At 30.8% G+C, this 288,358-nt stretch overlaps 17 protein-coding genes across 21 annotated transcripts in view; 7 read left to right on the top strand and 10 right to left on the bottom strand.

The window, feature by feature from the left end:
• Positions 1-9,323, bottom strand: part of LOC129911737 (myrosinase 1-like) — an 11,359-nt gene extending 2,036 nt beyond the window's left edge. Inside the window, exons 1-6 of the mRNA XM_055989636.1 lie at positions 9,209-9,323; positions 8,867-9,134; positions 2,397-2,654; positions 2,072-2,341; positions 1,681-2,009; positions 1,502-1,604 (exon numbers count right to left, since the gene is read on the bottom strand). Of these exons, the coding sequence (XP_055845611.1) occupies positions 1,502-1,604; positions 1,681-2,009; positions 2,072-2,341; positions 2,397-2,654; positions 8,867-9,134; positions 9,209-9,243 (1,263 nt within the window). The 5' untranslated portion in view covers positions 9,244-9,323. The remainder of the gene's footprint in view (positions 1-1,501; positions 1,605-1,680; positions 2,010-2,071; positions 2,342-2,396; positions 2,655-8,866; positions 9,135-9,208) is intronic.
• Positions 9,324-20,134: 10,811 nt separating this feature from the next.
• On the bottom strand, positions 20,135-23,746 carry LOC129909627 (myrosinase 1-like). Its single transcript, XM_055986699.1, has 4 exons — positions 23,438-23,746; positions 20,920-21,447; positions 20,533-20,852; positions 20,135-20,468 (listed from the first exon to the last, which is right to left on the bottom strand). Exons 1-4 carry the CDS (start codon positions 23,744-23,746, stop codon positions 20,135-20,137), a joined length of 1,491 nt encoding a protein of 496 aa, XP_055842674.1.
• Positions 23,747-30,423: 6,677 nt separating this feature from the next.
• On the top strand, positions 30,424-35,108 carry LOC129909626 (myrosinase 1-like). The gene is made up of 6 exons (XM_055986697.1): positions 30,424-30,726; positions 33,792-34,049; positions 34,109-34,378; positions 34,441-34,775; positions 34,844-34,946; positions 35,010-35,108. Exons 1-6 carry the CDS (start codon positions 30,424-30,426, stop codon positions 35,106-35,108), a joined length of 1,368 nt encoding a protein of 455 aa, XP_055842672.1.
• Positions 35,109-36,754: 1,646 nt separating this feature from the next.
• On the bottom strand, positions 36,755-39,965 carry LOC129911619 (myrosinase 1-like). The gene is made up of 7 exons (XM_055989471.1): positions 39,227-39,965; positions 38,079-38,336; positions 37,736-38,005; positions 37,347-37,681; positions 37,168-37,270; positions 36,991-37,094; positions 36,755-36,923 (listed from the first exon to the last, which is right to left on the bottom strand). Exons 1-7 carry the CDS (start codon positions 39,527-39,529, stop codon positions 36,803-36,805), a joined length of 1,494 nt encoding a protein of 497 aa, XP_055845446.1. The 5' UTR covers positions 39,530-39,965; the 3' UTR covers positions 36,755-36,802.
• A 5,025-nt stretch (positions 39,966-44,990) lies between these two features.
• On the top strand, positions 44,991-53,078 carry LOC129909625 (myrosinase 1-like). Its single transcript, XM_055986696.1, has 5 exons — positions 44,991-45,467; positions 51,890-52,147; positions 52,220-52,489; positions 52,556-52,890; positions 52,955-53,078. Exons 1-5 carry the CDS (start codon positions 45,165-45,167, stop codon positions 53,076-53,078), a joined length of 1,290 nt encoding a protein of 429 aa, XP_055842671.1. The 5' UTR covers positions 44,991-45,164.
• A 7,732-nt stretch (positions 53,079-60,810) lies between these two features.
• Positions 60,811-65,732, bottom strand: LOC129911616 (myrosinase 1-like). The gene is made up of 8 exons (XM_055989467.1): positions 65,619-65,732; positions 65,280-65,544; positions 62,426-62,683; positions 62,092-62,361; positions 61,695-62,029; positions 61,527-61,629; positions 61,304-61,407; positions 60,811-61,242 (listed from the first exon to the last, which is right to left on the bottom strand). Exons 1-8 carry the CDS (start codon positions 65,660-65,662, stop codon positions 61,116-61,118), a joined length of 1,506 nt encoding a protein of 501 aa, XP_055845442.1. The 5' UTR covers positions 65,663-65,732; the 3' UTR covers positions 60,811-61,115.
• A 20,587-nt stretch (positions 65,733-86,319) lies between these two features.
• LOC129909624 (myrosinase 1-like) lies at positions 86,320-92,453 on the bottom strand. The gene is made up of 7 exons (XM_055986695.1): positions 92,157-92,453; positions 87,703-87,960; positions 87,368-87,637; positions 86,973-87,310; positions 86,816-86,918; positions 86,652-86,755; positions 86,320-86,591 (listed from the first exon to the last, which is right to left on the bottom strand). The coding sequence occupies exons 1-7, from the start codon at positions 92,451-92,453 to the stop codon at positions 86,474-86,476; spliced, it is 1,488 nt and encodes a 495-aa protein (XP_055842670.1). The 3' UTR covers positions 86,320-86,473.
• Positions 92,454-101,893: 9,440 nt separating this feature from the next.
• LOC129909622 (myrosinase 1-like) lies at positions 101,894-103,758 on the top strand. The gene is made up of 7 exons (XM_055986694.1): positions 101,894-101,931; positions 102,000-102,264; positions 102,439-102,696; positions 102,760-103,029; positions 103,091-103,425; positions 103,482-103,584; positions 103,651-103,758. Exons 1-7 carry the CDS (start codon positions 101,894-101,896, stop codon positions 103,756-103,758), a joined length of 1,377 nt encoding a protein of 458 aa, XP_055842669.1.
• A 4,529-nt stretch (positions 103,759-108,287) lies between these two features.
• On the bottom strand, positions 108,288-183,903 carry LOC129911618 (myrosinase 1). Of its 2 annotated transcripts, XM_055989470.1 has the most exons (8): positions 183,725-183,903; positions 183,356-183,585; positions 178,961-179,029; positions 109,220-109,571; positions 108,825-109,159; positions 108,658-108,760; positions 108,493-108,596; positions 108,288-108,424 (listed from the first exon to the last, which is right to left on the bottom strand). In XM_055989470.1, exons 1-8 carry the CDS (start codon positions 183,824-183,826, stop codon positions 108,304-108,306), a joined length of 1,416 nt encoding a protein of 471 aa, XP_055845445.1. In that variant the 5' UTR covers positions 183,827-183,903; the 3' UTR covers positions 108,288-108,303. The 2 variants fall into 2 exon arrangements, with proteins under 2 accessions (XP_055845445.1, XP_055845444.1); XM_055989469.1 differs by lacking the exons at positions 178,961-179,029; positions 183,356-183,585; positions 183,725-183,903 and adding exons at positions 121,276-121,549; positions 121,680-121,797 and having other exon boundaries at positions 109,220-109,747.
• LOC129911617 (myrosinase 1-like) lies at positions 130,505-146,349 on the bottom strand. Its single transcript, XM_055989468.1, has 7 exons — positions 146,215-146,349; positions 145,826-146,099; positions 131,519-132,046; positions 131,123-131,457; positions 130,951-131,053; positions 130,779-130,882; positions 130,505-130,710 (listed from the first exon to the last, which is right to left on the bottom strand). The coding sequence occupies exons 1-7, from the start codon at positions 146,256-146,258 to the stop codon at positions 130,593-130,595; spliced, it is 1,506 nt and encodes a 501-aa protein (XP_055845443.1). The 5' UTR covers positions 146,259-146,349; the 3' UTR covers positions 130,505-130,592.
• Positions 168,107-176,622, top strand: LOC129911623 (ankyrin repeat and LEM domain-containing protein 1). The gene is made up of 9 exons (XM_055989475.1): positions 168,107-168,299; positions 168,361-168,506; positions 168,574-168,662; positions 172,034-172,992; positions 173,057-173,181; positions 175,507-175,617; positions 175,793-175,998; positions 176,058-176,208; positions 176,265-176,622. The coding sequence occupies exons 1-9, from the start codon at positions 168,235-168,237 to the stop codon at positions 176,606-176,608; spliced, it is 2,196 nt and encodes a 731-aa protein (XP_055845450.1). The 5' UTR covers positions 168,107-168,234; the 3' UTR covers positions 176,609-176,622.
• Positions 183,904-191,797: 7,894 nt separating the features above from the next.
• LOC129911614 (katanin p80 WD40 repeat-containing subunit B1) lies at positions 191,798-219,091 on the top strand. The gene is made up of 11 exons (XM_055989465.1): positions 191,798-192,373; positions 192,691-192,818; positions 192,891-193,108; positions 212,037-212,381; positions 212,445-212,580; positions 212,641-213,684; positions 213,744-213,791; positions 215,775-215,905; positions 215,975-216,067; positions 216,138-216,212; positions 216,274-219,091. The coding sequence occupies exons 1-11, from the start codon at positions 192,340-192,342 to the stop codon at positions 216,512-216,514; spliced, it is 2,493 nt and encodes an 830-aa protein (XP_055845440.1). The 5' UTR covers positions 191,798-192,339; the 3' UTR covers positions 216,515-219,091.
• LOC129911615 (peroxisomal multifunctional enzyme type 2) lies at positions 204,971-207,318 on the bottom strand. The gene is made up of 2 exons (XM_055989466.1): positions 207,303-207,318; positions 204,971-206,946 (listed from the first exon to the last, which is right to left on the bottom strand). The coding sequence occupies exon 2, from the start codon at positions 206,901-206,903 to the stop codon at positions 205,113-205,115; it is 1,791 nt and encodes a 596-aa protein (XP_055845441.1). The 5' UTR covers positions 206,904-206,946; positions 207,303-207,318; the 3' UTR covers positions 204,971-205,112.
• Positions 219,092-223,903: 4,812 nt separating the features above from the next.
• Positions 223,904-252,397, bottom strand: LOC129911621 (nucleoside hydrolase-like). Of its 2 annotated transcripts, none has more exons than XM_055989473.1 (5): positions 252,264-252,397; positions 225,603-225,773; positions 225,359-225,482; positions 224,368-224,510; positions 223,904-224,298 (listed from the first exon to the last, which is right to left on the bottom strand). In XM_055989473.1, the coding sequence occupies exons 1-5, from the start codon at positions 252,291-252,293 to the stop codon at positions 223,945-223,947; spliced, it is 822 nt and encodes a 273-aa protein (XP_055845448.1). In that variant the 5' UTR covers positions 252,294-252,397; the 3' UTR covers positions 223,904-223,944. The 2 variants fall into 2 exon arrangements, with proteins under 2 accessions (XP_055845448.1, XP_055845447.1); XM_055989472.1 differs by lacking the exon at positions 252,264-252,397 and adding an exon at positions 225,839-226,310.
• Positions 229,506-234,824, top strand: LOC129911622 (uncharacterized). Its single transcript, XM_055989474.1, has 5 exons — positions 229,506-230,089; positions 233,782-233,955; positions 234,020-234,143; positions 234,214-234,356; positions 234,412-234,824. Exons 1-5 carry the CDS (start codon positions 229,904-229,906, stop codon positions 234,760-234,762), a joined length of 978 nt encoding a protein of 325 aa, XP_055845449.1. The 5' UTR covers positions 229,506-229,903; the 3' UTR covers positions 234,763-234,824.
• On the top strand, positions 239,226-280,383 carry LOC129911612 (kinesin-associated protein 3). Of its 3 annotated transcripts, XM_055989462.1 has the most exons (11): positions 239,250-239,268; positions 239,359-239,440; positions 239,754-239,871; positions 272,379-272,544; positions 272,649-272,879; positions 275,030-275,166; positions 275,229-275,396; positions 275,451-276,134; positions 276,191-276,958; positions 279,847-280,085; positions 280,157-280,383. In XM_055989462.1, exons 2-11 carry the CDS (start codon positions 239,409-239,411, stop codon positions 280,311-280,313), a joined length of 2,700 nt encoding a protein of 899 aa, XP_055845437.1. In that variant the 5' UTR covers positions 239,250-239,268; positions 239,359-239,408; the 3' UTR covers positions 280,314-280,383. The 3 variants fall into 3 exon arrangements, with proteins under 3 accessions (XP_055845436.1, XP_055845437.1, XP_055845438.1); XM_055989461.1 differs by having other exon boundaries at positions 239,226-239,440; XM_055989463.1 differs by lacking the exons at positions 239,250-239,268; positions 239,359-239,440; positions 239,754-239,871 and adding an exon at positions 254,724-255,115.
• A 4,113-nt stretch (positions 280,384-284,496) lies between these two features.
• Positions 284,497-285,701, bottom strand: LOC129910554 (protein-lysine N-methyltransferase EEF2KMT). Its single transcript, XM_055987980.1, has 3 exons — positions 285,506-285,701; positions 284,675-285,438; positions 284,497-284,618 (listed from the first exon to the last, which is right to left on the bottom strand). The coding sequence occupies exons 1-3, from the start codon at positions 285,580-285,582 to the stop codon at positions 284,497-284,499; spliced, it is 963 nt and encodes a 320-aa protein (XP_055843955.1). The 5' UTR covers positions 285,583-285,701.
• Between the last annotated feature and the right edge of the window lie 2,657 nt (positions 285,702-288,358).

Genomic DNA, 288,358 nt, shown 5'->3' with positions numbered 1-288,358 from the left:
AAATGTTATTGTTATAATTATTTGCATTGAAAATAAAAGTTTTTTATTGCAAATAAAAAATTTTCTGCATTGTAAAAACAAAATTCAATGCAATATGTGTGCATAAAATATTTTGTTTTAATATTCTTTGAATTTCTTACAATTTTGACTATTTGACGATACATTAGCTATTTCAACTCTAATAATTCAACCTAATAAAAGGCCAATCTCGTTTTAAAGAAAAATTGAGATTTTCGATCCCGTTGTTGGTGCGTTTTCGAATTTGTGTTGAATTCCCAATCTTATTGGGCTACGAAAAACATCCAATATTTGTAAGATGCAATTTAAGATTTAAGACTTTTCTCTTCGCGGTTATTAGACGTTTTTAAGAATTTTAATTTTTTGGACTTACCGCGATTTACTTTTCTTTTTTTTTTAAACGAATCAATCGATTTAAATATTTTCCCGACGACGAATTCTTTTTTGAAAAATGATTGAAAATTTTCAATCATAAAAAACTTTTTTTTTTTAATTGGCTCTAACTATTTTCAAAAAAAAAATCGAAAAATTCTTTGTTACACCAGAAATCAAATGGCATTATTTTAGTTGGAGGTGGAAACCTTTAAAAATAATGTTTTTTTTATAATTTTAAAAGCAAGTTTAATTTTTTTTAATTACAAAAATATCTTTTAAAATTAATTTTCAAATTAAATTTAAAATTATTCTTTAATGAATTTTAACACAAAAATCTTTAACATGAGGCTAGCTAAAAGTGTAATGAACTCAAGTTCTGTCGGCCTTGATCTTACGCTTAAAATAATAAAAGACTTTTTCATTTTGTTGTTGTAAAAAATTTAAATATTTAAAAACAATTTTAAAGTGGACAATGATGAGTTGTGTTTTAGAGACAAAAATTTGGTATGCCATTTTTGAGATTCTATTGTACATGTACTGTACATTGTTCATATTAATATAAACAAAAAAATAAATGAAAGTAGCTAATTCTTTTCATGAAATAATGGATTTTCAAAAAAAAAAAAAAAAAATGGTTCAAAAGTAATTTTACTCCAATAAATTTTTGTTTGGTGTATTTCCAAAGAAACTTCTTCAAATGGCGTTTGAACCAAATGTTTTTTGAGTCATTCCAAATAAATTAGGAAAATAAAGAAACTTTGTTTTAAGAATTGGAACAAAAACATCTTTTTTAGAAGTAAACACAAAGAAATTACTGTACAAAAAAACTGATGTCCTTAACTCTTAAATGGACTTGTTTAGATCAAACAGTTTACGAGACACTGTGGTGTATGAGTAATATTTTTTTTTCTACTACCTAAACTAATAATAAAATTTCCGTCTTTGACCTAATAATCTTCTAAATTTTCAAATCATGTTTATAACTGGTCGTTCAAAATTTGACTATAAAGTTTGAAAGTATCTATACATTTTTAATAGACAACGTATTGTTTTTAGACAAACCAATTTTTTTTTTAAATTTAAAATCAATCATATAACTTAATCTTACTTTTAAGTATTGAATTCGATTGTCATCTTCAAGCTCTCCACTATCACCCCAGCCATTTTCTGTTATAATAACTTCTATGTTGTTATATTCCTCACGGATAAACCTTTCAAGAATAAAAATAAATTGTTAGTTATTTTTGACCACAAGATCATTTATGTAACTTACAACGATTAACTTACTTCAACATACCCTCCAATCCTTCTGGAACACAATACAACCAAGGTGCTCCCCCATTTAACCATGTCGGGTCCACCGTTTCATCAACGTCTGTGTCACGTTCAAACGATGGATTCATAAAGGTTGGATCAACTGATCGTTTAATCAATCTCGAAGTATAGTGGTTCAAAGCAAAGAAATCAGCTGAACCTTTAACAATTTCCTTCCAATAACCTTCAAGACGAGGCAGACGTGAGGCTATTCTACCTTCGTTCAAACTATTTGTTTCAATATCTTTAACCATAATTTCGGGATATCCACCGTGAAATATAGGATGAGCTAGGAAACCTATCTGAAATTTAAAAAAAAGTTGTACAAAAGTGTTTCAAAATAAAGTCAAAAACCAAAACTCACATTAAATTGCAATGCCCTATGACTAGCTTCAGTCTCATTAAGTTTTGGAAGAAAGAAGTAACTGTCCAAGGCCATGCCAATCTTGCCTCTTTGCTTTTCATAAAATCGAGATTTATAAACTTTGTAAGCAGCGGCATGTGCCTTTATTGTATGATCCACACAAAGGTAATCAGCGACGCCAGGAACATCAACTAATGGTGGATATCTTGCTTCGGCATAACTAGCTTTGCAGAAGACCAATGGTTCGTTGAATGTCATCCATATTTTTACCTAAAAAATATATAAAATAAATCGGGCTTATTTTAATTTGATCATAAAATCTTACTCTGTCGCCAAAATCTTCAAATAATTCCGTTGCATACATGACAAACTTGGGTATGAGCAAAGGATTTGCAAATCCACCAATCTTTTGGATTTCTGATGGAAGATCATAGTGAAACATTGTGACCATTGGTTCAATACCATTTGCCAATAATTTATCAATCACATCATTGTAATAATCAATTCCCATTTGATTTCGTGATGATATATCACCATTTGGGAAAATTCTCGGCCATGATATTGAAAAACGGTAATGACTGACCTGGAAAAAATAACAAAGAAAGATTTTTATGTAATTAAAAGGTGAACAAATTTGTCTCAAACAAATAATAAGAAACAAACTATAGGTAAAGAAAAGCCTTAATTTTGTTAATCAATATTCTCCTTTATGAAAATGAAGGAATTTGATCTTCATTTGTTTATACTGAAAATCTCTTGATCGGTTAATTTTTCATCTTTCGTCCCTCAAGTCAATTATTTATTATTTAAAATACATAATTTTCATGGTTGATATTGTGTATTGACATAGTTTTTCAAGGATGCAAAATGGTAAAAGAACGTTTTTAGTTAAAAATAATACATGTTATGCGGCAGGTAAGGTGGTACTTTTAAAATTAAAAAAATATTTTATGTATTATTTTTGGATTTAAATGAACCAAAAATGAGTTAAATAAATTGCATTAAAACTTTGTTTGTGTCTCAATTAATAATTTTATTTAAATCGCATCTAATTTTTTTTCTGAAAATTTTTCAAAAAAAAAAACGTTTTTTTTTTTATATAAGAAATTAGATGGCAGACCTTACCTAGCTCGTTCTTGACTCAAACTATTTAAAGGATGTTTTTTTAATTCAAACCAAATTTTATATAATTTTCTTAATAATAATCTTTTAGAATTTTTAAAAATTCATAGCAATTTTTAAAATAAGAGCAAGTACGTGCCACCCAGTCGTGCATTTTACTAACCATGATGAAATTTATTCTTTTGGTTAAATTAGCAAAAGAAAAATTAAAAAAAAAATATTTTGTTTTATTTGAATACACATAATAAAGTCTGCAAAATTTTGAATAAAAACTCAAAAGATTAAGTAAGGACTTTAAAATAAATTATAATTTTCTTTGAAAAAATCAAGCGTATCTCTACCTTTTTTTATAAACGGTTTCAAAAAAAAAATTCTTTGGTATTCAAGAAATCAATTGACATACTTCATTTAAAGAACAAAGCCAGTTTAAAACGTGTGATGTCTGTAATTTTTCAAATAACTTTTAATACTTTATTAAAAAAAAATTTTGATTTTTTTTTTGTTGAAATCCAAAAAAATTACTTTTTGATTTGCGTTTAAGCTTTAAAAAATGCTATTAGAAGTTGTAGGTATCTATGTACATTAGGGCGTTCGTTATTTAGGTTTTTTTCGAGAATCAAGTTCCTAAATAGAAAAACTGTTTCTAAATAATAAAAAAAAAAATCCTCCAATTTTTTCAGATTTTTATTTTGACACTAGATGGCGCCCCAAGAGGGTTAAAGTTTTTTAACATTTGAAATATGTATGGTATAGGTATTTTTTAGATATAGACTTCAATAAAATTTTTTTGATGAGGTCCTTGTCTACGTTAAACAACGTTTTCAAAAAGGTATAGATCATTTTTCTATGACCAGGGGTTTAGTCAGGGCATGCATGGCTTTTTGTATGTTTTATGTTTTATTTAAACAAGCATATTAGTAGCATAAAAAATAAAATAAAATCCAACAAAGCCATGCATGCCCTGACTAAACCCCTGGTCCTAGAAAAATGATCTATACCTTTTTGAAAACGTTGTTTAACGTAGACAAGGACCTCATCAAAAAAAATTGATTGAAGTCTATATCTAAAAAAATACCTATACCATACCTATTTCAAATGTTAAAAAACTTTAACCCTCTTGGGGCGCCATCTAGTGTCAAAATAAAAATCTGAAAAAATTAGAGGATTTTTTTTTATTATTTAGAAACAGTTTCTCCACTTAGGAACTTGAATCAAAAATAACGAACGCCCTAATGTACATGTCTAGTTGTAATTTAAAAAAAAAAAAATTTGTAAATATTTTGAATGTACTTACTTACTTAATTAAGAATATTGTCCGAAAATTTCAAATTTATACGGAAAATAGTTTCGGAGATATTAATGAATTTGTAAGGATGTCTTAATAGCCCAGGGTCGATAATTTTTGAAACCAAAAAAAATCATAGTAGGATGAAACCCATTGGAAAAGGAGGTGAATATGATAAAAATGAAAGGAAAAATAAATTACGGGCGAGCCGAGTTCGGGAAGTGGGTGGGTTGAGTTTTTCATGGTAAAAAATGGTATATCTCGATTTCCGGCAGAACTACTAGTCCTATGGAAAAAAGTTGTAAGACAAAGTTGTAGGTAATAAAAAGATCTACAACTTACGCGTTGACAATTTTTTCACATAATCCCAAAATTTATGTGAAAAATTAAAAAAAACCGAGTTTTTGGTTTTTTATTTTTATCTTTTTCAAAAAATAAATGTTTTTTTCTACGAAATTTGGTAAAAACTTACGTTATCATGTCCCAAATACACACTAATTTATTTGATTTAAAATATTTATTTTTTACCCTTATTTTGACTAAATACCAAAAAAAAAACACTCTAATTTTCAATCGAAAATTCACTTATCAAAATATCAGCTTTTTTCAAAAAATCGGTGGGTAATTTGTTTGTTAAAACCTCTACTTTCTGATGGTGTAAATAAAAATTTACATTAGTATACCATAGTATATGTTCTGGGAAAATGCAAAAAATGAAAAAAGCATAAACTCGAAAATTTTTAATATCATTATTTACAATTTTGGCCTATTTATTAAAATTTTTACTTAAAAACCGTAAGATTTTATATTACTTTGATATATGTTATGGTTTTTAAGGGGGGAAATCCCTCTGGAATTTTTTATTTTTGCATTATTTTTTTTTTTGCGTAATACCTAAATTTATTTATCAACCGAAGAAACTATTTTCAGTGGTCTTAGCCTTAAATGAAGTATCAAAAATGCCTAGATAGTCCCGAAACCAATGCGCTCCGAACCTACCATAGCACGAAAACGTAAACTTTAAACGCATTTTTTTCGAAACTAGTTTTTTTCCGCGCCGTGCAATGTAACTCAAAAACTAATGAAGCTATCGACTTGAAATTTGAAGCAAATTACTCCTTAACTTATTGGCCACAACATGAACCTAAAAGTTGAATAAAATTTGTACAGTAAATATTTTATTTAACTACTTCTTTGTAAAAAAAACATGTTTTTTTCGTTTTTTTGATTTCTAATTTTTATTTTTCATTTAAAAAAAATAAATTTAGGTTCATGCAATGCGTACTAATATCATCTAACTGAAAAAAATTTCCTTTTTGATTTAAGATGATTTCCTGGACCTGTACATTGCACGGCGTAAACTAGAGGCGTCAACTTTGAAAGGCTCCAGAGCCGCCATTTTGTTATTTTTTCATTTCAAAAAATGTTTTTTTCAATACTTAATAATGTCAGTAATATCTTGTGTTTTTCCAAATTTCAATAAGTGCTTTCAGGTTTTCATAAAAAAATATTGAAAAAGGTGTCGTCCAGAGGGATTTCCCTCCTTAAGTAATTAAAGTAAAAATTTTAATAAATAGGAAAAAATTAAAAAATAATGTTATAAAAATTTTCGAGTTCATGCTTTTTTCATTTTTTGCATTTTCCCAGAACATATACTATGGTATACTAATGTAAATTTTTATTTACACCATCAGAAAGTAGAGGTTTTAACAAACAAATTACCCACCGATTTTTTGAAAAAAAGCTGATATTTTGACACGTGAATTTTCGATTGAAAATAAGGGTGTTTTTTTTGGTATTTAGTCAAAATAAGGTTAAAAAATAAATATTTTAAATCAAATAAATTAGTGTGTATTTGGGACATAATAATGTAAGTTTTTACCAAATTTCGTAGAAAAAAACATTTTTTTTGAAAAAGATAAAAATAAAAAACCAAAAACTCGGTTTTTTTAATTTTTCACATAAATTTTGGGGTTATGTGAAGAAATTGTCAAGACGTAAGTTGTAGATCTTTTTATTACCTACAACTTTGTCTTACAACTTTTTTCCATAGGACTAGTAGTTCTGCCGGAAATCGAGATATACCATTTTTTACCATGAAAAACTCAACCCACCCACTTCCCGAACTCGGCTCGCCCGTAATTTATTTTTCTTTTCATTTTTATCATATTCACCTCCTTTTCCAATGGGTTTTATCCTACTATGTATTATCATACTTTTTAATAGTTTTGAAGGCTTCGGCACTGGTCTATAACTTAGTTTATATCGTACAAAAAAAAAAATTAAACGTTATGTGTTATAAACGAAGGAATAAAGTTTCTGACAGTAATTCGATTTTTCAAGCTTTTTTAGAGTGTTTTTTTTCTTTGGGAAGCCATTTTGTTAAAAATCAAAATTTTGACTATTCCTTCGTTCATAACATGTATATTATAATAAAATGAATCTTTTTGCTTTTTTTTTATCAGATAATATTCGTCAAAGATATCTTCCTCCCGCCAGACAGCTTTTTGTGAAGATCTTCTTGGTGATCTACAACAAAAATAACGGAATCCAATATTTTTGTAAATACATGAATTCTTAAAATACATATACATTAAATTCGCTATTTATGTACAATTCTTTGAATTTAATAAATAAAAAGCCTGTTGAAAAAAATTCACAAAAAACCACAACTAGATACAATAATAATGCAAACAAAATTCTTTGAAATTGAGTCAGTTGTTTGGGAGACATTCCAGAAATTGAAAAAAATAAAATGCACGACTGGGTCGCACGAACTTGCTCTTGGAGTGAAAGTTGCTTAAATTTTTAAGACTTTTTATATAGAAATTTGAAAAAAAAAAAAATAAAATTCGTTTAAAAAAAAATAAAATAAAATCTTAAATTAAATTGCCCTCCAAAACAAGTATGCAGTTTTGATTGATATAACGTGCATTTTTAGAAAAAAAAATTTCAAAATCGTTAGAGCCGTTTTTTAAAAAAACAATTTTTTATTAATAATTTTTTGGAAAAAAAGTTTTAAAATAAAATTGGTATGCCATTTTGTAGAAATCACTAATCAACATCTAAAAACAAAATTTCAAAAAAATTTCATGACCCGTTTTCGAAAATTTGATTTTTCAAAAAAAAAATTTCAAATTTTTTTTTTAAATCCAAAAATTAGTTTTTTGAAAATTTTGTTTTTGGTTTATATTTAAATTATATAAATGCTTCTTCACAAAAAGTTTCGTTGAAATCGAATAAGAAGTTTCGGAGATATTCGAATTTGAAAAAAACGGTTCTATGGCAGGTACCGTTAATAATGATTTTCAAAATTTTTTTTTTTCATTGAAATATAGACCTTAGCTTTAAACTAACATTTTAATTTTTTAAAGAAAATCGTTGGAGCCGTTTTTGAGATATTTCAATTTTACCAAAATCGGTATATGACAAGTACCGTTATTTTTGGTCCAAAAAAATTAATTCCAAAAACCCCTCTGGAGAGTCGCCAAATAACGCTCCATACCAAGTTTGACATTAATCGGTCCATCCGTTTAGGCTGTAGCTCCTTATACAGACAGACAGACAGACAGACAGACAGACAGACAGACAGACAGATAGACAGACGGACTTCCGGGACCCACTTTTTTGGCATTGTCTACCATCGTAATGTCATGGAAAAATGTTATCTCAACTTTTTTTTTTTGTACGAATGCATAACTTGATATATAGTACCTTTATCGCAAGTAAAAAGAAAGACGGAAAACTTTTTTCATAAAAAAAAATTGGTTTTGGTTACATACTAACATTTGTTTTTTTTTCAACCAAACTGTAGATTTATTTATTTTAGATTGAGATTTAAAGTGAATTTGAACCTTTTTGTTTGGGGATGACAAAGCTCTACTTGGTATCTATTTTTTTATCAGACTACAGTGAATTTATTGATAGGCTAGGAATGGTACTACCACGCTTTTTATAAATACACTCAACTACAAGTGGATATTTAATTCTAATCTAATCTATATCATAAAATTGAGATTTTGAAACTATCAACACATTTTTATCTAACACGGAAAAAAAGTATCACGACCATTCATGATTAAGTAATTTGTAAAGTTCAATTTTAATAAAACTACATAAAAAAATGAGAAACCCGAAAATAGTTGTGCATTTCTATAATTTTTAATTTAAGTTAAGAGTTTCACCGAAAGCTGCCATGTTTCTGCAGTTCAAAATTTCACCCGGCTAAACATTTTTTAGAAGTTAAATTTCTATTTGTCTTGTCCAATTGAAATAACGAAAGTATTTCAAATAATAGCACTCTTAATCACCGCTAACTGTTCTTTGGACTTTTGAATTATTCAAACAAATTTCTTATCAAATTTTTGTTTATGTTAAAATTTACCTACATTGAGCTCTTTCAATGCCGCCAGATCCATGTCAAAACGATGATATGAGTCAGCCGATACATCTCCTGTAGCTCCATTTTTTATCATATGTGGATAATTGTGCGTAAAATCATCCCAAATTGATGGACCTTTGCCATCTGAATTCCATCCGCCTTCAACTTGATATGCCGAAGTAGCTACACCAAAACTGAAATTCTTTGGAAAGTAGGGACTTCCCCTGGCTGGTAAATCACATGTGTTTAATGTCTGGCTGATACTAAATACACAGCTGATTAGAGAAAAATAAAAACAAACTATAATTAAAATCAAAAATATACAAAAATTTCGGTAATAAGAACTTACACTAAGATCCCAATGAAGAGAAATGAAGAACACATTTTTCTTGTAGCTTTTTTCTAACTCGAACGTATTCACTAAACTAAAGCCTTCCAATTATTATTGTTCGAAAAGCAAGCTATCAGAAGCTTTTTGCTTTTGAGTGTGATAAGATTTGAATATGTTTCGCCGAGTGGAAACACTCTATTGTTGAGAAGTTTTTGTTTTTTTTTTTTATTGACTCAATAAAATGATAAACTCGAAAAGCTATAAAATTAATTAAAAGTGGTTAAAGATACAAATATTTGCTGCACATTTTTTATTGGGCTTTGTAGTATTGAAGGTAGTGGTTAATGATAAGAATATGGTTATGAATATAAAACATGATAATGGAATTGTCAAAAATATAATTCAATATTTGAAATGTGGCCATGGGTAAAAATAGTAAATAAAAGTAGATATTATTTTGAAGTAAATAAAAAAAAATTAACTATGTTTTTTTTTTCAAAAATTTTTCTTAAATTTCCTAAATTAATTTATGCCAAAAGAATATCTAGGAAATTAAAGGAAAAAAATATATGGGAGTGAGGGACAATCTTTCATCGTTCAAGCGATAGGTGCAATTTTCTTATTAATTGACTTCAAACACAAAAAAAAATATTTGAACACAACGGCAACACCTACAATATTTAAATGTACATTTTTAAAAAGCTAGTCATATTTGTAAAATTAAAATTATGTTAATTGAATTTAGGGCTTTTGAAAGAATGGTAACTCAACTCAGATTTTTGAAAAAAAAAATTATTGAAAAAATTTTAACATGTGGTTTTAAAAACTTTTTCGTAATATAAAATGCACTTTTTTTTTCAATTTTTTTTTGGCCACATTTATTATGATTTGAAATTATAAAAGGAAATGTCAATATGTATTACGGTTTATGAAAAAAAATTAAAAAGGATTTCATTTTCGAAGAACTTTTTTGAATAGAAGTTTTGGAAAAAAATTTAACTTATTTTTTTTTTTAAGTTCAACTTCTAAATATAAAATTATTTTTTATTAATTTAATAACCCTTACTGTTGAAAGCTAAATATCAAAAATTTAAAGTTCTTATTTGCCAAAGTCTTTGAGAAAATCAATTATTTCAATGCAAAAATTCAGTTTTTATCAAAAAAACCCATTGAAATTGAAGTAATTTTTTTTTTTAAACTGTAATATATATTACCTTTTCCTCTTCGGAATTCAAGATTCAACTGATAATATTTATGGCCAAAAATTTATATTTATATTTAGAAAAAGTTTGGAAAAAAGTCATTTCAAATTTTTTTTTTTAAACATTTTTTTTTAAATTCTGAGTTTGAGGACCATTTTTTCAAAAACTCTTCATTAAATTTAGTGGATTAAAATTTAAGAGATAAGAATGAGCTTCTGGCTTTTTAAAAATGTATTTTAAAATATTGTAGGTGTTGCCGTTGTTTTCAAAATATTTTTTTGTGTTTGAAGTCAGATTGTGAGAAAATTGCATTTATCGCTTAAACGATGGAGGATTGTCCCTTGCTCCTTTATACTTTTTTTCCTTAAATTACCTAGAGAATGTTTTGCTATCATTTGTTTTATGAAATTTAAGCAAAAAAAATGGTTTTGTTAAAAAAAAATTTAATTTTAATTTAAAAAAACAATACGGCAACATCGGCAATTTTTAATCTATAGACTTTAAAGTATTTTTAATTACCTACGTTTGAAAAAAAAAATCGTCAAAATCAGAGCTGTTCGGCCAGGTTCCCTAATAATTTGCTTTAGTTACTCTACTAATTGGGAACCCGGCCGAACAGCTCCGAGTTTGATGAATTTTTTTTGTCAAACGTCGGTAATTAAAAATACTTTGACATCTATAGGTTTTAAATTGCCAATGTTGCTGTATTGTTTTTTTAAATTAAAATTAATTCTTCTTTTCTGAAAAATAAAAATTTGTTTGTTAAAATTTTATAAATTAAAATTTTATAGGTAGTTAAAAAAAAATATATGGGAGTGTGGGACAATCTTCCTTCGTTTAAGGATAAATGCAATTTTCTCACAAATTGTCTTTAAACAAAAAACAAACAAAAATATTTTAAACAAAACGGCAACAACTACAATATTTGCATAAAAACTTAGAAGTTAATTCTTATCTGTTTAACATAAATGAAATAAATTTAATGAAGACTTTCAGATTTTTTGAAAACAATTCTCCTCAAACTCAGAATTTTGAAAAAAAAAATTATTAAAACAATTTTAAATGACTTTTTTCATAACTTAATTGTAATAAAATATGAATTTATCTTTAAAATTATTTGGAGATAAATATATAATTTTATTTCAATTTAGAAGAGAAAAACGTAATATAAATTACAGTTTTGGAAAAAAATTACATCAATTTCATTGGATTTTTTTTTTTTTTGATGATAACAGAATTTTCGTATTGAAATAATTGATTTTCTCTAAGACTTTCACAACCAGAACCTTCAAACCTTTTCTATTTGACCTTCAACAGTAAAGGCTGTTGAATGAAGAAAACAAAAACTTTATATTTAAATCTTGAATTTTGAAAAACAAAAAAATTAAGTTAAATGTTTTTCAAAGACTTCTACTAAAAAAGTTGTTTGAAAATTAAATACCTACTTTTAAATTTTTTTATAAACTGTAATATATGTTGACATTTTCTTTAAAAAAATCAAGCAACAATAAATATGGCCAAAAAGTCTTGAAAAATAAATCCATATGTTATAGCGAAAAATTAAAAAAAACATGATAAATTTTTTCAATAAATTTCTTTTCTAAAAATTCGGAGTTTCATGACCAGTTTTTTCAAAAACAATTCATTCAATTTCCTTAATTTTAATTTAAAAAATAACTATTTGTATTCTATTATAATAGAAAGCGTTTAAATTTTAAAAAATGTATATTTAAATATTGTAGGTGTTGCCGTTGTGTAATATTTTTTTTTTTTTTAACGATGGAAAATTCATTTTTTTGTTTTTCTTAAATTACCTAGACAACCTTTTTTATCGTTTAATTTATCAAATTTAAGCAAAATATTTTAAAACAAAATATTTGAAAACAAAATTTTTTGTTCACTAAAATCTTCTTTTATAAAAACATCTTTATTTTAAAAAATCAAATTCGAGGCTGTTCGGCCGGGTTTCCAAATTTAGCCATTTTTTGAGCTTTAGTTACTCCACTACAATATTTTTCCCCATTTAGCAAATTATTGATACATTTCAAATCGAACTTATTGCCATTAAGCTATTAAGTGAAGCAGTCATATCAACGACGACAAGACCGGAATATCTTTTATACAAAAGCATTGAGCAGACACACGTTTTTTTTGATGCATAATGGGTTATATAGCTTTGTTTAAGTCTTTTCAAAAGCCACGAGGAGATACATGAACGACCGGCTATTCTGGTATTTGAATGTGCAATTTTGAATAATTTGCCTGTAATGATTTTACTCTCACACAATAAATCACTTGGAAACACAATTCCGTAAAAATTTTGTCCAAACTAGAAAATTTTGTTCATTATCAATTTTTCTCGCGCATTGCTGACCACTGTAACACAATTAAACATAGTTCAAAGTTAATTTTTTAATGCAAATGAAATTTAATAAACCTTTAAATTCAAATAAAAACTATTACCATTTTATCGAATCAAAGTTAAAATTATTATCACAGATTGAATTTATAGTTCGTTAAAAAAAATAACTTATCAGTACGAGCTCTCAAGTTAAACTGTGATATTTGAAGTTTAGCAAATTTTATTTTACATATTAATTTGTATCATGTATTAATTTGAATAAATTCGTTTATATTTTGTCTCGTGTAGAGGAAGAGAATTGTTATAAAATATCAATAAAAATTTAGAAACCGGGTTTTTTTTATCGTTAATATCGTTCAAAGTTCTTTTTTTCTCACCTGATGGTACGTTTTGACTATTAAGTTGAAACTTTTTAAATATTATCAACTAAAACAGGAGCGTAAGGAGGGAGTTTGAGCCTAGAATTAACAGTTAATTTTTTTGATCAGGGAAAATTTACTGTGAAATTTTTCTCTGAAAATTCTAAATTTTCAGTTTTAACAATCTGTCGGCACACGGGTGTGAATTTGGCAGTACAAAAATTAAAATTGGTCACAAAAAAGTGTCTTTATAAGGGTGAAAATACATTTTTTTTGAATTGTGAATACAATATTTGGAATTCCTCGGAATATTCTACATCAATTTCATATATGATTCTCTATAAAATAGTGAGACCGAAAAAAGTTCTAGCGACATGAAAAAGTATAAACCAAATTCGCAAAAAAGAGGTGTGCCTACAGAGGGTTAAATCTGAAGAAAATTTTATAAATATCACCAAAAATTAATCAAAACATGATGTGAATTATATAAAACTTCTTAAGGGAGTTTTTATCACCCTGTAGCCGGCTCTGAATTCAACAATAAACGGTTTTGTATATACACGTGCTAGCTGTCTTATGTGTCGTCGTCAAACCTCAAATTAATGAATATAAGTTTTCAAATTATCGTCGACATTTAAATAAAGAAGTTTATATGTTAATTTCTCTTGATAGCGAGAAACTCATTTATACATTATTATATCTTTAAAGGTTTTTCATTAGTTGACTATTTTTCTTTTGTTTTAGTTTTTGTTTTTTGAATAAGAGCAGAAAAAGTTTCTGTAGTGTTGAATAGAAATTTGTATGATGATGACTTTTGAGTAGTGATCGATTTTACGCTGTCTTATACCATAGGTAGATTTGCAATATTGGCTTATATTGAATCCATGCGTTAGTCATTCCAGTAGTGGATGTTTGTGTGGGCGTAAGAGGCTTTAAAAGTAAGTAGTTTTTTTTTTTTTTCATTTTTGAAGGATCAGTCATAGTCCAGTAAAAGTAGAAAACATAAAAGGTGGGTATTGAGTAAGTTAACAATCTGTAAAAAACCTTGAGTCAAAAATCACATGAACCTATGTCTTAAAAACTCTAGGTTTTATACAGAAAACATCTTCAATAAAAATGTAGTTGAAGTTATTTTACTTAAAATTGTTCTTTGAATTTTTCTTGTAGGTACCTATCATTCACCGTTTAGAAAGCAATATTAAAAAATTAAATTCGCAACTTTTATAATGAAACCCAAAAGTATGCAATGTTGTTTGAAAAAACATGACAACATTTTGAAATGATGTAAAAAAAAACATTAGCTAAAATTTTGTTGCAAATATTTTTTTGTCGAAAACATCCAGTTTTTAAGATAATAACACAGTTTTTTTTTTGCCAAACAATCTTTTGATGAACCAATAATAAGCTATCTATATTCTTTATAGTGATCTGGCTTAGCAACACAATTGTGCACTATTTGATAAAACTTTTACTTTCATCGTATTATTATATTTTGATAGTTTGTACCCTCTGGGATTTCATTTAAAAACGTAGAAATAATATTTTTTTGCATTTCTCTTGATTAACTCCAATTTTATGAAACATTAATTCGAAGTATTTTTAACCATCTACCTTATTTAAACTAAAACCAAAATCACTCAACTATCATTTAAATTTATTGTATATTTTATGAATAGCCTTTAACTTCAGGAGCAATAGATAAAAAATTTCCAATAACTCTAAAAAAAAAGATAAGCTGATGAAATTTCGCAAGCATATTTCATATTCTTATACTACAGAAATTAGAAATAAAATAAGCTCATTAATAGTTTTGGGTGTTTTTTTTTTTTTTTTTTTTTTTTTTTTAGAGAGAAACAGCACTTAGAAAATTATTGATAAAGGAAAGGAAATTTGTTGCACTGTCAGTACATTACGCAGATTAAAGAAAGGTTAACTTTTCTTAAATTAATTTACCAACAAGTTCAGCCAAATAAAAACAAAAAAAAAAATACCTTTTCATTTTAAGCATAGGACCGTTGAATTTTATTACATAATTTTGTTTCCAAGCTACATAAGTCAAGTATTTAAAAAAATAGCCATATAGAATAGATCCCCCGCCCATACGGTCTCTTTTTTCTTATCTCAACTTAACCTACACGCTCTAGCATTTTGGCACACAGCATTTAATTTTTTCTACAAATGCATTTTTCAATTTTCCGTAAGTAAATTCATTTCCTTGAACAACTGATCCATTATGTCAAAAAATGAAACGAATCTTTCCACAGATTATTGTTTTTCACACAATTCCAATGATATCAATTAGGAAAACTATGAAATTTTCATTTGATGAGAAAGTGCAACCATGAGTGATGTTCAAATGAATATTTGTTTTTTGACTATTTAATAAATCTTCCAACTTCTAAGAGCCATTTCAGTTTATTTAATTTCCATTTTGCCATAAATTATTTTTTTTTTAAACAAAAATTTATAGTAAAACATGAAATTTTACATGTCTCTCAAGTTAGCAGAGCAAGGTCAGCAGAACATATGTTTTGTTATTGGATCTTTTAGTGCTTATTAAGTGCTAATTAAGTGCCCCAAAATTAAATTAAGTGCTCCACTACTTTTGGAGAAAATTAATGTTCTGCTAACTTGATTTAAAGTTAGCAGAGCAATTACCAGAAAATGCCCTAAACTGCTCGTAGAAAAATCGGGCTTGGTATAATATTTAGGTGCTAATTAAGTGCTCTACGAATCCCAAAAAAAATTTCCAAAAAAAATTTTTTTTCCAAAAATATTTTTTTTTCTGTGATTTTCGAAAAAAATTTTTTTTTTTTTTTTTTTCAAACTCTCTTAAGTTAAGTACCCCATTTTCCGAAGAATTTTCCGAGATTTTCCATTAAAAAAAAAAATATTTTCATTTTCCATACAAATTCATGTTCTGCTAACTTGAATTTTTATTTTTTCAAAAAATTCCACTTTTTTCGACAAAATTCGAATTGAATAATTAAGTGCTCGACTAATTTGAATTAAGTTCTCCATTTTCCGAAGAATTTTCCGAGATTAAAAAAAAAAAAAAATTGTCATTTTCCATACAAATTCGTGTTCTGCTAACTTAAATTTTGATTTTCTCAAAAAATAAATTTTTTTTTGACAAAATTCAAATGGAGTAATTAAGTGCTCGACTAAATTGAATTAAGTACCCCATTTTCGGAAGAATTTTCCGAGATTTTTCATTAAAAAAAAAATATTTGCATTTTCCATACAAATTCGTGTTCTGCTAACTTGAATTTTGATTTTCTCAAAAAATAAATTTTTTTTTGACAATATTCAAATGGAGTAATTAAGTGCTCGACTAATTTGAATTAAGTACCCCATTTTCCGAAGAATTTTCCGAGATTTTCCATTAAAAAAAATATTTTAATTTTTCATACAAATTCGTGTTCTGCTAACTTAAATTTTGATTTTCTCAAAAAATACATTTTTTTTTGACAATATTCAAATGGAGTAATTAAGTGCTCGACTAATTTGAATTAAGTACCCCATTTTCGGAAGAATTTTCCGAGATTTTTCATTAAAAAAAAAATATTTGCATTTTCCATACAAATTCGTGTTCTGCTAACTTGAATATTGATTTTCTCAAAAAATAAATTTTTTTTTTGAGAAAATCAAAATTCAAGTTAGCAGAACACGAATTTTTAATGAAAAATCTCGGAAAATTCTTCGGAAAATGGGGTACTTAATTCAAATTAGTCGAGCACTTAATTACTCCATTTGAATTTTGTCAAAAAAAAATTTATTTTTTGAGAAAATCAAAATTCAAGTTAGCAGAACACGAATTTGTATGGAAAATGCAAATATTTTTTTTTAATGAAAAATCTCGGAAAATTCTTCGGAAAATGGGGTACTTAATTCAAATTAGTCGAGCACTTAATTACTCCATTTGAATTTTGTCAAAAAAAAATTTATTTTTTGAGAAAATCAAAATTCAAGTTAGCAGAACATGAATTTGTATGCAAAATGAAAATATTTTTTTTTTAATGGAAAATCTCGGAAAATTCTTCGGAAAATGGGGGTACTTAATTCAAATTAGTCGAGCACTTAATTACTCCATTTGAATTTTGTCAAAAAAAGTGGAATTTTTTGAAAAAATCAAAATTCAAGTTAGCAGAACATGAATTTGTATGGAAAATGAAAATATTTTTTTTTTTTAATGGAAAATCTCGGAAAATTCTTCGGAAAATGGGGTACTTAATTCAAATTAGTCGAGCACTTAATTACTCCATTTGAATATTGTCAAAAAAAAATGTATTTTTTGAGAAAATCAAAATTCAAGTTAGCAGAACACGAATTTGTATGAAAAATTAAAATATTTTTTTTAATGGAAAATCTCGGAAAATTCTTCGGAAAATGGGGTACTTAATTCAAATTAGTCGAGCACTTAATTACTCCATTTGAATTTTGTCAAAAAAAAATTTATTTTTTGAGAAAATCAAAATTCAAGTTAGCAGAACATGAATTTGTATGCAAAATGAAAATATTTTTTTTTTAATGGAAAATCTCGGAAAATTCTTCGGAAAATGGGGTACTTAATTCAAATTAGTCGAGCACTTAATTACTCCATTTGAATTTTGTCAAAAAAAGTGGAATTTTTTGAAAAAATCAAAATTCAAGTTAGCAGAACATGAATTTGTATGGAAAATGAAAATATTTTTTTTTTTTAATGGAAAATCTCGGAAAATTCTTCGGAAAATGGGGTACTTAATTCAAATTAGTCGAGCACTTAATTACTCCATTTGAATATTGTCAAAAAAAAATGTATTTTTTGAGAAAATCAAAATTCAAGTTAGCAGAACACGAATTTGTATGAAAAATTAAAATATTTTTTTTAATGGAAAATCTCGGAAAATTCTTCGGAAAATGGGGTACTTAATTCAAATTAGTCGAGCACTTAATTACTCCATTTGAATATTGTCAAAAAAAAATGTATTTTTTGAGAAAATCAAAATTCAAGTTAGCAGAACACGAATTTGTATGGAAAATGACAATTTTTTTTTTTTTTTAATCTCGGAAAATTCTTCGGAAAATGGAGCACTTAATTCAAATTTGTCGAGCACTTAATTATTCAATTCGAATTTTGTCGAAAAAAGTGGAATTTTTTGAAAAAATAAAAATTCAAGTTAGCAGAACATGAATTTGTATGGAAAATGAAAATATTTTTTTTAATGGAAAATCTCGGAAAATTCTTCGGAAAATGGGGTACTTAACTTATATTAGTTAAGCACTTAATTATTTAAGAGAGTTTGAAAAAAAAAAAAAAAAATTTTTTTCGAAAATCACAGAAAAAAAATATTTTTGGAAAAAAAATTTTTTTTGGAAATTTTTTTTGGGATTCGTAGAGCACTTAATTAGCACCTAAATATTATACCAAACCCGATTTTTCTACGAGCAGTTTAGGGCATTTTCTGGTAATTGCTATGCTAACTTTAAATCAAGTTAGCAGAACATTAATTTTCTCCAAAAGTAGTGGAGCACTTAATTTAATTTTGGGGCACTTAATTAGCACTTAATAAGCACTAAAAGATCCAATAACAAAACATATGTTCTGCTGACCTTGCTCTGCTAACTTGAGAGACATAAATTTTACTATGCAAAATCTCAAATTTTCTTGTCCAATTTCTACTTTTTCCGGAAGTTGAGAAAACTGGAAGTTGATCAACTCTCGAGTTTAAAATCAAAAGTTGAAAATTTTAACTTTGAGCCAACAAAGGCAGATTCGGAAGTTGAAAATAAAAATACTCTAGTCTCAAGTTATGTTCAACTTCGAGTGAACAAAATGGCCCTTAGTGTTTTCGTCTATAACTCAGAAGTATGAAAATCTTGTTAAGGCCTTTACGAAATTACGAGCAGTATAAATGACCTATCAAAAACGTGCGGAGCACACTTTTTACGATACTTTGAAGACTTTCCTTAATCGGGGCCACAAAAGTTAAAAAAAAAATAATACAGGCATATTATAAGACTGGCAAAAAAATTTTCTGTCACCTTCCCTTTCAAAGGCTAGCAAATCAGTAGGTACTATTTCAATGGTCCGCATTTGGTTACCTCCAAAAAGATTTTTCACGTCCCTCACTTTTGCGGATACCTACTATACTTTGTGGTGGGATCAAAAAATTTTAATCTAAAAAATTGTAGCTATAGTTACTCGTTAGTGATAATTTGCTGCGCAAAAATTAACTTTGTGCTTCTTATGAGTAATTCAAAAAGAGTTTGCTCAAGCTTATGCAGAAGTTTTAAAAAAAATTACCATAATTATAATTATAATAATTTTTGCGCAAAAAATGTTGAATAAGGTGTTTAAAAAGAAACTAACCTTTTCTAAAAAATAAAATCTTGATCCAGGGTCGCAGCAGCGGAACGTACGTCTCTGTTCATTCATTTGGATTTTTGCAATCTCGCTTAACACAATCGGTTATATGTAGTGATGGGAACTATCGAATAAAAACTATCAAACTATCGACAGTTGTAAAATATTCATTCATTCGATAGTTTGAAACCATTCATTCATTTATTTAGTTACTATTTTTATTCGAACAGTTTTTTTATTCGATATTTTTTTTATTCGATAGTTTTTTCATTCGAATAGTTTTTTTGTTCGATAGTTTTTTCATTCGAATAGTTTTTTTTAAACGATAGTTTTTTTTTATTCGAATAGTTTCTTTTTATTTGATAGTTTTTTCGATAGTTTTTATCCGATAGTTTATTCGATAGTTTTTATTCGAATGAATAAATGAATGAATGAATGAATGAACTATTCGATAGTTCAAATCATTCGATAGTTCCCATCACTAGTTATATGTAAATATGATTGAAAGTCATCAAAAATTATAATTTTAAATAATTTATTTTTTTTATTGCTTATACTCTATTAAATTATTTGCTACTTAAACTACTTAAATCTATATTTTACAATCTATTTTAAATAATAATACTTTTAAATAACTCCATCAACAACTACTTAAACTTCTACTATTTTTTTTTTTTACATAATATATTCCATTTGTAAAATTCTCGAACTAATAACTTTTTTATAATATTTTGCTGAATTTTTAGCAACACGATCTTTTGTTGGACTTGTCATATTAACACTATAAAGTCCATATTTTAACGTATATCCAAATAACCATTCAAAATTATCAACCAAACTCCAATGTGTATATCCAATAACATTACAACCATCATTCGCAGCATTCAATGCAGCTTGTAAATGAGTTTTAAGAAAACTTTGACGATTATTATCTTCAAGTTCTCCCATATCACGATAGCCATTTTCTGTGATTAAAACTGGAACATTATTATATTCTTTACTAATCCATCTATTTTTAAAGAAAAAAAATTGTTAGATAAAAAATCTTGAAAATGAATTTGCAAAGAACTTACTTTAATAAACCCTCAAGACCAGCTGGATCACAACTTTGTCCTGTTGTTTTGAATTTTGAATAAGATTCATAGTTTGCATCTCGTTCAAATGATGGATTTTTGCCTTGTGGCTGCGAAGCACGTCTTATATGAGCCGATGAATAATAATTTAGTCCCAAGAAATCAGCTGAACCTCGAATAATATCTTTCCATTCTCCTTCTAAGCTCGGCAAACGTGACATAATTCTGCCTTCTTCAAGGCTATTTCTTCCAATATCTTTGACCATTATTTCAGGATATCCACCGGCTTTACTGAATATTGGATGTGCAAGATAACCCATCTAAAAAAGAGATCAATCATTATTATTAACTCCTCAGAAGGACTCTTATGTCTTAATCAAAACTTACATTGAATTGCATTGCACGTTCTAAAATATCCTTATCCGAAGAATCTCCAATAATGAAATAAGGACTATTGAGTGAAATACCAACTTGTCCATTTTGATGCTTGAAATGTGATTTGTAAACACGATAAGTTGCACCATGTGCTTTAAGAATACTGTCAATACAAAGATAATCAGCTACCCCTGAAGCATTGATTAGGGGAGGATAAACTCCATCACCATAAGCACGTTTGCACATAAACCAAGGTTCGTTAAAAGTTATCCAATCTTTTACACGATCACCAAAAAGTTTAAACATTTCTGCAGCATATTGAACAAAATATTCAATACTCAAAGAACTGATGAAACCTCCTTTTTTCTGTATTTCCAATGGCAAATCGAAGTGGAAAAGTGTAACCAAAGGTTTTATGCCTTTAGCAAGTAGTTTATCAATGACTTGGTTGTAATAATCAATTCCAGCTTGATTTCGGTGTTTTGTTTCGCCATCTGGAAAAATTCTTGTCCATGATATTGAGAAGCGATAGTGACCAACCTGAAAAAGAAGAATTTAATTGATGATTAGTAAATTTTGAAATAGAACTGATATTGCTGAAAAGAGTCCTTTAAATTGAAAGTCTTAACCCAAAAAATGCAACGGATGCGAAATTCCCCTAACCACTATTGTCTACTCAAATTATTTTTGTACATTGTCCATTTCGCAATTATTTCAATTTGTTCGCATATCGTTATTTTGCTTTTTATTATTTTGCGAAATGTTTTATAACATGGTTTGCAACTTGTTGTTTTGCATAAACTTATTACGCTGTTTTTTAACCAAATTATTGTTTTGCATTTTTCAATTCGCAATTTTGAAGAGGAATTTAAATTTATTCACATGTTGTTATTTTGGTTTTCATTAATTCATGCGAAATTTATTGTTATGAATATATTGCATGCCAAAGCAATTTTAAAGCTAAATAACACTTTGCAAAATTAAAAAAACAAACATTGCGGACTGTCATTTTACAAAGCGACTTTGCGAATTAGCATTTAGTAAAATTTAATAGCGCGAAACAACAATTTGTTTGATTTGTATAAATGTATTTCGCAATTTGCAACTAAGATAATTTTGCTTCACAACGTCACGACTTTTGCTTTCTCCATTTCGCATTTTACAAAATGAAGAAAACATTGCGAGTTGTAATTATGAAAAGTGTCTTTTTGCCAATCAACATTAGGTTAAAGAAAATTGCAATGGAAAAGAGCGAAATAATTTAGTGAATTATTAACTTTGCGACCCTTTGCCAAAATTAGGTACTTCGTAATATTTTTTCTGCAACTTGCAATCGTTTTTCGCATTTTTATTTCTTTACGTTGCCACTTAACCAAATAATTATTTCGCATTTTCTATTTTCAATTAATTCGCAAATCGTTTTTATTTTTGCTTTTTAAAATAAAAATTAAAATGAAGAATTTTAAGATAAATAACACTTTGCGAAAAATTGCGAATGGGTATTTTACAACATGTATCTTTGCCAAAAAAGAGCAAAATTGAAAAATTGAAAAAATTGTTGTTTATTCAAAAACCTTCGAAATATTTAATTTGCAAATTAAACCAATGATGAAATGAAAATTTGCGAAATAAGAACTGCGTGATATATAATTTTCTTTTGTGATACTGTAGAAATATTATCTTTTGAATAAATTTCCCTATCAAACAAGAATATGGTAACATGGGAACGATGAGTGTTGAAATAAATTGCTGCATTCAACAAAGTTTGGTAGGGGCATTTGACGGTTTATGTATTTTTGCTAATTTTTAACTTTGCGAAAACTTTTTTTTTGCAGCTTGATTGTTTTGCTTATACATTTTTTCTTAATTCTTTTTGGCAATTAACATTAAGTATTTTTCATGTGACACTTTGCCATACTTTCATTTTGCAAAATGATTTCTTTTTGGCAATTAACATTAAGTATAAAAAAGCGAAATGGAAAAGTACGAAACCAATCAAATTGATAGCTTTGCAAAGTTTTGCCACAAACTACTTCGCAACTTTATTCTTTTGGATCAACTTTTTTCACAATTTTCAACTCATAAAAGTTTGAAACAAATTTGGCAAAATGAAAATTTCGAAGTTATAACTGCAAGGTAAAAGTATTTTTTTGTGGAAGTGCTTGCGAAATAATTTTCCCCGATCTCAAAAAATTAAAACATGAGAATTTGTGAGTCTACAAAAGTTTGTGAGTCATAAACGCATGCAAATACATAATTTTCAAAAGATTGCTTGAAAACACGATTTGTTGCAAAAAAAATTCTTTTTAGGTAAACAAAGTTGACAGCTAGGAAATTCGTAAGTTTTTTCTACTCGTATCATACAAGTACCATTTTCAAATTGGCGGAAAAGAGTCTCATGAACTAAAGCTTTTAAACTATTCAAATGGGCAGGTGCGAAATTAGATGAACCGAGAAGTACACATCAGGTGAAAGATGGCGTTTGAATCGCAAAGGAGAAAAGGCAGTTGTTATTGTACACTTTACTCACCTTTAAATCATCGAGTATATCCAAATCATCATCAAATCGATTATAAGAATTGATAGCCACATCACCATCAGATCCATCTCTAACCAAATCAGGATTATTATGCGTAAAATCATCCCAAATTGATACACCCTTTCCATCTGCATTCCAACCGCCTTCAATTTGATATGCCGAAGTTGAAACACCAAAACTAAAGTTACTTGGAAAATGTAAACTTCCTTTCGAACGATAATTACAGGATTCTATGTTCGAAATAAAATTCGAACATATTAATAGCAATCCAATTACGAATATTGAATATATTGTATTCATGTTGAACTCTTATGTTGTTTATTTTTGAAATAATATTTATTGACTGTGATTGAAAGTCCCAATGAAACAGTCTTATATAGTCTCTCATGAATCGAAAAGAAAATACCTATGTGAATAACATTGTCATATTTCGAAGAGATACGCATTTTATGAATAATATTCAAAAACATCAATGGCGGGAGAAGCGCGTGGTTTTTAATCGCGTAATGTGCTCATGCTAACCTTTGGTGTCAAACTTTGCAGATTAATTGGAACAATAACAATATGCTATTAAAATTATGGTTATTTTCCAAAAAAAACAAAAAAAAAATATAATAATTAAAAGTTTATTTTAATTGATGTCATTTGTGTAGTGGATAGGTGTAGATACAGTTAGGCGGACAATGTCTTTGGGATTTTTTGTCTTTGTTGAGATAGGTATAATGGCGCCAATGACTCCTAATTTATACATATGTATAGTTACGGTGACCATCCGTCCCGGTTTAACCGGGACTGTCCCGTATTTCTATAGCTTTCCCCGGGTTTTTATTTTAAAAAACCCGGCACGTATAAGTGTCCCGTATTTTGCAATCTTTCCCGTTTTTGTCCCGTATTTGTACATTCTCTGCTTTTTTTATTTAATATTTTAAATACTCTGCATCACAGTGGTTGGGAAAAAAAAGTTTCCTTAATTTTTCAAATAAAAGCAATAGTCTTAAAAACTTTCGTCAATTACCCAGTTTCAGCTTATTTTTGTTAGGTTGTGAAGCTACATCAGAAAAAGTTTTTTTTTTTTTAATAATGAACAATACGAATAAAGAAACCATCTTCTTTTAAGAGCTTTCAAGAATTTATTAAAATTTAAGGCTTCACAATTTCACTTCATTTAAAATAAAAGCTAAAAAACAGCTCTCACGATTTTGTTTAAAAAAAAATATTTTTTAACAGCAGAACCGTTTTTTGATTTCTGACTATTTTGTAACCGACTTAAATGATTTAAACGAAACGTTTTCCTTGATATTGGTCCGGTCAATTTAGACATCCGAGGTTACATTAATTCCCAGCATGCTGAAAATTGGTAGGATTTTTGGAAATACCATCATAAATTAAATCTAAAAAGTCCTCATCGATCTGAGACCTGGAAAAAAATTTACTTGGAGTCAAAGGTCACAAAAACTGGTTTTTCAAGATTTTCAGCAAAACGGTAAGTCTTATCAAAAAATTTTCAATGCAAAAATTGTAGACCAGATTATTGTCTATAAAAAGTGTCATGACACTTTTTTTCCTAAGACCCACCGTTTCTTAGGTATAACGATTCAAAAAGTTGAAGTTTAGTTGTAATGGTCATAATCAGGCCTATTCTGAAAAAAAAACTCCCAACTGAAAAGTTCCTGAAATTCCAATCGGAAAAATGGTGAAAATTTCCATTTTTTTTGCTTTCCCCATTTTCTTTACCCTTAAAGAACGAAATTCAAGCTAAAAAAATAATGAAATTATATAAAATTTATTATAAGCTATCAACTAAATAAAAAGAAAGGCAGGCCTAAAAACTCCTGGTACAAGCAAATGCAAAAACACCAGCATTCAGTTGGCCTTAGAAATGGAACAATACGAAACCGGGAGGCTTGCCGCCGATTTCTGAGGTCAACCCGGCGAACCCCACAAGCGGATCACTAGTGTGAATCAGTAACGTGGGATAGTTATGATCCCCTCGACATCGAGATCATAACAGCGCCGAGAAAAAAGGAAGAAGAAGAAGATTATAAGCTATCAACTAAAAAAATTGACCAAATCTTTTTTTTTTATTTTTTTTTATGAAAATTAATTGCATTGAAAAAATTCCAACTATTTTTCTAGATATGGTACAAACATGATTGTGGTAAATATTAAAAGCTAAAATACCTAATAAGCTTTCAAATGTTATACAATTTTCTACAACTTGTCATGTAAGAATTGACAAAGTTAATTTTTTCTTTCGATTTTTTCATGAAAAATGTGTGATTTCAAGAAATCATTTTTATACTTTTTACAAAACATATAGGCTTTAGTTAATTCTTTAGAAAAAGTATAAGGCTTATGTCGTTTTCGATTGGTTTCACTCGAGGATTCACTCGTTCTGAAATACAATAAAACGGTTTGAAGCACTTCCACTCAATTCTGTTTTTTTTTGCGTTTGTGTAAAATTTTAAATGTCAAACATTTGAATTAATTTTTTTTCTGGCAAACGAATGACATGGTATTAAAGTTGAAAAATTATAATTATGAGGACGACGACGAAGAAGATAATGATAATAAATAGTTCCAACGCTTTAATGCACATATTTTTTTATTTTTTTTATTAATTTCAATTTCAAAAAACAATTAATTCTTGAATTAAAAAAAAAAAAACACTGATTGAGTTTATTTTTGACATTTGAAAATTCATGTATTAGTATTTCTTGAGTGGATTCTGATTTGAAATCGAGAAGAGAATTCTTCTTCTCAGAATCGTTCTAGCTGTCATTTTCATGTTAATAAAATGGTTTCAGAAGGCTTCTGAATGATTCCGGACGATTCCGGAGAGCCAATCGAAAACGACATTATTGAAGGTATAATTTGTTTATACTTTTGCATATAAAATAAATTGCACGACTGGGGTCGCACGTACTTGCTCTTATGCTTAAAGTAACTATAATGTTAAAGCTTTTTATTCAAGAAATTTAAAATTCGATATTTTGAAGAAATTTCATAAGTACACCGAAAAAAAAAAAACAATATCAATTTAACATTTTTTAAATATCAAATTAACATTTTTTAAATATCAGCCAAAAATGCTCTATAAAATGTGTTTTATGATATTTAAAATGTTAAAACAACATTTTTATTATCAGGATGATATTTAAATGTCACATTTTGGAAATTTTTTTTGATATTTTATTATCATTTTTTCATATTAATTTCTCATTCCAAATTATTGAAAAATATTAAATAAAAAAATTCTTAATGTGTACTAATTTAAAGGCGCTTTGTGTTTTTTCGAAGTAAAATGTATGATTTACTGGGAAAATTTGATCGGCACTAAGATTTTACTTCACATAGTTTGGGAGAAAATAACAAAACAATTATATCACCTATAATAGAAAAAATAATATCACCATTAATTTGTAAAGAATATTCCCTTTCAGTAATGTTTCGAAAAAAGAAAGAAAATTCTTAAAATAATAAAAATAATAAAAATGAAAAGGAAAGAAATAGGTTTCATTATAATAAACTAAAACGTAAAATCTAGTCAACATTGATATTTTTATTGTCAAAATGAAATTTTCACTATCCACTTTAACTTAAAAAAATGTCAAAATGATATTTTAATTGTCAAAGTGAAATTTTCACTGTCCCACCTGAAATTAAAAAATGTCAAAATGATATGATAAAATATCAAAATTGATATTTTAATTGTTGGACGACTTTTGTCACTGAAAAATGTTAATTTGATAGCTGTTATTATCAAATTTTTTTTTCGGTGTAGTATAAAAAAATTAAATCTGTTTTTATAATTAATAAAACTCCGTTTAAAAATATCTTAAAAAAAAAAAAACAAATATGCCATTTTATTTCTCGTATTTTTAGAAAAAAAATTTTGAAAATTGTAGGAGCCGTTTTTTAAAAAAATAATTTTTTATATATAAAATTTTTTTAACATTTTTCAAAAAAAAAGTTGGTATGCCATTTTGAAGAAATAATTAATTTACACATAAAAACTAAATTTCAAAATTTTTCATTGATCCGTTTTCAAAAAATTGATTTTTCAAAAAAAAATGTTGAAATATTTTTTAAAAAACCAAAAATGAGTTTTTTGAAAATTTTCTAAAATTTTAATATTATCTCTACTTACACACTTTTGTATAAAAATTTTCATTTAAATCGGGTTAATTTTGTACGAGATATTCAGAAACGAAAAAAACCGTTCTATGACAGGTACCGTTAATAACGGTACAAAAAATATTTTTTTTATTTAAAAAGTTGGCCCTTATGTGTAGTATTACACACAAAAATTTTAATCAAAATCGTTAGAGCCGTTTTTGAAAAAAATTAACTTTTCTATTTCCGTTATATGGCAGGTACCGTTAGTTTTGGTCATAAAAAAAAAATTTCAATTTCCCCTCTAGGGAATCACCAAAAACTGCTAACTACCAAGTTTGAAGAAAATCACTTCACTCGTTTAGGCTGCAGCTCCAGATAGAGACAGACGGACAGACAGACAGACAGACAGACAGACAGACAGACAGAATTGCCGGACCCACTTTTTTGGCATTCTCCATCATCGTAATGTCATGTAAAATTGTTATCTCGAGTTCGATTTTTTTTACGAATCCTAAACTTGCCCTGTAGTACCTATATCGCAAGTAAAAATTGACATAATGATAAATGCTAATTTTTAAATTAATCAATTTTAATAAATTATGATAATCCGTTAATCGATTTTACAGTCGACCACTTTTTTTTTCTTTGATATTAATTGTAACTTGAATTTATCTCAAAGAAAAACTTGAATTAATATCAAAGAAAAAAAATACTTCATAAATAAAAAGTAAATGAAAAAATGTAATTGCATTAGTTGATAAAATATGCAATGCAATAGCTTTACCGCGTCAGTCCTCAAGGGCCACAATTTTTTTTTTTTTAGAATACACCCAGGAATAAATTTTCAAATTTTCCATATCCTAAAACATTGAAATCCTAAAAATTTAAACATTCCAAATCTATAAAAAAAATCAACATTTTTAAAAAATTTCATCTTTTGATTAAAAACAGTTTTTTTTTCGAAAATCCTTAGTAGGCAACGTATGCTGCCAACATTTAAGATGTTGTTTTTTTTTCTCTGAAAAACGAATAATTATTTTTTTTTATTTTTATTTTTTCGTATACGATTTACCGTTTAAAAAGAATTTAAAAATAAAGTAATTTTAGCTCTAAAAACAAGTTCGCTGAACCCAGCCATGTTAACATTCAAAAGGTCTCGTAATTCCGTCCGTCCGTCCGTGCGTCTGTGCGTCAATCTGTACACATTTCCACAGCCTAAACGGGTGGACGGATTTTCTTCAAATTTGGAACAGATGATTTATATGGAATTCTGAAAGTTGTTTTTTTGTTTTTATATCTCGCTTAGAAAGTGTATCTCCCATACAAATTTTTCAATTTAAACCAAATATCTCGAAAACGACTCTAACGATTTTGGTTGTAAGCGATTGCAATAAAATTGCATTTTTATTTTTTCCAAAAAAAAGTTAAAACAAATTTTTTTTTTTCATTTAACAAAATTTTGCCCTAAATGTCGACTCTTCCCCAATATCAATTTTTTGAATTTTTTCTAAACACGTTATATCTTTTGATCTAGAGCACATAACAAATTTATTTAATTTTAATACGCATGCTGATAATATTACCTTTCATTTAATATATCACACATAACAGTACGTGCTCTACAAGTTATATAATCTTTAATTGAAAAAGCTTGAAAAATATCTCAAAACAATATCTCAAGATTTGTTGCCGATGAACAGCCAGCAGTAGAGCAGTAGAGGAAGTACCGTAATCTCAGTTTGAAATTTCGACATGGTTGGCTTTAAAAAATTCTTACTTTTTTTGTAGGCATGGTAGAAATATGATTAAAGCGTCATATAAAAGGTGAAATAATAATGATATAAAATTTATTATAGGTTGTCTTTTAAAAAATGGATTTAATGGCGTTAGAAGAGAAAAGAGATTGATTGTTTTGATTTTTTTATAAAAACTAATTGGGTTAAAAAAATTCTAGCTCTTTTTGTAGATGTTGTATAGACATGGTCGATATAAATATTTTGAGCTGAAACAATAAGCTTTCAGATGGTATAAAATTTATTGTAGGTTGTCATATAAAAAAAGTTGTATTTCTTCGATTTTTTTTTTAATGATTTTTTAGGTTTCAGTTCAACCACGTGTGAATTGCACATGATTTTTTTAAATTTATATTGAGCCAGCTCTTTAAATCTACAAGCAAATTACATAAAAGTGCTTTGAACTACAAGAGCAAGTACGTGCGACTGCGACCCCAGTCGTGCATTTTATTTTATTTTATTTTAAGTCCATAAGTTACGCACAGTTCACAAAGCACAATGTATATGTAGAAAAATGTATAACTTATTGGATTGCATTTTATTTACGAATATAAGGCCAAAAGAATTTTATAACAGAATAATTTTCTATTTAAGGTTAGAATAAAGATACTAGGTACCACTCAAAAAAAAACTTGAACTTTAATCTTGATTTCAGAAAATAACAAAATTTTTCCCACAAACAAAAATATAATAAAAAAGATTCTGTTTACAAGAAGAGTCGGTATAAACATCGTTAAAACATAATTTCATAAATTATTCAATTAAAAACAAAATGGGGCATAACATTAGTATCTTTATTCTCAACAACAATTTATTTTGCCTTCTTCAAGAATTTGTCATAAACTTTATTGCAATAGCAACTTCTTATTCTATTTATATTAGCTATAATAGGGCATTTTTGTAAAATTTTGTTTATATCTTTATTGAATTTTTTGTATTGATCCAAAAATAGAAGAACAACAATTATAAACTTATTTTATTCGATTATGGTGTTTATCCATCACAAATTCGAATTTGATATAAATACCAAAAAATTCTGTCTTCAAGTTTAATTATATCAAAAACATGTGGTCATTAGTTCTTTTCGTTGTTATTGGACTGTTTAGGTCTGAAAGTTTAGTTGAAGCTACCAATTGTACAATTGTAGCAAAAGGAAATTTGATATTTCCAAAAGATTTTAATTTTGGTGTTGCAACATCGGCTTACCAGATTGAAGGTGGTTGGAATGCAGATGGTAAAGGTGTATCAATTTGGGATGAATATACGCATAATAATCCTGATAGGATCAAGGATCGGACAAATGGTGACTCAGCAGTAGAATCGTATCGGCTTTTCGATTTGGATTTGAAAGCATTGAAGGAATTAGGGGTAAGTCTAAATGTCCTTACTGTTATCTAAGTGTTATGTTATAGTAATATAAATTACTAAAACTTTATTGTTGGTCGAAAAAAAAAGAAAAAATGTGAATTTCAGTCCCTTTTTCGATAAACAAAAATTAAAGGTATGATATTTGACTAACTTTTTGTAATAATCCAGTAACTAGCCATTATTATCTTTCAATTAAGCCATCGAAACCTAAAAAAATAGTTAATGGAATATATTTTACGAATTTTTAAAAATATGTTACATGAGAGTAACGGTGGGTCCGAAAGGGTTAACAAAAATATCTTTTTAAACGGTTTCGACTTTCATATGATAAAAAAAAAATATTTGAAATTTTTAATATATGTAGGTACATACCTATCTCAAACCCTTTTTTCATAAACTTTTTTTTTTTTTGTTCTAAAATCGGTCATTTCGAAGTAATTCAGAAACCAAGAAAAAAGTTTATGAAACCCCTACATGCCTACATATGTATTTATCGTTAAAATATTTTTGTTTTACTTCAAAAGTAGGATATTACCTACTTGTCAAGGAATAGCTTTGCAAAACAAAAACCACCTATTCCCAGCGATCAAAAAGTTTAAGCTTAACCGAAAATGAAAACAACAAAAAAAAATGGTTTCCGATTATCCGGGATTCGATTAACCAGGACGCTCTATTATCCGTGAAAATGTTTGACATTTTTTCTCGACAATAAGGCAGAATTTATTTATTTAAACTCTGTTATCCGTAATAAATTCTACTATCAGTAACATGAGAACAGGACCAAATAAGTTCCCTCACTTCAATTCAGCACACGCAAAATCGAAATCAGGGGATATGTGTTGTGTTTGTTTTCTTATGTGTGTTTTCTTTTTTTTTCTTTAATTTTTCTTTTTATAAAAACTTAAATACATAGTAGAGTAACTAAAGCTTAAAAAATGACAATAACTAAAGTATAAATAAAGAGTAACTAAAGCTCAAAAAATGACAATATTAGGGAACCCGGCCGAACAGCTCTGATTTTGATGATCTTTTTTTCAAACGTTGGTAATTAAAAATACTTTAAAGATTGAAGTCTTTAGATTAAAATTTGCCGCTGTTGCCGTTTTGATTTTTTAAATTTAATTGAAGATTTTTGTGATCAAAAAATTTTCTCACAAATTGACTTCAAACACAAAAAAAAATATTTGAACACAACGGCAACACCTACAATATTTAAATATACATTTTTAAAAAGCTAGAAGCTTTTTCATATTTTTAAAATTAAAATTAAGTAAATTCAGGAAAGGGCTTTTGAAAAAATGGTAATTAAACTCAGATTTTTGAAAAAAAAAAAAAAATTATTGAAAAAATTTAGCATGATCTTTTAAAACTTTTTCGTAACATAAAATGCATTTATTTTTCAAATTTCTTAGGCAACATTTATTATTATTTGAAATTATACAAAAAATGTCAATATGTATTATACAATTTATGAAAAAAATTAAAAAGTATTTTATTTTCGAAGAACTTTTTTAATTTTTTTTTTTTAGTTCAAAATTTTAATATAAAGTTATTTTTTCTTCATTCAATAGCCCTTATTGTTGAAAGTAAAATAGCAAAAGTTTAATTTTCTTGTTTGCCAAAGTCCTTGATTAAATCAATTATTTCAATTCAGTTTTTATCGAAAAATCCAATGAAATTGGAGTAATTTTTAATTTTTTTTTTTCAAAACTATTATATTACCTTTTCTTCTTCGGAATTTAACTAATCATATCTATGGCCAAAATATTTTTAAAAATAAATTCATATTTTATTGCGAAAAAGTTTGAAAAAAAGTCATTTAAATTTTTTTCCGGCTAATCGAGTTTCAACTGTAGATCATTTTGTACTTTCAAACATGAAAAACCATCTATTTAATTGAAAAACTAAAAATTGAAAATATGGTACGCATACGCCACAGTGACCCATCTTTAAATATAAAGAAAGATATAATATCCTTCGATTTTTTGTGGCTTGTAAATGCTCTAGCTGCAATTTAAATAATGTGATTTAAATTAAAAGACAAGGCTGCTCCTATAGTGCTATAAATTTTTCCAATTATTAATTTTTTTTTAGAACACAACAAGTAGTAAATAAATAAAATCATTAAGTGCACCATAAATGATAAAATTGGTTATCTATTTCTTTTAAAGTTATTAATTTAAATAATTGGTTACTAATAATGCATTATGATAGAAAGGTTATCTTTATCTTGAAAAAAAAAGGTTAAAAAAAAAAATAATAATATGCATGACGCCATAAATACAATCATAAAGTTAAGATAAAGAATGAAAACAATTTTATAATTTTTTTTTGAAAACTATTGGATTTTTTTTTTTGATTTATTGGATAAAAAGGTAAATAGAAATTCTTGGAACGATATCCCAAAGAAATTGAATAATTAAAAAAAAATCAACATATTTCATCGCTAGCAATACGTACAAAGAGGGCAGAATTTACAGATTTTACCAAAAACTTCCTTTGACATAAAACCATAACTTGCCTGCCCTTAGTTTGAGTAAAAATTAATCAAATTTTCAATCAATTATTAGGTATCAACAACAAATATCCTAAATTGAATAATATTCAATTAGTTGAAACTCCGATAACTGACATCAACACAATTTAAATTTATCACATTTCCTGTTAATATTCAATTTCCCCAATTAAACCTCATTTTACTGTTATCGAATAGTTAATTAATAGATTCTTTGTGAGTGGTAAATATAAACACCTTGCCCTCTTGGATTAAAACATAATGTTATCTTTGATTTCGATAACAAATAAAGTTTATCAATGGAAGATTTCTAATACTGCCATAAACCTAATTGCAACCTGTTTTTGATTAAGAGGGTACTTGACATCTTGAACTTGTCATAAAGACATTTATGAAAATGCCTCTTGTTAAAGAAAGAAAAATAAGCTTATCTTCAGGCAATGCATCAAAAACTTCGATATGATCGTAAAAATAAATCCTGATAGAATCAAGGATATATATGAAATAGTAATTCTTTAACTAAACGAATATTTATTTTATTTTCTTAAAGGTAAAACATTATCGTTTTTCTATTGCATGGACACGAATCTTTCCAGATGGCTATGTCCATTCGAAAAATCAAAAAGGAATCGATTACTACAACAGTGTTATCAATAAGCTTTTGGTAAATGGTATTGAGCCAATGGTCACTATGTTCCACTGGGACATGCCTGTTGGAATACAAAAGTTTGGTGGCTTCTCTAATGAGCTAATAGTTGAACAATTCTCAGATTATGCTGAGGAACTATTCAAATTATTCGGTGATAGGGTAAGATAAACATTGTTTGGTCTTCTGAAAAATAAAAATTATCTGTTTTCCTGTTAAAGGTTAAAACATGGATAACATTGAATGAACCCCATCAAATTTGCAAATCAGGTTATGGCAGTACGAGATCACCACCAATGGTTGGAGCTCCTGGTGTTGGTGATTATATTTGTTATACAAATTTGCTTAAGGCCCACGGTGCAACTTATCGTTTGTATCAAGAGAAATTTGCTAAAGAACAAAAAGGAAAAATTGGTATCACTTTGGATAGTCAGTTTGTCTTTTCTAAAACTAATAATAAAAATGATATCGCTCGTGCAATGCATTACAATGTAAGTTTCTTCCAAATAAGCCAAACAAAGCCTTAAATATTGATCAATTTGAATATTTTTAGTTGGGATTGTTAGCTCACCCAATTTTTAGTAAATATGGTGATTTTCCTCCAATCGTATTAAAAGATATTGAAAAGAGTAGCTTTGAAGAAGGAAGAGTAAGATCTCGTCTTCCAAGGCTTGGTGAATATTGGACAAAAGTAATAAGAGGATCATCTGACTTTATGGGTCTCAACTATTACACTTCGAGATTTATTAAGCCTGCTACTGAACCAGAGGGTGAAAACCCTTCAACAGAAAGAGATTACAATTATCAGAGTAAGCCTGATAACAATTGGCCTAGAGCAAAGTCAGATTGGCTTTATTGTATTCCCGAAGGATTGGAATATCTTTTGAAGTAAATTAATAGAAAAATTTACGGTAAGAAATGTTTTCATGTGTTCTTATTTCTTTCACAAAAAATAGATATATTCGAGATGAATATGACAATGTTGAAGTCAAGATCACAGAAAATGGTTGGTCAGATTCTGGTGAACTTAATGATGATAAACGTCTTAAGTATTATAAGGTAAAATATACAAATAGAATATATATCGAAAGTTAAATAAAAATTCAATTTTTGACTTTTCAGAGTCACATTCAAGCTGTTTTGAATGCCATCAACGATGGATGTAATGTTACTTCTTATTCCGCTTGGAGTTTGGTTGATAATTTTGAATGGAATCAATAGATATTTAAGATAAAGATACCGTAAACTACAAGAGCAAGTACGTGCGACCCAGTCGTGCATTTTATTTTATTTGCTCTATAGGGCAAGTATTGGTTTCGTGTCGAAAAAAATTGAGGTTTTAATCAAACCCAACATTACGATGATAGAGAACTCCGAAAAAGTGGTTCTCGCAATTCCGTCAGTCTTTCTGTGCGTCTGTGCATCCATCTGTTCGCATTTCCACAGCATTAACGGGTGGACGGATTTTCTTCAAATTTAGTACAGATGATTTTTATGGAATTCTGAAAGTTGATTTTTTTTTTGTTTTTTATATCTCGCTTAGAAAGTGTACCTATCATTCAAATTTTTCAATTTAAAACAAATATTTCGAAAACGGCATAATTTAAGCGATTGGAATAAAATAGCATTTTTATTTTTTTTTCAAAAAAGTCAAATAAAAATTTTTTTTTAATTTAACAAAAGTTTGCCCTAAATGTCGGCTCCTCCCCAATATCAATATTTTTTTAGTTTATATAGAGCAAGCTCTTAAAATCTACAAGTATAAAAGTGCTTTAGACTGCAAGAGCAAGTACGTGCGACCCCAGTCGAGTATTTTATTTTATTTGCAATAAATATTTTTGTTTTTTAGGCCGTGTGCGAATTGCGTTAAAATGTTGGTTAAAATTTCTACCACGATTAAAATTTGACGTTTGCGAATTGGGTTAAAATGTATTAAATGGGTTTTTTTTCTTGGTACTACTTTGAATAAAATTCCCTCAAGATAAAACAAAATTACCCTCAAAAATGGTTTTTCTTATGTTCAATTAACTATTTTTTTTAACAAAACCCAGTTGAAAATATATCAAGTTAAATATTCTAGTATGAAAATGTAAGAAATTCTCAATTTCACATACTTTTTTTTTATTTTATCGATAAATTCCCATTTCATTATGATCAAAAAGAAATTTATTAATTCAGTTTTCTAACACTAATTCGTACTTCTATAGCTGCCAACAAAATAGAAATATAAAAAATAAAAAACAAACAAACAATTATTTCAAATTATTATTTCAAGATGAATATTAATTTGAGGAAGTACTATGTATTAATACTTTTAACATTTCTTAAAATATCAACGCATTATAACAAAAATAATTTCAAATCTATCTTGATCTTTCTATCTTGAGAAACGTCAAATTTTAACCACTAGTGTCAAATTTTACCCTGCTCCGCAGCTGGGTAAATTTTAACCCATTTTATTCACCATGCTAGTGTCAAATTTTAACCAAACGTCATATTTTAACCAACATTTTAACGCAATTCGCACACGGCCTTAATTTCAAATTGATTTTTTTTAATACTTTTTAAAGTCAATCCGTATAAAAAAACGTTAACTCCGTGACACGCTAAAATAAAAAAGGCTACCTTAAATAAAAAGGTTTTCTTTTGTTAATAAAATGAAATGAAAAACTAGGCGGTAGAATATTTTGAAAGTTCAATGTTCAATCCCATAGAATTTTCATTTTTGTTGAACATACATAGCTTTTTTTTCCACAAACGAATATGTACTAAAAAATTGTCAGAAATAATTTATTGGTACCTAATAATAAAAAAAAGATGATTTCTAATTTGTTTGCAGTTTATTTTTTTTTTTAATTAAAGCTTTGATTTGGTTTCGAATTCGTACAATAAAAATTTCTTCTAATACTAAATATTCAAAGTCCGTTTGGAACTGATCTTGTTGCAATGAGTTTTTTATAATAAATCGCTGATTTCTTTGGTATACGTTCTCTTTTTGGACTTTTCATATTCACAGAATATAAACCAAATTTCTCCCTGAAAGGATAAAATAGAAAAAAATGTGTTGAACTATGTTATGTTAATTGTTATTGATTAAACTCACGTATATCCTTGATTCCATTCAAAATTATCAACCAAACTCCAAGCTGAATACGAATTAACATTGCAACCATCATTGATGGCATTCAAAACAGCTTGAATGTGACTCTAAAAAAAAAAAATAAATGAATTTTTATTTTACTTATTGTATTTAGGTAAATAAAATATTTTTATATTTTACCTGATAATATTTAATACGCTTATCATCATTTAGTTCGCCATCGTCAGACCAACCATTTTCTGTGATCTTGACCTCAACATTATCATATTCATCTCGAACATATCTGTTTTTTTTTTAAAGAAACATTATAGTCAAAATCTTAATACCTTTTAGAATTTTAATTTGTTATAAAAATTTACTTCAAAAGATATTCCAATCCCTCGGGAATACAATAAAGCCAATCTGACTTTGCTCTAGGCCAATTCTTATCAGGCTGACTCTGATAATTGTAATCTCTTTCTGTTGAAGGGTTTTCACCCTCTGGTTCAGTAGCAGGCTTAATAAATCTCGAAGTGTAATAGTTGAGACCCATAAAGTCAGATGATCCTCTTATTACTTTTGTCCAATATTCACCAAGACTTGGAAGACGAGATCTTTTTCTTCCTTCATCAAAACTGCTCTTTTCAATTTCTTTCAATAATATTGGAGGAAAATCACCAGTTTTACTAAAAATTGGATAAGCCAGCAATCCCAACTAAAATTTATTCACATTGTTAGAGGATTTGTTAGGTTATTCGAATTAACTTACATTATAATGCATTGCACGATCGATATCAGTTTTATTATTTGTTTCAGAGAAGACCATCCAAATATCCAAAGTGATACCGACTTGTCCTTTTTGTTTTTTAGCAAATTTGTCTTGATAAAGACGATAAGCTGCACCATGGGCCTTAAGCAAATTTGTAAAACAGATATAATCGCCAACTCCAGGAGCTCCAACCATTGGAGGTGTTTTTTCACTTCCATAACCTGATTTGCAAATTTGATGTGGTTCGTTAAATGTTATCCATGTTTTAACCTTTAAAAAGAAAAAAAAAAACAAATATTTGACATCAAAAAATGCTTCAGGAGACCAAACAAGTTGATTTTACCCTATCGCCAAATAATTTATATAGTTCCTCTGCATAATCTGAGAATTGCTCAATTATCAAGGAATTAGAAAAGCCACCAAACTTTTGTATGCCGACAGGCAAATCCCAGTGATACACGGTGACCATAGGTTCAATACCATTTGCCAAAAGCTTATTGATAACACTGTTGTAGTAGTCGATTCCTTTTTGGTTTTTAGAATGGACAAAGCCATCTGGAAAGATTCGTGTCCATGCGATGGAAAAACGATAATGTTTCACCTGGAAGAAAATAAAATATATATTCATTTAATTTAAAGGCTAGTGGAAAGAGTGTCTGATCTGTTAATTGAAAATAACCTATGAGGTCTTAAAACACCACTAATTTCAAAAACATATAAATTATAGTCGACATAACTTTCTGTTTAAAAAAAAAAAGTTAAAGCATTTTTAAAAAATAAAGTTGGTACATTATATATCATTTCAAAGAAAATGTAAATCAATATACCCTATTAACAAAGTTTCACCAAAATTCAAATATCAAACAAATTTTGAAAAATTTTTGAAAAGTATTAAAATGTATTTTTTGTAAAGATCGAAAAGTTGTTAGTTACTTTTTAAAAAATATTTATCATCAAATAAAAAACGAAACTTTCAAAAGAAATTATCAACATGTTTTTAAAAAAATTACTGTCCAGTTATAAACTTCCTTAATCGTTTCTGAATATAAAATTTCGGTGAAATTGGCCAAATCATTCACGAAAAATTCAGAAATCTAAAAATTGTTTCTATGAAAAGTACCGTTAACAAAGGTCCTTCCAAAGACAAAACGGTCCTTCCATTGAAAGTTCGATAGCTCAGCAAGAAGTGGTCGTATCGAACTTAAAAAAAAGCAAATTTAAGCTGAAAGAAAAAGTAACCCGATCCATATTGGTTGGGAACTTTTTTCATCGTAAGATTTCAAAACTCGAAATTTCGAACTTTTTTTAATTCCAGTACGACCATTTTTAAAAATGATTTTTTTTGTTTATAGGTATTGGAAATTCTAAGATACCGTTAAGATTTGATTAAATATTTTTCATCTTTTTTTATTTTTGCTTTTTTTCACAAACCAGGTTTTCAAGACTTTATGTGAAAAATAAATAATTTTATCATACAATTATTGGACTCACCCCAAGATCCTTTAATGCTTTCAAATCCAAATCGAAAAGTCGATATGATTCCGCTGCCGAGTCACCATTTGTCCGATCCTTAATCCTATCAGGATTATTGTGTGTGTATTCATCCCAAATTGATACTCCTTTACCATCTGCATTCCAACCACCTTCTATTTGATAAGCTGATGTCGCAACACCAAAATTAAAATCTTTTGGAAATATTAAATTTCCTTTTGCTACAATTGTACAATTGCCAGCTTCAACTAAACTCTCAGACCCCAGCAGTCCAATAACAACGAAAAGAACTAATGACCACATTTTTTGATATTATAAAATCTACAGACCAAATTTTTTGGTATTTATATCAAATTTTTGAACTCTTGTGATGGATAAACATTATAATCAAATGAGATAAGTTTATAATATTGTTGTTCTTCAATATTTTACAAATGCCCTATTATTGATTAAAAATACGTTGCTACTGCAATAAAGTTTACGACGAACAACAACGGTTTTAGAATTCTTCGGGTGAGGTAAATATTTTTTTCATAGAAAATAAAGATAAAATTATTCCTGCCCCTTTTTTATTTAATTGAATTATTTATAATTATGCTTTTATGATGTTTACCGGCGCTTCTTGGGCACAGAATCGTTTTTTATTAAAGTTATAAAAAGTACTTATAAAAGTATTATTATTGTGCGAAAAATTTTGTTTTTTTTTTTAAATCAAGATAAAATTTAAAGTTTTATGACCAAAGCAATTAGAAGCAGTAGCTCTATATGCACTTCTTAAATAAAAGATTATTCTGTCATTAAAATTCTTTGTTCACTTTCTTTTAAATAATTTTCACTCAACCACTTCAGTAGTTAAACTATGTCAATGCCAATAATATAATAATGATATCCACAATTATTATTATTACAAGCAATTATATATCAAGGTAAACTTATATGATAAGGTTAAACACTCTACACTTGTTTGAGGAATCGAAGGATGATTTTGATAAGATATTATCTTCATGACATCAGACATCATAATCTAAATCATAAGTGGTAACAAACTTTGTAGGCATGAAATCGAGTGTCATCTTGATCAGCGTATCAAAAAAAGGAGACACAATATTTTCTTTTGGTTTTTTAGCTTGATTGGCAAATATAACTTGTTTTGTATGATAAAATGACGGCGTACTTCTGGATGATCGCAAGTTTCTGAAAATGATGATAGTGATTTCTGAAAAAAAAATAGACCTGTTAACGAAAATTAGGCGTACAAGTAGTATTCTGTTGATTGATCTAAGACTTTTAACTGAAAGGGTTTCCATCATTGAATAATTACAAATGTAATGAATGTAATGTAATTATGAATGTAATTATTCAATGGTTTCCATTGCAAAGTGCAATGGGCTCAAAATATAAAAAGCGTTATAACTAGACCTCGGATTTTGCATACTTTCCTATTTTACATCGTATTGATACCAAACTTTGTATTTAGACGTTTTATCATTCAAATGCAGCAAATTTTAATGCATATCGAAAATATGCTAAATATTTATGCAAAAAATATGTACAAAAATATGACAAAAATATGCTAAATATATGTTAAATATATGCAAAATATACATGCAAAATTTCATCGAAAAAATCGATTGCCTTGTGCAATTTCACTAGTCAAAAAGTTTTTTTTTATAGAAATCAAAATATATTTTTCTAATGGTTTTTTGTGCGCTGAACTCGAATCCGAAGTCAAAAAAATTCGATCATATCACGTTTTTGAGATATTACCATGCAAAACATCACAAATATAGTGTTTTGGACGTCCAAAATTCATTATTTCAAAATCTTTTCACGTTAGACCTATTCTAATGCTAGATTCAAATTAAGAAGTTCAAAGGCCATTATAAAAGTATAATTTATTTACTATGGAAAGTTATTTCTCGACAATATTACTGTAATTTACGGAAAAATCGATCTTAAAAATCATTTTTTTTGTTTTTTTTTTCAATTTTATTCAACATTTTATAAAACAAAAGTATAGTTTTTCCAAACAATATTAAATAATAGGTTTTAATATAAATAATTGCATTCCAAACATTTCAAAAATCAAAAATTTGTTCGGTAACTTTTTTGTTTGAAAAATAGGCTATTTTTTAAAATTAAATTCGTCAAAAATCCAAAAATTAATGTCGTTTTCGATTGGCTCTCCGGAAGCGTCCGGAATCATTCAGAAGCCTTCTGAAAGTGTTTTATTCACACGAATATGACAGCCAAAACGCTTCTCAGAAGAGAAATTCTCTTCTCGATTTAAAATCGGAATTCACTCAAAAAGCACTAACACATGAATATTTGAAAGTCAAATTAATCACTCAATCAATGTTTTTTTTTTATTTTTTGAAATAAATTATTGTTTTCCGAAATAAATTTTTTAATTAATTTTAAAATTTACTTAAAATATTTTGGAAGCCAACTTCACCATTAAATTCTTGAGCATTAACGTTTTTGAACAATTTTAAAGATTTTTTTTTTGAAAGAAAAATAAATTAATATGAATATTTGACATTTGAAATTTCAAAGAAAAACACACAAACACAAAAAAAAATGAATTGAGTGGAAGCGATTTAAACTGTTTTATTGGATTTCAGAATGAGTGAATCCTTGAGTGTTTCCAATCGAAAACGACATAAGTTTTTGCTCAAACAAAATTTTAAATACATAGAAAATATAACAAAGTAGTTTTTGACCAAGTTTTGTTAAAATCCAACCATTTTTGTAAAAGATAAAAATAAAAAAATTGTATTTTTGCATTTTTTTTTTCAATATTTTGAGGTTATATAAAAAAAAGGTTAAAGTAAAAGTTGTAGACACTTTTACGATCTACAACTTTTGCTTTTAACTTTTTTCGATAGGAGGTCTACTTTTGACAGTAACCACGATTTTTGACACCCACCCCACTTTTTCGCCCAACAACCCCCTTTCCCCCAATTTGTTTGTGGGCAATTTATTTTTCCCCTTTCATACACCATTTATCCTAAATTTTCCAACCACCCATATGCTGCTAATAACACTGTGATAGTTCAAAAAACCGACAGAGGGCTCTCATGTCTACTAAAGATAATTCGAGTATGCTGAACACGATGGCGTACTTAGTTTTTCTGGATTAGGTCAAATAAGAAAGATTTTTGCGTTTGAAATTTTGTTTGCACATGCCAAAAATGAGGGTATAAAACACCATATATTTTCCAATTTTTGATTTTTTATCTATGTAAAATGATGGAAAATCTATTTTTTGGAAGTATTATTCGTAAAAAAGTTATTTGAAAAAAAATCTGTCGAATGACTATTTAAATCGTTATTTTATGGAAAAAAACGTCGATTTTTCTTACATTTTTTAACTATAAAGGTACAAATGTATGCGAAAACTCCACATTTTTATGTAGACACCTTTTATGTGTTAGTACTCTGGAATATTATACATATGTAGATGTAAATATTTAATTAAAAAATCAGTCATGGTATCAATATTTTAATTTAAATTCTTTCAATTTGTTTTAAAACTAAAACATATTTACCATTACTTTCTTCTGCATACTGCATTATATGAGCTTACATACACAACACATAATATATTTGTCACAGTCCATCTAAAACTTAAGGGGATTTGTCACGCTTATCTGTTTTGACTCCTTTAACGGTCATCTATTTTTTATTTATTTTTTTAGCTACTTGAGGCCATGGGTGTTTTGCCCCCTTCCGATCTTACCTGATATTCTAGAATATTTTTTTTCTTAAGGTTCAAACCTTTAGGATTCATTTTCTCACCATAAATACTCTTGAATATCAACCTTTCATTATAAAAAAGAATAAGTTAAAATTTTTAACTATCTCACGGTAAAAAGTGCAACTTACTTTTAACATAAACGGTAACGATTTGTTGAAAAATTCCATATTTTATCCTGAAATACAAGATCAAATCGTTGCCACCGAGTGCTGCATTTTAATTTAAGTAATACGAAAAATATTAGAAAAATTGAAGAAAAATCGATGAATTTTTCCATGAAAATGATGATTTAAATAGTCTTTCGACAGATTTTTTTTTAAATAACTTTTTTTACAAATAATACTTCCAAAAAAATAGATTTTCCATCATTTTACATAGATAAAAAATCAAAAATTGGAAAATATATGGTGTTTTATACCCTCATTTTTGGCATGTGCAAACAAAATTTCAAACGCAAAAATCTTTCTTATTTGACCTAACCCAGAAAAACTAAGTACGCCATCGTGTTCAGCATACTCGAATTATCTTTAGTAGATATGAGAGTCCTCTGTCGGAAAAAAAAAGTTCCATTTTCGAACACAGTGTAATTTTTTTATTTTCAAAAATTATTGGCACTGGTCTATTAGGAGATTATCAAAATTTTCTCTTAAGCTTCTTACATTTTGGTGTACAAGAAATAATTTGTTCATACACTCACATTTTGTCCAAGAAAACTTGTTTACCATTTAAATCAATAATATTTATTAGGTAAAGTACCAACATCATCAAAAAGATCCATATTATCTTCAGAATTCATATTTGTTAGAAAAAAAATTACGATTAATTCAAGATTATTTTTGTTTAATTAAAAATAAAGCCCAGGGTCGATAATTTTCGAAACCAAAAAAAATCATAGTAGGATGAAACCCATTGGAAAAGGAGGTGAATATGATGAAAATTAAAGGAAAAATAAATTACGGGTGAGCCGAGTTCGGTAAGTGGTAGGGTTGAGTTTTTAATGGTAAAAAATGGTATATCTCGATTTCCATTAATCAATGTAACATAAAATCTTACGGTTTTTGAGTAATTAAAGTGTAAATTTTAATAAATAGTCCAAAATTTTAAAAAATGATAAAAAATAAAAACACTATTAGAAAGTAGAGATTTTAACAACAAAATGCCCACCGATTTTTTGAAAAAAGTTGATATTTTGACACGTTAATTTTCAATTGAAATTTAGGGTGTTTTTTTGGTATTAAGTTAAAAAAAAGGTTAAAAAATAAATATTTGAAATCAAATAAATTACTGTGTATTTGGGACATAATAAGGTAAGATTTTACCAAATTTCGTAGAAAAAAACATTTTTTTGAAAAAGATAAAAATAAAAAACCAAAATCTCGGTTTTTTGAATTTTTCACATAAAATTTGAGGTTATGTGAAAAAATTGTAAATGCAAAAGTGTTATATCTTTTTATTACCTACAACCTTGCCATACAACTTTTTTCCATAGGACTTGTAGTTTTGCCGGAAATCGAGATATACCATTTTTTTACCATTAAAAACTCAACCCTACCACTTCCCGAACTCGGCTCGCACGTAATTTATTTTTCCTTTAATTTTCATCATATTCACATCCTTTTCCAATGGGTTTCAACCAACTATGATTTTTTTCTTATTTTTTAATGTTTTTGAAGGCTTCGGCAACGGTCTATAAACACAATTATTCTAAATTTTAAATTATATTTTTGAAATATCATCAAAAGATCTTATTACGATGATGCTGCTAACCTCTTTTCTCATCAAAATTTTATTATTTGAATACCAAACAAATTTAAATTGTTTCTCTTTACTTGTCTCCTTTGCACGCATTAAGAGAATTTCGTTAAGGCTTGATTGATGTAAACATTTCCCCTTCTTTTACCAAGAACGTAAGAGTTGACCAAATCTTTCTTTGTTTTCTTTTCCTTCATTATTTGTTACTTATGTGCAAGATCCAAAAAGCTGACACAAACAAGTAACTTCTGAAATCACGGTGCACGCCGGACCAGAGTCAACCTCAAAAGACTCTATAACCCCATTAAGCCAAACCTGTGTACAAAATCTTGTTTGATATTGCTGTATGGATGTGATTTCCATCAGAGTTCAAATTTGATATAAATAAAACAAAATTCTGTGTTCAAGTTTATTTGATATCAAAACATGTGGTCATTAGTTCTTTTCATTGTTATTGGACTGTTTGGGTCTGAAAGTTTTGTTGACGCTACTAATTGTACAATTGAAGCAAAAGGAAATTTAAATTTTCCCAAAGATTTTAGTTTTGGTGTTGCGACATCAGCTTATCAAACAGAAGGTGGTTGGAATGCAGATGGTAAAGGGGAATCAATTTGGGATGAATACACACATAATCATTCTGATAGGATCAAGGATCGGACAAATGGTGATTCAGCAGCAGAATCGTATCGACTTTTCGATTTGGATTTGAAAGCATTGAAGGAACTTGGGGTGAGTTTAATATTGTTAGCTTTTTAAAAAATTAATGAGAATTATCTACAACAACAAGTTCAATAAACTACCTATTGTAATTAATACGATATGTAGCTTCAATATAATAAAAGTGTCATGTAGTTTCTGTTTTATTAAAAAAAACTACATCAAGATCTTCAGACGAAAAATTGAGGACAAATCAGGTAAAATTTCGTAAAAAAAAGTATCCTTACTGTTATCTGATAGTATATAGTAGCTCAGAATACTAAATTTTTGCATATAAAAATTCATATCAGAAATTTTTAAAGAAATGTGAAATAAAATTTTATTTAAAATTACAAAAACATTTTTTTTTAACTTTTTCGACTTTCAAAAGAGACAAAAAAAATTTTTTTTTGGAGTAAATTTTTTAAAAATTGGTATGGTTCCTTAAGGTCTCACAAAAATTTTTTTTTTGTTTTTTTTTCAAATTTTCATAAAACATAAATCTCTAAAATCTTCCTTTTTGTTTTTGAAGTGAAAACTTCTTTAGTGATTTGAAACACGATGAAACGATTATAACTTTTTTTGTTTTAATAAATAGATAAACGAAATTTATACTGTATAGATAATTTGGTACTTTCCTAACTGTTTGCTGTTTAACTGTCAAAAGTATTTTTCTAATTGTCTAGAAGACTGACTTTCTTATAACTCACATGTAGTCGTTGGAAACCAATTAGAAACGATATTGTTTGATAAAGAATATTAATTTTCTTATTAATTTTTATCTGATTCATTAAAAAAAATTCAATTATGTATACCTATTATTTTTCGAAGATATAATAGGATAAAAAAAACTTTTTTCAATATTTTTAAATTTATTGATTTATAAAAAAATGTAGCTATAGTCGTGTTTTTTGCGTGTTTTTTCTATTACTTAGTGGCTACTCATTTTTTTTATTTTATTCAAAAAACAATAAAAACAAATACTTACTTGTGTAATTTTTATTATTGTTTTGCGAATATAATCAAAAATGAGTAGCTACTGAGTAATAGAAAAACCACGCCTTATATTACAAAAATTGAAAAAGTAATCTCAACATTTTGCAAGAAAATGATTTTACAAAATTCTGCAAAAAATTTAAAAGGGTTTGGAAAATATTAAAAAACCGCGTGTTTTTTAACATTTTGTAAACCCTTCTATCTTTTAGATTAGATTCTATCGATTAGATTAAATCCTTTCTAAAATGGTTTTCTAGGATGCGATATGACTGTTACTTTACGAGAAGTAATAACCTCAAAATGAGTTTTAATATCATATTGTGACGTCATACAAAATTTTGTCTGACATTGAATTTTAAAAGTTTTTTAACTGAGCCAACTTTGAAAAACTAAGGGTGCCAACGTGTTCAGCATACTCGAATTATCTTTGGTAGATAGAAGCGGTATCTGTCGGCAAAAAAAAGTTGCATTTTCAAGAACAGTGTTATTTAAGTTTTTTTGTTTGAAAAAAAAAAAAAAAATGCTACGCATACGCCACAGTATTCCAACTTCACATACAAAGAAAAAAAAGAGAAAAATATTCTTCAATTTTCTGTTGTATCTATTCAAAATGCTTTTTAACATTGTTTTCATTTCAAATTTGTATGTAATTTATATTTTGGGCATTTTCATAGAAAACGCTTACAAAATCTAAATATCCTTAATCTAAAAAGATTGTTGAATTCAATTAAAATTGAAACTTCGTTCGATAACTGGCATCAACACAAACTAGATTTATCACACTTCCTGTAAACACTCAATTTCCTAAAATGTAATCCCATTTTGTTTTTATCGAATAGTTACTCCCCCTTTTGAGAAGTAAATTATAATATTTTTTTCTATAAAATAAATACCTTGCCCTCTTGAATTAATACATAATTTTATTTTTAATTTCGATAAAATAAAAGGTTATCAATGAAATATTTCTAATAATGCAATAAACCTGATTGCAACCTGTTTTTGATTAAAAAGGCACTTGACATCTTAAACTTTTCATAAAGATAAAAATAGACTTCATGTATTTAAAAAAAAATTAAGGTGAAAGGGTGTTTTTTCAAGAGACAGTAAAATCTGTAATAGGTCCCAAAAAATCAATGATTTGTGAAAAAAGGCTAAAGCTATGATTACACGGTCAACGAAATGGGTCAACGCGTTGACTCTCTGACGTAAAAATGACGTCACAATCTGTCCCAAGAGTGTCACGTGTCGTGTGATCGTCAACGAAAACTGCTGTCATTGCATTGACGGGTACGATGACACTCGCGTTGACACACATTTTTGGGTCAACGCATTGACTGTTTTCGATGACCGTGTAATCCCTCTGTCAATGCCATTGGGACGCGTTGAGAGGGTTTTAGGACTGGGTGTCATCGCAATGACCCTGTCCCAGCGTTGACGCGGCAGAATTTAATACCGTGTCATCGTTTCAGATTGACATTGTTTTTTGTATAGAAATGTGATGAAAGTTGGATGGGGAAAATATTTTGTAGGGCGATTTTTTGAATGGAGTACCGTTTTGGAGGGAGGGTGGTTCTCATTTCACCTTTTTGTTATTTTTTTTAACAAAAAAAAAAACTTTTCGGTATGGCCATTGCATCCATGTTGGATGCAAAATTAAAATTATTTTTAATTTTTTTTTTCTAATTTTTCGACAAAACTTTGGTAATTTTACATTTATATTCGTTCAACAATCTTATCAGCAATCATTTAAGACTTTCATCTTATGTCGAATTCCTTTCAATTGAAAAATCGAATTTTCGGCGATCTCGAAGCGAATTTTTTCTGAAAATCATGTTCCATAGAAAAAAAAAAGAGTGTGTGTACACATGTACACGCGACTGAAGTTATACTTCTCATTCAGTATTATGTAAATTAATTTTATTTGATATTTTTAATTTCTATTATGAAGTAAATAATCCACACTTAGTTTTTTTTACATTTTTATCAAGTGAACAATAAATTAATTCTTTCATCCTCCTTGCGTCCATGTTGTTTTCAATTTATTCTGTGAAATTTACTCATGTTGTGCGGTTCAGAACGTACGGTTCATGGTTAACGAAAGTAAATGAATTGCGCATAAAATGTGCGATATGGTAATTTTATGAGAATTGTGTGTGCTTCAGCACAAGTAGTAGCAATATGGAACTTGCAGGGTTGCTACAAAGCTCAAAAGTTAGCTGAGCTCAGCTCACAGCTCAGCTCAAATTTTGAGCTAGCACACTTTTGAGCTATGTACCATAGCTCAGCTCATTTGAATTCCGGTATAATCCGGTTTTTCGATTTTTTTCAAAATTCCGAGAAAATCGCCTTTGAAAGTTGGGGTAAAATTTTGTTTCGAAAAATCCCCGAATCTTTGAACGCTCCTGGAAGCTAAACCGTTTGAGAGCAATTTTTGGGAGTGATGCCAAATGATAGCTTGTGTCATGGGCCTACGCTTTGCACATTATCAGATTTTAAAAAAATCGCCTTCCATGTTAAACCGCCACATCATGCCTATTTTATCAGAATCGTGCCTAATTTTTTTTTTACTTTTAAGTTCTCCCGGTTTGAGAACGCGTGGACCTACAGGGATGGGAGTTGTACCCAAATGTAGGTTAGAGTCCCCGCTAAATTTTGGCATCAAAAAATTTTTTTCATTATCTTCCAAATTCCGCGATATAGGCGTTTGAACGCTTTGATCTAGAGACAGGGGAGTGGTGCCATATGAAAGCTTATATTCTCAGCTACCCGATAGTGGTATAATCCGGTTTTTCGATTTTTTTCAAAATTCCGAGAAAATCGCCTTTGAAAGTTGGGGTAAAATTTTGTTTCGAAAAATCCCCGAATCTTTGAACGCTCCTTTAAGCTAAACCGTTTGAGAGCAATTTTTGGGAGTGATGCCAAATGATAGCTTGTGTCATGGGCCTACGCTTTGCACATTGTCAGACTTTTAAAAAATCGCCTTCCATGTTAAACCGCCACATCATGCCTATTTTTTCAGAATCGTGCGTATTTTTTTTTTACTTTTAAGTTCTCCCGGTTTGAGAACGCGTGGACTTACAGGGATGAGAGTTGTACCCAAATGTATGTTAGAGTCCCCGCTACCTTTTGGCATCAAAAAATTTTGTTTCCATTTTCTTCAAAATTCCGAGATATAGGCGTTGGAAGTTGGGGCGCTCACTTTCAGCTCAGCTCAAATGAGCTGAGCTATGGTACCTAGCTCAAATTTGAGCTGAGCTGTGAGCTGAGCTGAAATGTGAGCATGGAAATTACCACATGCAACTTGTCACATGCAACTTCCCACTAGAACTTGCCACACGCAACTTGCCACATGCAACTTGCCACATGAAACATGTAACTTGCAACGTGTTGTGTGTTTTATGTTTGCCGTACTGCGGCGTACTGCATTTTTAAATACTAAAGTACTGCCTACTCTAAAGGTGAAACGACAGCCCTGCTACCCAGGGTGATCGCGTCATAATCCCTTTGACATTCTTGTCAAAAAGTAAATTTTCATACTCACCCTCCCATAAGAAGTATAACTTCAAAAAAATCGCCTCAAACGAAGCAGAATTCGAATTTTTTTTTAATCCCTCTTTTTTGAGAGATTTACACGGATTTGCACACACACTTGGAACATTTGACATTTCTCAAACGTCAAGCTGGAAGTTTTCTTCGTGTTGTTTGTTTATTTGAGAGCACTTACTTCAAATAAAGAGTAAATTTTAATTGAATATCGTATTTTTATTGCGGAAAAATATGAAATAAATAAAAAAAAAACAATGTGCGATCAAAATATATTTTTTCCTGGCATAGTTCTTGTGAAAAAGTCAAATTACTGTGACTTTTCTTCTCGTAATTGTCGTCAAAAAAAATTTTCTCTGTAAAACCACAGCATACGGCCAAAATAATAACCTTCTACTTCATCTTCACTCATATCTTAATAATAACTGCAATTTCCCTTTGATTCTGATTAAAATAAATCTATATTACCGAAGAAAATAAACAAAATTATTGATCAAAGGAATCTCTGGTTTTATTTTGCAGAAATTGTTTTGGTTTCAGCTTGACGTTCGTGTAAAAATTGTTGTCAAATGACACACATACAATCGCAAAAAGAATTCGGTCTGTTTTCATGTTCCTTTTTAACACCAAAAATTCGATTTTTTTGAGGCGCTTCAAAAAATTGAAAGGAATTCGACATTAAAAGTGCATTGCGTATATCTCGAAATTTTTACATTTCAATGCTACCATGTCAAACTAATTTTTGTTTAATTTTTCTATGAGAACTTTTTTCAAATCTCATTTTCTCCGCTTTTTTTTCAAAATATTTTTGGAAAATTTAAATTTTTGCTTTGTGTCAAACAGTGTGATCAACATAGTTTTGCGAGTCAACGCGTTGACATTGCTAAGTAAACGTCACATTGACACACCTGCGCGTCAACGTAATTAAGGACAATATTGACGCAATAGTGTCATAGTCAATGTTTTAAGTCAATGTTTTAAGCATTGACATTGTGAACGTTGACGGTAAGATGACAGAGAGAATATGGATTTTTTCTTGACGTCAGAGAGTCAACGCGTTGACCGATTTCGTTGACCGTGTAATCATAGCTTAAGAACTTAAGTATAAACGCTTAATTATCAAGACCAAAAATAATAATAAATCATTGGCTTTTTGGGACTAATTATAGATTTTACTGTCTCTTCGAAAAAAAAAAACACCCTTTCATCTACATTTTTGTATAAAAACCCTTTATTCTTGCTTTCTATCCTAAAGACAATGTTTTTACCAAATTTCATTAGGGTGACCCATCATTTTTGTTTTCATTTAAAAAAAAAAACACCCTTTTAACAATGATATTTTTATAGAAACTTTTGGTTCTTGTTTTTAATCTTAAAAGTAATATAATTGCTAATATTACTCTAGTATTATACACACTTTTTCAAATATACCCATATTTTTTCTCTACACCTAAAAAAAAAACACTCTTTCACATGAACAAAATGTATAAATTTGTTTTATTCGTAATTCCAATGGGAAAAACAATATTTTTAATAAATTTTGTGAGGGTAACTTTTATACCATTGATTTTATCGGACTTATGGTAGATTTTTCTTATTTCCCCAAAAAAAAAAACACCCTTGCACCATAAACATTTTTATATTAAACCTTCTTCTAGAATTTCGTCAGTGTAGCATGTTTTTCACATGGGTTTCGGTTATATTTTACCTGTGTTTAGGTCAAAAAACAACACCCTTTTGTTTTTAATCGGCAATAACTTTTCTTAGAGCAATCGTATTGATTGAATTTTTATGTTATTAGATTCAGCATCAAAAAATGCCTTTAAAACATGTGTCATATGATGATATACCATGAATAATTTTGTTCAAAAAAATCAAAATGGTGAATGAATACCTTATATGTTCTTTTCTTTCAGGTAAAACACTATCGTTTTTCTATAGCTTGGACTCGAGTATTTCCAGATGGACTTGTCCTTTCTAAAAATCAAAAAGGTATCGATTACTACAACAGTGTTATCAATAAGCTTTTGGCAAATAATATTGAACCCATGGTTACAATGTATCACTGGGATTTGCCTGTCGGAATACAAAAGTTCGGTGGCTTCTCTAATTCCTTGATAATTGAACAATTCTCCGATTATGCAGAGGAACTATTTAAATTATTTGGTGATAGGGTAAGAATGACATTGTTTGGCCTTCTGAAGAATTTTTCTAAACCTATCGCAAATATTTTTTTCTTTTTAAAGGTTAAAACATGGATAACATTGAATGAACCACATCAAATTTGTAAACCAGGCTATGGAAATACAAAATCACCGCCAATGGTTGGAGCACCTGGAGTTGGTGATTATCTTTGTTATACAAATTTGCTTAAAGCCCACGGAGCAACTTATCGTTTGTATCAAGAGAAATTTGCTAAAGAACAAAAAGGAAAAGTTGGTATCTCTATCGATTGTGAGTTTGTCTTCTCTAAAACTAATAATACAGATGATGTTGCTCGTGCAATGCAATATAATGTAAGTTTTTGTGTGTTTCCTCCCAATAAACCTTAGAAAATCCTTAAATAATTATCAATTTTTTAGATGGGATTGTTAGCACATCCAATTTTTAGTAAAACAGGTGATTTTCCTCAAATATTATTGAAAGATATTGAAAAAAGCAGTTTTATGGAGGGAAGAAAAAGATCTCGTCTTCCAAGTCTTGGTGAATATTGGACAAAAGTCATAAAAGGATCATCTGACTTTATGGGTCTCAACTATTACACTTCAAGATATATAAAGCCCGCTTCTGAACCGCAGGGTGAAAATCCTTCAATAGAAAGGGATTACAATTATGAGATAGATACTGATCCAAATTGGCCAAAAGCAAAGTCATTTTGGATTTTTTGTATTCCCGAAGGATTGGAAAAAATTTTGAAGTAAATTTTTTATAAAAATTAAAAATTTTAAAAATTATTAAGTTATATTAATTCTCTGTTTTAGATATATTCGAGATGAATATGACAATGTTGAGGTGAAAATCACAGAAAATGGTTGGTCAGATGATGGCGAGCTAAATGATGATAAACGTCTTAAATATTTTAAGGTTAAGTATAAAAAATTATAAATAAAATACAGTATAAATATAATTAAAATTTTATTTTTTATTTTTTAGAGTCACATTCAAGCTGTTTTGAATGCCATTAACGATGGATGTAATGTTACTTCCTATTCAGCTTGGAGTTTGGTTGATAATTTTGAATGGAATGAAGGATATACGTGAGTTGAATCAATAACCAGAAATCTTTAAAAATAATTTCACACGTTTTTTTAAAATTTTTTTAGGGAGAAATTTGGTTTGTATTCTGTGAATATGAAAAGTCCAAAAAAAGAACGTACACCGAAAAAATCAGCGTTTTATTACAAAAAACTCATTGCATTAAGATCAGTTCCAAATGATCTTTGAACGATTTTTTTTAAAGAATGATAATTTTAACGACCATTTGAAACTATGTCAAAGCTTTAATTTATTATTATTGAATTAAATTGTGCAAGAAATTTAGAAAATAATACTTTATGGTTTATTTCAATTTTTCAGAATTCCAGTTTAAAAAAAAACATTATTATTTTTTTTTTTTTTAAGTTCAAAAACTTAAACCCATATAGTTCATGATGTTTGATTCTATTAGAGGGAGTGATATTAGAAAACTTTACATATATCTTATAACCAGCGGGATACGTTATTAAGAAGTTATGAAAATTTCTGAAAATAATTATCGCAATTATTCTGAAAAAAAAAAAAAAATAGACTACTTAGTACTTAATACTTATCGTTAGGTAAGGCATTAAAATTGTAAGTTTTTTATTTTGATTTAGCCCATATTATTGACTAATTTCAAAACATGTTTTATCTCAATACATGTTTAGTGAATGTTAAAAGTTGCAAATTTTCCCAAACTTGACACTATTATAGAGAGATTTGACATCTAGTACAAAATCTTGAATCAAATTGCGGTTTAATTGCGAATCGGTCGAGGTGAGGTATTCCAAAACTAAGCAGTCACAAAACTTGTTTTGATATAAAACATATTTTGAAATTTGTCAATAATACCTATGGCAGTAAAACTTTCTATGGGATAATATTTCTTACCAATAGCACCTACTGTGATTTACGGAAAAATCTATTTTTTTTTTTTATTACCGACTTCCAAAAAGGAGGAGGTATTCAATTCGACTGTATTTTTTTTTTTTTTTTTTTTTTTTTTATGTTTTTTACCGCATAACTTTGGACTGAGTGAACCAATTTTGATAATTCTTTTTGTATTGGAAAGCTGGTGGCTGCAGTGTTAGTTCACTTTTAGCCATAGGAACTATTTTAAAAACCATAAAACCCAGTTTTGATCCATGGAAGTCGGTTTTGTTTTTTTGCTAAAAATGATTATCGTTTTTCTCAAATTTTTCTGGAATAAAAGTGCAGTTTTTCTACATAGTCTTAAATAAAATGTTTTAATCTAAATAACGGATTTCTAAAATTTTCAAAAATCAAAAATTTTTTTCTATAAATTCCTTTTTTTAAATTAAACTCATCAAAAATCCAAAAATTTATATTTAAAAAAAAAAAAAAAAAACATTTAAAATAGGTTACAAACATAACAAAGTAGATTTAACTAGGTTTTGTAAAAGATAAAAATAAAATACCAAAAAATTGTATTTTTGCATTTACATACAACATAATCTCAATAGTTTTTGAGGTTGTATAAAAAAATGGTTTGAGTATATGTAAGTTGTACCCCTTTTTATAATCTACAATTTTTGAGTAAAACTTTTTTCAGTAGGAGCTCTACTTTTGACAGAAATTGTTGATTCAACTATTTTTCGGAATAATTTTGGGTTTGAAGACGAAAATTTTAAAATCAAAGTAGAACATCGTTAGTGGTTTACTGTTATAAAACATCTCTAAATCAAAGTTTTTTCAACTTTAAAAAAAACATCAATTTATTAAAAAAATGGGCAGCCGCCGGGGACCGAACCTACAGCTCTTGGGTTACTAGGCGAATGTTTTACCAACGTGCTATCTCACTGTTGAAAATTAGAGTGATAAAATGCAACAAAAGCTGAAGTCCGACAAAAATAAAAAAATTTCTTACGTTGTTTCAATTTTATTTTGAAGAAGTTTCATGCTAATTTTTTCAACATTAAATCAACGCTGCACATTTTACATTTTACGTTGCGTTTTTTCCCTCAGTTTTTAAGGAAACGAACTTGAAATTTAAAAACATTTATAACGAAATTCTTGTGAAATCTCAGTAAAAAAAAAAACGTAGTAGAAGGTGTCCTCGGGTGGGTCACTTAATGTGGTGAACTACTATTCGCTAGTGAGTCTTGGTCAATATATAAATATCATGTAAGTTTGCTTGTGTTGGTGTCCCTCGAACCACAGATTTTTCTTTCCCATCTTTGCTAAAAACTTTAAGGTTCCTATTTATCACAAAGGCATATCTTTAGAATTGCTTTTCCTTATAAAAATGTCCATGATATCGGAAATTCTGTTCTGTTTTCCATTTATTACTAGCAATCACCGTTAGCCCCTTCTTACAGCTAATCGTTTATTCAAAAAAATCCAAAGTACCTATCTACTCGCAAGAAAAAAAAATTTAAAACAAATACGTTTCAGCATCATTTCTTTTCATTTAATTTCATTAAACTAGGTTTATATTAATTTTATTAATCGCAAGGGGTGGCGTTTACAAATTTAGCATGAGTTTTCCCTTATCAAAAAAAAAATTGTTTTTTTAATGTGCATGTGCTTAGTAAATTTAAAAAACTATATAATAAAATAAAAAAGTCAAATTAGGCTAAAATAAATAAAAATCAACAATAAGCATCATCTTTTTTGTTTATGATTAGAAAAAAGACTATTAAATCATACTTATTCATAAATTTGCAACAAAAAAAAAAAAAAATATGATTTCATTCACACTTCCATTTCGATAATGGTTTTTATTTTTTGTTAAAAGCGGTTTTAGGGGCAAAAGTCAGCAATATTTATTAGTTACTGTGCCATCTTTATCACCATTTCAAAGCAATAAACATTTTGATGAACCAATACAAAAAAAAGCACACGTTTTCTATAAAAAAAGTAAGGTATTAATGGAAATTAGTTGAGAGGAGATTATATTTCCGTGGAAAATTTTTAAAAGTAGATTTTGATGATAAATTTCCTTCATTAATCGGACGTAATGGTTCCATTGTTAAAAACTTAACGATGTAATAGGAGTGTTTGCGAATTAAATTGTAAGGAAACGCGATGCTTGCTATTATTTTTCAAATAAGTATATGCACAGAGATTTTCTCTTAAGCCGAACTACACGAATGTGGCATACTACGAAATTTCAAAGTTCAAGTTTTTTTCTCTAGGGAATCACGCAATGATTATGTTTTTTTTTTTTTTAATTTCATCATCCATTTTAGAGGTGTTGCTCGTTTTTTGATAAACATAATGCACATCGGTTAGACATTAACAAAAAAGATGATAGATTAATCTAGTCTTGGTAGAATTTAATTTTTTTTTTAGAAAATATTTGTATGTCTAGAATATTTTGAAAACCTACGTCACAAAGAATTAAACTTTGATATTTTTTGATCGCGTCTTAAAGTCCTTAGCATGCGATAAGGTAACTTTTTTTAATAATAAATATTTTAAACATACAAAAATATGTCGCATGTTCCTGATGGTTTAAAATTTTAAGAATTCAATTATACCTAAATCATTTATGGGTGATATAGTTTTAGAGATAGTATAAATGAAAAAAAGCTTTTCCTTATGATGAAAAGATATTTTTATAAAAATTACGTAGATGGATTGGTTATTTTAAGACATTTACAGGCATCAATTATTTTGTTATCAATAATATTTTAATTTACGATCCCAAAACTAGATCATTAAATATTGTATTTCCAAGACGAAATACACGCGTATGAAATTATGAGGTAAGCTCTCAAACGTGCCTGGCATTTTAAATTCTTGCGGTAACCTTCCAATGAAAACATAAGATTTTACCTAAGAAGTTTATCTACATAAAAAAAAAAGAGTGTGTGTACACATGTTGTACATCACGCTACTGAAGTTATACTTCCCACTCAGTATATTAAATGAATTTCATGCAATTTACGTTTTTGTTTTTTGTGGCAACTTGCCACATGCAACTTGCCAAATGCAAATTGCCACATGGAACTTGCCACATACAACTTGCCACATTCAACTTGCCACATGCATTTTGCCACACCCAACTTGCCACACGCAACTTGCCACATGCAACTTGCCATATGCAACTTGCCATACGCAATTTGCCACAAGCAACTTGCCACATTTAGCATACTGTATGCCACATGCCTATACATGGTACAATAGATCTTATAGGTCGCAGTACATCTTAAACCCCAAATATCAATGAAATCAATCAATCATGCCACATGCCTCGTGCTACTTGCCACATGCCATATGCACTTGCACCATGATTCATGCCACATGCTACATGCAACTTGCGACATGAAACATGCAACTTGCCACGTGTTGTGTGTGTTTATTTTACCGTACTGCGGCGTGCTGTATTTTTAGGTACTACCAACTCTAAATGTGAAACGACAGCCCTGCTGCCCAATTGTCTCGGAGATGCCGATCGCGTCATATGTATTTATTTATTTTGCAAAATATTTTTATTTATTTATTTTTTTTTTTTTTTTCAAAAAATTGTATTTTCAAAACAAAAAAATTTGAAACTTTTTTTAAAAATCCAAAATATTTTTTTTTAAATTTCAAGAAAATAGTTCTATGACAAGAACTGTTAATACCGGTTCAAAAAATATTTTTGACGTGATAACGTCTTATAAATCGATAAACCATGGCAGCCACCACAAAAAAGTGACGCCATTTTCTAACGTTACAGTTTCGCACTTTCGCAGTGCGGCAAAAAAATTAAATTCAAAATTAAAAAATTAAAAATAGCTTCAATAGCTTATTTGAAAGATAATAACCTAAAGCTTAATCCAAATGAAGGATTTTTAAAAATTCCGTCATTTAATAGGGTAAACAGGGGTAAAACGGAAAGAGGAAATTTGGGCTAAAATCTAAACGCGAAGTCGTAGAGAATTGATTTTTTTTTGCCATAATAGATGAGATTAATTTAAGAATAACTGCATTTAAGAAAAAATTTTAAAAAATTTTGGAACTAAGAACGTTTTGTTTGAACGTTGTACACGTGTTTGGGCTATGACAAAATGATGATTTTGAGTAAAGGAAATTTTTTTTGACAATTCTAAAGGTGCCAGGTGAAAGATGAGGGAAAAAAATTAGGCATCTAATACGGATTTTTTTGCAACACTCTGCGTTTCGAAATATGAATTTTTGAAAAACACCTTGTTTTTTAGGGGTATTTTTGGGTAATTTTTGATTTTAAGCTCTCAAACTTATAGGACATGTAGGTTTTGGCCTTATGCATGGACAAAAACTATTAATCGTTTAGTGAGTTTTGACTGAATAACGGAAGAAACAAGTTTTTAAAAAACACGTTTTTTGACCGTTTTTAACCGATTTTCATCGTTTTTTATTTTTATCTTTTTTTCTTTAATAGATACAGGAATAAAGTATATGGAGTAATGATAGATCATGACTACGACTATATGTGAGCTCATATTCGTAAACACAATTTTGAAATAACGGTAAAATAAAATTTTAGAATTCAACAGGTTATAACTTTTGACCAAGAGCAGATAGAAATTTTATTAAACTTTAATGAGCATCCTGATACAATTACCTTTCATTTTGTATATCACACATAACGGTAGACTAACTATTGTTTTTTTTTTTTGCTTGTTTTTGATGAAAATGATTGTTTTCAATAAATTATTTTTATACTTTTTGCACATTGTAAAAATTTAAAAATGGTTTTATTCTTAAGAAGAAATACTTGGCTTTTAAATTGCATAATTTATTTTTGTAAGCTTTTAAAATAAAAAAAATTAATATAATGAGAAAAGAAAAAAGGTATTTTTTTTTAGCTTTTTCTTGTAAATTATGATTGTTTGAAATAAATAAACGCTTCAATTGACTCATTTTAAAAGCACACAACCTGTTTTCTTACGACGTTATCACGTAAAATCATCGTCCGTAAACCGGCTTTACAGACAACCTCTTTTTTTTTAAATTCCTTTCTTGTCGCATAACATTTTTTTAAATCAAAATCGCTTGAGCCGTTGTTTTCTTGAATTTGTTTTTTACGAATCCCAAATTCCTTTACTGCCTATATCGCTAGTAAAAAAGCAAGTAAAAAACAGTGTTTATCGACATAATGTGGAGTGGACGCTACTTACAACGGCGTATACAAGGGGGGTCACGGGGTCACGAGCAGGAATTAAAATTTTCAAATTCCTGAACGTCATTTATTATAGTCAATTTATCGTATTTTGTAACATTTTCAACTAAATCCACTAAATAATGGTTGAGGTTCGCTATTCAGCTCTTATTAAATCGCTTGTAATTCAGCAACTTCAATTTAATAAGAAAAAGGTAATAAAATAAATGTTAGAAAACAATATCTACAAAATTGAATTTTAAATTAACCATGGTTAACTACGGTTTAGCAGTTTTATTTTTAAATTAAGATATCAACATAAACGGAGCTATAAAAAGTTTTGCTTCTAATGATCGGTAAAATAAAAAGAAAATCAAACACAAAACTGCAGCATTTTGTAACGAAGCGTCTCAAATATTTAAACTATCTAAACGACCGTTATTAAATTCAAATTCAATTTCTTGAACTAGAATCTTAAAAATATGGAAAGGTCTAAAAGTAGACAAAGAAATGTATCAATGTTATTTTATATGTCGAAAAACCCCACTGCATATAACTAGGTTGTTTACGATTAATTTTGTTTGTTATTTTGTTGATTAATAGAATGGGACTGAGAAACGATTTAAAAAAAAATAATTAATATAGCTATTTATTCGAATTTAATTATTCAGATAAAAAATCATTCCGAAAGTAAACTGCTGCAAAGGTCTTGTCCAGTATATATTTCGTTATGTACCAGACAGGAGCTTTGATAAACTAAATAAGGATTGAAAACTGTATACTGTATAGCGTGCTTTTTTTCCATTCTTAAACACTTAAACTCTTTGAAACCAACTACACCATTATAAAACCTGTAAAGTAAATTTCAGTATGCCAAAGACACTTCTTGAACTATTTAAAGCAACACTATTTTATACAGCTGTTACTTATAGCATCACTATTTTCTACCCCGTTAATATTGATTTTAGAAAAAAAAAAATAGACCTTGACCATTAAATACAAATTAAACTTATTTTTATGAAAATCGTGAGAGAAATTTTTGAGAAAATTGCAATAGCTCGAAAATGTTATGCATCCGTGACTAGTGTTTTAAAAATACAACTTTTAGAATTCCATAAAAATCTATCGGTACCAAATTGTAGATCATCTAAATTTTTTTTGACACGAAAACAATATAGAGTACACTCAAGTAAAATTTGGAACATTTTATGCCACAAGTTAGACTAGTTAAGTAACAAGTAAATAATTCAGAAGGTAAAGTGCGACAAGAACCCCGAAATTACATATTTTTTTTTAATGTTTTTACATTAAAGATGTAATCAAAGCATCCTAAATACAATGTTAAAGGTATTAAAATAATTTAACTGCTCAATTTGCCTTCTTTTTACACCTCTTTGGGATGATTTCAATTTCTGTTGGTTGTAATATTAAATGTGAGTAGATAAAAATATACAGTTTAAAATTTTAAACAGAATTACCTATAATAAAAATATTTTCAGCAGTATAATATTCTCGTAAGTAAATATTAATTTTTATTTTCAAAAATGAATTCTTAAAATTATGTTAACAAATATGAAAATTTTAACAATAGTTTACAATTTCATTACATATCCTTAAATACAAACATATCTAAAGTAAATAAATTTTCTTAAAAAGAATTAATCTATTGGAATTTCAAAGTCTTGAATTTTTTTGTTTTGAAATCACAGACATTGTCGCAAATACTTTAAAAAAATCACTTAAAAAGTAATAAGGTACAATCTTCTTCTTATTTTTAATATAATAATTAAATATCATCATATTCAAAAAATTTCTTAAACAAAATCTTCATTTGGAATTGTTCTTGTTTCAATAACTTTTCTATAATAATGAGCTGATTTCTTCGGTATACGTTCCTTCTTGTGACTTTTCATATTTACTGAATAAAGTCCAAATTTTTCACTGTAAAAATAATACAAATTATTAAATATTACTTAATTTTGTTAAAATTTGTTAAACTTACGTATAGCCTTTATTCCATTCAAAATTATCAACTAAACTCCAAGCTGAATATGAACTGATATTGCTACCATCGTGGATTGCATTCAAAACTGCTTGAATGTGGCTCTGTTAAAAAAAGAACAAACAAAAAATCGATATTTAAAAATCATAAGTTTTATCGTTTTTGATTTTTTTAAGTAACATTTTTAACTATTCAATAAAGATAAATTTTTATTAATTTTTACCTTGAAGTAAAGAACACGATTTTCATCCACTAACTCTCCTTCATCAGACCATCCATTTTCTGTAATCTTTACTTCCACATTATCATATTCATCACGAATAAATCTTTAATCAAAATTAATGAATTAATTAATTTATTTCAAAAATTCTAACTTCAAAGTTTAACTTACTTCAAAAGACCTTCCAATCCTTCTGGATAACAATGTAACCATTCTGATTTTGCCACTAACCACTTGGGATCAAAAGTTTCTTCCACATTGTAATCTCTTGCCATCGATGGACTTTCTCCCATTAAATCGGTGGATCGTTTGACATATTTAGACGTGTAGTAATTAATACCCAAAAAATCAGCTGAACCTCGAATAAGCGCTTTCCAATATTCATCAAGATTTGGCAAACGTGATTTTTTCCTTCCTTCAGCAAAACTATTTTTTTGCACATCTTTCACTAAAAGTGGAGGAAATCCACCTGATTTACTAAAAATTGGGTGTGCAAGAAGTCCCAACTAAAATGAAAAAAATCTATAAATTTCGAACTCTTTTCGTAGTTTGTATTTTAGACCCTTACAGTGTATTGCATTGCCCGATCCACATCAACATTATTATTTGTTTTTGAAACACCATAAATAGAATCAAGTGTTATTCCAATTTTTCCTTGTTGCTTTTCAAAGAATTTCGAACGATATAGACGATAGGTGGCGCCATGTGCTTTTAACAAATTGGTATAACAAAGATAATCACCTACTCCAGGCAATTCAACCATTGGAGCAACACTTCCAGTTCCATAACCAAATTTACAAACTTGATTTGGTTCATTGAATGTTATCCAAGTTTTTACCTATCGATAGAAATTTTTTTAATCAGATTTTCATAGAAAAAAGAGCAAGTTTTTTGTGACTTACCCTATCACCAAAACTTTCAAATAATTCATCAGCATACATGAGAAATTGTTCTACTATCAAAGAATTTGTAAAACCACCGAATTTTTGTAATTCAGCTGGTAAATCCCAATGATACATGGTAACCATTGGTTCAATACCATTTTCGAGAAGTTTATTTATCACACTGTTGTAGTAATCAATTCCTTTTTGATTTCTTGATGAAACACAACCATTTGGAAAGATTCTTGTCCATGCGATGGAAAAGCGATAGTGATCCACCTTAAAGTACAAAAGTTATAAAAGTTGTAACCAGAGTTTAAAAAATTTTCATAAAAAAAGGTCTGTGTTTATTTTTAACAAAATTTGTACAGCTTACAAAAAAAAGTGTAGAAAAAAGTGAAACCCCTTTAAAATCAAAAAAAAAATCGACTAACCAGCCTTAGCCTGGCATTTTTTTCACAACCGAAACTCCGAAAACGTAACTTGTGATTTTGTCAAATTATGAGCGCTAGAGGAATACCAGCCTTAGCTCTATAAAAACCAAGCCTTTACCGCCAATTTATCGCAAGCGCTCTTCTGATCCCTAGTTGTCGAACTTGTAGAAGGAGTATTAAGGCGCTTACAAAATACAAATCCAAGCCGTTTTAAGCTGAAAGAATGACTTCCATATCTGAAAACTACTAAGTTTATAGCTTTATAACTAGCGAATAAACAGATGCTTTTAACGATACTTTATTTATAAAATTATGAAACAAAGTTTAGAAATTATGATCGTTATATTTAAAAAGTTTGGGTACTAAAAAGATGAAGCTTTTAGGTTCAATTGCATTTTTGTACGATTACACTGGTCGGCAACGAAAATAGAGCTTGAACCAAACCATACTTTTCTAAAGGATTTTTGTGTGATGATTCCGAATCTGAAGTCAAAATTTCACTGTCACATTTTCGAAATATTTTAATATTAACAGGTCAAAAACGCGATTTTTTGGTACTTTTGGCTTCGAATTTCATCACCGTTAAATTTTTTTTTTGCAAAACTACTCATGCAATCTGTAAACGTCATATTTCATCTTCTCTAAAATGTTAATATTTTTTTTTTATTTTTTTCTAACAGATATTTTTAGAAATGTATGATATCTCAAAATCTTGGTGGTTAAGGTAACTTATGGTTTTTTTTGAAGCAGATTTGAAGTAAATTACAGTTTTCGAATCTTGTTTTGGATAATTAAAGCAAAATATTACGGAAAATATATATATTTGACATCAAACGTCAAAAACGTTTCAAAATTAGTTTTTGGAACTTTATAGGGAAAACGGTGATGAGCAGAGCTCAAAAACTAGACGTGATGGGATAAATCTGTAAACAGTTTTAAATTCACCACACTCAAGTTATTAATCACCTTACACAGTTCTTGCTCCCGACTATTTTTTGTTTTTTGCCGACCAGTGTTATTTGCCTGTAAGGACTATTTAGTTGTTCGTTCAAAGCGGTCTAAGTTTTTAGCATAATTTTCAAAAAGTGTGGTTTAAAAGTCGTTATATAGGTTGCTATATCCACTATTTACAATTCAAACTCTATGGAATAATCATGGTTTAAAGATAACAGTAGTCTGCAAAAACAAAAGTAAAAAAGAGGAAGCAGGAACCTTGTCATGTAATTTCCTCTTAAAATTAAATTTACAAAAATTTTGTAGACTTTTTTATACAAATTTTGGTACATACATATATGAAAATTAAAAAATATAAAAAAAAAAACATAAAATTAGTTCTTTAAGATCCATTCGCTGAAACAAATAATTTAAGAGTAACATAAAAGTTTATTCTCTTCTTTTTCCTCTGCGTAAACTGTCACATAAGTTTAATGTAGAACTTAAATCTTTTTGTTTGGTTTCGGCAAATGGGTCTAAATGATTGAAATGAAGCTCCAAAAAAAGTGAATGCACTTAACCCTAGGAGGCGAAAATGTGGTTCTACAAAAAAAAAAAGTCAACATAATTGCTTTGGTAAATCTTAGTAAAATTACAAGAGATAACTGATGAAAGAATACAAAGCAGCTTGTAGGCTTTAATTAACCAGAGCATTTTACGATGGAAAAACAATTTCTCATATTGAACCAAAATTTGAAACTTTTTAAAAATAATTTTTCCATCAATATATCAATAAACCGATGAAATATGTATAGATTCCTCCCAGCAAGGTACAAAAAAATAATTAAAAATATAATTTTTTTTAAGATGACCTTACTGAACTTACTTCACCTTTCCAATATTAAAAAGTAAACTATTATAAACAATTCTAAAAAGATGCTTTTATGTCAATTGTTTCTAAACTATAAAAATAATTTTTTTGTAATAAATCAGAGCATCAAAAGTGTAATGGTTAATAAATTTCAAATACACCAAACCACCTCCTTTTTACTCCTTATGTAATATGTACCCTTTTAACCCTTGTCCATGTAAACTGGTTATAGACTGTAAAGCTTTCTCTGACACCCACGGAGGCAAAGATGTCAGTGATTCGCAAGTACTCTATCAAATTATAACTACAAAATAATTTAAATAAAAATAGGATTAAAAAACTTAACGTCGGATATTGGATGATTTTTGCCTAGAAGGCGTCATATTAGAGAACGTTAAATATCCTATACTATAACCAACATAAAAGTAGGATGCTTTTAACTCTATTTCACATATCAAATTATGATTACTTGCTTAAAAGTTATGAGGGAACATACATAATCAAAACTGAAACCACTTTCCCATACTACAGGTCCGGAGTCCCTAACTTTTTGAAAATTTCAGGATTCTTCCACCCAAAATTTAAATAATAGTCACTCTTATTAGATATATAATAAAATGTGTGTGGGTGGACTTACCTTTAAGTCCTTCAATGCCTTCAAATCCAAATCAAAATGATGATACGATTCAGCTGCTATGTCACCATTTGATTTATCCTTAATTCTATCTGGATGTTTGTGTGTATATTCATCCCAAATTGATGGCCCCTTTCCATCAGCATTCCAAGCTCCTTCTATTTGATAAGCCGACGTTGCCACACCAAAACTAAAATTATCAGGAAATTTCGAATTTCCTTTTGCATGAATTGTACAATTTTCAGCCCCAGTTACACTTTGAAAATGTCTATATTTAAAAATATAATTTAATTTATTAATAAAAATATAATAAGTTTAATAAATCTAAATTTATAAACATACCCGAGGACTGCAATTACTACTAAGATTATTACTATTGAACACATTTTTTTGATTTGATTTAAAAAAATTCCACTGACTTAATATTTATACTCACCCCATCATTTGTTTTAAGTTTGGAATTTGTTCTAAAAATATACCTAATCATAGAAAAGATTAAAATAAGTTTAAATTGAGATCAATAAAACTTTCCATAAATACATAACACAACAACCCTAAACGCCGCGCCACTGATGATGCAAAAAAAAACATTTGCAAACGCGAAATACTGATGAATGAATACGTCATATTAAAACAAAACAATGAGAGATTTCGACCCCTAACCGGAAGACTTTAAGGGGGCATATATTCAAGTATGGGACAATAATATTTTTATTTTAATAAAGTTGTCACCTCATATGCTTTTATCAGATTAGACATTATACCTAATTCAAATTCCTTTGTGACACGCCTTTTTTTTTGTAAAAACAAGTATAGTTTTTTATAAATAAAAGCATTATGCTTACGTAAAATGAATATTGTTATTTTAGGGGTCGATTATTTTATTGCACGTTTTTGTTTAGTCTGTTCATTGATAACGGAAAAAGTAGGTGATTTTGGGTTCAGTACGTTGTAAAGGCAGTTTGAACTTTTTCAAAAAAAAATTCGACTTTTGTCGCCGATTGTAGTCGCCGACTTTTGTCGTCGGCGACAAAAGTCTTCGACTAAAGTCGTCGACAAAAGTCGTCGCCAAAAGTCGTCGAAAAAAGACTTCGACAAAAGTCTTCCACTAAAGTCATCGAATAAAGTCTTCGACAAAAGTCTTCGACAAAAGTCTTCGACAAAAGTCTTCGACAAAAGTCTTCGACAAAAGTCTTCCACAAAAGTCTTCCACAAAAGTCTTCCACAAAAGTCTTCGACAAAAGTCGTCGACAAAAGTCGTCGACAAAAGTCGTCAACAAAAGTCGTCTACAAAAGTCGTCGACAAGAGTCGTCGACAAAAGTCGTCGAAAAAAGTCGTCGACAAAAGTCAACGACGAAAGTCGTCGACAAAAGTCGTCGACAAAAGTCTTCGACAAAAGTCGTCGACAAAAGTCGTCGACAAAAGTCGTCGACAAAAGTCGTCGACAAAATTCGTCGACAAAAGTCGTCGACAAAAGTCGTCGAAAAAAGTCGTCGACAAAAGTCAACGACGAAAGTCGTCGACAAAAGTCGTCGACAAAAGTCTTCGACAAAAGTCGTCGACAAAAGTCGTCGACAAAAGTCGTCGACAAAAGTCGTCGACAAAAGTCGTCGACAAAAGTCGTCGACAAAAGTCGTCGACAAAAGTCGTCGACAAAAGTCGTCGACAAAAGTCGTCGACAAAAGTCGTCGACAAAAGTCGTCGACAAAAGTCGTCGACAAAAGTCGTCGACAAAAGTCTTCGACTAAAGTCGTCGACTAAAGTAGTCGACTAAAGTCGTCGACTAAAGTGGTCGACAAAAGTCGTCGACAAAAGTCGTCGACTAAAGTCATCGACTAAAGTCAGTGTTAAGAAAAATTAATATTTTGAAGATTGGTTGTTTTTATTTTGGAGCTTTGGACTTTTAACCCAATTTTTCTCTGCTTTCTTTGGGATCGATCCTGGACACCCACGAGTCTACCTCAGCCTAGACAAAAAAAGCATCACAAAAGTCGTCGACAAAAGTCGTCGACAAAAGTCGTCGAAAAAAGTCGTCGACAAAAGTCGTCGACTAAAGTCGTCGACAAAAGTCGGCGAATAAAGTCTTAGACAAAAGTCGTCGACAAAAGTCGTCGACTACAGTCGTCGACAAAAGTCGGCGAATAAAGTCTTAGACAAAAGTCGTCGACAAAAGTCGTCGACTACAGTCGTCGACAAAAGTCGTCGACAAAAGTTGTCGACTAAAGTCGTCGACAAAAGTCGTCGACTAAAGTCGTCGACTAAAGTCGTCGACTAAAGTCGTCGACAAAAGTCGGCGAATAAAGTCTTAGACAAAAGTCTTAGACAAAAGTCGTCGACAAAAGTCGTCGACTACAGTCGTCGACAAAAGTCGTCGACAAAAGTCGTCGACAAAAGTCGTCGACAAAAGTCGTCGACAAAAGTCGTCGACAAAAGTCGTCGACAAAAGTCTTCGAATAAAGTCTTCGACAAAAGTCGTCGAAAAAAGTCGGCGACTAAAGTCTTCGACAAAAAAGTCAATGACTTTTGTCGACGACTTTTGTCGACGACTTTTGTCGACGACTTTTGTCGAAGACTTTTGTCGACGACTTTTGTCGAAGACTTTTTTCGACGACTTTAGTCGACGACTTTTGTCGACGACTTTTGTCGACGACTTTTGTCGACGACTTTTGTCGACGACTGTAGTCGACGACTTTTGTCGACGACTGTAGTCGACGACTTTTGTCGACGACTTTTGTCGACGACTTTTGTCGACGACATTTGTCGACGACTTTTGTCGAAGACTTTTGTCGAAGACTTTAGTCAACGACTTTTGTCGACGACTTTTGTCGACGACTTTAGTCGACAACTTTTGTCGACGACTTAAGTCGACGACTTTTGTCAACGACTTTTGTCGACGACTTTTGTCGACGACTTTTGTCGACGACTTTTGTCGACGACTTTTGTCGACGAATTTTGTCGACGACTTTTGTCGACGACTTTTGTCGACGACTTTAGTCGACGACTTTTGTCGACGACTTTAGTCGACGACTTTTGTCGACGACTTTTGTCGACGACTTTAGTCGACGACTTTTGTCGACGACTTTAGTCGACGACTTTAGTCGACGACTTTTGTCGACGACTTTTGTCGACGACTTTTGTCGAAGACTTTTGTCGAAGACTTTAGTCGCCGACTTTTGTCGACGACTTTTGTCGAAGACTTTTGTCGAAGACTTTTGTCGAAGACTTTTGTCGAAGACTTTTGTCGATGACTTTTGTCGAAGACTTTTGTCCAAGACTTTTGTCCAAGACTTTTGTCGAAGACTTTTGTCGAAGACTTTTGTCGACGACTTTTGTCGACGACTTTTGTCGACGACTTTTGTCGACGACTTTAGTCGACGACTTTTGTCGACGACTTTTGTCGACGACTTTTGTCGACGACTTTTGTCGACGACTTTTGTCGACGACTTTTGTCGAAGACTTTTGTCGAAGACTTTTGTCGAAGACTTTTGTCGAAGACTTTAGTCGCCGACTTTTGTCGACGACTTTTGTCGACGACTTTTGTCGACGACTTTTGTCGACGACTTTTGTCGACGACTTTTGTCGAAGACTTTTGTCGACGACTTTTGTCGACGACTTTTGTCTACGACTTTTGTCGACGACTTTTGTCGACGACTTTTGTCGACGACTTTTGTCGACGACTTTTGTCGACGACTTTAGTCGACGACTTTAGTCGACGACTTTTGTCGACGACTTATGTCGACGACTTTTGTCGACGACTTTTGTCGAAGACTTATGTCGACGACTTATGTCGACGACTTTTGTCGAAGACTTGTGTTGAAGACTTTTGTCGAAGACTTTTGTCGAAGACTTTAGTCGAAGACTTTAGTCGACGACTTAAGTCGACGACTTTTGTCGACGACTTTTGTCGACGACTTTTGTCGACGACTTTTGTAGACGACCTTAGTCGACGACTTTTGTCGACGACTTTTGTCGAAGACTTTTGTCGAAGACTTTTGTCGAAGACTTTTGTCGAAGACTTTTGTCGAAGACTTTTGTCGAAGACTTTTGTCGAAGACTTTTGTCGAAGACTTTTGTCGAAGACTTTTGTCGAAGACTTTTGTCGAAGACTTTTGTCGACGACTTTTGTCGACGACTTTTGTCGACGACTTTTGTCGACGACTTTTGTCGACGACTTTTGTCGACGACTTTTGTCGACGACTTTTGTCGACGACTTTTGTCGACGACTTTTGTCGAAGACTTTTGTCGAAGACTTTTGTCGAAGACTTTTGTCGAAGACTTTTGTCGACGACTTTTGTCGAAGACTTTTGTCGAAGACTTTTGTCGAAGACTTTTGTCGAAGACTTCTGTCGAAGACTTCTGTCGAAGACTTTTGTCGAAGACTTTTGTCGAAGACTTTTGTCGAAGACTTTTGTCGAAGACTTTTGTCGAAGACTTTTGTCGAAGACTTTTGTCGAAGACTTTTGTCGAAGACTTTTGTCGAAGACTTTTGTCGAAGACTTTTGTCGAAGACTTTAGTCGCCGACTTTTGTCGACGACTTTTGTCGAAGACTTTTTTCGACGAATTTAGTCGACGACTTTTGTCGACGACTTTTGTAGACGACTTTAGTCGACGACTTTTGTCGACGACTTTTGTCGACGACTTTTGTCGACGACTTTTGTCGACGACTTTTGTCGACGACTTTTGTCGACGACTTTTGTCGACGACTTTTGTCGACGACTTTTGTCGAAGACTTTTGTCGAAGACTTTTGTCGAAGACTTTTGTCGAAGACTTTAGTCGCCGACTTTTGTCGACGACTTTTGTCGAAGACTTTTGTCGAAGACTTTTGTCGAAGACTTTTGTGGACAACTTTAGTCGACGACTTTAGTCGACGACTTTTGTCAACGACTTTTGTCAACGACTTTTGTCGACGACTTTAGTCGACCACTTTAAACAACGACTTTTGTCGACGACTTTTGTTAACGACTTTTGTCAACGACTTTTGTCAACGACTTTTGTCGACGACTTTAGTCGACCACTTTAAACAACGACTTTTGTCGACGACTTTTGTCGACGACTTTTGTCGACAACTTTTGTCGACGACTTTTGTCGACAACTTTTGTCGACGACTTTTGTCAACGACTTTTGTCAACGACTTTTGTCGACGACTTTAGTCGACCACTTTAAACAACGACTTTTGTCGACGACTTTTGTCGACAACTTTTGTCGAAGACTTTTGTCGAAGACTTTTGTGGACAACTTTAGTCGACGACTTTAGTCGACGACTTTTGTCAACGACTTTTGTCAACGACTTTTGTCGACGACTTTAGTCGACCACTTTAAACAACGACTTTTGTCGACGACTTTTGTCGACGACTTTTGTCGACAACTTTTGTCGACGACTTTTGACGACGACTTTTGTCGACGACTTTTGTCGAAGACTTTTGTGGACAACTTTAGTCGACGACTTTAGTCGACGACTTTTGTCAACGACTTTTGTCAACGACTTTTGTCGACGACTTTAGTCGACCACTTTAAACAACGACTTTTGTCGACGACTTTAGTCTACGACTTAAGTCGACGACTTTAGTCGACGACTTTTGACGACGACTTTTGTCGACGACTTTTGTCGACGACTTTTGTCGAAGATTTTTGTCGACGACTTTTGTCGAAGACTTTTGTCGACGACTTTTGTCGACGACTTTTGTCGACGACTTTTGTCGACGACTTTTGTCGACGACTTTTGTCGACGACTTTAGTCGACGACTTTTGTCGACGACTTTTGTCGAAGACTTTTGTCGAAGACTTTTGTCGAAGACTTTAGTCGCCGACTTTTGTCGACGACTTTAGTCGGCGACTTTTGTCGACGACTTTTGTCGACGACTTTTGTCGACGACTTTTGTCGACGACTTTAGTGGACGACTTAAGTCGACGACTTTAGTCGACGACTTTTGACGACGACTTTTGTCGACGACTTTTGTCGACGACTTTTGTCGACGACTTTTGACGACGACTTTTGTCGACGACTTTTGTCGACGACTTTTGTCGACGACTTTAGTGGACGACTTAAGTCGACGACTTTAGTCGACGACTTTTGACGACGACTTTTGTCGACGACTTTTGTCGACGACTTTTGTCGAAGACTTTTTTCGACGACTTTTGTCGACGACTTTTGTCGACGAATTTTGTCGACGACTTTTGTCGACGACTTTTGTCGACGACTTTTGTCGACGACTTTTGTCGACGACTTTTGTCGACGACTTTTGTCGACGACTTTTGTCGACGACTTTTGTCGACGACTTTTGTCGACGACTTTTGTCGACGACTTTAGTCGACGACTTTAGTCGACGACTTTTGTCTACGACTTTTGTCTACGACTTTTGTCGAAGACTTTTGTCGAAGACTTTAGTCGCTGACTTTTGTCGACGACTTTTGTCGACGACTTTTGTCGACGACTTTTGTCGACGACTTTTGTCGACGACTTTTGTCGACGACTTTTGTCGACGACTTTTGTCGACGACTTTTGTCGACGACTTTTGTCGACGACTTTTGTCGACGACTTTTGTCGACGACTTTTGTCGACGACTTTTGTCGACGACTTTAGTCGACGACTTTAGTCGACGACTTTTGTCTACGACTTTTGTCTACGACTTTTGTCGAAGACTTTTGTCGAAGACTTTAGTCGCTGACTTTTGTCGACGACTTTAGTCGACGACTTTTGTCGACGACTTTTGTCGACGACTTTTGTCGACGACTTTGGTCGACGACTTTTGTCGACGACTTTTGTCGACGACTTTTGTCGACAACTTTTGTCGACGACTTTTGTCGAAGACTTTAGTCGACGACTTTAGTCGACGACTTTTGTCGACGACTTTTGTCGACGACTTTTGTCGACGACTTTTGTCGACGACTTTGTCGACGACTTTTGTCGACGACTTTTGTCGACGACTTTTGTCGACGACTTTTGTCGACGACTTTTGTCGACGACTTTTGTCGACGACTTTTGTCGACGACTTTTGTCTACGACTTTTGTCGACGACTTTTGTCGAAGACTTTTGTCGACGACTTTAGTCGACGACTTTTGTCGACGACTTTTGTCGACGACTTTGGTCGACGACTTTTGTCGACGACTTTTGTCGACGACTTTTGTCGACGACTTTTGTCGACGACTTTTGTCGACGACTTTTGTCGACGACTTTTGTCGACGACTTTTGTCGACGACTTTTGTCGAAGACTTTTGTCGAAGACTTTTGTCGAAGACTTTAGTCGACGACTTTTGTCGACGACTTTTGTCGACGACTTTAGTCTACGACTTTTGTCGACGACTTTTGTCGAAGACTTTAGTCGAAGACTTTAGTCGACGACTTTAGTCGCCGACTTTTGTCGACGACTTTTGTGGACGAATTTAGTCGACGACTTTTGTCGACGACTTTTGTCGACGACTTTTGTCGAAGACTTCTGTCGAAGACTTTTGTCGAAGACTTCTGTCGAAGACTTTTGTCGAAGACTTTTGTCGAAGACTTTTGTCGACGACTTTTGTCGAAGACTTTTGTCAACGACTTTTGTCGACGACTTTAGTGGACGACTTAAGTCGACGACTTTAGTCGACGACTTTTGACGACGACTTTTGACGACGACTTTTGTCGACGACTTTTGTCGACGACTTTTGTCGAAGACTTTTGTCGAAGACTTTAGTCGAAGACTTTAGTCGACGACTTTAGTCGACGACTTTTGTCAACGACTTTTGTCGACGACTTTAGTGGACGACTTTTGTCGACGACTTTTGACGACGACTTTTGACGACGACTTTTGTCGACGACTATTGTCGACGACTTTTGTCGAAGACTTTTGTCGACGACTTTTGTCGAAGACTTTTGTCGACGACTTTTGTCGACGACTTTTGTCGACGACTTTTGTCGACGACTTTTGTCGACGACTTTTGTCAACGACTTTAGTCGACGACTTTTGTCGAAGACTTTTGTCGAAGACTTTTGTCGACGACTTTTGTCGACGACTTTTGTCGACGACTTTTGTCGACGACTTTTGTCGACGACTTTTGTCGACGACTTTTGTCGACGACTTTTGTCGACGACTTTTGTCGACGACTTTTGTCGACGACTTTTGTAGACGACTTTTGTCGACGACTTTTGTCGATGACTTTTGTAGACGACTTTTGTCGACGACTTTTGTCGACGACTTTTGTCGACGACTTTTGTCGACGACTTTTGTCGACGACTTTTGTCGACGACTTTTGTCGACGACTTTTGTCGACGACTTTTGTCGAAGACTTTTGTCGAAGACTTTTGTCGAAGACTTTAGTCGGCGACTTTTGTCGACGACTTTAGTCGACGACTTTTGTCGACGACTTTTGTCGAAGACTTCTGTCGACGACTTTTGTCGACGACTTTTGTCGACGACTTTTGTCGACGACTTTTGTCGACGACTTTTGTCGAAGACTTTAGTCGCCGACTTTTGTCGAAGACTTTTGTCGACGAATATAGTCGACGACTTTTGTCGACGACTTTTGTCGAAGACTTCTGTCGACGACTTTTGTCGACGACTTTTGTCGAAGACTTCTGTCGAAGACTTTAGTCGACGACTTTAGTCGACGACTTTTGTCGACGACTTTTGTCGACGACTTTAGTCGACGACTTTAGTCGACGACTTTAGTCGACGACTTTTGTCGACGACTTTTGTCGACAACTTTTGTCGACGACTTTTGCCGAAGACTTTAGTCGACGACTTTAGTGGACGACTTTTGTCGACGACTTTTGTGGACAACTTTAGTCGACGACTTTAGTCGACGACTTTTGTCAACGACTTTTGTCAACGACTTTTGTCGACGACTTTAGTCGACAACTTTAAACAACGACTTTTGTCGACGACTTTTGTCAACGACTTTTGTCAACGACTTTTGTCAACGACTTTTGTCGACGACTTTAGTCGACCACTTTAAACAACGACTTTTGTCGACGACTTTTGTCGACGACTTTTGTCGACAACTTTTGTCGACGACTTTTGTCGACAACTTTTGTCGACGACTTTTGTCAACGACTTTTGTCAACGACTTTTGTCGACGACTTTAGTCGACCACTTTAAACAACGACTTTTGTCGACGACTTTTGTCGACAACTTTTGTCGAAGACTTTTGTCGAAGACTTTTGTGGACAACTTTAGTCGACGACTTTAGTCGACGACTTTTGTCAACGACTTTTGTCAACGACTTTTGTCGACGACTTTAGTCGACCACTTTAAACAACGACTTTTGTCGACGACTTTTGTCGACGACTATTGTCGACAACTTTTGTCGACGACTTTTGTCGAAGACTTTAGTCGACGACTTTAGTCGACGACTTTTGTCGACGACTTTTGTCGACGACTTTTGTCGACGACTTTAGCCTACGACTTAAGTCGACGACTTTAGTCGACGACTTTTGACGACGACTTTTGTCGACGACTTTTGTCGACGACTTTTGTCGAAGATTTTTGTCGACGACTTTTGTCGAAGACTTTTGTCGACGACTTTTGTCGACGACTTTTGTCGACGACTTTAGTCGACGACTTTTGTCGACGACTTTTGTCGAAGACTTTTGTCGAAGACTTTTGTCGAAGACTTTTGTCGACGACTTTTGTCGACGACTTTTGTCGACGACTTTTGTCGACGACTTTTTTCGACGACTTTTGTCGACGACTTTTGTCGACGACTTTTGTCGACGACTTTTGTCGACGACTTTAGTGGACGACTTTTGACGACGACTTTTGTCGACGACTTTTGTCGACGACTTTTGTCGACGACTTTAGTGGACGACTTAAGTCGACGACTTTAGTCGACGACTTTTGACGACGACTTTTGTCGACGACTTTTGTCGACGACTTTTGTCGACGACTTTTTACGACGACTTTTGTCGACGACTTTTGTCGACGACTTTATTGGACGACTTAAGTCGACGACTTTAGTCGACGACTTTTGACGACGACTTTTGTCGACGACTTTGGTCGACGACTTTTGTCGAAGACTTTTTTCGACGACTTTTGTCGACGACTTTTGTCGACGAATTTTGTCGACGACTTTTGTCGACGACTTTTGTCGACGACTTTTGTCGACGACTTTTGTCGACGACTTTTGTCGACGACTTTTGTCGACGACTTTTGTCGACGACTTTAGTCGACGACTTTAGTCGACGACTTTAGTCGACGACTTTTGTCTACGACTTTTGTCGACGACTTTTGTCGAAGACTTTTGTCGAAGACTTTAGTCGCTGACTTTTGTCGACGACTTTTGTCGACGACTTTAGTCGACGACTTTTGTCGACGACTTTTGTCGACGACTTTTGTCGACGACTTTTGTCGACGACTTTTGTCGACGACTTTTGTCGACGACTTTTGTCGACGACTTTTGTCGACGACTTTTGTCGACGACTTTTGTCGACGACTTTTGTCGACGACTTTTGTCGACGACTTTTGTCGACGACTTTTGTCGACGACTTTTGTCGAAGACTTTTGTCGAAGACTTTTGTCGAAGACTTTTGTCGAAGACTTATGTCGAAGACTTTAGTCGACGACTTTTGTCGACGACTTTTGTCGACGACTTTAGTCTACGACTTTTGTCGACGACTTTTGTCGAAGACTTTAGTCGAAGACTTTAGTCGAAGACTTTAGTCGAAGACTTTAGTCGCCGACTTTTGTCGACGACTTTTGTGGACGAATTTAGTCGACGACTTTTGTCGACGACTTTTGTCGAAGACTTTTGTCGAAGACTTTTGTCGAAGACTTTTGTCGAAGACTTTTGTCGACGACTTTTGTCGACGACTTTTGTCGAAGACTTTTGTCAACGACTTTTGTCGACGACTTTAGTGGACGACTTAAGTCGACGACTTTAGTCGACGACTTTTGACGACGACTTTTGACGACGACTTTTGTCGACGACTTTTGTCGACGACTTTTGTCGAAGACTTTTGTCGAAGACTTTAGTCGAAGACTTTAGTCGAAGACTTTAGTCGACGACTTTAGTCGACGACTTTAGTCGACGACTTTTGTCAACGACTTTTGTCGACGACTTTAGTGGACGACTTAAGTCGACGACTTTTGACGACGACTTTTGACGACGACTTTTGTCGACGACTTTTGTCGACGACTTTTGTCGAAGACTTTTGTCGACGACTTTTGTCGAAGACTTTTGTCGACGACTTTTGTCGACGACTTTTGTCGACGACTTTTGTCGACGACTTTTGTCGACGACTTTTGTCAACGACTTTAGTCGACGACTTTTGTCGAAGACTTTTGTCGACGACTTTTGTCGACGACTTTTGTCGACGACTTTTGTCGACGACTTTTGTCGACGACTTTTGTCGACGACTTTTGTCGACGACTTTTGTCGACGACTTTTGTCGACGACTTTTGTCGACGACTTTTGTCGACGACTTTTGTCGACGACTTTTGTCGACGACTTTTGTCGACGACTTTTGTCGACGACTTTTGTCGACGACTTTTGTCGACGACTTTTGTAGACGACTTTTGTCGACGACTTTTGTCGACGACTTTTGTAGACGACTTTTGTCGACGACTTTTGTCGACGACTTTTGTCGACGACTTTTGTCGACGACTTTTGTCGACGACTTTTGTCGAAGACTTTTGTCGAAGACTTTTGTCGAAGACTTTTGTCGAAGACATTTGTCGAAGACTTTAGTCGGCGACTTTTGTCGACGACTTTAGTCGACGACTTTTGTCGACGACTTTTGTCGAAGACTTCTGTCGACGACTTTTGTCGACGACTTTTGTCGACGACTTTTGTCGACGACTTTTGTCGAAGACTTTAGTCGAAGACTTTAGTCGAAGACTTTAGTCGCCGACTTTTGTCGAAGACTTTTGTCGACGAATATAGTCGACGACTTTTGTCGACGACTTTTGTCAAAGACTTCTGTCGACGACTTTTGTCGACGACTTTTGTCGAAGACTTCTGTCGAAGACTTTAGTCGAAGACTTCTGTCGAAGACTTTAGTCGACGACTTTTGTCGACGACTTTTGTCGACGACTTTTGTCGACGACTTTAGTCGACGACTTTAGTCGACGACTTTAGTCGACGACTTAAGTCGACGACTTTAGTCGACGACTTAAGTCGACGACTTTAGTCGACGACTTTTGACGACGACTTTTGTCGACGACTTTTGTCGACGACTTTTGTCGACGACTTTTGTCGACGACTTTTGTCGACGACTTTTGTCGACGACTTTAGTCGACGACTTTAGTCGACGACTTTTGTCTACGACTTTTGTCGACGACTTTTGTCGACGACTTTTGTCGACGACTTTTGTCGACGACTTTTGTCGACGACTTTAGTCGACGACTTTTGTCGACGACTTTTGTCGACGACTTTTGTCGACGACTTTAGTCGACGACTTTTGTCGACGACTTTTGTCGACGACTTTAGTCGACGACTTTTGTCGACGACTTTAGTCGACGACTTTTGTCTACGACTTTTGTCGACGACTTTTGTCGACGACTTTTGTCGACGACTTTTGTCGACGACTTTAGTCGACGACTTTTGTCGACGACTTTTGTCGACGACTTTTGTCGACGACTTTAGTCGACGACTTTTGTCGACGACTTTTGTCGACGACTTTAGTCGACGACTTTAGTCGACGACTTTTGTCGACGACTTTTGTCGACGACTTTTGTCGACGACTTTATTGGACGACTTAAGTCGACGACTTTAGTCGACGACTTTTGACGACGACTTTTGTCGACGACTTTGGTCGACGACTTTTGTCGAAGACTTTTTTCGACGACTTTTGTCGACGACTTTTGTCGACGAATTTTGTCGACGACTTTTGTCGACGACTTTTGTCGACGACTTTTGTCGACGACTTTATTGGACGACTTAAGTCGACGACTTTAGTCGACGACTTTTGACGACGACTTTTGTCGACGACTTTGGTCGACGACTTTTGTCGAAGACTTTTTTCGACGACTTTTGTCGACGACTTTTGTCGACGAATTTTGTCGACGACTTTTGTCGACGACTTTTGTCGACGACTTTTGTCGACGACTTTTGTCGACGACTTTTGTCGACGACTTTTGTCGACGACTTTTGTCGACGACTTTAGTCGACGACTTTAGTCGACGACTTTAGTCGACGACTTTTGTCTACGACTTTTGTCGACGACTTTTGTCGAAGACTTTTGTCGAAGACTTTAGTCGCTGACTTTTGTCGACGACTTTTGTCGACGACTTTAGTCGACGACTTTTGTCGACGACTTTTGTCGACGACTTTTGTCGACGACTTTTGTCGACGACTTTTGTCGACGACTTTTGTCGACGACTTTTGTCGACGACTTTTGTCGACGACTTTTGTCGACGACTTTTGTCGACGACTTTTGTCGACGACTTTTGTCGACGACTTTTGTCGACGACTTTTGTCGAAGACTTTTGTCGAAGACTTTTGTCGAAGACTTTTGTCGAAGACTTATGTCGAAGACTTTAGTCGACGACTTTTGTCGACGACTTTTGTCGACGACTTTAGTCTACGACTTTTGTCGACGACTTTTGTCGAAGACTTTAGTCGAAGACTTTAGTCGAAGACTTTAGTCGAAGACTTTAGTCGCCGACTTTTGTCGACGACTTTTGTGGACGAATTTAGTCGACGACTTTTGTCGACGACTTTTGTCGAAGACTTTTGTCGAAGACTTTTGTCGAAGACTTTTGTCGAAGACTTTTGTCGACGACTTTTGTCGACGACTTTTGTCGAAGACTTTTGTCAACGACTTTTGTCGACGACTTTAGTGGACGACTTAAGTCGACGACTTTAGTCGACGACTTTTGACGACGACTTTTGACGACGACTTTTGTCGACGACTTTTGTCGACGACTTTTGTCGAAGACTTTTGTCGAAGACTTTAGTCGAAGACTTTAGTCGAAGACTTTAGTCGACGACTTTAGTCGACGACTTTAGTCGACGACTTTTGTCAACGACTTTTGTCGACGACTTTAGTGGACGACTTAAGTCGACGACTTTTGACGACGACTTTTGACGACGACTTTTGTCGACGACTTTTGTCGACGACTTTTGTCGAAGACTTTTGTCGACGACTTTTGTCGAAGACTTTTGTCGACGACTTTTGTCGACGACTTTTGTCGACGACTTTTGTCGACGACTTTTGTCGACGACTTTTGTCAACGACTTTAGTCGACGACTTTTGTCGAAGACTTTTGTCGACGACTTTTGTCGACGACTTTTGTCGACGACTTTTGTCGACGACTTTTGTCGACGACTTTTGTCGACGACTTTTGTCGACGACTTTTGTCGACGACTTTTGTCGACGACTTTTGTCGACGACTTTTGTCGACGACTTTTGTCGACGACTTTTGTCGACGACTTTTGTCGACGACTTTTGTCGACGACTTTTGTCGACGACTTTTGTCGACGACTTTTGTCGACGACTTTTGTAGACGACTTTTGTCGACGACTTTTGTCGACGACTTTTGTAGACGACTTTTGTCGACGACTTTTGTCGACGACTTTTGTCGACGACTTTTGTCGACGACTTTTGTCGACGACTTTTGTCGACGACTTTTGTCGAAGACTTTTGTCGAAGACTTTTGTCGAAGACTTTTGTCGAAGACATTTGTCGAAGACTTTAGTCGGCGACTTTTGTCGACGACTTTAGTCGACGACTTTTGTCGACGACTTTTGTCGAAGACTTCTGTCGACGACTTTTGTCGACGACTTTTGTCGACGACTTTTGTCGACGACTTTTGTCGAAGACTTTAGTCGAAGACTTTAGTCGAAGACTTTAGTCGCCGATTTTTGTCGAAGACTTTTGTCGACGAATATAGTCGACGACTTTTGTCGACGACTTTTGTCAAAGACTTCTGTCGACGACTTTTGTCGACGACTTTTGTCGAAGACTTCTGTCGAAGACTTTAGTCGAAGACTTCTGTCGAAGACTTTAGTCGACGACTTTTGTCGACGACTTTTGTCGACGACTTTTGTCGACGACTTTAGTCGACGACTTTAGTCGACGACTTTAGTCGACGACTTAAGTCGACGACTTTAGTCGACGACTTAAGTCGACGACTTTAGTCGACGACTTTTGACGACGACTTTTGTCGACGACTTTTGTCGACGACTTTTGTCGACGACTTTTGTCGACGACTTTTGTCGACGACTTTTGTCGACGACTTTAGTCGACGACTTTAGTCGACGACTTTTGTCTACGACTTTTGTCGACGACTTTTGTCGACGACTTTTGTCGACGACTTTTGTCGACGACTTTTGTCGACGACTTTAGTCGACGACTTTTGTCGACGACTTTTGTCGACGACTTTTGTCGACGACTTTAGTCGACGACTTTTGTCGACGACTTTTGTCGACGACTTTAGTCGACGACTTTTGTCGACGACTTTAGTCGACGACTTTTGTCTACGACTTTTGTCGACGACTTTTGTCGACGACTTTTGTCGACGACTTTTGTCGACGACTTTAGTCGACGACTTTTGTCGACGACTTTTGTCGACGACTTTTGTCGACGACTTTAGTCGACGACTTTTGTCGACGACTTTTGTCGACGACTTTAGTCGACGACTTTAGTCGACGACTTTTGTCGACGACTTTTGTCGACGACTTTTGTCGAAGACTTTTGTCGAAGACTTTTGTCGACGACTTTTGTCGAAGTCTTTTGTCGACGACTTTTGTCGACGACTTTAGTCGACGACTTTTGACGACGACTTTTGTCGACGACTTTTGTCGACGACTTTTGTCGACGACTTTTGTCGACGACTTTTGTCGACGACTTTTGTCGACGACTTTTGTCGACAAATTTAGTCGACGACTTTAGTCGACGACTTTTGTCTACGACTTTTGTCGACGACTTTTGTCGACGACTTTTGTCGACGACTTTTGTCGACGACTTTAGTCGACGACTTTTGTCGACGACTTTTGTCGACGACTTTTGTCGACGACTTTAGTCGACGACTTTTGTCGACGACTTTTGTCGACGACTTTAGTCGACGACTTTAGTCGACGACTTTTGTCGACGACTTTTGTCGACGACTTTTGTCGACGACTTTTGTCGAAGACTTTTGTCGACGACTTTTGTCGAAGTCTTTTGTCGACGACTTTTGTCGACGACTTTTGTCGACGACTTTAGTCGACGACTTTAGTCGACGACTTTTGTCGAAGACTTTTGTCGACGACTTTTGTCGACGACTTTTGTCGACGACTTTTGTCGACGACTTTAGTCGACGACTTTTGTCGACGACTTTTGTCGACGACTTTTGTCGAAGACATTTGTCGAAGACTTTTGTCGACGACTTTTGTCGAAGTCTTTTGTCGACGACTTTTGTCGAGGACTTTTGTCGAAGACTTTAGTCGACGACTTTTGTCGAAGACTTTTGTCGACGACTTTTGTGGACAACTTTAGTCGACGACTTTAGTCGACGACTTTTGTCAACGACTTTTGTCAACGACTTTTGTCGACGACTTTAGTCGACCACTTTAAACAACGACTTTTGTCGACGACTTTTGTCGACGACTTTTGTCGACGACTTTTGTCGACAACTTTTGTCGACGACTTTTGTCGAAGACTTTAGTCGACGACTTTAGTCGACGACTTTTGTCGACGACTTTTGTCGACGACTTTTGTCGACGACTTTTGTCGACGACTTTTGTCGACGACTTTAGTCGACGACTTTTGTCTACGACTTTTGTCGACGACTTTTGTCGACGACTTTTGTCGACGACTTTTGTCGACGACTTTTGTCGACGACTTTTGTCGATGACTTTAGTCGACGACTTTTGTCGACGACTTTTGTCGACGACTTTTGTCGACGACTTTTGTCGACGACTTTAGTCGACGACTTTTGTCGAAGACTTTTGTCGACGACTTTTGTCGACGACTTTAGTCGACGACTTTTGTCGACGACTTTTGTCGACGACTTTTGTCGAAGACTTTTGTCGACGACTTTTGTCGAAGTCTTTTGTCGACGACTTTTGTCGACGACTTTTGTCGACGACTTTTGTCGACGACTTTAGTCGACGACTTTTGTCGAAGACTTTTGTCGACGACTTTTGTCGACGACTTTTGTCGACGACTTTTGTCGACGACTTTTGTCGACGACTTTTGTCGAAGACATTTGTCGAAGACTTTTGTCGACGACTTTTGTCGAAGTCTTTTATCGATGACTTTTGTCGAGGACTTTTGTCGAAGACTTTAGTCGACGACTTTAGTCGACGACTTTAGTCGACGACTTTTGTCGAAGACTTTTGTCGACGACTTTTGTGGACAACTTTAGTCGACGACTTTAGTCGACGACTTTTGTCAACGACTTTTGTCAACGACTTTTGTCGACGACTTTAGTCGACCACTTTAAACAACGACTTTTGTCGACGACTTTTGTCGACGACTTTTGTCGACGACTTTTGTCGACGACTTTTGTCGACGACTTTTGTCGACGACTTTAGTGGACGACTTAAGTCGACGACTTTAGTCGAAGACTTTTGACGACGACTTTTGTCGACGACTTTAGTCGACGACTTTTGTCGACGACTTTTGTCGAAGACTTTTGTCGAAGACTTTTGTCGAAGACTTTTGTTGAAGACTTTAGTCGCCGACTTTTGTCGACGACTTTAGTCGGCAACTTTTGTCGACGACTTTTGTCGACGACTTTTGTCGACGACTTTTGTCGACGACTTTTGTCGACGACTTTTGTCGACGACTTTTGTCGACGACTTTTGTCGACGACTTTTGTCGACGACTTTTGTCGACGACTTTTGTCGACGACTTTTGTCGACGACTTTTGTCGACGACTTTTTTCGAAGACTTTTGTCGACGACTTTTGTCGACGACTTTTGTCGACGACTTTTGTCGACGACTTTTGTCGACGACTTTTGTCGACGACTTTTGTCGACGACTTTTGTCGACGACTTTAGTCGACGACTTTTGTCGACGACTTTTGTCGACGACTTTTGTCGACGACTTTTGTCGACGACTTTTGTCGACGACTTTTGTCGACGACTTTTGTCGACGACTTTTGTCGACGACTTTTGTCGACGACTTTTGTCGACGACTTTTGTCGACGACTTTTGTCGACGACTTTTGTCGACGACTTTTGTCGACGACTTTTGTCGACGACTTTTGTCGACGACTTTTGTCGACGACTTTAGTGGACGACTTAAGTCGACGACTTTAGTGGACGACTTAAGTCGACGACTTTAGTCGACGACTTTTGACGACGACTTTTGTCGACGACTTTTGTCGACGACTTTTGTCGACGACTTTTGTCGAAGACTTTTGTCGACGACTTTTGTCGAAGACTTTTGTCGACGACTTTTGTCGACGACTTTTGTCGACGACTTTTGTCGACGACTTTTGTCGACGACTTTTGTCGACGACTTTTGTCGACGACTTTTGTCGACGACTTTTGTCGACGACTTTTGTCGACGACTTTAGTCGACGACTTTAGTCGACGACTTTAGTCGACTTTTGTCTACGACTTTTGTCGACGACTTTTGTCGAAGACTTTTGTCGAAGACTTTAGTCGCTGACTTTTGTCGACGACTTTAGTCGACGACTTTTGTCGACGACTTTTGTCGACGACTTTTGTCGACGACTTTTGTCGACGACTTTTGTCGACGACTTTTGTCGACGACTTTTGTCGACGACTTTTGTCGACGACTTTTGTCGAAGACTTTTGTCGAAGACTTTTGTCGAAGACTTTAGTCGACGACTTTTGTCGACGACTTTTGTCGACGACTTTTGTCGACGACTTTTGTCGACGACTTTAGTCGACGACTTTTGTCGACGACTTTTGTCGAAGACTTTAGTCGAAGACTTTAGTCGAAGACTTTAGTCGAAGACTTTAGTCGCCGACTTTTGTCGACGACTTTTGTCGACGACTTTTGTGGACGAATTTAGTCGACGACTTTTGTCGAAGACTTCTGTCGAAGACTTTTGTCGAAGACTTCTGTCGAAGACTTTTGTCGAAGACTTTTGTCGAAGACTTTTGTCGACGACTTTTGTAGACGACTTTTGTAGACGACTTTTGTAGACGACTTTAGTCGACGACTTTAGTCGACGACTTTTGTCGAAGACTTTTGTCGAAGACTTTTGTCGAAGACTTTTGTCGAAGACTTTTGTCGAAGACTTTTGTCGAAGACTTTTGTCGAAGACTTTTGTCGAAGACTTTTGTCGAAGACTTTTGTCGAAGACTTTAGTCGACGACTTTTGTCGACGACTTTTGTCGAAGACTTCTGTCGAAGACTTTTGTCGAAGACTTTTGTCGAAGACTTTTGTCGAAGACTTTAGTCACCGACTTTTGTCGACGACTTTTGTCGACGACTTTAGTGGACGACTTAAGTCGACGACTTTAGTCGACTTTTGTCGAAGACTTTAGTCGCCGACTTTTGTCGACGACTTTTGTCGACGACTTTAGTCGACGACTTTTGTCGACGACTTTAGTCGACGACTTTTGTCGGCGACTTTTGTCGACGACTTTAGTCGACAACTTTTGTCGAAGACTTTTGTCGAAGACTTTAGTCGCCGACTTTAGTCGACGACTTTAGTCGACGACTTTAGTCGACGACTTTAGTCGACGACTTTAGTCGACGACTTTTGTCTACGACTTTTGTCGACGACTTTTGTCGACGACTTTTGTCGAAGACTTTTGTCGACGACTTTTGTCGACGACTTTTGTCGAAGACTTCTGTCGAAGACTTTAGTCGACGACTTTAGTCGACGACTTTTGTCGACGACTTTTGTCGACGACTTTAGTCGACGACTTTTTTCGACGACTTTTGTCGACGGCTTTTGTCGACGACTTTTGTCGAAGACTTTAGTCGAAGACTTTAGTCGAATCGTTATCTATCAATATCTGTCGATTTTTAACTTTTCTCAATATGTTATATGTTTTTGGAATGGGGGTTTTTAGACCTTTTAAATGATGTATATAAGTTTATTGTTTAAACAAATTAAGTGTATGTATTTATCCCATAAATCTTGAAAAAGTGATTTTCCTCAATTTTTTCAACATTACCCATTTTTTATTGGACAATAAAATAAACAAAAAAAAAAAAAGTTAGGTTAAAAAATGGATAAAGTTGAAAAAATTGATTAAAATCACTTTTTCAAGAATTATGGGATAAAAACATACACTTAATTTGTTTAAACAATAGACTTATATACATCATTTAAAAGGTCTAAAAACCCCCTTTCCAAAAAAATAAAAAAATGACTGAGATATTGATAGATTACATCTTAAGGTCTGTAAAAATGGTTTTTTGTAAGTAAAAAAAAAAGGAGGGTTCCAAAAATATAACAAAATATTTTATATATATTTTCATGCATTATTCGACCATATAAACAGCCTACATTATGTTACTTGTCGGATGTATTTAATTTTTTTTATTTTTTGTAACACAGTGTTATTGGTTGGTACAGGGAAATAATTCCACGGGAATCTGCTCCACATGGGATATTATTTCACCTCATGTGAGAATCTGTTTCACTCTTTGAAGTGGAATAAATTCCCGCCACGAGTTAGAATTTATTACACTTTTGACTGGGAAATAACTTCACCTTCAATTTTGGTGATTTATTCCTTGTCATTTTGGAGCATGATTTTTTAGTACCTACAGTTTATAAGGATAATTCAAATTTGAGCTGGGAAACTGGGTGTCATTGTTTTGCTTAACAACTGAAACGCGAAGCGGAAATAAATGTTTAACACGTGATAATCAATTTCAGTTGTGAAGCAAATTTTTTTCTCATGAGTTGCAATGCAACACTACATTTAAAAATTTGTTCACTATATAAAAAGTATTTCAAAGAGAAAGAACTTTACAAAATTGAAAGCAATTTTTTAATTATTTTTTTCGGATTAAACCACTAAAATGCATGGAAATTCTCCTCTGAGCAATCATTCGAAGCAGTTCTTCACAATAGAATTTGTTTGTGATTAATATTGATAAATATCACAGAACGAGAATCGACCCTCTGCTCTATTAGCAGATCACAGCTTAATGATTTTTTGTGACTCTCAAAAGTTTGGACTGGTAGGTGAGAATCTAGAATTCATCATTAATGTAAAAATTTTAAAACTGCAAGCTTTGGAATCTTTTCTTTTCTTTATAAATTTAAGAGCGTGGTTTTAGAATAATCAGATTAAGTTTTCGAATTTTTTTTGTTTGCTTTAATTTTTTTATAAAATACTCTACATTAATTATCTCAGTCTATAGGAATTCCTTTTGATTCAATTATTCTCCTATAATAACCAGCTGACTTCTTTGGTGTCCGTTTTCTTTTCGGACTTTTCATATCAACAGTAAACAATCCAAAATGTTCCCTGTTAAAAATTATTTGTTAATGAAAATCAACTTTTTGTAAATTACATTTAACTACTTACGTATATCCTTTAGTCCATTCGAAATTATCAAGTAAACTCCAATAAGTGTAATGAGTTACATTGCAACCATCATTTATTGCATTTAATACACCTTGAATATAACTCTAAAATTTAAAAATTGCACTGATAAAAGTTTTAAAACTTGTAAAATTAAAAATCAATACCTTCATAAAATGAATTCGATTATCATCTTCAAGTTCTCCCTCATCAGACCAACCATTTTCTGTGATAATAACCTCAACATTATCATATTCATCACGAATGTGTCTGCAAAAAGGTTAAAATTAAACTATTTATGATAAAAATGATGCCAAAAATTACTTTAATAGTCCTTCCATTCCTTCTGGAATACAGAAGAGCCAAAATGATTTCCCTTTAAGCCAATTCTTCTCATCAACAATTTCCACAGTATCATAATCCCTGTCCATTGATGGATTTGTTCCCATTGGTTGAGTAGCCCGTTTTACATATTTCGATGTGTAATGATTGATTCCCAAAAAGTCTGCTGTACCTCGAATATAGTCCTTCCATTTTCCTTCTAAACTTGGAAGTCGTGATCTTATTCTACCTTCTTGCAAACTATTTCTTCCAATATCTTTGATCAATACTTCAGGAAATCCACCAGTTTTGCTGTGAATTGCATGTGCTTCAATTCCTAACTAAATAATAAAAAAAATTCAGTTTTTTAAGCCTTTCTTCGAAACTCAAAATCTCACGCTAAATTGCAAACATCGATCAATAAGTTCAGTATCATTCGTTTCCGAAAAGAAGAATGATGTGTCAAGAGTGATTCCTATTTTTCCATTTTGCTGTTGAAAGTATTTTTCTCGGTACATATGATAAGCAGCAGCATGTGCCTTTAGAATGGTGGCCAGGCAAAGATAATCTCCAATACCGGAGGCAGTCACTTGTGGTGGATCTCTTCCAGTTCCGTAACCAGGTTTACAAAATCTAACTGGTTCATTGAATGTTATCCAAGTTTTAACCTAATTTTTGAAAAGAAATATGAAAATATGATTTCGGTAATAAGATAGTGATAAGATAGTCTTACCCGATCACCAAAGTTTTTGAATAACTCTTCAGCATAGGTCACATAATAATCGATAAAAAGCTCATTTGTAAAACCACCTAATTTGTGAAGCTCTACAGGAAGATCGTAGTGAAATATTGTAACCATTGGTTGAATACCATTTGCTAAAAGCTTGTCGATAACCATGTTGTAATGATCGATTCCTTTTTGATTTTTCGATGAAATGTCACCAGTTGGATAGATTCTTGTCCAAGAAATTGAAAAACGATAGTGATTGACCTAGAAAAGAAAATTTTGATTGCGAAAACCGCAATCATGAGCATTTTGCAGATAATATTGTAATCAAGGTTCAGAAGTTTTTAAATAATGAATTAAAAAAAAAAAAAGTTTAGAAGCGATACTCATAAATATCTTAGTGTTGTCTAGAAAAAAGCTTCTATATAATAATGTGTTACCCTAATTTTGTTAAGACACAATTTGTAATTCAGTAAACAATTTTCTTAACTCGAGTTCGTTATTTTAAGAAATCTTTAGTTTACCCTTAGCCTTGTACCTACTCCCACATATATTTCAAGTGCAAAATGTTACGCATACACCACAGTGATAAATCCTTCGATTTGTCAAGTAAAAATGTTCGTATCTTAGTTTTCGAATCTTAGTTTTTACTGCTGAAGCAAAATGAACAATATTCTAGATCCCATAGTCGACAGTGAAAATGCTAATGAAATAAATTGCACGACTGGATCGCACGTACTTGCTCTTGCAGTTGCAAAGAACTTTAATGTCTTGCAAAGCACTTTAATGTTAGTTAACTTGTACTTTAAGAGCTGGCTCTATATTAATTTCAAAGAAATTTTGCTGTTGGGGAAGAACCGACATTTAGGGCAAAATTTTGTTGAATGGCTTTTTTGAGAAAAACAAAAAATGCAGTTTTATTGCAATTGCTTCTAATATTTCGTCTGCAAAGTTCAATCAAAATTGTTTGAGTAGTTTTCGCGTAATTTTCTATAACTTCAAAAATCTGTAGGTATAGGAGGTACACTTTCTAAGGGAGATGTAAAAAAAAAAAAAAAACCCCAACAAGGACGGAATTGCGAGACCCACTTGTTCGAACTTCTCAATCATTGAAATGTTAGTTTTGAAAAAAACCAATGCTTGCCCTATAGACCAAGTAAAAAGTTGAAATAACAATCAGATATGACATTAAGATGATAGAAAATGGTAAAAAAGTGGGTACGGCAATGCCGTATCTCTGTCAGTCAGTATGTTAGTATGTCTCTCGGTGTATAAGGATCTATAGTTTAAATCGATGGGCCGATCCCCTTTAAACTTGGTTTGTAGCAGCTTTTGAATCTTGTACAGAGAGTTTTTTTTTGGTAACTATCATTTATTTATTTAAACACGCCTAAATACTAGCTTCATTTACATAGATGTATAAAGAATTTAATTTAAAAAATACATTAAAGAGTAAAACCTTTATTGAGATTGAGTTGAAAAAATAAACGTTAAAAATTTTAATATTAAAAAGATTAAATAAATTGAACATTACATTTTAAGGAGAAAATATTTCGTGATTGGTACGATAGTTAAGGATAAATATTTAGTGGAGACGCAAAACTATAGTAACATAAAAACGACGTTTTGAAAAAGTTCAAATGCAGGTAGCGGGGAAACCACGCAACTTAAAATAAAATCATGATGAATTTGCTTCCTCGCAGTCCTAGAGAACATCCCTTCAAAGTTTCAACAAAATCTAAAATGAGATAGCAATTCTGATTGAACGCTTTCTACGGAATGATATAGAAAATGGTCCTTAAAAATTGTTGTAATCGAGAGCGGTGAATTTTTTTTTAACTTTCTTATTTGACTTTTTAATAAAAATGCAGCCCTAAACCAGTTTTAAAAATTCATCGACTTCCCCTGGATTCCGAGATTTTACCAATTTTATGCTTAATTTTACTCGACTAATTATATTTGGGACAGCTCTGAAATGACTTTGAGGAATATTGAATATTGAAATATTGAAATGCTAGACAAAAGGTGCAAAGAGTCTATTTTCCAAATAATTAATTTTACAATAAATGAAAAACATAAATAAGACCGTCTGTTCTAAAGGAAGGGCAGATCAATAAGTTTAAGTCTGTCGGTGTATGGAGGGAGGTCATGAGGGTTAACTTAGCCTAGGCCTCTTAAGGCAAAGCGCAAAAATCTTTTTTGGACCCTTTCCCGCCTTGCCTTATGACACTCATAATGAGGCGACCAAATTTGACAGGCGTACTCTAGAATGGGTCTGACAAAAGTTATAAATAATTGTTTTGTAATAAAAAGATCTGAAAACTGGCGCGACTCTCTCTTTATTCAACCAAGAAGTGAATTGGCTTTATTATAGTTATGGAGTTGATGTGTTCAATAAATTCCAGTTTACGATCAACTAGGACACCAAGGAAAGAAACTTGACTTACATGTGACAAAGTAACTCCATTTTACAAATAGTTGAAGGGAGTGTTTGATGGCTTTCTTGTAAAATTCATATAATTACATTTATTGACATTAAGATACAAACAGTTACGGACGCACCATTCGAAAAACAAATTAAGGTCACATTGCAACATTTTACAATCACTAACGTTAGAAGATTTAAAGATTGTTACATCATCGGCACAAATGAGGCAGTCTGAATATTTCAATATGGATGTCAAGTCATTTATAAATTAAATAAAAACTAAAGCGTCCAAGTGGCTGCCTTGAGGTACTCCAGAATTCACAAGGAAGTATTTTGATGAGCATATTGATCATATACCAATTATGGAAAAGTTTAATTTCCCCAAAAACGGTTCCTACGATTTTGATAAAAATAATTCAAGTAGGTACATTATTAGTTTTAAGACAAGGTCTATCTATTTTTTTTTTTTTTAAATTGCTATTTACGGTACCTCCTATAGAACCATTTTTTTTAATCGGATTTTCTCCCAAACTATTTGCTTAGTTTCAACAATTTTTTTAAAGCTCTTATATTGGGTATAATTGTTCTTATATAAATCAATGATAAAATTTTGAATAAAAATATTTTTTTTTTAATTTGAAAATAGTTTTTTTTAAACATCGAGTTTTCGAAAATGGCACATTGAATTTTTTTTATATTTTGGTTTTAGAAGTTGATTAATAAATGCAACAAACAGGCATAACAATTTTATTTTATAAACTTTTTTTTTCAAAAAATTTATAAAAAATTAGTAGGTATTTAAAAATAAAAGGCTCTAAGGATTTTGAAAATTATTTCCTAAAACCTGCCTGCATGTTTTTTTTGGAGCTCAATTTTATCTAAAGAGTTTTTTTTTTTTTATTTGAAGAGCGCATTTTATGTTTTTTTTTTAAACATTTAACAAATTTGTATAAAAAAATGACCCGGTGGTGCATTTTATTTTATATAAAAAACGGAAACATTTGCATAAAATTTGTCCAATATATATCAATTTTTGAATAGATTTGCAAGGTTTGTGCTATTTTGTGTGGGCTATAACTGAAAAAATATCAACTCATTTATTTATCAAAGGATGAGAAGCGAAATTATTCTGTAAAGAATTTTGTTTATTGATCAGGATAACATTTATAGTCATCTCATTTTTATAAAGGTTATCACATGCGTTTTTCCTCTGATAAACAGTAGTTGCTCTAATTAATGTCCATTAAGATAATTTTTGTGATGTGTGATAAGTTATATCAAATCAAGAAATTATCAAACTTGCCGGTAAATTTCGTGTTTTTTCTTTTTTCTTTCTTTGAGAAATATTATATCTACTAAACCACTCCATACCAGTGTTATCATTTTATTTTTGTATGAAATATAAGCGGAAATCTTGAAAAAAATTATTTGTCTTCTAATCATTAAATGCAGATAAATTTAAAAAACGTCTTATAAAAATAATCAAAAAAGTAAGATTTAATCAAAATTTAGTTATTTTTAAGATCAGAGATAGCAAATTTCCAATTTCAAAAAGATTTAAAATCTCTAACTGATGATACTTTCAAAGACATGCTCTTAGAGCAAATTAAATTTTTCAGGTGGGAACCCCATAAAATTATCAATTTTTTTAAAGATTTTAAGCACGATTTGATAACGTTAAATGGTGGCGCTGGATACAAAATAATTAAAAAAAGCGGACCGAAAATTGATTTTTCCTAATAAGGAATACCCTTACAAAATTATGAATGCATAAACTGGGAATCCATCAGCTTATTTAAAAAAAATTGATATTATCTCATCCCCATACAAAAATCGTTAAAACACTCATCAAGACATTTAAAATGATAATGATCGTTTTTATTCAAAAAACAATAAATAAAGGGAACCGCTGCTGTTGACGATTTAGGTCATGTTAACATTGTTAAAAATTGTCTTTTCAATACAAAAATAAAACAGACAATATACCTTCTCTTAAAAAAATAAATGATTTCCATATTAAATATTGCATTACCTTGAGATACTTTAATGCTTCCAAATCTAAATCAAAAAACCGATACGATTCAGCCGCTGTATCACCATTTGTTCTATCAATAATATTGTCCGGATGATTGTGTACAAAATCATCCCAAATTGATGGTCCTTTACCATCTGCATTCCAACTGCCTTCAATTTGATAAGCTGATGTTGCAGCACCAAAACTAAAATTTGGTGGAAATTCTGTAGGTCCTTTGGCTGGTAAAGAACAATTTCCACTTGGTAATATACTTTCACAGCCGCTTTTGTAAAAGTTCAGAAAAAAAGTTAACATTTGACTAAGAAATTTTATTAATTGATATTTTTCTTACTCAGCGAAAATTATAATAAAAACAAAAAACAAAGACCACATGCTGGAAGTAATAATATTATTAATCTTTACCAGCTCAACAAAATAAGGCGACTAAATACACAATCCGATTTTTAGTTAATATCAATGAATAGCTAGATTCAATTTTTATTTCATGAGCGTACCCAATTAAGGGTTGTATACACATACAGGGCTGCATAAATACAAAATAAAACATTAATGACTTCGGTATAGGGAACAAGAAGTATTTTCCTCACAGTTGTCACCAAAACTAAATTGATACGAGCTATCAGTAAGAAGTTATTGTGCCTTTAAAAACAAAAGATTTAAAAAAACGAAATTTTTTAAATACAAATATTTCTTGTGGGCAAATAAATAATGTATACAATTATTTTCGGTAAAATTGACGGCCCTGAAAACATTATAGCAATCTTATCTGAAATAAGCAACCGATCTAGCAATGGAATGAGTACAATCTTTTGGGAAGATAAGACTTAGACAAAATAACTAAAAATCCGAAAATTAAGAGAATCAAAATATCAAATTAAGTGCTGCCATTTTTCTTTTTTGAAGAGAAGAATTTTTAAAGTCTGAAAATGTATGCCATATGGTTTTTGTGTACAACAATTTTTTGTAGATTAATAAAATTTGTCCAACATTTTTGAAAAAATAAGTTGGTACGCTATTTTGAATAAATAATAACATAACACTTAAAAACGAAATTTCGGCATATTTCATGAAGTAGTTTTCCAAAAATTGATTTTGCAAAAAAAAAATTTTGAAACATTTTTTAATAATCCAAAAATGTGTTCATTTTTAATTTTCCAAAATGTATATATTACGGTTACTTAAACGCTTTTGAATATAAATTTTCCTTGAATTAGTATCATAAACGGCACAAAGGATTTTGATGGAAAAATTCTATAATGTTTGTTTCTAAGCAAGATTATTTTGGAACCTGCCATAAAACATTTTTTTTTTTTTAGTTTTTCGACTTTCCACAAACCATTGATTTAATTTCAACAAAATTGTAATAAAAAAGCTTTAATATACATAAATCAAAAACAAAATTATAAATAAATAAATACAATTAAAAAAATTTTTTTCTGAACAGTCAAATTTTCAAAAATGTAGCATTATATTTTTTTTTGGAATTTTGGTTTTAGATGTTGGTTGATACTCTTAGTTCCTACAAAATGGCACACGAATTTTTAAATGTTTTTTTTTATTGTTTTCATTTTTATAAAAACGAAAACGTTTTTAAAATTGTTACACTCAAAAAATTTGCTTTTGGGATAAGAACCAAGGATAAATAAAATGCACGACTGGGTCGCACGAACTTGCTCTTAGAGTTCAAGTTGCTTAAATATTTAAGACTTTTTATATAGAAACTTGGGAAATGTAGGTACATAAAAAAAAAAAAAAAAAAAACAAACAAAACAAAAATTCATTTTTCAAAAAAATAAAACAATATCTGAAATCAAATCGCCCCACAAAACAAGTATGCAATTTTATTTGATATATTAAGGTGCATTTTTAGAAAAAAAATTTTCAAAATCGTTAGAGCCGTTTTTTAAAAAACTAATTTTTTATAAATAATTTTTTGAAAAAAAAGTTTAAAAATAAAACTGGTATGCCATTTTGTAGAAATAACTAATCAACATCTAAAAACAAAATTTCAAAAAAATTCAATGTCCCGTTTTCGAAAATTTGATTTTTCAAAAAAAAAAATTTCAAAATTTTTTTAAAAATCCAAAAATTATTTTTTTCAAAATTTTATTTTTGGCTTATATTAAAATTGTATAAAAGCTTTTGTATAAAAAATTTCTTTGAAATACAATAAGTAGTTTTGCAGAAAATCCGATTTGAAAAAAGCGGTCCTATGGCAGGTACCGTTAATAATGATTTTCAAAAAAAAATTTTTTCTTCAAAAGATAGATCTTGTTTAAAAACTAACATTTTAATTTTTTTAACAAAATCGTTGCAGCCGTTTTCGTGAAATTAAACTTTTCCGAAATTTTTGTATGACAGGTACCGTTATTTTTGGTCCAAAAAAATTAATTCCAAAAACCCCTCTGGAGAGTCTCCAAAAACTGCTACATAGCAAGTTTGAAGTCAATCGGTCCATCCGTTTAGGCTCTAGTTCCTTATACAGACAGACAGACAGACTGACAGACTGACAGACTGACAGACTGACAGACTGACAGACTGACAGACTGACAGACTGACAGACTGACAGACTGACAGACTGACAGACTGACAGACTGACAGACTGACAGACTGACAGACTGACAGACTGACAGACTGACAGACTGACAGACTGACAGACTGACAGACTGACAGACTGACAGACTGACAGACTGACAGACTGACAGACTGACAGACTGACAGACTGACAGACTGACAGACTGACAGACTGACAGACTGACAGACTGACAGACTGACAGACTGACAGACTGACAGACTGACAGACTGACAGACTGACAGACTGACAGACTGACAGACAGACGGACTTCCGAAACCCACTTTTTTCGCATTGTCTATCATCGTAATGTCATGGAAAAATGTTATCTCAACTTTTTTTTTTTGTACGAATGCATAACTTGATATATAGTACCTATATCGCAAGTAAAAAGTCTATAAATAAAGTTGGGTGGAAGGGTGTTTTTTCGCGGACAAGAAGGTCAAAAATATACCTACTGAAAAAAATTGTTAGTCGAATATCATCATATGACACATGTTTTCAAGGTATTTTTTGATGCTGAATCTAATGACATGAAAATAAAGTCAATACGATTGCTCCATGTTAAAAACATGCTACACTGATGAAATTCGGGATAAAGGTTTAGATAAAGCAGGGACAAAGGATTCATAAAGTTCTTAAATATATTTTTGGTGAAAGGGTGTTTTTTTGATGGGTTGAGTTATGTATGAGAAAGGTATCATAACAGCTGACTTAAATTTTATTAATTTTTAAAACTTAGTGAAAAAGTTTTGTTTGTAATAAGAATTAAGAATCTATAAAGTGTACAAAATATATAAGAAATGATGAAATTCGAAAATATGACCACAAAAAGTGGGAAAAAATTGTTACACCAATGAAAATTGGTAAAAATGTTTCATTTATAACAGAAACCCAGAATCTAAGCAGTCTATACAAATATTTTAGGTCAAAGGGTGTTTTTTTTTTTGGGAAATAGGGAAAATCCGCGATAATTCCGATAAAAACAGTGGTACCTATAAATGGTACCCTTACGAAATTTATTAAAAATGTTGTCTTTCTCATAGGAATTATGAATAAAACAAGTGTATACATTTTTTTCATGTGAAAGGGTGTTTTTTTTTAGGTGTAGAGAAAATATGGGTACCTATATTTAAAAAAATGAGTAATACAAGAGTAGTATTAGTGGTACCTACCCTATTGAAATTCAGCAATGATGTTACTTTTGAGATTAGAGAAACAAGAGTATGAAGGGTCTATAAGAATATCGTGTGGTCAAAAGGGTGTTTTCTTTTAGTGTGAACAAAAATGATGGGCCACCCTAATGAAATTTGGTAAAAACATTGATTTTGGGATAGAAAGCAAGAATAAAGAGTTTTCATAAAAAAAATTTAGGTGAAAGGGTGTTTTTTTTTTCGAAGAGACAGTAAAATCTGTAATTGTTAAATTTGATATAGTTGAAGAATCCTTTGACTTTTCAAGGGGAGGAATGTGCCGTGGCGTCAGCCACTTCGTTTCATGTACAGCTTCAAAATGTGGAAATGTTCGCCAAAGGAGCAATTTTCTAAATGACTATAAGTACCTAGTGTTGATTATAAAAAAATACTTTAGATTGAAATATACAGGGTGTCCCAAAAGTAATGGATCAAACGAAGTATGCTAATAGGGGATCTTAAGGGCTCTCAGAATTTGGTAACTTGTTCATCCCAAATCCTTGCGGTTTTCGATTTAATGCAATTCTTGTGAAATTTCGAAAAATCTCGACTTTGCAACAGTATTTTGCTTCCTGCTGCCATTATTGATTTTTGTTTTTTACAATTCTTTTACTAAAACATTGACAAATAATTAGGAACAATTAATTAATCAAAATATTTTTTATTCCATAAGCCATTTCGATGCAAATTAACTAACAGTTTCAAGTTTTATAAAAAATCAATTTTTAACTTTTATTTGAAAGCAACACCGCAAAAAAAATTTCTATGATGTGAGAATGGTTTAATATTTTAAAAAGTTGCCTGTTATTGTGGTTTTTAAAAATGTATAAAAGTTTCCAAAGTTGCAGTTAGATCGCAAAATATTACAATTTGAATTCAACAAAACAGGGTTTTTCAGAGCAAAAAACAACCAAAACAAACACATTTTCTCGAACTGTTATTTGTTTAATTTTCTTTGAACAAAAGCCTCTATTTTTATTTGTATTTTTGCTTTGAAAAACCCTGTTTTGTTGAATTCAAATTGTAATATTTTGCGATCTAACTGCAACTTTGGAAACTTTTATACATTTTTGAAAACTACAATAACAGGGCAACTTTTTAAAATAATAAACCATTCTCACACCATAGAAATTTTTTTTGCGGTGTTGCTTTCAAATAAAAGTTAAAAATTGATTTTTTATAAAACTTGAAACTGTTAGTTAATTTGCATCGAAATGGCTTATGGAATAAAAAATATTTTGATTAATTAATTGTTCCTAATTATTTGTCAATGTTTTAGTAAAAGAATTGTAAAAAACAAAAATCAATAATGGCAGCAGGAAGCAAAATACTGTTGCAGAGTCGAGATTTTTCGAAATTTCACAAGAATTGCATTAAATCGAAAACCGTAATGATTTGGGATGAACAAGTTACCAAATTCTGAGAGCCCTTAAGATCCCCTATTAGCATACTTCGTTTGATCCATTACTTTTGGGACACCCTGTATATATATTTATTGATCAAATGGTTTTCCTAGAAGAGAAGAGTTTTTTGACATCTAGTGATTTATTTTAGTTTTCAATTTAAAGTCAAAAACGGGCAACTAGCGTGACGGGTACAATGGTTGGAACCCCTAAGCATTTTTTTACTTTGAATTGCTCTCTGACTTGTACTTTTCGGGTCTTTTCTGTTCTTTTCTGTGCGGATCAGATTCATTAAACATACCTAATGTTTAATAAACCAAGACTATTATTAAAATGTTATAAATGAAAAACTACAATCATTGGCACCCAGGTACAATTGTTGCCACCCGAGGATATAATAACTGTATTTTATTATTGCCACCCTTAAAATGAAAGAAATACTATTTTTTTCGTGATAGTCTTTACCAAAGTTTAGTTAAAAGCAGTTCAATAAAACAAAAAAAATATAATAAATAAAATGCCCGGTTGCATGTACTTGCTGTTTATGTTGTTTGGAATGTTACCTAAACATTTTTAAAATAAAAATTTATGAACGAATTTTTTTAAGAAATTTAAAAATAAGAAAAATAAAAATTAATATTCAATTTGGTTTATAGCTACAAAAACATCTCTTTTAAATGTTTTGACCTTCAGACGAAATATCGTCCCGTTTCTGCGTGAACCACGTATCTACATAGCAAATTTTGTTCTGTTCTTAAAAGAAATATACATTTTTCTAAAAATTAAAATTATGAATTGAACAAAAGGAAATCAAGTTATGTTTATGACATATTGATTGAGTTGTTTCTAAACTAAAACCTTTGTATCTATTCTTTTTTTAAGTTCTAGAGCAAATTTTAACAGAAAAAAAAAATCTTAAACAAAAATGTACTTACGAGGTTCAAGCAGAAACGGGACGATATGCCATTTAATTTGTTGTTACGCTACTCCTATCGACATACAAATTTTCCTCCTATTATGCTTTACACATGCTAATATAGCTTCTGTTAAGTTTTATAGAAGCAAATTCTTTTGTTGCAAAACACACAAGAAATAGAACCTTTAGATACTTAAGTGTTTGCAAATCTAAATCAAAAAGTCGATACGACTCAGCTGCTGTGTCACCATCTTCAACATTCTTGGGATTATTATGAACAAGATCATCCCAAGTTGATGGCCCTTTACCATCTGCTTTCCAACTGCCTTCAATTTGGTAACCTCCAGTTGCCACACCAAAAATGGAAATTTTCTTGGTCCTTTAGCTGGTAATGAACAATTACCACTTGGCATTAAACTTTCAGAACCACTTTAGTATAAAAATATATAAAACCAGAAAAATATTAATCAAAATGCATTGAATTCAACCACAAAAAAAAATCCGAAAATAGTTAAAATTAATAAGAACATTCTAAAAAAGTATTCAATTATTCTCTGTATCTCATCAGTTGAACAAATTAAAGTAACTAAAACTAATTCACGACCTGTTGCCCCATTTATCTTGTTCTCTTTTATCAAATTTATATCACGAAATGTGAAAGCATATTTAAAACTTTTTCTAAAACAAACTTAAAATTATTTACTCAAATTTATGCAAAATCATTCTTAAAGAAGCTATTTAAATATTGAAACATAGTGTTTAAAAAACCTTAATGTGTCAAATTTTATGATATCATATAACATAAATAAAATGTATTCTAAAAATAGACTGTTAATGCCGTTATTATGATCTATTACCTACCACAAATATTTACTTAGCTAATAACAATTTTAAAAAACAATTTGTATGTAAACTAGACATCTGTTTACAAAACTAGATAAGATGTTATAGAGTAAGAGCTGGTGAACGATTTACTCGGTGTTGAAATTTTGTGGGTAAATAGGTTCAATCATCGTCAACACGGAAACCGAGACGAGACCCATCTGATGAAAATGCGTCCAGAGTATTCGACAGGCGTGTCTAAAATTTGGTTTTTTATGTCAAAAATAACCTTGGAATAACTTCATTTTAAAATTAAAATCAAGTATGAAGCTAGTAGCTTTACTAGCTGATCCGGTGGACTTCGTTCCGCTCTTTTTTGAAAACACTAGTTTACAAATAATTTAAAAAAATTATGCTTTATACTTTTCGTATATAAATTGAGCCTAGAAAACTTGAAAATCGAATTGAAAAAAAAAAGTTTATAAATAGGTTTTCAAAAAATATATACTTGGTATTCGGGCTATATCTTGAGGCTATCTTATGGCTCAACGCTAACAGATTGAAAATTTTCCAAAAATAAATGCGGTATTTTTAGAGAGTTCTGTTTAGTAAGGACAAATCCACCGTCATAAACGGAGGGATATAGAGCCCCTCCCATATCAAAAGAAATGTTTCATTTCCCCTTACTCTATGGAATCCGTTTAAATTATGCAGTTACGTACAAACCGTCCTCGTGTCTATCTAAACATTTAAATATAATTAGATCTACCGTTTAGAATTTACAGACAACAAAATATTTTATAACCCAAAAAACCGTCATTTTCGAAACTTTATTTTGCTACATAATCCAATGGTGATGAGAAATAAGATGCACAAATAAGTCGCGTGTTAAAGTTTCTCATAACATTCATAAAACAAATGTTTTAATTCAATTTTGTCAATAATTTTATAAAAAATGTAAAAAAAGGATTAAAATTTGTTTTTGTTTTTAAAACAACGAAAACACCCCTTTTGAATCATTTTAATCTTCAAACTTTGGAATTTTTTTTGAAAATTGTTTTTTTTTTTTAATAAAATTTTCCAAAACTTTACAAAAAAATATTTTGTTGCTATTTCGACCCATGAAAACAAAATTAAAACAAATTGAAAATGTTGAAAAATTTGTTAAAAAATCCAAAACTGAAGATTTTGAAAATATTAAGACATTTTAATACTACGGCTACTTAGACGCTGAAATCGACTTACTGGTTTATGAGAAAGTCAGAAATCAAGACAACGGCAACGGTTCTATGGCCGGTACCGTTGAAAACAGTTCAAAAAATATTTTTTTTAATTTCAAAAGTAATAAGACTTTTTTTTGCCCCAGTTCACGTATTTTTTTATTTTTAATCAAAATTGTTAGAGCAGTTTTAATCATATGGCAATTCTTAAAAAATCCCCAAAAAGACTTAATTGTCAAATTTGAAGAAAATCGTTTCAGTAGTTTCTGCTCGAGATAGAGACAGATAAACGGACAGAATTGCGAAACCCACTTGTTCAGCATTCTCCATCATTGCAATGTCATGTCTGATTGTTATTTTGAGTTCTATTTCTAACGATTCCTAAACTGTTCATACAAATTAATTTTTTCCAAGAAATATTAGTGTTGTGCTACAATTCTTAGAAATTAAAAAAAAAAAAAACTACACAAACAATGAGTTTCCAAAATATAAATCATGGAAATCTGAACTTTATTATGTTTTAATATTAAAATTTTAAAATAAAGACATATTTTTAACTTTTTTATTGAATTGATGATTTTTTTTTTTAAGTCATAAGTAAATAAAATACAGTTGTGTTGATACCTGCTTTCTTTGTTTGATGAGTTAACATAAAAGGTTATTATTATTTAACCAAAAGATTAGCAAAATGCTTAAAAATAAAAAAAAAAAGAAAAACAAAACTGTGTTGATACATATTTAAGTTTTTCCTAGAATTTTTAAGCTATTGCATAAATTTTATCTCGGCCTTTGAGGTGGGGATCGAATTAAAAAATTTCTCAACGAAAAAAAAAAACCTAACACCTCCCACTCGGGTGGTTCGCTTAACGTGCAAGTATATGGTACGACTGTACGAAGCTTGCACGGATTGAAACGTGAAAGAAGAAAACACCTGTGGTAATTCGTTTGCGGACACCAGCCACCAGTGAGGGAAGTACCTTATTCTAAGTTTTAAATTTGACATCGTTGTCTTTAAAAACCTGCAACTTTTTTTTTAAGTGACGTACAAACATGATTGATGTGAATATTGAAAGCTAAAATAATAAGTTTTCAGCTGATATAAAATTTATTATAAGTTGTCATGTAAAAATATTGACAGTATGATGCGTAAAGAAAAATAAATTATTTTTTTTCGCTTTTTTTCATGAAAAATGTGTGATATCAAGAAATCATTTTTGTACTACTTTTTACAAAACATATAGGCTTTAGTTATGGATTTTTTTATTTAAAAGAAAATATAAGGCTTATTGAAGGTATAATTTTTTTTTTTTGTATACTTTAGCATATACAAAAAATTGACATAATGAGCAATGCTAGTTTTTTTCCTTAACTTCTGTCTTTCAAGCCTAAGTCTATGGGGGAATGATTTCAAATTCCATTTTATTTCATCACCTGTTTAAAAAATTTAATATTTTTAAGTTTGTTAGAAAAATTTTAAATTTATGTTTATATTATGCGATATTTTTGATTAAACAGCACAAGATAAATAGCACAACAGATCATGAATAAGATTTAGTCGCTTTAATTTGTTCAACTGAGATACCAGATGTTAGTTGAACACTTTCTAAAATGTTGTCATTAATTTTAACTATTTTCGGATTTTTAGTGTATGTTATTTTGTATGGTTGAATCAATTATATTGATTAATATTTTTTGTACATATTTTTTATAATAGTGGTTGTGAAAGTTTAATTCCAAGTGGTAATTGTTCATTACCAGCAAAAGGACCAAGAAAATTTCCACCAAATTTTAGTTTTGGTGTTGCAACTGCAGCTTATCAGATTGAAGGCAGTTGGAATGCAGATGGTAAAGGACCATCAATTTGGGATGATCTTGTTCATAATAATCCAGAAAAAGTTGAAGATGGAACAAATGGTGATACAGCAGCTGATTCGTATCGACTTTTTGATTTAGATTTGCAAGCCCTTAAGTACCTTAAGGTAGGTGTTTTTCTTTAAGTTTAGTGAGATTACTTACGAAAGAATAGCCCTACTAACAATTTTGCTTCTATACAGCTTTATAGAAGCTAAATTTGCATGTGTAAAGCGTTTAAGGAACAAAAATTGTCTGTCGTAAAAACTAATCACTTAAGCGCATAAAATCTTCTCTCCCAGGTTAACCACTATCGTTTTTCAATATCTTGGCCAAGAATCTTTCCAACTGGTGACATTTCATCAAGAAATCAAAAAGGAATCGATTACTACAACATGGTTATCAATAAGCTTCTTGCAAATGGAATTAAACCAATCGTTACAATATTTCACTATGATCTTCCTTCAGAGATACAAAAGTTAGGTGGCTTTACCAATGCACTTTTTATAGATTATTATTTGACATATGCTGAAGAACTATTCAAAAATTTTGGTGATCGGGTAAGATTCATTCTTAAACATCAACAGAATTCCTGCTTTCATTTTTATGGTCTAAAATTTAAGGTCAAAACATGGATAACATTCAACGAACCAATGAAGTTTTGTAAACCTGGCTATGGGGAAGGAACTTTTGCACCTTTAGTGACTTCATCAGGAATTGGAGATTATCTATGCTTGACCAACATTCTTAAGTCACATGCTGCTGCTTATCATCTTTATCGGGGTCGATACTTTCCAAGGCAACGTGGAAAAATGGGAATGACTCTTGATTCATTATACTTTTACTCTCATTTAAATGACACTGAACTTATTGATCGAAGCTTACAATATTATGTGAGTTCTAGAAAAGTTGATAGAAGTCTTGAAAAAGATTGAAAATTAGTTGTCTCTTTAGCTTGGAATAATGGCTCATGCAATTCATAGTAAATCTGGTGGATTTCCAAAAGTATTGATAGATGATATTGGAAGAAATAGCATGCGAGAAGGAAGATCAAAATCACGACTTCCAAGTCTTGAAGGAGAATGGAAGAAATATATTCGAGGTTCGGCTGATTTCTTGGGAATAAATCAATACACCTCGAGAATTGCAAGACGTCCACTTCAACCAATTGGGAAAAATCCATCAATGGACAGGGATTATGATACTGAAGAAATTATTGATGAAAAATGGCTTCAAGCCAAATCAGATTGGTTGCATTGTATTCCGGAAGGAATGGAAGATCTTTTAAAGTGGGTTATTTTTTCATATTGAAATGATTTATAATTAATTTTATTACATTGTTAAGATACGTTCGAGATGAGTATGATAATGTTGAAGTGTTTGTCACTGAAACTGGATGGTCTGATAATGGAGAACTTAACGACGATAATCGAATTCTTTATTTGAAGGTATACCATTATTTTTTCCTTTTCTTAGATATTTTGAATGATTAAAGCTTTTTTTAAATTTTCTAGAGCTATATTCAAGGTGTATTAAATGCAATAAATGATGGTTGTAATGTCGTTGGTTACACTTATTGGAGTTTAATTGATACTTTTGAATGGATTTTCGGATATACGTAAGTTAAAATTAATTAAAAAATTATGTAGTTCTTAAAAGTTTTTTATTTTCAGGCCGAAATTTGGACTTTTTTCTGTCGATATGAAAAGTCCTCAAAAAACACGAACACCGAAGAAATCAGCAATGTATTATAGGGCATTAATTGAAAGAAGAGAAATTCCAAGTTTTTGAGAAAACTTGGAAAAGAATTTGTCCAGTCTTAAATTTTGTTGCATTTACCACTTACAAGTAGAAAAAAACAAAAGAAAATGCTTTATTGCTAAATAAAATTGTTCATAAATATAATTTTTTTTCAGGAACTATTATTGTTATGTCACAATTCATAGAAATTTAAAAAAAAATCTGCACAAACAATGAATTTCCAAAATATAACTCAAATGAGCCTGAGCTTTTTTTATGTTTTAATATGTATTAAAAGTCTATAATAAAGACAAATTTTTAGGTTTTTTTTGATTTGATAAGAATTTTTTTTATAGACATTGGTAAATAAAATACAATTGTGTTGATACCTGTTTTCTTTGTTTGACGAGTAAACATTAAATGGTTCCTGTTCATTTAAATAATGAGATACATTCGGCCCTAGCGATGTAGTACGTCGGAGCGGAAGTTCTCCGATTTCATACGAAATATGCTTCGAGGTGTGTTTCCGACAGGTAAAAACTGTCCGATTCGGATGAAATCGGACAAAATCCGCTCCTACGGATTACCTCGCTAGGGCCGATTATGTTGTTTGTTTTCCATAAAAAAATTCACATAGAAAAATATCGTAAAATGGTTGCTGGCAACTCTGCTTAAATAATAAAAAAGCTTATTTTTCAACCAAAATGTATGATATTTGTAAAAGTTAAGGCCAAAGGTAATCATCAGATTTCAGTTGAAAAACTCATCCGATACTCAGAGAAAAAGACATGCTAAAAACAAATGGAATCTGTATTAAATTGCGTTGATTGCTGCGTGTTTTTTTGACAAGCAGATGGCCGTCTTAAAAAAGTTAGCAAATCTTTTTAATAAGTTGTACCTATAACAAAGTAAGTTAGCTTAGATATTTGTCTCTAATTTATAACCTTCCAAATGGTAGGAAATTTTCCTAACTTATAGCCTTTTTCAAAACTGGAAATACGTTCCCCCCACCGAAAGTTTTCAGGTTTTCGTTTGGCTTTTTAATTATTTTAACACTGCAACACCTCATTGTCCTCCAAATAAATGGCAAACAGGGTACAAGTCATATTTTTTTTTAACGATGTCTATTGTTTCTTATTAAATAAGTAAAAAGAGAACTTTTCATAGCACATAAACAATAAATAAAATCTTGTGAAACTATTTTTTTTTTTGATTAATTTCATGGCCTTTTCTTCCAAACGTCATAGTTGAAGTCATCAGACAACATCTTATTCTTGTTTCGTGTGTTCTTTCGAGATAGAGAAGCACAGAGATAGTCTTAGTTCACCCAAGTTCATTTTAGTACACCCAAATTGAGAGCTGAATTGTTTCACTTTTCATTTTTTGAGTGGTTTTATATAAAACTTGTGTTTTACGAACAAATCAGCTGATGCAAAAATGTATGGTAAAACCTGAGTTTTGGTGGCGGTTTTGGATTTTTTTTTTTGCGAAAACCGCGCTTTAGCTCAGTGGGAAAAGGCTACTGTTTAAGAAATACCGTCTGGCCCCATAGAATAACCCCTATTACGTTTGGAGTTTGTAATAAAACGAAATAAAAACAACTCGCTCTGGAAGCCTTAATTGAGGCTTAAGTAAAGCAATTATCGTGTCATAAAGAAGATGGGCAGATAGCTGAGGAAACTGCGAAGTTAAATTTTCAAACAATTGGCGCTTCTAGAGAAAGTCGTTCTCTTGTCGTTTTTGACTGAAATTAGTCGCAAAAGCATCGCAAATATCTGAAGTATTTTAAAATTGACTGAAAGCATAGATTATTTTTTTTTAATTGTTAGATAGCCCAGGGAAATTAGTAAATTAAATCGCATTTTTCGCGGGACAAAATTTTTTCATGGAATGTGTTCGGGGGGTTGTCCTTATCATAAAAGTCAATTTGTTGGGATGATTGGAGGTTGGGAACAGCCGCCATCTTGGAAAAGAGATTGGTATCGTTTTTATTGAAAAGCTCCATCGTTATTCATTTAAGCAAGAAATAACAAAGGTAAAACTTATTAACAATAAAATTATCTAAAAAATGATATACAAAATAGTTGGTCAAAGTGCAGGTTTGTTTCGCAAGGTTGACATTTGTTCATATATATGACGAACTTTTGATTTGTTTGGATAATTCTTCAAGAATGAATTATATTACTTATAATTATCTACATATAAAATGAGCCCACAATCGTTATTGTAACCATCATATTGTAGAAGAAATCTAACTTCGAAATTCTCTATGTACTAGTCAAAAGTGATAAAATAGCAAATTTTTTTTAGTACCTATCTATATATCAAGTTATGCATTCGTACAAAAAAAAAGTTTAGATTACATATTTTCATGACATTACGATGGTAGACAATGCCAAAAAAGTGGGTCCCGGAAATCCGTCTGTCTGTCTGTCTGTCAGTCTGTATAAGGAGCTACAGCCTAAACGGATGGACCGATTAATGTCAAACTTGGTATGTAGCGTTATTTGGCGACTCTCCAGAGGGGTTTTTGGAATTAATTTTTTTCGACCAAAAATAACGGTACTTGTCATATACCGATTTTAGTAAAATTGAAATATCTCGAAAACGGCTCTAACGATTTTGTTTAAAAAATTCAAATGTTAGTTTTAAGCTAAAGTCTATCTTTCAATAGAAAAAAAATTTTTTTGAAAATCATTATTAACGGTACCTGCCATAGAACCGTTTTTTTCAAATCCGATTATCTCCGAAACTGCTTATTCGATTTCAACGAAACTTTTTGTGAAGAAGCATTTATATAATTTAAATATAAGCCAAAAATAAAATTTTGAAAAAAATAATTTTTGGATTTTTAAAAAAAATTTGAAAATTTTTTTTTGAAAAATCAAATTTTCGAAAACGGGACATTGAACTTTTTTGAAATTTTGTTTCTAGATGTTGATTAGTGATTTCTACCAAATGGCATACTAATTTTATTTTAAAACTTTTTTTCCAAAAAAATATTTATAAAAAATTAGTTTTTTAAAAATGCATGTTAATATATCAATCAAAACTGCATACTTGTTTTGGAGGGCAATTTAATTTCAGATTTTATTTTATTTTTTTTCAAAAACGAAATTTGTTTTTTTTTCCAAATTTCTATATAAAAAGTCTTAAAAATTTAAGCAACTTTAACTCTAAGAGCAAGTTCGTGCGACCCAGTCATGCATTTTATTTTATTAGGCCTAGCAAATTTTGGAATTAGAGGTATGACCAAAATTTAAGTACGCAGTTTTGTACCCATACTCGTCTTAATATCGAATTCAAAGGTCTGACAACTCTAACCTTGGGCTTTATACGGTTTTCGGGGGGTTAAATAACGTAAGTTTTCCAGTTAATGGGAATGAGCTAAATTTACATTATTTCAAATTATAAATATAAAAACTGATGCTCTGTCATTTTTCCTTACTTAAATGAATAACGATGGAGCTATTCAATAAAAACGATACCAATCTCTTTTCCAAGATGGCGGCTGTTCCCAACATCCAATCATCCCAACAAATTGACTTTTATGATAAGGACAACCCCCCGAACACATTCCATGAAAAAATTTTGTCCCGCGAAAAATGCGATTTCATGCCCATATTTTGACTAATTTCCCTGAGCTAAGAGCCATTTTTGAAAAAAAAAGTTTTGCGTATAGATTATATTAGAAGAAGAGAAACTTACAACAAGTTGATTTACCTTTTATGCTTAAGGCACATTAGGGTGGGCATTCAGTCATACTAAATTTAGATTTTTCTAATTTTTATTTCAATATAATTCACACATAATTGGACATGAGCAAGAGCAACGTTATTACTATCAACTATCACACAACCGATTATTTGCTATTTACTCTCACTCAGTCTTACGCCAGAACGCGAGAAAAATTTTCAAAATGTTAACAATATTCAAAAAATTATCATACGTGTATCCTTTTTACCATTCAAAATTATCAAGTTAACTCCAAACGGGATAAAAAGAATCAACTTAAGATTTTGAAAATTTTATGTCAAGGGCTTTACGGTCTATAGTAACTGCTTGAAAAAAGGAAACCGGCAAAATTCCCAAAGTTCGTATTTTTTTATGTTGTGACATTTAAAGACGTAATGAAAGCATGCAATTTTAGTTGCCATGTTTTAGAACATTAAAAAAAAAGAGTTACTATCGTTACCTGCTCCTTCTAGTTCTTTTTTTTTAATTGCATAGTTGTTTTATTTATTATTAATAACTGTACAAATATAATAATTAAGCATTATAATATATTGGAGATGTTTATTTAAATCATAAAATTTTATTATCTTTTACATTATGAGCTACAGGAAGCATTAAAATTAAACTTAAATAAATTTTTAAAGATAATATACTTTATAATTAAATTTTATTTTAAAAATATTTTAAATAATTTAAGAAATACTTGGAAGGGTTCTTGTTTCAATTACTCTTCTATAATACTTTGCTGACTTTCTGGGAGTACGTTCTCTACTTGGACTTGTAATATTCAAAGCATAGAGTCCAAATTTGTGGCTGTAATTAAAATTTTCAAACTATAATAACACATTCTATTGTTTACAATAGTCAAATAATTATCATACGTGTATCCTTTTTGCCATTCAAAATTATCAAGTAAACTCCAAACGGTATAACCTGTAACATTACAACCATCATTAACAGCATTCAATACTGCTTGCATATGTGCCTAAAAAAAAAAGTTGTAATTAGCGTCAAACTTATCCTCGAAAATCTCCATCAATTTTTACCTTAATGAAATGAATACGATCATCATCTTCTGGATCACCATCATCGGACCAGCCGTTTTCTGTTATTATCACTTCTGGGTTGCCATAATGATCACGAATGTATCTTTTTTTTGAAGCAAAAAAAAGTTAACAAAGTTCACGAAGCCATCATTTTTAAGGAAACTTACTTTAAAATGCCCTCAAGTCCTTCAGGAACACAATACAGCCAATCCGGTTTCCCTCTTACCCATGTCTCATCTGGATAAGCATCTGAATCGTAATCCCTCTCCCATGAAGGATTTTCTCCATTTGGCTTGCTTGCTCGTTTAATATACCTCGAGGTGTAATAATTAAGACCCAAGTAGTCAGAAGAACCTTTAATTAATTCTCTCCATCTTCCATCAAGTTTTGGCAATCTAGATGATACCCTTCCTTCTTTCAAACTATTTCTGTTGATAGTTTCAACCATAGCTGGAGGGTATCCACCAGTTTTACTGAAGATAGGATGTATCAGGAATCCTAACTGTAAATATGAAATGTTTCTTCTTATTTTCTTGACCCATTTCTTAGTAATTAAGCTTACATTGAATTGCATTCCTCGAGAAATCGCTTCCTGATCATTTGTATGCGAGAAAAAGAATCGACTACTCACCGTAATTCCCACCTTACCACGTTGTTTTTCATAATATTTAGTCTTATAAGTTCGATAAGCTGCAGCATGTGCTTTCAAAGAATGATCCATGCATAGATAATCAGCTACACCGTGGGCATTTACCTGAGGAGGATAATTGGCATCTGCATATCCTGGCTTACAATAATCAAAAGGTTCATTAAATGTATTCCATATTTTAACTCGATCGCCGAAATTTTCAAACAATTCAATAGCATAGGTAACAAACATATTTATGATCAAAGGATTGGCAAAGCCACCAATCTTTTGAATTTCCAAAGGTAAATCATAATGGAATATTGTTACCAATGGTTCTATACCATTTGCAATTAGCTTGTTGATAACCATGTTGTAATAATCGATTCCTTTTTGATTTTTTGATGATATGTCACCAGTTGGGTAGATTCTTGGCCATGCAATTGAGAAACGATAGTGAGTTACCTGAAAGAGAGTACACAGAAATTAATTTAAAAAAAATATACTACTTATATAATTTAAAAATAGGTAATGATAAGCTGCTGACTCTATCGATAACTTTTCTGCTAGTCAAGATATTTTTAACATTTTGTTTTCTAACTCATATACAGGGTTGTAAAAATATCAACTTTAAAATATATGTAGGTATTCCAAATACAAAAAAAAAATTGTTTGTCTATATAACCTTTGTCAACTATAGCATTGAACCTTATCTACGTACATAGGAGTATTTCGATCAAAAACCTGGACAAAATTATTTTTTTGTAAGGCGATTTCATGTAAATAAGTTAAAAAACTTTAAAAACGCTTGTGACAAGAAAAACTAAAAAAAAATAGTATGAAATTTCATGCACCCTAAATGTGAAAAATTAAAATATCTAAAATATTTAAGCTTCTAGAAAAAAACCATTGTGATTTTTAGGCTTAGTGAATCCAAATGCATCAGGTTCAATAACAAAAATTTCTGGAAAATATTAACAACCAGTAAAAAAAACGTAGGGCGTATGAGTTTTTTTTTACTCAAAGTGAAAATTTCATTTGCAAATTATTTTGTTAATCGTAAAAATTCGCACCCAAATTTTTGATATTAAATTAAAAGAATAGTCAAAGTTATCATAAATCTATGTATGGAAGCAGAGTAGTAGGGTATACTTTAACGAAGCACTTAGACTTTAAAAAAAAGCAATAAAAATATCTATATGTGGCTGACTCTTTTCCCACTGTCGTTTAATTGAACAAAAAACATTTAATATTTCAAAAATTACTCTTTAATTAAAATTTAATAATAATTTAATTATAAAAATAAAATTGCAGGTATTGAATAATAATTATTATTCAATACCTGCAATTTTATTTTTTATTTGAAAATTTTATGTTTAAAAGCACATTCGCTCACAATCAATCTCCTAACAATACTCACCAGATCACAAAAAATTACAAAAAAAATTTCAGAAAATAAACAGCTGTCTTTGAACTTGTTTTGTCACACCAAACACTTTGCCACAAAAAAAAAAAGTGCATAATATGAGCCCATGTATATTTACCATCCGCTTTGTAAAAAAATTAATTCAAAATTTTGATTTTTAGAAAATCGACTTTTGTCTAGCTTTTCGACCATAATACTCCTATGTGCTACGGTCAAAATTGTAAGAAGTTCGACAAATATTTAAAAAAAAATTTAATACACACATTTTGCATTGATTTTTTTTCAATGCGGAAAATTTTGTATTTGCAATCAAATTTTTTTTTATGCAAAATATTTGTATTTGCAATAAAAAACTTTATTTTCAATGAAAATATTTTTTAGTTGCAATAAAATTCTTTTAATGCAATGTTTTTTTTTTCAGTTGCAATATTTTTATTTTTTTTTTATTGCAAATTTTTTTTATACGCAATAAATATTTTTTTAATTTGTAATAGAAAACAAATGCATTTAAAAAAATGATTTCTTACAACCCTGCATATATAAATATATATATTTATATTTATATGTTTGTACTCTTAAAACTACTTTCCGAACCCTATTTATTTTCATTTTTGAATGAGTGAGATTTCATATTGCATACTTTTTGGCATCTTAAATTCATAAAATTCATAATAATTATAATACCTTCTTCAAAATTCAAATATGTATTTATTTGCATGATTTCAGGCTTTTAACTTTAATTTTGATTATAACGTCTGCTAAAACTTATTAAATTCGAACGGGCTGACCCGACTAATGCGCGAGTTCAGTACAAGAAAGACAAATCCATTGTACCTATGCATAAAGACATCACACGTTGAGATAAATAACAAACCAATAACATTGAACACGTAAGCCTCGGAACCATTCGAAAAAGGTTAAAATCCTACAAGACGTTAGAATACAAAAAAAAATCCGTTCACTGTGGTGTATACGTACTTTTTTTATTCAGTTTTTCAAGATAGGCTGAAATTAAAGTCTATTTCAAGCATATATTTGTATTTGCTAAACTTACATAACGTTGATATGAATTTATCAACAAAAAACATAATTTTCTTGATATTAAAAATATATTATTAAAAAAAAAATCAGATAGAATTTTGGCAAAAACGGATTATTATTGCTGAGATCTCTCATTTTTCGTTGTTGTCACCATTTTAAGTAAAATTCAAACAAGTTGAGAATCACTCTGAGTTGCGTAGTAAACATATGAATCCAAATATTGTGTTATTAAAAAAAAAAAAACAGCAAAAAAGTCATGACGTTCATCAGATCTGATTATAACACCATAAATTATACTAAGAAGCATAATTAGCCTTAGTCGAACGAGCCCCTATAACAATGTTTTTTTTTTTTTAATTTTCCTGTTCAAAAGTGCAATGAACAAATTAAATGAGACATCTGCACTTATATTCCACACCTTACCCCCACGCACCGGTTGGGCCCATCCTCTATTAAAATATTATTTAATGTGATAATGGTCAAAAATTAATTTCCGTCACTGCACGAGTATTTTTGTTTTTGTTTTTCTTGTTTTCATTAATTGAGGTTATCAAAATTAAAAAAAAAAAAAAGTATTCATTTTTGCTTGAAATTAAAAAATAAAAGAACAAATCACACGTTAAGGGGTTTTTAATCTGTTCTACAAAAATCATGGTCAGTAACCTTGATTTTATTTGCAATTATAATTGTTTTATAAATACTAACTTCTCATTAAGAAAGCTTAAAAATTATGGTAAAAATTGAAATAAATATCATGTAATGTAATGTAACTGTTTTATTTTCAACTTAAATAATTGACTTAAAATTTTATTTTTGACAATTTCTAGACAAAAACAATTATACATAGATGCTAGTATTTCTTTTCTGCATTGCATTACTTGACGTGTTTATAAACAGAAAAGGTACCTTCAGTCTTTCAGTTGTCAAGCTTGATATCACAACAATTTTGTTCTTTTTGACTTGGTATCAATCACTAGGCCACGAATAACCACTTTTTAAGTCAACCACAAACAAAATAAGCAAATTACAATATCAGAGAGTTTGTATTGCTTACTGCAAACGCTATTTGAACTTGGGTAATTGCCGGAAAAAAACTTAAATTCTATCAACCGAAAAAAGACAGCTTATTTAGAAGTTTAGTCTTACAAATAAAGATATTTATGCAACTCATGGTTGATCAGTCTGTGCCCTTTTAATTGTTATCAATGAAACATAGACAAGTTTGTGGTTTGAAATACTTTCGCGAAGTGTGTCTCAGGGTACGATGATTTAAAAAAATAGGTAATTTGATTTTAAATCGTTTTCGTTGACTGTTTGAGTACCCTTTCTTAAGAATATTATGCATCTTTTTTTCTTGAAATATTAATTTTAGGAATTTCCCGAATAAAGTGATAACAAAAAAAGATATTTTAGTGAAGGGAGGTAGTAGAAAATGTAATGCTTCACGCACAGATCGAAGAATAGACTTTTTAGACTTCTGCATAATCGGAAGTTTTTTTCCATACCAAATTAATACTTTCTCTATAAAGCAATAAGAAAAAAATATTTTAAGTAACAATTTAAAAATGATTTTATATAATTGCATTGATGTTGCATCTGTGCATTTTCATTATTTTGTATGCAAAACTCTCACTTTTGGTAAAAATTAGACGACATTTCGACTTACATAACTTAAAACTAAAGTTTATGGAAATATCAAAAATATTAAATTGCGTAGGCAACATGATTTTGATTTTTATTGATAGCAGAGAAAAGAGATATAGGCAACAAATGTTCAACTTAAAATTTTGGAAATTTCATGTCTTGGATCCGATGATTTAGAATGACTGCAAAAAACCAAGTTATACTTCTCACTCACAGAAATTCCCATATATTAAAATTTGTTTGTACTATTGTATGAAACTATTAACAAGAGTCGAGAACCTTGTAGGTAGGTACTGAGAGTGATTCCCCAATGAATGGTTAAAATGATAAAGGGCAATACTAGAAATTCCAATATTAATATAGGTACACAAACAAATTCTTCATTGACTGACTTAAAGAAAAAAAAAACACTTAATGGTATTTAAACCTTCATACGTCATATGACAACAGGAATTCAAAAAATTCCCAAAATTAACACTCCTTAAAAGGAGACCACACTCCTTAAAATATCATATAAATATTTCATAAAAATAAAATTAAAAAAAAAAAAAAAACAAAACTGATATTTAGCTAGCTATTTATAGAATTTTCTTTTTGGGTGATGTGTCAATGACCAAAGGCAAGGCATCTACCTATCTCATATTTCATTTTTTATCCTTAAGAATGCGCTATCCAAGATAGTCCCAAATTTTACCAATGGGTCAATTTAAAACTCCTTTTTTTTAGAGGTCGTTGATTGATTCATTAGTGAATTTCAGAAATGAAATACCTATAAATAAACTAATCTTAACCCGAAAAAGTGTTTTTAGACATTTAGAGGCTTGGCTCTGCACATTACACTTAAAGTATGAATTTCGAAATAAAATTCAGGACTTGCTCTTGCAAGTCAAAGCACTTTTATGTAAGTTTACTTGTAGATTATAAGAGCTGCTTCTATATATGTACATACATAAATTTAAAAAAAAAATTTGATTGATGTAGGGGAAGAGCCGACATGGAGACGAAATTTTTGTTAAATATTTTTTTTGTTATTTGACTTTTATTGCAATTATTGATTTCAATATTACGTATTCAAAGTTAAATCACAGTCTTTAGAGCCTTTTTCGAAAAAAATTGTAATAACTTATTAGCGATGTGTGGGAAGAGCCGACATTTATGATTTAAAAAAATAGGAAACACCATTAGAAAAAGTAAAAGCAGTTTAATTAGAATAGCTTAGATCATTATGTACACCAAGTTTAATCGAAATCGTAAGAGCCATTTTCGAAAAAATTGCAATAACTCAAAAATTTTGTATGGGAGATACAATTTTTTACTTAGGTACTTTTTTGAATCGTAATGTTAGTTTTGATTAAAATCTCGAAATTTTTTTTGACACGAAATCAATACTTGCTCTATAGAGTAAGTAAAAATAAGATATTTCAATACCTAAGAAAATTCCAAATGGAAAGTTAAAGGGTTTTATCTGCGCTAAGCTCTAGTTTAGGATAGGTTACAAGTTTAAGCATTATCCAAAATGTAATTATTCATCTGGCTAACTTATCAATAACTTTCTCCTATTGCAACCGGATGTTTGATGCATTTTAAAAAATTCTTCCTGGCAGCAAAGCAATGAAATTTCTTTCAACTTGTTATATAATTGATGAGTCGGATATGGAACATCTTGGGGCTAAGTTAAGTGTGATGGTTGGGCTAACTTAAATATTTGTAACACTTTTCCAGAAAGGAATCTGACAGAAATCAATTAACAAATCTGTCTTCAAATGCTTCATTTGTTAGAAGCCTTTGGACATATAGTAACAACACACCGCAATACAACATCATTTTTGAGACGGTTGATGCACTTGAAAGATCTATCTCTTAATGTTTAGATCGAGGACCCACAGCAATTTTCGGGACAGTGAGATAGCCTTATATGATTGATATTTAAAAAAAAAAAAAACTCGAAAATAAGGTGCAATGACAATGCAGAATTTTTTAATTAATGACTCTCCCAAAGAAATTGGCTGGTATCAGAATAGTGCTCGCTTTCACGATACTAAAAAAATTAATTAAAAACATTTTTGCTTGTGCTTTTCTAATTTTGAGATTACCTCTAAAAAAACACTTATTTAATTTTTCCCAAAAGCGTTCAATAGCGTTTCAAGAAAAACTATTTTTTTTTTAATAAAATTAAATTTACCTTAAAAATTTCTATATTAAGATAAATATTAATATGCTGAAATCAACCTCATATAAAAAGCAGGTCGTTTAGGTTCGAAAAAAACGAGTCCATATAGAATAAACCTAAAATCATCCCAAAAACTTATTCAACAGCCTGACCTAAATTCTAACACGAGTCATGATCTAATTAATTTCACTATCTAATTAATTTCACTATTATAAGTACTTTAATCATGCAAATTATAATTCATGCAAATATAAATGAGAACACTTAACACGTCTTCGTTTTATGATACCTTTATTTCGAGTGTCTTATATTTCTTGAACATAAAAACGACTAGCATAAGTACATAATTATATAAAAAGCTTTGGAGACTTTTCGATAGTGCAATTAAAGTAAATAAATCATTCGATTGACCCGTAAGAGAGAAATCTCAAGCACAGAATAACTGAATATTACTTAAGTCTTAATATAGAGGGTGTTTCAGCTTATTCGCATTGAAAGTAATACCTTACAGCTCGGCCGTCCTTAATACAAAATCGACCTCGATTTAAGTAATAACATAATTTTCTTTTTTTTTCTATTTTTTTTTTTGTAACAATAAATTTAGGACAATATTTTTATGTTTGAAATTTAAAAAGCGAAACTTAATACATATGTATAATATACACTTTAAATGACATGTTTCATATGAAAACATTAACTTAAAATTTATTTCAAAAATTAAAACATTTAAATAACTATCGATTGATAGTTTTAATAAATATCGAACTAGGATTTTCAAAGAATTTTTAAGATAGTATATATCGGAATAAAAATTAAAAATTTAATCAAACTGAAACATAGGGTTTCATGTTTTCAGGGCATGCAACGCCTTCGTAATGAACTCGTGAAATTTGTAGATTTTCTAAATCTCTAATCAAATATCGATCATTCTCTAATTTTTTAACTACTTCAAAGGGACCTCTGAACTTTGCGAGAAGTTTTTTGTTTATTCCTGGAGTAGTTACCACGTTCTTAACCATCACAAAATCACCAACATTGTAAGAATGTGGTCTTTTATGATGCTTGTCGAAATAAATTTTATTGGATTCTTGACTTTGAATAATATTTTTACTTGCCTGTTGCCTATATGATTGTAAGTCTCTTGGTTCATTGTCCAAAATTTCTTGATCCAAATATTCTTTTATGTTATCGCTAACGATTCCCTTTTGCCCAACACCGAACAGTAGAACGCTTGGACTAAAACCAGTGCTTTTACTGATTGTATTATTGAGGGCGAATTCAACCTTGGCAAGATACTTTGTCCACTCGCCTGGATCGACCTCGCTTTCCTTGGATAGCATTGGAGTGAGGCATCTGTTTATGCGTTCCACCTGCCCATTCGATTGGGGTGAATTCGTAGCTACCTTAATGTGTTGAACGCAGTTTTCTTGACAAAAAGAGGAAAACTCCTCCGAAGTAAAACAACTACCTCTATCCGATATTAAACGATTTGGTCTACTGTAAGTGGCAAAGTAATTTTCTAAGCACTGTACTACCTCTTTCGCACTTGTACTCTTGACCGCGTAAAGCTTTGTGAATTTTGAAAAACCGTCCACAACAAGCAAAATATGTTTTTTTAAATTTCTTGTAGAAGATGGTAATGGACCAAAATGGTCAATGTGAATAGTGTCAAATGGCTTTTCACCTTTGGGGATATTATGCAAAGTTGCTTCCTTTTTTCCGTATGATGGGGAAAAGTGTAAACATTTCAGGCAATCTTTTATATATTCTTTAATTTTAGTTTTCATATCGGGAAACCAATACGTCGCCCTTAGAACATTATAGCATTTTTCAACGCCAACATGACACAATGCTTCGTGATGGGTTCGTATAACCCTTTCCTGCATTCCAGATGGAACGTAAAAGTAAACTTTTTTATCAATTTTGCGATAAACTAATCCGTTTAATAATTCATAAGCAGAACTTTCTTTCTTTTCCAACATTTCCACAATTTTCCTAATTTCGGGATCTTTTTGTTGGGCAGCCGCGAGAACATGTTCAAACGAATCTGTTTCGACAATCAAAACATTGTGGCAGCGACTTAAGGCATCAACATGTCTCATTCGTTGGCCGTCCCTATGCTCGATTGTATAATCGAATTCCTGAAGTTCTAGAGCCCATCTAGAAATACGTGGATTTAACAATTTTTTATTTAAGGTCAAGGTTAAACTTCTACAATCGGTGATAATTTTAAAGCTAATGCCAATTAGGTATATTTTAAACCTTCTAAGCGCGGACACAATAGCCAATGTCTCTAATTCATAAGAGTGATATTTCGCTTCTTGTGGTGACGTTCGTTTCGAATAAAAGAAAATAGGATGGAAATGTTTGTCATTTTGCCGCTGCATCAATACTGCACCAAACCCTAAGCTACTTGCATCACAGTGCAATTCAGTTGTAGCATTAGGATTAAAGATGCTTAGAATCGGAGCGCTTAATAATTTTTCCTTCAACGACTCAAAAGTTTTTAATTCTTGATCTCCAAACTGAAACTTAGAATCTTTTTTGAGCAGGTCATAAAGTGGTTTCGCTTCGATTGAAAAATTTTTAATAAATTTTCGAAAATAAGACGCTAGACCCAAGAATGAATGGAGATTCTTAACGTTTGTCGGAATTGGAAATTCGGCTACTGCTTTTAACCCATTTTTATTCGGTCCTATGCCATCACAAGATATTTCATACCCCAAGTATGTTATTTTTTCAAACATGAAAAGGCACTTATCAAATCGTAATTTTAAATTGTTTTTCTTGACTAAATTCATTACTTCTTTTAATATACTAAAATGTTCTTCTTTAGATTCGGTGGCTATTAGCAAGTCGTCGATGTAAACAAGTAATTTACCTGCTTTAATAACATCTTTAAAAATTGAATTCACATATCGTTGGAAAACAGATGGGGCATTTTTGAGCCCAAAGGGCATGCGTAAGTATTCAAACTGCCCTAAAGGTGTTATGAAAGAGGTGAACTTCACTGAATCATCAGCCATCTTGACGTGATGAAATCCACTTTTTAAGTCTAGCAATGTAAAATACTTTTTACCCCGTAGTCTGTCCAAGTGATCTTCGATCAAAGGGATGGGAAAATTGTCTTTGACTGTCAATTTGTTCAATTGACGATAGTCTATGCACAGGCGTAGCTCTCCGGATTTTTTCTTTGTTAATACGATCGGTGAGGCATAAGGAGAATCGCTCTCTCGAATTATATTTTGCTTCAATAAATCTTCAAGAATATTTTGGAGTTCAATTTTGTGTGCGTAAGGCAATCGTCGAGGCACGCAATTAAAAATACTATTCTGGTTGGTTAAAACAATTTTCATTTCAAAATTATTACTAAACTCACAATTTGTAGGAATATTTTGCTCAACTAAACTTCTCACAATATTCTGATCTTTGAGTGTTAAATGATCATTAATTTTTAAACAAGTTAACTCATCATTATCTCCCGACATATCGATATTTAAAATTTCTTTGAAAAATCCCTTACAAAAGTCGTCTCCAATTTCGTTATTTTCGTTAGAATTTTCTTTTGAATTTTGACATAAATTTTCACATAAATTTTCACATAAATTTTCACATAAATTTTGGCATACATTTTCACATAAATTTCCCTTAGAATTCTCGTCAAAATCATTATTTTTCACATCTTTTACGTTAAGGTATTTGTTTGCTTGCAAATCGACATTATCATCTTGTAAAACAAACCTAATATTAGTTTTTTGTAAAAAATCTCTACCTAGTACAATTGCATTTCGCATAGTCTCATTCTTAACAACCAAAAGACATAACTTAACATAATTATTTTTCACATTGACATAACATGATACACTTCCTAATATAATAAGTCTTGAATTATTGATACCTGCGTAATTGTGATACTCCGGTCTGACCATCGCCATCAGAAAAGGTGGAATGTAGCGCTGCTGCACAAAGCTGATTGGACTCCCGGTGTCGATGAGTGTCATGGCGTATATCGTCATTTGCACAGGAACAGGATCATCTTTTTGAAAACTATACTCGAGGACATCTTGGAAGTTTTCCATAAAGGAGCACGAAATAGCCTGTTTCTGTGCTTGCGTTGCAGGTTCTTGAACTACCAGAACGGCGGATGATGGTTGTGGACAATCTTTGATTGCATGTCCCAATTTTCCACAGCGAAAACATGAACCCCTTTCCCTTCGAGGTTTTGGGCAATTGGTGGAAATATGCCCTGTTTCATTGCAGTTAAAGCACTTTGGAATGCTTTGCGGACTTGGAACGTGTCTGGATTGCATGGTAGGTTTTTTAACTGCTTGCGTAGATGTCGGAGGATCAATTAGCTTCATATTTTCGTATTTTCTTAATAAAATCTTAAGATCGACGATGTTGTTGGCAGTTAAGAGAATTTGTTTGTTAAGGAATGAATCGGGAATTCCCTTAATAATGTAACTTATTACCTCTGGCTCTTCGATCTCGGCCTGTGATGCGATCTCTTGCATGGCTAACAAGTATTGTAAAAACGTTTCGTCTTTGTGCTTTTTACGCGTTCGCAAAATGTTGTGGATGTCTGAAGCAGTAGCATTATTGTGAAATTCAGATAGTAAGGCATCTTTTAATTCGCTCCAACAACGGCATGAAGTCGATCGCAAAAGCAATTTCGCCGTTCCCTTCAATAATCGTCTGGCACAAATAAAACTTTCTGATTCATTTAGTTTGTACAGAAGCCTTGCATCTTCAAAGCAACTAATCCACTTCTTAACGGGATAATTGTCGTCCCCTGAGAACGTTGGTGTCGTGTCCTCAACATCACGGAATGTATACATTGGCGATCGCACATCACTTTTTGAACTGCCTAGTTCGGCCAATCTCTTCTCTAAAGAAGCAATCTCCTCTTTCTTTCTGACAATTTCACGTAAGTTTTCTAATCTCTGTGAAAGAGCTCTCTCATCTTCTAAATGGTCAGAAGCATCACCATCGTTTCCAACGTCATCTTCGTCATCTTCCTCATCGATATCAACATTAGAGAACAGCTCCTCCAATCGATTATCATCGAGGAGAGCTATTCCTTCTTCTAAACGTAGCTTCAATGCGGGTTTTAGTCCCAACGTGGATAAATTTAGCTCTTCAAGCTTAGCTTTAAGCTCTGGGACTGTCGCACTTTCGACAAATCTTCCCGCACGTGTTCTCGCATTCATAATTAATTTAATTTACTTTACTCAAAACTTTGGAATTAAATTAAATAATCTTTTTTCATAAACTTTTAATAAAATGTCTAAACATGCACAATAAAATCAAGTGGGCTTTTTTTTCTCACTTCTGATTAGCTATAAGTACTTTAATCATGCAAATTATAATTCATGCAAATATAAATGAGAACACTTAACACGTCTTCGTTTTATGATACCTTTATTTCGAGTGTCTTATATTTCTTGAACATAAAAACGACTAGCATAAGTACATAATTATATAAAAAGCTTTGGAGACTTTTCGATAGTGCAATTAAAGTAAATAAATCATTCGATTGACCCGTAAGAGAGAAATCTCAAGCACAGAATAACTGAATATTACTTAAGTCTTAATATAGAGGGTGTTTCAGCTTATTCGCATTGAAAGTAATACCTTACACTATCTAATAAGTTCTCTTATAAGTTCCATTACAAAAAATATAATAATCAGGAAGTTGTTTTTTTCACTTACTTTTAACTCCTTCAAAGCAGCTAAATCCTGATCGAAACGATGATATGAATCAGCCGCTATATCACCATTCGATCGATCATCCATTTTTTCTGGGAATTTGTGTGTAAAATCATCCCAAATTGATTCACCTTTGCCATCTTCATTCCAGGCTCCTTCAATTTGATAAGCTGCCGTCGAAACACCAAAACTAAAACTATCCGGAAATTTTGGACTTCCCTTTGCAGTAAGATTGCAATTATAATCAAATTTCGCCTGTGTCACATTTATTGTGTTGCTGTTAATTTATAAGTACACACATGAATGTTATATAAAATTAATTTTTTTTTTATTAAATTAAATCATTTAATATTATTTATTATTAATTCAATTAAATTTATTTTGTATTGTTAGGCAAAGTAACGTACGCTAAAATTCCAATTGTGGCGAAAAACGCAAACAGCCACATAATAGTGTATATACAACTTTCTGTGGCAAAAGATCTGAATTAACTGAATAATTCGAAATGTTGCACGAGAGTTTCAAGTGGCAGATTAATATGGAAATAAAAAAGTGTTTAAGCTCGATGCCGATTGATATAAAGCTATTGATGACGAATTTGCTCAGACTTGAAAATGTGCGAATAATTTTTTTTTTTATATCAACAGGCTCCACCATAAAAATACAAAAGGAACATAATATAATGCCTCAGAAGGTGGTAAGAAAGAATCATAATCGTTTCATATAGGTTATCAATTTCAAAGCTTGGATTGTTAGTTAATTAAACACGTAATTGAAAGGCCTTGACACACAAGATACTTTTTGCGTGCTTATTTGATGATAATACTGAAGCATACTAAGAAGTGCGTGCAATGAACTTTTTAGTGCAAGTTTATGACAAATTTGATATCTGCCCAATTATTCAGTAATTTGAACATAAACTTGGGTGAGCTGACGTTGATAATGCTGATCATTTTGAGCAGATGAAAAGATATCAACATTTTTAAAACTCACTGTTTGGGTGTTTCCAATAAAATCCGGCTACTTTTTATATAGAAATTTATTGATTTAAATTGATTTTGTATACGATAGGTTATCAATTGATTAGCTTAAAGGGACAGTTACAGTATGCATTATTTTCCCAATTCAGAAAATCCCCTCAGCGCCCTTAAGAAAAGCTAAAAATTAATAATTCTCAGAAAAACTTAGCACAAAATACTGTTTGTTGTTTAACACGATTTAAAGGGTGCGGCCATTATATCACTTCTTGTGTACTTAATATTAGCCGTGTTTTTTTTTTCCATTTCTCAGTACTCAGCTTAATATAAATTTTACACGAACGGAAACGATTGCTTTTATTGTTGAAGGATCAAAAACTTATAAATTTAGAAAAAAAAATTACTTTTTAAATTTCTATCTCTCTTCCTGTCTGACAGTCTTTGTTCTTCAAACTTTTGTCTTTAAAGTTCTGAGGTATTTTTGGAATAAATTTTTTAAGACCAAAAATAACGGTACCTCTTATATTCCAATTTCTCAAAAAACGGCTCAACACTGAACCAAATCCTTACGTAAATACAACGAAAAAATTCGTTGAGCCAACGAAAATTTAATTAATTTTCAGCCCGTGAAAAATTTAATTGGCTCAACGAAATGGCTTTCATACGTTAATGAAGAACTTCATCAACTAAAGAAAACTGTCGTATTTTAATGAAATTTTTCATAAAAATTTTTGATCGTGAATTAATGAATTTTTACATCAATTTACGAAAGTTTTCATCAATTAACGTAAGACTTAATTAAACACGGTGATATTTTTCGTTAGTCAATGTATTTTTTGATTAATTTATGAAAGAACTTTCGTAAGCTAACGAATTTTTTCGTTAATTTTATGAATATTTTAATAAAATTACGAAAAAATATTCGTTAGCTAACGAAACTTTTCATTGAATTTATAAATATTTTCATAAATCAACGTAATTTTTTTGTCAGCTTACGAAACCTTTCGTTGTATTAATTATCCTTTTAGAAGAATATAGGTACTTACTTTATTTTCATAAATCTAGAATTTTTTCGTCCATTTTTCTTCCCTAAATTTTTGAATAAAAAACCTGAAATTCAAAAGAAGTGGAGCGGAGCGAAAATTTTTTACCATACAAAAAGAAAATTTTAATTTAAATTTTTAATCATCCTAAATTAAAAACATTGAATACAAAAATTAAATTATTTACATTAAAAACTTTAAACTCCTCTAAGGAAGGAGGTAAACGAATACTTTATACCGGCGATATGAAGAATTCTATCAGGGATTTGATGTCGATCACGAATGGCTTGATGATTGGCTTTTGAGGTGTTCCACGTATATAGGAAAGCTTCATGGGAGTTTTATATGTAATTGTCCTTTAGAACCAGTCCCATGTATAAGGTGCATTAGGATGACATCTTTGGAATCTGAAATAAAACTTAAATAGAAAAACAAACAAAAAAGTTAGAATATTATAAGAGACAAAAATATTGATTTTTTTTTTATCAAATAATATAGGAAGCAATAATCGAATGATACTTACTATCTCATCGTTCATCCACTCTTCCACTCTTTTGAGAACGGTGACGAAAACGTTTTTTCTTTTTGAAAGGGTGAAACATAATCAAAATTATTGGGAGTCAGGTAGTTTACAATTATTTATCTTACCTGTATAATTCCCGAGTAAATTGTCCAAGTTCCAGCTAAAAGGATTTTTTTTTTAATCTTCTTGGTAAGGATCCGCTTATAATATTTTAAACTAAATATAAACATAATTATTTTAAACTTTTTCAGCACACAATATGTTTTGTATTTATATTATTCCGCGTGATAGGTCTTCGCACTTTGGGGGTTGAATATACACTTACACTGTGACTACCAGAAATGCACACAATAAACGAAAATACAGCGTGCTCTGTAATACTCTGTATACACGTTAGTCTACCTTTTTTTCGAAAGACAACGATTTATTTTCGTTAGCTGATGTATTTTTTCATAAGCCGATGCAAAATTTCATTAGTCTATGAAGAATTTTCATAAGCCAATTATTTATAGGTATTCATAAACTGATGAAGATTTTCGTTAGTTAATGTTGAACTTCATAAGTTTATGAATTTTTTCGTTACTCAATTAAAATTGTGATCAAGTAAGGATCGAATTCATTTTTTTATTCTCTAAAATGAGTATGAAATTTTTCGTTAAATGATGAATCTTTTCATTAAAATGGATTTTTCGACTCTAAAGGGGGAGAAAAAGTGTATGAAACGTTTTCTTTAATTGATGAAGGTTTTCATATTACGAAAAATTACATATTTTCGTTGAGCCAACGAAAGTTTCGTTGGGCCAACGAAAATGTAGTGTATGAAACGATTTTCGTAATCTTACGAAATTTATTATTTTCAGTGAAAGTAGTGATGGGAACTATCGAATAAAAACTATCAAACTATCGATAGTTGTAAAATATTCATTCATTCGATAGTTTTAAATCATTCATTCATTTAGTTACTATTTTCATTCGAATAGTTTTTTTCATTCGATAGTTTAGTTACTATTTTCATTCGAATTGTTTTTTTTTATACGATAGATATTTGATAGTTTTTATTCGATAGTTCCCATCACTAGCTCAAAGTATTTTGATGAAAAATGTACCTAAGTTTTTAATGTTTTATTTCTATTATAGTCTAAGAGCCGGCAGCATATTTTGGCAGTTTTGATATAACCGAAATTCGAGTGTGCACATATCTAGATATGCACCACAGTATATCAACGGAACAAGTCTGGCAGTGATCTTTTTCAGCTTTCCCTTGCCAGACGCATCCAAAGTGCAGCAAAAAATCAATTTTTGGCGTTTTGGTATAACCGAATAAATGATACACCAAAAAATCATAAAAAATCCCCTGATTTCGAATCTGTGGGTACCGCAAGTTTCTTTTTCAGCTTTCCCCCCGCCAGACCGCTTTAAAGCATTTTTAAGTGCATTTTTCTAATAAAAAACCTTATTACTTATTTTCTGTTAGGTATAACCGTATGATGGTAACAAATTAATATTCTATGTCTATTCCAGTACTAGAAAATATAATTTTTAGCCAGCTATTTTTCAGCCTTCCCTCTGCCAGACGCATCCAAAATGCAGTCAAAAATCAACTTTTGGCGTTTTCCTAGGTATTAACCGAATAAATGATACACGAAAAAATCATAAAAAATCCCCTGATTTCAAAAATATGGGTACCAGAAGTTTTGTTTCAGCTTTCGGCCCGCCAGACCGCTTTGAAGCATTTTGAAATGCATTTTTCTAATAAAAAACCTAATATAGCTTATTTTCTGTTGGGTATAACCGTATGATGGTAACAAATTAAAATTTTATGTCTATTCCTGGTTTAGAAAATATGAGTTTAAGCCAGATATTTTTCAGCCTTCCCTCTGCCAGACTCCCTTAAAGGTTTCCCAAACAGGTTTTTCCATAGAAAAAACACCTAGTTTCTGTTTTTTTCTTATAAAATTGAAATAATATTTTTTGTTTAGAGTAACAATATGATGGCCAAATATTAACATTCTCTGCCTTTTCCTGATTTAGAAAATGTAAGCTTAAGCCAGTTTTGTTTGAGCCTACCCTCTGCCAGACGCCCTAAAAGGTATCTCAATAGTACGGGAAAGTTAGATTTTGCTATATGGGGCATGGGGGTCTGGGAAAAAATCCGAAATGCATTTTGTCTTCAGGGATTAAAAGAGCATAAACCCAGGGATCGAAAGAGTCTAAAACCACATTTTGTACAACCGCACCAAGAATCATTTTGTTTGTCCCTATACAAAAAATTGCAATTTTTTGAAGTTTTTTGCCTACAGATCGAAAACGGTGTGTCAAATCGAAAAACCAATATTGTAACAAATGAAGGTAATTAAAAAATCTACAACTTTTACAACGAACAAATTTTTTTAAAAACGCTCAAGTAAAAGAGATATGACAAAAATAAGAAAATCACTTTTTGACGTATTTTAAAAAAAAAAACACCCTAACTTTTAAACCAAAGGGATAATCGAAAAATGTTATTTAACATATATTGTAGAAAATTAAATTATTTCAAGTTTGTCATCCCTACATTGTTTTTTCTGTAGGTTAAAAAATACGCGAGTTATGTGAAAAACTAAAATTTGTATTAAAAAAAAAAAATGGCGGCCAAATGACTCTTGGTGCGATTGAACAAAATTTGGTTTACGACTCGTGTCTTTATGCCTTTCGAGCCCTGAAGTCAAAATGCATTTCGGATTTTTTCCCAGACCCCCATGCCCCATATAGCAAAATCTAACTTTCCCGTACTATTGAGATACCTTTTAGGGCGTCTGGCAGAGGGTAGGCTCAAACAAAACTGGCTTAAGCTTACATTTTCTAAATCAGGAAAAGGCAGAGAATGTTAATATTTGGCCATCATATTGTTACTCTAAACAAAAAATATTATTTCAATTTTATAAGAAAAAAACAGAAACTAGGTGTTTTTTCTATGGAAAAACCTGTTTGGGAAACCTTTAAGGGAGTCTGGCAGAGGGAAGGCTGAAAAATATCTGGCTTAAACTCATATTTTCTAAACCAGGAATAGACATAAAATTTTAATTTGTTACCATCATACGGTTATACCCAACAGAAAATAAGCTATATTAGGTTTTTTATTAGAAAAATGCATTTCAAAATGCTTCAAAGCGGTCTGGCGGGCCGAAAGCTGAAACAAAACTTCTGGTACCCATATTTTTGAAATCAGGGGATTTTTTATGATTTTTTCGTGTATCATTTATTCGGTTAATACCTAGGAAAACGCCAAAAGTTGATTTTTGACTGCATTTTGGATGCGTCTGGCAGAGGGAAGGCTGAAAAATAGCTGGCTAAAAATTATATTTTCTAGTACTGGAATAGACATAGAATATTAATTTGTTACCATCATACGGTTATACCTAACAGAAAATAAGTAATAAGGTTTTTTATTAGAAAAATGCACTTAAAAATGCTTTAAAGCGGTCTGGCGGGGGGAAAGCTGAAAAAGAAACTTGCGGTACCCACAGATTCGAAATCAGGGGATTTTTTATGATTTTTTGGTGTATCATTTATTCGGTTATACCAAAACGCCAAAAATTGATTTTTTGCTGCACTTTGGATGCGTCTGGCAAGGGAAAGCTGAAAAAGATCACTGCCAGACTTGTTCCGTTGATATACTGTGGTGCATATCTAGATATGTGCACACTCGAATTTCGGTTATATCAAAACTGCCAAAATATGCTGCCGGCTCTCGGTCTATTACGATGAATTTTCATTTTTTAGAAAATGATTATAAAGATTTTTTTTGGTACCTGAATTTCTGAATTTAACAATAAAAGCATTAATAAAGCTTTCATTATACATAAATCAAAAACAAAATTTTGAAAAAAAAAAACATTTTTTTTATTTCAATATTTTTCTTCTTTTTTTTTTGGATAATTAATTTTTCAAAAACATGACATTGAATGAAATTTTGATAAATTTTTTAACGCATCTTAATGAAATAAATCGAATTTCGAATCCTTTTTATTAATTTTATCTACATTTGACCATAATTGGAATGGTTCTGAACAAAAATTATTATAAAACATTCTATTCCCTCTTAACAAAATGTTCCTCAAATAAGTCTAATTTTTGTGGGATTGTTCAATAAAATAATCATTATTTAATTTGGTGACAGTTATTAGAAAAGTAATAAAAAAATTCTAGCCATGTATTTTGTGAGTTATAGGCATTCGAAAAAATCGAAAATGTGCCGTAACTGCATATCCTAAGGTTTATCAATTTTTTACTTGCTCTATAGGGCAAGTATTGGTTTCGTGTCGAAAAAAAAATTGAGGTTTTAATCAAAACCAACATTACGATGATGCAGAATTCCAAAAAAGTGGGTCTCGCAATTCCGTCCGTGCGTCTCGTCTGTGCGTCTCGTCTGTGCGTCTGTACGTCCATCTGTACACATTTCCACAGCCTAAACGGGTGGATGGTTTTTCTTCAAATTTGGTACAGATGATTTTTATGGAATTCTGAAAGTTGATTTTTTTTGTTTTTTATATCTCGTTTAGAACGAATACCTCCCATACAAAAAAAATACGATATTACGAATTTCTCGAAAACGGCTCTAACGATTTTGATTAAACTTTGTATACGTAATATTTCAAGCAGTGGCAATAAAACTGCATTTTTATTTTTTCTCAAAAAAGTCAAATAACAAAAAAAAAATTTTTTCATTTAACAAAATTTTGCCCTATATATGTCGGCTCTTCCCCAATATCAATTTTTTTTAAATTTAGATCCAGCTTTTAAAATCTACAAGTACCTAGACTAAGTCGTGCATTTCATTTCTTTTGCTTTGAAACCTTGAATAACCCTGCTAATAATTTGCATTCAAAAATTTAAACTCACCTGCTTCAATTTTAAAGAAAATGTCACTGTTTTACCCAATTAAGTACGTACGAATTTTACATGACCCAAATTCAATGGACCATAGTGTTAAAAAAAATACGTTACATAATTTGCGCAAGTTACCTAAAAAGTTGGCGTGTTCAATTTTCATTTCAAAATTGTATAACATTGTTAAGAATATTGCAATAATAACGGAAACAAAAATGTTTTTCTAAAAAAATCCGACTTTTTCAATTAAGAATTTTTCCATATTAGATATTTATTACCTATTTAATTACTGTCCCTTTCAGAAATGATTTTGTATATTTTGCAGTAGTAATAGCATAGGGTCGATAATTTTTGAAAATAAAAAAAATCATAATAGGATGAAACCCATTGGAAAAGGAGGTGAATATGATAAAAATGAAGGGAAAAATAATTTACGGGCGAGCAGTGTTCGGGAAGTGGTAGGGTTGAGTTTTTAATGGTAAAAAATGGTATATATCGGCACAACTACAAGTCCTATGGAAAAAAGTTGTATGGCACGGTTGTAGGTAATAAAAAGATCTACAACTTATGTATCAACAATTTTTTCACATAACCTCAAAATTTATGTGAAAAATCCAAAAACCCGAGTTTTTGGTTTTTTATTTTTATCTTTTTCAAAAATATGTTTTTTTTTCTACGAAATTTGGTGAAAACTTACCTTATTATGTCCCGAATACACAGTAATTTATTTAATTTAAAATATTTATTTTTTAACCTTTTTTTGACTTAATACCAAAAAAACACCCTAATTTTCAATCAAAAATTCACGTGTCAAAATATCAGCTTTTTTCAAAAAATCGGTGGGCATTTTGTTCGTTAAAATCTCTATTTTCCAATTGTGTAAACAGAAATTTACATCAGTATACATGTTCTCGCAAAATGCAAAAAATGAAAAAAGCTTAAATTCGAATTATTTTGTATCATTATTTAAAATTTTGGCTTATTTATTAAAATTTACACTTTAATTACTCAAAAACCGTAAGATTTTATGTTACATTGATTAATGTTAAGGTTTTTGAGTAATTAAAGTGTAAATTTTAATAAATAGGCCAAAATTGTAAATAATGATAAAAAAAATTCGAATTTAATGTTTTTGCAGGCTTCGGCACTGGTCTATAAAGTTCTGTTATTTTAAATAATAAAAGAAACTTAATGAATACTCTAACAGTAATAGTTGGTAGGCTACCTTTTACTATGAGTTTATGAGTGAAAATAGTGGAAAACTCTATCCTTTCAGTCCTTGACCGGAAATGGCGACAGCACGTTTCGTAATAAACTTTTTTTTAAAACTGTTAAAATTGTTTTATACAAAAATAAGATGTAGGTATTTGTTGTTAAATTTAATGATTAATTTCTGACTTTCTGAAAGATGTTTGAGCGATTAGTACTTTGTTGGTTTCTTTTTCCTAATTTCCAATTTGTGTGGTGTTTAGTCAATATTTTGCGGGATTTTTAGTTTAGGAGACTATAAAGAAAAGAAGAATACTTTCAATTTCACATACATTCTTTCCCGAGAAGTCAGAAATTTCGAAGTATACATTTTGGACAAAAAGATGCAAAAAAAAAAATACTAAATTTAAGATTTGTCTACCCTTGCAATTATGGAACAGGTCAATCGAAATGAATAAAATATTTTGAGAAACAATTAAAACACAATTATTTTTTCATTAAAATTGTTTTTCTAAAAAAAAATTAATTCCAGGGAACCAAGTTTCAACTAAAACGTATTTTTTTTTTATTTTTATATTTCTTTTATTTTATAAACTTCACATTACAAAAAAAAAAACAAAAACTACATATTTTATCAACTTACGTTAACACACAAATTTCTTATAGATTAAATATAATTAAATTTAATTTTTAAAATATTTAAATACTTGGGAGGGTTTTTGTTTCAATTACTTTTCTATAATACTTTGCTGACTTTCTGGGTGTACGTTCTTTATTTGGACTGTTCAAATTCACAGCATAAAGTCCAAATTTATTTCTGTAATTAAAATTTTCAAAAATGTTAATAAACACTTAGTAAGTGTAATAGTAGGGTCAAAAACATACGTATATCCTCTTTGCCATTCGAAATTATCAATTAAACTCCAAACGGTATAGCCTGTAACATTACAACCATCATTGACGGCATTCAATGCTGCTTGCATGTGAGACTGAAAACAAAAACCAAAAAGCGTGATTATAGTTAAACTAATCAATCAAACTCTTAATCAATATTAACCTTAATAAAATGAATTCGATCATCATCTTCTAGATCACCATCATCGGACCAGCCGTTTTCGGTTATTATCACTTCTGGGTTTCCATATTGGTCACGAATGTATCTATTTTTGTAATAAAAAAGTATATGTTATTCAACGTTCTTAAAAAAAAAAACAAATAAACAAACTTACTTCAAAATATCTTCGAGTCCTTCGGGAACGCAATACAGCCAAAATGGTTTCCCTCTGACCCATGTTTCATCTGGATAAGCATCACAATCATAATCCCTGTCCCATGAAGGATTCTCTCCCATTGGCTCACTAGCTCGTTTAATATATCTCGAAGTGTAATAGTTGAGACCCAAAAAGTCAGCAGAACCTTTAATAATTTCTTTCCATTTGCCATCAAGTCTTGGCAATCGTGATGATATTCTTCCTTCTTTCAAACTATTACTGTGGATTGTTTCAACCATAGCTGGGGGATATCCACCGGTTTTGCTGAAGATAGGATGTGACAAGAATCCTAACTGGAAAGTATGAAATCGTTTAAGTTTGGTATTTCTAAGCCCATAAGCAATATATACTTACATTGAACTGCATTCCTCGAGAAATTGCTTCCTGATCATTTGTATGCGAGTAAAAGAAACGACTATTTAAAGCCATTCCGATCTTACCACGTTGCTTTTCATAAAACCTGGATCTATAAGTTCTATAAGCAGCAGCATGAGCTTTCAAAGTATGATCCATACAAAGATAATCAGCTACACCGTGAGCATTGATTTGAGGAGGATAATTAGCATCTGCATATCCTGGCTTACAATAATCAATAGGTTCGTTAAATGTATTCCATATTTTAACTCGATCGCCGAAATTCTCAAAACATTCAATGGCATAAGTGACAAACATATTTATGATCAGAGGATTGGCGAAGCCACCGAACTTTTGAATCTCCGAAGGTAAATCATAATGAAACAATGTTACAATTGGCGTGATACCATTTGCAATTAATTTGTCGATAACTTTATTATAATAATCGATTCCTTTTTGATTTTTTGATGATATATCACCAGTTGGGTAGATTCTAGGCCATGCTATTGAAAAACGATAGTGATTAACCTGAAATGAAATAAGAAAAGAAAATGATTTAATACCAAAAATTATTTTTGCTGACGGTTTAAAGTTTTGAAAGTTTTCCAAAAATAAAATTTGAACGCTCTACAAAAAAGCTCTTGCACACTTTTTACGTTTATCTAACCGTTTAATAGATATTTGAGGTCCAAAAATCGAGAAAATCTTTAAAGAATCGTTTTTTGATCTTAAATTTGTAACAAATTGAAAAAATTATACCTAATAATCAAACGCGCAAGATAAATTCTTGTAAAAAACAGATTGCTCCACAATAAAGGTCTTAGTAACTTTTTTTTATTAATCTAACCATTTGAAAGATATTTGAGGTCAAAGTTAAAATAAATTATAAAAACATTTTTTAACTTTTCAAAATTTTCTAATTTACTGAAAATTATATCATTTGTATCAAGTTAACAAGATGTATTCTTTTAGGGACTTAAATTTGGATACGAATATCTTCTAAATGGTTAAAGCAATCAATTCGATGCCAACGAATTTTTTGTAGAACATTTAAGCCCCTATAAAAATACATCTTGTTTATTTGATAGATTAATGAAAAAATTTAATAAGACCTTTTTTTGTGGAAGAATCTGATTCCTAAAAGAATATGTCTTGCGCGTTTGATTACACAGGTCTACAAGGTTTTTGGTGCCGAGACTATGATATACTTTTCTATAGGTTTTCGGTGTGCTGAATTCGAATCTGAAGTCAGAAATATCCTATCAGCTCCCGTTTTTGAAATATTACCGTTAGAAGATGTAAAAAAAAATACTTTTGAGGTTATGCTTTTATGTGAAGACATTTTTTTTTTTTAATATAAATTATAACGGTTTCAATAAGAACTATATTCCTTCTTTCAAGATCTTTTTATTGTTCGAGATATCGTCAGTTTTTTTGGGTTATTGTAATGTATCAAACAGATATCACGTTTTCATCTCCTTCTTGATAAAAACACACTTACTTCATTTTAAGATATCTCCGGCAGTAAAAAAGATATTGCAAAGACTTAAACAGGTCTTGAAAGAAGGAAAATAGTTCTTATAGAAACCGTTATGAATTATATTTAAAAAAAATTCTTCAAATTAAGGCATAACATCAAAAGTGGTAAGAAAAACGTTTTTTTGCATTTTCTAACGGTAATATTTCCAAAACGGGAGCTGATAGAATATTTTTGACTTCAGATTCGAGTGCAACACACCCAAAACCTTCAGAAAAGTATATTTTGGTTCATGTGGGGAGGATCTTGTTAACTCCAAAAAAGTCAAAAAACGATTTTTTCGAACTTTCTAACGCTAATATTTCAAAAACGAGAGCTGATAGGATATTTCTGACTTAAGATTCGAGTTCAGCACATCAAAAACTTATAGAAATGTATATCATAGTCTCGGCACCAAAAAAAAAATTAAATTTTGTAGACCAGTGTTATTATAATTTTTCAATTTGTTACAGAATTAAGAACAAAAAACGAATTTTTAAAGATTTTCTCGGTTTTTGGACCTCAAATATCTATTAAACGGTTAGATAAACGAAAAAAAAAGTGTCCAAGGCCTTTTTTGTAGAGCGTTCAATTTCCTACAAGAATATGTAAAGAAATTTGCTAAAAAGTTGATTTATAAAAAAAAAATGGAAAAGTGCCAAGCGGAGGACCTTCCCACAAATATATAACGGGCTCATATTTGGTAGTCTAGAGGTGTCTTCGGAGTACAAAATCAAAAAAAAAAAATTCGATTTGTTTGACCCACCCTAATGTGGGTCAAAAAATTCATCATACCATCACTCAAAAGTAGCGGTAAAATAACTGCCGTGAAAAAATGTAACGGCAAAAACAAACAAAGTCAAGTACCTGAAGATAGAGATATGATTATAAGAACAAAAGTTACACTTATCGAGTCAATTTTGGGAGAAAAGTTGCGATTACTGCGTGAACAATGTTTAAAATTTAGCTGTTGCGAGAGTTACGTTAATCGAGAACGTATTGTAATTTGAATAGCTGCTATTTCATTAAAAAATTGAACACATGTTTTGTTAACTAAGCTGGAAAGGTAACCCAAAAAATATATAAGAGCTCTAGGAATCATTTTGTTAATTTATTATTGCTTCAATTGGCTATTTAGTACAGGTAAAATAGTACATAAAATCAAGAAATAAAAAAAAATTGTTACACTCATGAAACTTGGCAAATAGTTTGCTTTTGGGATAAAGAACCAAGTACAAAAAAGTTCTATAAAAAAAAAGTGGTTGGAAGGGTGTTTTTTCGAGGGCAAGAGGGAGGGGGTGAAGGTCAAAAATATACTGAAAATGTCGAATATCATCAAATGACACATGTTTTCAAGGTATTTTTTGATGCTGAATCTAATGACATAAATATAAAGTCAATACGATTGCTCTAAGAAGAGTTATTTCCGATTAAAAACAAGGGTGCTTGTTTTTTGACTTCAACAAGTAAAATATAACTGAAACCCATGTGAAAAACATGCTACACTGATAAAATTCGGCATGAAGGTTTTAGATAAAGCAGGGACAAAGCATTCATAAAGTTCTTAAAATTATTTTTGGTGAAAGGGTGTTTTTTTTATGGGTTAAATTGTGTGTGAGGAAGGTATCATAACAGCTGACTTAAATTTTATTAATTTTTAAAACTTGGTGTAAATGTTTTGGTTGGTATAAGAATTAAGAATCTATAAAGTGTACAAAATTATCTTGAGTGAAAGGGTGTTTTTTTTTTTTAAGAAATGATGAAATTTGGAATTAGTACCACAAAAACTAGGAAAAAATTGTTACACCAATGAAAATTGGTAAAAATGTTTCATTTATAACAGAAACCAAGAACCCAAAAAGTCTGTACAAATATTTTACGGTAAAGTGTGTTTCTTTTGGGAAATAGGGAAAAAATCCGCGATAAGTCCGATAAAATCAATGGTATAAATGGTACCCTTACAAAATTCATTAAATATGTTCTCTTTCCCATTTGAATTACGAATGATGTAAGTCTATAATAGTAGAGTAACTAAAGCAAATTATTAGGGAACCCGGCCGAACAGCTCTGATTTTGACGATTTTTTTTTTCAAACGTAGGCAATTAAAAATACTTTAAAGTCTATAGATTAAAAACTGTCGATGTTGCCGTATTGTTTTTTAAAATTAAAATTAAATTTTTTTTTGAACAAAACCATTTTTTTTGCTTAATTTTCATAAAACAAATGATAGCAAAACATTCTCTAGGTAATTTAAGGAAAAAAAAATATGGGGGAGTAAGGGACAATCTTCCATCGTTTAAGCGATAAATGCAATTTTCTCACAATCTGACTTCAAACACAAAAAAAAATATTTTGAAAACAACGGCAACACCTACAATATTTTAAAATACATTTTTAAAAAGCCAGAAGCTCATTCTTATCTCTTAAATTTAAATCCACTAAATTTAATGAAGAGTTTTTGAAAAAATGGTCCTCAAACTCAGAATTTAAAAAAAAAATGTTAAAAAAAAAATTTTAAATGACTTTTTTCCAAACTTTGTCTAATAAAATATGAATTTATTTTAAAAAAAATTTTGGCCATAAATATTATCAGTTGAATTCCGAAGAGGAAAAGGTAATATATATTACAGTTTAAAAAAAAATTAAAAATTACTTCAATTTCAATGGGTTTTTTTGATAAAAACTGAATTTTTGCATTGAAATAATTGATTTTCTCAAAGACTTTGGTAAATAAGAACTTAAAATTTTTAATATTTAGCTTTCAAAAGTAAGGGTTATTAAATTAAAAAAAAATATTTTTATATTTAAAAGTTGAACTTAAAAAAAAAAATAAGTTAAATTTTTTTCCAAAACTTCTATTCAAAAAAGTTCTTTGAAAATGAAAAACTTTTTAATTTTTTTCATAAACCGTAATACATATTGACTTTTCTTTTTATAATTTCAAATCATAATAAATGTGGCCAAAAAAAATTGAAAAAAAATGCATTTTATATTACGAAAAAGTTTTAAAAACCACATGTTAAGATTTTTTCAATAATTTTTTTTTCAAGAATTTGAGTTGAGTTACCATTCTTTCAAAAGTCCTTAATTCAATTAACTTAATTTTAATTTTACAAATATATGACTAAGCTTCTAGCTTTTTAAAAATGTACATTTAAATATTGTAGGTGTTGCCGTTGTGTTCAAATATTTTTTTTTGTGTTTGAAGTCAATTAATAAGAAAATTGCATCTATCGCTTGAACGATGAAAGATTGTCCCTCACTCCCATATATATTTTTTCCTTGAATTTCCTAGACAATCTTTTGGCATCAATTAATTTATGAAATTTAAGAAAAATTTTTGAAAAAAAAATTTTTTTGTTCACAAAAATCTTCAATAAAATTTAAAAAATCAAAACGGCAACACCGGCAATTTTTAATCTATAGACTTTAAAGTATTTTTAATTACCGACGTTTGAAAAAAAAGATCATCAAAATCTAAGCTGTTCGGCCGGGTTCCCTAATATTGCCAATTTTTGAGCTTTAGTTACTCCACTATAAGTTTTTTTTATAAAGAAAATATGGGTATATTTGAAAAAGTGTGTAATACAAGAGTAATGTTAGTGGTACCATATTGAAATTTAGTAATTATGTTACTTTTAGGATAAGAAACAAGAATCTTAAGTGTCTATAAAAATATCATGGTTAAAAGGGTGTTTTTTTGAGTGAAAACAAAAATGATGAGTCACCCTAATGAAATTTGGTAAAAACATTGATTTTGGGATAGAAAGCAAGAATAAAAAGTTTTCATAAAAAAATTTTTGGTGAATGGGTGTTTTTTCGAAGAGACAGTAAAATCTGCAATTGGTCCCAAAAAGCCAATTTTTGCAGTATATTTTTGACCTTCAACCCCTCCCTCTTGTCCGCATTTCACATGTTTCCATGTCGTTGGCAGTATATAAAATTAATATAATGCAAAAAAAGTACGTATACGCCACAGTGAACATAATTTATTTTCTTTTTCCAGCGTTCTCTCATTACCACTATACATAAAAAAAAAACATATTTACAGCCTACATCTAAAGTACATTAGTAGTATTTATTTTATAAATATTTTGCATAACAATCTTGAACTATAATAGCAGCAAACTTGTGTGACTCAGTCGTTTCTTTTAATTCTTAAATCCAAGCAAATGCCATAACCCTTTTTTCAAATGTGCCGGCAAAATATTAATTTAAAATAAACAACAAAACCAACACGTTTTAATAACTACATGTGAAAATAATTTTTTTTTGTATGACAACAATGATAGGAATAAATTATAATTTCTTGTTTTGTATACAATCATACATTGTGCCGGTTGGTTTAGTATTTGCAAATTGTTGCAATTAAATATAAAGTTGACTCTATTCTAGAAAACAATAAACTCACGTATTCTTACATACACAAAAAGACTTTTAAATATTAGATGACATTCAAATGTTGTATTGTTTCGACATTGCTCGTTTTAATTTTAACTTGACTTTGAATTAATGCCAAATTAAACTAGCGGTATCTTAGTAGATACATTCAAATAGAAGAATACAAATTATTTGTTCAGCTGTGAGAGGTTATATTTTTTAAGATACATACAAACATGTTTATTAATGCCTTAAAAATAAAAAAATATTAAGTCTTTGGTTTTACGCTTATTTAGGGGTATGTAAGCATTCAAATTCAAATTTTCCTATAATTTAATTAATTTGATAAACAGCACTATTCTAATAAATGTTATCAAAAAAAAAAAAAAATCTAGATTCAATAAAATTGATAGACTGTATGCATAAAATAATAAAATACTTGAAACTTTAGCATTTATTTTTAATTTAAGTTGTTTGTCTTGCGTTTATGATTGCACTTTCTAACGATAAGATAAAACAGCAAAATCTTCTATTTTCTAGATGCATGTTATCTTTTAAACTTATCAATATTAATTTATCATTATTATGGTTATTGTTTAATGATTATAGTGATATATGATTTTATTTTTAATTTTTGCATTTGATAAGTAAAGAGGAAAAAAAATTAACTTTATATGTTTATGTTATATTTTTATATGTTTTTTTTTTTTTTTTAATGCTGAACAAGACTTTGGAGCTATCCAAGAAAAATATATTAGGTCTAAACATCAGATATAACCAAACAAATTGTGTTAAAACATAACGGTTCTTTAACTTTAGCTAACCGGTATGCAAATTTATTCACCGTCTTATTTCCCTCTTTAATCAATAGTTTAGATAAAGGTTAAGATTACAAGTAACACAAAATTACTTGTAAATAAAGGTAAAAATTCTACAGCTCCTCCGACATTCTTCTTTCAGAAGGATATAAAGTAGATAAAAGGCAGAAATGGAAATGGATAGAATAAATTAAGAATGTTATTTGATTTTTACAAATATTTTAAATCGGAATGATTTTTTATAAAAAATTAATAATTATAATTATTACAATTTTTTTGCACTTTGAAAGTCTTTTCAAAAAATTCTTGATTCCTTCTAAAATAGGTATGGCTTTTCTTAAGAAATAAAAACGTTTTGAAAAAAATTGATTTTCAAAAAAAAAATTGAAACGTTTAAAAAAAATTCTAAATAATACTTTAACCCTGCCATTAAAAAAAAAGTTCGCTAAAACCAAGGTCGTTTACGAGAAAAAGAGAAATCAAGAAAACGTTACATTGGCAGGTACCATTAATAAGAGTCCGAATAATATGTTTTTTAAATTTCAAAAGTTTGCGATTTTCTTTACGAATCTTTAACTTGTTGGTAAATTAATTATATCTCGACTTTCAATTTTGCTTCCATAAGAACTTTGCGGATGTCACTGTAAAAATATTGCTTAAATTGACATATATTTTAGTTATATGTGATCTTATTGGATGTATTATCTCATTTAAAACAATATTATTTTAGAATTACATACTTCCATAAAGTGACGCATTTTGTCCCTGCATATACAGGGTGTCCCAAAAGTAATGGATCAAACGAAATATGCTGATAGGCCAACTTAAGGGCTCTCAGAATTTGGTAACTTGTTCATCCCAAATCCTTACGGTTTTCGATTTAATGCAGTTTTTGTGAAATTTCGAAAAATCCCGACTTTGCGACAGTATTTTGCTTCCTCCGCTCATAATTGATTTTTGTTTTTTACAATTCTTTCACTAAAACATTGCCAAATAATAAGAAATAATTATTTAATCAAAATATTTTTTATTTCATACGCCATTTTGCTGCAAATTAATTAACAGTTCCATGTTTTATAAAAACTCAATTTCTTTCTTTTATTTCAGAGCAACACCCTGAAAAAAATTTGTATGGTGTGGCACTGGTTTATTATTTTGAAAACTTGCCGTGTTATTGCAGTTTTCAAAAATGTATAAAAATTTCCAAAGTTGAAATTGTAACAAAAGATATTACAATTTAAATGCAACAAAACAGGGCTTTTCAGAGAAAAATAACAAAGAAAAATAAACACATTTTCTCGACTGTTGTTTGTTTATTTCTTTTTGAATAAAAGTCTCGACTTTTGTTTGTTATTTTTCTCTGAAAAACCCTGTTTTGTTGCATTTAAATTGTAATATCTTTTGTTCTAATTACAATTTTGGAAACTTTTATGCATTTTTGAAAACTGCAATAACACGGCAAGTTTTTAAAATAATAAACCAGTATCACACCATGCAAATTTTTTTTCGGGATGCTGCTCTGAAATAAAAGTAAGAAATTGAGTTTTTATAGAACATGAAACTGTTATTTAATTTGCAGCAAAATGGCGTATGAAATAAAAAATATTTTGATTAATTAATTATTTCCTATTATTAGGCAACGTTTTAGTGGAAGAATTGTAAAAAACAAAAATCAATTATGAGCGGAGGAAGCAAAATACTGATGCAAAGTCGGCATTTTTAGAAATTTCACAAAAACTGCATTAAATCGAAAACCGTAAGGATTTGGGATGAACAAGTTACCAAATTCTGAGAGCCCTTAAGTTGGCCTATCAGCATATTTCGTTTGATCCATTACTTTTGGGACACCCTGTATTTTTTTATTTAATTAAATTAAGAAAACTAATTTAACTAACATTTTCCTTTTTATAATATATTTACTTGATCTGAAATAGTAAAACATTTCCAGGAACAAAATTAATACTAAAAAAAAGTGGCCTTAAGCTAATGAGGCGTGGTGTACTTGCCCCTGGTTATCTAGTCTCTATGCAACATTTTCAAAAAGTATCAAACCGGCAAACCTGTTTACATTTTATGGTTTTAATTGGAATCAATTAAAAAAAAAAACACAAACTGCTTAAAAATCTTTATTTATAAAGCTAAGGTTCTAAAAGCCATTTAAAGTTGTTCGCTGCAACTAAATTTTTTTTCCGGTAAGTAGTAACTGAAGTTACATGACTAAAGCTAAGATTTATATGGACTTTCACGATATAAAACAGTAAAACCTCATTGATCTTGTTATTTTTTTTTTTTTTTTATTGATTTAAAATGTTGTTATCCGTGGCCTAGTATGATTATAACCATCAAATGACTACCTCAACCAAAAGGGGGAAGTTGTTTTAATATCAAGCTTGACAGCACACAGCTTCTACTTTTTTTTGTATTGACCATAATAACTAATGTAATGCAGTTTTAATTGTTAAAAAAAAAGAAACACTTGTCATTGCATTGCTTTTAACCAAAATTTTTAATTTGATTTTTGTTAAATCAAGGTTTTATTTAATTTTATTGAAAAATACTTATTGATTGAAGTAAGTTTTCAGGAAATGTTGTTTTTTTTTTTAAGTTAGAGCACAAGTTTACCACGTAGCTCAGCTTATTTTTGCTTTAATCTTTTGACGCTTTTTTATGAATTTCGTGATAAACTTAATTTCATTACAAAACAGAAAAAATTTGTATACGAGATAACTGCTCAAACTTTTCCATTCCATTCGATCTTTTGAAGCCTCTTTCCAAAATCCTATTTTTCCTACTTCCCCTCTAAGAAGTGAAGAATTCAACTTTACAGACAAAATCAAGGTTAGTGACCATACACTTTACAGAAAAGGCTGACCCCTTAACACGTCTTATTTGTACCTTTTATTTTGTTACATGGAAACAAAAAATAAAGTTTGTTTTTTGACATTGATAACCCTATATAAAAACAAACGAAGACAAAAATAACAACTCAATGACGGAAGTGAAATTTTGACTATCAATCAGAAAAAAAAAATCCTTTGACGTCTTATCACATTTTGATTCACAAAAAAATTGTTCATTGCAATTTTTTAGCAATACAATTTTGAAAACAATAAAAATAATATTGCTATAGGGGCTCGTTGGATTAAAACCATCCATGACACCAAACCAAGCTAATTAGAGTATAGATCTTTTAATCAGTTTTTCAGTTTCCTTCCTTAATCAGTCATGGACGTCATGGCTTGGTTGTTTTCAACTTTGTGTATGTATATTAATTTTTTGAATTCAATTTTAAACTACGCATCCATAAACACTTTTCCCTTAAACTTGATAAAGCTAATGGATTGAATGATTTTTTTTTTGGAAATAGGCCGAACTATTTTTTTTTTTTTCATAGTTGATAGTGAAAATAGGTCAAGGGTGGGAATAAAATAAATTTGTTTTTAAAATGTATACTTTGTTCTCTAAATTAAAACACATGATTTTTAGTTAGCTAAGGACAAAGTCTGCCACTGATTAACTTAATATTATACGATGTTATTTGCAAAAAAAAAGTTACATCATATTGATATTCATATTATATCACTATCATGTTGTTAAATTTTGATTTTACCTCAAGGGTCTGTAAAAATTGTGACATTTTATTACTTGGTGTTCTCTCCTTTTGCTTTTGTTATATTGCAAAAAGTTAAAAAATCTTGTTTTATTTTTTTGTTTTTTTTCTCAAAATTTGGCAGTTGTTTGATACATTACATTTAACCCACCTATGTTACCCACCTTCAGAGTAACACACCCTTAAGTAAAATTTATAATATCTACATTTTATAAAAATAAAAAATTACTGGGAAGATATATTGTGCTATTAATAAGTTTTTAATGACATTTCTTTAATGTCATTGGCCATTTGGCTACAGAAATTTTTGGCTGACATCACAGCTCCTTCCTCAAAAATTAACCTGTATTTTAACTTTGGATCAACATTTTTTGGTTGAAAGTTTGATTGATTTTTTGTTTTTTTTTATTTTTGTATTCCATAATTTATAAATAAATTCTCAATTCAGTAATTTTAATCCATTTAAACGTTGGCGTTGGAGAGGCTTGGCTCAAGATGATTTTGATTGTAGTTTTTTTCGGCATTTCCATACAAGCTTTGAACAAACACAAGGCAATAAATTTATAAATGCTTGAAGTGCAGGTGCTTTTCATCGATACAGGTAAAGGTAACACTATACTCTGTCCGATAAAAATTGGCAGTACAGGGAAGGTAGGGCATTTGCATCTCACTTTGCTTCACGCCTTCTGGATATGTCTATCACATAAAAAAGCTCACTTAGCGATGCCGTATTATCAAAAAAAAAAATGTTTCGAAAAGGTACCAGCGTTACCATTTTGTCAGTAAAATTTCACAAAAACGAAAAAAAAAAATAAATTTTTCGTTTAACACCAAAATAACAAATAAAAAATTCACTCATTTAAGACGCAGGCCGACCCCACGCATGGGTACAAAATTTTGCCTGTTGAAATCTTAAAATGCATGTTAAAATGTTGACATTAACTGTTTTCCTACATACACAAAATAAAAATCAAATAGCCACCAACACCACGACAACACATATGCTTTTTTTCGTTCAAAAAGCTTGAAAAAAGCATTAATCCTGAAAGCTCTTTCAGAAAAATAATAGAAAAAGGAGTAGTTTATGAAGGAAGTTTACCAATGGTAACTCTTATGTATTGTGAATACTTTTAATAAACAGCTTTTATGATTGAGTTTCATTCTGCCACAGATCGTGAGGCAGATCGGTCATAGGAGGGTGTACTTCGCTTAATAAAGAAATAACAACAACAATGCCATGGCACGTCTGTGGTGTTCTTGTGTGTTTCAGGGGCATATTTTTCGTAAATTGCTTTTTAGCAATCGTTAGGTCACATTGTTTTTGAAAAAGCTCTCCCATAAGGCCTGTACTGCCAATATTTATCGGACAGAGTATAGCAATAGCAAGTTTGATATTTGTAAAAAAAAATTAACTAGGTATAGGAGCAAGTACCTACGTCCTTTTTTTAACACAAAACATTGTTTTTTTTTTTGCATGCACGTTGACTATTTCGGACCTGAGAAATCAATTGGCTTCATTAGTTTTTTCGATTTATCGGTACGATTTCGAACAAAATTTTTTTCGGAAGTTTTTTCAATAATAAAGCATTTTGTCCGGTTTAAAGTCATTTTTCTTGTTTATATTGCTATTTATTCTGATCAAACGTTACATATATTACCAGCATAAAGACAATATAAACAATTTCGAGCTATTTATTTGACAATTAAGCGATTTTTTTTTTTTTAATTCAAGAAATTTGGATTTTTTTGCATTGTTATCGTTTTATTATGTTTTAGTGGAGTAACTTTAGCAAATTACAGATCCAATTTTGATAATTTCTGATCTAAAACGTCGGTAACAAAAAATGGGATCGGGTCAAAATTCTGGCTTCAAAATTCTGCTTTTTAAAATTCTGCTTTTTTAACGAAAATTCTGCTCTTTTTCTATTCTGCTTTTCAAAATTCAGCTTTTCAAAATTCTGCTTTTCAAAATTCTGTCAGTATTATACTTAAACAAAAAAATTCTGCCAATTCTGTTTTTTTTTTTTATAGCATATGCTCTGACTAAAGAAAAATATACATCATTAATGTAATTCAACATCGCAAATATTTTTTAAAATGCATAGACTGACTTTCTTTCAAATAAATTCTATAACTTATTGGAACCGATGTTGTTTGATACAAAATATTCCTTTTCTTATTAAAATTTTTGAATATTCATCTTTATTTGGTAAATTAAAAAATTTTGAATTATTTTCGGAAATGTTTAGTATTAAAAACCTTTTCTTAATTTTTTTCAAATTTATTCATTTATAAAACAAAAATTAATATGCATTCAAAGAATGACAAATTTCTAAGGTAAGTAACCAAATAAGAAGATCAATTTCCAAACCCTTTTTTAATTTTTTGCAGAATTTTGAAAAACAGAATTATGAAAAGCAGTATTTTGAAAAATAGAATTTTGTAAAGCAGAATTTTGACAAAAGAATTTTGACCCCGGCAGAATTTTGACCCCAACCCACAAAAAATATTTTCAACCTCTATGGGTTCAAAATTTTTGGTTTTGCCGGTTTGTTTTTTAAAACTAAAAATTAAATTTTCTTCAAAAATTTTTTTTTTGAATTTCATAAATTACATAAATGATGTCAAAAGATTATTAAGATTATTTAGAGAATAAAAATTATATGGGAGTGAAGGACAAGATTAAATCGTTTAGGCGGTAGAAGTAATTTTCTCACAAATCGACTTCAAATGTAAAAAAAAAATGTATTACAACACAACGGCAACATATTCATTACTAAGATATACATTTTTACAAAACCAGTAGTTTATTTCTATCCGAAAATTAAAATCAATAGCAATAAATAGCAATATTAACAAGAAAAATTACTTTAAACCGGGTAAAATGCTTAAAATTATCGAAAAAACTTCGGACAAATATTTTGTTCGAAGTCTAAAACTAATGATACCAATCGATTTCTCAGGAAATAAGGGGAAACAGGCAACAGCGCGCTAGTCTAAGATTTCGACTTGCACAGTGTAATTAAAAGGAAAATATTGTTTTGAAAACGCAGGGCATAAATTAGTTATTTGATTAAAAAATATCTTTCTGGAATTTGGATGTCAACTGAACAATAAAGATCGGGTTCCAAGTATGTGTGTGAAACTTTAATTCGGTACCTTTAAAAAAATATAAACACTCAAATATTAATTCTTTGCCTCTTTAATTTTAAATAGCTATAATTGAAAGTTTTAAAAAGAATTTCTGATGATATAATTTTATAGCTTAAAAAAATCTCTATGACTCCGACAGTCATTCTAAAGCCCATTTCTTGGATTTGCTTAATTTAGAAATTTTTCAATAACCAGACTGGTTTCTATCATTTAACTTGTCATTGGTATTTCCAAAAATGTTTGAAAATTGATAATCTATTCTTGAAATATGTAGGTATAAGTGTTCTGTCTTTTATTTGCCGATTTAATGTTCTAAGAATACTTGTTTTGTTAAACCTTAAATATCAGTAACAAATATAAGATTTGCATTTCTGTTAAAAATGTTTGCCAAAAAAAAGTTAAAAATAAATTAACAGACATACTGATAGATGACTTCATTTGATGAAAAATTATTTACTACCTATCTCTGAGACAAAAAAAAAAAAAACATTAATTCCGGCAAACTTTTATTGTTTTGAAGAATTAAGGCTAGTTTAAAAAAAATTAGTTATGACTTATGTATGAGTTTGAAACGTTTGTTTCTTATTTATAAATAGATAACCTAAATTACTGTCTGAAATCTATTTCGAAACGAGACCTCATAAACAATAAATTCTAATCGAAATTCAAACAACAAAATGAGTCAAAACAACGAAACAATATAAAACAAATTGTTTAACAAATTGACACGTGCCCAGCTTCGCAGCTTCAGGCTTCTTATCTTTTTCAAAGTTTTCTCAATAAATCTCAAAATAGTATTATAATTAGGAAAAGATGTTAGGATACATACTTTTAACTCCTTTAAAGCTGCCAAATCTTGATCGAAACGATGATATGAATCAGCTGCAACATCAGCATTCGATCGATCATCCATCATGTCGGGGAATTTGTGTGTAAATTCATCCCAAATTGATTCACCTCGGCCATCTTCATTCCAGGCTCCTTCAATTTGATAAGCTGATGTTGAAACACCAAAACTAAAATTATCTGGAAATTTTGGATTTCCCTTTGCTGTAAGATTACAATGGTAATCAAATTTTGCCTCTGTCACATTTATTGTGGTGCTGTGTATAAAAGTTATAACATAAATTTTAATTAAATTAAATTTTGTTCAAATTTTTTATTTTTATTTCAATAAAAATATTTATTGTGTAAGACCCAAAAAAAAAAAAAACATACGCTAAAATTCCAATTGCGGCAAAAAACGACGCGAACAGCCACATAATCGTATAACTAACTGTGGCAAAAGATCTGTACTAACTGAATAAGTTAAAATTTTGCACGAGAGTTTCAAGTGGTTAATTCATTTAATATAGATACAAACAAAACAAACAAGTGTTTTTTTGTTTAAGCTCTGGAGTTGGTGAAATGGTGAGGTGCCGATTGATTAAAAGATTGGTGACGAATTTTACTCAGATTAAATTTTAAACGCTCTCTTTTACTCAAAAAAGCTATATTTTAATAAAGCCTGTATGCCTCAGAAGGTGGTATTATAATGGTAAGCAAAAGAAGCATAATCGTTTCATAGGTTATCAGTTTAATAGCTTGGATTATATTATTGACAATCAAACACGTTATGTGGAAAGACCTTGACACACAAGATACGAGTAGGTACTTTTTGTATACATATTCCGAGATAATACTGGACACATACCCTCTCAAAGTGCGTCCAATGAACTTTTTTTTTTAGTCAAAGTTAATGTAAAACTTGATATTTAGATAAGTTGTAAGTTTTATTTGCCGGTAGTTATGAAAGTTAGCGGAATCACCACTTATCCAATTTTTTCGATAAAAGCTTATTTTTCAACAATTAATTTCTTGTATAGTAAATTTAATAATAATAATCAAAATATCAAGTTATATAAAATTTTAAAATTAAATTATCGTTAAATTATATTTAAGCTGTGTTATATCATAATAATTTTTAGCCACCTGCTAAGATCAAATTTCAGAGATTTAGCGTAGTAAACAGGTTTACATTTTTTTTAATGATAAAAATAAAAATCAATGTGGTTTCTGATTTCATAATTTTAAAAATATACCAATATTAAAAGTAATATAAAAAAGATCAGTTCTTGTGAAAAGCAAAAAAAACATTTTTTTTTCCTTCCAACACCGTTAAAACCATTTTTTTTATGACAACTTATAATAATAAATTTTATATCATCTGAAAGCTAATTGTTTCAGCTCAAAATATTTGTATCGACCATGTTTATACAACATCTTCATTTAAGACTTCATTTAAGATGCGAATTTATGAAAGAAAACAGCCTTCATGACGAATGAGGACTTCACGAAGCATAAAGTAAGACCTTAAGACTTCTTTTAAGATGCGAATTTATGAAAGAAAAAAGCCTTCATGACGAATGAGGACTTCACGAAGCGAAAAGTATGAGCTTAAGAGCACTTTTAAGATGCGAATTTATGAAATAAAAAACCATTCATGACGAATGAGGACTTCACGAAGCAAAAAGTATGACCTTCAGACTACTTTTAAGATGCGAATTTATGAAAGAAAAAAGCCTTCATGACGAATGAGGACTTCACGAAGCATAAAGTATGACCTTAAGACTTCTTTTAAGATGCGAATTTATGAAAGAAAAAAGCCTTCATGACGAATGACGACTTCACGAAGCAAAAAGTATGACCTTTAGACCTCTTTTAAGATGCGAATTTATGAAAGAAAAAAGCCTTCATGACGAATGAGGAATTCACGAAGCGAAAAGTATGAGCTTAAGAGCACTTTTAAGATGCGAATTTATGAAATAAAAAAGCATTCATGACGAATGAGGACTTCACGAAGCAAAAAGTATGACCTTAAGACTTCTTTTAAGATACGAATTTATGAAAGAAAAAAACCTACATGACGAATGAGGACTTCACGAAGCAAAAAGAATGACCTTAAGACCTCTTTTAAGATGCGAATTTATGAAAGAAAAAAGCCTTCATCACGAATGAGGACTTCACGAAGCAAAAATTATGACCTTAAGACCCCTTTTAAGATGCGAATTTATGAAAGAAAAAAGCCTTCATGATGAATGAGGACTTCACGAAGCAAAAAGTATGACCTTAAGACCTCTTTTAAGATGCGAATTTATGAAAGAAAAAAGCCTTCATCTCGAATGAGGACTTCACGAAGCAAAAAGTATGACCTTAAGGCCCATTTGCTCATACGGATCATAAATTTAGATCTTAGCTAGGTCGAACATAGCACTTCTGTTTTACTTAGTTTATTCCAAGTTGCTAAAAAATATTTATGTTAAACCTAGCAATGATTCACTTTCATGCGAGAAATCGCTGAGAGCTTCAAATCAAATTGTCAAATCGACACAAACGTCAGTTAATTTAAATTGTTTTTGAACAATTTACGGAAAATAATTCAAGAAATTTTGTTATTCTGTCTATTTTTATTAAAGAAAAAATGAATATTAGTGAAAGCGGTAAAATAAATGGTGTTTAATTCAATAAAAAACAAATTATTTATTTGAAAGATTTATTTTTGTGTATGTATTTGTGTGTCATTGTGTTTGTTTGTATTGTGTGTGAAAATTTTGACAGCAAAATGTTAAAAAATGTATACGAATTTGTGCGGCAAATTGTACCATCTGCTACTAGTTAACACGTATAAAGTAAGTTAACCGTTCTTAAACTTATAATTATTGTTCACTTTACACCCAAAATCATTTTTAAGGGGTGTTTTTTTCTTTTTTTCGCAGTTAAAATTGCTTAAGAAGAACATAAAACCCTTATGATCTACTATTTCCTCATCCTAAATAATGTTAAACTTAGTCAGATTTAGGGGTTACTTTTAAGTTCGTGCAAACCGGTATGTGAAACTTAGGCCTTTATGATTTACTTAAATATTTAAGACTCGTTTCAGCAAATGGGCCTAAGACTTCTTTTAAGATACGAATTTATGAAAGAAAAAAGCCTTCATGACGAATGAAGACTTCACGAAGGAAAAAATATGACCTTAAGACCTCTTTTAAGATACGAATTTATGAAAGAAAAAAGCCTTCATGACGAATGAGGACTTCACGAAGCAAAAAGTAAGACCTTAAAACTTCTTTTAACATGCGAATTTATGAAAGAAAAAAACCTACATGACGAATGAGGACTTCACGAAGCAAAAAGTAAGACCTTAAGACTTCTTTTAAGATACGAATTTATGAAAGAAAAAAGCCTTCATGACGAATGAGGACTTCACGAAGGAAAAAATATGACCTTAAGACCTCTTTTAAGATACGAATTTATGAAAGAAAAAAGCCTTCATGACGAATGAGGACTTCACGAAGCAAAAAGTATGACCTTTAGACCTCTTTTAAGATGCGAATTCATGAAAAAAAAAGCCTTCATGACGAATGAGGACTTCACGAAGCGAAATGTATGACTTTAAAACCTCTTTTAATATGCGAATTTATGAAAGAAAAAAGCCTTCATGACGAATGAGGACTTCACGAAGCGAAATGTATGACCTTAAGACCTCTTTTAAGATGCGAATTCATGAAAGAAAAAAGCCTTCATGACGAATGACGACTTCACGAAGCAAAAAGTATGACCTTTAGACCTCTTTTAAGATGCGAATTTATGAAAGAAAAAAGTCTTCATGACGAATGAGGACTTCACGAAGCATTAAGTATGACCTTAAGACTTTTTTTAAGATGCGAATTTATGAAAGAAAAAAACCTTCATGACGAATGAGGACTTCACGAAGCATAAAGTATGACCTTAAGACTTCTTTTAAGATACGAATTTATGAAAGAAAAAAGCCTTCATGACGAATGAGGACTTCACGAAGGAAAAAATATGACCTTAAGACCTCTTTTAAGATACGAATTTATGAAAGAAAAAAGCCTTCATGACGAATGAGGACTTCACGAAGCGAAATGTATGACCTTAAGACCTCTTTTAAGATGCGAATTTATGAAAGAAAAAAGCCTTCATGACGAATGAGGACTTCACGAAGCAAAAAGTATGACCTTAAGACCTCTTTTAAGATGCAAATTCATGAAAGAAAAAAGCCTTCATGACGAATGAGGACTTCACGAAGCGAAATGTATGACCTTAAGACCTCTTTTAAGATGCGAATTTATGAAAGAAAAAAGCCTTCATGACGAATGACGACTTCACGAAGCAAAAAGTATGACCTTTAGACCTCTTTTAAGATGCGAATTCATGAAAAAAAAAAGCCTTCATGACGAATGAGGACTTCACGAAGCGAAATGTATGACTTTAAAACCTCTTTTAATATGCGAATTTATGAAAGAAAAAAGCCTTCATGACGAATGAGGACTTCACGAAGCGAAATGTATGACCTTAAGACCTCTTTTAAGATGCGAATTTATGAAAAAAAAAAAAGCCTTCATGACGAATGACGACTTCACGAAGCAAAAAGTATGACCTTTAGACCTCTTTTAAGATGCGAATTCATGAAAGAAAAAAGCCTTCATGACGAATGAGGACTTCACGAAGCGAAATGTATGACCTTAAAACCTCTTTTAATATGCGAATTTATGAAAGAAAAAAGCCTTCATGACGAATGAGGACTTCACGAAGCGAAATGTATGACCTTAAGACCTCTTTTAAGATGCGAATTTATGAAAAAAAAAAGCCTTCATGACGAATGACGACTTCACGAAGCAAAAAGTATGACCTTCAGACTACTTTTAAGATGCGAATTTATGAAAGAAAAAAGCCTTCATGACGAATGAGGACTTCACGAAGCGAAATGTACGACCATAAGACCTCTTTTAAGATGCGAATTTATGAAAGAAAAAAGCCTTCATGACGAATGAGGACTTCACGAAGCGAAATGTATGACCATAAGACCTCTTTTAAGATCCGAATTTATGAAAAAAAAAAGAGTGTGTGTACACATGTACACGCGACTGAAGTTATACTTCTCACTCAGTATATTAGATGAATTTAATTTGATATTTGTATTATTTTTGTTTTATATTATTATTAAGATAACCAAACAGCGTATTTTTTTAACAATCTCAGCTCATGGTATTCTTAGGAAATATTTTGATGCTATCTCCGTACCTTAACCCAAGACAATCTGACTTCCCTGAATATAGTTAATGCATGAAAAAATCTTTATAATTGGAAATTAAGAATATTCATTCCAATTTCCGGGCTAAATTTTTGAGAAAAAAAATTAAATTTTATCTACGATTGATGATCAATTCAAGTTTAGTTTAAGTCTATGTTGTTTTCTTTTCCTTTTATTTATGAGCATTTACGTTTTTGTTTTTTGTGGCAACTTGCCACATGCAACTTGCCCCATGCAACTTGCCACATACAACTTGCCACATTTTGCATACTGAATTCCACATGCCTCGTGGTACTTGCTACATGCCACATGTACTTGCACCATGATTCATGCCACATGGTACATGCCACATGCAACTTGCGACATGAAACATGCAACTTGCCACGTGTTGTGTGTGTTTTTTTTACCGAACTGCGGCGTACTGCATTTTTAAATACTAAAGTACTACCAACTCTAAAGGTGAAACGAAAGCCCTGCTGCCTAATTCTCTCGGAGATGGGGATCGCGTCATAATCCCTTTGACATTCTTGTCAAAAAACAAATTTTCATACCCACCGTCCCATAAGAAGTATAACTTCAAAAAAGCCTTCATGACGAATGACGACTTCACGAAGCAAAAAGTATGATCTTTAGACCTCTTTTAAGATGCGAATTTATGAAAGAAAAAAGCCTTCATGACGAATGAGGACTTCAAGAAGCGAAATGTATGACCTTAAGACCTCTTTTAAGATGCGAATTTATGAAAGAAAAAAGCCTTCATGACGAATGACGACTTCACGAAGCAAAAAGTATGACCTTTAGACCTCTTTTAAGATGCGAATTCATGAAAGAAAAAAGCCTTCATGACGAATGAGGACTTCACGAAGCGAAATGTATGACCTTAAAACCTCTTTTAATATGCGAATTTATGAAAGAAAAAGCCTTCATGACGAATGAGGACTTCACGAAGCCAAATGTATGACCTTAAGACCTCTTTTAAGATGCGAATTTATGAAAGAAAAAAGCCTTCATGACGAATGAGGACTTCACGAAGCGAAATGTATGACCTTAAGACCTCTTTTAAGATGCGAATTTATGAAAGAAAAAAGCCTTCATGACGAATGAGGACTTCACGAAGCGAAGTGTATGACCATAAGACCTCTTTTAAGATGCGAATTTATGAAAGAAAAAAGCCTTCATGACGAATGAGGACTTCACGAAGCAAAAAGTATGACCTTAAGACCTCTTTTAAGATGCGAATTCATGAAAGAAAAAAGCCTTCATGACGAATGAGGACTTCACGAAGCGAAATGTATGACCTTAAGACCTCTTTTAAGATGCGAATTTATGAAAGAAAAAAGCCTTCATGACGAATGAGGACTTCACGAAGCAAAAAGTATGACCTTAAGAACTCTTTTGAGATGCGAATTTATGAAAGAAAAAAGCCTTCATGACGAATGAGGACTTCACGAAGCAAAAAGTATGACCTTAAGACCTCTTTTAAGATTCATGAAAGAAAAAAGCCTTCATGACGAATGAGGACTTCACGAAGCATAAAGTATGAACTTAAGACTTCTTTTAAGATGCGAATTTATGAAAGAAAAAAGCCTTCATGACGAATGAGGACTTCACGAAGCGAAAAGTATGAGCTTAAGAGCACTTTTAAGATGCGAATTTATGAAATAAAAAACCATTCATGACGAATGAGGACTTTACGAAGCAAAAAGTATGACCTTCAGACTACTTTTAAGATGCGAATTTATGAAAGAAAAAAGCCTTCATGACGAATGAGGACTTCACGAAGCATAAAGTATGACCTTAAGACTTCTTTTAAGATGCGAATTTATGAAAGAAAAAAGCCTTCATGACGAATGACGACTTCACGAAGCAAAAAGTATGACCTTTAGACCTCTTTTAAGATGCGAATTCATGAAAGAAAAAAGCCTTCATGACGAATGAGGACTTCACGAAGCATAAAGTATGACCTTAAGACTTCTTTTAAGATGCGAATTTATGAAAGAAAAAAGCCTTCATGACGAATGACGACTTCACGAAGCAAAAAGTATGACCTTTAGACCTCTTTTAAGATGCGAATTCATGAAAGAAAAAAGCCTTCATGACGAATGAGGACTTCACGAAGCGAAATGTATGACCTTAAAACCTCTTTTAATATGCGAATTTATGAAAGAAAAAGCCTTCATGACGAATGAGGACTTCACGAAGCCAAATGTATGACCTTAAGACCTCTTTTAAGATGCGAATTTATGAAAGAAAAAAGCCTTCATGACGAATGAGGACTTCACGAAGCGAAATGTATGACCTTAAGACCTCTTTTAAGATGCGAATTTATGAAAGAAAAAAGCCTTCATGACGAATGAGGACTTCACGAAGCCAAATGTATGACCTTAGGACCTCTTTTAAGATGCGAATTTATGAAAGAAAAAAGCCTTCATGACGAATGAGGACTTCACGAAGCGAAATGTATGACCTTAAGACCTCTTTTAAGATGCGAATTTATGAAAGAAAAAAGCCTTCATGACGAATGAGGACTTCACGAAGCGAAGTGTATGACCATAAGACCTCTTTTAAGATGCGAATTTATGAAAGAAAAAAGCCTTCATGACGAATGAGGACTTCACGAAGCAAAAAGTATGACCTTAAGACCTCTTTTAAGATGCGAATTCATGAAAGAAAAAAGCCTTCATGACGAATGAGGACTTCACGAAGCGAAATGTATGACCTTAAGACCTCTTTTAAGATGCGAATTTATGAAAGAAAAAAGCCTTCATGACGAATGAGGACTTCACGAAGCAAAAAGTATGACCTTAAGAACTCTTTTGAGATGCGAATTTATGAAAGAAAAAAGCCTTCATGACGAATGAGGACTTCACGAAGCAAAAAGTATGACCTTAAGACCTCTTTTAAGATTCATGAAAGAAAAAAGCCTTCATGACGAATGAGGACTTCACGAAGCATAAAGTATGACCTTAAGACTTCTTTTAAGATGCGAATTTATGAAAGAAAAAAGCCTTCATGACGAATGAGGACTTCACGAAGCGAAAAGTATGAGCTTAAGAGCACTTTTAAGATGCGAATTTATGAAATAAAAAACCATTCATGACGAATGAGGACTTCACGAAGCAAAAAGTATGACCTTCAGACTACTTTTAAGATGCGAATTTATGAAAGAAAAAAGCCTTCATGACGAATGAGGACTTCACGAAGCATAAAGTATGACCTTAAGACTTCTTTTAAGATGCGAATTCATGAAAGAAAAAAGCCTTCATGACGAATGACGACTTCACGAAGCAAAAAGTATGACCTTTAGACCTCTTTTAAGATGCGAATTTATGAAAGAAAAAAGCCTTCATGACGAATGAGGAATTCACGAAGCGAAAAGTATGAGCTTAAGAGCACTTTTAAGATGCGAATTTATGAAATAAAAAAGCATTCATGACGAATGAGGACTTCACGAAGCAAAAAGTATGACCTTAAGAACTCTTTTGAGATGCGAATTTATGAAAGAAAAAAGCCTTCATGCCGAATTAGGACTTCACGAAGCAAAAAGTATGACCTTAAGGCCTCTTTTAAGATGCGAATTTATGAAAGAAAAACGCCTTCATGATGAATGAGGAATTCACGAAGCAAAAAGTATGACCTTAAGACCCCTTTTAAGATGCGAATTTATGAAAGAAAAAAGCCTTCATGACGAATGAGGACTTCACGAAGCATAAAGTATGACCTTAAGACTTATTTTAAGATGCGAATTTATGAAAGAAAAAAGCCTTCATCACGAATGAGGACTTCACGAAGCAAAAAGTATGACCTTAAGACCCCTTTTAAGATGCGAATTTATGAAAGAAAAAAGCCTTCATGACGAATGAGGACTTCACGAAGCAAAAAGTATGACCTTAAAACCTCTTTTAAGATGCGAATTTATGAAAGAAAAAAGCCTTCATGACGAATGAGGACTTCACGAAGCAAAAAGTATGACCTTAAGACCTCTTTTAAGATGCGAATTTATGAAAGAAAAAAGCCTTCATGATGAATGACGACTTCACGAAGCAAAAAGTATGACCTTAAGACCCCTTTTAAGATGCGAATTTATGAAAGAAAAAAGCCTTCATGACGAATGAGGACTTCACGAAGGAAAAAATATGACCTTAAGACCTCTTTTAAGATACGAATTTATGAAAGAAAAAAGCCTTCATGACGAATGAGGACTTCACGAAGCGAAATGTATGACCTTAAGACCTCTTTTAAGATGCGAATTTATGAAAGAAAAAAGCCTTCATGACGAATGAGGACTTCACGAAGCAAAAAGTATGACCTTAAGACCTCTTTTAAGATGCGAATTTATGAAAGAAAAAAGCCTTCATGATGAATGACGACTTCACGAAGCAAAAAGTAAGACCTTAAGACTTCTTTTAAGATACGAATTTATGAAAGAAAAAAGCCTTCATGACGAATGAGGACTTCACGAAGGAAAAAATATGACCTTAAGACCTCTTTTAAGATACGAATTTATGAAAGAAAAAAGCCTTCATGACGAATGAGGACTTCACGAAGCGAAATGTATGACCTTAAGACCTCTTTTAAGATGCGAATTTATGAAAGAAAAAAGCCTTCATGACGAATGAGGACTTCATGAAGCAAAAAGTATGACCTTAAGGCCTCCTTTAAGATGCGAATTTATGAAAGAAAAAGCCCTTCATGATGAATGAGGACTTCACGAAGCAAAAAGTAAGACCTTAAAACTACTTTTAACATGCGAATTTATGAAAGAAAAAAACCTACATGACGAATGAGGACTACACGAAGCAAAAAGTAAGACCTTAAGACTTTTTTTAAGATGCGAATTTATAAAAGAAAAAAACCTACATGACGAATGAGGACTCCATGAAGCAAAAAGTATGACCTTAAGACTTCTTTTAAGATACGAATTTATGAAAGAAAAAAGCCTTCATGACGAATGAGGACTTCACGAAGCAAAAAGAATGACCTTAAGACCTCTTTTAAGATGCGAATTTATGAAAGAAAAAAGTCTTCATGACGAATGAGGACTTCACGAAGCATAAAGTATGACCTTAAGACTTCTTTTAAGATGCGAATTTATGAAAGAAAAAAGCCTTCATGACGAATGACGACTTCACGAAGCAAAAAGTATGACCTTTAGACCTCTTTTAAGATGCGAATTTATGAAAGAAAAAAGTCTTCATGACGAATGAGGACTTCACGAAGCATTAAGTATGACCTTAAGACTTTTTTTAAGATGCGAATTTATGAAAGAAAAAAACCTTCATGACGAATGAGGACTTCACGAAGCATAAAGTATGACCTTAAGACTTCTTTTAAGATACGAATTTATGAAAGAAAAAAGCCTTCATGACGAATGAGGACTTCACGAAGGAAAAAATATGACCTTAAGACCTCTTTTAAGATACGAATTTATGAAAGAAAAAAGCCTTCATGACGAATGAGGACTTCACGAAGCGAAATGTATGACCTTAAGACCTCTTTTAAGATGCGAATTTATGAAAGAAAAAAGCCTTCATGACGAATTAGGACTTCACGAAGCAAAAAGTATGACCTTAAGACCTCTTTTAAGATGCAAATTCATGAAAGAAAAAAGCCTTCATGACGAATGAGGACTTCACGAAGCGAAATGTATGACCTTAAGACCTCTTTTAAGATGCGAATTTATGAAAGAAAAAAGCCTTCATGACGAATGACGACTTCACGAAGCAAAAAGTATGACCTTTAGACCTCTTTTAAGATGCGAATTCATGAAAAAAAAAAGCCTTCATGACGAATGAGGACTTCACGAAGCGAAATGTATGACCTTAAGACCTCTTTTAAGATGCGAATTTATGAAAAAAAAAAAGCCTTCATGACGAATGACGACTTCACGAAGCAAAAAGTATGACCTTCAGACTACTTTTAAGATGCGAATTTATGAAAGAAAAAAGCCTTCATGACGAATGAGGACTTCACGAAGCGAAATGTACGACCATAAGACCTCTTTTAAGATGCGAATTTATGAAAGAAAAAAGCCTTCATGACGAATGAGGACTTCACGAAGCGAAATGTATGACCATAAGACCTCTTTTAAGATCCGAATTTATGAAAAAAAAAGCCTTCATGACGAATGACGACTTCACGAAGCAAAAAGTATGACCTTTAGACCTCTTTTAAGATGCGAATTTATGAAAGAAAAAAGCCTTCATGACGAATGAGGACTTCACGAAGCGAAATGTATGACCTTAAGACCTCTTTTAAGATGCGAATTTATGAAAGAAAAAAGCCTTCATGCCGAATGACGACTTCACGAAGCAAAAAGTATGACCTTTAGACCTCTTTTAAGATGCGAATTCATGAAAGAAAAAAGCCTTCATGACGAATGAGGACTTCACGAAGCGAAATGTATGACCTTAAAACCTCTTTTAAGATGCGAATTTATGAAAGAAAAAGCCTTCATGACGAATGAGGACTTCACGAAGCCAAATGTATGACCTTAGGACCTCTTTTAAGATGCGAATTTATGAAAGAAAAAAGCCTTCATGACGAATGAGGACTTCACGAAGCGAAATGTATGACCTTAAGACCTCTTTTAAGATGCGAATTTATGAAAGAAAAAAGCCTTCATGACGAATGAGGACTTCACGAAGCGAAGTGTATGACCATAAGACCTCTTTTAAGATGCGAATTTATGAAAGAAAAAAGCCTTCATGACGAATGAGGACTTCACGAAGCAAAAAGTATGACCTTAAGACCTCTTTTAAGATGCGAATTCATGAAAGAAAAAAGCCTTCATGACGAATGAGGACTTCACGAAGCGAAATGTATGACCTTAAGACCTCTTTTAAGATGCGAATTTATGAAAGAAAAAAGCCTTCATGACGAATGAGGACTTCACGAAGCAAAAAGTATGACCTTAAGAACTCTTTTGAGATGCGAATTTATGAAAGAAAAAAGCCTTCATGACGAATGAGGACTTCACGAAGCAAAAAGTATGACCTTAAGACCTCTTTTAAGATTCATGAAAGAAAAAAGCCTTCATGACGAATGAGGACTTCACGAAGCATAAAGTATGACCTTAAGACTTCTTTTAAGATGCGAATTTATGAAAGAAAAAAGCCTTCATGACGAATGAGGACTTCACGAAGCGAAAAGTATGAGCTTAAGAGCACTTTTAAGATGCGAATTTATGAAATAAAAAACCATTCATGACGAATGAGGACTTCACGAAGCAAAAAGTATGACCTTCAGACTACTTTTAAGATGCGAATTTATGAAAGAAAAAAGCCTTCATGACGAATGAGGACTTCACGAAGCATAAAGTATGACCTTAAGACTTCTTTTAAGATGCGAATTTATGAAAGAAAAAAGCCTTCATGACGAATGACGACTTCACGAAGCAAAAAGTATGACCTTTAGACCTCTTTTAAGATGCGAATTCATGAAAGAAAAAAGCCTTCATGACGAATGAGGACTTCACGAAGCATAAAGTATGACCTTAAGACTTCTTTTAAGATGCGAATTTATGAAAGAAAAAAGCCTTCATGACGAATGACGACTTCACGAAGCAAAAAGTATGACCTTAAGACCTCTTTTAAGATTCATGAAAGAAAAAAGCCTTCATGACGAATGAGGACTTCACGAAGCATAAAGTATGACCTTAAGACTTCTTTTAAGATGCGAATTTATGAAAGAAAAAAGCCTTCATGACGAATGAGGACTTCACGAAGCGAAAAGTATGAGCTTAAGAGCACTTTTAAGATGCGAATTTATGAAATAAAAAAGCATTCATGACGAATGAGGACTTCACGAAGCAAAAAGTATGACCTTAAGACCTCTTTTAAGATGCGAATTTATGAAAGAAAAAAGCCTTCATGACGAATTAGGACTTCACGAAGCAAAAAGTATGACCTTAAGACCTCTTTTAAGATGCAAATTCATGAAAGAAAAAAGCCTTCATGACGAATGAGGACTTCACGAAGCGAAATGTATGACCTTAAGACCTCTTTTAAGATGCGAATTTATGAAAGAAAAAAGCCTTCATGACGAATGACGACTTCACGAAGCAAAAAGTATGACCTTTAGACCTCTTTTAAGATGCGAATTCATGAAAAAAAAAGCCTTCATGACGAATGAGGACTTCACGAAGCGAAATGTATGACCTTAAGACCTCTTTTAAGATGCGAATTTATGAAAAAAAAAAAGCCTTCATGACGAATGACGACTTCACGAAGCAAAAAGTATGACCTTCAGACTACTTTTAAGATGCGAATTTATGAAAGAAAAAAGCCTTCATGACGAATGAGGACTTCACGAAGCGAAATGTACGACCATAAGACCTCTTTTAAGATGCGAATTTATGAAAGAAAAAAGCCTTCATGACGAATGAGGACTTCACGAAGCGAAATGTATGACCATAAGACCTCTTTTAAGATCCGAATTTATGAAAAAAAAAGCCTTCATGACGAATGACGACTTCACGAAGCAAAAAGTATGACCTTTAGACCTCTTTTAAGATGCGAATTTATGAAAGAAAAAAGCCTTCATGACGAATGAGGACTTCACGAAGCGAAATGTATGACCTTAAGACCTCTTTTAAGATGCGAATTTATGAAAGAAAAAAGCCTTCATGCCGAATGACGACTTCACGAAGCAAAAAGTATGACCTTTAGACCTCTTTTAAGATGCGAATTCATGAAAGAAAAAAGCCTTCATGACGAATGAGGACTTCACGAAGCGAAATGTATGACCTTAAAACCTCTTTTAAGATGCGAATTTATGAAAGAAAAAGCCTTCATGACGAATGAGGACTTCACGAAGCCAAATGTATGACCTTAGGACCTCTTTTAAGATGCGAATTTATGAAAGAAAAAAGCCTTCATGACGAATGAGGACTTCACGAAGCGAAATGTATGACCTTAAGACCTCTTTTAAGATGCGAATTTATGAAAGAAAAAAGCCTTCATGACGAATGAGGACTTCACGAAGCGAAGTGTATGACCATAAGACCTCTTTTAAGATGCGAATTTATGAAAGAAAAAAGCCTTCATGACGAATGAGGACTTCACGAAGCAAAAAGTATGACCTTAAGACCTCTTTTAAGATGCGAATTTATGAAAGAAAAAAGCCTTCATGACGAATGAGGACTTCACGAAGCGAAATGTATGACCTTAAGACCTCTTTTAAGATGCGAATTTATGAAAGAAAAAAGCCTTCATGACGAATGAGGACTTCACGAAGCAAAAAGTATGACCTTAAGAACTCTTTTGAGATGCGAATTTATGAAAGAAAAAAGCCTTCATGACGAATGAGGACTTCACGAAGCAAAAAGTATGACCTTAAGACCTCTTTTAAGATTCATGAAAGAAAAAAGCCTTCATGACGAATGAGGACTTCACGAAGCATAAAGTATGACCTTAAGACTTCTTTTAAGATGCGAATTTATGAAAGAAAAAAGCCTTCATGACGAATGAGGACTTCACGAAGCGAAAAGTATGAGCTTAAGAGCACTTTTAAGATGCGAATTTATGAAATAAAAAACCATTCATGACGAATGAGGACTTCACGAAGCAAAAAGTATGACCTTCAGACTACTTTTAAGATGCGAATTTATGAAAGAAAAAAGCCTTCATGACGAATGAGGACTTCACGAAGCATAAAGTATGACCTTAAGACTTCTTTTAAGATGCGAATTTATGAAAGAAAAAAGCCTTCATGACGAATGACGACTTCACGAAGCAAAAAGTATGACCTTTAGACCTCTTTTAAGATGCGAATTCATGAAAGAAAAAAGCCTTCATGACGAATGAGGACTTCACGAAGCATAAAGTATGACCTTAAGACTTCTTTTAAGATGCGAATTTATGAAAGAAAAAAGCCTTCATGACGAATGACGACTTCACGAAGCAAAAAGTATGACCTTTAGACCTCTTTTAAGATGCGAATTTATGAAAGAAAAAAGCCTTCATGACGAATGAGGAATTCACGAAGCGAAAAGTATGAGCTTAAGAGCACTTTTAAGATGCGAATTTATGAAATAAAAAAGCATTCATGACGAATGAGGACTTCACGAAGCAAAAAGTATTACCTTAAGAACTCTTTTGAGATGCGAATTTATGAAAGAAAAAAGCCTTCATGCCGAATTAGGACTTCACGAAGCAAAAAGTATGACCTTAAGGCCTCTTTTAAGATGCGAATTTATGAAAGAAAAACGCCTTCATGATGAATGAGGAATTCACGAAGCAAAAAGTATGACCTTAAGACCCCTTTTAAGATGCGAATTTATGAAAGAAAAAAGCCTTCATGACGAATGAGGACTTCACGAAGCGAAATGTATGACCTTAAGACTTCTTTTAAGCTGCGAATTTATGAAAGAAAAATGCCTTCATGACTAATGAGGACTTCACGAAGCATAAAGTATGACCTTAAGACCTCTTTTAAGATGCTAATTTATGAAAGAAAAAATCCTTCATGACGAATGAGGACTTCACGAAGCAAAAAGTATGACCTTCAGACTACTTTTAAGATGCGAATTTATGAAAGAAAAAAGCCTTCATGACGAATGAGGACTTCACGAAGCATAAAGTATGACCTTAAGACTTCTTTTAAGATGCAAATTTATGAAAGAAAAAAGCCTTCATGACGAATGAGGACTTCACGAAACGAAAAGTATGAGCTTAAGAGCACTTTTAAGATGCGAATTTGTGAAATAAAAAAGCATTCATGACGAATGAGGACTTCACGAAGCAAAAAGTATGACCTTAAGACCTCTTTTAAGATGCGAATTTATGAAAGAAAAAAGCCTTCATGACGAATTAGGACTTCACGAAGCAAAAAGTATGACCTTCAGACTACTTTTAAGATGCGAATTTATGAAAGAAAAAAGCCTTCATGACGAATGAGGACTTCACAAAGCATAAAGTATGACCTTAAGACTTCTTTTAAGATGCGAATTTATGAAAGAAAAAAGCCTTCATGACGAATGACGACTTCACGAAGCAAAGAGTATGACCTTTAGACCTCTTTTAAGATGCGAATTCATGAAAGAAAAAAGCCTTCATGACGAATGAGGACTTCACGAAGCATAAGGTATGACCTTAAGACTTCTCTAAAGATGCGAATTTATGAAAGAAAAAAGCCTTCATGACGAATGAGGACTTCACGAAGCGAAATGTATGACCTTAAGACCTCTTTTAAGATGCGAATTTATGAAAGAAAAAAGCCTTCATGACGAATGACGACTTCACGAAGCGAAAAGTATGACCTTAAGACCTCTTTTAAGATGCGAATTTATGAAAGAAAAAAGCCGTCATGATGAATGACGACTTCACGAAGCAAAAAGTATGACCTTAAGACCCCTTTTAAGATGCGAATTTATGAAAGAAAAAAGCCATCATCACGAATGAGGACTTCACGAAGCATAAAGTATGACCTTAAGACTTCTTTTAAGATGTGAATTTATGAAAGAAAAACGCCTTCATGATGAATGAGGAATTCACGAAGCAAAAAGTATGACCTTAAGACCCCTTTTAAGATGCGAATTTATGAAAGAAAAAAGCCTTCATGACGAATTAGGACTTCACGAAGCATAAAGTATGACCTTAATACTTCTTTTAAGATGCGAATTTATGAAAGAAAAAAGCCTTCATCACGAATGAGGACTTCACGAAGCAAAAAGTATGACCTTAAGACCCCTTTTAAGATGCGAATTTATGAAAGAAAAAAGCCTTCATGACGAATGAGGACTTCACGAAGCAAAAAGTATGACCTTAAGACCTCTTTTAAGATGCGAATTTATGAAAGAAAAAAGCCTTCATGATGAATGACGACTTCACGAAGCAAAAAGTATGACCTTAAGACCCCTTTTAAGATGCGAATTTATGAAAGAAAAAAGCCTTCATCACGAATGAGGACTTCACGAAGCGAAATGTATGACCTTAAGACCTCTTTTAAGATGCGAATTTATGAAAGAAAAAAGCCTTCATGATGAATGACGACTTCACGAAGCAAAAAGTATGACCTTAAGACCCCTTTTAAGATGCGAATTTATGAAAGAAAAAAGCCTTCATGATGAATGACGACTTCACGAAGCAAAAAGTATGACCTTAAGACCCCTTTTAAGATGCGAATTTATGAAAGAAAAAAGCCTTCATGATGAATGAGGACTTCACGAAGCATAAAGTATGACCTTAAGACTTCTTTTAAGATGCGAATTTATGAAAGAAAAAAGCTTTCATCACGAATGAGGACTTCACGAAGCATAAAGTATGACCTTAAGACCCCTTTTAAGATGCGAATTTATGAAAGAAAAAAGCCTTCATGATGAATGACGACTTCACGAAGCAAAAAGTATGACCTTAAGACCCCTTTTAAGATGCGAATTTATGAAAGAAAAAAGCCTTCATGACGAATGAGGACTTCACGAAGCAAAAAGTATGACCTTAAGACCTCTTTTAAGATGCGAATTTATGAAAGAAAAAAGCCTTCATGATGAATGACGACTTCACGAAGCAAAAAGTATGACCTTAAGACCCCTTTTAAGATGCGAATTTATGAAAGAAAAACGCCTTCATGATGAATGAGGAATTCACGAAGCAGAAAGTATGACCTTAAGACCCCTTTTAAGATGCGAATTTATGAAAGAAAAAAGCCTTCATGACGAATGAGGACTTCACGAAGCATAAAGTATGACCTTAAGACTTCTTTTAAGATGCGAATTTATGAAAGAAAAAAGCTTTCATCACGAATGAGGACTTCACGAAGCATAAAGTATGACCTTAAGACTTCTTTTAAGATGCGAATTTATGAAAGAAAAAAGCTTTCATCACGAATGAGGACTTCACGAAGCATAAAGTATGACCTTAAGACCCCTTTTAAGATGCGAATTTATGAAAGAAAAAAGCCTTCATGACGAATGAGGACTTCACGAAGCATAAAGTATGACCTTAAGACCTCTTTTAAGATGCGAATTTATGAAAGAAAAAAGCTTTCATGACGAATGAGGACTTCACGAAGCAAATAGTATGACCTTAAGACCTCTTGCAAAAAGCTTTCATGACGAATGACGCGAATTCTAAAATTGGATGTATACCTATTTAAAATTTATTAAAACCAAATTAATATATACTAAAAAAAAAATCCTGGTGAATCAGCGTTATAAACCGCATTAATCGGTGAATCAATGAAACTGCTGTCTCGTGCGATAGATTTGTTTGTGATTTTTATTAGCACCAAAAAAATACAATTGAATAATTATTTCATTTTTTTAATTCTCACAGTCTGCAGATTTAATTATTATGCTAACACATCGCCATTGTTTACGAGGATACTTTATAGAAGTTAATGGGTATTAAAAAAGTATATTTTCTTATTCTCTATTAACTTGCGACCCTGTTTCTAATAAGACTTCTTAAGAATTAACTACAAGTAAGTGATTAAAAAATAAATTTGGTAAGCACGAGATTAAAAATTTTACTTACCAGTTCAATGCTTTACCTTGGTTTTGAACTTATTATCTGGGAAAACCTTCTTCATAGGTTTGAGTGCGGTTTTACCCAATAAACGATAAGAGCATCTAAGAAGCTTGTTTTAAAAATGCATTTACTCAATAATAATTGTATTGATACAATTTCACATTAACTTTATACTATTTAATATTAAAAATACTGAAATTGAATTAAAAATGTTCCGGCAGTACCTACCTAAACTTGTAAACAAACTTATCCATACAATAGGTTAAAAGTCTTTACCCACGACTTGATTTAATTCAATCAAAAATTTTTAATTACGAACATTAATTTTTGCACAAGCAAATTATTTATTTTTGACTGATGCAATAGTTGGACTCGTTTCGTCACTATTGCAAAATATTTATTTATAAACTTACATACCTAAAGTTTTTTGTGATGTACCAATAATATTATTATATTTTTTCGGAAAAACAATAAAATTCGCAATTTAATAAAATATATAACTTCCTTATTTCTATTGCGTGAGAGGTGAGAACCTTTGCTCGAATCAAATCTAGCTATCGCGTATCGCATGACAACAGTACAGTTCGTATAAAAACACGAATTTGAAAACACAGAATTTTGAAAATTTTAGATTTTTAGTATATTAAATTATATTCGTCGTTCGTAAAAAACAAAACGAATTTTTAAGGAATCGTCAACAAATTTCAATAAGCGTTGCCCTAGCGGCCTTGAGAGCTTGAGACCATTATTTAACGCGTCTTCCTTCGCGAACTGCTTCCTACATACACAAACTTCACACGTTAGTCAATTCCAAACACTTATCGTTACATTTAAAGCGTCAATAGCAAGATTTCCAACATGGTTTTTTCAAAACATGGTTGAAACATGGTTTTTAACTCTTAGCCATGAAATTTCATATTGATTGTCTCACGAAAACGTACGACATGGCAGCCAAAGTGTTAATGTTTCAGTACAATTTTACAGTGAAAACTCTTTTTTGAAAACTTGTGATGGGACATTTGATGATAAGGGTTTATGCACAAAATTATAATTAACAAAGAGGAAAAAAGTATTTCATTGTTATATGCACTTACATAATTTAAATGTTATGTTATTACCTATACAATAATATCAGTTATTAATTTATTGTAAAAAAACTAAATTTTTTGTTTGAAGGTTCATTTCACCACTTTTGGTTACGTTTGGATTTGCTAAATCTATGTCCTTTCATTATCCCTGTTCCATTGGAGGAAGTAGTTTACTCATGAGTAGATCTAGTACTACAATTAACACATGATCTTCTACTCGAGTTGATATGAATGTGTAGGTAGTTGTTGTACTAGATTTTTAGCTCGGCTACTGGGAGCTAAAATTTATCTCAATCTATGCATACCAGGCTTTAATATGAAATTCAAATTTTCTTGCCAATAGATGCGTAATGAAATAAAAAATTTAAACGATGTAGTAAAATGCAAAAGCCATTTTAGTAATTTACCTACTAAGTTAAAAAACAGAGTGCTTTTTGACCAAGTTACCTAATTACTGAAATGGATTTAGCATTTTCCTAAAGTGCTTAACATTTTGTGGCAGTTTGATATTATTTAAAGTAATGTAATTTTTTGAATATTTTAGTAAGAACATAAACTCACTATAGTACGTTTTTTTAATGTATGTCCAAAACTGTTCCAGGTTAGTCCAATGCTGCTCAAATGAACCATTTATTAAATTTTCAAAATTAACTAACAAAATTTAAGGATCTTTTTATAAGAAAAAAATATCAAAGAGATATTATCTGAGATTTTCGTAACAAATGTCCTAAGTTGCGATAATTTAGGTCGTTGTTTTAGTACGACCCATTTTTTCTTTTTGTGTTTCTTAGTCATACTAAAAATTTTATTTTTTTAATTCTATTTTGGAATGAGATTCAATGAAAGTAAGGAGTAAAGCTTTTTTTACAAGAAGCTTAAACTTTGTTTTTTATAAAAAATAATAGCAACTGATGATATTTTTGTAGACCTTGCAATGTTTGAACAGGTGTAACCTTTGCAATAATCAATATAATTCATCGAAATAAAAAGAACTAAATATGTAGCTCAACTCAAATACTAATACCTTGATTTAAAAAAAAAATCTTAAGTTTTGAGGTCTTAAAGCCTGGTACGCTGTTCGCGCTAAATTTTAGCCCAGATAAAATTCCCATACAAGTTATCGGTAATTTGTTTAGGATCCATTTTAGCTTAGATACAATTTTTCGATAATTTGTATGGGAGCTAAAATTTAGAGCGGGTTGCTTACCAGGCTTAAGCAAAAAAAAAAAATAAAGAAATAAATTATTTATTTCTGAAAAAGTAAAAAAATTATCCTTTTCAAACATTTTGCTTTATTAAATATCTTAAGCCTAGTACGCAGCTAAATCGAAACGAAAAATTTTCAAGTCTTCAAATACAACGAAAATGATAACGAAAAAATATCATCGAGTATTCTATCAAAAGTCAACATAAAAAAATTCAAAATTAATTTAAAATTAAGAAAAATCAATAGAAAATAAATTTAAACCAAGAAATAAATGAATTAAAAGTGAAAAAATTGTCAACACTGCTTTTGGAGTCAAGAAAAATGTACTGGACAGTAAAAAGTAAGAGACAAATGAGTGAAAACTCTCAAGTTTTCGCTAGAGCTACGTACTGAAAAAAGAAAAACAAAACGAAATTTTTCGTTCAAGATTTCGTTATCTAATTTTTGTATGGAAAATTTCGTTTCGCTTCAGCAGCGTACTAGGCTTAAAATAGAAATATTTCTAATTTTTGTCAACATTTTTAGCCGAATTCCTGTTTGGGTACTCTGGAATGGTGTAGTTTTGTAACTATTTTTGACAAAAGTTGAAATATTTCTATTTTAGGCAGTACCCCAGCAAACCTATTAGCCCTGTTCCCTTGGAGGTGGTAGTTAACTACTAGTAGGTATTTTGGTTAATCTAGTACTATCATCTACTCATGCTTTCTTCCCGAGTAGATACGATTTGTATTGAATTGGTTGAAAGTGCGTTCCATTGAAAATCGCTAGTAAACTACTAGTAGTACTTTACCACCTCCTAAAGGAACAGGGCTAATAGGTTTGCTGGGGTACTGCCTAAAATAGAAATCTTATATTTTTGCGTAGGTACTGTGAATATAAAGGTATTAACTACATTCACCACTTTTTTAAAAAGTACAAAAGTGAAAATATTTTTTTTCTCGCTAGCGCCATTTTTTTGTAAAAAAGAGTTCACAAGTTGTTTTCTGGACAAAAAAATAAGCTTTCTGCATCATTTGTTTTAATTTTCTATCCCGAAAAAACATATAAAAATGCGTTTGAAAATTTTCACTTTTGTACTTTTTGAGCCAATGTAGTTAAGGCTTAATTCATTTATCATAAATATTCTATATCCTTACTTGCTTATGCATACTGTAATCTTGTTGATCTACACTAGCGCCCCCTGGCATCAAATAGACAAATACTACAACTGTCAATTTTAATTCAAACCACAAACAAATAAATTTGATTTTGTGAATTTGCATATTTTTTTTTCCTGATGTAAACAATTTAATTATTTTTAATTAAAATGTCCTGTTTTGATAGAAATTTGCCGTAAAAAATAAATTGTTAAGTAAAATAAGTTTAAAGTGTATAATTAAAATGGAACAACGTGCTAATTTTCTTGCCCTTTGTTTATTAGATGCTATGGAAGATGAAGATCCAAAGTAAACTCATGTTTTGTTTTCCCTTTATTTTTAATTAACAATTTTATTTGGTTTTTTTAAGAATGATTGAAGATGTCTTAAATAAATACGATGTCAATCCAAATATCATAATCCAAGATAGAGGAATCTCTCCAATACATTATTCCTGTGGAATGCCAAATATCCAATTAGCCGAAAAGACTACCGCTCAACTTTTAGAAAGAGGAGGTTTGGTTAATTTGAGATGATTAGGTACTATTTAACATCATTACATTTTTTGTTTTTATGTTTTCAGCTAATCCAAATGTATGTTCCGAAGACAATATGACACCAATGCATGTTGCCGCCATTCATGGAAGAGCTAGCATAGTTAAAATGCTTTTGGTGAGAATGTGTTTTATTTTATTTTATTTTATTCGATCCAAAAAAGCATCCAAGAATTGCATCCTAATTTCTTGTCTTTTATCTTTGTTGGCACTAAAGTAGGCTAACTTAGGTCGTCTTAAGTCCTGTGGATACAAAACGGTTAGGTTTTACTTACTTGAACTATAATGGGGCTTACAATCCAGGGTGAACCAATAAAAAACTTATTTAGCCATTTCGAACTCTACCTTGCTGCTAACAGTTCCGTAGCGGAGTCTTTTAGTCTCGTTGTCCATTGATATTGAAGACCGGTTCCAATCGAAAACTATTTGGTGTTACCATAGATTAAAATATATTAAAGGAGAATGGGCATTTTGGACGATAAGCGGCCATTAATGAAATTTGTATCAAATGAAAAAATTATAACATAGGAAAAACTCTTGCTATGGGCGTTTCGCTGTATTTCATTAAGAATGGAAGATAATGCAGTACTAGTATTGTTAATGCATTGTTCAATGTGTGAAGGACAAATTGATTTATATTTTCATTTGGAACATAAAATATAATGCTCTGTCATTTTCTCTGTGTTTGAAGACATAAATCTTGAAAATCCGACCAATAGAACTCATAATATAAGATTTTTAAGACAACCACTTCAAGATTTTATTTGAAAGTTTTCAAACAATTCAAACTAACAAAAAATTGAACAACGAAACTTTCAAAATAGGCTTGAAATTGTTGTTTTAAAATGCTTATAGTTTGGGTGGTTGTATATTGAAGATAAAGGGGTTCAGAATCAGATAAAATGACAGAGTATCATATTTTGCACTTAAAATACACGATTAAGTTATAACAATGAGACAATCTATATAAAGTGTTAAATGCAAAAATGCATTTTATCCGTTTTTGAAGTACGTCAACATTATAAAACTTCTGGACAATATATGTAAACCTTAATTACATCAAAAAATAAATTCATTCCTGGTCGCTTAACGTCCACTTTCCATACAAACTTGCCCATTCTCCTTTATATTAAATATCGCACTACTTTAAAAAAAATCATTGAAAAAGCCTAATCATCTGTTATCTTATGTGGACTTAGTTTATTTACTAATCTAACTTCTTCGAATTTTATGGATCGCGCTGTCCAATCATGTATTATTATAACTTTAAGGGTTTTCGCGATTGTTCACATATGACATTATTAGGGTTTTCGGATTATCCGCGTTTTATATAGAAATATAAGTTTGCCGGTGACCACGCTCATTGTAATTTGAAGCGAAACGTTCGGGGTGAGTACAGTAGTGAACTCACTTTATATTTCTATATAAAACGCGGATAATCCGAAAACCCTAATAATGTCATGTATTATTAGCTAGCTTCGCCATTTGAAAAATAGTTCTTTTCAGTTTTCGCGGTCGATATTTCAATCTGTGATAACTTTCGAACATTAGCCTTGGCACTTGCTTTTTGTACTATCTATTCTACCGTCTGAGAAATCAGAAGTGCTCTTTTTAAGCATCATGAGGGTCTCTTTGAGTACGTCTAGCTCTAGTCTGCAGCATCGATTCAATGGTCGCGTCTATTATCTGAGATTTTTGTCATGTTTATCATGTGTTTTTTAAAAGAGTCCTCCTCCCTATTCCATGTCTATATGTCAAGGATTCCACTGGGCAACAAGGGTTTGTTTAATTAAGTTTGATAAAGTTTTTTGGGATGCTCAACTCGAATCCGAAGTCAAAAATGTTCTATCAGCTCGCATTTTCAAGATATTCCCGTTACAAAATATCAGTAATTGATTTGTTGCTACTTTTTAAGCATTGGCCTAGCTTACAGTGATTTTGTTTCGATATTTTGGGTATGCTAAACTCGAATCTAAATCAGATCAGCTTGCGTTTTTGAGATATTCACGTTATAAGGTTTCAATAATAGATTGTTTGCTACATTTTAAGCATTTCCCTTGTGCCTGTATCACTCAAACTGAGGGCAGATTTTAAATCAGCGATGCCAAATTAGGTTCTTATACCTGAACACCATTTCGGTTTGTGGAAGCAAAATGTTCTTAATAAATGAAAACAAAGCTGTTTAATTCAAACAAAAGCTTTAACTGAGGTACCACAAGGTAGTGTTTTAGGTCCCAGTGTACCTTTTATTTAAAAGCGATACCTATACGTCAAAAAAAAAATAAATAAATAAGTCAAGTATTGGTTTCGTGTCGAAAAAAATTGAGGTGTTAGTCAAAACTTACGTTACGATAATGGAGAAGTCCGAAAAAGTGTGTCTCGCAATTTCGTCCATCCGTCTGTGCGTCCATTTTTACGCATTTGCACAGCCTGAATGGGTGGACGGACTTTCTACAGATTTGGACGACTTTTATAGAATTCTTAAAGTTGTTTTTTTTTATGTCTCTCTTAGAAAGTGTACCTCCCATACAAATTTTTCAAGTTATAGAAAATTACTCGAAAACGGCTCTAACGATTTTGATTAAACTTTGCAAACGTAATATTCAAAGCAGTTACAATAAAACTGCATTTTTAGTTTTTCTCAAAAAAGTTAAATATCATCAAATTTTTTTTTAAATTTATATATAGCCTTCAAATCTTAAAATCTACAAGTAAACTTAAATTAAATTTATTTGAACTATAAGAGCAAGTACGTGCGACCCAGTCGTGCATTTTATTATTTTTTTTTTTTTACGATAACGAAATACTTGCAAAACGATTAACGAATCGAATATTAAATTGCAAAATGCTCTTTATAATGTTAATGAACGAATTTAAGTCAGTCTAATAGGACTTTACTTACCTATAAAAATAAATAGATTCCATGTTTTTACTAATACTTCTCAAGTTTCATTTGCAAATGAGGCAAAACATCTCGGAATGGCTCTCGACGCAAAATTAAAATGGAAGTCGCATAAATTTTGTAAATAAACTATTAAGGTAATTTTTATGGTGTATTTAGATATTTAGGATCTTAACAGGGATCTTGGAATACCCACCGTTCGTGAAGAAATAAAAATTTTTGCTAGAAATCATAGACAACGTTTATTCGAACAAACCAATTTTCTTAACAAGACAAATTTATTAAGCGAAGGACAAAACTTGTTGATTTAAACGGCTAGACAAAAAGAAAGAGAGGAGAATTCAGTGCGATAAAAGTCCCATAATATCTACGAAAACTTTAAACAGCTACCCACGGAAATAAAAGTCTTGGAAGTAGATTTATTAGTTTAAGTATCTGGATGGCTGGTTTCGCTTTGCCAAGCTCTATGTTTCATGTTACAAATGCCCTGTTTTCACCAATGAATTGCCTATCGGATGGAGGGAAAAATTTCATTTTTTAATAATGGCGATTCATTAAATTTATTAAAACAATTTTTGTATATTTAGAAAAAAGGAGGAAAGCTTGACGTTCTTGATGTGGATCGAAAAACTCCCATTCTCTATGCCATTCACGAGTGTCATTTCGATGTGGTTAAAGTTATGCAAGATCATATATTTGAGCAAAAATATCAAAAGAAAACTCAAGATCTATCCACCAACAAACCAGACACTCCCAAGATATTAAAAAACAATCATCTTTCAATAAATCAAATGGAAAGTAAAAAATTCACTCCTAATCGTATTAACTACAACTATGACGTCACAAGTCCATATTACATCAATATTACTCATCGCCGCAAACCAGATCCATGTACATGTTGTACGCCTAAAATCAACGACGAAGAAGACACATTAGACAATAATACAACATCAAACGATACACCGCCACCAACACAAAACATATTCGCTTTGACCAAAGAAAATATTAAAGAACTATCAAAAGATCTTTCCGAAGAAACCAATACATCTCCAAAGTCTTTGATCAATGCATGGCGTGAAAAAGTCCAAAGAGCCAAGAGTAAACAATCGATATTGGAAAAATTCAATGATATCGATTCTCTGCTAAGTGGTATAATGGAAAATGAAGAATTGGACTTCACAAATACTCTACTCGATCTCAATAAGGAGAATGAAACTAATGAAGAAGAGACGTTGCAACAGAAACAGAAAAAGTCATTCCTTAATACAAGTTTTGGTCGGATTGTTAAGACAATAGAAGAAGTACCAACAGAGATTGAAGATAGTTTTTATACAGTTCCTGATGTTGTTGGCGGGGGTGGAGAGCCTGCTGAACCTCAGGCGCAATCTACACAAATGAATGAAACAAATTTTATAAAATCTCCAAGAAATACCGAATATATTGTACAAATGACTGAAGCTTATGTGCATACAGATGATGAAAATGGATTGGTTTTCTATGAGACGAAACTCTTGAATAATCAAATAAATAGAGATTCACCGAAAAAGTAATTTATTTGATATATTTTTGATATTTTGAGGATTTTTTTCATATTGTTCATTATTTTCTAGGAATATTCCAAATAATCAAGTTCACGATGAATCTGTAACGAGCGTTTCAACTAACCTCACTGTTCCATTAGACTATGAAACTGAAGCGCTTAGGGCGGAACTAACACACTTTGGAGATCCTCCTGGTAAGTCTTTGGATTTTTTTTTTTGAGAAAGGTATCATAACAGCTGACATAAATTTTTCCAATATTTAAAACTTGGTGATAAAGTTTTGTTTGTTATAAGAACTAAGAATCAACAAAGTCTGCAAAATTATCTTGAGTTAAAGGGTGTTTTTTTTTTTTTTAATTCGGAATTAGTACCACAAAAACTGGGACAAATATTATTCCGCCAATGAAAGTTGGTACAAATGTTTCTTTTGTAGCAGAAACCAAGAATCTAAGCAGTCTATTAAAATATTTTAGGTGGAAGGTTTTTTTGTTGGGAAATATAGAAAATACGCGATAAGTACGATAAAATCAATGGTAAAAAATCAATGGTATTAAAGGTACCCTAGCGAAATATATTAACGATGTTGTCCTTCCCATGGGAGTTACGAATAAAGTAAGTTTATATATTTTTTCCATGTTAAAGGGTGTTTTTTTAGGTGTAGAGAAAATGTGGGTATATTCGAAAAACTAAGAAATAATAGTGGTACCCTAGTGAAATTCAGAAATTTACTTTTGAGATTAAAAACTAAAATATAAAGTGTCTAAGAATATGATTAAAAGGGTGTTTTTTAGTGAAAACCTAATGAAATTTGATTAAAAAATTGTATTTGCGATAGAAATCAAAAAATAAAGAGTTTTCATAAAAAAAATGTAGTTGAAAAGGTGTTTTTTTCGAAGACAAAAAAAAACTAATTGGTTTTACCACGTTGGACTGGCCCAGTCTTAAACGGGGGCTAAAGTCAAGCCTAACCCCCGAAAATTTAGCTTCATCAGACGAACAAAAAAGTTCCTCCAAAATACAGTAAAAAATAATAAATACTAAAACCACTGAACCAATAAATTGTCCTTGCTTTTGTCTTAAACGTTTAACCCTCCACCGTATGAATTAATATTAGCGGACGAAAAAATTAAAAAATGCTTAGCATTTGTTCTCTGGGTTGTTATAAAACGCCTTTCATTAAAAAATATTTTTAAAAATTAATTTGCTTAAACAATAATTTTATAAGCCAAATTTGGCTTCGTATGCATTAAGGGTAAGAAATATTACCAATTTTATTTATTTACTTTATGTAAAGAATGCAAGAAAATATATCAAAAGATAAATATTTATCACTTAAAAACAAAATAAAGTAAAATAAATCCATTTTATTGCAAAAGGTTAATTAAATGAGTTAATTCAATGATGGCTCATTTTAAGCCATGTATCCGAGAAAAACAATTATTTTTTCGTTTATAGAATGTATATTTTCTGCTTCACATTTTTTTCCACTGTCGATATAAGTCTTCCTACATCATTTCCACCCACTCCCAGACCCTGAAAAAAACTAAAAGGTAATAAAATAATTGAAAAATATTAAAGGTGAGCCCCCGTCCCCTAAATTTTTTTTGGATACGCCGCCGCTTGAAATGGGGCTAACATGAGAAGAAAATCTCCAAACCAATAAATTCAACAATTTGTGTAGATTTACAACTCCTTATTGCATACGAAGCCAAATATGGCTTCTGCACTTTTTGCCCTCCCAAGAAATTCCACTTTACCTTTCAAACATTCGCAGTAACTAACACTTAAAGTATGAATACATTCTACACTTTTGCTTTCAATGCACACCTGTGATCATAAAATACACCATTATTTGCTGTCGGACACACAAAAACTATCTCTATGGGTTCTCAGAAATACAAAGAAGAGGATCGTGTTGAATCTTGACCATTTTCTGTTTCAGAGACAGGAAAAGAGAATACAAACAGACAAACCATATTTGGCTTCGTATGCAGTAGAGAGTAGAGGGATGTTTCCAATTACTCCTTGCATCAATTTCACTCAATTTTTTGTCAGATGTATCAACTTTTGAAATTGCTTTTAAACATCCTGAAAATGAAAAGATTGTTAAGGTTTAAGCTTCGATTTCAAAATATTTCAAAATAAAATCGTTTTTAATGGATTCCATTAAATGCTTCTGGGTACCAAATTAAGACGAACCAACCAACTATCCACGGAATTTTAAAACTTATTGCATCTGCCTGGCTTGTCATCGTTCAATTAAAAGTTCGTTTGGATGGATCACCCTAAGGCACTTCATCTAAAATGCTACCCACAACTTGTCTGGTACCATCTTATGCTATTTAAAAAACGTTCATTTTATTTTTAGAACCCCATTGTCGACTTTCCATTTTCATAAGTCTAACTTCTCTAGATTAAGTGAAAGTTCTGGGCATGAAATCCAGTTAATCCTCATTATAACGATATTTCAAAAAAGGAGGTGGAAATGTTTTTTAATCATCCCTTCATTTTTATTTTAGGACCCATAACCAAAAGTACAAAAAAGCTATACATAAAGCGCCTAACAAAGTACAAACGAAACACTTCGCAGATGAAAGCACAATTTAATGTAAACGAAGAGAACAAAACAAGTAAGTAACGAGTAGTCATACATTTACTTGTAATTTTTTTCTTTCGAAATGTTTGTTTTATTTCCTAAATTTCAAAATCATGTTAAATTTATCTTAACTCGATGTATATCAACCAAAAGTGTGTAAACAAAAAAAGAAATCAAATTTCCATTTATATTTTGTTTCTTTTATTTAGAATTTTCAGTCGAACTTGATCGAACCATTCGTCGTGAAGAAATCTTCGAACGAATCACAGAATATCGAACTTTTGAACAAGAACTTGTTGCATATTTTCAAAATAATCCCAATACAAAGCGTCTACGTGAGGGCCATCTTAAGCAGAGTTTCATTTATATGCTAATTGATCCGAGGATTTCAAATAATTTACCAGGAGAAAGTTCTGTAAGAAATGTTCTCTTTTTTTTCTAAATTTATAAAAAAAAATAATTTTTTTTTTATAGTTTCTGACAAAATTTGAAGTATGGAAAAGATTTTTGATGTCAATTTTCTATGTTGGCAAAGGAAAAACATCACGACCATATTCGCATTTGTATGATGCTATGAAAAAATACTCCAGACTTCATGGAACGAATCAAACTAAAGGAAATGGATGTAAGTTTTCATACAAATTCTACGTCCATTTTTTTAAATAAAATTTTTGTCTCAAGTAAAAACCATCTCAATCGAATCATTCAAATCACCAACAAACAAATCCTATGATAGTAAAAAACTTGACAAGATTCTAGACATCTGGTCAAATGGAAAAGGTGTTGTATGCTTGCATGTCTTTCATAATATTCTACCAGCAGAAGCATACACTCGGGAAGCGGCAATTATTGATGCGTTAAGCCTGCAACATTTAACAAATATGAAACGTGGTGATTATTATGGTCCAGCACAGTCATGGACAATGCGTGCAAAAAAATGCTTGGGTGTTGGATTGCTGCATAAGGCAATGCAAATCTATGTAGCCGAGGGAGAATCACAACTCTCACCAAGTGATCTAATCTAAATGAAAGCAAATTAATTGTAATTGTATTGTAATTGTAAATTTTTCTGTACAAATATTTTATTTAAATTTATGCTTGTGTGATATATTATATCGAAAAAAGTTAAAATATAGTGTAATTTTGAAAATAATTTTCTATATATTTTTTTGGAGTAAAAGTTTTGCAATTCTGAATTGTAAATAGCCAATCTATCCTTTGCGAATGGCATCGACTCACAGTTCACAGACCACAAAAGCGTTTTTTATAAGTTCGACTAGTACTTTTTTTTTTAAGGACACATATTATTTAGAATTTCGCAGTTTTGAGGGTCAAATGACGTTTTGAGCAGTTATAACCGTTTAATAATCGAACGTGGTGATTTTCTTAGAACAATTTTTTAAGCTCCATCTGCATACTTACTAACCATAAGTTTATTTTATACATTCTTGAGCAACCAAGTTTATTTTTTTTATATAGATGCGTTTTTAGAAAAAAAAATTCATAATCCTTCGAGCCGTTATTGATAAAAATTATTTCTTATAAATAATTAAAAAACAATTAAAAATAAAGTTCGTATTCCATTATGTACCTAGTTTTTATTAATCAAGACTAAAAACCAGTTTTAAAAAAATTCAGTAGTTATACGCTGTTTATTGAAAAATTGATTTTTCCCAAAAAAATTTTTAGTTCTTAAACCCAACACACTAATTTTTGATTTATTTACATGCGCGTCACTTGAATAGAAAGAACAATTTTGCTTATACAAAAAGCGATTGGTGCTTTGGTGAGGTAACTTAGCAGATTTTTGGTTTTGCATTTTAAAAAAGGAACTTTTAACAAACAATGCTGTAAAAACGAAAACTTAAAACAGAAACCATATGGCTACTAGTTGCGTTTTTTCGAATTACTTCACAAAAAAAATCTTTATTTTGCGTCAGTCGAGTAGAAACAAGTACTTAAATTAGACAAAAATGAAGAAAATCATGGAAAAATTAATTTTAGTTGAGTTTACCGAGCGTTAACCTTTAAACTCACTATTAAATTGGTTTTTGGTATGGTGATGGTGAAATTAAATTGTTAGGTCTTCAATTGACTCTGAGCGCTTTTTCGAAAAAGCTCCAGCGCAGAGGGATCTATAAAATTTGTTGGGACCCGAAGTTAAACCTCTGCATTGACTTTCATTTTTAAGTTGCACTGAAGTCTTGAACCAATGCCGATATCTTTTAGAAATTTCACTAGTTGTCCATTCCCACCATCTCGGAAAATTTCTACGATTTTCGAAAAAAATACAATCGCAAAATCCGATCGTGGTGACGATTTGCATGAAATTTTCTATTACGGACGGATTTCGTGATTGTGTTTTCGGGAATCATAGCAAATTTCCGAAATTAAGCCCCATTAGCTTTTGCACTCTAAACTGATTTTTCCCATTTTTTTTTTATTAAATTACTTCGGTTTGATTTGGAATGCTATCATAAGCTAAATGCACCTCTCATTCATAAAATTCGCAGTATTTGAACATTTTGCTAGGTATTGCAAAAAAAAAAACCTTCGCCCGAAACATTTATAAAATATTTGACCAAAATTTTCCAAGGGCAATGTATCTAGTTTCTGGCTGTATGTATTTCGTCTTCACTTTTAATGAAAAGACCCACTTTGTTCGCCTTTGATTTCATGAATGAAAAGGCATCAGTTACATTTCGATATGATCTGCAAATCACAAATATTTTGTGGATTTTTGAAAGATATCTCCAGTTGTACCTTTTCAAGAGCAATACTGAAACACCTTCATTTTGGCTCATTAAAACAAATAAAACAAAATAATTACTTTCATAAGAAGGTACAAAGCCAATTGAATCCCCCCTGTACACAAAGCATATAATAAGCTTATTAATCAATTTTTTTAAAGTTTTTCAAAGAACTTGGAACAAAATTATAAGCAGACATTAAAGAATGTGTATATTTTTTAAATTTAAAAAATTATGAATTAATAAAAAAAAATCCTCTCGCCCATTTTTAGTTAGATTCACTTCTTTTGCTTTTTCTTTTCGGCTTCATCTTCTTTCTCCTTTTCAATGATCGCCACATATTTTTCAATCGACTGAACATCGAGCATTTTCAATGGTTTGTTCTTTTCCATAACCGCAATCTCTAAATTCTTCTGTCCTGATTGTGCCACTTCCAAGAGAGCTTTAATGGCCAGTTTGACGGCACCATTTTCATCGCCTACTTCATCTTCTTTATAATGTTTCTCGAGGAATTCACGAACTGTTTTGGCCGAGCGACCAGTCGCATTGGCTTTCCATTCGTAATAAATGCCAGATGGTTCTGTCTGATACAAATGTGGGGTTCCGTCAAAGTCGAAACCTCCGATTAGGCAAGATATACCAAAGGGACGGCGTCCGTTGCTCTGTGTGTATTTTTGTTTCAATTGAGCAATGAATCTAGAAAAGGAATCAAAAGAAATTATTAATTTGAAAGAGCTTAGAATTTTGTGTTCTGGGCTCTATTTCATAAAACTGCAAGGCTAAATTATTTTTGAATTTACTCGTAGCTTGTAAATTATCAGCAAATTTCTGTTTCATAAAGAATTCGAATAGACTAATAACTACAAGTAGTATGGTAGACTTGGATCTTCAAGCAAATTTACAAGTGTGGCGAATGTTTCTGTTTCATAAAAGTATTCACTCAAAAATTTATTAGTAATAGACTTGTACCTACAACCGAATTTTTTATAAGTATAGAAAGACTAATAAAAAAATAAATATGGTCATTTGCTCTTTGTTTGTGTTTTATGGATAAGGTTGCATGACTAAAATGGAATTTAAGTAATCAAGCATTAAAATCAAGAATCGACAGCAATTTTTGGGTGTGAGTGATAGAGGAAAAAAGTAGATACTAGTTTTGTTATCCTTTCAGGGGGGTATTTGCAAGTTATTTGGAGTGTAATCGCAATTACAATGCAATGCTAAAAATAAAAAAAGTGATCCTTGCTTAGTGACGAAAAGTGTTGGCTTTAAAATCTTTATGAATTCATCTTCCTGCATTATGCATTTAAAGCAGGAGCTTTCGAGTTTAGTTATTTGCAGTTTAAAGGATATGTGTATATAAGTGAAGCGGCCTGTACTTAAGTTTTTGATATATTAACAAGAATTCATTTTCGAGGAGTTGCAATTTTTTTGAAAACAGTTCTAATGATTTCGAATAAAATTTGTGTACTAAAAACTTGAAGTGATTATCATAAAGATGCCCTTTTAATTTTTTCTCAAACAAATCGGATGATGGAAATAATGACATATCGGCTTTTATCCCCTCTAACATATCGAAATTTCACAATTTTTGATCGTTAACCAATATATATGTATGTATGTATAATGCACTTTGGACTACAATATCAAGTATTTGCAACCCAATTGTGCATATTATTTTGCAAGCAATCGGCTAAACGCTAGACAAACCTCTTTTTACTTGTTTTCAATAAATGTTATCATGGTTAATTGCACTTTGGTTAGAATAAAAGGGAACCATCACAAAAAAAAATAAAATGCACGGCTGGGTCGCACGTACTTGCCCTTGTAGTTCAAAGTATCTTTATCTTAAATATCTATTGGAAATTAAAGATTTTGTTTAGTGTCGAGAAAAAAAAATTAAAGAAAAAATCGAAAGTTGAAAACACTTCAAAGTGATGTCTTAAAATTTTGAATTAAATTGACTTGTGCTTTGATCAAATATATGAACTTAAAAAATGTCAATTTTTGAAAAACGGCAACGCCATATTTCCGTTCTCCGAATTTTTTGAGAAAAACTAAAAACGCAGTTTTGTTAGAATCAATAAGAGTATAACGTACACCAAATTTAATCAAAATCGTTAGAGCCGTTTTCGAGAAAATTGCAATACCTCGAAAACGGTATATGGGAGGTATGCGTTAAAAAAGATATATTGAAAAACTAAAAAAAAACGGACCTAGGGTATTACGCAAAAATCATCTGTACCAAGTTTCAAGTAAATCCATCTATCCGTTTAGGCTCTAGCTCGATGTACAGATGGACGCACAGACGCACAGAACGACGGACGGCATGACGAAAACCACTTTTTTGATCTTCTCCATCATCGTAATGTTGGTTTTGATTAAAACCTCGAATATTTTTTCTACACGAAACCAATACTTGCCCTATAGAGCAAGTAAAAAGGATTAATTTGATTAACATTCTTGAAGTGACTACAGAACCAGAAGATATCAATAACTATGATATATGTAAGAATAGAAGAAGAATTAAAACCATTGCGGTAAGATCAAGATCAAGAACATCAAGTATAATAAATAAAGGAATACCACCGCAACGATTTATAAACGGTGCAAACATGGTGCAAGAAGATCTTGTGAAAGAGCCTAGGAACATTCGATAACTTGTAAGAATAAAGAAGGGTGGAAAAAGAAATTCAAGAACTTGAGGAAAACCACACATGGGAATTAGTACCAAGTGGTGGGAACATAGTGGGTTATAGGCGGACCTGTAAAATTAAACGAAACGTTCAGTGAAATATTCAGAGGTTCAAAGCTAATTTAGTAATTTTTTTTCTTAAGAATAGATAAATGTTTGGTTCATATAAACACATTTTTATTTGAAGATGTAATTTGTCAAGCTAAATTTAGGTAGTGCATCAATTTTTAGAGTCAAAAAAGAATTTCAATTGTTTCTATCATATTTTTCTGATATAAAATATATAAACTAAATGTTTAGACAATTATCTTGCTAAAACAATTTTTAAAACTCGAGCTATTAGCTTTTAAAGCCAATAATGTTTATTATTTTTTATATAATATTTCTTGTCTCGCTGGTGCTGCAGAAAGTTCGAATATTTGTTTATTTTCGTTAGTCCTAGTTGGGCCAAAATACTATCTGTGTGCAAAAGGCATAAGTCGACTTATGTCAAAATTGAGTTTTTTACTAAATCTGATTCACAATAAGCGATTCCGTCTGCCATATTTTTTCGTATTTTTATCTTTAGTGGTTTATGAATAACAGCTTAGTGAAAAATGACATAAGCATTGAGTTATGTAATGGGAAGCCAAACATTCAAAACGCTCTCCTGAAAAGTTGCAAAAAGTGACTTATGCTGTTATACCTTTTTGTCACAGCTATTTAGAGGCTAAAAAAATGTCCCTTTTTTTTAATTTCATTTTTCTTGAAAAACTATATTGAGTTATAAAATTATCATTATTTACATTTACAAGTTTGACCCCCAAATTTGGATTGAATTGTTTACAAATCACGGTAACATTGTGGTTTATCTTGGTAACGCAGTGGTATTTAAAGTTTTAAAGCTGATTTTTGGTAATAAACCTGATTTTTGGTAAATTAAGAATATTTAATTGAAATTAATTTTTCTGTGATTTAATTTCATAGGAGACTTACGTTAAACTATAGTTTCAAAAAGGAATATCAGTGAGCTTAACTATATGATTTTATAAATAAAACTGGAATTTGCAGTAAAGTAACGCAGTTTGATTTTTTTTTTTAACCAATAGTCTCCGCAGCTAGGTTCGTCAAACTTTTTTATATTATCATGTAATTTTAATTATATGTTAATAAAGTATAATAATAATAATAATAATGTTTGGTTTTGATCACTTTCTGTTTAAACTGTCATAAATATAGAAATATCATTCAAAACATGTTATTTTATAATAGATTAAAGTATAACCATTCTATGTCAACTAAAATATATATGAAAATCTAATATATAAAAATCTCGTGTCGCAGTGTTTGTTATCAAACTCCTCCGAAACGGCTGGACCAATTTTTACGGCTTAAATGGTTTTCGGGGGATTAAATAAAGCGAGTTTTCCAATCAAGATGAGTAGGCTAAACTCAAATTCACATTCTGAATATTCTGGTGCTGTGTCATTTTTCCTCCGCTTGAAGATATCAATCTTGGCGGTGCGATCGATAGAACTCAAAACTCAAGATATAAGACGCTTTACTGTTTATCTTAAGCGGTTATGTTTTGGAGACTTAACTGTTTAGTTACCTAAATGTTATTTTTTTTTTTATTCAGAACTCTCCGAGAATGGAGCCGATATGATTCGTTAAAATGTTATATCTTGAGTGGGCTTCGGTTTAATACCAAAGACACAACATTTCATAAAAAATAATTTTAATAAAAAAAATTTTTAGTTGGACCACCCTAACCATTTAGGGGTATGAAATATATGTAGGTGTTTTCCGATTCTCATTCCAACCCGATATGGCCACAAAATTTCATAAAAATCGTTCAAAACAAGATAAACAAACAAGATCTATTAAAAAATAGATGTTGGTCGATTCTCAGACATCCCCGATATGCACACAAAGTTAAAAAATGATTAAAAAAAAAAAAATTGTGTGAACCAATCTAAAGAAAAGGTGACACGAAGTCCGCCGGGTAAGCTAGTAAATTGATAAAAATGTCCATATTTTTTTTCAAAATTCACTGTCCAAAGGGACAATTTTTTAGGCAATAAATAGTATTTTGGCCCAATTACACTTGTAGTTTTTTAGAAGCAAAATAATTTGAATTTGCCAGACCAAAAATAAATGATAATTTTTTTGAAACAGAAAACTACAACTCCATACTTTTTTTGTGCTTGTAAATACAAGTCTACAAGTACAACACTAATAGTTTTATAAAATCGTCGGTCCAAAGGAAAAACTCACTAACTACATACGGTTTCAATAGCAGTTAGGGGGTTTTTACTTTGAACCGATAAAATAGGCCCTTGGTTTACCTGGTAATATACTCCAAAGTGACTGGATCTTCGACATTGAGTTTGTGACTCTGGCACTCGACTTGTGCACGATTGATGAGGATTCTGGCGTCAGCGGTTAGACCGGCAAATGCCATCACAACATGAGAATCGAGGGCGCATATTTTTCGTACTGTGCGCTCCTCTTGTAGTTTAGCTACAGATTTCTTTTCCACGCCGAGGACAACACAATTGGCACCTCGAACACCAACCTTTGGAGTTTTTGGAAATAGAAATTGGAAAGATGAAAATTTTATGGGTAATGGATATGAATGACCAGACAAAAGTTTCTATTTTTTAGGTTAGAAATTGCTTTGTTTGGAGGAGTTTTTTTTTTGGTGTGAAACTTACCGCAGTTGAACCTTTTCGTACAGCTTCTTGAGCATATTCTACTTGAAGCAAATGACCATCGGGTGAGAAAATTGTTACAGCACGATCGTATCTTGCAGACATTTTTGTTTTTTGTAATAAATTTTATTAGAAAAGTACAAAATGTATTTTAATAAAAAAAAGAAGTCCGATGTTAATTTTGCAAAAAAAATCACGAACTACGATGAGAAGATGGGGAAGCGAAAACGAACGACGAAAACTGTTTGTCAGCCTGAATGACAGCTAAACAGTAATGCCAGACTCACCAAATTTTTAATGCAGCATTTTTTTAAAGCATTACCATAAAAATAGAAGAAAATTATAAATATTTTCTTCGTTTAATTTTTGAACGCACAATGGATTTTCTAAAGGCATAACTACATGTCAGCTATAGGGAAGTTCGAACATTTGTCGTTGTCTTCTCTTTCTATTTACAGTTACCATTTTGACGTTTTAAACTCGGCGAAAATCAAAACAAACCAGCAAAAACAAACCAACAAAACAAAAAAGCAAAAAATACAGCATAGAAATATATTTTAAATTCCGTAATTTTTTAGATTTTTAGACACTAAATTAAGTTATAGTAGAACGTTACTACCAAAAAAACACTTGAAATCGATTTGTATGATTTTTTTTTTTTACAAACAACAGTTCTTTAAAATTGCGCGCGTCCTTGAAAAATTTGGTTTGTTTTGATCTTCACCCAGTTTAGGAGATATTTTTTTCTATTTTCTTTTGTTCTTTTGGTACTGACAGATGAGCGAAATTCCGAATTACATGAAGCCTCAAGAGGCTTGACTCTTTTTTCTAATTTTCTTTTGATAATCATTCTGTGAGGCGCGTACTATTACACGATGCATCTTGAGTCCAGGGCCCCTGTTCTGTAACTTTATTACTGGCGATAACCGTTTTTCAACGTCTCTAAAATCCACTTTCTTCCATAAATAAAGCAAAATTTATTTCAAATTCAGAATTTATGAATTAAGAAATTATGATCTGGAACAAAATTTCTTTTATTTTGATGAGGTTTAATGGATTTTAAGGTCATTAAAATATTTTATCGCCAGTGATAAAAGTTACAGAACATGGGCACAGGACTCAAATTTGACATTTCTCTTTTGATTTAAAATTTGTTGTTGTACTGCACCAAGAAGCAAAAAGAAATGAAAGAGAATGTTGAAAAAAGGAAAAGTGGAAAAAGAAACGTCAAAAAATAGTCTCAGAATTCCGACCCACGACTCTCTGGTCGGATAATTTTTTGTTTCATCTTTTTTCTCTTTTGCACTCATTACGTTTGAAAAGAGGCGCGCCTCTTGAGGCTTCATGTAATAGCTGACCATTGAGCACTTTAAGCAAAAAGTCAAAAAGTGAACATTTTCAAATTCATTTTGTAATAGTTTTCCGACACCAAAATGAGAACCAATGACACAGAAAGATTAGTTTTTGGTTCCACAAATAATTTTTGTAGCTTTTTTTTCAAAATCACATGGTGCTAAGAAAAAAGAAACTTTTTAAGTAAAAGTAACTATGTATGTTACTTTTTTTCGGTTCAGCGGCCGAAAATTAGTTTCTATTTGAGTAGGTAGATGGCTTTTTGTACGTCGGTGAAAAAAAAAGAAATGTAGCATGATTCGGAAAATTAATAAAAATATGAGCGAAAAAGAGATGAATACATATCGTCGCCTCAATAAAATATTGTCGTATGTGCAAAATTGAGGTTTTGAGATTTGAATGCAGTTTTGCTAATTGATTTTTTCTCCTTCGTTCTGTGAAATCCGTATTTCGATATCTGTATCCGTTTCCGAGATAATCGCTATTTTGTCGTATGTGTAGGATTACAAACATTTTCAGTAGCTTTTTGTCGTAAGTGCACAGAAAACGTGCACATACGACAAAAATTATCACATACTACAATTTTTTCATACAAATCAGTGTTTTTCTTCGTTCGGTAAATTACTGTCGTATGTGCTGTTTTTGCAACACATACAACAATATTTTACTGGAATTTCAGTAAACGTTTGTCGTTTTTCCCATAAGGAAATACACTGACGAGTGTAATTTCAGTTGCAATCATGATGTCGAGCAGGTCGGACGAGTCGACCTGAGCCAAGTTTATCCGAGGAGCTTTATGTCTATTTTATGCATACAAAATGCATAAAATAGTGGTTTTATGGTTTTATTAATTTAGCATACGTAAAGAACTATTGGATGATGAATTCTTTGATGCCGATCTTTTAGGTTCCCCCCATGTTTCGAATCCAGTGGCAATGAAAACTTGGCCCTACAAAATTTGTATGAAGCTTTTATCGTGCTATCTTAAAAAGGTAATAATTGAATAGTAATGCCGACTTTTCACGAGTCGATTTTAGCAGCACGATGTCGGTCGACTAGGATTTTTCTATGGGGACTGTCACTTTAAGGCTTGGCCACACTGGAGGGTATGCGGTAGTGGTACGGGTAGCGGTGAGGGTACTTGTATGAAAAAAATTCCAAACTGACACATCAACGTTCAGGTGTGGATTTTTTTTAGTACAAATATCGTTACCGCTATACCGCATACCCTCCGGTGTGGCCAAGCCTTTAGTCGCCTGCGACTTATGTTCACACGGGTCGAAAAGCTTCGCGGCACGTGAAAAGTCCCCATAACTTAATTTTAGTAAACTGTGATCTCATAAATTCTAAAATTGCTTTAAAAATAATGTACCTATTATTTTTTTTTCTGTTTATGTGATTTTTGATATTTGATATTTCTCACTTCCAAATTAAAAAAGTTCTATCATTTTATAGGTGAACTGCTTCTAAACCAATTGTTTAGAAGTTAGATGTAGGTATGTTATTTAACCATTGATGTTTTTGTTAAAATTGAGTTTTGCTAGACTCGGGTTATTACCAAGAGCCAATGTGATTTTAAAAAGTTTATAAATTAACGTTAGTTATTTGTTTTTTCGCATTGAATTTGACATCTATTTGTCGTATGTCGTAAACAAGTGTCGAATAAAACTTTGCTTATTTTTGTCGTATGTGTCATCAATTTGTCGTATGTGTTTGGCTAACAAATAGTTTCTGTGAAAACGTAACATACGACATCGGCATATTGGAGAAAATTGACTATTATTTGTTTCTGGATTGGAATATTGAAATAATTCTAACATAATTCAATAGACAAATATTTTCTGTATATGTCATGATATTTTTAAAAAAATTCACCGTACAGTTTTCGAGAAAAAAAAATCTGAACTTTAATTGCGTTTTCCCAAAAGTAGCCGAATGTAACATACGACATTATTTTATTGAGGCGACGATATATCAGCTTCCATATTAATAGGGGTATTCGCGATCCGGGGCAACAAAAAAGTGTAAAATTGCTAAATTTTGTTTTTCTACTTCTACAACTACAACAGACCTTAACGTTGACGTTCCTGTTGGGCACCAAGAAGCAAAAAGAAATGAAAGGGAAAAGAGTCTCAGAATTTCGACCCACGAATCTCCGGTCGGATAATTTTTTGTTTCATCTTTTTCCTCTTTTGCACTCATTATATTTGAAAAGAGGCGCGCCTCTTGAGGCTTCGTGTAGTTGCTAACTTTCAATTTTCTCATTCTTTAAATATCTCCCAACTAACAATTTGATTTCCAATAGTGTCAATACAGGCTAATTTTTTATTTGTAAAATAACAACAGCAAATCTTATACAAGCCACTTTGGCGTAAATTACCGAGGTTATTTAGTTGCCTTAAGACTTTCTTTCACAAGTGCTATGAAATTAATAAGCTTTTTTACCAACATTTTAACAAGGTCTTTCAAAAGTTAGCAAAGACACATATAGTGTGTTCAGAAAACGCTATTTAGCATACCAGCCCAGCACGCATCCACCAGACCAAACTCAATGTAAAAGAGAACTGGAAAATTGTGAATATATTGGTTTTGTAATTTGTCCCTTACTATATTCTCCAAAATTGAGATAGCTAATACTTTGCAAAATTATTTTTCAATAAATGAAAATATATTTCATATCTTTGTTTGCATTTTTGTTCGATAAAAAAAAAATTGCGTAGGTTTATTATTTATAACTTTTTTTTTTTATTCAGATTTACCACTGTTATTGTTCGTATACATATGTATGTAATTCATTAAATATCCGACCCTCTTCTTAACTTGAGTTTGGTGATGGAGATATCCGACTGCAAATATCAGCGAAAGCGATTAATATTTTTCTAATTACAATTTTATCATTTCATTATAGCCACAACAAAACCAATACAAAGTGCTTAAAAGAGATTTAATTCACTAACAAAAAAATATTAAAGTAAAATTCAATTGGACACCATTTATGTTTACTCACAAATTGGAAATGTCACAAATTAAACAAGCAAACATTTCTATCAAACGTTTACTTACAACAGCAAATAGCTTTATTAACAAGGCGTTGATAAAATGGGTTATGTATTTGGTAAACCTCTTTAAACAGGTCTTAATGATGCTTAGACAGACAGGTCTTTTTTGTAAATATCTTTAAGTTGTTCTTAAGAAGACCATTTGTAATTTATATATACAAGTGTTGTTCAGAACTCTATAAAAAGGCTTTACCCAACTAACAATTTTACTTCCACAAGGGTCTAACGAAGCTGTTTCGATTTTAGAAATATTGCTTGTATACGACCATAGAGAAGCCCTTTTGGCCCACCCGAGAAGCTTGATAGGCTTTAGAAGAGTCATATGCAAGTTGATTACAGAGACTCAAAACATGTGTTTAATGCCTTATAGAAACAAGCAACATTCAAGATTTAAAAATCTGTATTACTGCTACAGGCTTTTAATTTAATTTAGAAGCTCGGAGCAGACTTGTGGAAGCATTGTGAAAGTCTAAACGAGGTATATCCCAAATAGAAGAAAGAAAAAAAAATATTTTTTTTTCATTTTTTTTTTTTGTACCTATTACATTTTATTTTTTCATTTTCTTCTTTGTTTTCCATCCAGACAAGTTTTGCTTCTGAAATTAAATTTCCAAACACAATTATTTTAAGAAAAAAACTTCTACTTACTTGACGCATTTTGCTGGATTTGAACCTCGTACATCCTGATTGAAAGTCCGGTACCTTAACCATCGAGCTACTCAGGTATATAATAAAAGAGTTTCAAATTTGGACTAGTTGAAACCAGAACTTTCTAAGGGCTTCGACTTAATTCCTGATGAGTTTCACCATCTTAAAGAATATGGTGACCATTTGTGTTTTTTTTTTCAAAGTTATTATTTTTGGTTAGGTATTTTCTGATTTTTTTTTTATCTTGTAAAAAATTATTTAATAAAGACTTAATAATATTATATTCTGATTGTCAAATCTTATCATTATTGAGAAGATGAAAGAGAATAACTTTTTACTCAAGAACAATTTTTCTGGAGCAGAAAAAAATATCTGAAAAATTCGGTTTTTTTAGACTTTAGAGGTTTCACACGGATGCCGTCAACTTGCATTTTTCCGAAGCAGAAAAAAATTTTTAATTTTTTTGGGCTTTTGGCTTTTTCTTAAAAATAAGAGAATTAACTTTGTTTTGAACTTAGATAAAAAATCTAAAATGTCCATCACTATTTTATATTTAAATAAGTGGAGAAGATTAAAATCTTGTTTTCCTTTCTTCTCTACTTACTCGAATATGAACTCCAAATTGGTCAGTAAACCATTTTTAATATCACTATTTTAAACCAATTACCGATATGAAAAGATTCACTTTTTTATTTATTTCTTTATAACAATGAATAAAAAAAACCTAAAATGGTCACCATAATGGCACTTATCCAAATATTTCTTATTCTCATGAGTTTGCCTGACAGTTTAAAAAATTTAGCTTGTACTCACTTTCACAGGGCTTCTAGAAATAAAATTAGTTCGCTTAGGCAAACTTATAAAATTAAATGCTTTTTACAATGTTTTGCTTGTACTTAAAGGATCTCTACAAATATAAATAAATGTCCCCTAACTTCGCTAAGGCAAATATATAAAACTAAAAGCTTTTCGCGCATGCGCCTGAAATTGAACTTCTTTTTTCTCATACAGAGATACAAAATAAACATTTATGTAAGTCGTTATTATTTGAAAGTAATATAAAACATACTTTGTAATATTTTCAATCAAAAACAATGATTCAACAATTTTTTAAATCAAATATTAAAATGCAGTAACTATAACACATCTATTTTGTGGAATATTTGTTTAAAAAGGCAAAACCGTTTAACTGCGGTTTATTTGAAATTCAACGTAATGTTTTTTTTTTATTTAATGAATATCACGACTCATATACTATTGACATAATTTCGGTAATATAGAATTATAATAATAAATGCATTTAAGGCAATTGTATAAGTTGTAGGTACTTCTACCATACTTAAATACATACCTAAGTCATTTTTGAGTCTAATAATTTTCGAATTGGATAAAAAAAATACAAAGCATTCATAAAGATTTTGTAAGCAGTTCTAATACAATTTCTTTTGCAAAGCCATTTAAAAGAAGTAAGTTATTGGCTTTTATTTCTTGTGCTTCTACAATGGAATTTCATGTGGCCGTATTGAAATTTAAACGAAATGTTTACATTAATGCTTGTAGAAATTTTTAGATTCCACTTGCACTAGGTTTCTAGGAAGCGGTTAACGAAAGTTAAGCCTCGAAAGTTTGAATTTTCGATTCACAAACTAAATACAAGCCCTGTAGAGATAATAGCTGCAAGAAATTAAAAATCTTAACCTCGTGGAAGTAAAATTGTTAGTTGGGTAAAGAGGTCTTCTTTTACTTCCAAATGGTTGAACTGCATAATTAAACTTTAAATAAACTTTTTATTAGCTATAACTTGCCGAATTGAAAAAATCGAACCTAATGAAAGCTAAATTGTTAGTTGGGCTGTTAATTAAAGGCTTAACTACATACACCACTTTTTCAAAAAGTACAAGAGTGAAAAGATTTTTTTTTCTAGCTATCGCAATTGTTTTGTAATAAAGAGTATACAAAGTGTTTTTTAGGCCAAAAAATAAGCTTTCTGCATCATTTGTTTTAATTTTTCATCACGAGAAACTATACAAAAATGCGTTTGAAAATTTTCAATTTTGTACTTTTCCACTTTTTGAGCCAATGTAGTTAAGGCTTAAAGGCTTAACTACATCATTCACCACTTTTTGAAAAAGTACAAAAGTGAAAATATTTTTTTTCTCTCTACCGGAATTTTATTGTAAAAAAGAGTTTAAAAATTGATTTTTGGACAAAAAATAAGCCTTCTGCCTCATTTGTTTTAATTTTCTATCCCGAAAAATCATACAAAAATGCGTTTGAAAATTTTCACTTTTGTACTTTTTCACTTTTTGAGCCAATGTAGTTAAGCCTTAAGAATTGTCTTTTCATTTTCTATTTATCTTTTCTCACTATCATCCTAATAGCCCTCTATATTTCAAAAATTAAAACCACCCAAAAAACTCTCATCTGGCAATAATCCATTCATCATTAAAAAAATTCAACGAAGAAAATCATCGTCAAAATGAACATCAAAAATCCTTCAATCTTCTCATTCTCCAAATGTCAGTTAATTGTGAATTTTCTTTTCATTTTCTATTTATCTATCTCACTGTCATCAATCTGCACTAGTAAAGAGGTAAACAAGCATTTTTTCCAATGCTAATATTACAACAAAAAAGCGTTTAATATTACAGTACAAAAAAACGTTTGTTTCATCCTCACCAGCATAGAACTGACATTCGGTAGTTCTCCGTTATAACTTTTCTTTTTTATTTATCTTTTCTCACTACCATTCTAATCGCCCTCTATCTATCAAAAATTAAAACCACCAAAAAATTCTCACCTGGCAATAATCCTTCCGCCATTAAAAAAAATTCAACGAAGAAAATCATCATCAAAATGAACATCAAAAAATCTTTTGTTTTCTTTCAATTTTCTCTCATTCTCCAAATGTCAGTTAATTCTAAATTTTCTTTTATTTTCATATTTATCATCACGGCTTTTTGCCAAAAAAGTCGTTTTTTTTTTTCTTTCTTTTTCTTAATTCATATTCCTCCTCCGTGTGTGGTTCTTCCAATCGCCTTTACAGGGTCTTTCTTTTTTTATAAAGTTTTGCTTTCAGATGTTTTTGACAATACGAAGAGAAAGGATTAAAAAATTATTATTTCTTTTTGATATTTCTACACTTTATTTGTTATTTGTGTTGTTTTCCTTGTTTTTTTCTTCTTCATATCTCCAAAAATTCTTTTCTACAACTTGATATAAAAAATATAATAAAGTTAACCATAATTTACAAGAAAACAAAAAAAAAAAAGAATTCCAACAAGAAATTTTATACCCCCCGTCGTCGTCTGTCATCCGTCGTCGTCGTCAACATTTCTTCTAGCAGCCGTCTTCTACTCTTGTGGTGGCTCTGTCATTTTTCGTTGTCGTCGTCGTAGTTGTCTCAGTTGTCTCGTCGATTTTTGTTGCAAAGAAAGACAAAAACATTTTTACAAAAGAATTTTTTTCTTGCGAGCAGAAATTAAACAAAAAAAAACTGAATATAAATTCTTCACATTGACGCGATTTAAAATTAAGTAAATTCCAAGCTACCAAGTGATGGCATTAGCGCGGAAATTAACAAAAAAAATATGTAAGTTTTTTGCTTCTTGTCCATTCCGTCCGTCTGTTTCTTTATTTATTGTGGTCTTGTGGGCAACCAAACCAAAACCAACCTTAAAACAAAACACTACTTCTTTTTCGCCCACAACTCCTCTCTGCTGACTGCGTACACGATTTGCGGGCGCAGCAAATAGCTAGCAATTTGAATTCTATCCATTTATAGCTTATTTGTAGCTGTTTTTTTTTTGCTTTTCTCTTAACAAGGTTATGCAAAAAAAATGTATAATCCCTAAAAAAGAATCAAAACTCCTTACAAAAGTTCCATCTAATTGGAAACTTCTTTTCCAGATGAGATAAAAGCTCACAGTGGAAAAGTGACAAGTTTAGATCTCGGCGAGACTGGCCGGGTTTTGGTAACAGGTGGACATGATCGTAATGTTAATTTATGGGCTATAGGTGAAGAAAAATGTTTTATGGTAAGCTTTTTTAACTTTGTCTTAGGCTAAACTAAATAAACACTTCCGTTTTTCTTGCTTCTTTAAAAACAGTCACTAACTGGCCACAATGGATCAATTGATTGTGTTAAATTTGCCTATAACGATGACTTTGTTTATTCGGCGGATGATATTGGAATCATTCGACGATGGGATCTTAATGCTCAGACAATATGTTCAACACTTAATGGACATATGGAGAGTGTTCGAACGTTGGATTTCAATCCGTCGGGGGAGTATGTGGTGTCGGGAAGCAATGACACGACAGTAAGGTGAGTGAGATTCTCTTTCTGTTTAGTTAATAACCGGTAGAAACAAAACAATACCTTAAATGTTGATAGATAATTCTCGGATTGGGTCATAAATCTTAGACGTTTAGTTAGTAGTTAGAATCTCTATATTTGAAAGAAGAGAATGGGAAATGTGAAACACAATGAAACGTGTAGCTGTTAAGGTCACGTACGGCGGCTTGCAAGTAGCTTAAGTCAGCAGCAATTACAGGGCCGTAGTCAGAGGGGGGGGGGGGGCATTGAGGGGCCATGCCCTACTCATTGAATAAGAAGTACATGAGTGCAGATATAATGTTCACCCAAGGGGTGCCAACAGAAATGTAACTGGTCTGGTGAGAGACTTTTCTTTAAGTGCTATTTTTCATCATTATTATATTCGAATTTTAAACTGTTTATTTCTTCAACTAAAAACAGACTGAAAATTGTTTTTAAATCATCAAGATTAGCTGAAACACTGGCGGTCAATGATTGCATCGCATTGTCATCACGAATAAAAGTGAGTTCGCCCCTGGAAAACTAGCTCGAAATTTGACAGATTAGATACCAATTTTGACAGATTAGAACCAATTTTTTTGTTTAAAAAATTTTGTTTTGTGCTTTATTGACCAACTCTATAGGTCTGATATACACCCCTTCCTGTACTTCTTATTCAATGGGCCTATCTTAAATTTAAAATGCTCTACTTTAAAACTGCCATACCTTAAAAAATGCCCTCCATTTAAAAATGCCCTACTATCAGAAATGCCTAACCTTCGAAAATGCCCTATTTTCAAAAATATCCTTCTTATAAAAATGCTGTACTGTCAAAAATGCTACAAATTTAAAAATGCCCTGCCTTAAAAATGCTCTACCTGTAACTTATGAAAATGTCCTCCTTTCAAAAATGGTCTGGCTTTTCAAATTCCGTAACTTAAAAAAGGCCTCACTTATGAAAATGTCGGACCTTAAAAAAAGTTCTAGTTCGGTCATTCCATTTTAACTTTGAGAGCTTGTTATCTATGTAGTTTATCCCGTTGAAGAAGCAATCTTTTTTTTTCTTGAAACTTGGTCAATCTTAAATGAACATGATAAAGTTTATATTCTAGAAGTTTCACGAGAAACTAATTAAACGTAGCCAAATTATTCACAGATAAAGATGGTAACGAAGAAAAGGATTACGCGTCTTCTACGTTACCGTCTTGATCTGAGAATAATTTGGCGTCTTCTCCGTTACCGTCTTTATCTGTAAATAATTTGGCTACGTTTAATTAGTTTTTCGTGAAATTTCAAGAACATCGACTTTATGATGAGCCCTTTAGTCTGACCAAAGAAAAAAGATTGATTCTCCAACGAGATAAACTGAAAACAAGCGTCAATATGTCCTCTCCGTTACTTTGGAATGGCCGAGCTTTCAAAATGCCCAACTTATAAAAATGCCGTAACTTCAAAATTGCTCTAGCGTTAAAAATTCTCTGCACTACCATCAAAAATGCCCTATTTATGTATGCAAATACCGACCTTCAAAAATGACAATGGATTCTAGTTATAGGCGGTGTCGCAGTGAGATTGCAATTTTTTTTATGAAAACCAATAAAAATTATGTAAGCAAGTAGGTACTTGGTAATAACAAGAAAACTTTTTAAATAATATTTTCTGATTTTTAAAGGTTTCAAGAGAATTATTTTTTCCTAGATACGATTTGAATTTTCTTCCGTAGATTTTGTCATATCTTGGCATTGGTTTACATTTTGGATACACATTGTTGTTGGTTTTTCATAAAAAATAAAATAAAAAATGTAAGACTGGGTCGCAAGTAAGTGCGACCTTCAAACCACTTTTATATTAATTTACTTGTAGATTATAAGAACTGTGTCTAAATAAATTTAAAAAAAATTGTTTTGGTTGATAAACGAAAAAACTAAAAATGAAGTTTTGCTGCAATTGCTTTGAATATTACGTGTGCAAAATTAAATCAAATCGTTAGAGCTGTTATCAACCAACCAACTTGAGAATTCCATAAAAATCATCTGTACCAAATTTGAAAAAAATCCTATCACCCATTTAAGCTGTGGAAATGTGCACAGATGGGCGCACAGATGGACAGACGGTGTTACGAGACCGACTTTTTCGGATTTTTCCATCATCGTTATTTTAATTTTGATTAAAACTTTTCCCAATGAGCAGGTAAAAATTTCGACACGATTGCGATTAAGGCTCTTTTAGCTTGAATTCATCGGCGGCGAGAGCCTCAGATTTAGCACGAAAAATTCACATGTCACATGCCCCTCCTGGCTGAACGATGGGGGGGGGGGAATAGACCCCTCCCTCCCATACGTGCTTTTTGGCACATTCCTCCGAAATCACCCTGTATAATATATATACTATAATTATTTTCAAATTCAACAAGGTATTTTTTATGAGAATATTTTGAGAACTGTCTGAGAAAAAATTTAAACGATTACCGTTGCTCTACCTTAAATTGAACTCTGGCTACGGGCCTGAGCAATTGAATTGTATTTTTTTTTTCCATTTTTTTGTTATTCATTCTGTGTCGGTCACTGTCGATTGTTTTGTCGGTTTAAAACGATTGTTTCTTGTCTTTTTGTTTCAATTTTGTTTTATTGGAAATTCGATATGCTAAGTCGATGAGAGACTCTTCTCCCAGATTTAATTTTTTTATCAATTACACCTCTACGTGCAATTTCGTTTTTTCTTTCTATTTTCTTGTTTTAAAAGTGTAGAACTAACTATTACACTAGAATTCTGTCCTGAGGTTCTTATAAAATGTTTGACGTTGACTTTGATTGCAGTAGTAGCCAAATATGTTAGAGTAGTCAACTCTTGAATGTTGTCTAATAGTAAAACAACTGAAGCTATTTGATATGATTGATATGTGGGTGGGGTTGTTGTATGATATTCGCCGTTGTTGTTGCTATTTGCTTTTGTTATGTTTGCTGTTGTTGTGGCCGACTTATTTGGGATATCGATATTATTGTGCCTTCTGTTGACGCCCGCTGAGATTGATATTATTTTTTTTTTGTTTTGTCTCTGTGTCATAGTTATTTTACTGCCTGTGACGATTTATGAAACAAAAAAATATAATGTTTGGTTTTGTTGTTGTTGGTGAAATAGTTTTTGACCAGTTTTTATTTTTTATTTTTTTGGAATTGATGAATAAATTTATTGCAATATTTCGAATTTTATTGTTTGCATACCTTCTATCTACCTACAATGTTTTTAAACAGACCAGCTGTTTAGACATTAGAGGAACTGATCGAAGATCGTTTGTTTTTCTATAGTAAATTATAATAAGAAAAACTTACATAATAATTTTCTTATAACGATTTAATTATGTTTCTTTTATGAAATCACTAGAGGAGCAATAAAGAAGTTAATTTACTGCAATTTAGCTTTCTAATAAACTTTACCCTTCAAATAATAATTATTTTTAGGTTAGATTTGATGCCATTTTTAGGAGTGACTTAGTCCACTTTCATAATTAAGGGCACATATCGTAACCATCAAATTTGTACACGAGCAACAAATAAGAAATTTCGAGGCAGACTCAGGCTAAAAGTCCTGAGTATCAACTGCGTCAACGAGTGCATCAGCACGATCCAAATCCAGAGTACATTCGCCAAAATAGGCCTGCGCACACGCTTCCATAGAAGAGAAAAATGAGGATACCAAATATAGTTTCTACCAGCTCCTAGAAAAAAAAACCTTCCTAAGTAATGTTACAAGAAAAAAACTTACACAAAATGAAAACGAATTGATATTTTATTTTTCAAATATTTAGCTACATGAGTATTGAAAGGTTTTGTTTAAAATGACGGCAATTCGCCTTAACGCAGGTTTTGAGACTCAATGCCAAACATCAATCGCATTACGCACCTCATTTATCAAAAAGTTATCAAAAACGCCCACAAAGGTTGGCTTCAAAGACTCAATATAACTGTATTAAGTAGAGTGCAGCGCAGAGTGCCGGACCTTTGACGGTCGTTTATTCCATCAGTATCTTTGAATAATTTAAAAGTATACACAAGGCACAAAAAATCGAATTATTCCAAGCGACCGTAACGTTTGAAAAATATCATCTTTTGACATAAATTGCACTGGTTAGGCCTTGTAGTTCCCCGTAGTGCAAAGGAGTATGGCCCCGAGGTCTGGGTTTGATTCCCAGCCTCCAACACTTAAAAAAAAATTTAAAAATGTATGTGGTACTACCTCTTGCGAGGATTTGACAAAGCCTCCAAGAGTACATGCCGTGCGGGCCTTTCAACGAATGTTGAGATTAACGCATCTCAACATTCGTAAAGGGACATGAAAATCTCCGATCGACGCAAGCCAATCTGAATGATCCTTTTAAGTTTGGCCTTAGACCAAAAAAGTCCACCATTGACCATATATCGATATGTATCATCTTCTTATTAATTTCTAGGCCGCACATGACTACAAAAATTGACTTGATCTTTCAGGTTTGATGGAAAATCTAAGTTTTATGCAGTGCCACGACTCTTCGCGTATTCATGTGGCGAATCTGCTTCAGTCCACAGACAATACCATCATAATGTTTTTCCTTCTATCTAATTGTAAAAAAGGCGAATATTCTTTTTATTCTGACTGTTGTTGGCTGAATGCACTCACGCCCATTTTTTCAAAGTGAAATATCTCGAATCTCTGAAACATTCCCGGTCGGGCTATTTTACGCATATGGTCATCGATACTCATTTAACTATCTAAATGGTGTGTCACCCCCCCCCCCCCCCCACTTTTTGCGTATAGGGAAAACATAATTATCTCTCAACTGATTTAACATTTAGTCACCGCTGATATGTTTGGACATAATGATCATGAGTCATCTAAGCCCAAAGTCTCCCATCTATATATTTGATACATTCAACTGATACATTCCTTAAGTAATACGCAATAATTTAATAAATATCTTTTAACCTACCATTAAAACAATGTTTAAAGAAAGTTAAAATCTTAGAACTCAACTTCAAACTGAACATGGAAGAAATTTTACCAATTCGAAATGAAGGTATTTGGGAATTGTCGGTCAAGCAAGTTTTTGTTGCAGCTTCAACGCACACAGGGGTTAAATTGAAGAGTATTTGGCTATGAAATAAGATTCTCTTGATCCAAAAACATGAAAAAAACTGACAACCAAGAAATTTTGAAATTTAAAAGTATGACTTAACAACGATTCCCTTGCTGTCCTTTAAGGCGATTCTGATACATCCTGTTGACAGAATTCCAAGTAGAGAGACCACGCTGCAATGCCATTGGCAGCGCATTAAAATGTAGCATTCAAAAGTGGAGGTGGTGAACTTTTTTCTTTAAATCGCATGTTTTAAGTTTTTGAAATAAGTGAGCTCGTTTGAATTCTTATTGTACAATATTTTTCAAAGCTTAAAATCAAGCTTAAAATAAATCTTCAGTACTACTATCTATATGGCCTACAAAAATATAAGTGCTGCTATAAGTATGACATTTCTATTAGTACCTGATATAAAATTGCTCATTTGGGTCGTCGTAAATATTTGCAACTTGAGATTTCAACATTTACAATGAAATAAATTCTACCAGAGAAACAACAAATAAAATTGCCATTACTGTTTACTTTGTGACCGAATAACTAAGTAATCAATTGAGTCTTCTTACAGAGTTTTCCCCTTTGTTAATGTGTAATTGCCGACAAGAATTAAAATATCTACTCTACTCTTGAAGTGATTAAATGAATTTGTTAAACGATCGCTTTAAAGAGTCACCTCAATAACCGGAAATGAAGAAATGTACATAAATGTAACCTTCCTCTTCTGAAACAACATCAAAAAACTTTATGCTCATCCGATCGCTGTTATAAAGAACTCACACAGAAATATTACTTCAGCCTCATCATTGTGTCATTGTTTTCTTTAACTTTTGTACTCATTAACTCAATTTTGTTTTTTTATTTTATTATTTCTTACCTGGGTTTTTATTTATCTAGAGCTTAGTCACTGGAGTTAGGTTCGCAGATTGTACAGGTATAATCAAATCCCTACCTACACTCATCATAACCACCATTGAAGTTACGACGACGATGCTCAGGCTCACTAATTATACTTAGCAACTTTACCTGTGGCATCTCCCTTGCTTCATCACGCTTAATGTCTATGTCTATCATCTATCTAACCAAACAAACTAGTTATTTTGCTCCAGAAACGCAGATGAACCGGAGACAGATCAAGAACCTCTCAGTCATTTATTACTTATCCCGTTCAAACGCAAGAACACAAAAAGTACTTTAATGATGACTCTGTTTCGTCAGATATAAAGATTTATTTTCTTTGCCTGAGTGGCTTTGGATTTTCTTCTTCTTCTATTTGAAAACGTATGAAAGATCTTGTTTGGTGTTTGGACATTGGTAACAATTTAAGGTGGGTGTGTTGAGAGAATGTTTGTTTGGTTCAAAGTAAATTTTAATTCGGCGGCGTCTGCTGATAATGATTATTGTTTAATGCGGGTTTTATTACTAACAAAACGTTCCTACATAACATACATGGGCATGTGGTGTGTGCGGATTAAAAATTTGCACATAATTGCCTCAATGTTGACGTGATCTTAAGTAGAAAGCCAAAATGAAACTGATATTTTTGCGTTAAAATATATACTCGTCGTACGCAAGGAGCTTTTCATTTCAATTGAAATTTTTAATGGAGTTGTGCAAACTTGTTTCCCGAGAGACACACTTTCCGTAATCTAATAGGCAAGAGTGTTTCTATATTTTGTTTGTTTGTTTTATAAAAAGGTTTACTGGTTTTGGGTGTCTGTCTGGTGTAAAGAGTGGTAAATGACTTGTCTGAACTAACGAGAAGGTGAAAGCATTTTGGTGTTGATTTCGACTATGCCATGACCATGAGTTTTTTTTTTGTATCAGTCCGACCTTCGAATTAAGGTTTAAATCTAATCGATTTTTAAGTTTTATTTCAAATACATTTGTTTAGAGGTTAAGGTTGTAACAATGGTATAATCCGATGAGGGTGAACGAACCTGACAAGAAAATTGAAATTTTACCTCGGAAATAAGTTACATTGAATCACCTTTTATTTACATTTTTGCAGAGCCAAAAGAAAGTTATTAGCTTAATTATAATTTAATTATAAACAGTTTGTTGCCAAAAATTGTTTATAGTTGCCAATTTGAATACTGATTTCTCTTTTATTTTAGAATTGAGACTTGATAACTTACATTTCCCTTATGCTTATGGAAACAATATTTTCCTTTTACAAATTATTTTTATGAACAAAATTGATAAAAACGCAGCTTTGCGTCTTACGTTTTAAGGATTCGTAAAAAAATTAAGTTCAAATAAACTACGGTATTGAATCAGAAAAAATTAAAGACGATCAACTTTTTGAACTTTTTTAGAATAACAATTTAAAAAAAGAAGATTTTTCGAGCTTGTTCTCGCCTGTTAAGGGGTAATAACACCTTGTAAACCACGAAATCGAGCGTCATATTCATCAGCGTATAAAACAAAGAAGAAATATTATTTTCTTTTGGTGTTTGTTTAGTTTAATTAAGTATATTAAAGGTTACAGAATAGGCTAATGTTAAATTTTTTAATGATGTGAAATTTTTTAAATGGCGGTGTAGTTCAGGATGATAGTAAAATCCTGTGCTCCCATCGGGCGACCAACTAACTCCTACAGTTCTTAACCGATTGGGCTGAAATTTTGTGTGGAGCTTAAAAATACTATTCTCTAGTGAAGTACGTAGTTTTTTTTTTTTTGAAATATTAAAATTTAACGATTTTATGGTCTTTTTTTCAACGAATTTTGTTTTTGGAATGAAATAATTTTTTCAAACTAATGCCATTTCTTTAAAAATTAATATTTCAAAAAAATCCTACGTACTTCACTAGAGAATAGTATTTTCAAGCTCCACACAAAATTTCAGCCCCATCGGTTAAAAACTGTAGGAGTTAATTGGTCGCCCGATGGGAGCAGAGGATTTTACTATCATCCTGAAATACACCGCCATTTAAAAAATTTCACATCATTAAAAAATTTAACATTAGCCTATTCTGTTACCTATTAATATACTTAATTAAACTAAACAAACACCAAAAGAAAATAATATTTCTTCTTTGTTTTATACGCTGATGAAAATGACGCTCGATTTCGTGGTTTACAAGGTGTTATTACCCCTTAAGTATTCGAAATAAAATACATAAGCAGAGCATATCATTGAAATTTTTTTTTAGAAAAATTTACCGTTATCTGAATTATTAACCAAGGAACATGTGTTTTTCCTATATCTCACAAATGCTTCCATGGAAAAATAAAACAATGCTATTTTAGTATTCAGCAAAAAAATCGTCAATACTTTTGACTGATTCTAAAGTCAATTTTGCCCATACAAAATTTTGAATAAATTGCAAAAAAAAAAAACATAAAAATCGAATTAAAAGTGGGGATTTTTTGTAATTTATTATTTTATATGTAATTACGTTGAAAAATTAACTGCTATTAAAGCAAATTATGATTTTGGTATTAAAACTACAATATCACTCTTTATGAGCTGGTGCTTCATTGGTGAAATGCAACTACCTATTCTAGTCTAGTACACGCTTTCAATCACTCGTGGCTTTTTTTCTGAACATGCTTTCAAAATTATGTAACAAAATAATGCCAGTCTGAGCTCTAAAAATATGGAGGAGGCCGTTTAAGGGAATATAATCGAAAATTAATTATTAACCGAATTTCGAATGGTCATAGACTCTTTGAGTGTTAGGACTGTTCGTTTATCGAGTTACGATTCAGTTCACTGGTTCGTCTACCTTGAAGATACATATTTTAATTTTTTATCTTTCTGGGGTAATTTGTATAAGAGTAGCTTTAAAATCAATACGTAGACAAATTCAAATAAAATCGCTTTGTATGCATAAACTTATGTCGAAAAAAAAAAGATAAATCTATCAGAATAAAGACTCTTTCAAAAGAATCTGAACATAACACCCAATTGACGATTAGTAACTACTAGCCTAAAATAAATAGGCTAAAAGGAAGCAAAACGAAGTTAGTAATGGCACAGATGAAGTAAGGATAAAATCAATCGGTTGACAGATGAGAATTTTATTAATCTTAAATTAGTTCTACACAAACAAAGTGAGATAGTTTATGAAAAGACATCAATACAAGCTATAATTAAAAATAATTAAATGTTGTGGCACGACATGTCATACAATCGACATACAAGAGTGTTATTTAAGCGGAAAAGGTGTGAAAACTGTTCCAAGAGCTTGACACAAAGATGTCAAATGATAAAATATTTCCTATTTAGCCCAACCCGACTTAACTATAGGCCGGTAGAAAGTCTGTAGTGTGCGGGGGCTCTTAATTCCGCCCTTAATTGATAAAGCTTTATACAAAAAAGATAATATCTACGTAAACACGCTCATCTTTTATTCCTTATATAAAACCTTCTTATAGTAAAATATAATAAGTAATTTCAGAACTAGAATTTAAAATAACAAAAAAGTTAGAAAATTTAATAAAAAAGTGGGTTCAAATTCAATATTTACTTGTAACACTTAAAAAAAATATGATTTATGAGTTGTTGCGTTGTTTATCTAAAATTAAGATATATATCAAGTATTTGCGCATTATCAGTTGCATAAACTTTTTTATTTCATTCTTAAAACAACTAGATAACTTATTTGTCATACAAATGACTTCGTCAGCTCTAATCGGGCATTTCATTTTGAAACAAAATGGAACACCCAGCACAAACAGGTTCCAAGTGTTTTTTTTTTCTTTTGTTTTAATCGTTGCATTTACAGTTGTGTTCAAAATAATAGTAGTGGCTGCATCAAAAAAACATTTTTTATAATTACGGTGTTTCTACGGTTAAAAATTTAGTTTCTTTGATGTCAAAGTTTGTAACGGTCAATTACTGATAAATGTATCATAGTTTCAAAATGAAAAAGAAGGTTCCAAATAATTTTTCATTGACTTTTGGTTGTTCTTTCTAATTTGACCTGTTCAAAATAATAGTAGTTAAAGTTATTTTTGAAGAATTTAAAAGCGGTTTATAATAAAGAATATTTATTTTTGGTTTAAAAGTAAGTACTCATATAATATGAACAATTTTTCAACAAAAAACGATTTGTTTCGGTTTTAATCTATTTAAAGTTCGAAGAGCAAAACACTGCAGTTCGGATAACGGAAACTTTTACGAAAGCTGCTTGAAGAAGGGAAAACCTACTTGGAAATTCAAGGTTATATAAGGATGCTCCCCTACAATGGTAGCCAATGCAATAAACTCAACGAAAAACCCGAAACGTGCGGTAGAAAAAGAAAAAAGACCGTCGTAGATGGCAGGCGTATTGTCCAGATGAGCAAAGTTGAGCCTTCTGCATCGTCGTTTCAAATCCAGAAGGCTTTAACCCTGGATTGCAGTGCAGTGAACATTCGGAGGCGACTGTTAGAGACTAATTTGTACGCTTGAAGTTCACATAAAGTACCGCTGTTAACAAAGAAATATGTTAAAATACTAAAATTTTCGACCCTCCATGTTTAACTTTTTCCGTCGTATACTTTGGAACATATTCCGTATTGGGTGGACGTCGGACGTATTCTGGAGATCCAGTACCACCAAAGAGGACAAATTTGCTCGCATCAGTAAACAATATGTTACGCTATTACTTCGCTGGCCAGTTTATGTAATCTTTTACAAACTGGATACGCTTTTTAACATGTTTCACAGAACTTTTCGTGGACTTCAAGCGTACAAATTAGTCTCTAACAGTCGCCTCCGAATGCTTAAAGCCTTCTGGATTCGAAACGACGATGCTGAAGGCTCAGCTTTGCTCATCTGGACAGTACGCCTGTCATCTACGACGGTCTTTTTTCTTTTTCTACCGCGCGTTTGGGGTTTTTCGTTGAGTTTATTGCATTGGCTACCATTGTAGGGGAGCATCCTTATATAACCTTGAATTTCCAAGTAGGTTTTCCCTTCTTCAAGCAGCTTTCGTAAAAGTTTCCGTTATCCGAACTGCAGTGTTTTGCTCTTCGAACTTTAAATAGATTAAAACCGAAACAAATCGTTTTTTGTTGAAAAATTGTTCATATTATATGAGTACTTACTTTTAAACCAAAAATAAATATTCTTTATTATAAACCGCTTTTAAATTCTTCAAAAATAACTTTAACTACTATTATTTTGAACAGGTCAAATTAGAAAGAACAACCAAAAGTCAATGAAAAATTATTTGGAACCTTCTTTTTCATTTTAAAACTATGATACATTTATTAGTAATTGACCGTTACAAACTTTGACATCAAAGAAACTAAATTTTTAACCGTAGAAGCACCGTAATTATAAAAAAATGTTATTTTGATGCAGGCACTACTATTATTTTGAACACAGCTGTAAGTGAATCAAAGCCCTCAATATACCTATACACTGTGAATCATCTTATGAATAGATAAGTAAGTAAAAGCTATAACCAAGCCAAACAGTTTTTCATTTTTTTGTTAATTCACTTTCTCGATTTAAACAAAAAAAAAAAAATTAAAACCTTTTCTGGGATTTTTTAAAATTCAATGTCATCTAAAATGGTTGTATATATTTTCTTTTTTTTTTGCTTATAAATTATATTTGCATATTTAATTGATTAGGTACACAACTTAACTCAAACACACACATGCCCAAATAATAAACTATCATTCGATTTATTTACTTCAAGTATAATTTACTAACTTTATATATTACTTACCGGTTTATTATCAACATGTTTGTTTTTTTTTTTTACAAAAGTAGCGGCTACCGGTGCAAAAAGACTAAAACTGATTAAATTAATAAACAAGCAAATATGTGTTAATTGAAAAAATATAAGAAAATGCTCTTTTATTTGCTTATTAAGGAATACAATTTGAAAAATACAAACAACAAAAATACAAAATTTTTAACCAATATCAACCCCACATTACCCCGCTTAACAAGAATAGTTTTCTTACAACTTTGACCCAGCTCCCTTAAGATCTACATATGCTCCAGTTATAACATCCTTTCCAGTCTCAACAACTGATGTACGGAAATACACACGTGTACCATCCTTCCACATGTCTATTTTTAATGTTTGTCCTGGTAAAACTGGACTTACAAAGCGCACCTTAACTGCCTTGAATAGGGAAGAGTTGTTATCAGCATATTTAGCCAAAACAGCCCTAACCGAATATCCAAATGAACACAATCCATGTAAAATTGGTGTTTTAAATCCAGCAATTGCAGCAAAACTCGGATCAATATGAAGTGGATTCAAATCTCCTGATAAACGATATAAAGCTGCTTGATCTTCACTTGTTTTATATTGAATCGATGAATCAGGAGAACGTTTTGGAGCAGGAATCAATGGGATAACTCCCTGAATAGGTTGTTTCTTTCCTCCAAATTTACCAGCTCCAACAATAAAGATTGCACTTTGATTCTTTACCAAAAGATTTCCCTCTTCATTGTAAGAATCACAATTTGTCACCACAACAGCTCCAGATCCCTTATCCATGACATCGAATACTTTGCCATATGTTGTCAATTTTCCAGATGTTGGCAAATCATCAACAATTTCAATATATTGCTCCCCATGGAGAATATTTGTAAGTTCAACTGAACTGCCAGGAAGTGCAGAAGATACAAGATCTGTTGTCATGCTTAAAAGCAATCCAGGCATGACAAAGAACGATGGCAATGGACTAAATTCAGGATGGTTTTCATATAAGAATTTCAAGTCGTCGTTATTTTTAACAGATGCCCCAACTCCAAGGGCATAAAGAACCAAATCTTTAGCTCCAAAGTTAAATGTGTCCTCAATACCCACTCGACCTTCTTGGACATTCTCCAAGATTTTCATCAGTGACATACTAGCTTCTTGTATGGAATCACAATGTTTAGCTTCAGACATGTCTACGACTTGGTTCCAAACACTTTTAACGTACTCCGGTGTAATGACTTTAGTGTCTAAAGAAGTTCTCAAAACTGCACCTTTTCCTCGTACAGTTTGAACTTTTGTAGCCCATCCAGCTGCACTTTCAATAATTGCTCCATTATCTTCACATGATTCATGACAGAGATAAGCAACTACTGGAGCAATCAACTGTGGCTTTAGCTCTTGGAATAAGAGTTCTGGAAGAACATCTTCAGTCATTCTCGACGCAGCCGTTGGCACAATAACATTACAAAATATATTGTTTTTTTGCCCTTCAATGGCAATTGTATTGGCTAAACCAACTAAACCCAATTTGGCAGCACTATAATTAGCCTGTCCAAAGTTACCATAGATTCCAGAGTTACTAGAAGTCATGATAATACGTCCATAGTTTTGTTTCTTAAAGTATGGCCATGCAGCACGGGTTGTCATAAATGAACCCTTTAAATGAACATCATGAACCAAATTCCAATCTAAATCGGATGTCTTGGCAACACTTTTGTCTCGGAGAATTCCAGCATTGTTAACCAATATATCAATTCTTCCAAAATTATCAATTGCTGTTTGAATAACTTTGTCACCATCAACGACAGAGTTATAATTTGCAACAGCTGTTCCACCTAAAGCACGAATTTCATCGACAACAACATCGGCAGCCCGTTGGGAAGCTCCTTCACCATGAAAACTTCCACCCAAATCATTAACAACTACACTGGCTCCACGAGAACCAAAAAGTAGAGCGTATTCACGCCCTAAACCAGCACCAGCGCCGGTAATTACGGCAACTTTGCCATCATAACGTAAAGCAGTGGGCATTGACATTTTTTTTTATTGAGAAAGTTTCTTTCCACTTGCAAAATAACAACTGAAAGTAGAAATACAGAAAATGGCTAAGTTGTTGATGATAAAGTAAATTGCAATAAGCTCCTTTTTTTTAAAGAGCTTCTGATTATCTTAAGTATGTACAAAGAAATTAATGTAAGCCATTTTTAATTTGTTATTTTGATTTTAATCATTTTGAACTTTGTACATTTTGTTTTATTGATGATGGAAATGGAAGCAAAGAAATGTAAAGTCTAGTTTTCATGGTTGATTTATTTTACATGACTTTCATATATTTGGTTGGTTGAAATATTAAATGAATTTTTGTTTTACAGTTAAATACTCTAATAATGAATGTTTATTATGTGTTTTTAATAGTTTTGTTACCAAATTACATACCAAAAACAAATTTTCTTCTTTGGAAACAAAAACCCTTTCTTCTCTGTGTTCTGTGGATTTCTTCAGTGAAATGTCACTTTTTTTGACTTTTTATTTATATGTCAGCTGTTGAGTTGAGTTGATGGTGGGAGAGTGGGATGGGCTGATATCAAACTGTAGTTGTCGCAACCATTGATTCTCAAACTGTTTTATGGGTGTTATGTTATGTTACGTTTGTGTTACGTTAAAAAGTTGTTTTTATTTGAATTTTGAAATTGGATTTTTAGGAATAGTTTAGGAAAGATAGAAAATATTTTACCTATAGGGATTGATAAATTATTTCATGAATGTGAAAGAGTATGGGTGTTTTCATAAACGTCGGAAATCTGCGTTAGTCCAATCGTCTTTCTGCTTTGCTGCATTAATGAACACACCAATTCTGCAGAATGTTTGCATGCCTGCGTTGGTACAATTTTCAGCAGTCACTGAGTGTTGATAAACGTCAGAAAAAAAAAAATATAAAAAATTACCACAGGATAAGTTTTGTTAAATAAGCAAAATAATAATAATAACACAAAAAATTTGTGAACCGTGTTACATTAGGGTGGCTAAAAAAATATGTACTTTCTTCTAAAAAAAATAATAAAAACACCGAGTGGTTCACATTTGAAACAAATTATCTATGGAAAAAAATATTTTTAATTAGGGTGTTCAAGAAAGTTTTTTTTCCGTTTGAAAAAAAAAATTATTTAAATGCACAGAAAGTGAATTTGGTATATGCCATATTTTTGAGCACCCTAATTCGAAAATACCTTCCCCAATTTTACATTATAATTCATAAACCATTTTTTACAAACTTTCTCTGCAGTGAAAAATATTTTTTTTTAATTAATTAAAAAAAAAAATTGAACCAAAAATTTTTCAAGCAACTGTAGAAGATAACATTTTTTAGAGCCACCCTAATACGAAAAAAATTAATATAAACTCATTATATCATAGAACACGATTTCGAAATTTTCTGTGTCATTAAAATTTAAATTTTTCGAAAAATGAAAAAGAAACATTTTTTGCACCACCCTAATTAATAAGTTTGCTTTTCATTTTTTTTAACAATATTTACATTTATTAATAAAAAAAAATCGAATCAAGAGTCAAATAAATTTCTTCTTGAGTTCTGCAGCAATTAAATTTTGGCTGCGCAATCTGCCCGATGTTGACGACATAATGACGTTTATGAACAGCAGAACTGCAGTTGGACTAAGTAAGTCCGATCGCAGATCTGACTTTATGAACACGACTAACGCAGGCCTAAGTTAGGCAGACGTTTATGAAAACACCCTATTTTTGTTGAGAGAAATAAAAATAAGATTTTTAGATTATAGATTATAAAAAATAATTATTTGTTCACAGCGCAGCGAGCTAAGTTTCTAGCATAATTTTTGAGTTGTTTGAAAAGTTTGAATTGCGCTAATCACCCGAAATCGATTATTAAGCTCAACTCAAACACTGGATTTTGAGGAGAAAAAAAGAATAGTTTACAAAAATATTTGAGGATTTACAATTTAGAATGATCATGGTTTAAAGATGTGAACAAAACAGAGGTCGAACTACGGCATACGTTCGTTAAGGAAAGATAGGAAATATTTTACCGATAGGGATTGATAAATTAATTCATGAATATGAAAGAGTATTTTTGTCGAGAGAAATAAAAATAAGATTTTTAGATTATAGATTATAAAAAATAATCAGGTCTGTTCCAGACTTTTTGTGCACTAAATTAGGAAGTCTGTCAAAATAATGAGAGTTGGGAGAGAATTATCTCAGTGGGAAATAAAACTACGAAAGACTGCCAAAAAGTCTGGAACAAGTTGGAACACCATTATACAACACAATTTCATATTTTATGCTTAATTCGATAAACATTAACACTTTTTTAATGCAAGAAACACGAAAACGGGATTCAATTTAAATATCACTACAATTTGATTTGTTTTCTTCTTTATTTATTTGTTTGACATATGTCAACTTTTCATTTGACAGAACTCATATTTCTGCCGGAAGAAATTCTTTGGGCTAAATTTGTCAGGGTGGGGAAATTTTTTACTCTCTCATGAGCTCTCTCTTCTACACAACTTTTGAAGTTGGGAACGGACTCTGACCAAAAATAACCAAATATTACTAAATTCGGCAGTGTTCACAGCGCAGCGAGCTAGGTTTCTAGCATAATTTTTGAGTTGTTTGAAAAGTTTGAATTGCGGAAATCAACCGAAATCGATTATTAAACTCAACTCAAACACTGTGGATTTTGAGGAGAAAAAAAGAATAGTTTACAAAAATATTCGAGAATTTACAATTTAGAATGATCATGGTTTAAAGATGTGAACAAAATAGCTCTTAAGGGTTTTTTTAAATGCTGAATTATTTAAAAGCATAACATTATATTATTTAGATTCAGGTTGCAAAATATGCTAAAACAATTTATTGTAAATTTAACCATACTTCTCCATTCCTAATAAAATATTTATTTCCAAAATCGTAAAACAAAAAGATTCAAGCTTTCAAATGTTTTTTGTTTTGTCATGATACGATTATTTTTTACTGAGATACAGCTTATCGAAAATCACAAATTTTGTTGTTCCTTTAATTTTTTGTATGCGTAACTTATCTTGGGAATTTCGAACAATTGTTTTTTTTTTTTTTTTTAATATATCCTGAACGGAGGGTGGATAGACAATGATTTTATGTACAGGTACGTTAAGAAACGACAGCATTTTGAATTAAAAAAAAAATTGATTTTTGGGGATTATAGGGGAATTTCAATTTTTTAGTCCAAAATTTGTTTTTTTTTTGAAAAACGATAATATTTGGTATGTATATAGAAATCGGGGTGGAGCGTTTTAGACGATTTTTCATTTTTCAGACTTTCTATAAAAAAATAAGTATTTGCTCGAAAATTTGTTTGAAGGGTGTAATTTCGAGTCGACAGACATGAAAAAAAGTCGGACAAATGAATTTGACAAGTTTGGTTCAAAAATGTTGAGGTCGCTTATAATCATAAAAGTTTAAAAAATTTGAAATTAATTAATTTATAAGTTTCATGTACCTGGCAATAAATAGGCAAATTTAGAGATTTTTTTTTATTAAACAGGGGTTGAACTACGGCATATGTACGTTCGTAACGTATGGTTGCCTTTCTTTTTCTACTGATTAAATAGAGAGAGCAATAGTCAAAACGTTAACCTATGATCGTAATCGTGTGCGGTGATTCGACCCCAGTTTTCTGTTCTGAGATGAAATAAAACACCACATTTTTTTAAATGGTGTTTTGTTCTATTTTAACTCTTTCAGTCTTGGTGGTTAGTTATCAAACCACGTTTTCAAAATTTTGTATGTTTTTTTAATGCCATCTGGCGGATTCCTTCTTTGCATATGCCGTTAGTATGCTTTTCACCTTAGTTCATGTTAATTTTAATTTTTTTTTGCACATGCAATACCTAAAAAAGAAGCAGTTCGCACTATTTGATATTGAAGATTTTACAAACTTCACTTGGTTTTGCAAAAGAAAAGACCATCTTTGAAGTATTGCACAAAACCTATAGCTATTTTTTATTTATTTCTTTTATTGAAATTCATTTTTAAGTTCTCTTATCAAAATACAAAAACGAAACATCATTTGTTTGATTTTCAAGTCATAATTTGACTTGAACTTGGTAACTCCAGGTTTTAACTACCATTTTTCTTTACAAAAATAATGGTTTTAAAAAAATCATGATTATTTTTTTAATCAAATAGCCATAAATACTATTATAAACAAAAATTGTAAATTTTATCTTTCACTTAAAAGTGTGACTTGAGCCCCCGCACACTACAGACTTTCTATCGGCCGATAGTTTAGTCGGGTTGGGCTCCTAGTGTGCGCACAGGCATCCGACTAAACAATCGGGTCGCTAGGAAATATTTTAGTTTGAAGGCAATTGTGTAGCAAGACAAACTTTTTTTTCGATCAAACAAACTTTTTGATCGGCCGATACTTAATCGTTGTAGTGTGCGCATTCTCATACATTTTCATTCTGATTAAGAGACTGACTAAATTGTCGGCCGATAGAAAGTTTGTAGTGTGCGGGGGCTCAGAGTTAAATGAACAGAATCAAAATATTTTTTATTTGAACATTTTTTTAATGAATATCGTTTAAAATTTAGATAAACCAAAGAAAATTTTAAAATAAGGAGAAATATCGAAAAATGTTTTTTTTTGGGGGTAGGTACTGTGGCGTATGCGTAATATTTGAAAATTTGTTTTTGTAAATTCTTGGCCAAGTTTCTTTTAAATGGAATAATTGCTCTCACAAATCCAAATAAAAATCAATCTCTTGGCAATTATATCCATTGGCCATGAGAGATCATTGGATCTAATACAAAAATCCTTGATTCAAATGGAAGTTTAAATTAGCCATTATATTCAATATTCTATACTATAAGGATGAAGATTTCTTAATAAATTATCTTAAATAGCACCAAAGTCTATTGTTAACTATTTCAGCCACACCCACTGCCAACCCCACTCACTCTTTAATCTTTTCTATATCATTTACATTCCTCAAAAAGATAAGTTTTAAAGAAGTTTTGAGTTGAGACGTGTTAGAAAAAAAAGTTAGTCTTTATTCCTTTATAAAAAAAAAGATCTGAAGAAAGCTTATACGCCTGTTAAAAAAACCCTCTCACTTGTTTTATTTTGAATAAATTTACTTCTTCCAGGCTATGGGACGTTCGTAATCAAAACAAATGCATCAAAGTATACCGCGGTCATATAGCTCATGTAAATTCGGTAAAATTTTCTCCCGATGGTTTATGGATAGCATCTGCTGGCACAGAAGGATCCGTAATACTCTGGGACATACGCAAAAGCAAACTTATTATGGATTTCACAGAAAAAGAGCCAGCGGTAACATGCATACAATTTCATCCTTTTGAATTTCTACTAGCCGTTGGACGAATTGATGGAACTATCAGTATCTATGATTTGGAGAGTAAAATTAGAATCTCCAAAACAGATACACCAAGTCCATTTAGTGGTTATCCAATAAAATGCATTACATTTAGGTAAAATATAAATAAAATACAAATGAATCATTGTTCTTAATTTTGTTTTTTGTTTTTAATTAGTGAAAATGGTGAATGTCTCTTTGTTGGCACATCAGTTGGAATATCAGTTATTGGTTGGGAACCAGACAGAGAATTTGACCACATTGAGTCCACATGGAATGCAATGGGAGATATGAAAATTGTTAACAGAAAATTGGTAAAAAATAATAAATACACAAAATAAGACCTTAAACAATTAATTTTTTTTCTATTTCAGTTTTGTGGATCATATGAACAAGATTATGTAGCCATTCATGCTCTAAGCATCGATCGAGTTATACCCTTTTACAATCCGTCCAATGCCCCATTCAGTCATAATCAAACAACACGAAAAAGTTTTTCCAGAGGCCATCAAAAACTACGCCTTTCCATAGGCGGTCCCAAACAAAGTCGATTGCTTGAAGAAAACGAAGAACGGAGTCCGAGCTTAGATGGACAATCTTCACCTAATCTGAGTCTGGAACTTGTTGATGACATGGAAGATACATCACAAAGTGCCCCAAACTCCAACGGACTAAGTGTACATTTTGACTTGTATGGACCTCCGCCAAAGGTTAATCCTTACATCTTTCCATCACTGTCATCGGAAACAACAAGCTACAGCAGTGGCGGATACGAAGGACCAAGTTCGTTAAAAATGCCCGGTGAACGAGATGTTTACAAATTCAATCGAATCGTTGACACACACGCCAATGAAATTGAATACAATCTAAACGACAGTAATCCGCCCATCATCTCCAATTACAATGGATGCGAATTAGTTGAAGATTTCCCCGTAAACAGTGCACAACAACCTGACTATGCACCAAAAAATGATGGCCCAATATCAATGAATTATTCAAATAATGTGCAAAAAACAGCAAAACCCAAGACGACGTCACACATTCAAAAAAGGACCAGTCAAATAGCAATATCAAATAAAAGTTCAAGTTTTCAAAGTCGTAGTAAGTTGTCGAATGTGTCATCAGTGAGTACAACAGATTTGCACAAAATCGACGATAATATGGTGATGAAAAAATCAACATCATCAACGATATCATCGAAAGTGAAGCGTGATGCCAATTTGAATAAGGAAAATGCAAAAAATAAAAATATAACTGTACAAATAATAACGAAAGGCCCAACGAGATCAAAGACATCGCTGGATCTGAGATCACCACCAAATTCAGTTAGTGCATCGCAGAGGCATTCGCAAAAGATATCTTCATATACAACGGATATTAATAATTCACAATCATCAGTGAATATTGTTACAAATAATGTGAGTAGATAAACATACTTCTGTTGTTATATTTTGTTAAATTTCATTTTTTTTTGTAGCACACAACGAATTATCGACCGGATCCACAATTAATAACAACGCCACCGGTAAGTTTCATGATTTATACCTGCGATGTATACGAATAGTATAGTCAAATTAGACAAAAATTAAGGGTTAAGTCTGTCAGTAGAAAATAATTCTAATGTTTAACAATCCTGTTAGACAATTGTGTAAGCAGCGTCTTTGTGAGGCACTTCCTGTAAAGTTTGTTATGGTTGGATATGGTAAAAAAAAATGATCTCTTTGTGAGACACCATTATTGCTCTTAGAAACTCAAACTGGGGTTTACCCTTGCACATGAGAGCGACCAACGAATGTCCGAATGAACGAACAAATGAAATTAAATGTATTATTTCTAAAATAAATTTTTTAACAAAAACTTTATTAAACAGTTGCAAGTTAACAAATATTTATTTTTTTTTTTTCAAAAAAAAAATGACATTTTTATTTCTTAAAAGTAAAATAGGAGAAACCACCCTAATTCAATTTTAGCTTAGGGGCCGATTATAGCGATCAGGAAAATGAATCAGGAAAAAATAATTTCAAATAGATAATTTGTGATGCTTTCATTCAATTTGAAACACAAATATGTACTATATATACCAATCGATTATAAATGACTCAAAGAATTTTTTTCGAAAAGAAAATTTACAATGGAACAATTATTTTTTGTTTAAATTGTATTTATTTGTTTTCCTGATGCAAATTCATTTTTGGTGCCAGCTGACATTTGAAACAAAATGAAACAAATTGTTCCCCCGAAGTGTTTAAAATTTTTCCTGTTCCACTCCATACGAAAAATTTGTTCGTGTGTATTTCAATCAGGAAAAGAAGAGAGTAGGTAGATTTTGTGTGAGTCAAATAACGTAAATTTTCCTGATCGCTATAAACGAGCATTAGGAAAAAATATTCAATTTCATACTGTTTCTTTTTTCCTGATGCATTTTCCTGATCGCTAAAACCGGCGCCTAACTTGGCTAATATAACCCAAGTCGAATTGAAACAACTTTCAATCATGATAAGACTAAGAAGTAAAAAATAAAATATTATAGTATATAAAATTACGTCTTTATCACGCTTATTGGAAATGGTGAGGTACTTTAACTTTTTAAAAGTATACGCAACAAAAATGCGCTCTACGCTTTTCGTTCCCACCATTTCCAAAATAAGACAAATTATTTTAAAGTTTTTAGTGCGTGATAAAAGCGTATTTTTAGTTTTTTAAACTATATATTTTATTTGAATTTATATTAAAATGATATTAATGCTTTTTCATACAAAAAAAAAAAATCGTTGAAATCGAAATAGTCTTTTCGGAGATAATCAGTTTAAAAAAAAAAACTTTTCTATGGTAGGTTAGGTACCGTTAATAATGATTTTCGAAAAAAAATTTTATAATTTTATGATGATTTGATACCAAGCCCCTCAGCAGAAAATTTCTGTCATTTTCACTGAGTCTGGGGACATACATAACTCTTGAATATTCGACCAATAGAACTCATAACTAAAGCTTTTTAAGCCAACAACTTCGAGATTTTGTTCATGAAATTTCAAACGATTCAAACTTTAAAAAAATTGAAAAACAAAATTCTGAGAATAGACGAAATTGTTGTTTAAAAAATCTTCCAGTTGGATTCTATTTTTTTCCCACGCCTCTATCATATTTTACCCTTAAAATACACATTAGCGTTACACTTTGAAATAATAAATAAAAATTATTAACTGCAAAAAATGCATTTTATTCGTTTGTGAACTACGTCACAAAGATAAAACTTGCAGAAATATTTTAGACTTAATTTCATCAAAAAACAAATTCATTCCCATTCTCCTTTTCTATGCCCTCAAATTGCTCCACAAATAACACGGTTTTTTAAATCGCTATCTTTTTATGGTAAAGAAGTTAGAAGGGGGTTAAATATGGCCTAAGTTGGTTACAGTGCCAAAATTGCTAGAGAACTTGGCTTTTTTATTTCTATTTTATCAAAAAATGTTATCTTCTCTTTAAATATATTATATTTCCCTTTTATAAGGGTCAACGAATGCACAACAACCGCATGGACGATAGTTCGGAAATTCAAATGTTAGCCTCATCACATGAGCAAGTTTATCAAGAGCTCAGCAATCGGCATGCCACCTTACAGCTTATCAGAAATTCAACAAGGTACATTTCTCTACATTTTATGAAATTATTTATTAAATAACTAACGTTTGCATTAAAAAAAAAATTTAGGTCGCATGACATAGTAGGTGCACTTAAACAAGCAATAAAGATGAACGGCCGAACAGTTTTTGTAGATCTGCTAGGTGCCATTCTTGAAAAAACGTAACCAAATTGATTTCTGTTTTATTTAAGATTTTTTTTATTAAATATTATTATTTATCTCTATTATTAGATCCTCATGGAACCTTGATCTGTGTTTGCTACTCCTGCCAGAAATCTATGAACTCCTGCAGAGTCAGCATAAATTGTAAGGATACAAATTTGATTGCCAATTCTATTGAAATATTCATTCTATTCTAATTTTACAGTCATTACACCCGCGCATGTGACACCCTCCGAGTGATTTTGTCCAATTTCTTGCCAATCATCCAAGATAACATCGACCCTTGGTCAGCGAGTGGCCTCGGAGTCGATGTTACTCGAGAAGAACGAACACGCAAATGCATTGAATGTCAACATTGGCTACAGCGAATACGCAATATCTCGGAACCTCCTCAACACATTGGATCCACACTATCACAACTTCAGAATATGATTGTGAATATCTAAAGGAAAAAATATTGAAATCAACTAGGACTAACCCAGGAGGTTGTTTTTTGTTAAGTTCGTATGTTCGTGTGTGTGTGTCTTTTATCATTTATCTTTGACCCCTGTTGTATTTATTCATTATATATATTTATTTGTGATGTTTGAGGTGTGATTTTTGCACCACGTTAAAGGGACAAAAAAGATACAATTAAACTAAGTGCCGGCTTGAAAGACACATTACACACAAAAAAGTTATACTAATTAATTTTAACAAACAAAAAAAAATAATAATTAACTTACAAATTCGGGTAGATACTTATATTCAAATTTAAGTGATAAGAATTCACTTTAACAAAAAAAGGTATGGATTTGGTTTTAGTTTATTGTGTGTGTGTGATCGAGAAAAAAAAGATAAAAATATTCAGAAAAACCTAAACTTAAAAAAAAGTTACCAACTAGTGATTTGTTTTCTTAATTGTCCAGAAGGTTCAATTAGATCACATAAACCAACTTCCTGTAACATTTTTTGTTAAAAAAAAGAAATCCACTGACAATAACCAATTTACCAATCAATTGTAAAAAACGGAACGATATTTTTTAAATCACACATGTGGATTGGAAGAGTTTTATTTTATCCAATTATGAGGGATGTTGCAATGTGCTCGATCTTTAGTAGATTTTTAGTTAGATTCTATTAGAATTTAAAAGGTATAAGTTTAATTAACAGAACATAACATACGTATTTTAAACCCATCTTATTTGTATATTTCGCAAATAGCAAAAGGACAACAAGTCCGACGAGAGACTTTTTGAGAACTACACCATCCATTTTTGAAGTTGCATTTATGAACTCAAAAAAAAGCATAATAAAAAAAAGAACTTCTGATTTATTGAAGGCTACACTCAAGCATCCAACGTCTCTACGACGGGAAAATACACTGAAGGTCTTGAAACTTCTCAACATAAAGCAGTGAATCGAAATTAATCTTTCTAATGTTTCTGCCTGCAAAATTTGAAGAGTAACCAATTAAATGACCTGAAATTTTTGCTTAACATTGCATATCTATATAAGATTGGCATTATATACTTTATATGCTAAGGTCACTACGAGAACGGGAAATATTTGTAAGGCTAGTAGAAGAACTGCCAGACTATTGGGACAGAATCTTGGAATCTTAAAAGAAAAGCGAAGAAAAGAAATGCATTACATTCGTATCAAGAACTTATAGAATCAATGATGCAATCCTTTCCGCCAATTTATCGTAAGCGCTAAATATCAACAATAAAGCTGAGAAGAAAAAGTTAGAGAAGTTTTTCTGTAAACAATGCTGTTGTTTAGGATAAAGTTACTAACGATATATGTATCAAGCCTCTTCCGCCAAATTATCGTAAGCGCTAACTTAAATTATATTTTAATGGACAGCACATAAATGTATACTTCCAAAACTAAGAACGAAAAAGATACAACTTTTTTGTCTTAATCTTGTCAACAATGGTTCAAGAAAAAATGCACATCAAAATCGTATCCAATAAGTCTAAAAACAAAAAGTTTTAAAGGTTTTTCAGTAAACAAAAACATCGTAAGCGTCATGTCGCTTACGATGATTACGTCAACGGCGCGATATTGGCGAAAAAGGCTCGATATGAACGAAATGAAAAGTTTTTGGGGTGATTCTTATGCACGTGGATCTCATAAAAGTGCTGATTCTGTCTCCACGCTAAATATTGGATATCGACGGTTAAACTGCCAAACCTCGTAAGTCGTTTTTGACTCTTAGTTGATTTGAGTTATTAAATAAACAATTTTTTTATTTCCTTCATTTTTTAATTGTTTTAAGAGGTTATTTTCGATTTCTAAAGAAAGAGTCAAAAACGACTTACGAGGTTTTGCAGTTTAACCGTCGATATATGAATTTGTCTAATATTTTGAAAGTAGTTTTCCTTGCGTTTTTTAAATTAAATGGTAACAATAATTCCAAAAAGAAAAAACAGCAAACATTTTCTTACCAAAAATTATGTGTTTTTTTTTCGGAATCCGTTTACAATTCACCTCTTACGGTTGTAAGGAATTTTCATATCAGTCTTTTTACCGGCAGATGTCTGTCAATTTTCCGAATTTTTTTCTAACCAAAATTTATTTTGCGATCGTTTATCTCCCTTTGAATTTATATCCAGGGAAAATTTATTGCCAATGCCAATAAATTCCGAGATAAACTTTTCATGATTTGTTTCGTTCTGATAGCATTCGCTTCTTCTTAAAAGTACGAATGCACTAAGTGATTTTTTTTTTCTCATAAATATTTTAAGCAGAAACAATTTATATTTGATTGGTATATCGTTGTATTGATTTTGTCAAAAATAATTATGTTCTTTTTGCTCATTTAAGCGAAATTTTACAAGTATTCAATTTAAAAGTTAATTGCAACCAACAAAATGTAATGCTTACCTTAAAAGATCAGTTTAAGAAACGCTTAATAAATTGTAAGTAAAACAGATAACTACATTGTAACAAAAAAACTTTTTTCCCTTATGAATAAGTGAAAAGTATATATTCGTTTCACTTAAAAATTAAAATTGTTATAAAAATGATTTAAAAAACAAATAAAACTTTAAACAAATCCTACTGCCTTCGAATAAAACTACTCAATAATAGAGTAGTTTACTTATCCAAAAGACTCCCGATTGATATTTAAATACAAAAAAAGACATCGATTTTTATACATTCCCTCATATAAATATCTTTTTTTACAAACAATTTAAAAAACATGAAATTTGCTTCGCTATCCCTAAAATGTAATTTTTTTCTTGATTTACTGAATAACCATTTTAAATAGAAACCAAATTAGTCACAAGGAACCACCATCATTAAAATATATTTAGTTAAGAAAATTTATGTAATAACAAAGCAAAACAAAAAAAAAACTTATAATTTTCATTTATGTGTAAGAAAGTGCCTTTACAACAGAATAATATTAATAAAATGATAGCAAACAAAAAATATAAAAATAATAAAACCAATGGAAAAAATCGAGAAATAAAAAAAAAGAGTGAAGTAAATTTTTATACTACTTTAAGCAAACATTATAATTTTAATTTATCCGCAATATTAATACAAAAATAGTCCCATACCCATAAGTTACTAAGAATAACTTAGTAACTTAACTTAGAGACAAAAAAAAAAAACTAAGGGCCGATTTTTCAATAGTCAGATAAACCTCAGATAGAGCTTATTCCTAGGAATAAAAGTTTTTTTTATATTGACATTTATTTTTCTGATAGTCTAACTGACGATTGAAAAATCAGGGCTAAAAAAGATAAAGTTGTTTTCGCGCTTGATAATGTAAAATTTATAGTTTTGAAATGTGTGAAAGAGAATATTAAAAAAAAATAAAAAAAAAAAACCAAGACAAATAAAAATAAAAAAAAATTGTAGATTATTAAAAAATAAAAAAAAAAATACAAAATAATATCAATATCAAATGAAACCGATGTAAATTTATTTTTGTACTTTGAGGCATAATTGAAGAAAAATTCCTAATTGTATAAATTTTTTTATTAGCAGATATGTATATCCACCACTTTTGTACGAATTAAAATCATGATCTCTCTATTAACGAAACAAAACTTTTCAATTAAAATATTTTAGATCATAAATTATTAAAAAAAAAAGAAATTCCTACATAAATAAGATAGATTTTGTAAAATCATTATTTAATCTTCATAACTTCTTCTTACTCACTTTAAAAATATTTCTTCCCTAGTCTTTGTTTACTGAAAAAAAAAGAAGTTTGTCTTAAATTTTTGGGACCCTGATTCTATGTGAAATAAAACGAAAAATATTGCTTTTCTAAATGAAAAATCAATTAGCGACCAATGTTGTTAAAAAAATCATTTTTTAAATGCACTTGGTTTCCATAAAAAATAAAAAAAAATATTGATTGCAAGTTTCAATTTTAATTGCAATAGAATTTGAAGGGTCAAAAAATGCAAAAAAAAATGTACATAAAAAAATATCAATGTAAATTGTGTACATTGAATATTTGTTCCCTAATATTCGTCCACTCACAAGGTTGACTATGTGACCTAACATTTGATCTAGACCAATTAGCTAATGTAAGGTCAAATTGTAAACTTTGTTAGTCTATTATGAAAAAAATTCTCAAAGTACACATTTTGCATTGACATTTTTTTCATGCAAAATGGAAAAAAAGTTGCACATACACCACAGTGACCGGCGAAATTTACATTAATTTAAAACGCAAGAGCAAGTAATGTTCTTGACTTGAGTTAAGACTATGAATCCTACTTTAAGTATCAGCCGATCAGAAAGTTGAAACAATGAAAAAAGACTTTTATCTGCTGCTACAACATAAACTAAATTATTTCCTACCAACTCTATCAAAGAGCTCAACTCGACTAAGCTATCGGGCAATAGAAAGTCTGTAGTTTGCGGAGGTTTTTAAATCGACATTGTACTGAAAGATTGCCAGTATTGCAAACAAAAAACTAAGTGTATTTGTCCACTTATCCATGTGGATAAGTATCGTAAAACAAAATGACGGAAATTGATTAATTTTTACTTTTACAGCTCTCATATAAAAAAAAAACTTTACATTATCGTCTTAAATGAAATGTTAAAAAAAAGCAAGAAATAGGTCCACCTTTTTTTAATATTACAGAATAATTCAAACAAATTTGTGCAAATCTTAAACGATTTAGTAAAAAAGCTAAAGCTATTTTAATGAGTTACTAAGTCAAAAAGCAAACAGATTTTGAACTTGGTTAATTACTAAACTGGCTTTACAAAAAAAAAACGATTCAATTTATTTCTTTTTATATAACATCCACCAAAAATAAAACTTTTTAAGGTTTCTGTTAAATTTTTCAAAAGTCATATAAATCAACTTGGGTTACCAGAAACAAGAAAATTTCCCAATTAAACAAAGATCACATAAACAAGCAAAAGAAAAACATTTTCTACACATTCTTTATTCTCCACACTCTTTAAGCACATTTTATAAATTTAAAATTTTGATAAAAGAAATTCCTAATTGAAAATTAAACATATCATAATAGAAACAAAAACAAGTATTTTCTTATAATGAAAAATGTATTGTCAATTTTCAAAAACAAATAACAATAACATGTTTATAAAAACAAAATTAATTAATAATATATCTTCAATCTGCAATTTCTCAGCAGGCTTTGTACTTAAATGCAATTTAGCTTACAACTTATGAACTTAAGCTATTACTAATTTAAAGTCGGATATTGTTTAATTAAATAATTATAAATTAAGAAAATATAACTTTGGGATGAAAACTTTAATTCAAACAGAATTTTAAATTAAATATATATAAAAAACAAAACAAAATTGTATGAGTTACATATTTTATCTGTTTGATTTTCTGTCCGTTAAATCACTCGTTTTGTTTTTTTTTTTTTTTTTCTTTTCAACAAAAGTTGGTGATTAATTTATATATTTAATTTTAAGAAAAATAAACTAATTTGTAAGAAAATAAAAATCGTTTTAGTTAATTATATTTTAATGAATTTATTTTATGATTATTAAACAAATATAATATTAATTATAACATTAATCAAATTTGTAAAACAAAAATAAAAAACAGTTTTATTTAATGAAAGTTTTTGTTTTTTTTTTTTTTTTTCTTATGAGTTTAGGTGAAAATAGAATTGATGGTTTATTGAAATCAGTAATCTTTGGAAGGGGAGAAACAATTTATTGATATTATTTAAAAAATGTAAAATGTGTGTTAGGGTACCAGAAAAGACATTAGTATGAAAAACTAGATCTGTCACTCAGTGCGAGCCTTTCGAATTCAGTTATATTTGGGTATTTTTGGTCTGAGTCTGTTGCGGACTTTTAAACTCACCTTGACAATTTTCTCTCAACTCTCAAAAATTAGACAGACTTCCTAATTTGGTGCACAAAAAGTGTAGAATAGCTCTATTATCTCATTTGCTCTAGTCAAAGACTATAAAAACTATAAAACTATTTTAAATTAAAAAAAAAAGCATAAACATAGAGTTCATTGATAGAAAACTATAATTTCATGTGATCTTTGGAAACTCGAAGAAACCTATATTGGTTATCTCTTTTTTAATGCCATAAACGTGCTGCTCATATACTACAACAACAAGTTTTTTATCAACACTTTGTTATAGTTTAGTCACATTTACACAAGCCTCAAAGAAACCGATAAGATTAACCTGCACTTGTTTACACTTTAAATAAGAAACATTTTTTTTTATTATTTTTGATATGGATTGTGGATGGAATTTAAAAAGATTAATATCATTTTGAAGCACTAAAGATTAGATTGAAGATGTACCAAATAAAAAAAAAAAAAAACGTTTTTGGTAAAATTTTTTTAGGCATACCTCGATGCAATCCAATAGTACAAACATTTTCTGTTAAACATTGACAGATCCTACTACATACTATTAATTGTTAAACCTTTCAGAACAAAATACTTACAAGTATTAACTACACTTATGGCCAATTTCATAAAGCCCTTTTAGATATTTATAAGGCTTTTACGTCCTAAAATGAGGTTTGTTCCATACAAAAAACTCATTTAAAAATTTAGAAGCCTTTTACCTAAATGTTTATGAAATCGACCATTAGGAGCAAAAAATGGAATCAAACTGGGTTTTGCAAAAACAATAATTGATCAGGATGTAATTGACATACATGAACGTTAATGGTACCATTGAAAAGCTTGAAACAAATAGCCCTATTCTGATATTCACGTGAATCTCAGATCCGATTCACACATTCGATCCACTTTAACTCTACCTTGTCGTACTGCTATCCATCGGGTGAACTGCATTATCTTACCTTTGTTAGAAAAAAACAACTAACAAATAAACTAACTAAAAAGTTGTGAGAAGTCGCATTTTGTTTAATTGAAACGATGGTGAATTTTTTTTTACAACCAAAAGTGACAGATCCGCAACATTTTTTATGTGGATTGAAAATGTATGGAGCAAGTTCATTCACGTGAATAGTGGAATACCGAACAACATAAACGATATTACCGATGTGAGTTCTTAATTTTAATTTAAAACCAATATCATCTTCATCTTTGAGCTCGGTAAAATGCGCAACGCACCTCATATCGACAATCGTGGCAAGATGTGGGCATGTGGTTTTCTAATTTAATTTTTCTAACTAGCCCAATGATTGAAGCTTTTCTGCAGTAGCCGTCCTCCGTAATAATTTTGTACTCAATAGTTTTATTAAAACAAAAAATATGTTCACTTCGAGTCTGTTCAGTAAGTCACTTGGGTGTATACGTAATATTTTCGCCTTAAAAAAAACTTCACTAATTTTTTTTTGCAATTTTTTTTTTATCATAAATATTTACAGTAAAACAAAATTATCAATCAATTTAGATTCCAAAATTATATTCCATTAATTAATACAATTACACCAGACAATCCCAATCAATTTTAACATCTGGCAATCCACCAGTCCATGATATTGTTTTTCTATAATTCTCTCTATGAACTTCTTCGATAATACGAACGTTGGATTCATTTAAACGTTTATGATCCAAAACCATTTGACCACGTGTGTGTTTTCCATTCAACTCTACTGTGGCATAGTACTGACGACTCTTGGCAATAAGTTTTTCAGGAAAAAGGAAAGTAGCTAAAAGAATTCCATCACAAACAATCCATTTGGGAAAACCTTTTGGCAATAATATTGCTTTTTCTGTATGATTCAATAGTTCAATGGCTTTGCTTTTAACTGAGCCTAGAGTATTGATTCGCCAATCCTTAAAAAATATTTTTTTTTTTTTTAATAGAAGCATTCGTGCATATTTTTTTATAATTTTGTAATTTACCCAAGAAATTCCAAAGTCTCCATCTATGCAGGATTCCCATGGAAGAATAGTAATTGGAGTTTTAGCTTTTTCAAGTACTATTTGAGCTGCTTCAGGATCACAGTGAAAGTTGAATTCGGCGGATTGTGTAACGTTTCCTTTGGCTGTAATTTAAAAAAAAATCGTTGTGAATAAAAATACTATTGCAAATTTAGACAAAAAAACAAAAATATAAATTTGGATTTTACCTCTACTTTATTTTATTAGTAAAAAGTTTGGCCGTACCGGCTTCATATACAAAATGCCCCTTGATTTAGTAAAAAAAATTAAAATCCTCAATTTTTTAACTTTTTTTTTCTTTGATTTTAGGTTAGAATTTTAGCCATTTTAACTTGACAGAAAATTTAATTTGCTATGAAAAGTGCCTTTAAACCATTTCAAAGTTTGGCTTGGTTTTCGAGTTATATCAAAAAAACTGAAAACCGACCAGTGTTGCCGTTTTCTCAGAAATGCACCAATGTATTTAGTAGCACTTTTGGCTGAAGTATTCTTTTATGCCAACGAATCATAATCAGCAATAAAAACTCTTGAACGAATTTGTTCCGTTCAAAAGGGTCTATTCAATAGACTATAACATATTTATCACACATTTATCAAAGAAAATTAGCCTCAAAATCAAAAATTATCATGGGTAAGAAAAATTAAACAGCCTTAAAAAATTATTATCTGAGCAACCAAAAAAGATATTAAAATTTTTTAAACGCAGTTTTATGACTTATATTTGGCCTTAATACGAATTCCATTCGAATCGGAAATTTTCTACGATTCCCGAAAAAACAATCACGGAATGCGTCCATAATGGAAAATTTCATATAAATCTTCACAACGATCGGATTTTGTGATTGTTTTTTTCGGGAATCGTAGAAAATTTTCGATACGAATGAAATTCCTGACAAGATCGATTGTTTATCAGAAAATGTATAATCTTTAATTTAATGTTCTCAAAGCTTACCTCTAATATTACCGCCCATAATCCAAACATCCTTAACTTTATCCAAAAAATCATCATACATATTCATGCATGTTGCGAAATTCGTCAGTGGTCCCAACAAAATAAAACTCACTTTCTTCGGATACTTTGGTAGGAAATAAAATACAAAATATATTATAATAAAATTTATAAATAACACAAAAATAACAAAAAAAAAAAAAAAAAAATAAACAAAACAAAACAAAAAGTGGCAAAGTATATTTACCTTGGATGCAAGTTCATACATCGCATTCACTGCATGAGTTTTTTCAATACGATTCATATCGACTTCGTAGCTATGTTCGACATCGCCGAAACCATCTTTGCCGTGGAAAAAATGTTCTCTAACATGTTGCGGCTTTAAAATGGCATTTGAACATCCTCTATAAATGGGAATCTATTTCAAACAAAATTTATAATAGATTTATATACAAGTTGTAATTGGTAATGTTTTTGACATACATCTGGTCTATCAACACTATCTAATACACGAATTGCATTTTTGGTAACGTTTGTGACATCCGTATTACCGAAAACACATGTCACACCGATTGTTTTGAACTTTTTGAACTCTTTTTCAGCTTTGATAAGCATTACTAATGCCCAGGCATCATCTGTGCCAATGTCACAATCAAAAACAACATAATTCTCGTCAGTCATTTTTTTGTTTTTTTAATTGTTTACAAACCTTGAACTAGAGGTACAATATCACTAAGCGATCCGAACCCTTAAAGATTCTATAGCACACTATTTCCCGGTTGTTGTGCGCTTAACAGGGAACTAGTGGTCGACTCTATACGCTCGTAAATATATAGATTGTTGTTGTTTGTTTTAAAAATAGTTCAAAAAGATAAAATTCTGAGTATATTTTTCTCCAAAGAGTATCAGCAGAGGTATAGAAAAATGAGCATGAATTGTCTAGATCTAGATATAAAGAAGCTGATAGACTTTCAGTGCTAATTTGTAGCAGTCGTTGAGAAAGTATTAATTTAATCAATATAAAAGTTTTCAAGGGTTTGATTGAATTTATTTATTTACATTTAATCTTGATATAAATCTCAAGTAAATAGATGTGGTCATCTGTTTTAGAATGAATGCTTTTATGAATATAAATTTAATTGATTACGCCTAGGTTTACGTATGTGTGCTAGAGTACTACTTATATTATATTTTGCTTATAAAAGCGACATACAATAATGTTTACAACGCAGCCTAGCTAATGATGCAATACTCGGTTAAAAAGTACAAAAATTTATTCCAAAAAGAATTTTCAAAAACAAAAATTTACTTTACGTAGGTTGTAAACCTACCGAATTTAGCTTTGAAGCATATAAGAAATTCTCAAGTTTCTAAAAATGTGTTTTCCAAAAAATTTACTGCAAGTAACTTATAAAAAAGCTTATAAGTCAAAATCACGCTGGTACGAAATTTCAAGATCAGAATTATTTAAAAAAAATTAACTTTTTACTATTATGAAAATTTCATACCCAAATGTTCAGATTAGTTATCATTTATGGGTTCACATAAATTGGGAGGGATGAAATTTGCCGCCAAACTTAAAAAAAATGGTATAAGTAGAAGCGTTCCCCGAAGTGTCGGAGATGTCTGTAGGGATCTAGAAATTATATCATTGTATTGTTGTATTGTTGAGAAAAAAGACCACATACAAACAAGCAGATTCTGCATTAAATCAAGCGGATTTCTGCATGATTTTTTTGCCAAGAATACGCCTTTAATTAAGTGGTAAAATCTTCTTAATTGTGATTAAAATTAAAAAAAAATTGTTTAAGTTGTTTCAACTACCAAATATAAATAGGATTTTCACATTAGATACTTTTAAATGTTTTACTGAGTTTATGAAAATCTTTTAATAGAATTAATACGGAATCATTTCATTTTAAGTCGGTTTTTTAAAGATGAAAGTTTTTATCAAAATAAAATGAAAATTTAAACGGATTAAATTTATTTTAAGAAAAAAAAATGTTATTGGGCAGGTTCAGAAACGTTAGGGACTAAATATTTAGGTAATTTCTCGTGCTCTGATTGGTTAGCTGTCAAAAAATATCTTTCCAATTTAGGTAATTTTATTGGAAAGCTGACTGGAAAATTAGGCAAGAAATTGTTCCCTAAAAAATTAGGAAAGTTTTTTTTGTCAACATGACAGCTGATTGTTTTAAATACAGAATTATTTTAGCAAAATTAAATCTATTTGTGTGAAAAACGAGTATAAAAGTGCAGTATCGGTTATAATTAATATTATTTATTTATTAAAGTGATATGAAATTTGTTGCCTGCCCCATGAGATCTCTAAAATTCTCAAGTAAATTTCGAAATTTGACAATAATGGCGTATCCAAACTAATTTAGTCAATTTACTCAAATTTCCGTTCAGAAAATGACGTTACCTAAATATCTAGTCCCTAATATTTTCTGAACGTGCCCATTGTTTAAGGAAGATGTTGCCTAAGTAGGCATAATCTTATAATTTAAAATGCCTTATTTTCTCAGTGTATATTATGGTTTGTTTTCTGTAATAAAATCAAATATGACTTTCCTTGTTCGACGACCAATTTCTGTGAAATAAAATGCACGACTATCACACATACCTAGCAACTTGCTCTTATGATAGAATAAGAATATTGAAGCTTTTTATGTGAAAATAAATGAAAGTATATATTAAATTACCTTTACTTTTAAAAGAAATACAAATTAACAATTACTTAGGTAATAAAAGATTCGTAAAAAAACATCTATTGAATAGTTAAAAAAAAAATCAAAGTTTCAAAAAAATCCATTGTTCTTTTCTAAAAATATTGAATTTCCAGAAAAAATATTGATTTTTACTGTACATCCAAAACTTATTTTTTGAATTTTGTATTAGTTTTAAGTTACAAAATAAACGAATGCATTTTTACAAAATTTTTTGTTGAAATTGGTTAAGTTGTTAACGAGAAAGTCAGATAGTTCAATGACAGGTACCGTTAACGGTCCAAAACACATTTGTTTTTATATTTTTTTAAGCAGGACCTTGAGTTTTTTTTAATCAAAACTAGCTGTTTTTGAGAAAAACAACATTTTGTTAATATGGCATAATGTATCGTTAATTTTGGTTCTAAAATAAAGAACAACAAATTTTACCTCTAGGAATCTACCAAAATCTCTTATCAACCAATTTTGAAGCAAATTATTTTAGTGGTTTAGGCTGCAGCTATAGATACATACAGACTTATTAACAGAGGAACAGACGGAAATACGAGACTTTTTTTTCGCAATCTCTATTATCATATCATAAATAAGTGTGATCACGCTCCGTCAACTAACCTCTCATGCGTTGTCGCTGCGGGAAAAAAAGGCTCGCAGATTTCCCAAAAATTGAAAAAAAAAAAAAATTACACCTAAATGAGCCTAGGAGGTGCAGCTGTACAGTACAATATGTGGTTTTCGGCCTGTGTACTCTTGTGATTATTCAAGTCAAAATGCTTTTATGATTTTTTTTGCAAGACCACAATATAATGAAATCAAAGTACCTATGTATATCTTTAATAGCAAAAAATTGAACTTATGGAATGAAGGTTACTAAGTCCCTAAATGCGACTTAAAGTACTTTAAGGCCCGTTCTCTCCCATCATCACTTATGTACATATGTATACATAACTCACTCACAACACAATCCACTAGCTGAAAAGGAAAAATCACAAGAGTTTGGGACTTATGAATTCTCACAATAGGATGAGCCCGGCTTTAACTTTTAGTTAACACTAAATTTCATTTAATTTCAATAAAAATTTCAATGTGAAAATAGCCACACACAGATAAACAAACTTAAACTTTGTACCCAATATCAAGTTCTAAATTCTTAATGACTGCATTACTTGCAAATTTTGTGCCTAGCTTGCGTAGTAGGTTAATGATTATCGCAAGTAAAAACACCCTATCTCAGCAAGAAATTGAAATAATTTCTCAAATCTTCTCTGAACCTCTTCTAATTCTTATGAAAACTATCTTAGTATTCAAGACGGATTATTAAATAATATTTGAAAAAAAAAAAACTACTATCACACCCTCTTAACAAGACAAGAAGTGATACGAACTGAATTAAGTTTATTGTTTTATTTCAATACTTGAACAGCGTTCACAATATCAGCGACAGACTTTTTTTATGACCGCCTACAAAGTTCTATAGAATTATTAGTATAGTCACCTACAAGCTTGAAAAGATTAATCAGCTAGCGCAGCGGCACTAGCATTAGAACTATTTAAGCTATGAGAACGGTAGATTACAGAATGGGATCTTATTTCTGGAGAGAAAATTGACAAACAGTAACAGTAGGTCAGTGTCGGCGATAGTCTGTTTTGTTCTCACTTGACCGCAATTTTTTTTTTTTTTTGTTGTTAAAGTCGTGGCTTTGACTTGTTTGTATTTCGTTTTGTTAAAAGTGTCCCGGAAAGGATTGATTTTTGATAAAAATTAATCTTATCTTAAAAATTTTTGATAAAGTTATCAAAATAAAGGAAAAACTTTGAAAGTATGGACTATTGTGTTTATGATTGTGACGTCGGAAGTGACGATGCGTGGGGCTTATTAATGCTAATGCGTGCAGAAGCTATGAAAAAATTAAAAATACTAGGTGTTACATGTGTAAGTGGCAACACCAGTGTTGACAATGTTTGCAAAAATGCATTGAGAGTATTGAAAATTGCTAAAAGAGAAGATGTAAGTACATACATACATAAAATTAATTGAGATTTTTTAAACCACACTCAGAGAAAAAATAGTTAATATCGGGATACATTACTATTAAAATAGTTACAAAAAAGTTTATTTGTGACAATTTTAATAGAAACCGATGTACTCGTATTATCCAAATTAACTATTAAATAGTCAATTTTAACTATTATTTATTATATATTTAAATAGCTATATGAGACTATTTAAAATAGTTATCCTGGTTTTAATTATTAAAGTAGTTATTTTTCTCTGAGTGTAGAAGCATTATAGTTTAACATATTTAGGTACTATTTCAGAGGTATTTGTTAAAAAAATAATTTCAAATAAGTAACAATTAAGTCACTGACTGATAAGGGAAAAACTTGTTTTCACTAATAAATGTGCAATAAGTTTAATTTCTAAGATTCAAAAAATTGATTGCAAATACAAATTTTGGTACCTAAAATACAGCGCAAGATATTCACATAAAATAGATAGTAGAAAAGAAATTAAAACTGCTAGGAAAAAAGGAGGTATAAAAGTTATGTATATATTTTTTTCGATTGGTTTCACTCAAGGATTCACTCTTTCTGAAATCCAATAATTCTCAATTCTGAAATTTAATATCTGTATTGGTGGATAATCAAATAATTTTTTTTTTGCTTTTCGGCTAGCAAATTTGGTTTGACTTTAAATTATTTAAATATTAGTGATTGTGAGTGAATTCTGTTCTGAAATCAAGAAGAGAATTTCTATTATGAGAATAAACCCCTTTAAAAGGCTTCAGAATGATTCCGGAAGCTCCCGGACTGCCAATCGAAATCGACATTAAATAAAAAAAATAAATCCATTGACAGAAAAATATCAAAGCAGGGAATTCAAATACTGAACTATGCTTGGTTTATTCATAATAAGCAAGTGCTTCTCATGATTAAATACAATATAAGTGGTTAGAGGTGATTAAATTACCCTGAATACATTATTAAAAATAATAGTGTTTTTAATTATATATTAAAAATTTCAATGAAGTTATCTAATGTAACTATGTTATTTTTCCACCAAGAAGATAGTAGGTAAAATAAACAATGTTATTTAACATTTGCAATTACCTTAGTGATACATTTTTTTTTTTTTTTTTGTTTGATCTAAAATATGATTCCTTCCCTCCTCTTGTTCTAAGTACAATTTCTAATCTATTTTTCCTTGGTCTGATGAGTTTCTTGACTGTATCCTATGACTCGCTCCCATTCCTCTACCAATGCTGTTTCATATTAATTTTCTGTTAATGGAGCTTGATTTCTGGCTTTGACCCTTCTCTTAATCTCGTCCGGAATTCTGAATTTCAACGCGCAGTGTATCTTAGAGCTATATTCCGTTATAAATATGAACTCTTTTCTAATAAAACAACGGGATCCCAAAAATAATGTTGATACAGGCCCCACAAAAGGATATAGATACACCACTGGGTTGTATCGTTAAGTCGTCTCTTTAGTTAACTAACTAACTAAAAAAAAATTACTATAAAATAGTTTTTGTCCAAAAGAGTGCACATAAGTTTTTTTGTTTAAAAAAAACGATGGGGCCATTTTTGAGAAAATTAAACTTTTCCAAATTTGTTTGATTTTAAAAAGAAACATTAGTATTCTAGATACCATATTTATGTCATATTTTAATCCAATCTTGGTTTTACCTTGGCGGTTTCCGATTCTTAAAAAGCTTTTGATGAAAAGAGAAACAGGAATTAGGGAATAATATAAAGTGTTTTTTGTTACCTTTGAATCAAATTAAGGGGAGCGGGTCATAATTCTGCTTGTCAAAATTCTGTACGACAAAATTCTGTGGGGTCAAAATACTGTAATACCATAATTCTGTACGTCATTATACTGTAAATACAAAATTCTGTACGTCAAAATACTGTATCAACAAAATACTGACATGCAAAATTCTGTTTTGTAAAATTCTGTACGGCAAAATACTGTATATCAAAATTCTGTAAAAATGCTGTAAAAAAATATCGTTTTGATAATGTAAAAAAGTGCGCGCGCACTTTTTTACATTATCAAAACGGTATTTTTTTACAGCATTTTTACAGAATTTTGATTTACAGAATTTTGATGTACAGAATTTTGAAATACAGTATTTTCACCAACCAGAATTTTGCTATACAGAATTTTGACTTTCAGAATTTTGTTCCTACAGCATTTTGCACATACAGAATTTTGACATACAGTATTTTGGCATACAGTATTTTCAATACAGAATTTTGCAACATACAGAATTTCGACCCCAACCCCAAATTAAGTATTCCTATAAATAATTGTCTGTGGTATAAGAGTCTTTTTGTTATGATTTCTTTACCCCTTTTTGGTGGGGTTTCTGCTATCTTTTGTGATCCAAAAATGCACCCTTAGCTAAAAGAAAAGCTCTTTTACCTATGGAAAGACGAGTCAAAATAATTGGAAGCGGGTTTAAATTCTGACGTCAAAATTCTGGTTTTTAAAATTCTGCTGAAGATTTTACAGAATTCTTAACACAAGAGTTTGCCAGAATTGTATATTTCTTACAGGAATTTCAGAAACCTTCAAAAGGTAAAGGTCTTCAAAATATCTAATTTATTAATATTCCAATGCCTTTAAGTACGAAGTCATTTGCGGATGATTATCGTGTCGGCACTTTTTAGTGTTTTTTTGAATATCAAAGGAAGGTCAATCATGTGAATTATGCTCAAAAACAAACAAACAAATAAAAAATCCTCATTTAAAAAATAACTTAAACTTTCACACATGATTCAGAGTATTTATATCGATGTTGGATCTTATGAAACACAAACCATGAAAACCTACTATATTAGCCAGAAAATAGTTTTAGGTTGTCAAATATATTAAGTTAATGGTTATTTTAAAAAGAAACTATTTTATATTTCATGCCCTTTAAAGTTTTAAACCATATCAAACTTATTTGTTTTAATTAAATGTACGGGTCACGGTGGTGTATACGTAACATTTGTTCCTATAGAAAAACTTAAACAGTTAATATAAAATTAAAATCGCTTTGTTGTCGTGTCCGTTTATGATGATTTCGCTGTGAAATTTTTCATCTTCTTCCAACTATTATGGAGGAAAATCTAAGCTTCATAATATTATATTCTTTCCAATTGTTATGAGAGGATAATTTTAATTTTTTTTTTCTGAATAATTTCTTTTGCCATTTGTCTAAATAGCCGTTTGGCAACAAGAAAAAGTGTTCTCATTTTTCATAAACTATTAAGTAAATCATCTCGTGTGATATATGACTTACTTAAGTATGATTTAGGTTTCAGTGAAAGTATATCTATCTTATCACACAAAGCAATTACTGAGAACCCAGTCCTACAAACAAGGTCAACTAAAGCTGCATTTCAATAAAAACTATAACTACTGATATACCAATGTGACTATGAATCTACTCAAGGAAAGAATTATTACTAAAAACGGGTCATTATCATATTAAAGCTACTTTAAATCTAGACGTTTGAGTGCACTTACAGGTTATTGAATTAATTTTTTGTGATTTCTTGCAATTTTTTGAACTTAAACGCCTAGTATTATAATTTGATGATATTTGATTTGAAAAAAATGTAGGCTTGAGGTCTCAGTTACATTAAACAACAAACTATCAAAAAAGCTTTTAATATTTGATTATTTTTTGCATCTTTTCAGATTCCAGTTCATAAGGGTGCATTCGGTCCACTTATTCCACCTAAACCCAGCAACTCTTTCTGTACATTTCATGGAACTGATGGTTTTGCTGATTTGGAATTTGAACCTTTTGACTATAAAGAATTAGTCCACCGAAAACATGCAGTCGAAGCTATGTACGAATATGCCAAAAAGGTTTATCATTACTTTTTTCAAACATATCTTTTGGTTAATGACCTTTTTTCTTTTTTTCTGATAGTATCCAAAAGAGGTGACTTTTATTTTAGTAGGACCATTGACAAATTTTGCACTTTGCTTAAGTATGTATGAAGACTTCGCAGAAAATGTTAAAGACATATTTATAATGGGAGGAAATTTTAGAGGCAAGTTAAATTGAAATATCCCAAAATTAAAGGAAATAATAAACATCGTGTTTTTTTTTAATCCTAACAGGAATTGGCAATGCAACGAGAAGTGCAGAATTTAATTTTTATAAAGATCCTGAAGCAGCAAAAATTGTCCTCGAGAAAACCAAGTGTCCCATAACAATACTTCCCTGGGAGCCATGTATGGAGGAAAATTTTGAAATATCAATGGTAAAAAATATTTATGATTTTTGTCCAAACTTAACTAAAATTAAAATTCAACTAGGATTGGCGAATAAATGATTTAGCAAATCAAAGTAATTGTCCCGTAGTCGAGATGTTAACACGAATTGAAGAAGCTCAATATATACCACAAGGATTCAATAGTTGGTGTCCTTGTGATGCCTTATTGGTGGCAGCTTATTTATTTCCCAAAGGAATGATTAAAAAACAATCCAATTGGCATGCAACTGTTGAGGTTTACGGTGAGCAGACAAGAGGACAAATGGTATTGGATCATTTACAGAGTCCTGATAATCCACAAAATGTTAACTTGATTGAGCATCTTGATTGTGATTATTTTAAAATAGTATCGCTGTGGGCTGCTGGTGCTACTGACAAGTGCAATGGAGTTTAGTAAAAACTCAAAATTATTGTATAATATTGATAGCGTAAAAAATAAAACTTTTAACAAATCAAGTACATATTTATTTTTATTTTGTTTTGGTTTCCTGTTTTTGAAAGTAGGTACTGAAAGAACGTAATATACACTATAATGGAAAAGTACAGAACAAATGAGTTTTTAGGTGGATAGAAATAAAATGCATGGCTGTGTCGCACGTACTTGCTCTTATGGTAAAAGTAGCTCTTCTCTACTCTAGCTCTATCTCTACGAAAAAATTACGTAATTTAATTAAATAAAAGATATTTTTATAAGTAATGCGAAAATTTATGTTTAAAATTATTGAAACAGCGTTTTAAATGATTTTGATCACAAAACGAAACATGTATGTCATCTGTTATCTTGTATGAAAATGGCTTTTTAGAAAAAAAAATTGAAAATCGTTAGAGTCGTTTGTTTTTTTTTAATAGTTTTCTATTTATAAAAAATTTCAAGCATTTTTCAAAAAACAAAATTTGGTATGCCATTTTGAAGAAATAATTAATTACTTAACACTTAAAAACAAAATTTCAAAAACTTGATTTTTCAAAAAACAAAAAAAAAAAACAAATGAGATATTTTTTAAAAATCTAAAAACGCCTTTGTATAATTTTCATTGAAATCAGTTTAGTCGTTTACGAGGTATTCAGAAACAAAAAAACGGTTCTATGTGGGTAAATGTAAACAATTTCATGTCTTTTTTTTCTTTCGACTTTAGATTTTTATATGTTTTCATTTAACAACTTGAATGGTATCTTCAAATGCAAATATGAAATAAATATTTAATGATGGCAATTCTTCTTTATAAATATAAACAAATATTTCCCAAATTGTTTACATTACTGTCAAATATGGCATGTTTACAAATACCCCACCAGGTTTGTGTTTTTTTTACAAATTCGGGGTAAATGTAAACGGTGGTTTAAAATTTAGAATTTCCTTTTTATCATATGGATAACAACTTGAAAAACGTTCAAGAAGGTATTTGACAAAAACTTTTTCAAATTCCAATAAAAGTTTTTGTTTTCTTCCTTTGATTCTTTATATAGGCGCCCAATATGCATCCTGAGCAGCTCCGAACGTCAAATTTTTTGTTTTTTTACGTCAAAGACCGATTTTGCAACATCATCCACTGAAAATGATGGTGTTGGCTACTTTAAAATGTGACTCCGCGGCACTTTGGCAATAGTAATTGACTTAAAATACGTTATTTTTATTAAAACCAATAATTTCAGCAAAAATATATGTTTATATTTACCCCCAGAATACGTTGTTTACATTTACCCATTATGAAAAATATTCTGGGGTAAATGTAAACACATGCAAATCGACATAAATGTCCTGTATTTTAAAATTTGCTTGTATCACATAGAATCTATATCAAAATTAAAAACAAAAAAGTATTTGCAAATTATACTGACTTAATTGAATCTGCAAAAATATTTAATTTTTCTGAAAGACTAACGACTTGTTTGGCACTTTAAAAAATTATCTTTCACGGAAAATACGCTAGTCGAATGAATTCTCTCTTGAGCAATGAGCTTGACGTATAAGTTAAAAGATACATGCGTCCGCGATTTGTACTTATGTATGCATCAAAGAGATTTAACTGAAGCTTCTTATGAATGAGCCATGTTTTCATTTACCCCTGTTTACATTTACCCACATTGACCCTACCGTTAATAGAGGTTAAAAAAAAATTTAATTTCAAAAATAGTTGGGTTTTATTTTAAGCATTACACACAAAAATTTCAATCAAATCATTCAAAACTGTTAACTTCTAAGTTTAAAGAAAATCGAGGTACATACAGACGGACAGGCAAACATAAATTGCGGTACCCAGTTTTTTACTGTTTTACTGTCCTTCTTGGAATTTCTTTGAAGAAGTTATGGAAACTTCTATTTAAAAAATGTATGAGAATAAAAACCCACCCACTCGTTTTATTAAGAAAATCTAAAACTCGATTTTTCAAATTTATGCATGAAGTAAAAATAAATTTAAATTGACATGACAGTAAAATATCTTGAAAGTTTAAACCTTAAACAAAGAAGTACTTCTTCTTATTCTTAGGTTCAAACCCAACATATAAGTTGACGACTCTTGTTCTATGAGCTTACCTCAATCCAGTAGCCGAAAATAACCATTGTCAACACTGAACAAATTTTCTTATGCATGTATGTATGTAATCAAAATTGTATGGGCCATTTTACAAGTGCTATTTTAAAACCGGGTCTAATTAAGACTAGAGTCTTACATAAGTTATTACACAGGTTAGAAGCATCTCCTTTGTATAGAAATTTGGTTTAGAGGTTGCTTTAAATTGTTTATGTAAAAGATAAAGTTCAGTTTTTCTTAGAAGCGACATAATCACAGCTATGAATATGGCTATATCTAAAAAAAACTGACCTTATAAGTCAAAATATATCTCAAACGAGAGAAAACTTTCGTTCAAGATTTCGTTAACTAAATTTTGTATAGACAATTTCGTTTAATTTCAGCTGCGTTCTTGAAAGAGTCGTCAACTTGATTCTCGAAAAACCTTTAACTAAAAAACGCCCTGTACACTACACCTAACACATTCTTTTTTTGTACAAAACCTAAGGATGGTTAAATTTAATTTCTACTAAAAAAAATATTTTTTGCTTGTTTTAACCTTGTACATAGCTGAAGCGAAACGAAATTTTCCATACAAAAATAGCTCAACGAAATCATGAACGAAATTTATTTTTTTTATTTTGATTTAAAATTTATTTTCTAATGTATTTTCTTAAATTTATTTATTTGTATTTTTATAATTTTGATTTTGACACAAACACTTGATGGTATTTTTTTTATTTACATGTCCACTGTTGACTTTGGAGACTTAAAAATTCTTCGTTTCGCTTCAGCTGCGTATCTACTAGGCTTTAAGCCTAGTACGCTGCTGATGCGACACGAAAAATGTTCATATAAAAATTCAAAATTAATTTAAAATCAAGAAAAATCAACAGAAAATAATTTTTAAAGCAAGAAATAAATAAATTAGATGTGAAAAATCCGTCAACACTGCTCTGAGTCAAGAAAAATACACAGGATAGTAAAAAGTAAGTGACAAATGAGTGAAAACTCTCCAATTTTTCGCTAGAGCTGCGTACTGAAAAACGCAAAGCAAAACGAAATTTTTCGTTCAAGATTTCGCCAACGAAATTTTGTATGGAAAATTTCGTTTCACTTCAGCTGCGTATTAGGGCTTTACGCTCGCAGTTTATATGTAATATATAAACCAACTTTTGGTGTTGTACATATTTAAACACTTTTTCTAATATCAAGTAGGTACATTTCCAAAGTAAACAGCGGACATGTTGACGAAAAAATACCATCAGGTATTATAACAAAGTAAAAACAATAGAAATATAAACCAAAAAATTCAAGAAAAAACATCCGAAAATAAGTTTAAAACCAAAAACAAAACATTTTTAATTTCGTTCAAGATTACGTTAACGAACGTTTTTATGGAAAATTTCGTTTCGCATCAGCAGCGTACTAGGCTTAAAGCAGAGCTATTCGACTGCAGTTATAAGGTGTGTTTTTTATTACCACCGGTCTTAACTGGTTAAAAAAAACGCCTCGGGGCTTAGCGAGAAAAATTGGCAGCACTGCATACAAAATGTTCCGAAATCAGCTGACACAAAAAAATATAAAGTTGTCATATTTTTCGCTTTTGGGGTTTCTTGTGTGTTTTTTCAAAAAAAAAAGTTTAACTAACTATTAAATAAATATTTAAAATAATAATTGTCATTCCAAACATCAGTTTTGATGTTTTTAAACAAATTCTAAACAATTTACGAAGAAGTTAATTTGGTAGCACAGATTTAAATCTGTTGAAAAAGTTAAGCCCAGAGAATTCTCCGGGCTAAACAACTAAGCCCAAGGGGCTAAAGTGTTGTTGTATTTAACATGTAAATTGCTTAGCCCCGACCGCGTTTTTTTTGTCCAGTTAAGACCGGTGGTAATAAAAAACACACCTATAGTTTATACAAAGTATGCTGTTTCCTATAAAAAAATGTTGGTCGGTCTCAGCTATTTCGGTCGGAACTATTTTCAATAATGAAGGCTAGGTCGCTCACATCAGTTCAACTATTGGCCACTATATGGCCTCCAATTGAATGAGCAACAAATCAACCATCAATCTGTTTGCAGCATAATTATAAATCTGTTTGCCACCTTATATTCTAAACAAAAATACAGTTTGACTACCTCTGCCAACCTCAAAATGACATATCCAAGACACAAACCAAAAAACACTTTTCTGAACAATTATTTTTGTTCTCTTTCACTCCATTACCTTAAAAAAACAACAACACCAAAAAAAATAAAGAGAAAAACAACAACATGAAAAACAACAAAGAAGAAGAAGAAAATCCAAACATCTCTCTCGAACAGTCGTCGCAAAAATGGCGATAAATGTCAAAAGACGACAGAAACAGAAGTGAACAAGTTGTGTATGTTATCGGCTCTGTTTAATACAGTTGCGGGCATAACACTAATTTTATTTGTAATTCATTATTTTTATTATATAATTAATGCAATAGCTGCCGGCTACAACGACAACGGTGACAACAACAATCGTGATAATAATAAAATGCAATCCGACGATGCTAAATTTATTAAAAAGTGAGTCGAGTTTTTCCTTTTCAGAAATTACAAAAATCCTTCATGAAAAAGTGCTTTGCAAAATGAAAATAATATGTGTTTGTGTATATCCAAAAAGAAAATTCTATCGATTTTTTTTCTTTTCTACAAATTTTTCCACACTTTTATGTTTTTTTATATATTTTTTTTATTTTGTATTTTATTGTATTTTCTTTTATTTAAATAAAATGATGGAAAAAGTGTTGTTTTGTGTTATTTAAAAAATTCAATTAAAAAAAGAAGAAAACGTCTTTTTTGTTCTTTTTTTATGTTTGGAATTACAAAAAAAAAAAAGACGCTGGAAAGGTGGCTCCATTGAACCACATCCAACGGATAAAGCATTAATTGTAAACTATCAACTGGAAGCAACTGTATTTGGGGAACCTAATAATCCCATGATCGAGGAGAAGAAGGTAAATCAACAAAATTTCAATATTCTCTGTCATTTTGTCCATCTGTTCCATAAAATCATCAAAAAAGCCTGTCTGTATTGATTTTTTCTATGTGCCAAAGCAAATCGAAAACAATAGACGACTCACTCATCAAAAGGGCGGATCTGTGGGGTTGAATTTTAAAAGATTTTGTGGAGAGGGAATAGATTTGGGGGGTTGATTTTAAGGGGGGTTTACAATAGCAACCCTATTTCCCTTCCAAACTAGAAACTAGTAGAAACACTTTTTTCTTTACACAAAACAATTCCTTGGGATTTTCTGTCGTTTTGCTTTGGAAAATAATAAATTTTCTTTTTTGTTGGGTTTGCCATTTATTTTTGTTGTCATGACTCACAACGTAAGACAGCAGGGAGGTGGTTGTCGGTCGGTCGGTTGCAATACCATTTATTGCCAGGGGTTATGTTTTTTTTTTGTTCTTGTCTTTTTTTGCTTGCTTTTTAAAACGAGCGGCGTGTCTGGGAATGAGAAGTGAGAATTACAATAGCCTCCGACTAGCCGGAGCCCAACGACGACAGCTCACTTTTCCTCTCAATCGTCATTGTGTCAAGCAAATAGGGAAAGAGGGATGAGATAAAGTGTGTAAAAACTTGAACTGAAATCAAAATTTATGAAAACGAATACATTCCTACTATACCTAGACTAGATTATGCTTGACATGAATTAGTTAAATTAATAGAAAATAGTGAAGTGCTAGACAGTTTCCGGAGAAGTACTTCTGAGTTTTTTTGCTTTAGGGAAGGAGGTAGACAATTTAACAGCTAGGCTAGAATGGGAATAGTGGAGATAGAGTAGTAGCTAGAAAAATGAAAAATTATGCTATAAGCAACAACGAAGTGTTACCAGAGCCGGCTATTTATCGCCAAACAGGCTAATTGAACTTTTAACTCCTTAAAATTTTGATTTTCGATTTATCGGATTTTGGCTCTTTTAATTTTGAACACAGCAAAAATCCACCAAAAATGTGAACAGACAACCAATTTGCATATATTTTTAATTTGATTTTCATTTAAAATTTAATTTTACACCCGTAAATGAGCATGAAAACAAGAATATATCAACAAAATGAAAAAAAAATAATTCTTTGCCGCCGGGTACAAAGGGGTTAAGTCAAAAAAATCGATTTTCGGATTTTTATTGGACTTCAGTCAGTTTTTTTTTCTCTTTCGTTTGGTAATATCGCCATAGCTCTGGCGTATCTCCTTCCGTTAGAAATGATTCGGTACAAAGAGTTTAAGTCAAAAATGTTCAAAATTGTGTGGTACTAAGGGCATAAGTTGACTTAACTCCATTGTTTTTGGATTAATTTTTAATTTTTAAATAAAAAAATTGATCCTAAGGCGTTAAGTCAAGAGGAAGACAGAAAACAAAAGCCATTCTTCTACAGTATTAGGTATACCTATTATTTCAAAAAGAATTCTCACATTTGGTAATTAATCAAATTCATATTTCCAACTTTCTTTTCTAAATTAAACTTTGTTATCAATGTAAACAAAGATTTTTCTTGACTTAACACCTTTGAACCAAGTTTATTTTTTAAGACTAAATGGCTCTAAAGTGTTAAGTCAACACAAATTTTTTTTAAGAACAGTAATTTTTTGGTCAACAGCATATGGATATTAAAAAAGATCTTATAGATGATGTTTCTGCATCATTACTTTTTCAAAATGATAATAATCAGATTAAGAAACAAAAATTGAAACTTCAATTTCATTTTCCTCAAAATTACCTTTTCTGACTTAACACCTTTGTACTCGGCACCAAAGAATTATAATTGAAGTCTAATAAGCAAAAGCTATTTGAAAATTTAAAAAAAATTAAAATCTCATTCCACAAAAATGTTTTGCGATTTTTGGACCATTTTTGCAAGCGGCTATTTTTTGATCCTTGCCTCTAAAATATTCTGGCAACAACATAGAGAAAGCTATGCTATTTGAAATTTGTTAGAAAAAAACAGTCAATTCATAGACATAAAATTCTTTAGACTATTATTACTAGTCCAATAAGTAAAAAATGTGCATCTAATAAGATTCTTATTCATATCAAAACCCAGGTAAATAAAACGAACCAAAGCACTTTTTGACCTTACAGCGTATTACAATGGGCGATTTACCCATTTAAGTACCCGGTATGAACCCCCTTCAAGAAATCAAAACATTTGACTTTTTTTTTTAATAGGTAGGTATCCAATTGATGTCAGTGTTAACAATAATGAAGACTTAGTAAAAATACTAACTTGGCCGGATTTAGTCAAAATAACAAACGTAACTTATTGAAAAATTTGGCAAGAAACGCTAAATAATCGTTCAAGAAATGACATATGATCCTACCTCACAGTTATTAAAAAAAAAAAAACGCAAACAAGAATAGAACAGTGTCGTTAGAAATTTTTAAATTCATAGAAGCTAATAAAAATTTAGAAACAGTAACAAACAAGCATATATAAAAAGTGACCTTAATTATATGTACATTTCAAAACGATCACATTGGGGATTCCAAAAAGTCAAAAATTACAAGACCTACAAGAAATGATAATGTTCCAAAAGTCGAAATAAGCAATTTTAACATAAAACTTACAAAAGAATAAAAAATAGTCAAGCAATGCTACAATAAGTGCCAAACATAAAAGACCGACGTTTTTATGCAAATATTATGAAAAAGCATTAAATACAATGTAAAAAAGTAACAAGTACATATTATATTGTAGCATTGTCAAGATTGATGTCTTCAGGCTTAGGGGAAATGACAGAGTCCTAATATTCAGAATATGAATTTGTGTCAATTAAGCCGACTCACATTATTTGGAAAACTCGCAATATTTAACCTCCCGAAAACCATATAAGGCTGCGATTTAAAGATGCCAGACTTTTGAATTAGTTATTATAGGTCGTTTCAAATCAAAAGTCCTGACTCTGAGTTTATTTTCTCCCTTCCAATAAAATTGAGAACAAATAAACGAAAAACTCAATTTTATTGGCTCATTGCGACAAATCAGCTCAAAAATAACAACAAATCATGCTTGTTTGAATGAAAGAAATGCTAGAGAAAAAAATAAACAAACGAAAAATCAGAATTTATTTATTAATGATTTCTATGGTGACGACTCCAAAATAATTGAAAAATAAAAATTAGATATTTACTGCCCAATTCTACAAATGAAAAGATCTGAATAGAATTTTAAGTTATGAATTGCTATCATATAAACTGGACATTTCTGGTCCATTTTCACCTAGTCCTATAATAATATCTTCGTCAAAGTTATCCCATCTGCCTTCAAATGATAAATAATTAAATAATTATATGTTTTTTTGTATTGCCCGCGGATATGGAGTGATGCAAGCCCAGGAGACTTGCCTCCGCTTTCTGAGGCTAACCCAGTGAATCTCACAGACGGATCAATTAATTAAAATAGGGATATCAAGAACTGTTCTTCTTTATTTTATCGTAATTTTAGAAAAAGTTCAGCTGCCTCATAAATGCTTCCTTCCAGTAAGCGAATGAGTTTTTTTTATTTTTGCTCAATTTTCCATGGGACTTTTGATTTGAAACGACCTATAGAACGTATAATACTATAAAACTGCATACCTACTCAAATTTTGGTTATTATTTCACTCCTAAAATTTGCTGTATGCTCTCGGTCTATTTGGTTTTATTGTTTTTTAAAAAATGGTACACCTTTTCTGATTCAAAAAAAAAAAATGTTTGTTATATTTTTTCCGGCTTGAAGTATACAATGAGAATTTTCATGTATGTATGTGTCATCCGAGATCAATTACTTTTGACCTCTTAGCAAAAATGTTGTTCCATATGAAACACTTTTTTCTTTTGTAGGTATAAAAATAATTATTGTGTATGAAATTTCAAGCCAATTTTCAACTCGTTGGATTTCGAAATCAATATTATTAGCTGTGTTTTATTTTCCTTGTTATCCGGATCAGATAATTGTTTTTATTAGCTTTACAACAAAAGCAGGATTTTGTTTTGTTATTGTTTCGCAAATAAATAAGTGATCTAATCCGGATCACGAGGAAATATTGTTAATTGAAACGGAGTATGGACGTTGAGTATCTTTCTTTAAATTAAAGTTGAAATAACTTTAATAAATGTTAAAATTGTGTTATCAGGCTTTTAGCTTAACTTGCAGTTTATCATATTCTAGTATTTCTTAACATTGTATAAGCCTGATGGTAAAGCACTCGCCTAGTAACCGAAAAAAAGCAAGATCTATCTCTAGCATCCAGTTTTTTTTAATGTGAGTTTTTTTTTCGAAAGTGAAACCCTTTTTTGTTTCATTTAAAAAAACAACTTCAAAAGCTTGATTAAACATTTAAGATTTTTACTTATGTAAACATTTGTGAGCATTTTCCATAAACAAATGTGTCTAAAAATTGTCGTTGCTACGCTAAAGTCGGTGCAGGGAACTAACTTCACGGGAATTACCTTCACATGAGAAATAACTTCACCTCTAGTGGAAAATAATTTCACATTTTTCTAGTTAAGATAATTCCCTATGAATGTGAGAACGAATTTCACTTTTTCGTGAGTACGAAATTCACTTTTGGGTTAAGTTATTACCTACGGAGTGTGGGAAATAATTTCACTTTTTAATACAGTATGCTGTAATGTAATTTACTTTCGAGATTCCGAGATTCAATTGCAGCCACAAAATTTATTTTATGAAGACTGTGGTATCTACTCTTTTTTTACAATTGTGACTTGTGAGGACTGACAAAGAAAAATGAGAAATAACAATGTTTTAAAATTCTTTACTTTTTTTCATAATGCTTACTCTTTAGAACTAAGTAACAACAAGAATTTATTTACTTTCAAAATAAATTGAGCTGGGGTTACTATTATATACTCTATTTAATCTCAAAGTCGAAACGCGAAGCGGAAAAAAAATTACCCACGGGAGAATCAATTTTGAGGTGTGAAAATAAAAAATTCGAGCGAATCAAAAATTGATTCTCCCGTGGGCAATTTTTTTTTTCTTTGACATTGAATTGCTCGAGCTTTTCACTTTGGGTTTGAAAAATGCAATTAACTTTCAGATCAGTAAGACTAATTAAAATAATAACAATTAGTTACAAAACGTTATTATGATAAACACGTTCCAAGTTTCCACATTTCATTTTTATGTCCTTTTGGAAAATCTATAAATTCAAATCCCGTGCATTTTTTGTCTAAATCTTTTCAAAACCGTTTGTTTTAAAAATTCAATTCATAGATGAAAAATCTATTTCTCGATGAACTTATTTCTCACCTTAAGTGGGACATAACTACACCAGGAAAAAGTGAAATTATTTCCCACTAGAGGTGAAGTTATTTCCAATGTGAAGGTAGTTCCTTGCACCGCTAGAGTCACCTATAAGCATTCTTTTTTAACTTTGTTGATTGTCATAATTATTACTTTTCACTCTAGAATTTCAATTTCAGAATGCTTAACTTCTCCTTTAACACTTGACTTATCTTCAAAATTGTTATATTGCACTTAAACAAAGTACATACCTTGAACTGATTTACCACTTTCTTAAAAAGAAGAATTTGCACTTAAGAAACTTTGTCACATAATGAACTTATACACTGAGGGAAAAGCCACCATAAAACAACCTGAAATCAATGAAAACCACATTGATTTAACTATTATTCGGAATGATTTTGCGTTGAAGATGAAAATTTTTAAATCAACGTGGAAAAAAGGTTAACTTTTGATGGTTTCGTATCTTAAAGTCACATAAATAAAAGTAGTTCATCTTTGAAACAACGTAGTTTCAACTTCAATTTATTTTTTCCCTCAGTGTATCTGCCTTATCAAATTCATTTATTCATTCATATAAACTATGTATGTTGAAACTTTGTTAATTATTGTCGTGCGTCCGTCGTAACGTTTGTTGGTCCCAATAAGTTTTCATATAGGTAATCTAAACACGCGACAGTTTTGTTGAATTAAGTAGGATAATAAATACAGTTTCAGTATTTAGTCTTTTTGTATATGTGTCAAGGACTCTTTTAATTACTATTTTCAAAAAAATTCTTATTAAATAGAAGGTACTAGAGTCGAGAAGGAAAGTGGACTTCAAACTATGACATTTTGGCATAATAACAAAAATAGCATTTGTAGAACTATGACCTAATAATATATTTAATTAAATTCTTATCGATTCCGAATACAAAATAAACACAAGAGTATAGATTCTCTTCAACACTCAAACAAGTTCTTATCTTCTCTATGAATGAGGTGCAATATCGTCTAGGTACTTTTTTCTTTTATCGATTTGGTTTTGTGGTTGATACACTTCGGTTATATTCTATAAGCCGGCAAGATATATAAAAACAAAACCGTGTTAACTAGTTACAAATACTATTAAAGCAAGGGAACTCGTGCCTTATCGCTTTTTTGGTATCGATTTCGTTTTGATAATTGGCCTTAATTAAAGAAAAAAAAAGAACAGAAATAGAAAAGACGCAGTTACTTATGTATTAAAAAAATGTGTGTTACTAAACACGCACGCCATCAACTGCCCACTGGACACAACATTGCCTTTTGCTGTTTGGAAATAATGTTCAAGGTCGTTTAAGAAAATGTAGTATTACCATGGATAGAAAATCTAGATTAGTTAGTAGTTGACTCTTTGATGTTTTTCCAAGTATAAAGAAAGAAAAAAACTGTTACGGAATTTGTTTTCCATTTCAAAGTATGTAGTTACAACAGAGAATGCAGTACTTTCACTGTAGACTTTATTTCTGCAATTAGAAACATGCATGGAATTTTATGAGAGGCAATTTTTTTTTTAAATGAAAAATTACAAATAGAAAAAAAACATCATTTTGCTGTCCTTTTTTATGTTTTTTGATTTTTAGTTTTACTTTAGAAGTTTCTGATGAGATTCAAGCATCCTTTTTCTTGATTGCAAAAAGCAAACGTCTGATATTTTTTGCAAAATTGATTACGAAAGGATGAAAACCACAATGTACTTTCAAGACTGAAAATTGTTTCCACGAAAACATTTCGCTGGCTGAGAACTATAATGTTTTATGTCTGCAGGGGTTTCCATTGAACATAGAACATTATAGTTCTCAGCCAGCGATTTGTAGATATAAAATGAAGATGAATTAAAAAAAAACGTTTTGTCCATTATCCACCCAAAATTTTCGTTTGTCCGCATTTCAAAAAAATTTTAGAGCATATTCTTTTTTTTAGAGTAAATTCTTTCTTACAGAAGATTTTCAAAAAAAAACAAATTATAATACCCAAAAATTACTTTTTTCAAAAAATTTTGTTATAGGGGACTTTGAATTTTCCAGTACAAAATTTGTTTTCTGAATATCTTCTAAACATAACGTGGACAAACGACGATTTTTAGTATATGTAAAGAACTCGAGGTGGACAAACGACAGAAGTTTAAATTAAAAAAAAAAGTATTTTTTGAATATTTGAGGGGACTTTGAATTTTCCAGTACATACTCTGTGGTGTATACTTAACTTTTGTTGGAAATTTTGAAAATTTGTATTTTGATTATCTCCAAAATGTTGTTTTATTGGTGTTTTTTTTGATGAAACCATTTAGATTAGAAAATAGTTCATGAAAATAAAAAAAAGAAGTCAAAACAGAAGTCAAATAAAGTCAAATATTGTGAAAAAAAAAATTAAGGGACAACGAAAAAGTGTAACTAACTATCAGTTACCTAACTATCAGTTTTTAAAATGAAAATCGACAATTTATTAATTAAATAAAATAAACATTTTAATTCTTGCCTTTCAAAGTTAAATTGGCCAAAAATGTACTATTTTGAGATATAAAAATTTTGAACAATACACAAATCAGGCTACAATTTGACGCTCAACTTAAACGGTCAACGTTTTGACTCTCTGAAGTAAAAATGAAGTGAAAATCTATCTCAAGGGTGTCTAATGTGATCGTCAACAATAATGCTGTCAACGGGTTCGATCTTCGATGACACTCGCGTTGACACACAGTCTTGGTTATTGAAGTTGACTGTGCGTTGAGAGATTGAAGATGGTATTTTCGGTGACGTCATAAAAGCAATGCCTTAATTTATTTCGCTGGCCGTAGCGAAAAAACTTCAAACATTTTTCAATTTGTATTAAATAAATTGCACGACTGGGGTCGCACGTACTTGCTCTTATGCTTAAAGTTACAATAATGTTAAAGCTTTTTATTCAAGAAATTTAAAATTTGATATTTTGAAGAAATTTCATAAGTAGTATAAAAAAATTAAATCTGTTTTTATAATTAATTAAACTCCGTTTTAAATTATCTTAAAAAAAAAAACAAATATGCCATTTTATTTCTTGTATAAAAAGGTATTTTTAGAAAAAAAATTTCGAAAATTGTAGGAGCCGTTTTTTAAAAAAATAATTTTTTATATATAAAAATTTTTTAACATTTTTCAAAAAAAAGTTGGTATGCCATTTTGAAGAAATAATTAATATACACATAAAAACTAAATTTCAAAAATTTTCATTGATCTGTTTTCAAAAATTTGATTTTTCAAAAAAAAAATTTGAAATATTTTTTAAAAAACCAAAAATGCGTTTTTTGAAAATTTTCTAAAATTTTAATATTATCTTTACTTACATACTTTTGTATAAAAATTTTCATTTAAATCGGGTTAATGTTGTACGAGATATTCAGAAACGAAAAAAACCGTTCTATGACAGGTACCGTTAATAACGGTACAAAAAATATTTTTTTTATTTAAAAAGTTGGCTCTTATGTGTAGTACTACACACAAAAATTTTAATCAAAATCGTTAGAGCCGTTTTTGAAAAAAATTAACTTTTCTATTTCCGTTATATGACAGGTACCGTTAGTTTTGGTCATAAAAAAAAAATTTCAATTTCCCCTCTAGGGAATCACCAAAAACTGCTAACTACCAAGTTTGAAGAAAATCACTTCACTCGTTTAGGCTGCAGCTCCAGATAGAGACAGACACACAGACAGACAGACAGACAGACAGACAGAATTGCCGGACCCACTTTTTTGGCATTCTCCATCATCGTAATGTCATGTAAAATTGTTATCTCGAGTTCGATTTTTTTTACGAATCCTAAACTTGCCCTATAGTACCTATATCGCAAGTAAAAAAAGTATATGTACCACAAATGGTCTTAGAGATAGTTCGATTTCGATGTCCTGAATTCCCGATTCTAATGTTTCTCAAATGATTCTTTCCTAAAAGTCAACGGTCCCTAGGCAAATCCTTCAACAATAATATTTAAAAATTACTTAAACAATAAAACAAGTATCTTTTAACTCAATTAATGTGACTAGAATTTTTATATGAGTGAACTTTTCCGTATTAGCTATTTGTTTTTTTTTTTATCATGATTAACCATCACAGTGATTTACAATGTTGTATTATAGTCAGTCAGGAAATGATTGTCACTTTTTTTCTTAAAATTATGTTGTTTACCCTGAATTTTGTTAGGTATTTGGGGAAAAATTATTTCTATTTCTATATAAGCGTTACGTTGCGTATACATTTTTTGCGCTTTGTGCTCTAAATTTTCTTCAGTGGAGCATTAAGAAAGAATGAAAAAAAAAATAATAAATAACAAAAAAAGCATTGTATCATTACGTTTAGGGTTACCATTCTCTAATTTTAAAAAGATTAAATTTTTGATCATTGCATTTTATAAATGGAGTTCATAATTGCTGTTCGATATCAATTAAGCAAAGATTGAATAGAAGATTATTTTAAATTTAAAAATTATTTAAATAAAACAATAATATTGTACAAAAATTATTCTGTTGCTTATTTTTTGTATTTTCCCCAAATAAAAAATATGGTCACATTAAACTATGAGAGAATAACAAAAATCCGTTACTAGTTTTGTTGCAAATATAATGAAATTGTTACATCCATATTAGGAAACATTGAAGTCATTCAGATTGACTATGTACTACTCGTATAAATGACGAAGCTTTCCAAGTTCCATATCATTTCAAACAGTAATTTGAAAGACCTTCACAGTGTTTGCTGAACTTTAACGAATTTGCCATACAAATATATTTTTTTGCTTTTTTTTTATAAAAAAAAAAAAAAATGAAAACAAAAAACATACGAGTTCACTGATGGATTGAGTGTTGAGTAAATATTGATGCAGCCATAGCTGATGAGATTTATGGTGTTATTCGAATTCATTTTGTTATTGTTGTTGCTTATATAGTTAATTAGCAAACAAACTCTTGATGGGTTTGAAAATTAAAAAAAAAAGAAGATATTACCACAACTGGCTATTTATTTATTATTATTAGCAATTTTTTAAGATTGTGTTGATGTCGCATCATTACTTTTACTATTAGTAGGTACATTAACTTCCTACATGAGTTGAAGCATTTCACATTATTTGAATAAAATTATTCACCAAGTCAAGTCGAATATTTAAATGTTTTTTTAAGTAATTTTAATTTTACATATTTTATTTTAAATTAAATTAAATTTTAAATACGAAAGTTAATGATAGATAATTTCAATATCAGAGCAAAAAAACACATACATATAACTTTATAGAAATTCAATGGATTTAAGTTTTTTTTTGTTGCATTAGTTGGGCTAAAAAAAATTAACTTTGTGAATTATTTCATAATGAATATTTCACATTCCAAATTTGGACCAGTTAAAAATCATTTATTAACTCTTGACTGATTTGGCAGAACCCAGAATTGATTTATTTATTTAAATGCCAAAATCGTGCAGTGCAATAACATCCGTGGCAATAACCCCTGTGGGGGTAATCTCTTAAACCAAAATTTACAGAATTTTTTTTTTTCAACAATATTATTTTCTATATAAGATTTCAGGAGATTTCAGGGGACCTTGAAATTTACTTAACTTTTGTTTGGAATTTTTGAAAATTCGTATTTTGGTTATCTCCTAAACATAGGGTGGACAAACGAAAATTTTTGGTTTGTATCCATTTCCGTTTGATAATTTTTGGAGATTTTTTGAATTTCTCCTAAATGAAGGGTTGGAAAACGATAATGTTGTATGTATATAGAACTCATGGTGGAATTTGAGCGTTTTAGACGATTTTTTTATTTTTTCAGGTTAGGTTAGGTTAGGTAGAAATGGCTGTCAGGAAAACAACTGACACACTTAGACCATTTATTGGTCCGTTGTGATACCATGATTTTGTAAGGAAATTCCTCACTTATTAAACCAGTTGGAGCTTTTAATGCAGCGGTGAAGGTTGAAGATGTCAGTATTGATTAGTTCACTAGTATCTTCTAAGAAATATTTTTCCAAGTATTTTTTACGTCTATCTACTGGAAAGGGCAGGACATAAGCAGAGAAGATGTTGGAATGTTTCTTCTTCTTCCTCATCAAGGCAACTTCTACAGAAGTCGTTAGAGACTACGCTAAGTCTTATGGAGTGTCTACCTATGAGACAGTGTCCTGTTAAGACACCTATTACAGAGCTGATATGCAATCTGCTTAGAGACAATAAATTTTTTGAACGTTTTGGATCTAGCCTAGGCCAGATCTGCTTGGTCGTTTGGCAAGTTATAATGTTTGACCATCGTATGTTTGTTGCCTCTATAGCTTCTTGCTTTAGCATGAGTTTGCACGTTGCGATTGGTATACCAATATTTGCCTTGTTGGGTAAAATTGGTATTAGAGTTCCATTTCTGGCGAGTTCGTCTGCTTCGCAGTTTCCCAGAATATCTCTGTGACCCGGCATTTTTCAGACCAGATATACAAAAAACAAGAAAAAAACAAGAATATACTATAAAACTTTTTTGAAGGGTGGACAAACAAAAATTTTTTGTGGACAAACATGGACAAAACGTAGACAAACGAATTAGATTAGTTTGGTTCACGAATTTTGAGGTCCCACTTCTGGCTTCAATGAGCTCATTTAGTTGGTGGTTGTTTTTTGAAATTTGTCAACTAAAATTCAATTAATAACTGTTGTCATCATTCTCTGTCTAAACATTTATGAATTAAGTAATAAAATATCAAAATTAAAATTTTATCAAATATCAATTGATAGTTCTAAATCACAAAAACGGTGTTATTTTTGATATTGCTATCGATATCGGTAAAACTCAAATCGTGTACGAAAATTGTATCTTGTATTTCATGCTTTACAGATGTGTTATTACATTTTACAAAAAATAATAATTACCACATAACTACAAATCTATTTCGTAACAACAATGTATCATCTTAAAGGTAATTTGTAAACAAAGAAAAAGAGAATGAAAATGAACTAAATAGAAGAAAAAAACAAAACATAAAACGCAAAACAATCAAAAACTAATAAAAATCGCAACATGATAGATCTACATTAAAGGTCAATGGGTTTTGAAGCCACTAGAGCTTACCCGATGATGATGGACGATAGAATGATACATAATCTTTTACACTCGCAAACTAGTTGAGAAAATGATGCGCTTCTTTTGCAGCCACCAGGAATGAAAACAACACTTAAACACGTTGAACCACCAAACCACTAAATGAGTCAGCTAGCCAGACATTCAAAAGTGCTCTTATTGTTTCATTCTTAATGTTGCTAGACATAACGAACAAAAATAAAAACAGTCTTCTCATCGTGCGTTCGTCGGTTAAATATAATCTATGTGTTAATATGCACTGAACAAAAATCAAGACTAAATAAAATATTAAATGAACAATGAAAAAAGTACAAGGAAAAATAAAAAAAAATATATAAAATGTTAAATGAAAACGGTGAAATCGAAAATGAGATGCAAAATAAAAAATTTAAAAAAAAAAATGAAAATAAAAAACGAAAAATGAGAAAAAATTAAAAAAAATAAAAAATAAATTAATGAACAAAATAAAAAATGTAAAATGTAAACGGGGAAATGCAAAATGAGAACTGCAAAATGAAAAATGAGAGTTGCAAACTAAGAAATGCAAAATAAAAAATGCAAAATGAGAAATAGAAAATGAGAAAATGAAAAACAAAAAATGAGAAAAAATGAAAAAAAAATTTAAAAAAAATTAAAAAATGAAAAAAAGAAAAAATGGAAAATGAAAAAGAAAAAATGAAAAAAAATTAAAAATTAATTAATGAAAAAAAATTAAAAATGGAAAATGAAAACGGTGAAATGCAAAATGAGAAATGAAAATGAGAAATGCAAAATGTAAAATGAAGAATTAAAAAAATGAAATATAAAAAATGAAAAAAATGAAAAAAAAAATGAGATATGAAAAATCAAAAAATGATAAAAATGAAAATGGAAAATGAAGAACAGAAAATTAAAAAATGAAAAAATGATAAATGAAAAACGATAAATGAAAAAAAATGAGAAGAAATGAAAAAAAAAATTAAAAAATGAAAAAAAGAAAAAAATTAAAAATTAAAAAAATGAAAAATGGAAAATGAAATATAAAATATGAAAAAAATTAAAATAAAAAATAAAAACCAAAAATGAAAAAAATGAGATGAAAAATCAAAAACTGATAAAAATGAAAATGGGAATGAAGAACAGAAAATGAAAAAATGGATAAATGAAAAGTCCATAATGAAAAATGAAAAGTTAAAAACGAAACATTTGAGGATTAATGACCAAAATATAAACATTCTTTTTTACTTGCTATATATCAAGTTATGCAATCGTACAAAAGAAAAAGTTGAGATAATATTTTTCCATGACATTACGATGGTAGAGAATGCCAAAAAAGTGGGTCTCGGAAGTCCGTCAGTCTGTCTGTCTGTCTGTATAAGGAGCTACAGCCTGAACGGATAGACCGATTGACTTCAAACTTGTAGTGTAGCATTTTTTGGAGACTCTCCAAAGGGGTTTTTGGAAATAATTTTTTTGGGCCAAAAATAACGGTACTTGTCATATACCGATTTTAGGAAAGTTGAAATTGCTCAAAAACGGCTCCAACGATTTTGTTTAAAAAATTCAAATGTAAGTTTAAAGACAAGGTCTATCTTCTAATGAAACAATTTTTTTTTGAAAATCATTATTAACGGTACCTGCCAAAGAACCGTTTTTTTTAAATCCGATTATCTCTGAAACTGCTTATGCGATTTCAACGAAACTTTTTGTGAAGAAGCATTTATATAATTTTTATATAAGCCAAAAATAAAATTTTGAAAAAAATAATTTTTTTTTGAAAAATCAAATTTTCGAAAACGGGACATTGAATTTTTTTGAAATTTTGGTTTTAGATGTTGATTAGTGATTTCTACAAAATTGCATACCAATTTTATTTTAAAATTTTTTTTCCAAAAAATTATTTATAAAAAATTAGTTTTTTAAGAAACGGCTCTAACGGTTTTGAAAATTTTTTTTCTAAAAATGCATCTTAGTTTATCAATCAAAACTGCATACTTGTTTTGGAGGGCAATTCGATTTCAGATTTTATTTTTTTAAAAAACGAATTTTAATTTTTTTTTGTATCTACATATATAGTAGGTACCTACATTTTCCAAATTTCTATATAAAAAGTTCTAAAAAATTTAAGCAACTTTAACTCTAAGAGCGAGTTCGTGCGACCCAGTCGTGCATTTTATTACTTAAACACTCAAAAATAAGTTGTTGTGACCAAGTACTTTATACTTGCTGTATCCTTCCATGTTAAAAATGTATCTCTTAGAAAAAAACATCTGTAACCTTACAAGTAATTTTCTTTCATAAACAAAAGTGTTAACATATTTCTTAAGTGTACAATCAGTCTCATTATTTAACTTCTACTCTTCTTCATATCTTTATTACCGATTCCGTATCTTTCCTACTATTAGAGTGGGCTACTTATTATAAATTATTTTTTTTTTATTTATAAGCTTTTTTATTCCCACACACGCAGTAAATCGAACTTGATTCGACATCAAATTCAAGCTCTACAAAAAAAAACACCCATATCTTTTACTATCTTTTCACAATTAAATTAAACTTAAAAGAAACACAAAAAAAACAATACAAATGATGTCATTTAAATTGAAGTAAGTAGCTGCCCGAAGCAGTCGCAGCACAAAACGTACACAATAAATGGAAATGTGTTTGGGATTGGCATCAGTTCAATTCAATCTGCGTTTCAGTTCACCCTGGATTCTAGTTAGCTTATAGTTATTGGCTAGTAGTGATTTAAGTATTAATTTATTGGCATAGTGCACGGTCAATAAATCTTTAAGTGTCAATCATTATAATCGGTCGTCGTCGTCGTACCTTCCTATATTGCATGTGCTATGGGAACTTTTGTGGTGAGTTCAAACGTGCAACACATCCGATTTAGTATAATAAATTGATCGTAATTCGTAACTTTTTGTGAATTATTGTGCTTTTGTTTGTGGGCTTTTAGTTTATTGTAAACATCATTTGCATGCGGGAGCAACAAAATTTATAGGAAGCGCAAGAAAAATGTATTATTATTTTAATTTTATTTTTTTTTATTTTCATGAATTTATTATGAATGAGATTTTATGAATCATATAATTTTATTTAATCTCAATGAGAACATCGTTTTTATGTTTGACAACAACGATAAATGTGTTTTACTTCGAAATTTTGTTGTGTTGACTTTTGCTGATGTTATTCGCGGGAAATGTCATTTGTCATGAATGTCAAGAGCTTATGCTGCTCTGATTCTCTCCTGGGTATGTAGTAAGCATGTTGAAGAGGGCTTCATGTGAGTTTAGTTCATGGCCATATCAGAGGAAAAAGTATGTACAAGAAGGTACATATCAAAAAAAGTTATTAATTTCAAAAAAAAAATATTAAAAAAAAATGACAAGATTGCCCTTGACAGATAGGTTAGAGTTATATCAGAGGGATTAAGGAAAAAAAATTCTGTCAAGAGGTTATATTTATGTGCTATGGTAAATAAATTGAAATAATATTGAAACGAGTTTTTTTCATCTTTGTTAATATTTGATGATATTTTTTTTTATTATTTGATAAATCTTTTGATTGATGTTGATAATACAATAATATTGACTCTTTAATCTGAACTTTGAAGTTAAGCATTTTAAAGTAAATAGTTTCAAGCAAACCAGTTTTTTTTTTTGGTTTTGTTTGTTTGTTAAGTAAATTTCTGGATATTTACAAAAATAAAAAAAAAAAGTGAAACTTGATTTAAGCGGAAATCATGAATTATGGACTTTTTTTTCACTTAATGTATGTGCGAAGTTGGCATTTTTGTGTAGGTACGTTTGAAAATAACATATTTCTACAACGAAAATCGTCTTTGAACAAAATTATACCTACCTTTACAAAGAATTTCACGAATTCGATTTCAAAATTGATCTTGCACGTTACGTCTTTGAGAGACATAAATTCATTTTTTTCATAAGCTGATTATGCAAAAAATTAAATGTGTTATTTTACTTTCTAAAATAGGTACATACATATTTATCTGAAATTATTAGGTATGTTTAATAGGGTGTGTCAAAATGCAAAAGTATGAAATTTTCAAGTGTAATAGCTTTTAAAAGTTGCATTGCTTATCAAAATTAAATCCTGCGTTTACAGTTTTCATTTTAATTAATATCTTTGGCTCGCTCAAAATATAGGAAGAAATCTGCACCGTTTGGATACAAAAAATATATATTTAATATTTTTAGGCTTTCACGTGAAAGATTATTCCAAGAAAAAACTTTTAAGCTTAATTTGTTGGAATTGAACACTTAGTAAAGAAGCTACAAAATAATAAGTCAAGGAAAAAATCATTTTTTCATATAAAATCCTTTTTTTCCTAACAACTTCAAACGATTTGAGCGAGCCAAAGACGAACGATATTATAATTTTTGTTTACATATTATTAAATTTCAGACCCTAATACAACTTTTGACCACTATTACATTTGAAAATTAGGGTACTTTTATTTTTCCATACAAAAGTGACACATAATGAATCTGATCCGCACATAAAAGAACAGAAAAGATTTGAAAAGTACAAGTTTTTGTGTTTCATGAAAAAAAACTCGCCCCAACTTTTTCTACAATCTGTCATTTTATGTTTGATGAATTTTTTCAGCACAGAAAAGTTCAAGTTTTTCTTCTCCTACTTTTGGGGTAGAGCAAGTGAGTGAAAAGTGTCAATTGTCAACTGTTTGTTTTCAATAAGAGAAAATAAGATTTTAAAAAGTGAATTTCTAAAAGTTTTTGACATAACAAAAAAATATTTACGTGAATATTAAAAGTGCTAGTAAATTATTTATTTTAATAAAAAAAAATTTTTCAAGAAATGATTTTTGAATTAAAAATTTTGCAACTAATATGGACAACTGTCAATCTTGTTAAAAACGAAGTTGAACTTTTCTGTTCTTTTTTATTCTGACAGTATTTACAAACTTGTGCTGCTCTGATCTGTTCTATCCTAGACTTTTTTCATTAAACAGACCTATTGATATCAAGAAAAGAATTATAGAAAATTCTTTCTCTGTGATCCGTGGAAGGCAAAAACTTTATTATCTTTTTTTTTGGAATTTGAATTTTATTTTATGTGGTAAATAAAATAAAATTCAAATTCCCAAAAAAAAAGATAATAAAGTTTTTGCCTTCCACGGATCACAGAGAAAGAATTTTGTTTGGATGTGGTCCATACATTTTTTTCTGGAAAGTACCCATGTTCTTTTGCGAATTTCATTTTGTTTTTATAAGATAAATACGATAAAGAACCTACAATTGTCTTCCTCGAGCTTCCTGCGAATTTTTCTTCTGCTAACGGTTTTTTTTTCAGTGGATTACATTCTCAGACCAATGGATTTTTTTTAGAAACTTTGTCGATTACAATCAAAATTATTATTTACTTCTTAATTGTATACCAATTTTTTTTTTTGTTGAAAAATGTTTGAAAATGTCAATTTATTAAAAAAAAACTAATTAAAAAAAAAAACGGTTCTAATCATTTTCAAATTTTATTTTTACAAAAAAATTTGTTGTACGAAATTAAATGGCATAGATAATTGGTTAAGAGGTCAATAACCATTTAATAAGATTGTTTTGTTATAAAAACATCAATTTCTATATTTTTTTCAGCCTTTAAAATGAAAAAAAAAAAAATTATTCGTTTATCATATTTTGCACAAATCTAACAAATGGTAAATGGGATTTTTTTTAAATACCGGTTTCGTTAATAATAACCTTTTGTTTTCAAACTCTTTGAATGATGCTTTCTTCGCATTATTCTTGAACTCACAAACCTCAAAATCTTACAAATTTCACTACGACCCAAATTAATTATTATCTAACTAAATTTTGTCAGCAAAATTATGTTCGGCACACTGTTTATTACAAAAAAATAGCTTTAAAATCGATTTTAATTTATTTTTTTTTAAAGAAATTCGACATAATGTACCTATTTTAATCATGGAAATTACGAATTTTCGAAACTTGATGTCAGACATCTAAAATAGCATCAATCAAGTTTTTCAAATTTAAACCAGATCAGCTTCATCGTGGAAAATGATTCCTTATCATTTCTGAGTACGGCGTAAAATCAGCACTTAAAATTGCAATGTTTTCGGTTCTTCTATCACTGACGCATAAAAATAATAAATTAATAGTGGAACAAATCAATTGGAAAGCTTCCATTTCAGCAGCACAACACAGCCAAAGCAAACGCACTTATAGTGAATTTATGATTCATCTGCCTGCTATATATGCAATCAAAGTAGGTCTGAGCCTTCGAGTGCATCTTCCGGTCAAAAGGGAACCGTCTTGAATCGCTGATGAAAAATGTATTTGAGCGCCAACAGTTTTGTTTGAATTGTTGAAAGCTTTCAAAAAGTTGTTTACTGATAATTTTTTGAAAAGTCAAATGTGAACATTTGAATTACATTGCTTAAAAAGTGCATAACTTATTTCTCATGATATTGCCTCGCAATGAAAATACTTCTGATAAATCAAAATTCTGCATTTGAAATTTTGACCTGTCTTATCGCATCATTCTATTTGTCTGCCTGTCTGTGAAAACAAGCCAAAATTAATATGTAAACCAACAAGTGTTAGATACCTCGATGCATTGAAATATAGACAAATATTTATTAAATAACATCTGTCACGCGTCAAAACCATTCTTTATTTATTTCTCACTCACATGCGAAAACTTCAATTCCATAAAATTATTTAATTATTCAGGCCTGCTTAAAAAAGTTTGCGTTTCACAGTCAATTGTAATGATAACTATCTAACACGGAAAAGACTTTTGTCTGAGGAGTTATCCATCATAATCATAATATCTTTGCAGTCAGACACACATAACGAGTGTAGACATAACAAATTATTATCATTTCTATTCACAAATATACAATAATAACAACTTAAAAAAAAAGTATAAAATATGTCTCGCACGCCAAGGCAAATAAAAATTTAAAAAACACCTAGCTGAAAATAAAAAAATTGGTTTTAAAACAAACTAACTGACACCTATTACCAATTCGTGATACTCTGCGATAGATTAGTTACACCCAGCTCTGAAAGTCAATGACATTTAAATTAGCATATACAGCAATAAAAGAAAATAAACAAAAAGAATCGCATATTTATCGACTTTATGTCTGCCAGCTCCAAGATCGAGTTCAGCCAATCTGTTAAGGCGATCACTTCCGGGGGAAAATCTAAGTAAATTTTATTATTGGAAACTTCTAACTCTTTTTAAGTAGCTCAACACTATAGCATAGAATACATACCACACACAGGTGGCATAAGAGTGTATAGTATATAGTGTGTAAAAGGAAACCGTTAGTCTGCTTTTCAAGTACTTTATACTTTGGCGAAGTCAACGTGTCTGTAAGTTAAATGACCACTTTATTCTAGCACCAACGACAAGAAGGCACCCACTCCATTTTATACTTTTTTTTTTGTTTTTGTTTCAATTGATTTTTCTAGCTTACACTTTGTAAAAGCGGACATGGAATTAGTTGACGTTTGTTTGGTACAGGGTGACTCTGACATACCTAATTGGAATGTAAAAGTTTGATGAAGGTTAGAAAATGGATGATTACACTGGTCAACAAGGTTTTTGCCACAAGAACCAAAATATACTTTTCTAGTAGTTTTGGATTTGCTGAACTCGAATCTGAAGTCAGAAATTTTTTATTGGCCTCCGTTTTTTGAAATATATCCGTTACAAAAGAACTGGTTTTATTCTTGCAAAAAATGTTTAAATCTTTCCGATATCTCTTTTTCTGCCCGAGATATTTACAATTTATGTTGCGATCTTTGACTCAGAAACAGCACTGGCCAACCAAATTTAACTTTTTTTTGTTACAAGAACCAAAATATACTTTTCTGAAGATTTTTTGGTTGCTGAATCCGCAGTCAAAAAAATTCTATTAGCCTTCGTTCTTGAAATATTACCGTTATAAAATGCAAAAGCACCCAAAAACCTTCAGAAAAGTATATTTTGGTTCTTGTGGCAAAAATTCTGTGACCAGTGACTTAAACTTTAAATTAAGTTTAGTTTCTCTTTGGCTTATTAACTGAAATTTAAGATATCTCGAGCAATAAAAGATATATCGGGAAAATTTAAACAGTTTTTAAAAGAAGAATATCTGTTCTTATAATCACCGTTACAAATTTGTTTACAATGAATTACCCCACATAAAAACAGAACCTCGAAAACAACCGTAATGACATTTTTTTTATCATTTTATAACAGTAATATTTCAAAAACGGAAGCCAATCAAATTTTTCTGACTTCAGAAACTACTAGAAAAGTATACTTTGGTTCTTGTGGCAAAAAAAAAGTTAAATTTTTTTGACCAGTGTTATGTGCAACTAAAGCTACCTACTCTTTTGACTTTTGGACTCCACTTTTTCTCTTAATTCATAAATTAGTGTACAAAATTCGGTATTATAGTTTGAAGGAGATCCGAAAACTCTTCCTTAATGACTTAACGGATCTTATAACATGGTTTGAAATGTGTTTCAGTATTAAGAAGTAAGGTATGCGTGGAGTGCGGGTAATAAGGCCTACCTAAGAGATTTGAGATAAATTGCTATTAATTCAAATACCTAAATACATTAAATATTTTGTTAATTGCAAGTAAAAATAAACAAAAATGAGCAGCTTCTGCCAGAAACAAAAGCAAAATAAAACAAATCTCTTGTGGCACTAAAAGCATTGTCTCATTTTAACAATTTTATCTTCCTTTTAACAAAACCGTGGTATCTTCATAATTTTGAGACCTCGAGTTACTGCAAAGTTACTAAGTTGCATTTCTGTAGCTCAGGCCTTATTACCCGCACCTATCTTATTTCGAGAATTGAGACACCATTAAATATTAAGGGTTAGTTCGATAAACTGTCACGCCAGCCGGAGGTTCTGGATTCAAATCCGACCTTAACTTTTTTCTTCATGACTTTGGCGTGACTACAAAAAATCGGATCTGGTGCCTTCACCTGGTTGATTCTTTTATCAGTGGCTAGCAAATTTGATAGCAAGTAGATTCCAGTGGAATAATTAGAAGACCAGCTAAGTGCGGCTTAAATGTAGTTACTAAAGCACTAGGTTATTTTCCATCGTTCGTGATCCTTAGCATGTTGCCTAAAGTTTTCTAGCTCGAAATTTATAAGATAACATACATGCCTGCACAATACCATTATGGACATATTTCCCACAAAAAGTTTTTCCAAAAAAACGTGTTCACGATGTCCTTCTGCGATGAGACATAACTCCACAATTCGATTATGAGCTGATGTCCCACCTTAGTCGGAAATAAGTTTACAAAAAAATGTGTGGTTATATTCAACCTGCAAAATTTCTTTTTTAAGCAATGCAATTTCCAAAAAAAAATATACACGTGGCTTATGTCGTACCTCGATATGGATTTATGTCCCATCTTAATAGGAAATATAAGTTAAAACCCGCGATATTTTTATTTTAAAGAATGCAATTTCCAACAAAAAAAAAATGATGAGATATAACTCCACATTTCGTTATGAAATCGGAATAAACTTCACAAAAAAAAGTATTTTATTATGTCATACCTGATAAATTTCAATTTAAAGTAATGCAATTTCCAAGACGATTTTACACCCAACAAATCGTGTAAAGAGCCCAAGCAGGGGCTTTTGCAGGGATTTAAAATGCCCTGATATGTACCTCACTGTTAACCTTCATTATGAAACTTTGAAGCTTCCCTTGTTATTTTTTTTAATAGATCTAGACTTTGGACTTGAGCTCCGTGTAGTCTGAACTGCGATATCAAATTTTTTGAACCGACCTATTCTATATTTTATGGTTAAGTGGTACATGTTGAAATTCGATAATTTTTAGTTGAGTCTTTTAAAGTTTACAGTTTAGAAACATGGGATCATAGTAAAAATTGACAACTACAATTTTTTATCAGGGCAAAACTAAAAGAAGAAAGTAGCGATTGCATAGATAGAAAAAAGCAACGATATGTGGTATTAAAGTCTATGAAAATACGATGGGTCTCGTTGGTTTTTTTTCCAAAATTTGGCACTTAAGAAAAATAAGGTGCCGACCAGTTAAACTGTCAGAAAATGGTCTTTAACGATTGTAGAAAGCAGCAGTTAAAATATGCTCTTAACGAAAAATAGAATGGGTCTAAACGAGAACATATCATAAAAGTCATGTCCACTTTTATTTAAAATCATTTCTTTTGCAAGTGTTTTTTTTTTTTCCTAAATTTCGCCTATTTTTACTTGCATAGGGCAAGTATTGGTTTCGTGTAGAAAAAAAAAATTGAGGTTTTAATCAAAACCAACATTACGATGATGGAGAAGATCAAAAAAGTGGTTTTCGTCATGCCGTCCGTCGGTCTGTGCGTCCATCTGTACATCGAGCTAGGGCCTAAACGGATAGATGGATTTGCTTGAAACTTGGTACAGATGATTTTTACGTAATTCCCTAGACCCGTTTTTTTTTTATTTTTTTAATATCTCCATTTTAACGCATACCTCCCATATAACGTTTTCGAGGTATTGCAAATTTCTCGAAAACGGCTCTAACGATTTCGATCAAATTTGGTGTGCGAAATACTCTTATTGATTCCAACAAAACTGCGTTTTTAGTTTTTCTCTAAAAATGCGGAGAACGGAAATATGGCGTTGCCGTTTTTCAAAAATTGACATATTTTTTAAGTTCATATATTTCATCAAAGCATTAGTTAATTTTATTCAAAATTTAAAGACATAATTTTGAAGTGTCAAAAATAAAAAAAAAAAATTTAAAAAAGTTTTTGAAAATAATTTTTTTTAAGTTTTTGAAAAAAAAATTTTAATTTAAATTTTTTTAACTTGCAATTTTTTTTTTTTGATTTTTTTTTCTCGACACTAAAGAAAATCTTAAATTTCCAATAGCAATTTAAGATAACGATTCTTTGAACTACAAGAGCAAGTACGTGCGACCCCAGTCGTGCATTTTATTTGAAAATAAAACCTCAGTGGTTATTTCTTTTTTTTTCATGCATAGTAAAGAAAATCCTTTAAATGTGTCCTTATTTCATCGAAAGAGCCTCTATTAATCGATATTATTCCACAGTAAAAACGAGGTTACTTATTGAAAAAGAAAAACATACAAAAAAAAAAAAAAAAAATGTTTTAGGGATGCCCTGCACATTAACAGCATTGTAATTTTAGCTTTGGTGTGCTAACAAATAACTATGATGGTGATTGACCTAAATGCTGCATAACATGCAGCATGAATTGCTGCTATATGCTGTTATACTGGTACTGGACTCTATTACATGCAACATGACTAAAGCAATAATCCAATAATTCTACCATCACATATTGTATATATTTAGTTTGATAATTTTATTTTTATTGAGGTTTTCCTGTTGGTAGTGTGACCTTATTTCCGCATTGCTCTTTAAAGGGAGTTTCCAAAGTTAAATTAAATGGAAAAAGATGCATGCGCCTTTATATTTTAGAAGAGCAAACAAAATAGAAATTATTTATTATAAGTTCTTTTAGTTGAAAAGTTAAATTAAAACTTGAAACTATCTAAAAATGTATGCTATGGAACAACCCTGAAATAGTTCCATATAAAATCAGTTAAAAACAAAAGTAATATTTTACATCAAAAAGAATCAATGAAACTTATGTGACGTAAATTATTTAACAAAAATATTATCTACCCATAGATGGTATGAAAACAGTTGGTATATATTTCTTTCAACAACGACGACGCATCTATATTGAAAAACTTCAGAATAATTTAACTAAAAATAGAAGAGTATAGGTGCACTTACACTGTTGATTGATTGCTATGCTAAATTTCCCTCTTTTGAAACTTATGAATGATGAATAAGTAATGAGAGTGTGATGAATATTGCAAACAATCAATATGTCTTCAGTATTTTTTTTTTTGTTTTTTTTTTCACATCTCTATAAGTTGTTTTTGTTAAAAATGTTTACCTACTTGAAATGAGTTTTTATGTTAAAACTTCTCAAGCAGAAAAATCGATTGAAAACCTTGAAAAATATCAGTTCATATTAAACTGTCCCATAACTCTATGTAACTTTTAATATTTATGAATTTCGATATGCATAGGTGCTTCAAAGTTTCTCAAAAATAAAATTAAAATTCCCTTGCCAAAGTTTTACGTCTCTGTCATACATTATTTTTTAAAACAATGAAATTGGCTGTTTTGACGTGATAACGTCTTATAAATCGATGAACCATGGCAGCCACCACAAAAAAGTGACGCCATTTTCTAACGTTACACTCTCGCACTTTCGCAGTGCGGCAAAAAATTTCAATTCAAAATTTAAAATAAACTATTAGAGATACAAAAATCTTTATAGCTTATTTGAAAGATGATAACATAAAGCTTAATCCAAATGAAGGATTTTTAAAAATTCCGTCATTGAATAGGGTAAACAGGGTTAAAACGTAAAGATGAAATTTGGGCTAAAATCTAAACGCAAAGTCGTAGAGAATTGATTTTTTTTGCTATAGATAGATGAGACTAATTTAAGAATAACTCCATTTAAGAAAAAATTCCAAAAAATTTTTAAACTAAGCTATAACGTTTTGTTTGAATGTTGTACACGTGTTGGGGCTATGACAAAATGGTGATTTTGGGTAAAGGAAATTTTTTTTTACAATTCTAAAGATGCCAGGTGAAAGATGAGGGAAAAAAATTAGGCGTCTGATACGGATTTTTTTCCAACACTCTGCGTTTCGAAACATGCATTTTTGAAAAATATCTTGTTTTTAGGGGTATTTTTGGGTAATTTTTGATTTTTATAGGACATGTAGGTTTTGGCCTTATGCATTCATGTGCAAAAATTTGGAAACGTTTAGTGAGTTTTGATTGAATAACGGAAAAAACAAGTTTAAAAAAAACACGTTTTTTGACCGTTTTTAACCGATTTTCATCGTTTTTTTATTTTTATCTTTTTTTCTTTAAAAGATACAGGAATAAAGTATATGGAGTAATGATAGACCATGACTACGACTATATGTGTGCGAAGTTTCAATCATTTTCGTAAACACAATTTTGAGATAACGGTAAAATAAAATTATAGAATTCAACAGGTTATAACTTTTGACAAAGAGCAGATAGAAATTTTATTAAACTTTTATGAGCATTCTGATACAATTACCTTTTATTTTGTATATCACACATAACGGTAGAAACTTGCAATAAACCTCAAAACACCAGTGGAGATCTGTTGATCATGAACAGCCACCAGTGTGGGAAGTACCGTAATCTCAGTCTGGAAATTCGACATGGTTGACTTTAAAAAATTCTAACTTCTCTTGTAGGTATCTTTGAAATGAGATTGATACCTCATTTGAAAGGTGAAATAATAAGCTTTCACATGGTAAATGTGTTTATAGATTGTCAAACAAAAAAATTGATTCCATAGCCTGAGAACATAAAAATAAATGTTTTTTTTTGCTTTTTTTAATGAAATTTGATCGATTTCAAATTCTAGCTCTTTTTGTAGACGTCTCATAGACCTGATCGATATATATATTTTTAGCTAAGACAATAAGCTTTCAGATGGTATAAAATTTTTTATAGGTTGTTAGGGAAAAAAATAGAATTAAGATAAAAGATAAAAATTCATGTTATTCATTTTTCTTAGAAAAAGTAAAATCGTATCTGGTGCCAAAATCTGCGCAAGGTTTAACTCTATTTAGGTCTTTCATTAGTTTGGTCAAAAAGTGTTTCGTTTCAAATTGTTCTTTTTTCGAGAAAAACATTCACCATAAGAGTTGTTACTTTTACTCTTTATATGTATCTCCGATTTCACTTTTTGTGACTTGGTTTGGTTCCCTTCAGCTTTGAGTCCTCCGTATGTGCATCTATAAACTGTAACAGAAGCAAATATATGAAGTTTGTCATTGCTATGCTGTTAAAAATTATACTTGCGTAATATTTGCATTTCTAGACCTGATCCTCATATTACTATTCCCTTTCAACATCCGCATTACACAAATGTTCTATCTGGCTTTCCAAATTTTAATTTTAAACTTTTAACTGATTTGAATAGTGTTACACTGAACCAAATCCTTACGTAAATACAACGAAAAAATTCGTTGAGCCAACGAAAATTTAATTAATTTTCAGCCGATGAAAAATTTAATTGGCTCAACGAAATGGCTTTCATACGTTAATGAAGAACTTCATCAATCAATGAAAACTGTAGTATTTTAATGAAATTTTTCATAAAAATTTTTGATCGAGAGTTAATGAAATTTGACATCACTTTACGAAATTTTTCATCGATTAACGTAAAATTTAACTAACCACGGTGATATTTTTCGTTAGTCAATCTATTTTTTGATTAATTTATGAAAGAACTTTCGTTAGCTAACGATTTTTTTCGTAAATTTAATGAACATTTTAATTAAATTACGAAAAAATATTTGTTAGCTAACGAAACTTTTCGTTGTATTAATTGTATTTTTTTATTGGACTTGTTAAATTATTAATTTAATATATAGTCCAAAACCAAAAATTGGCGTTTCGACCCGGTGGAGCTCACTTAAGTCAACTGATGAGTCCGACTTCTCGTGAGACACCTTGTCAATACGCAAATATTTTTTATATTCAGCTCAACTTACATAGATTTTTAAACAAAAACCTAATGTGAACTATATAAAGCAAGATTCAATTTTTAATCATTAAACCAGAAATGCACCCAAGTCTACGTTTTTTTTTGTTAGGCAACGATTTTTTTCGTTAACTGATGTATTTTTTCATAAGCCAATGTAATATTTCATTAGTATATGAAGAATTTTCATAAGCTTATGAAGATTTTCGTTAGTTAATGTTGAATTTCATAAGTTAATGAATTTTTTCGTTACTTAATTAAAACTTTAATAAAGTAACGAAAAAATTCTTATTTTTATTCTTTAAAATGAATATGAAATTTTTCGTTAATTGATGAATATTTTCATTGAATTGGATTTTTTGGCACTAAAAAGGGAGAAAAAGTGTATGAAACGTTTTCATTAATTGATGAAGGTTTTCATATTACGAAAAATAACATACGTTGAGCCAACGAAAGTTTCGTTGGGCCAACGAAAATGTAGTGTATGAAACGATTTTCGTAATTTTACGAAATTTATTATTTTCAGTGTACTTATCATGAAATTCACGCTCAAAAATATACCCTTTCCAGTCGGCCAATATTTGTAGATTATATGACGTTGTCATATTTGGCTCCGCAAAATTAGACCCCAGGAAATAAGGCCCCAAAAGAAAAAATGAAATAAGGCCCCAAATTGGGGTATTTTTTCATAATGAAAATATGCCCCAGTGAAACAAGGCCCCATCGAAATGAAAAAATGCCCCAAAAATAAATGAAATAAAGCCCCAACTTATTTTGAACTTTTTAAGAAAAATGAAATAAGACCCCAATTTTTCTTTTTCATAATTAATTTATTTTTGGTAATGAAATATCACCCCAAACCAACAGAACTATCTTTATTGACGGAACTTTTAAAATTGTTCCTCAAGGATGTTTCAAACTGTTATTATGTTTTTTTTTCGGTTATTCTGTTACTTATTAATGCTTTTTTCAATGATCCCTGATGGTTTTTTTTACATTGAAAGGCATTAGTTTGCAGTGCAGCACGATGTTTACATTGAAAAGCATTAGAAAGTAACAGAATAGCTGAAAAAATCGCGCGATTTTTCAGCTATTCTTTTACTTTCTAATGCTTTTCAATGTTTCTAATGCTTTTCAATGCTTTTCAATATAAAGATCGTGCTGCAAACGAATGCCTTTCAATTTCTTGCAGCTTTTCTGTTACTCCCTGTTGGTTTGCAGCAATACTTTACATTGAAAAGCATTAGTAAGTAACAGAATAGTTCAAAAATCGCGCGATTTTTTCAGCTATTTTGTTATACTAATGCTTTTCAATGTAAAGATATTGCTGCAAACCAACAGAGTCCATAATATGCGGTACTTTGCCAATTCTGGGTCCTTGATGAGCGGAATTTTACAACAGTTTTTTTGAAAGATAATTTAGTATAGCATTTTTATGTAAATGATGAAACATGAAATAAAGGCCCAAATTGTTTTTAAAATAAACTGAAAGTAAGCCCCAAAATAAGTGTTGGGGTCTAATTTCATGGGGGCCTTATTTCGTAATGAAATTATGCCCCAAAAACAAAATGAAACAAGGCCCAAAAAAATGAAATAACACCCCAAAATTTGAGAAATTTCGTTGTTGTTTTGTGTGTATTTTTTTGGGGCCTTATTTCATTTTTTTGTTGGGGCCTAATTTCGCGGAGCCGTCATATTTTTATAATTTTGTTTAAATATTTTTGTCAAAAATGATAAATTTGAGTAATTTGGTAAGGAAAATAGCGGATATGATTTTTATTCTACAAAAATTAAACAAAATTCCATTCTATACAACAAGAGATAAAACGTTTTTAAACTTTTAAACAAGTTACAACACAAGTTCATTTAAAAAAAAAGTCTTTCTTACAGGTCATTCTCCTTTTATATCTAAAATTAAATGACCTAGACCATAACATAAGAAAAAAAGGTTCACACAATTATTCGTTTTTTTGTCTTCATATAAGTATCAATAAACTCTTGGCACAAATCCAGTGACAGCTGTTATAGTTTGTGTGTGTCTAATTTTTCAATTTCAATTCCATTATACCTACTCTTTGACAAAAAATCTCTCCAAAACTTATTTTGATACAAAAATATACTTGGCATCCGCATCAGAGTATATAATAAATTTAATCCATCACTTTCACAAAAAAAAAAGCTATAGCAAAAGAAAAACGTTTGTGTTTTTTTTTTACTACTCAGTTTCCCCTCAACACATTAAAAACACACAAAGTTCAATTTTATGTTTGGAAAACTGCCCAAGGCTAGGAAAAAAAAAAACACAAAAAAGTAAATCGACCCAACATTAATCTATACAATCTGCTGGCAGATAAACCTCCCTGACCTGACCCATTTTCGAGGCAACACAATTTTCCTTTCGAATTTTTATTGTTCGATATTGTTTTTTTTTTGTGTCATTTGTGTCGGGTCGAAAGACTTGGAGCTATTTTGCGCGTAAAGTGCGAGTTGAAAGAAATAAAAAAACACGCAACTATAAAAAAATATCTACTAATTTTAACAAAAAAAAAAAAAAGACAGACACTTTTGAAGATCAATCTTTAAGAGCTCTCTTTTATGGTTGATATTTAAAATGGCATTGATAACTTTGCTGATTTTTTGCTTGTATAATGCTACTGGAGATAATTATGGCAATTAAATGATTATCCCATGTGGAATTTAAAAAATTGTTTATTGCGTCATTTGTTTGAATGTGTGCCAAAAAAAATGTATAACATTCAAACGCGTCAACCATAAGCAATCTATTTTCGGTCAAAAGATGTTGCTTTAAAATTGACCCTGGGAGGAAGAGATGATAAAACAAACACAAGTTCGACAATCGACACTATCCAGATCCAGATGAACACTTTCAAATTGATTCGGAAACAAGCCCTGATGATGATGATGATGTCTGACTCAGATTGAAATGTTTTAAGAGAGAATAAACAAAAGAATTGGCACCAAACACTGACCGACAACACTCTGCTGTTGGCTGTGTTTCTTGTCTGTCTCGACTTGGTCATTTCCATAAAATGGTCATGGTTAAGTTTTTATTTTTATAACTCGCGAAGCCCCTTGTAATATAATTATTATTATTGTTGTTGTTGTAATATTTATTCGTTGTGATCTACACACAGCTCGTAAGAGGTAATGAACTTGAAACTTGAAGTGGGAGTTAACATTGACAGCTGGCGTTGGTCGTTGTCGGCGGAGTCCGTCATTGTGCGGTAGTTGACCACCATCAATGCAGGCCCTATAGTCCCATATCAATTTGACCTGTTTGACCGCATAATAGATTGTATTAATAATACTTTTATTGCTTCTTTTTGAATAATCTATGAATACATATTTTTAATTGATTGATTTATTAACCGATAAGGGATTTTAATTTGTATGTCAGGGTCATGGTTAGGGCGTAGACTTGCAATATAAATATAAAATCGATGCTGGTTTTTATAGAGCTGAATACTGTATTGAAAGAGATAAGAAGTAGATATTAACTTAGATAATAACAAATCAGTTTGAAAAAAATACAATTGAAAAGTTAAGAAGACAAACGTGCGAAGGGACTTTAACAGCAATGCTGTCAAAGACTGACTCAATTGAATTGATAAAAAAAAATGAATATTACTTTCGCATGGATGCCATAGTCAGAAATGGAGCAAATTTAAACTTTACGAGAACAAAAAACGCATTTTTGGCATCGCTTTTTCATAATGCCCGTAATGAAGTATTTTATAATTTTATTTTCAAATCATACAAAGTCCGAAAATTGTAATACTTATGAACAAAATTTTGAAATATCTTAGCTATTAACGGTACATATATGAAACTAGTCAACCGTCGTGTTTTTTGACATTTGACCATTCCAAAATTTGTATTAAAAATATTTTTTTCTTTAATTCTCGTGAGAGAAACTTGAATAATTTATCTCGGTCACTATGGTGTATGAGCAACCTTTGCTTTTATAAACATGTTTATACGTCACTTAAAATAAGTCATATCTTTAAGGTAAAGCTCCTACATATATTAAAGTTTTAACAAACCAAAGTTTAAAATCCCAAGATACTAGATCTTTGTCTTCGTTCAATGTCTTAACAATTTGCTCATGGGGTTTTCTGGTGATATCCTGCCAAGACAAAAGTTTTAAGTAAAAATTTTAATTTACTGGTAATATTTTTTTTTTTACTTATAAGTTATAATATCCAATAAAAATATGAACATCAAAATCGTAGTATTGTTAAAGACGATTTCTTATTACTCGAGCAGAAAATCTGCCTATCACATCCAATGACGTAACACTGATGAAAGCAAATGAGCGACATGTTCAATATTTGTCACAAATTGTCATCTACATATAATAACAATCGAGCACTCATTTTATAAAAAGTCCTCACAAATTATTTCTTTAGATTTTTCCAAAAAAAAATCACAAGGCATACGAAAAAACTCAAAACATCATTCAACAGCCACAACATTAGAAGTAGGTGCATTTTTTAACTCACTTTAGCTTCAAGTTAAATCAATTAACCCTCTGTAGGCATACTTCTTTTTTGTGACGTGATGGGCACACGGGTGCGAATTTGGTTTATACTTTTTCATGTCGCTAGAACTTTTTTCGGTCTCAATATTTTATAGAGAATCGTATATAAAATTGATGTAGAATTTTGCGAGGAATTCGAATATTGTATTCACATTTCTGAAAAAAAAATATTTTCACTATTTTTATTTATAAATAAATTACATTTTAATCTATGTAATTAGGAGATGTATCCCAACTTATTACATACAAAAAAACTGTCCCGCAAAAAATGTCATTTAACTTCCTAATTTAATTAGGTCATTTATAAAAAAAATGTAAAAATATTTCAAATGTTTTTAGAATCAAGTTTGTTTTCTTCTTAAAAAAACATTTCATTGGAGTTTTTGACTCCCTACGGGATTTGCCGAATTAGATTTGACAATGCATTAAAATTTCATTTCTACCAAAATTGGGATCATAAAATGATAAATGAATGACAATAATCTATAATGTAAAAATCTCGAAAATAAACAAAAATAATCTCGAATGCAAAAATTCAGAACGTATAAAAGCTTCCAATGAACTAAAACATCGAAAAAAAAAACAAATTCGAGAGTTTTTTTTTTTTTATTTAATAAAATAAATATTTTAATACCAAATATTTTTTTTATGTCGATCGGTCTATTTTTTCCCGGAGGTATTTTCGTACAGGGTTTTTATTTGACGAACGACAAACTAAAGGTCACTCATTTTCTTCTTTGTATGAAAGTCTTTAACAATCTTGATGTCGTATTTTGGGTAGTTTAAAGGTGGTTTTTCAGGTCATATTTATTCACCCGAATATATGCCCCCTATCATTATCTCATGTCATTTTATTTTCTTGTAAAAACTTATATAAACCTAAAACTCATAAAAAAAAATTTTGTTCTTCTTTTCCATTAGGACTGTCAGAAAATCATCCGCCTAAAAACTCTCAATGCAAAAACAGATCCAGCTGCTTTGGCCAGAGAAGTTGTCGACAGATGCGATCTCATTCACAGATCCCAATTGGCTGATGTTGAACAAATTATTTTTTATTTAAAAAATCGCAAAAATAACACAGGAAGTGGTAAATTATGACACATATATTAAATTTTTTAACTTAAATTAGTCTAATTTAAATTAAAAACACACACAAAATTCTCTTTGTCACTTCTAATATTATTCAAATAGATATAGCAGATAATAACAGCCATCGTTCAACTTCTGCTGTACGTTCTTCATCAAAATCAAATCAACAACCAACACCACCATCACAACCACAACAACCCGATGTGTCTATAAATCATATCGATGAGTATGTTGAACTTTTGTATGAGGATTTGGGAGAACGAATACGTGGTTCAGCTATGATATTACAAGTTGCCAGAAATGCTGACAACCTTGAGGAATTGGAAAAAAATGGTAAGCTTTGTGGTATTCCCGTGTTGAACGCAGGCCACCTGAACTTTATTTCTGAATTTTTTAAAGTCTGTGATTGGTCAGATGTCATGAAAAGTTAGATAAAATTGATTCTGCTCTCCAGAGCCTCTAAAAAATCAGAATCAGAGTTGATACAATAAAGATCAAGTGTCTTGATTTGCTTTCAAATGCTTCTTTGGAAGACTTAAGTAATAGAAAGTATTTAACAAGAGATGACACTCTGAACCCATCCAGAGTGAAAAGCTATTCAGTAGATTGCGTAAATAGTTTATTTTTCTATAAAAATTTTGTACGCTTCGCATATTCAATCTAAAGAGTATAATCTTAAAAATAATCCAAAATTATTTTGGAATTTTGGAATCAAAACGAAAATGCATTGGCTTTCCAACAACAATGAAATATTGTGACCGTGTATCTTCAGATCCAAAGAAAATCGCGAAACATGTTTGCAGACTTTTTTCAAAGTATCTATAATACACTAGTCCAAAAAATTAAGGGAACAAAAAAAAAATCGTGATTTTTTTAGTGATTTTCGATAGGTTGTATCTCAGTAAAAAATGATCGCATCATGACAAAATAAAAAGCTTGTGAAAGCTCTGCTCTTCTAGTTTTACGATTAAATGTTCAAAAACCAAAATTTTTCAATTTTATTTTCATTTTACTTTTCTCTTAAGAAAGTAGGAAATTTTTTTCTGATAAAATGATTATTATTTTTAGAAAGGCTATTTATTTGGCCTTAAGATTCATTTTGTTTCACACTTCTACGATTTTTTTGAGACTGCAATATCAGTCATCAAACCAAAAGCCATAATTTTGACTTTGACTATCAATATCTCAACAACAGAACACCGTACAGAATATTCAAGGATACATTTAAAAATTTCATTTAATTTTCTACAAAGAAATTAAGTTTGCTTTTTTAAACAAAATGTTTTCTTATTTTTGAGATTAATTTAGAAAAGCTATCAAAATAGGAATTTTTACAGTTTTTTAGAAAATGTACCGCTATTTTATTTCTATGGTTGATAAGATTAAACTGAGGCTTAATTATTGAAGTTTAAAATACTTTAAATTAATATGCAAAGTTACAGATTTATTCATCCAACAGTTTTTCAGTTGTGAGCGTTTAAACTTTTGAGATGAAATAAAACACCATATTTCTGCAGGTCTAAATGACTTACTTTTTTGAACTTTTTTATGAGCAAAATCAAATTCTTTTGAGTTTATTTGAAAATTTTATTGATAAATATCGTTTAAATTTAAGATAAACCAAGGAAAAACAAAAAAATTTCAAAATTAAGAAAAATATCCAAAAATGGTATAAAAAGCTTTTTTTCAAAATATAACATTTTTTTGAAAAATTTTAATTTTTCCTTGGTTTATCTTAAATTTAAACGATATTTATCAATACAATTTTCAAATAAACTCAAAAGAATTTGATTTTGCTCATAAAAAAGTTCAAAAAAGTAAGTCATTTAGACCTGCAGAAATATGGTGTTTTATTTCATCTCAAAAGTTCACATGAATTCTTTAATATCAAGAGCTAACTCAGTACTTGGATTTCTCAAAAGAAATTCTTTTGAATTTAAGGATCCTTACACCTTGAAATCCTTATTCTGTTAATTGGTCCGTTCTACGCTGGAATATTGTTGCATTAAATGGAACCCTACAACAGCAAAAAATATCAATAGAATCGAAAAAATTCAAAACATTTTTTTGCGTTTCGCTATTCGTCGTTTCTTTGAAAACAATAATAATGATTGGCATTCATATGTGTCGAAATACTTATTGCTTAGTCTTCAATCCCAAGAAGTTAGACAGGACATATTGTGTTGTACCATTGACGGTGGCAATTTGCTTTTTCAATTTAATTTGTATGCTCGTCAGCGACCGTTAAGGTCAAGACCGTTTTTATGGGAAACTCAGAAAACTTCCTATGGTTTACGTGATCCAATTTCAAGTTGTAATAAATTATATATTTTAAAATTGATTTAACGATGTCTAGAGAACAATTCAAATGAAATTTAAATATTGCTTTGTATCTTTTAGAAAATTTAAATAAATAATAAATAAATAAACCCGCCTAGGTCAGTGTATTGAAGATTTCATCAATTCTTTCTTTTTTCTTACAGAGGCTGCACTAAGCGCACTTTCGAGAGTCCTTCGCGAGGACTGGCGAAAGAGTCTAGATCTCTCAACGAATATAATTTATATATTCTTCTGTTTCTCCACATACACAAAATTTCATCCTGTGATTGTGCAGTACAAGGTTAGTCTTACATTCATTTCCTACTCTTATCAACCTTACTTCATATTGTTACTTTATTTCAGATTGGTTCCTTATGCATGGATGTCATTGATTTTGAACTCCGGCGCTACGAAAATATGCGTAACGAATTGGATGTTCGAAAGAATCCCAATACAAAACTCAGTAAAGAGAAATTAAATCGTAGCTCAGATGATTTTCTTGATATAATGAATGAGGAGAAACCCAAAGAGGTAAGTAAGATCTTTATCAAATTTACAATCTTCTTATATGTAACTACTTTCTAGATGGAACCCCCACGCCGTCGTATCCCTGAATTAAAACAACGCCCAAAATCTGGTAATTGGAATAGCTTTCATGGCTCCATGTCATCATCCCTGATGAAAAGTCAAATTTTAAATAGCAGTTATCATGAACACCTATCCTCTGGAGCAACATCACCCGAAGCCACAACAAACAGTAATGAAGCATTAGCTTCTAATGATCCCAAAGTCAAGAAAGAAGAATATGATCGATTGAATAAACAATTGAAAATATTCGCCAAAAAACAAGAACAACTCCTTCGAGTTGCTTTCTATCTTCTACTCAATATGGCTGAAAATGTTAAACTTGAAGAGAAGATGCGACGTAAAAACATAGTAAAGATGCTTGTTAAGGCTCTAGATCGTCAAAATATAGATCTCTTGATGTTAGTGACGACATTCCTTAAGAAATTGTCAATAGTTGGTGACAATAAAGATGATATGAATGAGTTGAATATTGTCGCCAAGTTGCCCAGGCTGATTCAAAGTGGCAATGCCGATCTAATACAAGTTACCCTTAAGTTAGTTTTCAATTTGTCCTTTGATGGTTCGTTACGTCGAAAAATGGTGCAAGCTGCTTTCCTTCCAATGTTGGTGATGTTTTTGAATGATGAAAAGCATCATGGAATTGCTGTGAAGATTCTATTTCACATGAGTTTGGATGATAAGGTGAGGAGAAGGTTCTTCCTATTGACTCATTCATTTACATAACTTCTTTATTTTAGGTGAAATCAATGTTCACCCACACAGAGTGTGTCCAAATGGCAACCGATGCTATTATTCTTAATTTAAATACCAAAGTTGACTTGGACCTCGTTGCACTATGCATCAATCTATCACTAAACAAACGTAATGCACAAATAATGGTCGATGGCAATCGTCTGCACAATCTAATGGATCGAGCTTTTAAATATCAAGATGCTCTCCTAATGAAACTCATACGAAATCTATCCCAACATGAAAATCTCCAACACATGTTCATTGATTATGTTGGAGATCTAGCCCGCATCATAACAATGTGTGATGATGAGAATTTCATTGTAGAATGTGTTGGAATTCTGGGTAATCTATCGCTATCCGATTTAGATTATTCACAGATTTTGCAAAATTTCGAATTAATTCCATGGATTCGAAATATATTGGTGCCAGGAGAGAAATTAGATGATATTGTGCTGGACACAATTGTATATTTGGGTACCTGTGCACGGGATGAATCGTGTGCATTGTTATTTTGTAGAGCGAAAGTTGTACTTTCGCTGATTGAATTGCTTAAGGCGAAGCAGGAAGATGATGAAATTGTTTTGCAGATAATCTTTGTATTTCAAAGAATATTGAGGCATGAAAGTACTAGAGAGTATATGATTAAGGAGACGGAATCACCAGCTTATCTGATTGATTTAATGCATGATAAGAATTCAGAAATAAGGAAGGTGTGTGATTATTGTTTGGATATTATTGCCATTTCTGATTCGGAATGGGCTTCACGAATTAAGGTAAGTTGCAAAAGTTAAGATTGTATATTAAATACAATTTTTGAACGGGAGATAAAAATCATGATATCTATTTTGATTTTCTTACAATAGAAGAGATTTCTTTATGAAAATCCATTTGCTGTAGTCAAAATCTTCCAAATATATATCATGTCTTCACGAGAGAGTCCTTAGCTAAGCATATATGTAAAACAAACGAGGATGTTCCTTATTATATTCGTGGGAATTTCTTTAAAATGGATAAAAGCACCATTACTTTTATATGAAATCGTGCTCGTTTTCTAAAGATATAATTCAACTCTCTTCAATTCTTTTCTAGTTGTTATCTTCTACATAGCACTGCATATGCTTCCTATTAAGATTATCATTAGAAATACTAATGGGACTGAAAATACTTAAATTGATGATTATTTCCAGTTCTACTTCCCTACAACAGGTAAATAAATAAATGAACAAATTACCTCATTCTGAGGATCATAATTTTGGTTGTAATCTTTTGAGGAAAGTAACTGGACTGTGTTAAATAATTTGACTGTCGCCGCTTGGATTTAAAATGATTTTCCAAGTACAGTCTCTGTTGACAATGTCAAAAGATTCTTCGAAGTCGATGAAAAGGGGTTTAAGTACAAATCGATATTGAAGATAGTGTCTCTGCAAGCAGCACGAAAATTCCTCTCCAGTCTTCGGAATTTTAAACACTTGTTCTTCTCCGCCACCACGTCCTGCCTATTTAAATATGAGCTTTTAACAAAGTAGGTCACTGAGGTGTATGTGTAACCTTTTTTCATAATCGATACTAATGCACGGTTTTAAGCAAATTTAATCAAAATGCATTTAACCTGATGCAAGAAGAACTTCAGTCAGAATTTTCAAAATCTTGTGCTTTCCCGGGTAAGAATAATTTAATGAATTCGCTTAACATAAATAAATAAATCAAATGCGCTCTTCGTTCATTAATACAAATCAATATAAAGTAGTCTTGAGATACTGCACTACCACAAGAATTTTTTAAATTAAAAATCAATGTTTTTTAATATTTTATTTCTAAATAATATTGGGGGATTTTTATAAATAAACCTTTTTTTTAAAAACGTTCTATTCTTGCATGATCCTAAGTAAGAAAACTATTATGTTTTCTTATTTGCCGGCAAGCAATTGCTTAATCGCACTTAATTAGTTAAGTGTAGTCGATAAAAATATGACGCATTTAATCATATGCACCAACACTATAGGTACTCCATTTTTGGCAATAATTAAAAATAATTGCATTTTTGAACTGGCAGAACTTCTCAATCATCTTCAAGAATAAATTGAACGACGGTGTCGTACGTAGTTGCTTTCTTATTTACGGTAATAATTCATAAATTAATAATTTTAATGTTATATAAAAGTAAAATTATGGAAGAAATATAAAAAAAAAATTAAACTGGGCCCGAATAGGTTTGGTTGATATTTGATAGTTGGTTCAAGTGGTTTTGATTAAAAAAGAATTCTTAAAGAACAAGTCTTCAAATCATTTGAACCATTTTTTTTGTATAAAAAAATGATGAACTTTTTTTTTATAAAAAAGTATGTCCTTAAAAAGGAAATATTAATCGATATAAACAAGAAAGTATCAAAAATTAAGAAAAATAAAATGCACGTACATGCTCTTGAAGTTCAAAGCTCTTTTATGTTGTTGCAGATTTTAAGAGCTGGCCCTGTATACATTTTTACAGATGGACGCATAGACGCACAGACGGACAGACGGAATTGCGAGACCCACTTTTTTTGAGTTCTCCATCATCGTAATGTTGGTTTAGATTAAAACCTCAATTTGTTTTTGACATGAAACCAATACTTGCCCTATGCTATACAAGTTAAAAGTAAAAATAATGATGCTTTTTTAAATATCCAAAAATGTTTCTTTTTTTTTTTAAAGTGAACATTGGATATACAGGGTGTCCCACAGTCACCGCCCCAAATGAAAACCATGGATTCCTGAGGTAATTTTAAGTCGAAAAACTTAAGTTACAACCAATCAAGAATTTATTACAGTTTAAGTTTGTCTCAAAACTTTTTTTTTCTGCGGATAACCGTTTCTCCGTCATTTTGCATCAAACACAATTTTCTTCGTTTTTTAAGTTGTTTTTACACTTTCATATCAATTAAGAAAAATGACCAAAAATCATTAAAAACGTCATAACTCGAAAACGGGACGAAAACGAGAAAATTGCCACTTAAGTTTTTCGACTTAAAATGACCTCAGGAATCCATGGTTTTCATTTGGGGCGGTGACTGTGGGACACCCTGTATATCCTCTACCTACTTGAGAGTAGTTTCTTCAAGAACCTTCTTTTTGCTGTTAAGGTTATTAATTCAACCTCAGGTCCGTTTTTATTTGGATTAAAGAGTCGTCTAAAATGTTGCACCATTTGTGTTTCGAAACACTTCTAAATATGTTTTTCATACACTTTTTATGACCTTTTTCTAAACAAAACATAGCTTAAGACTATAACACTATTAGAATAATGAATTAAAACACAAACTTCAATCAGGACATTGATATTTTAATGTTGCTTCTTTGAATTTTACACAGCGAATAAATACATATGAGAATGAATGAGATTGAATGAGAATGAAACACAATGGTATATTTCTAAGAAAAATCTTTTCAGGGGAATTACCCGATATCGTTACACATTTGAATTGAAAAGCAAAGCCTACTCAACTGTAATATTTATATTTTGAATTTACATTCAATAAACACCATCTTAAGAGAGCTATTAATTGCTCCAAAAAGGTGCATTCTAACTTTAACCCTTCGAAATCGGTTCCACTTTTTATCTTAAAAATTCAACTTCATGCAGTCACATCAAATAATTTTTGTTTCCCTTTTGTAAAATTATCAGTTGGAGAAGTTCCGCAATCACAATTCCCAATGGTTAAGTATGGTTGAACAACAACAAGACCATGAAGATAACCAAGACTATGTCAATAATGAAGACGATGAAGGTGAACTACCACCTTATTTGACATCAGATTATTTGGATCGTTGCGATTTATACCAGTCTGTAGATGATAACGATAGTAATAATGACAACAACCCAGGTAGTCCAGCTATGTCAACTTATAGTCGTCCTGTCAGCAGGTAAACAAAAAAACATTTGAATCTTCTTTTCGCATAAAGTAATATTTCTTTGTTTTTTGTTTAACTTTCAGTTACAGACGGAGTACAGACCTAGAAGACCTTTACAACATGACATCGAGTTCAAAGTCACAATCATCCAGTCAAGGAGACAACAACAACTACATGTTTAAATCTAACAAATCATTAGATTCCGAACCAGGCTTACATGAAGAGTTACTAGTTGCCTAGGAGGGAATCAATTAAAATTGCGCCTGTCGCTTAACCTCCGAGATATATATTTTTTTTTTAAACGAACAAAGCATGAAATGAACAAAGAAACCAAAATGAAAAAGCGAACTACGAAAAAAATGGGAGAAAATGGACTCTCTCATTCAGATGGAACTTGAACAAGAAAACAAAGAACAAAAAAAAACTAAATACATTCTAGAGTTTAGCTTTTAATTAATTTATTGTGTCGTATACTCAATTATTCTCTATTCAATTGTAAAACCTTTCAAGCGATTATATGTATGTATATCATCCATATGTAGTTTATCATATATTTATGTATGGCTGGCTTAAAAACGCACATTGATTTAATTTTGAATAATTTTTTGTAATATTCTTTTCGAAAAAAATTCAATTGCCCTAGATTATTTTTTTTAATTAAATTTTTTTCAAATGTACCGCGAGATCCCATCAAAGGAAGGTCACATCGTTGAAAATATAATTATATTATGTTATGTTATTACTCTCTGTATGTTTTGTAAAAAAAAAGAAAAAGAAAATGCATATTATTTAGCTGAATTTTTAGTTGTAACTATTGCAAAATATTCTAGTCCAGCGTTTTGTGTAATTTTTTTTATATAATTTTTTTTTATTATAGATTTAATGAATTAATCGTAAATGTGATATTTTTTTTTTCATTTTAATAATTTAATTTTAGCAGTGATTCATAAAATAATAATAATAATAAAAAAAGAAAATAATGAGCGAAATAAAAATTTAAAATTTATATATTTTTTTGTAATTTTATGTTTATTATTATTATGTTTTTTTTTTTATTTAATTTTGTTTTCTTATTTTTTTATTAATGTTAGCGTACAAAATAGAACTAAACAAAAATTTAAAAAGAAAATAATAAATTATTTATGTGCAAAAAAATGAGGAAAAAAAAATAAATAATTATTAAATAATAATACCTTAGACATAAAAGGCCTACAAAATGAGTTATTTGTTTTACTTGGAATTGGAAAGCAGAATGATTGGAAAGTACCTTACATATGGATACAAGAAGTTCAGGCGAATGAGACAAAAATTATCCCTGAAAGACAGTCACCTTAGTTTTAAAAAAAATATTGACACAATCTATTTATTCGTAATCCAAAAGTCCGTTGAAAAAATGTTTTTTTAATTTTTCCAAAACTGTTTTAAAAAAATTTAATACCAATTATGTGTTATCTTTAAAAATAATAAAGATACATGCATATATATCTATGTGAATATATGCAAATAACTAATTTTCACAAAAAAAAACGGCACAATTTTCAGAATAATTTTAGAAAAATCAAAGACGCAGTTTTGTTAGAACCACTTTTAAAGCATTACGTAAACCAATTACATATATCAATATCGTTTTCAAGAAAATTGAAATATCTTAAAATCGTTACATATAAGGCATATGGGAGGTATTCGTTCTAAAGGAGATATTCGGGCCTATCCTTATTCCATTCAAATCGGAAATTTGCTAATCCCAAAAAAAAAAAGTAATCAGAATTCGTTCGTTGTGGAAAAATTCATACAAATTGTCGTTACGAACGTATTCTATAGCCCTCGGGAAAAATATCGAAATTACTTTAAATATGGAATTTTGTTGTTCTATGAAAAAAAAAATGTTGTTCTATGAAAAAACAAATGGAATAGCTCTATCTTCGTTAAACTGCAACTGATTTTTAAATGTTAGTTTTATTCGAACAGTACCTAAACTTTTTTTTTATTTTTTGGAAGGAAAACGGCAATATTCTGTTTTGTAGCATTCTGCATTTTACTCAAAACCAGGACCGGATGGGGTCAAGGAGAGCTGGTATTCGAAATCCGCGTTTCTTGTTTTTTGTGTGCCGGTGTTATTTAATGAATAATTAAAATTTGATTTTTTAAGAACTTATAAAAAATGGAAGAAAATATAAAATTAGTTTTCCAAGATTATTTAAACATACCTATTTTAAAATGGTTTTGACCACCAAACGAGGTATGTCATGATCATAAAAAAACCGCAATAGGACGGTACCTACCTCAGCCAATAAAGTTATGCCTAAAAGACACAAAAATAACTCGCTTTGGAAGCCACAATTGAGGCTTAAGTAAAGCAATTATCGTGTCAAATGGAAGGAAAGCGGAGGAAAATGCGAAGTTACATTTTTAATTTAACAAAAATTGGCGCTTCTAAAGCAATTCGTTTCTTATCTTGTTTTTTCTTTATATAAAGTTTTAATATTACTTATAGTGGAGTAACTAAAGCTCAAAAATTGGCAATATTAGGGAACCCGGCCGAACAGCTTAGATTTTGATGATCTTTTTTTTCAACCGTCGGTAATTAAAAATACTTTAAAGTCTATAGATTAAAAATTGCCGGTGTTGCCGTTTTGATTTTTTAAATTTAATTGAAGATTTTTGTGAACAAAAACAAATTTTTTTCAAAAATTTTTCTTAAATTTCATAAATTAATTGATGCTTAAAGATTGTCTAGGAAATTCAAGGAAAAAAAATATATGGGAGTGAGGGACAATCTTCCATAGTTCAAGCGATAGATGCAATTTTCTTATTAATTGACTTCAAACACAAAAAAAATATTTGAACACAACGGCAACACCTACAACATTCAAATACACATTTTTTAAAAGCTAGAAGCTTAGTCATATATGTAAAATTAAAATTAAGTTCATTGAATGAACGGCTTTTGAAAGAATGGTAATTGAACTCGGATTTTTGAAAAAAAAAATTGAAAAAATTTTAACATGTCGTTTTTTAAACTTGGTCGTAATATAAAATGCATTTATTTTGAAATTTTTTTGGCTGCATTTATTATGTTTTCAAATTATAAAAGGAAATGTCAATATGTATTACGGTTTATGAAAAAAATCAAAAAGTATTTCATTTTCGAAGAACTTTTTTTAATAAAAGTTTTGAAAAAAATGTAACTTATTTTTTTTAAAGTTCAACATCTAAACATAAAATTATTTTTTATTCATTTAATAACCACTACTGTTGAAAGTTAAATAGCAAAAATTTAAAGTTCCTATTTACCACAGTCTTTGAGAAAATTAATTATTTCAATGCAAAAATTCAGTTTTAATAAAAAAAACCATTGAAATTGAAGTAATTTTTCATTTTTTTTTTTCAAAAGTGTGATATATTTTACCTTTTTTACTTCGAAATTCAACTGATAATATTTATGACCAAACATTTTTTTTAAATAAATTCATAATTTATTAGAAAAAGTTTGGAAAAAAGTCATTTTAAATTTTTCTAATAACATTTTTTTTTTTTAATTCTGAGTTTGAGGACCATTTTTTCAAAAAGTCTTGATTAAATTTAGTGGATTTAAATTTAAGAGATAAGAATGAGCTTCTGGCTTTTTAAAAATGTATTTTAAAATATTGTAGGTGTTGCCGTTGTTTTCAAAATATTTTTTTTTTGTTTGAGGTCAGAATGTTAGAAAATTGCATTTATCGCTTAAACGATGGAAGATTGTCCCTTACTGCCTTTTATATATTTTCCTTAAATTACCTAGAGAATCTTTTGCTATCATTTGTTTTATGAAATTTAAGCAAAAAAATGTTTTTGTTAAAATAAAATTTAATTTGAATTTTAAAAAACAATACGGCAACACCGGCAATTTTTAAAATATAGACTTTAAAGTATTTTTAATTACCTCTACGTTTGAAAAAAAAAATCGTCGAAATCAGAGCTGTTCGGCCGGGTTCCCTAATAATTTGCTTTAGTTACTCTACTATTAACTGCTTCTGTATGAAAATTTTCGTAGAAATCGTTTACAAGAAAAGCCAGAAATAAGAGAGGGTTTCATGTTAAGTACCTACCTACCGTCAATAAAAGTTAAGTTCGACCTTATTTGCGGGGCTCCTAGAGCCGGTTTTTACAAAAAAAAAACTTTTTGTTTGAGTAAAAAAACCAAAAATGTTGGTCAATGACGCATTTCTTTTCCTAAAATGATGTCACTGAAAACGACTAAGTCCAATGAATTTAAAATTCGGCAATAAGTGCCAGGGTAGGGGACTCAAATTTGCATTTACTAGTCACAAGTACCTAAAACAGTTAGTTGTCAATTTCGCTATACCAAGAAAGTAATCAAAACCTGAGCAAACTACAAACCAAACCAAGTAAAACACACACACAAACAACTATTATTGTTTTATTAACTTAAATTTGTATTTTTTGTAATTTTCATTATTCTTATAGGTGTTGATCTATCCCAAAACAAATAACTATCCGTTTCCGCAACTACTTCTTTGTCCTCAACATTGAACTTCCTCGAATCTGTAAACAAAAATCATATCAATTATCGAAATCATTTAAATCTATTATTTTCTTACCCAATAAACTCAAAAACATCTTCAAAGTTGCTTCATTTCGAACAGTTGCCGCTAATATCATATGAACTTTATTATCCATCAATTCAAAAAGATGTACAATTGCACCAACTAAACTATCAAATTCAGTTGAATCATAAACAACATCAGCAGCAAGAATAACATCGAATTTTTTCGTTCCAATTAGTTCACATTCTTCCCAAGGTAATTCAAGTATTGAACATTTTTCCGAAGGATTGGTTTCGGAAAAGTTCAAATCCCGATTGGTATTGAGTATATCAATGACCTTGGGACTACCATCAGTCAATATAACTTCCTTTGCTTTACAGCACTTTGATATAATAAAACCACACAAACCAGTTCCAGAACCCAATTCAATTACTGATTTATCTTGAACAACATTTGGATTATGAAGCAACCAATCGGCTAAAGCTAAAGAAGCTTGCCAACTGCATAAACCAGTTGTTCCATCAGCAACAAAGCTTTTGGATTCTTTTAAAGTTATGATAGTATCGTAGTGTGGCAGTGAATAGTGTTTAAAAGAGAATTTTTCGTTGTCATTTGTTCCGGCAGAATTTAGCTTACAAAATGCTTCATACAATTCATCATGGATTTCTTCAGCAGATTGTTCCAATATATTGATTAGTTTTTTGAAAAATCTTAGCTGATAGTTGTTGTTAATTGGATATTTTTTGTTTAGGTCATTGTTGTAGGTAAAATCGAGAAGTTGTTTTTGATAGTGCCAACTTAAATTGGATAGTGGTTTGCTAGAGATTTTATAAAATTTAAACAATAACATAAAATACATAACAATTAGAAAATTATCATACTTGCCAATCAATAAAGTTAAGTGGGTAACAGCAGAGAAATTGTCGTTGCAAAGTTTGTAAATCTTTTTCGACAGTCATCATTAAAATTGTTTAAATTTTAATTGAATTTATAAAAATACAAATTATTTTTTTAAATACAAGAATTTTAACTCACGTTTTGTTTTTAGCGGTTGACATTTGATTTGTCAAAACAAAAGTGACGTTTAGATTTGTTTGATTTGAAAATTATTTTAGCACCAGGGGTTCTTAAACTGTATTAGATCTGTTCTTTTGGCGTTTTTTCTGTTTTACCTCGTAACAGATCACGAAACGAAAAAAATATCTATGGCAATTATTAGTAACAGCGCCGAATTTAGCAAAAGTCGACTTTAATTCGGAATTTCGCTCATCTGTCAGTACCAAACGAACAAAAGATAATAAAAAAAAATATCTCCTAAACCGGGTGAAAACCAAAACAAACCAAATTTTTCAAGGACGCGCGCAATTTTAAAGAACTGTTTTTTGTAAAAAAAAAAAACTCATACAAATCGATTTCAAGTGTTTTTTTTGGTAATAACGTTCAACTATAACTTAATTTAGTGTCTAAATCGAAAAAATTACCTAATTTAAAATATATTTCTATGCTGTACTTTTTGCTTTTTTTGTTTTGTTGGTTTGTTTTTGCTGGTTTGTTTTGGTTTTCGCCGAGTTTAAAACGTCAAAATGGTAACTGTAAAAAGAAAGAGAAAACAAGGACAAATGTTCGAACTTCCCTATAGCTTTAAGGCCATTTTATTTTATTCACTATTTGTCAAATTGAAGAAAACCTAAAACTAAAACTTAAGCTTTGGAGTTGTCTTCGAATCGACAGTTGAAGCTGAAGTTGAAAACTTGTTTTATTCATTTATTTCTTTTCCAACTCCTCATTTAAAAATCTAAGGTTGATTAACTCTCAGATTGAAAAATATCCTTGGGATATTTGTGAATATAAAAAAATACTGTCAGTAGTTGTGAAACTTGAAAAAAATAAGTTCGAAATCATACGAAAAGTATGAACATCGAAATTTAAGAATTCTAATGTCGTTTTCTTTCACTCTATTAAGGAGTACTCTAAATTTTTACTCCTTTTTCTGGAGTGAAAGAACATAATGAGAGTAATTTTTTTTTTGTAATTGTGTGTGTAACAAGGCTAAAATGGATAATTTCCTTGAAAAAAATAGTGATAACAGGCCTAGGGAAAACATTTTATGAATTGAAAAAAAAATTAATATTAATAACAAATGAAGCACAGTAATATCGTTGATAAGTCTGCTTCTACACGACGCAAAGCGCAGATTTTCTACCGGAGACTCACGGTAGAAAATCTTCCTTCCCTTTTTTTCTCCCTTGCTCTTATGTGCGTCTCGCTCTTTGCGTCTTCGTGTAGAAGCGGACTTAGTTTTACTTTTGGTATATTTTGCATTATGCTTCTGATCGGTTTTTTTCAGCACAATCGACACACACCCTTACTTCGATTATATAAATTATAAAATAAAAATATCCCATCAACGCAGAAAAAAATGGGATTTTTTTGTTATATGGCACAGGATTTTTTTTAGGTATTGATGAAGAACACTGGCTGAAAAGTTTTTTTTATTCGGTTTTCAATTTCATTTTGGAGAAAGTGAAGAATTAACGAAAAAATGGAAGAAATATATCTGGCGGAATATGATACAGTAGAAAATATATTCATAATGGTTGTTTTTGTTAATAACAAAAGAGTTTGAAAGAAAAACTTTTCGCATTTTTCAATTTTCAAACAAAATTTTAAAATGTCAAACTTCAAATTCATAAGTGTGTGTGGAAGTCCGTGTGCAAATCGGTGTAAATCTGACTAAAAATGTGGAGTAAATCCGGGGTACTCCGTAGTACTAAAATTACTCCGGAGTAATTTTTTTTTTACACTTTTGTGGCGTCAAAGAACACAAAACCTTCAAAAGTGCAAAAATAAGTACTAAAAGAGTACTCTCATTGGAGTGAAAGAAAACGACATAAGTTTTCATCTAACCGCACCTTTGTTAAGATTTTTGATTGAAATCTCAATTTAAAGTGAAGTGAAACATATTTTTTAGATAATTCAAACTCAGTTAAATACGAATTTAAAAGAAAATCTATATTGACATTTTTTTTTCCCCATCCCCATTTAATTAAAAGGTCAAAAAGTTGCCTTTTTGAGCATTCAGGGGAGCATTCAGGGGACCTCAAAATGAAATTATTTAAACATTTTAAGTATATAGTTTTGTTCGTTTCTAAAAAGCGCAACTTTTAATTACTATACCAATTCGAAAATAAAAAACAAAAATAAAATCACTCCACCCTAATGTCCCATGAGACATGAAACACTTTCCATTGACAAAAATTTTTATATTCACTTCAAGTTTGACAAAATCAGACTACAGACCGGCCGGCACCGTCCTAGATCGGAGGCAGTGTATGCAGACGAGCGCCCGAGAAAGTCGTCCAAGTAGTTCCGACCCGATGTCGGCCGATAATTCGGTTTTAGTGTACGCGAACGGTATGGTTTAAAAATTTCCGGTGTTACCGTTTTATTTTTTTAAACTAAAAATAAAAATTTTTTCAAAACTTTTTTTTTTTTAATTTCATATAAATTAAATGATGTCAAAAGATTATTTAGATTATTTGAAGAAAAAAAAAATTATTTGTAAATGAAGAACAAGATTAAATCGTTTGGGCGGTAGAAGCAATTTTCTCATAAATTAAAAAAAAAATATTACAACACAACGGCGACACATACATTATTAACATATACATTTTTACAAAGCTAGTAGTTATACCAGCATAAAACTTGTAGTAAATAACGTTTGAGTAGAATAGCAGT

Source organism: Episyrphus balteatus, chromosome 2 (genome assembly GCF_945859705.1).
Source record: "Episyrphus balteatus chromosome 2, idEpiBalt1.1, whole genome shotgun sequence".
Taxonomy (NCBI): Eukaryota; Metazoa; Arthropoda; class Insecta; order Diptera; family Syrphidae; genus Episyrphus; species Episyrphus balteatus.
The sequence above is the reverse complement of the archived record's forward strand: the minus strand, read 5'-3'. Positions and strand labels throughout refer to the sequence as shown.

Bases quoted from the DNA above. Each gene is read 5' to 3' on its own strand.
- LOC129911623 (XM_055989475.1), top strand. From the start codon at position 168,235: ATGGAACAACGTGCTAATTTTCTTGCCCTTTGTTTATTAGATGCTATG. The intron at 168,507-168,573 runs GTTTGGTTAATT...TTATGTTTTCAG, and splicing joins TCAACTTTTAGAAAGAGGAG to CTAATCCAAATGTATGTTCC. The intron at 173,182-175,506 runs GTAAGTCTTTGG...TTTTTATTTTAG, and splicing joins ACACTTTGGAGATCCTCCTG to GACCCATAACCAAAAGTACA.
- LOC129911614 (XM_055989465.1), top strand. From the start codon at position 192,340: ATGGCATTAGCGCGGAAATTAACAAAAAAAATAT. The intron at 216,068-216,137 runs GTAACCAAATTG...CTCTATTATTAG, and splicing joins GGTGCCATTCTTGAAAAAAC to ATCCTCATGGAACCTTGATC. The intron at 216,213-216,273 runs GTAAGGATACAA...CTAATTTTACAG, and splicing joins CTGCAGAGTCAGCATAAATT to TCATTACACCCGCGCATGTG.
- LOC129909622 (XM_055986694.1), top strand. From the start codon at position 101,894: ATGTTGTCATTAATTTTAACTATTTTCGGATTTTTAGT. The intron at 101,932-101,999 runs GTATGTTATTTT...TTTTTATAATAG, and splicing joins ACTATTTTCGGATTTTTAGT to TGGTTGTGAAAGTTTAATTC. The intron at 103,030-103,090 runs GTGAGTTCTAGA...TTGTCTCTTTAG, and splicing joins ATCGAAGCTTACAATATTAT to CTTGGAATAATGGCTCATGC.
- LOC129911616 (XM_055989467.1), bottom strand. From the start codon at position 65,662: ATGTGTTCAATAGTAATAATCTTAGTAGTAATTGCAGTCCTCGG. The intron at 62,030-62,091 runs GTAAGGGTCTAA...TTTTCATTTTAG, and splicing joins ATCGGGCAATGCAATACACT to TTGGGACTTCTTGCACACCC. The intron at 61,630-61,694 runs GTAAGTTAAACT...TTTTGATTAAAG, and splicing joins GGATTGGAAGGTCTTTTGAA to ATTTATTCGTGATGAATATG.
- LOC129909625 (XM_055986696.1), top strand. From the start codon at position 45,165: ATGTGGTCATTAGTTCTTTTCATTGTTATTGGACTGTTTGGGTCTGAA. The intron at 52,148-52,219 runs GTAAGAATGACA...TTCTTTTTAAAG, and splicing joins TTAAATTATTTGGTGATAGG to GTTAAAACATGGATAACATT. The intron at 52,490-52,555 runs GTAAGTTTTTGT...TCAATTTTTTAG, and splicing joins CTCGTGCAATGCAATATAAT to ATGGGATTGTTAGCACATCC.
- LOC129909624 (XM_055986695.1), bottom strand. From the start codon at position 92,453: ATGTTAACTTTTTTTCTGAACTTTTACAAAAGCGGCTGTGAAAGTATA. The intron at 87,638-87,702 runs GTAAGACTATCT...TTCAAAAATTAG, and splicing joins TCAAAAACTTTGGTGATCGG to GTTAAAACTTGGATAACATT. The intron at 86,756-86,815 runs GTATTGATTTTT...TTTAAATTTTAG, and splicing joins ATCGAATTCATTTTATGAAG to AGTTATATTCAAGGTGTATT.
- LOC129911619 (XM_055989471.1), bottom strand. From the start codon at position 39,529: ATGTGGTCATTAGTTCTTTTCGTTGTTATTGGACTGCTGGGGTCTGAG. The intron at 38,337-39,226 runs GTGAGTCCAATA...ATTTTCTTCCAG, and splicing joins AAGCATTAAAGGATCTTGGG to GTGAAACATTATCGTTTTTC. The intron at 37,682-37,735 runs GTAAGTTAATTC...AATAAATTTTAG, and splicing joins ATCGTGCAATGCATTATAAT to TTGGGATTGCTGGCTTATCC.
- LOC129911622 (XM_055989474.1), top strand. From the start codon at position 229,904: ATGGACTATTGTGTTTATGATTGTGACGTCGGAAGTGACGATGCGTGG. The intron at 233,956-234,019 runs GTTTATCATTAC...TTTTTCTGATAG, and splicing joins TGTACGAATATGCCAAAAAG to TATCCAAAAGAGGTGACTTT. The intron at 234,144-234,213 runs GCAAGTTAAATT...TAATCCTAACAG, and splicing joins AATGGGAGGAAATTTTAGAG to GAATTGGCAATGCAACGAGA.
- LOC129911618 (XM_055989469.1), bottom strand. From the start codon at position 121,720: ATGTGGCTGTTTGCGTTTTTCGCCACAATTGGAATTTTAGC. The intron at 108,761-108,824 runs GTAAGTTTCCTT...TTCAAAAAAAAG, and splicing joins GGACTTGAGGGCATTTTAAA to ATACATTCGTGATCATTATG. The intron at 108,425-108,492 runs GTATGATAATTA...TTTTAATTACAG, and splicing joins GAATGGCAAAAAGGATACAC to CCACAAATTTGGACTCTATG.
- LOC129909627 (XM_055986699.1), bottom strand. From the start codon at position 23,746: ATGAATACAATATATTCAATATTCGTAATTGGATTGCTATTAATATGT. The intron at 21,448-23,437 runs GTGAGTAAAGTG...CTTCTTTTTCAG, and splicing joins ATATACTCGATGATTTAAAG to GTTGGTCACTATCGCTTCTC. The intron at 20,469-20,532 runs GTAAGTTCTTTG...CTTTAAAAATAG, and splicing joins GGTCTTGAGGGTTTATTAAA to ATGGATTAGTAAAGAATATA.
- LOC129911615 (XM_055989466.1), bottom strand. From the start codon at position 206,903: ATGTCAATGCCCACTGCTTTACGTTATGATGGCAAAGTTGCCGTAATT.
- LOC129911621 (XM_055989472.1), bottom strand. From the start codon at position 226,036: ATGACTGACGAGAATTATGTTGTTTTTGATTGTGACATTGGCACAGAT. The intron at 225,483-225,602 runs GTAAATATACTT...TTCCTACCAAAG, and splicing joins TGTATGAACTTGCATCCAAG to TATCCGAAGAAAGTGAGTTT. The intron at 224,299-224,367 runs GTAAATTACAAA...ATATTTTTTAAG, and splicing joins GAGACTTTGGAATTTCTTGG to GATTGGCGAATCAATACTCT.
- LOC129911617 (XM_055989468.1), bottom strand. From the start codon at position 146,258: ATGTGGCTGTTCGCGTCGTTTTTTGCCGCAATTGGAATTTTAGC. The intron at 131,458-131,518 runs GTAAGTATATAT...CATACTTTCCAG, and splicing joins CTCGAGGAATGCAGTTCAAT to TTAGGATTCTTGTCACATCC. The intron at 131,054-131,122 runs GTAAGTTTGTTT...TTACAAAAATAG, and splicing joins GGACTCGAAGATATTTTGAA to ATACATTCGTGACCAATATG.
- LOC129911612 (XM_055989461.1), top strand. From the start codon at position 239,271: ATGTTATCGGCTCTGTTTAATACAGTTGCGGGCATAACACTAATTTTA. The intron at 239,441-239,753 runs GTGAGTCGAGTT...AAAAAAAAAAAG, and splicing joins GATGCTAAATTTATTAAAAA to ACGCTGGAAAGGTGGCTCCA. The intron at 276,135-276,190 runs GTGAGGAGAAGG...TCTTTATTTTAG, and splicing joins ACATGAGTTTGGATGATAAG to GTGAAATCAATGTTCACCCA.
- LOC129909626 (XM_055986697.1), top strand. From the start codon at position 30,424: ATGTGGTCATTAGTTCTTTTCGTTGTTATTGGACTGTTTAGGTCTGAA. The intron at 30,727-33,791 runs GTAAGTCTAAAT...ATTTTCTTAAAG, and splicing joins AAGCATTGAAGGAATTAGGG to GTAAAACATTATCGTTTTTC. The intron at 34,776-34,843 runs GTAAATTAATAG...CACAAAAAATAG, and splicing joins GGATTGGAATATCTTTTGAA to ATATATTCGAGATGAATATG.
- LOC129910554 (XM_055987980.1), bottom strand. From the start codon at position 285,582: ATGATGACTGTCGAAAAAGATTTACAAACTTTGCAACGACAATTTCTC. The intron at 285,439-285,505 runs GCAAGTATGATA...TAAAATCTCTAG, and splicing joins CCACTTAACTTTATTGATTG to CAAACCACTATCCAATTTAA. The intron at 284,619-284,674 runs GTAAGAAAATAA...TTTTGTTTACAG, and splicing joins GATGTTTTTGAGTTTATTGG to ATTCGAGGAAGTTCAATGTT.